Here is a 235,346-nt window from a genome sequence, read left to right as displayed (position 1 = left end):
GGTTGCCCTCGCCTCACACCCAGCAGAGCAATCCAGTCGCTTCTTCTCCTCCTGCTTCCACCGGAAGGGACTTCCAGAGTTCACAAGTAAAAGGTGGTACATGATGAAATGGGAAACTCTCAGGAGTCCTTTATAGCTTAGAGTGACTAAGGTAATGCTACTTTTCTGGCTGAGGGAAAAGGTTCAGAATGAGCCTAAGGACAGTAGGCCTCAGGAGAAGACAGACCTAGCCGGGCGCAATGGCTCAATCCCATAATCCCAGCACTTTGGAAGGCTGAGGTGGGTGGATCACCTGAGGTCGGGAGTTCAAGACCAGCCTGACCAACATAGTGAAACCCCGTCTCTACTAAAAATACAAAAATTAGCCGGAGGTGGTGGCAGGCATCTGTAGTCCCAGCTACCCGTTTGTGAATCAGTGTTTGTGAATCAGTTTCACTGGCAATAAAATGACATTGATACCACCTGATAAAGAGGTTCTGTGGGTGGGGTTAAGTTTTGAACTGAATCAGAGCTAGGTATAACCAAGTACAGTAACTGTTGGAAAAGAAGCGTGCATTTACAAGTGAGGCAGATTCCCATAAGGGCTGCAATTTTGTTTGTTAATCATCAACATTTATTATTTCTTCTCTGGAAGAGACAGCCAGGGTACCTTCTCTCAGCTGATGAACTTCAGAGCAGGTGGAAGATAAAACATGCAATCTGATTATGCGGTGGACTCATACAATAGAAGGATATTATCAGAATTGGAGTTTCCAATCTCTAATCTGAAAACTGACAAAAGGCCCAGAAAATTTCTAAAAGCTTAAATAGGGCCAGAGCCTAAAAGAAATGTGACTCTTTATTTCTGTACTTTCAATTTATTACGTTTTCTGAAAATCACCACGGGACACTTGCAAAAGTAGCAATTTTAAGTCATTCATATCTAAATTAGGCAAAGTAATTTGTAATATGGGCTTTATTATTGTTTCTATTTGTAGAACACCATTAAAAATGATTATTTTAATAAAGATTATTTTACAATTTTACTACAGATTTTACTTGTTTTATTTTTATTCAAGATCAAAGTTTAAACAAATAGAGTAATGATAGCTTTTCTAGAAAAACACGAACACCATTCTTGGATAATGAAAATGTCTTTACTGTTAAAGAAACAGTAGGAATTTTAATTATGCAATGAAAGTTACTAGACATTTCAGGAAGGGATTTATAAAAAATATTCTCGCGCCTGTAATCCTGCACTTTGGGATGACGAGGCGGGCGGATCACGAGGTCAAGAGATCGAGACCATCTTGGCCAACATAGTGAAACCCTGTCTCTACTAAAAATACAAAAACTAGCCAGGTGTGGTGGCACGCACTGTGGTCTCAGCTACTCGGGAGGCTAGGTGGAAGAATCGCTTGAATCCAGGAGGCGGAGGTTGCAGTGAGCCGAGATTGTGCCACTGCACTCCAGCCTGGCGACAGAGCAAGACTCCGTCTCAAAATAAATAAATAAAAAATCCTTTATTATTTCTCTTAAAACAAGCAAATTACTAAAGTTTGAAAGTATTGTGACCAAAATTACATTAGACTGAAGAAATGTGAGGCTTCCAGTGTGCCGCCATTGCAAATATGCTGATAAGAGCGGCAGGAAATCACCTTTGAGGTCCTCTTATTGTGGTTTATCTTTTTGAAAAGAAGAACCAAAAAAACAAACTTGTTTTTTTGTTTTGATGTGATTGTGTTATTTCAATGTGATTGTGTCATTTTGTTTCAATTTGATTGTGTCATAAATTCATTCTCTGGTCCTAACATAGCCTTAAAATGTGACACTTTCTCTTGCACATAGAACTGCTCATGGGCTACAAACATCTTTTAAATTAGATAGATGCAATTAAATGCTCTTGTGAAGCAAGTGAGGTTAACTAAGTTTAAAAGTTTGCATGGCTTTTAGACTTAGTTAACCTCACTTGCTACAATCAAATGCCCTGAGTGGTGTCAGGGTTATAGGGAGTTACATAAGAGCTTTCAGGAAAAAATAACAGGAAGACCTAACCTAAAAGTTGGGCTAGGATTGTAATCAAAATAGAAGAAAACAATAGGCATGTGTTATTGATACAGAAAGGAGGGATTTACTGTTTTATTTATCAATGACTCATCATTTAATTTAAAAATAACATAAAGTGTGGCCGGGCATGGTGGCTCATACCTGTAATCCCAGCACTTTGGGAGGTCGAGGCGGGCAGATCACAAGGTCAAGAGATTGAGACCATCCTGGCCAACATGGTGGAACCCCGTCTCTGCTAAAAATACAAAAATTAGCTGGGCGTGATGGCCTGAGCCTGTAGTCCCAGCTACTCGGGAGGCTGAAGCAGGAGAATTGCTTGAACCAGGGAAGCAGAGGTTGCAGTGAGCCAAGATCATGCCACTGCACTCCAGCCTGGCGACAGAGCAAGACTACATCTCAATAAATAAATAAATAAATAATCAAAGCATTTAATTTGTGGTAATACAATCACGCCATGTAAAAACAAAATAAGAAAGAGTTACATGTTTGTGTTACTTGCTGAAAAATGAATTATATGACCTTGCTTTCTGTCCAAGGAATTCTAAGGACCTGAGACACACACTTGTCTAACTCTCCCCTGTCCAGCCCTGACATTCAAATTCTGTGCAGTTCAGCTCAGACGTGTCTCACCACCTCATGGTGGATGCTCTCTGCTAACGTGTGAAAACATTTAGAATCACCTGAGATAGCTGACCTAAATTGTTTTCCACTAGTTCCTAAATGAGGGACAGGCAGCAGCCCAAATCTCTTTCTCTTCCCTATTCTTGAAGTCAAGTGACCACAATTAAAACGAACAATTTAAAGCCAAGCCCAGTGGCTCACGCCTATAATCCAGCCCTTTGGAAGGCTGAGGCAGGCAGATCACTTGAGGCCAGGAGTTTGAGACCAGCCTGGCCAACATGGTGAAACCCTGTCTCTACTAAAAATGCAGAAATTAGCCACAAGTGATGGCGTGCACCTGTAGTCCCCAGCTACTCGGAAATCTGAGACATAAGAATCGCTTGAACATGGGAGGTGGAGCTTGCACTAAGCTGAAATCATGTCGCCTGCGTGATAGAGCGAGACTCTGTTTCAAAAAAAGAAATTGAGGCCGGGCGTGTGGCTCAAGCCTGTAATCCCAGCACTTTGGGAGGCCGAGGCGGGTGGATCACGAGGTCAAGAGATCGAGACCATCCCGGTCAACATGGTGAAACCCTGTCTCTACTAATACAAAAAATTAGCTGGGCATGGTGGCGCATGCCTGTAATCCCAGCTACTCAGGAGGCTGAGGCAGGAGAATTGCCTGAACCCAGGAGGCAGAGGTTGCGGTAAGCCGAGATCGCGCCATTGCACTCCAGCCTGGGTAACAAGAGCGAAACTCCGTCTCAAAAAAAGAAAGAAAAAGAAAAGAAATTGAATAAATAAAATGAACTATGTGTGAAAGATGCTCTAATAAAGAAAAAACAAAATGCAGAACAAAAATGCTAGCATTTGTGGAAAAACATAAATATGTGAACTATCCACAAGGAGATGGAAGGGATAACACTGGTTAATTATGAGAACATGGCTGACGGAGTAACACTGGTTCATTATGAGAACATGGCTGGCAGAGGACAGAATGCTGGAGTCGAGGAGAGAATTCTCATCATGTCCTTTTTCCGACATTTTGGATTTTTGTAATTATCTTCACCTGTTACAGTGACACACACACACAGCTTTTTAAAGAGCAAAGTAAGAGAAATCCCCCAAGAGACAGGTCTCAATGCTTTAAAGCCTCGATATTTTTCACATGATGGAGATTTACAACAAAATTCAGGCTCTCAAGAAAACAGTCAGATGGTGAGGAGAAAAGGGGATCCCCTAAAGACAAGGCCCCTGAAGGGTGCAGGGAGAGGAATGAGTCAGCCTGTTTCGGCCATCATTTCTGTCCCAACCTGGAGGCAGCTGTGGGAGAGGTGCTGTGGGAGGCAGAATTCTCAAATGGCCCCCTGGGTCTTCACCCACTGTATGCACGATCTGTATAATCTCCTCTCGAGAAGAGGCAGAAGCTGTAAATATGTTGGGATATCACTGCTGTGATTAGGTTTCTAATCAATTATCTTTGAGTTAACAAAATGGGAGATGATCCAGCTGGCCTGGGCCTAATCAGGTAAGTTTTTGTTTTTGTTTTCTTTTTTTGAGACAGGGTCTTATTCTGTTGTCCAGGCTGGAGTGCAGCAGTGCGATCTCGGTTCACTGCAATGTCCGCCTCCTGGGTTCAAGAGATTCTCCCACCTCAGCTGGGACTACAGGAGCACACCACCATGCCCAGCTAATTTTATTATTTTTTGGTAAAGACGTGGTTTCACCATGTTGGCCAAGCTGGTCTTGAACTCCTGATCTCAGGGGATCTTCCTGCCTTGGCATCCCAAAGTGCAAGGATTACAGGTGTGAGCCACCACACCTGGCCTAATTGGGTGAGTTCTTAAAAGGATTGAGCCCTTCATGAAAGACATGCTCCTGCTGACGTGGAAGGAGCAAATATCTATGCAGGAACTGCCTATAAAGGCCACGTGGCAAGGAAATTCCGATGGCATCTAGGAGCTGAGAGTGGCCCAGTCCATAGCGAGCAAGAAAATGGGGGCCTCAGTGCTGCAACTGCAATCCTGCCAAAAACCTGAATAAACCTCGAAGGACACCCTAAGACTCAGATAAGAACTGTAGCACACTCAGCTATAAGTGTGACCAGACTTCTGACTGACAGAACCTTGAAATAATAAATGAGTACATTTTTTTTTTTTTTTTAGTATATCACAGAACCTTTATTTGTCCTCTAAATTATTACAAACTTATAGGTAGGGCACAGTGGCTCACGCCTGTAATCCCAGTACTTTGGGGGGCCGAGGTGGATAGATCATGAGGTCAGGAAATCCTGACCATCCTGGCTAACATGGTGAAACCCCATCTCTACTAAAAATACAAAACATTAGCCGGGTGTGGTTGCACACGCCTGTAGTCCCAGCTACTCGGGAGGCTGAAGCAGAATTGTTTAAACCTGGGAGGCGGAGGTTGCAGTGAACCGAGACTGCGCCACTGCACTCCAGCCTGGGTGACAGAGCAAGACTCAGACTCAAAAAAAAAAAAAAAAAATCTCTAAACATGTTATTGAGATGAACAAATGATATCAGCTTGTGTCAGCATTTTATATGTTATATTCAAGATGATAAAACCTAGAAAATCGAAATGAATATGGTGCTGCAACCAGTTTTCCTGTGTGTCATAATGTATTCCTTTTATAGGCGTACATCTCAGTCACTTAAAAGAGTTGAAATTCGTGTAATGAAACTTCCATCTCTGAAATCTTTCTAAAACTCAACAATGGATTATAAATGAGACATTTTATCTTTGTGTTTTACACAACTTTAAGGATCTTACCAGGAATCCCTGTTGGAGACAGTCTTGGCTGTGCGACCCCGGTTGTGGGACCCCGACCCACGGAGGCAGGCAGGCGCTCGACCGACACGAGGCAGGAAGCGTGGTGACCAGTACCGACTTTATTGGGATCTCCGGGCGACTCCGGCAGGCAGGGAGGAATCGCGCGCGCTTTGTTTGTTCAATCTGTTTTATAGGGGCAGAGGGCCTGGGGCGGCGGGAGAGCTGATCTGGCAGGTATTGATAGGCTAGGGGGAGTTGACCTGGCGGGTAGTGATTGGCCAGGTTGGTTGCTAGGCAGGAAACCTGCCGGGCGGGAGTTTGTGGGAGGTGAGGTTACGGGAGAGCTGATGGGGTGGATGGTGATTGGTTCAGTGACCGGCCGGGCGGGAAGGTTGCTGGTCTCAGGCCGGGCCTGGATGGAATGAGATAAGGGCCCCTCCCTGCAGGGGAGGAAGGGCTACCTTTGTCGGGAATTAGGCCCTTTCCACATGGCCGGGGAACGGGGCCAAAAGTCCCCTACCAGACATTCCCAACTCCTTAAAGAGGGAAAAGGGGCGGCGGCTGTCCTTCTGGCTACTTCCTGCTGACTTTGGGGCAGCGAAAGGGTGGGGGGTAGGAGCTTAGGCTGTCTGGAGAGGAGCATGGTGATATTCCGGCCGATGGAGGTTAGGCATTGGCTGGAGCATCATCTGGTGAATGGTAACACGTTTAAGCTCCTGGAAGCGCTGCCGCAGGTACAGGCCAGATTCATTAATGTAGTAGCAGCACTCTTCTTGCAAGAAGATGCAGGTGCCTCCTTGTCCAGCGGTGAGTAGGTCTAGGGCCCTTCGATTCTGTAACGCAACCTTTTGGGGGGAGGTCCAACGACTGTCCCAGGGGTCAGGTAGAGTACTCAAAGTCGCTACCTCCCTTATTGTTGACTTGTATACATGAAGGCTTTTGTGGGTTGAGGTAGCAAGGGTTATGGGAGACTGGGTCTATATTGCATGAGCTCCAGACAAAACCCATGCACTGGTGCCATGAGGACGTTTTGCAGTTGCCCGGTTGGTCGTGGTGGAAGCATATGATAGGGTAGCCGGGCCCCCATGAGGCAGAAGGCACATTGTTAAAGCGAGTAAAGTTAAGGTATATAGGAGCACTGCATCCTGTAGAGGGGCAATCAGAAGTTGTAAGAAGACAATTGTGGCTGTATGGGGGAGTGTCACAAATGAAGGAGGTTTTGGTATAGTTTTCAGTTAGGTAGAACCTCCATATGTAAGGGGTGCGACCACTATGCCCTGGTAAGTTTGACAGATAGAGGGCCAATAGGAACAGCCTTCCAACTTGAGAGGGTTCCATGGGGAGACTTTTTTACCCGAGAAAGGTGAATCCAGGACGGGACTTCAGCTATTTTGATGGCAGAAGGGGTGGTGAGGCTGACCGTGTACGGGCCTTCCCACCTTGGAGTGAGAGGTTTTGGGGACAAGGATTTAACAAGGACTGAGTCCCCTGGGGAGACCTTTTGGGATTGTTCAGATGGCTGGGTAGGCTGGGGAAGAGAGGCATTAGCGTGTTCACGGAGGAGACTCCGGAGAAGGGTAAAATAGGGGAGGTGCCCTCCTAAGGGAGTGGCGTCGGGAGGTGGAGGGGTTGAGAGCAGGAAAGGACGGCCGTACAGCAGCTCAAACGGGCTGAGCTGTGAGGGGCCCCGAGGGGCTGCTCTTAGTCAGGCGAGGGCAATGGGAAGCAAGGTTACCCAAGACTGGCGAAGTTCTAGCATGAGTTTCGTTAGCTGCTCTTTGATGAGGCCATTGGCCCGCTCTACCTTACCGGAGGACTGTGGGTGGTAGGCAGTGTGTAATTTCCACTGGATTCCTAGGGCGGTAGAGACAGCGTTAGTAACTTTGGAGACAAAGCCCGGACCGTTATCAGACTGGATGGTGGCTGGGAGTCCGAAGCGAGGTATGATGTCCTGGATTAGATGGGTGGTAACTGTTTCTGCAGACTCAGACGCGGTAGGGTAAGCCTCAATCCAGCCTGAAAAGGTATCCACAATGGTTAAAAGATATCGGTACTGCTTGTGTTCAGAAGGCCTGGGTAACCGTGCTCTGGGAAGAGAGCGGTCCCGTGGGGGTGTCGGATGCAGCCTGATACAGAGGTTTGGCTAGGGCCGCATAATTAGGTACCCAGTGGCGGAAAAACCCAACCAAGCCCAAAAAGGAGAGTATTTCCTGGGCTGACTGCGGGGGCTGGAGAGTTTTAAGAGCCTGTAGCCGATCAACTGTGATGGACTTTTTCCCGGGCGTTAACTGTAACCCCAAGTAGGTGACTGAGGATGAGGCTATTTGGGCCTTACTAGGGGACACCCGGTACCCCTTGCCCCCTAGAAAGTTCAGGAGAGCAGTGGTGGCCCGTATACACTTGGGACGGTTGGGGGAACAAACTAGCAGGTCGTCCACATATTGGAGAACTGACGAGGGTGTAAGGTCACAATTGAGTAGGTCATGGGCTAGTGCCTGTCCGAACAAGTGGGGGCTGTCCTGAAACCCCTGAGGGAGGACCGTCCACGCGAGTTGCTGGGAGATTCCCGTAAGGGGATCTTCCCAGGTGAAGGCAAAGATGAAGTATGAGCTTGGGTCAAGAGGAATGGTGAAGAATGCATCTTTAAGGTCTAACACTGAGAAGTAGGCAGTGTCCGGGGGGATGTGTGAGAGTAATGTGTAGGGGTTGGGAACAACTGGGTGTATGGGAATAACTGCCACGTTGACAAGATGTAAGTCCTGGACTAACCTATACTGCCCTGAAGGTTTGAGGACAGGAAGGATAGGAGTGTTACAGGGGGAGTTTATAGGGATTAAGAGGCCACAGCTTTTAAGCCGCTCAATGATGGGTCTGAGGCCAATGCGGTGAGCCTTAGAGATGGGGAATTGAGGACGGCAGAGGAACCTAGGGGAGTGTTCTTGGAGGAGGATTTTAATGGGTTGGTGGTGTGTTGCCACCGTGGGACTGTCTATATTCCAGACCTGGGGATTAACCTCGGGGAGGAGGGCACGTAGACTGTCGACGGATTGTGGATGTTCGGGAGCATAGGCCAATAAGAGGAAATCACCCTGAACGGTTGGGGAGAAGGCAATGCTGGCGTTTAGTTTGGAGAGGATATCTCAGCCCAGTAAAGGCACCGGGCAAGATGGAATTACCAAGAAGGAGTGAGTAAACTGGGTAGGGCCATATGAGCATGTAAGTGGCAAGGTTTGGCCTGGGGTGCTAGGAGTTCTGTCAATCCCCATAATAGAGACCTGGGAAGGAATGATTTGTCCAGAAAAAGTGGGGAGCACAGAATAGGTAGCCTCCGTGTCGAGCAAGAAGGAGACACTTTTACCCGCTACCTTGAGTATAACCCTGGGCTCGGCAAGGGTAACCGGAGTTGGGGAGCCAGGGCCCCACTATTCGTCCAACAGCCCCAGTAATTCTGGGAACGGGGAATTCTGGGTGCCTGGGTCTTGGGTTGCATGACCAGGTTCCAGGCTCCCAGCGGCTGCCCCCTGCTGTCCAGTGCGCCGACCTGGAGGGGCCGGGACCCTGGGCAAGTTGGGGCAGTCCGACTTCCAGTGTCCCATGAGCTGGCAAATAGGGCAAGGCTTAGTGGGTGGATGAGGCTGGGGGCAGGTCGAGGACCAGTGTCCCTCCTTGCCACACTTAAAGCATGCTCCAGGAGGAGGACAGGAGTTGCTTTTTAGCTTTGGGTTCCCTGGCTTTGGGTTTCCTGTCGGCCTCAGGGCGGCAGCAAGCAAGGTGACCTTCTGCTTCATTCGGGCTTGGCGGGCTGCCTCAGCTGTGTCCTCCCTGGCATTAAAAACTTTAAAGGCCATGTTTACCAGGTCTTGTATGGGGGTTTCCGGACCCTCCTCTACCTTTTTAGTTTCTTCCTGATATCGGGGGCAGACTGGGAAATGAAATGGGAAGCTAGGACCATGGCATTGAAATTAGGCAGAAAGAAAGAAGGATAGGATTAAAAGTATAAAGCAGCCACCATCTTAAGGGCGAGGCACAGGATAGGATTAAAAGTGTAGGGCGGCCACCATCTTAAGGGCGAGGCACAGGATAGGATTAAAAGTGTAGGGCGGCCACCATCTTAAGGGCGAGGCACAGGATAGGATTAAAAGTGTAGGGCGGCCACCATCTTAAGGGCGAGGCACAGGATAGGATTAAAAGTGTAAGGCGGCCACCATCTTAAGGGCGAGGCACAGGATAGGATTAAAAGTGTAAGGCGGCCACCATCTTAAGGGCGAGGCACAGGATAGGATTAAAAGTGTAAGGCGGCCACCATCTTAAGGGCGTGGTACGGCCACCATTTTGGGATATAGGGTCTAGTCGAGTATATCGGACTAGAGCTTCTTGTAGGTGGCCTAGGAAAAGAGCGGGATTTTCATCTGGGAATTGGGTGACCTCTCTTAATTTATCATAATTGACTACCTTGTTCGATACGGCCTCCATTCCCCGAAGGAGGTACCGTATCATGCGGTCCCGCCTGGGTATATCAGAGCCCCGTCCTGCCTGATAATCCCACCACGGGTCCTCATTGGGGACAACTTTAGGGCCTAAAGGAATTTGATTGTCTATGGCATGATCTTTGTCCGCCTGGTGTTGGGCGGTGGCCAGAATACGCTCGTGTTCCTTGGCCGTTAGGGTAGAGGTGCAGATGACCCTAATGTCATGCCAGATGAGGTCATAAGCTTGAGTGAGGTACTTAAACTCTTTTATGTATGTAGATGGATCAGCGGAAAAGGATTCTAAGCGCTTTTCTATTTGTGCTAGATCTTGAAGGGAGAAAGGGACGTGTACCCTAACCAAACCTTCTGCCCCGGCCACCTCTCGAAGCGGAGCCAGGAGGGTGGGCTGATGTGAGCGAGTGTGGGCTGCTACCGGGGAGGTAAGGCAGGGTGCGGTCTCCAAAGGAGGAGGTGCGGAGGGAGTGGGGGAAGGGCGAGGCGAGGCCTCTGAGGCAGGAAGTGCAGAGGGAGTTGGGGAAGGGCGAGGTGAGGCCTCTGAGGCAGGAAGTGCGGGGGGAGGAGACAGATGTTCAGGCAGCTCTTCCTGTGTTGAGTAAGGCGGGGGAGAGGTAATGGAGATGGTGGAGGAGGTGTTGCGAGGAACCTGGGCTAAAAGAACCTGATGAGTGGAGCAAGTGGAACAAAGGTCCGGGTGGGTACGGAGATCCCAAAAAGCCTGCACATAAGGCACCTCGCGTTCTTTGCCGGTGCGGCGGCAGAAATTATCAAGATCACAAAGGATGTTGAAATCGAAAGTACCAGTCAGGCCAATGTGACTGGTTATCGAGCTGGTACTGAGGCCATGCCACTTGAGACAAGAAAATAGGTTTCTTTCGCTTCAAGGTTTGCGAGTATCCCAATTTGGAAAAAATTTCGCAACAAACACCCAAGAGGAGTGTTAAGGGGTATTTTGGACTCTGCGTTCCCCATGGGTGGCGCGGCAGTGGTTCCCTGCCAACTACCGAGTAAATGTAGGAAGAGGCGTCCCCCAAACACTACAAATACCCGGAGAATTGGAGAGTAAATGTAGGACGAGGCGTCCCCCGAACACTACAAATACCCGGAGAATTGGAGAGAGGAAGAGTCAGAGAGGGCGTCCCCTGTCCGGCGCTTCCAAAAGGCTCCTGGAGCCTGGTTGGAGGATCGTACTCGGGCCGGCCGGTGCTTGGCGAGAGATCCGTGGAGTTGGAGTTGGGAGGGACTGCCGTGCACCCCACGGGGAAGGAAAGGTAAGGCAGGGAAAGAGTAATAAAATCGGTCCTACCTTACTCAGAGTGTAGATCAGCCAGATCCAGAGGGGTCGCCGGGGGAGGGGGGCTGTGGGGAGCCCAGCAGCCCGAACCTCCCGGGTTTCGGCACCAGATGTGCGACCCCGGTTGTGGGACCCCGACCCACGGAGGCGGGCAGGCGCTCGACCGACACGAGGCAGGAAGCGTGGTGACCAGTACCGACTTTATTGGGATCTCCGGGCGACTCCGGCAGGCAGGGAGGAATCGCGCGTGCTTTGTTTGTTCAATCTGTTTTATAGGGGCAGAGGGCCTGGGGCGACGGGAGAGCTGATCTGGCAGGTATTGATAGGCTAGGGGGAGTTGACCTGGCGGGTAGTGATTGGCCAGGTTGGTTGCTAGGCAGGAAACCTGCCGGGCGGGAGTTTGTGGGAGGCGAGGTTACGGGAGAGCTGATGGGGTGGATGGTGATTGGTTCAGTGACCGGCCGGGCGGGAAGGTTGCTGGTCTCAGGCCGGGCCTGGATGGAATGAGATAAGGGCCCCTCCCTGCAGGGGAGGAAGGGCTACCTTTGTCGGGAATTAGGCCCTTTCCACATGGCCGGGGAACGGGGCCAAAAGTCCCCTACCAGACATTGGCTGTTGTCCAAACTGTAAGCACGATCAATGTCTCCTATGAGATCCTTCGTCTCGAATCAGTGCCATTTCCTCTCTCTCCATATTCAAGTATCCAATGCCCTCTTTTAGGCTCTGGAATGTACAGCTCTTCCTCCTAAGCACTGAATTTCCAACAGTTTTGCTCCCGTAACTCCAAATAGAATTTTGCAAAGACAATAACTCCTTCACCTAAAGGTGATACTCATCTTTCATTATAACTCTAGACACAAAGAGTCTAAATCTGATGTTGAATAAACAAAACTCACACATTACTCTTTTAAAAGTGTCCAACAAAAATTTTATATCCTAGTGATTTGATGGTCCCCATCATCCATTTAAAAACACATGTACAGGCCAGGTGCAGGGGCTCACACCCATAGTCCCAGCACTTTGGGAGGTTGAGGTGGTTAGATAGCTTGAGCCCAGGAGTTCGAGACCAGCCTGGGCAACATGGATGAAACCTGTCTTTACAAAAACAAAAATTAGCCAGGTGTGATGGTGTACACCCGTGGTCCCAGCTACTTGGGAGGCTGAGGCAAGAGGGTTGCTTGAGCCCAGGAGGTCAAGGCTGCAGTGAGCTGTGATTGTGCCACTGCACTCCATCCCTGGTGACAGCCCTGTCTCAAAAAAGTATAAAATTTTAAAACTTTAAAGATAAAGACACATGTACAGTATCTTCTTTAACAACTGGAAATTTTATATCATTCCTGTATTTCCTTAAGCTTCTGTTTCCATTCAACTTCATCCACAGTTTATCCTAGTATAGAATAGTTTATATACTTGAAAGTTTTTGTCATATTTCTCTACAGTAAAAATATGTGGGCCAGGTGCAGTGGCTCAAGCCTGTAATCCTAGCACTTTGGGAAGCTAAGCCAGGTGGATCCCCAGAGGTCAGGAGTTCGAGACCAGCCTGGCCAACATGGTGAAACCCTGTCTCTACTAAAATACAAAAATTAGCTGGGCATGGTGGTGGTTACCTGTAGTCCCAGCTGCTTGGAAGCTGAGGCAGGAGAATCGCTTGAACCCAGCAGTTGGAGGTTGCAGTGAGCCGAGATTGTGCCACTGCACTCCAGCCTGGGCAACAGAGCAACACTCTGTCTCTTAAAAAAAAAAAAAAAAGTATATATTGAAATTAAACATTTCTGGCTGGGCTCGGTGGCTCATGCCTGTAATCCCAGCACTTTGGGAAGTCAGGAGTTCGAGATCAGCCTGGCCAACATGGTGAAACCCCCTCTCTACTAAAAATACAAAAAATTAGCCGGGTGTGGTGACAGGCACCTGTAATCCCAGCTACTCAGGAGGCTGAGGCAGGAGAATCACTTGAACCTGGTAGGCAGAGGTTGCAGTGAGCTGAAATCATGCCACTGCACTCCAGCCTGGGCAACAAGAACGAAACTCCATCTCAAAAAAAGAAAAAAAGAAAAAAAGAAAAATAAATTACCCATTTCTATTTTCTGTGCCCATAGACTCTAAGTATTAAACTTTCATAAATATTGAATTGTACGAGTATTAATTCATAATTGATGAAAAAGACAAATAAAATGATATGTTTATAAATATTAAATGATAAAATTTATTCAAAAGGCATTTCTCAATAAGATTTGTAGAGTTTTAAAAAATTAGTTCATGGATGAATGTAACTTATAGTTAGAATAAAACAACATTCCACAAAAATATGCATAGAGAAGAGGAGAGAAACTGTGTTTATATAAATAGAGATAAAATTTTGTTATAGCAATGCCATTTGGTTATATATTAATATGACCTTCTAAGGTCATATATTAAGCATTACATAGTGATTTATCACACACAAAAAAAGTGTTTTAAGTGATCTAGCAGCTGACTATTCCATTATTTCCTCTGTTTTGTTGAAAACCATTGACTTGCCAAAGCATTTACGACCCAAGTTTTGGAGTCCTTCACTCTCTCAGTTTCTAGGCAGTATACCAAAACCAAAATTTATCAAATTACTATTAATGAAGCCTATTATTCCTTCACTTTAGAGGAAACTTTAACCCAGCAGGCTCAAAAAGGATTGAAAAAATTAAAATATTGTTCATGTCAATAACTTTTTCAGTAAATATATTTTGACATTTCGAAATCTTGTCATGTGCTTTTGATTCGTTTTTCAAAATTTCGAGTTGCAGACTTCAGTTGTTCCATTGAAGGACAGTGTCCACTGTGTAACTCAATAAGACACTCTTCACCGTGAAACTAGTCAGCCTAATCAGATATTCTATCCAAAAAGTCCTAACTTTATTTTCCAACTCAAATAAACCTAGTAATATATGTGTCTCTGTGATAAAAAGCTCACTTCTAAGAGCATGGAATGAAGCCTTTTAATGTGAGTCTGTCATTTGATAATAGATTTAAACAATGTCACGTTCGTAGTTTCTTACTGACATTCCCTGTTCTTGACTCTAAGAGGACTCTGCATTCTTAGCCTAAATAAGAAGTTTTTCTTGCACTTTCATTAGGTGGAGGAACTTCTCTGTAGTAATACAGTTCCCAGAATACCTTTCACCGAAGCAATTCCTTAAGGGGTGTGTCTTATGCTGCAAAATTGCTGAAAGTCCGGGAATTGAATTACACAACCATATTCTGAGACAGTCACAGGATTTTCTTATTTTTTAATTCCTACTTCCTGAAACTGAAGCTATTTATGAGAAACAGTGTATTTCGGAGAGGCTGTGCCAGAATTAGCTCTGCTTAGAGTTAGATTTGCTGGTCTTATTTTTCCTCTTCTTCAAGATAAAAGTGAGTATCAGCCTTTAAATGACAAAACGCAATCGATGGCATAATGTATGAGGAAGTATTTTTCTTAAATTGTAGATTACCATATAAGTGTTGACTTGGGTTTCCATATGCTGATCTTGTCTACATTTAAATAACTTTAGAGCTCTAAGAACCTTTGCACTTCTATAATAGAAACTTCCCAGAAAGTGGGGGTGGTGATTGGTGGGGTGAAGGGGGCGGAGCGGGGAAGAGGAGGGAGAGAGGGAAGAGTTACCTACAGAACAGTAAACTGCAGTCATTATGACGGGGAGAAAGCAAATTCGTTTTTCATAAGGTTTTAATAACAAGGTTCGTAAGTCCCTGAGCTTCTGGTCTTACATGTCACTTAATCGAGATGTTTAATGAAAGGATTGTTGGGATTATTTATTTGAAAAAAATAACTATGACTTTTGCCTAGAATACATAGGTAATGATAATAGAAACTACCACTTTTATGACAGCATCAGGAATCTTGCCAGGAAACAAATAGATAAGGCACAAGACTTACTCATCACATTTGGGAAGAATTTACGGGAATTCCGAGTGCGTGGAAGCATTGTTTAGAGACAAAGCATCTAGAAAAATTAAATTGCTTTGCATGTCTACTTAGAAGAGTCCTTTCACTAAGAAATTCTAGTGTTTGAAATTAGTGCTTTAGATTACTTTGTAAAGCCACAAATTAAAACCCTTAAGATCGTTTGGGATTTGCTGATGGGTGAAGGTACAAACAGAGGCAGGATCAGGAAGGAGAGGACTTTATGCCACAATATGATGGCATCTCTGTTTGCAATATGTGCTTCTCTCTCTCAGCCTTTTATTTTCTTTTTACTTAGTGCTCTTATAAGAAACAATATCCATTTGATTTGGGGTATAATTTGCCCACTTAAGATATAACCCAGACTCTAGAACAAATGCCAAGTCTGGTCTTTGTCTGCTGACCAAAGTAATTTACTTCTCTCTTCCCATCTCCTTCCCAACTCCATCAACCTTGAGCCTTAAGAGAAACAAAATATGTAAAATTATTTTAGAAATAATTTATTCCCCATATCAAAGATCTTTTACATCTGAGATGAATCCTTCAAATTCTTCCCCCACGAAGACACCAAAATCTTATAGCATCCCTATCTGCATGAGTAGGAAGCCAATAATTACTTTAAACTTTTCAAAATCTATTTTAAGCTTTAAAGAAAAGGCACGTGTAAATCATGATGGATATCAGGCATTATCATATAAAATAATACTGTAATGAGCATGGCTCATGTGTTAAGCTGTAACAGTACCCCCCAGCAAGTACCATGAAGAGCCTGAAATTTTCCTTAAGAATAAGTTTGTGCATTTCAAGATATTTCTGAAATTCCATGGCTCCTCCTATTCCAAACAGTTTTACTGATCCCTTTCCCATGAACACAAGGCATGAATTGCTTTTATTGTTCTCTATTGCGGAGAATGATGGCTTTTCAGCATAAGATATTCATTGTAAATGATTTTCTTTCTTGAAATTTTAAATACCTGTGGATTGAAGAACTCTTACAGAAATGAGCATTTAAACTTTTGGTGAAAATACGTTCCATATTTTTGTTTTTTGTATTTCACATTGTATTTGTTGCCTCTCTATATGGGGGAGTCTTTGTTTCTTGTTATTGATGGTGACATCTATTTTTGCAGAATGTTGTAATATGCTTTATTTATGGAGAACTGTGGGATAAACAAATTTAAAAGTAAGAATATTATCTGGTGCTATCTTTCTTCTATGTCTGAAGAAAAGAAGAGATAATTAAAACTTATATATCAGGTACATATAAATACAATTTTTCCTAAGCATGGCATACATACTACTGATTTTAGGTGGTTCATGTCTAAACTTTAAAATTTTGAGTTGTTAGTTTAATATAAATTAGAAACATAATTTGCTTATAAAACCTATAATTTCATGAATGCTATTGCTTAGGAAAGTGTTAAGAAGCTGAGGTAATTTACTATTGATTTCAAGGAAATGATTAAATAAATAATATTACAAGTAATCTACAGATTCAGCAAAAATTATGAAACTGGTATATAAATGGCTGAAGTTTCAGATATGCTGCACTAATGCATTTGAGAAGTGGACATTTTCTTAGCCATCGCAGTATCTTTGAACTTTACTGGGCCTTGGTTACAGAGCTCAATTGATAATGCAATCTGTTCAATTTCCTGATTATAGATGTACAAACTATTTGACAGATAGAGAAATAGTTTATCAAACTTTTATCAGACCTGTAGTCTAATACACTATTATATTTTCTCATAAATTATCATATAATTGAAAGGATGCAGAAGATAGCCAATTTTTTTTCAAATAAGAGTGATAGAAAAGGTGAATTGTCTTAATGTGAATGCTACAGATTCATTCTGCTTGTTTCACTGAATTTCTAAACTTGGGGGTTGAGGGAACTTTATCTAGATGAAGGACTACTAGTAGATCATAGTGTGTGCCAATGGCTACATGCAATAATTTCATTTCTGGGAATCCGTCCTAAGGAGGAAATAATTCTAGATATAAGAAAAATTCACAAGCATGTTCATCATAAAGTAATTTATAATAACAAATAACTGCAAGCATTCTCATAAAAGGGGGAGGTTAAGCAAACAATACTGTACCATAGAACATGATAGGATAGAAAATAGTACCAGCACAGAAAATGCTAAGTGAAAAATAGATTCAGGATTGAATAACTTGTATGCATACAACTATTTACACAAAATGGTATAGATATAAATTCAGAAATGCTCTAATAGTGATTGTTGTCTTACAGTGATAGATTGTTTATTTTCTTTCTTCTATTTTTTTCTATGTAACATGATATTCTTATATGATTTTTATATTATTATATAATACACTTATATTGTTTTTTGAGAAAACAAATATAATTCATTAAATACAACTATATTGCTATTAATATATAGTAAATAAAACTATGCAGCTTTGGAAGATAAGAATTTTTCCTTCTTTTTATTTGGCATACACATAACCAGCTATGGGGTTAGGGGAGGGATAGCATTAGGAGAAATACTTAATACAGATGATGGGTTGATGGGTGCAGCAAACCAGCATGGCACGTGTACACCTATGTAACAAACCTGCACGTTCTGCACATGTACCCCAGAACTTAAAGCATAATAAAAACAAAAACAACAACAACGAAAAACAAATAGCCAGCTGTGTGAAAGAAGAGGACTGAGACTCAGTGCTAGGAACAAACAGGTGCAGCAGAGTCAGCAAACAGAGAAGAAAATGCCAATTGAAACACTTACTGTTGGTTAAGTTTTTTCTTGTGTTGATTGCTTTTCTGTCAACTGTAGCTTTCACTTCAGTCTAATACTTCTTTTTGCTTAAAGATTAAAAACAAAGAGGCAGGGAAGGGGGATGGAAACTTGACCTGACCTGTGTGCAGATAACCTCTTAACTCATTTCTTGTTCTTATGGATTTCCATATTTTGGATTCAGTAATTTATATCTGCACATATTGTACTGCTACTCCATTTTGTCGTGTCTTTGTATCTGCTCCTACTGCACCTCAAAGTGCATTGTGTCATTGGCTCACCCAGCACTGCTTCAGCCTTAACCCCAGCACATCTGGTTACTGTGGTGCATTCTCCATCAGTGCAAAATATATACCCCAGATATCTGCAGAATTGCCAACAAAAGCCTCGTCCATTCATAGTTAGCTTTTTTTTCTACAAACAATTTTAGAACCTCGTCATGTGTCCTTTTAGTTGGCATTCCTTCACAATAACTTCAACTCTAATTAAAGTTTGGACACTGCTGGTCAGCTGGTCATCATTTTCCAAGATAACCGTATCATTACCAAGAAATTTTCTTCCTTGAGGTCATGCCCCAAATAATTATTGTGAAAGATAATAAACTGTTCAGTGGTAACATCTCTTTTGAGATATTAATGTATCAGGTTTGACATACTCTTCTGAAGATTGCAGGTTACTCAGGAAGCAACATTTGAAGGCCTTTGAGCCCAGATTTCCTGTTGCTCTAAACCTTCCCTTTTTCTTGGGACATGAGGAACTTGGTTTCGGCTTCTGAAGGCACAGCTTGCCAGGACTCAGCAGCTGTGTTAATTCCATGCTATACAGACTCCCGTACCATTATGCAGATAAGGCTAGGCTCTCCTAGCTTTCCACTCTTGCTAGCTCTCTGTGGGGCCTTCTTGGGGTACATCCCTTGAAGATATTTTCACTCAATAAAGTGACCTCTCATCACCTTGTTCCCAAGCACATGTTCTCACCAGAATGCTCATCAAACACTTGTGATAGAGACTTGTAGGAAGAGAAATGCTGTAAGGCATTTGAAACATGGGATACAGATGATATTATATATTCTGTATCAGCAGGCTCACGTCTTCCTTCCTTCCTTCCTCTCTCTCTCTCTCTCTCCCCCTCCTTTCTTTCTGAGATAGGGTCTCACTCTGTTGCCCAGGCTGGAGTGCAGAGATGCCATTGTGATCACAACTTACTGCAATTTCTACCTCCCAGGCTAGGTTCCCATTTTAGAGTCTGAGTAAACTATCGACTTGTAGGTGCATTTTCACCCCATACTCTCCCATCATCCAAGTCCAGTGTCTTTGTGGACAATCTCCTTGTCCCATCAAAGGTTACTTCACTCATTGACCTCTTACTCCAAAACCTTCTCCGCCCTCATCACTGACCCTCAGATTCACATCCTGGAGCTTACAGTCCCTGAGACAGGGGCTAGCTCTCAAATTTTATTCTTTAGCATCCAATTCCCTAAAAAGTAGCCCTCATTCTTTATCTCTGCTCTCGTTATCCCACCTGTCAAGGCCACTAGGTGCTGGTCCCTCCCCTCATTTCTCCCAGTCACCATTTCTCTGAGCCATCACTAACTGTTCCCACAGGCCGTTCAGTCCCTAAATCCTAAGTGCTTGATAAGGGGTAGTTAATCTCACAATGATCACCACCACGACTACTATTTTTCCACTGCTATTTCTGTTAATATTATGCTTTTACTATTTCCCCCTTGGTTTTCTGCCCAGCCTATTCAGCAAAATCCCAGCTCTCAATTAATCCACCCACTGCCTTCTCTGCTCTCCCATCTGGACTCCTAAAGCCTTCTGGAGAAAACTCCACACATTTGATGCCACTAAAATTCTTGGTCACACTCCCAGCTGGGCCCTTAATGCTGCCTGGAGATTTCTCTACCTGTTGATGGGCAGCTTCTTGGGCTGGTCCTCTCAGGGACTCTTCTGAAAGTTTTTCATTCTCCTCAAGCCCCAGTTCTGTCACCTCACTTCTTACTCTCAGCCCAAAAGCAGATAACTCCATCAGTTTCCTTCCTCCCCTTCCCCTGCCTTCTACTTAAAAACCTCACGCACAACTAGAGCACCTGTGCCTCTTTCCTGTCTGTTTCAGTAAAAAGGGTGTCCTGCCTCCCCAAGGCAAAGCAAACCAGTCCTTACAACTGGAGTCTGTTCTCAACCGTTTCCCTCTTTCAGGAGGACGCTGCCTTCTCAGCCCTCTCCCACATTAGTAGGCATGCTTAAGTGTGAGTATCCTGAGAAAAGCAAACCAACCAATCAACCCCTTTTCCTCCTTTTCACGTCTGCATCCCACTTGGGCTATTTGCCTTTCCCTCCTGTGCCTCTCAGCCACGTTTCTCCACAGACCAGCATCTGCTCCTCGGCTCCGTTTCTTTTTTCTTTTTTTCTTTTTTTTTTTTTTATTGTATTTTAGGTTTTGGGGTACATGTGAAGAACATGCAAGATTGTTGCATAGGTACACACGTGGCAGTGTGATTTGCTGCCTTCCTCCCCTTCACCTATATCTGGCATTTCTCCCCATGCTATCTCTCCCCACCTTCCCACCCTCCACTGTCCCTCCCCTATTTCCCCCCAACAGACCCCAGTGTGTGATGCTCCCTTCCCTGTGTCTGTGTATTCTCATTGTTTAACACCCGCCTATGAATGAGAACATGCGGTGTTTGATTTTGTGTTCTTGTGTCAGTTGAGAATGATGGTTTCCAGGTTCATCTTTGCTTCTACCTCCCTGCAATCTGGCATCTGCCCTGAAATGACTTACATCCTTGTATCAGAGGCTTCCCAGGAGGCAAACCCAAAGGCTGCTTTTTAGACGTTATTTTCTCTCTCTCTCCACTATTATGACACTATTATGATACAAACTTTTTCTCTGAATTCTCTCCTTTGGTTTCCATATCACCTGCAGTGATCTTCCTCCCACATCTGACCTTCTGGTCTTCCCCCCATGTCTCTGGCTGCTCTTACTTTCTATTCTCCTTCTCTGACCCCTTGCATGTGTTAGATTCTGCTCTCTGCCTCCTTTCTCTCTTGCTGTGTGCTCATCTTGGATGTATTTAACACTAATATGTTAAAGGCCCTACACTTCTTCTCCCTGAGTCTAGACTCCTTCCCAAATACCTACTTGCCATTTCCACGCTGCACTCCCCAGGCATCTCACACCTAACATGTTCAAAATTAGACTCATCATTCACTGCCTCCACTAGTACTTTTTATATTGCTATCTGGCACTAAAATTCACCCCAAATTCAGCCAAGCCAAAAACTTGGGAGTTGCCCTAGATGTCTTACTTGTTTTTTTTATCAACAGTAACTAATCAGTTTTGAAGTCACATTGATTCCATTCTCTAAATATCTTTAGAATCTACCATATCAATCTGTTCTCATCTGGTTCAGGCCCTCAGCATCCTGCACCATATCCTGATCTCCTTGGTCTCTAGTCTGGGTGCAGGGCTGTTTTTGAACAGTCTGTATCAGACCATGCTGTTCAGAGGCCTCCTTTGCTGAACACGTGTCTTAATAGCCGTCTTGCTCTTCCAGCTACATGCCTCTCTGGCCACATCCTTTCTTCCTCTCCAGTACCCCAGATGAAGCTACACTCCAGTATTGTCCGGCTACTTGTTCCTTCCCAACAATGCCATACCCTTGTCACCTCTACTGCTTTACCTGCTTGTAAGACCATGTCCTTCCTCTGTGGCCTATTTTATTTCTAAGACCCAACTCAAGCATCACCACCCCGGGAAGACTTGACTTACATTACTACTTTCTACCAAAGGTAGTGGCCACTTTGCCCTGTTGGGTTAGCCATTTCTTAGGACCCAGAGCTTTTCTCTACCCAAGAACCTATTGCAATAAATTGTGATGATTTCTTCTTCATCTCTGTACACAACTAGCTCTTTCTGAAGACCAATACTGTATCTTTTTGTCTTTGAATTCCCAGTACCTTGCCCAATGCATGACACATTATAGGTGGACAATATAGATTTGCTAAATAAATAAAATTTCGTGGATCTCTACTGTCCTGCTCAATGCTTTTTCTCTAAATGAGACTTACCGTTGTGAAAGCTCTGTAGCTCACAAAAAAATTTTCCCCACGGGTTAAATTGAAAAACTAATTCATAAATTCATCAACATAACATGTGAAGAAATGTATCTTTTTTTTTTTTTACATGAGTATGTAGTAACGATTTCAACTAGAGATGGTAGAAGGTTGTAACATTTGAGAGGCTCCAGATCCTGCCAAGTGCCTCCTTCGATTTGGTGTTGTATAATAAAACAACACACCCTGAATATTTGCTCCATTTAAATATATTTAAAGAGTCCCAAAAGGAATACCATAGATTCTGTATCAGTAGGCGTGTGCTCCAAAGCAGCTTGTTCACAGCATGGCCAAGTTTTTTCTCTTGTTCTATAGGGTTATTTAAAAACAAGACTTATACTATCTATTCAAAATAACACCTGATCTAGGCTACCTTTATCAAGTGTGAGTGGAACCTATGTTACAGGATGCTTTTAATATGATACATTGACTGTCTGTGTTAGTATCAGCTTTGTTCCTTCTTTGCTTTTGGCCATGACCAAGTTAACTAATCACTAAGGGCCTTAGTTGTCTCATCCATAACATGAGGATAACAACGTCAATTATCCTTAAGTTATTTCTGAGAATTAAATGAGTTAATATATTAAGCCCCTTAATAACAGTGCTTCATAGAAACAACCAGTAGCCATTATTAAGTGCAATTGAATCTACATGTATCCTACTGTAGCAGACCAGGCTGGCACTGATCTTCGGTCACTGGCTGCTGAACTTCGGGAGGGCAGAAGTAGCATTACAGAATCACAGAGTCAAAAAGGACTTTAAAGAACTTAGCAAAGGCCGGGCGCGGTGGCTCACGCCTGTAATCCCAGCTACTCGGGAGGCTGAGGCAGGAGAATTTCTTGAACCCAAGAGGCAGAGGTTGCAGTGAGCCAAGATTGCGCCATTGCACTCTAGCCTGGGCAACAAGAGCAGAATTCTCAAAAAAAAAAAAAAAAAAGAACAACAACTTAGCAAAAATACCCCAACTTTAGAAAGGAGGAAACTGTGGTCTAGCAAGGAAAGATGACTTGCACAAGTTCACACGTAGCTAGTTTGTGATGGAGTCAGGATTAGAACCCTGGTTACCTAGTGTGCAGTGAATGGAAGCAGGAGATTTACTGTGTGGTTGGGATCCACCATGAAGTGGATAGATCATGGGGTGGAGGAAATTCATGAGCAGGCAGTGTTTAAAGATCTAAGGAAGCAGCCCCCTTCCCTTACCCTAAATGACACTCTCAATCTGTTCACCACTGCTGAATAACAGTAGTTCATAACAATAAGTGGCATGTGTTATTCTTTAATAAGTATTCGTTGAGCATGTTCTGGGTGTCATCCTTTCTGTTACAATACATTGTTAATACTCACTACAGTTTTACGAGTTGGTTATTATTAGTAGCAGTATTTACTCAATAAAAGGTAATGATTACTAGTTCCACCTCCTTGCTATACTAGGCTGTTAGCATGACTCCATCTATCTACCTCAGGCTGTGCACTCACTTCATTCTAACCCTGCTGGTTACCAGAACTGCCATTGTCTGTTTAGATCTGCTTTGCCTGAGATGACACACTTGCCAGAGCAGACTCTCCCAAGGACCTGAAGCTCTGTCTGCCCTTCAAAGTGCCTTCCTGACTTTCACAGCCAGCCCCAGGGAGCTTCTAGCCTTACCTCACTCCTTCCATCCGGCAGCAACTATGCCATGCCTGCCCTATACCGAGATAGCAGAGATCTTGTCTAGAAAAGGGTTTTTATAAAGATTAGCACTCGCTGGTGATGCTTGGCTGTCGGGGTTAGTCATTTGTGCTAAGTAGGTCAGGGCAGGCAGAGTGGTGAGGATGTCCAGCTTTAAAGCAAGGCTGAAAGAACAACAGAAGACAGCACATGTAGAAACATCACCAAGTTAACCATAACATGAGTGAGTGGAAGCACACATACCAAAATACATATCGGGGCCACCGTGTTTTGCTAAATCATTTCTGAGTACACCTGGGCATCTCAATCTAGATGCACAAAGACTGGTCAATTATAGTCAGACAAAGAACTTAGTTACATTTTAAAAACTTAAACTTTTTAAAACTTCATTATAAATACTATAGCTAAACAAAGAAGAAATAAAATATTCATAGTGCTTATTTCTTAGTGGGATCATAGATAATTCTTATTTTCTTTTCTTTTTTTTTTTTTTTTGAGACAGAGTTTCGCTCTTGTTACCCAGGCTGGAGTGCAATGGCGCGATCTCGGCTCACCGCAACCTCCGCCTCCTGGGTTCAGGCAATTCTCCTGCCTCAGCCTCCTGAGTAGCTGGGATTACAGGCACGCGCCACCGTGCCCAGCTAATTTTTTGTATTTTTAGTAGAGACGGGGTTTCACCATGTTGACCAGGATGGTCTCGATCTCCTGACCTCGTGATCCACCCGCCTCGGCCTCCCAAAGTGCTGGGATTACAGGCTTGAGTCACCGCGCCCGGCCCTTATTTTCTTTTATATATTATTTTTCTTCAATTTTTTTTTTTTACAATAACACTGTTTTGCTTTCTAATGATACAATGTTTTAAAAATATATTAAAAACAACTACAGCACAGAGACTAAGATTTTAATGACTTAAATGCTTCTTTATTTAGCTCTTGTCAGAAATCTGGCAACAATTGAGTGGGCTGGCAATATCTCTTACTTGCAAGCCAGCAGTCACTGTGCCTGAAAAAGGAAGTCACAGAGAAAAAACAGAAAAGCATTTTTTACGCAACAGACAGGCTTCAGAAGTCCCGCAGTGTCTCAATGCAGGTACCCCCCAAGTCACAGCTGTCAGAGGTAAATCTTGTTAAGACTACAGCTGCCCATGCACAAATTGAAAGTGTACAGGAGGAAACCAAGCAGTTCCTGCCAGCCAAGTTCCTTCCACAAGGCATGTTCCTTCTGCTAACCTCACCTGCTCCCACTCAGCCTCTTCTGAATGCCCAGCTTATCAAAGGTCCAGTCATTAATGGGAGCCAATCAGGAGTTCAATGTGAACTCAAGTGCAGATATGAAGTTAACGGCTGAAAATATGCATCTGGAGCTCAAGGTGAAGTTTGGGCTGGAGATAGGAATTTGATGATTACCAATAAATACGCGGCATTTACAGCCATGAACTGAATGAAATCACCAAGGAATAGGTTTAGATGGAGAAAGGAAGATCATTTGAGACTAAGCCTTTGCATACTCCAACATCAAAGGATTAGAAGAAGAGGAGAAACCAAGAAAAAGACTAAGGAGTGATTAATAATAGAGGAGGAAAGCCAAGAGAGTATGGTTTCCTGGAACACAGCAGCGGAGGGAGGCTCTATAGCATATGTTTTTGGCAGGCCAACTAAGATAAGGAGTAAGAACTGACTGCTGGAGGCCGGGCATGTTGGCTCACACCTGTAATCCCAACACTTTGGGAGGCCAGGGCAAGTGAATCACTTGAAGTAAGGAGTTCGAGACCAGACTGGCCAACATGGTGAAACCCTGTCTCTACTAAAAATACAAAAATTAGTCAGGTGTGGTGGCAAATGCCTGTAATCTCAGCTACTTGGGAGGCTGAGGCACAAGAATCACTTGAACCTGGGAGGCAGAGGTTGCAGTTTGCAGTGAGTCGAGATCGCACCATTGCACTCCAGTCTGGGTGACAGAGGGAGACTCGGTCTCAAAAAAATAATAATAAAAATAAAAAAAAATTGACTGCTGGATTTAGCAACAGGGAGTTAATCAGTGACTTTGACGAAATCAGTTTCAGTGGCATAATGGAGCAAAAGTCTGATCAGAATGCATTTAAAAGAGAACGGGAAGAGAGAGGTTGGAAGCTTAAGTAGAGACAATTCTTTCAAGGAATTTTGCTTAAAAAAAAAGACAATAACTACTGATGAAAGTGAGATGAAGAGTTTTTTTTTTTTCTAAGATGAAAGAAATAATAGCATGTTTGTAAACAGATAGGAATGAGCCAAGGAAGAGCAAAAGCTTGGTGATGTACAAGATTGAGAGAGGAAGAGGCGAGAAATGCTGCCGTTGAATAGAGAAACAGGTGGACTTGGTGCCCAAATGGAGTGCCTGGCTTTACATAAGAGCATGGGTGGGCCATCTCTGATAGCAGAAGGGAAGACAGAGTATGGGATGCAGCTGCTGTTAGATTTGTAGAGGGGAGTGGGAGCCTGGGGAAGTCGTCTGATGAGGATGAGGATGGAGGAGGAAGAGAGCGTGAAATAGTCACCAAAGTGAGCAGAAGGTAAAGGGATCATACACATACAGTAAGAGTTCATGAAAAGGAAGTAGGATCCATAGATTAGAGGTCCCAGTGGGATTTTAGAATGGCTGGATTTTGGAGACTGAAAGGAGACAAGATGGGTGGTAGTGAATAGAGAGATTAATGAATTTGAAAATCTAGAAGAGTTGCTGTCACTGATGATAACAAAGTATAGGCTGAATGACCATGGAAATGCATGGCCGAGCTTGTGTCAAGGACAACATCTTTGGAAGAAAGAATTTCAAGGAACTGAGAGTCTTGGATTACCACATGATTATTGAAATATCCAAGAATAAGAGTGGTTTGGAGAAAGCAAGGGATACGAGGGCAAGTGATTCAGCCCTGAGAGCTGGCAGCTGACAGCAACAAAGAAGGGCAGTGGATGATAGAATCTGGTGACATGAATTCCAAAGGATTGGAGTGTGTGGATTAAACAAGGAAAGTGAAAGCAAGGTTCATAAGTGGCAGTTAAGAACAGGAGGCCTCTACCCAGGACGGTGGTTTAGGGGCTGTAGGAGAATAAGTTGGACTTTGAGAGGGTTATAGGATAGTTGAAAATGTAAATTACTGGGAAGAGTAATGCATTGTCATGTTTTTTTTTTTTTAGACAGTCTTACTCTGTTGCCCAGACTGGAGTGCAGTGGCATGGCATGATCTCAGCTCACTGCAACTTCCGTCTGCTAGATTCAAACGATTCTCATGCCTCAGTCTCCCTAGTAGCTGGGATTATAGGCATATGCCACCACGCCTGGCTAATTTTGTATTTTTAGTAGAGATGGGGTTTCACCATGTTATCCAGGCTGGTCTTGAACTCTTGACCTCAAGTGATCTGCCTGTTTTGGCCTCCCAAAGTGCTGGGATTACAGGCATGAGACACCGTGTCCAGCTGCATTGTCATTTTAATATACAATAAAGTAGTAATTATTATTGCAAAGTCTTTTAGCAACATTTTTGTATGAATAACTGGGGGATTCCCATTTTTCTGGCAGGCCCCCAAAGTAGTACATGTACTTTATTAAAGTCAGTGAATGAAAACTTCAGAACTCCAGGAGACAAGATGTAAACCCCAAAGGTTTTTAAGCAAAGTCCCTTTATTTCATGCATAACAAAATTATCAGATATGACCACCACTGTTAGCTTGATCCTCTGTGGTGAGGTTTCTCTCCTTTATGGTTGAACTGCTTCAAAAGTTTAAGGAGAAATTTGAAGCCCTTTCCCCTGTTTAAGGAAGGGAGGAAATCAAAAGAGATTTGTCCTCAGTCAAGCACTCTGGACAGGATCTGGTCTCCCTTGATGTGACATTCCTCTTCCTTTATATCTAAAGTGATGGACAGTGACGATACAATTGTAACTTTGCACACTCATGTGCAACTCAGGAACTCGACTTTTCCCGTTCCCTAATCCAATGTTTCAAATAGCAAGCGTGCAACAATGCTTATGACATAATGCAAGAAGTAGAATAGAAATGATTCCTTCTTCTGTTTATTCTCTAAGTATAACAAAGTACTCTGTTTAAATGTCTCTTTCTTAACTAGGAAGTTCTCCTAAATCAGGAATGGATTGAAATCTCATGAACCCCAACTCTGGGTAAGTTTTCATATGAAACTTTTTGAATTGTTGTTTTTTTCCTAGCAATGCATAGTCATTATAGAAAATAGGAGAGGAAGAGGAAAATAATAGAAAGGTACCACTTAGAGGCAAACATTCCACATTTCACTGTATTTACTTCTGCTTATTCTTCAATAATTTTTTTGAATTGTGGTAAAATACACATAATATGAAATATACCATCTTAACCATTTTAAGTTCACATTTCAATGGTATTAAGTACATTCACATCGTTGCACTGCAATCACTACCAACCAGCAACAGAACTCTTTTATCTTACAAAATTGAAACTCTGCACTCCCATTTCCCTCTTCCCCAGCCCTTGGCAAACACCATTCTCCTTTCTGGGTCTATCAGTGTGACTACTCTAGGTTCATCATGTAAGTTGTATCATGCTGTATTTGTTCTTTTGTGACTGGCTTCCTTCACTTACTATAATGTCCTCAAGGTTCATCCACATGTCAGAATTGCCTTCCTTTTTAAGGTGGAATAATATTTCATTGCATGTACATACCAATTTTGTTTCTCCATTCACCCATTCAGTGGACTGCTTCTCTATTTTGGCTATTACTAATCATGTGATGGACTTGGGTATACAAACATCTCCTCAAGTTCCCATTTTCAATTCTTTTGGGTGTATATAGAGGTAGAATTGCCAGATCATATGGTAATTCTATTTTTAACTTTCTGAAAAACTGGCATACAGTGACATCCTGTCAATAGTGCACAAGAGTTCTGATTTCTCCACATCCTTTCCAAAGGGTTATTTTCTGTTTTTTTTTTTTTTTTTTTTTTCGTGGTAGCCATCTTGATGGGTGTGAGGTAGTATCTCATTGTGCTTTGGACCTGCATTTCTGTAATGACTAGCGATGTTGAGGACTTTTTCTGTACTTATTGGCCATTTGTATATCTTTTTTAGAGAAATGTCTATTCAAACTTTGCCCATTTTTTTTCAAGCTTTGTCTGCTTTATTCCACTACATTAAGTTAAGCAGTAAGGCAAAACAGGAACCTGTCATTCATAAAGATCAAGGAGTGCCTCCCATTCCCAAAAGGGACCAAAAAGCATGTTTCTTCACAAGTACACATGACATTTATCATTATGCTGATAAGCACTTTAAACAACAACAACAGGCTGGGCGCCATGGCTCATGCCTGTAATCCCAGCACTTTGGGAGGCCGAGGTGGGTGGATCACTTGTGGTCAGGAGTTCGAAACCAGCCTGTCCAACATGGTGAAAACCCATCTTTACTTAAAATACGAAATTAGCCAGGCATGGTGGTGCATGCCTGTAATCCCAGCTACTCGGGAGGCTGAGGCAGGAGAATGGCTTGAACCTGGGAGGCGGAGGTTATAGTGAGCTAAGATCGTGCCACTGCACTCCAGCCTGGGCAACAAGAGCAAAACTCCATCTCAAACAACAACAACAACAAAAAACTTTAGTGGATGAGTCAAATAACAAATCCAAATTACCTTAGCTTTAAGTTTCCAAAATTGTAGTTTCAAATGCAAATGCTTCGCCCATTTTTTGATTGGATTGTTTGATGTTTTTGTTGTTGAGTTACAGTTGTGATTTATATACTCTGGATGTTAACTCATTGTCAGCTATGGTTTGCAAATTTTTTTTCTCATTTCATAAGTTTTCTTTCTCTCTGCTGATTGTGCCCTTTGACGTCCAAAGTTTTCGATTTTGATGTAGTCTAATTTATCTGTTACTGATTTTGTTGCCTCTGGTTTCCATGTCATGTAAAAAGAAATTGTTGCCAAATCCTATTTCATGAAGCCTTTCTCCTATGTATTCTTCTAAGACTTCTTTAGTTTTAACTCTTACATTTGAGTCTTTGATCCATTTTGAGTTAATTTTTGTATGTGGTGTTGTAAAGTAAGGGTCCCACTTCATTCTTCTGTATGTGGATATACAGTTTTCCCAATCCCATTTGTTGAAAAAACTATTCTTTCCTCAGAAATGATCTTAGCACTCTTGTTGGAAATCATGTGATGGTTTATTTCTGGGCTTCTTATATATCAATGGTCTATACTACTGTTTGGATTACTGTAGCTTCAAGTTTTGAAATCAGGAAGTCTGAGTCCCCCAATTTTCTTTTTTTTTCAAAATTGTTTTAGCTATTCAAGGTCCCTTGAGATTCTATATGAATCTTAGGATGGATTTTTCTACTTCTGGAAGAAAATGTCAATGATTTTTGATGATTTTTTACAGAGTTGTTATTACACTGTATGAATAATTTTATATTTTGCTTTGTCTTACTTAAAATTATTATATATGTATGCCCTTACAAAATAAATGTTACTTATTATTCAAACACTTCACAAACATACTTTACAGTGACTACAAAAAAGAAATGTACAAACAGAAGTATAATTGAAAGGTCTGAAAATACTATGCCTCAAACCATAAGACCTGTGTAAACTTTAGATAATATAATCATAAAAATGAGAAGAATCTGATTCAAGACATTTCAGAGTATTAGGATGTGATATTTATACTAAGTGGGTAGAAAAGAATTAACATACATTTTTATTAGTTTAAAAGACCTTTTTAAAATATATACTTACACTACTTTTGACTAACTACAACTCTGGGATTCATTTATTTACTCAACAAACATTTACTGATTCTCTATAGTTTCTGAAGTTCTGGGAACCTAGTATAAATTAAATAGGGTCTTCACCCTCAGGGGAAGGAAATAAATACAGAAATTTAATTAAATTTTCATGTGTCGTGAACTTTTACTTGCTTATTTAATCTTTGCATCAGTCCTATGGGGAAGTGGTGTTAACTCCTTTTAAAGTTGAGGAAACTAGGCCGGGCGCGGTGGCTCACGCCTGTAATCCCAGCACTTTGGGAGGACGAGGCGGGTGGATCACGAGGTCAAGAGATCGAGACCATCCCGGTCAACATGGTGAAACCCCGTCTCTACTAAAAATACAAAAAATTAACTGGGCATGGTGGCGCGTGCCTGTAATCCCAGCTACTCAGGAGGCTGAGACAGGAGAATTGCCCGAACCCAGGAGGTGGAGGTTGCGGTGAGACGAGATCGCGCCATTGCACTCCAGCCTGGGTAACAAGAGCGAAACTCCGTTTCAAAAAAAAAAAAAGAAAAAAAAAAAAGATGAAGAAACTAATGCTCATTTCAGAAAAGCTGAGCTACTTCTAGAACGTGACACAGATAGTGAGTGGCAGGGCTGAACTGTTAGCCCAGGGTCATTTGCCTCTGAAGCTCATATCCTTTCCAGTCCTGCAGGTTGCTTTTGGCACTTATGACCTAACACGGAAGCCTGAAGTACATGCAACTACTCTGACGGCAATTAATTCTGCCATATTAGAGTCAAGAAAGTCTTCAGAGAAGCATCTTTATAAGCTAATACTTGAAAACTGATGAGTTTATTAGATAAAAATGGGGAGAGGAGCATTCATTCATTCATTTATGTGTTCACACAGCTTCTATAGTGTGCTAGTCACAGCATGAGATGCTGAGATGAAAAATTGAGTGAGACACTGTGGTCACCCACAGGAGTCACAGTCCATTGGGAGACAGTTAAGTAACTGAATTATGACAGAGCATGATGTCAGACTCTGCTATAGAATTGAAAACAGAGTCCTGGGGACACTATATCAGAGTACTAAGGGCAAGTTCACTGCAGCTTGGACCCTCCACGCCAAGTGCAGGAGTTTGGGCTTCATTCTACAGGCAACAATGAGCCAGGAATTTCTAAGTAGAGAAGTAACATAATCAGTTCTGCCTTTTAAGAATCTATCTGGGCAGCACATGAAGCATAAAGAATGGGAACTGGGAAAGAGACAAGTGGCAGGGAGACTAGCCTGGAGGCTAGTGGTCCAAACTACACAAGGAGAAATCCTGTAACAGGCAGCAAGAAGAGAGACTGAGAAAGCAAAGACCGTATTTATGAGGTGAGGTTGGCAGCTTTGTTGCCTGTAGGGTGTGTGCTGAGAGTAAGGAAGGAGACAAAAAAAAAAAAAAACCCAAAGACTTTGGGGCACGTACATGTTCAGAACCAGTATAGTTTGCAAGTTACAGACCCATGGAGCATTTAATAGATAAGATTCTTCTGCATTATCAGTATTTCTCTTATATAGTCATTCTAAAGTAATAATTTAATGAATTTTTCCCCAAACAGTTTAAACAGGCCCTGCAATGCTATTACACTATTAGTTTGGTTAGCAAGTTCTTGCTCCAGAGATAGTACAACTGAAATTTTTGTTTGTTTGTTTTTGTTTTGAGACAAGGTCTCACTCCCGTCACCCAGGCTGGAGTGCAGTGTCGCGATCTCAGCTCACTGAAGCCTTCGCTTAGTGGGCTCAGATGATTCTCTCACCTCTACCCAAGTAGCTGAGAATACAGGCATGAGCCACCATGCCTGGTTAATTTTTGTGGTTTTTGTGGAGATGGGGCTTCACCATGTTTCCCAGGCAATAATTATAATTTTTTTTTATTTCAATAGCTTTTTGGGGAATAGATGGTGTTTGGTCACATTAATAACTTCTTTAGTGGTGATTTCTAAGATTTTGGTGCACCCATCACCCAAGCAGTGTACACCGTAGTGTGCACTGTGTAGTCTTATCCCTCACACCTCTCCCACTCTTTCCTCTGAGTTCCCAAAGTCTATTGTATCATTCTTATGTCATTGCATCCTCATAGCTTAGCTCCCATTTATAAGTGAGAACATACAATGTTTAGTTTTCCATTCCTGAATTACTTCACTTAGAATAATAGTCTCCAATCCCATCCAGGTTGCTGCAAAAGCCATTAATTCATTCCTTTTTATGGCTGAGTAGTATCCTATTATATATATAATATGTATATATAAAACTTTCCACAGATATATATATCTATATATATATATATATATATCTGTGTGTGTGTGTGTGTATATATATATATGTGTGTGTGTGTGTATATATATATCTGTATATATATTGTGGAACCAACCCAAATGGCTATCAGTCAATGAGTTGATAAAGAAACTGTGATATATATAGAGAGAGAAACTGTAATATATATTATATATATGTATAAACTGTGAGATATATATATATGTATATATATATATATATATACATATATATATATCAGCTAGTTGATCAATGGCCATTTGGCTTGGTTCCAAGATTTTGTAATTGTGAATTGTGCTGCTATAAACATGTGTGTGCAAGTGTCTTTTTCAAATAATGACTTCTTTTTCTCTGGCTAGATACCCAGTAGAGATTGCTGGATCAAAGACTGGTTCTACTTTTAGCTCTTTAAGGAATCTCCACACTGTTTTCCATAGTGGAACTAATTTAAGTCCCATTTATTTATCTTTGTTTTTCTTGCATTTGATTTTTTTGGGTTCTTGGTCATGAAGTCTTTCCCTAAGCCAATGTCTAGAAGGATTTTTCCAATGTTATCTTCTAGAATTTTTATGGTTGCAGGTCTTAGATTTAAGTATTTGATCCATCTTGAGTTGATTTCTGTATAAGGTGAGAGATGAGGATCCCATTTCATTCTCCTACGTGTGGGTTGCCAACTATCCCAGCACCATTTGTTGAATAGGGTGTCAAAGATGAGTTGACTGTAAGTATTTGGCTTTATTTCTGGGTTCTCTATTCTGTTCCATTGGCTGATGTACCTATTTTTATACCTGTACAATGCTGTTTTGGTGACTATGTCCTTATAGTATAGTTTGAAATCAGGTGATGTGATCCCTCCCAATTTGTTCCTTTTTCTTAGTCTTGTTTTGACTATGCTGGCTCTTTTTTTGATTCCATATGAATTTTAGGGTTTTTTTTTTCTAATTCTGTGAAGAATGATGGTGGTGTTTTGGTGGGAATTTCACCGACTTTATAGATTGCTTTTGGAAGTATGGTCATTTTCACAGTATTTTTAAAAATTTTTTTTCCATAGGTTATCGGGGAACAGGTAGTATTTAGTTACATGAGTGAGTTCTTTAGTGGTGGTTTGTGAGATTCTGGTGCACCCATCACCTGAGCAGTATACACTGCACCCTATTTGTAGTCTTTTATCCCTCACCCACTTCCCACCATTTCCCCCTGAGTCCCCAAAGTCCACTGTGTCATTCTTATGCCTTTGCATCCTCATAGCTTAGCTCCCACTTACGAGTGAGAACATACGATGTTTGGTTTTTCATTCCTGAGTTACTTAACTTAGAATAATAGTCTCCAGTCTCATCCAGGTCACTGCTAATGCCATTAATTCATTCCTTTTATGGCTGCATAGTATTCCATCATATATATACACATATACATACAACACAGTTTCTTTATTCACTTGTTGATTGGTGGGCATTTGGGTTGGTTTCACATTTTTGCAATTGAGAATTGTACTGCTATAAACATGTATGTGCAAGTATCTTTTTCATATAATAACTTATTTTCCTCTGGGTAGATACTCAGGAGTGGGATTGCTGGATCAAGTGGTAGTTCTATTTTTAGCTCTTTAAGGAATCTCAACACTGTTTTCCATAGTGGTTGTACTAGTTTACATTCCTACCATCAGTGTAGAACTGTTCCCTGTTCACTGCAGCCACACCAACATGTACTATTTTTAATTTTTTTTTTTATTATGGCCATTCTATGAGGAGTAAGGTGGTATTACATTGTGATTTTGATTTGCATTCCCCCGATTATTAATGATGTTGAACACTTTTTCATATGTTGTGGGCCATTTGTACATCTTCTTTTGAGAATTGTCTATTCATGTCCTTAGCCCACTTTTTGATGGGTTTGTTTGTTTTTTTCTTGTTGATTTGGCTGAGTACATTGTAGATTCTGAATATTTGTCCTTTGTCAGATGTAGATTGTGAAGATTTTCTCCTACTATGTGGGTTGTCTGTTTACCTTGCGGACTGTTCATTTTGCCATGCAAAATCTCTTTGGTTTAATTAAGCCCCAGCAATTTATCTTTGTGTTCACTGCATTTGCTTTTGGGTTCTTAGTCATGAACTCCTTACCTAAACCAATATCTAGAAGGGTTTTTCCAATGTTATTTTCTAGTATTTTTATAGTTTCATGTCTTAGATTTAAGTTCTTAATCCATCTTGAGTTGATTTTTGGATAAAGTGAGAGATGAAGATCCAGTTTCATTCTCCTACATGTGGTTAGCCAATTATCCCAGGACCATTTGTTGGAAAAGGTGTCCTTTCTCCACTTTATGTTTTTGTTTGCTTTTCCAAAGATCAGTTGGCTGTAAGTATTTGGCTTTATTTCTGGGTTCTCTATTCTGTTCCATTGGTCTGTGTGTCTATTTTTATACCAAAACCATGCTGTTTTGGTGACTATGGCTTTATAGTATAGTTTGAAATGAGGTAGTGTTATGCCTTGAGATTTGTTCTTTTTGCTTAGTCTTGCTTTAGCTATGCTGGCTCTTTTTTTGGTTCCATGTGAATTTTAGAATTATTTTTTCTAATTCTGTGACGATGGTGGTATTTTGATGAGAATTGCATTGAATTTGTAGATTGCTTTTGGCAGTGTAGTTACTTTCACAATATTGATTCTACCCATCCATGAGCATGGGATGTGTTTCCATTTATTTTTGTCATCTGTGATTTCTTTCAGCAGTGTTTTGTAGTTTTCCTTATAGAGGCTTTTCACCTCCTTGGTTAAGTATATTCCTAAGTATTTTTTTTTTTTTTGCAGCTATTTTAAAAGGGGTTGAGTTCTTGATTTGAATCTCAGCTTGGTCATTGTTGGCATATAGCAGGGCTACTGATTTGTGTACATTAATTTTGTATCCTGAAACTTAACTAATTTTGTATCTTGAAACTTTGCTAAGAGCTTTTTGGATGAGTTCTTAGGGTTTTCTAGGTATACAATCATGTCATCAGCAAACAGTGACCATTTGACTTCTTCATTTCCAGCTTGGATGCCCTTTATTTCTTTGTCTTGCTTGACTGCTCTGGCTAGGACTTCCAGTACTATGTTGAATAGAAATGGTGAGAGTGGACATCCTTGTTTTGTTCCAGTTCTCAGGAGTAATGCTTTGAAATTTTCCCCATTCAATATAATGTTGGCTATGGGTTTGTCATAAATGGCTTTTATTACCTTAAGGTATGTCCTTTCTATGCCAATTTTGTTGAGGGTTTTAATTATAAGGAGATGATGGATCTTGGCAGATGCTTTCTCTGCATCTATCGAGGTGATTTTTATTTTTAATTCTGTTTATGTGGTGTATTACATTTATTGCCTTCCAGATGTTGAACCATCCCTGCATCCCTGGTATGAAACCCACTTGATTATGGTAGATTATCTTTTTGATATGCTGTTAGATTCTATTAGTATTTTGTTCAGGATTTTTGCATCTATGTTCATCAGGAATATTGGTCTGTAATTTTCTCTTTTTTTTGTTTTTGGTATGTCCTTTCCTGGTTTTGGTATTAGGGTGATACTGACTTCATAGAATGATTTAGGGCGGATTCCCTCTTTATCTTTTGGAATAGTGTCAATAGGATTGATACCATTCTTCTTTGAATGTCTGATATAATTCAGTTGTGAATTTGTCTGATCCTGAACTTTTTTTCTTGGTAACTTTGTAGATACCATTTCAATTGCACTTCTTGTTAATGGTCTGTTCAGAGTTTCTATTTCTTCTTGGTTTCATATAGGAGGGTTTTGTATTTCCAGGAAGTGATTCATCTCCTCTGGGTTTTCTAGTTTATGTGTGTAAATGTGTTCAGTAGCCTTAAATGACTTTTTGTATTTCTGTGATATTGGTTGTAATATCTCCCATTTCTTTTTTAATCGAGCTTACTTGAATCTTCTCTTTTCTTGGTTAATCTCACTAATGGTCTATCAATTTTATCTAACTTTTCAAAGAACCAACTTTTTGTTTCATTTATCTTTTGTATTTTTTTGTTTCAGTTTCATTTAGTTCTGCTCTGATCTTGGTTATTTCTTTTCTTCTGCTGGGTTTGGGTTTGGGTTTGGTTCGTTCTTGCTTCTCAGCTCCTTGAAGTATGACCTTAGATTGTGTATTTGTGCTCTTTAAGACGTTTTGATATAGGCATTTAATGCTATGAACTTTCCTCTTAGCACTGTCTTCACTGTATCCCAGAGTTTTGTAGGTTGTGTCTCTGTTAACATTCAGTTCAAAGAATTTTTAAATTTCCATCTTGATTTTATTGTGGACCCAACAATCATTCAGGAGCAGGTTGTTTAATTTGCATGTATTTGCATACAACTATAATTTTAATCATTGCTATATTGAAACATCATAGATTTTGGGACAGTGGATTACTGAATTTTTTCCTAAAATTCGAAAAGATTAATGGGTTTTCAATGAAATGTAATTCAAATACGAGTATTTGTCAGTTGAGTAATATGCATTGCTATTTTAATGTTCCACAAAAGTTTCCACTATTCCAGGCCATTACTAAGTCTTATAAATTTTTTAGGCATGTTCTGGTCTGTAGAGTACCGCATTTGTTTTCATTATTAAGTATAAATATGCTAGTAAAAGTGAAATTGCTTACACCTGTAGTGATAAGTGCCACCAGTAGAGGACGGCAGTGAGGCACTAGAAAGAAGAACCCAACTTACTGTCAGAAACTGTTGAAAACCATCAACACTGGGGGTGGGGGTGATGTGAATGACGGCTAACATTTATTGGTGCTGGCATGCTCATTAACACCCAGACTGGCTTATTTTATGGGCCAGAATCTTTGACATAAACATTGTCACAGAATTTTCAGATAGTCTGATAATGTACTTATAAAGCAAATTTTGCGGAAATTTCTGATAAGACTGATGAGAATCAACATTAAGAGATATTCTAAAAATCTTACATTATTTCAAAAAGACAAGAGTATGAATTAAAATTAATCATGTTGTTCTTGCCACTTCAAGAGTGTAGGCAGAGTATTTAATACTTTAGAGGTGATAAAAGGCATCTTCTTTGAACATTACAGATATCCCTGAAATAAAAAGAAATATTTCCAACTTATCAACAGTCAGCAATGCATAGGATTAATCAACAAGATAGGTTACCTAAATTTAGCTTGCATGTGCTTTTATAAACATTTAACAACAGCACATTTTTTTCAGCACCTACTACATGTGCTAGGAATTATTCAAGGTACTGACTAAGGTTACAGAAGGGAACAGAACAAACTCAATTCCTGCTTTCTTGGAGCTTAAATTATAGTGAGGAAGACAGATATTAAACAAAGCTGCATAATTAATTCATTAGTTAAAATGGAGAAAAACAAAAAATAAGAAACAATCTACCACAGGGCCCCAGATTAATGAGTTTGGCCTCAACTCAAAAAAGGGAAATGAAGTGAAATTGAAATAGGACTCAAGAACAATGTAAGTTCTTAATACCCATTTTTGTCATTTATTTCCTTTAAAAATGAATAAATAGATAAGGTAAAATTAAGAGATTCATGGAAACAACATTACTAAAGAGTATTTGAGTAGTTGCTGTACAGCAATGAAGTACTTTGCCAACTTCAAGTGTTGTTAAAACGCCCCCGCCTGGCGCATTGGCTCATGCCTGAAACTCCAGCACTTTGGGAGGCCAAGGTGGGCAGATCACCTGAGTTCTGGAGTTGTAGACCAACCTGACCAACATGGAGAAACCCCATCTCTACTAAAAATACAAAATTTTAGCTGGGTGTGGTGGTGGGCGCCTATAATTCCAGCTACTCAGGAGGCTGAGGCCGGAGAATCGCTGGAACCTGAGAGGCGGAGCCTGCGGTAAGCTGAGATTGTGCCATTGCACTCCAGCCTGGGCAACAAGAGCAAAACTCCAACTCAAACAAACAAACAAAAAATACCCCATCCCTCCATGAGCAGCTAAACTTAAAGTGTATGTTAGTAATCAGTCCAACTCCAGCCACCTCAGTCACTCTCTAAGTTCCCTCTGTGTGTTTGCTCTTGCTGTTCCCCACATCTCACCACATTTGTCTGACATTCATCTCTTCACAATGCCACCTGCTCTTGCTCCTCAGACTTTACCCCTTCCACTTCCTCTGGCTGGAGTCTTACCCATCTTTCAGTGTCCTATTTGGTCTTCTAAACAAAGCCTAACTTATCTAAACCTCCCTTTACCTGAAAAAGAAATCACAATTTTTTCCCCCAAAAATGGTAAATTGAGCTACAAATCACAATCATTCTTTGCCCATTCTTTGCTTAGAATTAAACTATATCTGAGCAGATACAGTCTTTTATTTCAGACGTATTTGTGTCTGTCATCTCTAGTAAACCTGAGCCCTAAAATTCTAGAACTGTGTCTTATTCATCCTTCTATCACCTTACAGACCCTGGCACATAGCATGTATCTGGAAAATTTTGGTTAATTTGCATTATTGGAAGAAAATTGCCACAAATCTTAATCTTTAAGAATTTGTTTTTGTGAAGAGCATGGAATTGGTAATATGCAGGCTATACATTTTGAACAACATAGAACACACACAAAAAAATGTATGTCAAATAAAGTTGCCATTTTTTTTCCTTTATGCTATTTCAGTTAAGATGGATATTTAGGAAATTACACAAAATTTTACTCTGTGAGAGGCACACCTATGGGTGATGCAATTCTTGGAAATGATTACGTTTGTCAGGATTTGTAATTTGCTTTTACTCCCCTTAGAAGCTAACGAGGTAGCCAGTTATTTCATGGATGTTGGCAGAAGACATGAAACTCCTGGGTCAGAGACATAGTGCCTCAAGCAACATGAACATCATGCTGACATCTGCTCCTCATGTCCTCCAAGTCCCACTGGAGTAGTGAGTGGGCCAATGGATGCTGTGCATGTAGTCAGTGGGTTTGTCTTTATTGCTGCCAAGGAACACTGGGCTTAGGGAGCCCACTGCTTTTATTAAAAGCCTATTCTTTGTCCCAGTGAAAGACATGACCTCATCCCTCAAAGATGCTGCAAATTCTAATAAATTGCCCAGGTAAACAGAGGTTAGCCTGGCATTTTTTTTTTCAGACAGGGTCTAACTCTATTGCCCTGAATGGAGTGCAGTGGTACAATCATAGTTCACTGCAACCTCAAACTCTTGGACACAAGCAATCCTCCCTCTCTGCATCTGAATAGCTAAGATTACAGGTATATGCCACCACTACAGGCTAATATTTTTATTTTTAATTTGTAGCAATGAGGGTCTCACTATGTGCCCAGGCTGGTTTCAAACTCATGACTTCAAATGAACATCCTGCCTCAGCCTCCCAAAATGGTGGAATTGCAGGTGTTAGCTACTGCACCAGGCCTGATCTCTCATTCTTGACACACACTGCAAGAAATTGCAGAGATGCCCAGAGCTGGTGGTAGATTATCCGTCCCAAAAATATTCTGTGAAAGTAAAAATCGTGATTACCCTGGCACATCAGAGGAGTTCAACAAATATTTGTTGAAGCAAATTAATTAATAAATGAGAAGAAGGAGAATCACTGGAGAACCAAAAAGAAGGAGTGCAGGACAAATAGAGTGAATCCCTTCAGGGAATAGTTCCAAATTTCAGATCTTATAAGGAGGAAAAATCAGAAGAATAACAAAAGCTAAGACATCATAGACTACTTGGCTTTATAATAAAATACCTAAGCACATTACTTCATGGAAAATGAATCTAGGATTCGCTATACAAAATAATCACTGATGAAGTTCACATAACTTAAGGTAATGCACATATCTCCCTAAATTAGCACTACGGTAATCACAGTTCTTTATATACGAAGCCTTTTGGCGTGTACCAAATTCCTTTGAAAACTTTAGATACTATACCCATTGCCCAGCCACGATTTTTTCCCCAAAATTATAAATTGAACTACAAATCAAAGTAGATTATATGAATAAATTTGCTCAAACTTAAACACTTCCTTAGAAATGTATAGCTAAGCAAATGAGATATCATATCCTCTCAAGATTCTCTTGAAGGGAAGGAATTAAGCTGAAATATTTTGTCCAGGTATTCGAAGTGAGGGACTTGGGGCATATTCAGGACATTCCAGTTGAAAGTCCAGACTCATGAGTAGAGTTCACATTTACATTGATGACTGTAAATACTCCTTCTCTGGACCACAGTAGCCCTCATGTCTATAAAACTTAAGGGGCAATCATACAGAGTTTTGTTACTGCACATCTCAACTTTTAGCCTCCCTGTCCACCTTTTTCCTGGATGCCTTCCAGTCTTCGTGAGCTACTGCTATAGTATCACTGCTCTCCATCTGCTGCTCTCATAATTGGAGATTGATTGCCTCCAGGGTTCACAAATGTTTCAGGCAACCTTAAATAATTTGAGCTTTTAAGCAACTATGAGTTTTTCAGGCACTGCAGGGAGGGCTTTGTTTTTAAGATTTATGATTCTCCTCTTCTCTCCTCTCCCTTCTGCCCTCCCAAGCGATTTCACCAGCTTCCCTAAGGTCCCGGGTGGGAGGCTGTGTGAGCAACGCAGTGCCTTACTCAAAGCCTCCGCTCACACCCAAACCAGTGTCTCCGGATGGGCCATCCAAGCCTTTTCTGTCTCAGCATGAGTGCCTCGTCTTCCTAGGGCTCTTTCCCCTTCTTTCCTTAAGTTATAGAAACTGTCATCATCCCTTTATCTTTGAAAGTCTTCGCAGCAGAGATGATCATTATTTCTTTCACCAGTCAGTTTCTCTTTCCCAGGATCCCTTGAAGGGAAGGAATTAAGCTAAAATATTTTGTCAGGGTATTAGAAGTCAGGGACTTTAGGCCAAATAAATAAATAAATAAATCATTTTTACACAATTTATTTTTCCTTGACTACTGAGATTGTCCATGCAAATCTCCCCACTCCAAGCCCCTTTGTTGTATACCTGATTAAACGCTGGAACAAGCCATGTGTTGTGCTAAAACTTTATCTTTAAACTAAGGATGCTGCAACTTAGTTTCTATTAAAGGCTTAAGTCAGGAGATCATGCAAAGCCATGGTAAATGGGTCAGATAAAGATGGTCTACAGAGAGACATGAAGCCGACTTGTCTGTTTTGTTTACCTCTGTATGTATTCTTGCCCCACCTAGCACAGTACCTGATACATAGTAAGCATTCAAGTCTTTACGGAATGAATAAATCACACTGTGGAGAGAGAGAAAGAGAGAGGCAGGCTTCCACCAACAGCTTTCCATTTCCTGGTTCTAATCCCACATGAGGACTGTCTGCATTTCCTGTCCTCATGTCCACCAGTACAGCACATTCCCCTTTATGCCAAAGCTAGTTTGAGTGTCTTTAATTTCTTGATGGTCTTCTTAAAAGGCAACCTCTGAAGAAAAATATGAGAGAAACTCCAATTCGAGGATACTTTTGCAGAGCGGACCTTAGCCCCTCTGTGTACGTAAACCTAGGCAGTGTTGATTGAACAGGGATTCACTTAGAGCCCATAGGGAGGACTCCAAATGACTACAGATCTGATCAGGAGGCTCTTGCCAATTTCACCTCCAGGAAGAGGAGGAGCGGGTTACAGTTTCACCTTGGACTTCCGGGGAGCTGATGGACTAACGTGGTGGTCAGGAGTCTTCTCTGCAGTTGTGCCTGTACTCTCAGTCATTGTGCAGTAGATCAAGAAGGGTCATTCTGTCCTCCACACTGAAGAAGTAGGGAGATGCCTCTGCCCAAGAAAACATATTTCGAAGTGAGGGGGAGAGGGTAGTTGAAAAGCCATAGGCAGTCATTCTAGATTTGAAATATAGAAAAATAAAATATTTGGAGACCATATCATGAATGTGTTCACAGTACAGGTTTGAAGTGAAACAGACCTGCATTCCAACACCAACTCTGCGACTTACTAACAAGCTCTGCGATAGATAATAAACTGCATCATCTCTTGTAGCCTCAGATTTCTCAGCCACAGGATGAGAATAACAAGACTTCATACATTTGGCATAAGCAATAAATTAGGTAACATATGTAAGCTGATACCAACCTAAGTGCTCAGTAAAGGGTGGGGATTGTTACGATTGTTAGTGCTTTTGTGATAAAAACATAAGTGAAAAGTGCTTTTGTTTTGTTTTTTGAAGAGACGGTTTGATTCACTCTGTCACCCAGGCTAGAGTGCAGAAGTGTCATCATGGCTCACTGTAACCCTGAACTCCTAGGTTTAAGGGATCCCCCTACCTCGGCCTCTGTACTAGCGAGGACTACAGGTATGCACAACTAACTGAGCCCTGATAAGATTTTTAATTTTTTTTTTTTGTAGAGATGGGGTCTCTACAAAAAAAATCTTGCCTAGACTGGTCTCAAATCCCTGGCCTCAGGTGATCCTCCTGCCTTGGCCTCCCAAAGCACGGAGATTACAGCTATGAGCCACCATGCCTGGCCAAAAGCGTGATCCTTTTATGTTAACCAAAAAAGAGTGAATTTTTGTAACAAGTTAAGAAATACACCACTAAAACATATACTTAATAGCTCTTTTTCACTATTATGTTTTTACCCTAAATCCCTGAGCAGTAACGTAAAAGAAGAGTGCAGTCAATATTTAAAAAGACAGTAGTTATGTAGTAATAGTCATCAGTCGTGGCATCGATCAAGAGTTAGTGGTATAAACTCCCTGAAGAGGAGGCACTTGTGAATTCTCATATGCCATCTTCTGAAGACCTTTAAAGCAATTTGTAAATGGTATGACCTGTAGATGGCGAACTTGGATAGGGGGAATATTAAGCAATGCCTACCTAAAAAACAAAGCAGTGGTTTTTGTTTTGTTGACGAAAGGATTAAGTAAAATTGATACATTAATAAGGTCTGTTTATGACCATAGGCCCAGAGACTCTTTGCTGACACCCCAGATTCCTTCTGTCTGTGGACAAGAGTCCGCCCGCAGTCGTGTGCACTGTTGTGAGACTAGACTGACTGCATTAGCTGGTAGAAACGTTTTGACTCTGTTCACACTGGCTGCTCGTCACTGATACAAGAGCAAGAAGTATCCAATGGGGAAGGTAAATAGCTTTCCTGGAAGTCTCTTGGGGGGTACAGAAATGCGTGTGTCACACTACTTAATTATCTGACTGCATCCTACATCTCCAAAGTATCCACATCTTTTGATCTAGATAAATAATTATACCCTCCCTTGCTCGCTTGTTGCCACTGTTGAGTATTTGTTCTTCACACTCCCCAAGGCAATCCTTTAGGGACCAATTACCATCCTTTACTGACATCATTTCACTGGCTGACAGAGACTTCTACAGTGCCACACTGGGCATTCCGGACTCCTAAGAAAGCTCTTTAATACTTTCGTGTAATCTACGTGCCCTACTTGAAAAGTATGATTTTTTTCCCCTTAAAATTCTACTTTGGAGTACTAGTTGTACTGTCCCAGGTCACACTGCATATATGTGGATTTGTGGAAAAATCAGTGTGGCTTCCAAAACTGCACCTGCTCATGCAGTGGCCTGAGATGTTTGTTGGTTGTTTCAGCTGTGAAAGAGCCCAGCACCTGACCCAACGTGATAGATTGATGACCTTGTGCTGCATTATAAAGCAGGGTCATTATCCCCAAAGAGCCTCGCAGCTTGTGGGTCAGGTGAAGGGACATCGCTAGGCTTCCATGGTGCCTCTGTTCTGTCATTTATCACAAGGCTGTAATCATTATCTGCACATCGGCCTCCTCACGACTGTGTGCTTCTAGATCCAGAAACTGCTGTTTTCATCCCTTTATCCTTTACGCTGTGCCTGGCACATAGCAGGTACTTATGAAAATGTCAAATGAATGAAAGAATAAATACACACGCTTGGGAAGAACAAGAAGGCAGGAAAGAGGAAAAATCAGATGGGGGGGAAAAAGAGGAAAATAATCCAAGCTCTTATGGGGAATTGTACCCATATTAGACAAACATGATTCCTAAACAACAGAAAAGAGAAAAGCTGAGCAGACTGTGTCCAGTCCAATCCACTTATTTTTACCAGTCAAACTCTGAAGAGGCTGACTTATGACTGAAATGCTAGTTCATTGTTGCCAGTACAAAACACAACTTTCCAGAAATACAATGTTTGTGTTCACTGAAAACATTACCCCCACCCAGACCCATGTATTTCACTTCTTTATTTCAAAACGAAAAAAGCCCTTGGCTCTCAGGATGAGGCCATCTTGGTTTGGGGGTAGCTTCTAAAAGCCATGAAGTTGCAGTTCATCTAAAATATGAAAGAATAAAAGTTTTTGTATCATTCAGAAATGATAAGATGTTATCTAAGGGTGGATTTGGATTTAGAGGCGCCCATTAGTGGAAAGCAGACTTTAGAGGATGGGAGTGAGGAAATAGGCTCTTCCAGAAATAGGTCCTGGAAGACAGTCTAAATAAGAGCAGCAATACTCACCCCATGGCATTGCTCATGAGGTTGACAGTGGGACATCTGACATGAAATTATAGCAATGGTCAAGGGCATGAAGACACGCACAGGGATGAGAGGTATAGGCCTGTCATGTGTGTACATGTTAAGTACTCAATAAATACTGATTGAATGAACAGGTGAGCTGCTAAGGGGAAGTTACAGCTACTTCACTAAAGGCACAGTTTATTTACTTATGTATTCACTTAAGTACATATGAAAAGGAATTGAAGTGGCATGCACTATTAAATGTACATAAACACAGCGTAAGGAAAAGTTAAATCGAAAACCGCTGATCAGAAACCATTTAGAATAAATGAAGAAAGCAACTTGGGTCCTGGAAACCTGTGTTGAATGAATCACACAACAGAGCTTACAGAAAGTTCTGAGCTTCCAGACAACCAAGTCAAGAGAGGAACAAGCTGGATTTGTACAGATTTCATCAGTCAGTAAAGGGGTGTGTGTAAGTTCATCTGTAAATGCAGACTTATTTTTGGAACTGAATTCCAGGAAGAGTTTATTGCGTGGACACTTAAGAGAAAGAAGACATTTGGCAATAGTTTTATAAAAGTACCTACATGTTATTTATAGACTAAGCTATAAAGGTAATCACCACCAATGTAGCCCGTATAGATTAATAGGCAACAGGGAGAGGGGAAAACAGAAATGGGTTAAGGTATGAACATGCACTACCACACAAACAGGAAAATACGAATACTGGCAACAGTCCTTGTGTTTGCAACTGGTTAAAAGGCTAGAGTTATAATATACTAAATCTAGTACTTATGGTGGTATGAGCGGTTTCACTCCTACTTCTTCCCTTTGATCCCTGAACCCATGTGACCTGTCCTTGGGCGAACCAACACCATATATTGGTTATCGATTCAGAGCATATACCATTTTCTCTATACCAGTACCCTTGCCTCATAAAATGCCTTCCAGCTGGCTCTAAAACAGAGTGTGTAATAGATTATTGCTCTGCTCTATAAGGCCAGCTGCTCCAGGGTTATGGTATGACCAATGAACCCTGTGGGAAATGCCTTGCCCTATAGCATCCTTGGCCAGAGGCAGTGTTATATAGACTAATGCAGGTGAATTAAGCTTTCGGTAAGTCCACAGATGGTATTGCTAAGAGAAACATAGCAAGGGAGCCAAACCTACATCCAGAACAAATGTCCATTCCAGGGAGAAAAACTGCTGCAGGTCCATGAGGAAAGGGGTTCACTATCATCAGCCATCAGGAGGTCAGCTGTGCCACCCTCATCCCTCAGGTTTAGAGCTGAATGGAGGGCTCACACTGCTGGCATTTCAAGCGTTCAGTAGTGGTGGCAGCTCTGCTGTGGTAAGGGGAACTTCATTTGGTTTGAGCCCACGCACAGCCTCCGTCTTTGTCACCATAGCCACTTTGTTTTTGAACTCGTTGAGGAACAATAGTGAGAGTGGGGAGACAGAAAAACTGACATGTGAATCACTGGTCTTTTGCCATCTGATTATTGAGAGGGTGTCTTCTGCAGTGGAAGCCTTTCGGTGAACATTTACATGGGGCACAAGTATCCTGATATCATGAAGCCATTCTGAGAGGTCCATCCACATTCATATGCATATCTGCACCCTAAACCTCCTTGTCATCATCCTTCGGTCTTGTTCCTTTCAATTTCCTCATCATCTAACCCAAACTCTCAGCTCTGTCATTGAATTGCACTGTGATTATCTTTCCTTCTAGGCAAAGTATATAATTTGAGGTACCACTCAAAGTCTGCTTATTGGGAGGATATATCCTCCCACTTGTTTCTCATGGCTGACAGTGAGGCACGCTCCAATGCTGCATCAGTTTACATATGACAGTGTATTATGCATAATCATCAGCAAATCAGTCTTAGATCTCTTCTTTCCTGTCTGTAGAGAAATCCCCATGACGCCGCATATGTGGGTCTAAGGAGAGGTGGCATCACAGCAAGACTGGGAGGAGAGTTTGAGCCACTTGCTCATGAAACTTTCTTGTGCCTTTAGCAGTTGCTTAAGTCTGTTCCTGTACATGCCACTTCAACTTGATTATGGAGAGCTGCTATGCACATCCAAATTTGCAAGTAGGTCAAACAAGGCGCATCTAAGTCAAACAGGCAGCTCAGGTCTCATATAAAATCAGTTGATTTCCTATGTCTAGATCCTCAGTCTCTACCAGTATCAAATAACAAACACTAGGTGATGTTTCTCAAGGAAAATAGATATTTGCCAAAGAAGTATGACTTTTCTCTCAAGTGTGGGGTCTGTACTATGATTATCTTATTCAAGAGTTTCAATGGATCAGTATGATATCCTGACTTGCCACAGACACTCTACAGTCACAAGGGCTAAGTGGCAAGAAACGTTTGTTTTTTAAACTGAAGTCGCAAAAGAACGTTCTTTTGTTTGGGAACTTTCTTAAACATAAAGCCTTTGGTTTACCAATAAGAAGGAAGGAATAATGCCAGTTAATTTGCCTGTGTAATACTGAAAGCCCACCAAGTATTTGTACCTCTTTCTTCCTAGAACTGGATGCAAGAAGGTACAGCAAATTGCCTTTCACAATTTGAAGGGGATGTCTCAATATACCCCAGATCTCTAGACTCTCAGAAACATCAGTGAGTTAGTAGAACTAGAACTTCTATGGAATTTTTCTCTTATCCTTAGTCACATATGTGTCTTACCAAGGAATCTTATATATTTGCTAATTTATGCTCAGCAGATTCATTGACTGGTTACCATCAATTACATGGCCATGGTCGATGTCCTGTGGAATGGTGAAATGATCAAGGTCCCGGAATACTAGGTTATGACACAGTACTATCAGGAAGCCAGTGTAGGAATTCTGTCACTTGATGAGTAAGGTCTTCTCTAATTCTATATACAGAAACTTGGAAAATAAATACAGGATGAATTCTTGGACCCTGAATGAACACTCTGAGATAGTTGTCTTCCAATATTCCATTTATCACCCAACGCTCTTAAGCTTTTCTTCTATTTGTTGGATTTTCTTCTGATAGTTGGCTTGTAGTGGTATTATATGTCCCTAGAGTTAACTGTCACTGAGAGACAATTCCAATAATCCCTAAAACATCTAGCTATTTTAGTTTCCCCATTGTACATTTACCCTAGTGAATTACCGCAGATCACTTTGGGGAATGCTGAAAGGAAGCCTTGTGATGCTGTTTCAAAGAACTTGACCTTAAGGGTCCCCAGCCTCCATTTCCTGCAAGGGGCTTTGGGTCTATGAACCAAGTCAGTTCTGGGAAGGAAGACACTACGAGACTGTGGTCCCTCAAGCCACGCTTTTATTGGCCAGACTTAGGATTTTCAATTATAATACACAGATCAAGTAAAACTTTAGTGTACTGTCCATGTATTAAAGCTGAAGCTAAAGATCTTTGCAGGTCAAACCATTCTGATTACTGATCTGGCCCTGCATAACTATGCCCACCTTGCCTCTTGGTTTATGCCTCTGCAATATCCTCTCAATTCTAAAGGGAGTATGTCATGGAGCACATTTCTACTTTCATCCCCAGATTACAAAGTATAGTTGCCATCTTGCTTTCTAGTGACATGTGCTTTCTCACTAATATATTTTGTAATGCTTTGGTACTAGGACTGTCCTGGAATATAATTAGGAGTGATATGCTACAGGGTTGAGTGAGCAGATGGCCCTCACAAATCCATTCTAATATTTCTGTCTCTAAGCGTCTGTATTTCTTTATCCACACTAATCTAACTTCTAACAGCTTGACTTCCTTTAGTGTAGGCCACCACTGGGTCCTGGTACCAGTCAATCAACTGAACAAATGGTCACAACCAATCCCACCCACCAGAACTAGCACATTTACCAGAGTCTCTGGTAGATGAACCCACATTAATGTTTGACCCAAAGGAGCTCTATTCCTTTCTTCTTCCTTAGTTTGGCACTTAAGAATCCATTTTCACACATATTCCACTAGTTTCTGCTGATATAAATTAGAAAAAAAAATTCTACAATTCTATTGGTGTGTAAGCCCATTCTTGTATAGGTATAACTCGGTCAGACTCTCCTTCTGATATTTCAGCACTTCTGCCCTACAGCCCCTCTAAGAGAAGCGTTGAAGCTTCTTGAAGCTTTTTCTTGATAAATAGATTTTATTTTTGTTTATTTTATTTTTTAACATAGAGCAACATTGATATTTTATTTTTTCTTTATTTTATAATTTTAACAAATGTATAGAGCTGTGTAACAAACACCCTGATCAGGATACAGCACAAATTTCTCTCTAAGCACTGCATTAGATGCACATCACAAATTTCCTGAAGAAAAACAGTTTTCCAGGCCAGACGCAGTGGCTCACACCTGTAATCTCAGAACTTTGGGAGGCCAAGGCAAGTGGATTGCTTGAGATAAGGAGTTCGAGACCAACCTGGCCAACATGGTGAAACCCCATTTCTACTAAAAATACAAAAATTAGCCAGGCATGGTGGCATGCACCTGTAGTCCCAGCTGTCTGGGAGGCTGAGCCATAAGAATCTCTTGAACCTGGGAAGTGGTGGTTGCAGTGAGCCAAGATTGCACCACTGTACTCCAGCCTGGGTGACAGAGTGAGACTGTCTCAAAAAAAAAAAAAAAAAAAAAAAAAGCAGTTTTCCCAGTCCATACCGTCAATAAATGAAGCTTTGTTCAGGGCCACGTTAATACAGCAAGTATCTAAATAATATTGATTAGGATAGTGTATACTTGGCGGATATCAAGTTTTAAGATGGTTTTAAAGTTTTAAGGTGGTTTTAAAGTTTTAAAGCTTAGTTTTTATATAAGAATCTTGGTATATTAGTAAGGCATATATATCCCAGGGGATACGAGGGAAGTCTGGATAAGGAGGAATTTTAACTATGATTTTAAACTTGGTAATTCAAAGGGCCTTCTAATGTTGGACCCAAATCCTTGTGCTATAGGATTCTTTTGAATCTAATTACTCTGCTGGAAGCTGGATGAGGAAAAAATCCTGGGCTACTTTGTTTTGTATGATCATTGTTGCTTATATACAGTTACTGCTAGAGCCAGAAAGGAAGATCGGGTAACAAGGGTCTTGGGTTAGCCTTTGCCAACCTACCACATTCCAGGGGTAGGATTCCACTTCACAGTACCTAAGTTAAGATCCTTTTTTGAATCAGGGAAATGCAATCATTCGCTTTTGGGGGTTTATTGTGATTCTAATCGTTGAGCTGTAGTCTTTTCTAAAGAACAGGATAAGCCAGGTGATTAAGGTTATTTTCATTTTGCAAAAGGTAGATATGAATGCCTTTGAGGGAGGATGGTTAGATTCCTGGCCTCCTGTAGTATTGGATGTTCTTAGCAGGAAGTAGAAGCTGGAGTCATCTTGGGATAGAAATGAACAAGCTCACTGGAATCCTGTTTGAGGGAATGTGGCAGGACGGGGACTAATATCTGTGTGAGGTGAGTTTCTGAGTACCAGCTTTGAGAGACCAGCATATAATATATTCAAGCCACATAATCTGGAGGCAAAAACATAACTCTTCATATTTTTCAATGACAGTATAATCTCTATCTCAAAATGCCATTTCATCTGAATAAGGGAAAGCTCGACCTAGTTAACTCTAAGCAGATTCCAGTAATAAAGCTTCTTCCCATTAATTCTTGGCTTTCCTGGACTTCTCCTGAGGAGGACAGGTGCAGGGCTTTCACAGGGATCACAATTCAACAGCTCTGATTCATCCTTTGTGTTCTTGGGATCTTTATACAATCTGAATGGACAGGGAAAGTGTTTATTTTTTATAGCATGTAAGTCCTCTGTCATGAATCCTTCATAGGGCTTTGCTTTCTGAAAAAATAAATGAACATAAAACCAACCAACCAACCATCCAATACAGGCCCTTGGCTGGAGTCTACCTCTCAAAACTATTAAATCTACTTTTGTTTACTGCTATATCCCTAGTGCCTACAATAGTGTCTGGCACATAGTAGGTACTCAGTAAATATTTGTTGACTATCTGAATGAATAAGTGAACAGGGGAATGAATCAAAGTGTAGGTTTTCACTTGTTGTTTTTTAGACCTAGTAATCCCAGCAGAAAAGTAATCAAATGAGCGGCCACACACAGTGAAGAAGTACAGTGGGCAGTGGGAAGTAGATTCATTAAAATAGTGAGTAAAATGAGATTCAGACAGATGTCACTTAGTGTTGAATCCAGAGAAGACAGGCAAACAGAAACTACATTTGGAAATATTAATTTTCATGTTTTAAAAAAAGCTTTAACTGTAAGCAAGTTGCTCAACCTCTTTGCATCATTTGCCTCTTCTGTAAATAAAGATGACCAAAAATTAATAAATGAAATTTAACTGGCTGGGCATGGTGGCTCACACCTGTAATCCCAGCACTTTGGGAGGCCAAGGTAGACAGATCACGAAGTCAGGAGTTCAAGATCATCCTGGCCAACATGGTGAAACCCTGTCTCTACCAAAAACACAAAAATTAGATGAGCGTGGTGGCACGCGCCTATAATCCCCACTACTTGGGAGACTGAGGCATGAAAATCTCTTGAACCCGTAAGGCATAGATTGCGGTGAGCGGAGATTGTGCCACTGCACCCCAGCCTGGGTGACAGAGCAAGACTCTTTCTCAAAAAAAAAAAGAAAAGAAAAGAAAAAAAATTTAGTTGGATATAATTTTTAACATCTTTATGGAAGTATAATTCACATATTATAAAATTTAACCGTTCTAAGTGTACAATTAAATTTTTTCTAGTAAATTCACTAAGTTGTGCCACTATCATAAAAATTCAGTTTTAGAACATTTTAATTACCCAAATAAGATCATTTTCATGCAATGAAAATGCAGCTGATTTTCATTCAATCCTTGTTCTCATCGCTAGCCCTTGTTCCCACTCCATTAACCTACTTTCTGTCTCTGTCGATTTGCCTTTTCTTAAATTTTTAAATAAATGGAATCACAAAATATGTGCTTTTTCTGTACGGCTTTTTTCACTTAGCATGTTTTTGAGCAAGTTTCTTTTTATTGCGAGATAAAATATTTCATTGTGTGGGTCTATCATTCTTTATCCATTCATCCTCGGGCAGACATTTGGGTTGTTTCTACTTTGGGGCTATTATAAATAATGCAGTTATGAGCATTTGCGAGCAAGAATTTGGGTAGATATATGTTTCCTTTCTCTTAAATACCTAAAAGTAAAACGACTGGGTTTTGTGATAAATCTACATTGAACTTTTTATGACATTGTCATACTGTTTTCCAAAGTGACCGCACCATCTTACATTTCCACCAGCGGGGTAGGAGGGCTCCCTTTTCTCCACATCTTTGCCAACACTTGTTATTTTCTGCCTTTTTGACTATAGTGAATGTAATTTTATGGAGAAAAACAATCATGTATATATTTATGCCAGCTTTATTACTAATGAAATGTCAGCTAAATGATTGGGATATTTTATCATATTAATCTTTTTAAAGCCTCATTTTTTTCTAGTCACTCTTCCAGAAGAAACTTTTCATGGTTCCTCTCAGTGGTATGTTGGAGCTCTCTCATACTGATTCATGAGAGCTGACTACTTTTATTTTTATTTTTTTGAGGCAAGGTCTTGCTCTGTTGCCCAGGCTGGAGTGCAATGGTATGATCTCAGTTCACTGCAACCTTGGCCCTCCCAGCTCAAGCCATCCTCCCACCTCAGTCTCCTGAGTAGCTGGAACTACAGGCATATGTCATCATGCTTGGCTAATTTTTTAAAAAATTTTTTGCAGAGATGAGGTCTTACTATATTGCCCAGGTTATTCTCAAACTCTTGACTCAAGCAATCCTCCCGCCTCAGCCTTCCAAAGTGCTGGGATTATAGGCGTGAGCCACAAAGCCAGGCCAAGAGCTGGTTATTAAGTTTTCAGAAATTTTGTGAGCCATTTGTTAAACACAACCATCATTAAAAATTAAGTATGTAACTTAAAATTAAATAAGTTATTTAAAAACATTGACAAAAGTATTTCCTAATTATTTAATGGCATTTTACTATTATCTATGCTTTCGAGGTTACTTATGTCTGGTCTATCTCTGTGGTGGATGTGCTATATAATGGCATGTTGCTGTGTATCCTGTCACCCCTCTATCCTCATTCCTCATTGATCTCACATTGAGAGCTTGAAATTAGCCATGGTAGGAATATTTATACAACAGTAATCAACGAATGCTATAAGCCAGGGTTTTATTTTCTCCTGGAGAACTGATTGTTAAACATTTACCAGCTCTAAATTATTCCTATGGATGTTTTTTACTGAGTTTACTAAAGATCCAGATGATTTTGGAGAGAATGACATCTTTCAACCGTTAAGAGTTTGAATCCAGTAATATTATCCACTTGGTTGTTCTTCTATTCAACTGAGTAAAGTTTTCTTCCCTTTTAAATAGCTTGAATCCATTTCTTATTAAACATGTACTTGGCAGCTAATATTTTGGAGATATAAATGGGCAACAATAGCATCTTCTATAGTTATCTTTTTGTTCATGGTCTTGGTTAGGTATTAATAATAGGGTTATGCCAGACTTACAAAATAAACTAGGAATGTCTTTTATATTTTTCTATTATCTATATAATCTAAATATTGTGGAAATTACGTATTTCCAAAGAATTTGGTGGAAATAGACTATGACAACATCTGAATCTGGTACATTTCTTGGAAATAATAGACAAAGCTTTTCACTTATTCGTAACTAGAAATTGTTTTCTTTCTTCAACCAATTTTAATCATCTATTAAAAATTATTCTAGAAAATGTAGTTCATATAAGTTTTCATGTTTTAAAATCAGTCTTGTACCTCATGGTTTATGATATATCTAAAATCTTAATCATAATAGAGTTTTTATTCCTTTTCCCATTCTGTAAAGAGTCCTTTTTTAAATTAGATTTTCCTAAAAGCCACTTTACTGAGCTTTAAAACAACTAGCTTTTTAAATTTATCTACTTTTTATATATCATTATTATTTTTTTAAAATCGTGTTTATGTGGCTAGGCGTAGTGGCTCAAGCCTGGAATTCCAGCACTTTGGGAGGCCGAGGCAGGTGGGTCTCCTGAGGTCAGGAGTTCGAGACCAGCCTGACCAAAATGGAGAAATCCATCTCTATTAAAAATGCAAAATTAGCCAGGCGTTGTGGCGCATGCCTGTAATCCCAGCTACTCAGAAGGCTGAGGCAGGAGAATCGCTTGAACCCAGGAGGCAGAGGTTGCAGTGAGCTGAGATAGCGCCATTGCACTCCAGCCTGGGCAACAAGAGCAAAACTCCATCTCAAAAACAAAAAAATTATGTTTATGTATTCCCCCAACTTCTTAAGTCTTAGTTTGCCTCTTTTTACTTTGAAATAAAAGCACATTTTATACTTTTTCATTTTTATTATTAAATATTATAAAGCTACAAATTTTCATCTGAATATAGTTTTGGTTGCATTAAGTCTGAAAATGTATTGGAAAATGACAATAAGATGGCATCTGGGTGCTATTGAAACTTCTAAGTGTTGGGCTGGGTGTGGTGGCTCAAATTTGTAAGCCCAGCACTTTGGGAGGCTGAGGCAGGAAGATTGCTTGAAGTCAGGAGTTTGAGAGTCTGGACAACACTAGTGAGACTCTATCTTTACAAAAAAAAAAATTTTTTTTAAATGAGCCAGGCATGGTGACACGTGCCTGTAGTCCTAGCTACTTGGGAGACTGAAGTGGGAGGATCCTTTGAACCAGGAGTTAGAGGCCACAGTAAGGTATAATCATGCGACTCCACTCCAGCCTAGGCAACAGAGTAAGACTGTGTTTTTAGAAAGAAAAGAAGAAAAGAGAGAGAGACAGAAACAGAAAAGAAGAAAGAAGGAAAGAAAAAGAAAGAGAGAGCAAAAGAGAGAAGAGAAAAGGAAGGAAGAAAGGAAGGAGGGAGGGAAGGAAGGAAGAAATTTCTGAGGGGCTCAATAAAAAAATTAATTTTTAATTAATAATTTAGAGCTTTTATGAGTTGTGGTCAAATAATTTTTTTCCTTTTGAGGATTTGTGAAGTATCTCTTAAGCCTGCTACATTGTGAATTTTCAGAAATGTTCAGTAATAAGTTTAAATATATATATCTATTTTGGAAAAAAGCTGAATGAGTTGCTAAAAACTTTTTATATATTTATTTTATTTTATTTTATTTATTTATTTACTTTTTTGAGACGGAGTCTCACTCTGTCACCCAGGCTGGAGTGCAATGGCATGATCTCGGCTCACTGCAACCTCCGCCTCATGGGTTCAAGAGATTCTCCTGCCTCAGCCTCCAGAGTAGCTGGGATTACTGGCGTGTGCCACTGAGCCTGGCTAATTTTTTTGCATTTTTAGTATTTTGTATTTTTGTTTCACCATCTTGGCCAGGCTGGTCTTGAACTTCTGACCCCGTTAACCACCCACCTCAGCCTCCCAAAATTCTGGGATTACAGGCATGAGCCACCTCTCCCGGCTAATAACTTTTTAAACAATCTTGATTAATAAACTATTTTATGTCTTTTTTTTTTTTTTAAGAGGAGTCTCACTCTGTCACCCAGGCTGGAGTGCAATGGTGTGATCTCAGCTCACTAAAACCTCCACCTCCCAGGTTCAAGCAATTCTCCTGCCTCAACTTCCCCGAGTAGCTGGGATTACAGGTGAGTGCCACCATGCCCAGTAATGGGCTTTCGCTATGTTGGCCAGGCTGATCTCAAACTCCTGACCTCAGGTAATCCACCCAACTTGGCCTCCCAAAGTGTTGGGATTACAGGCGTGAGCCATCGTGCCTGGCCGTAATTCTAATTTTTAAGTATATTCATACTCAATGTTGTTTCCCCTAGGAAAATTGTTTTTGAGTAAAATATCTTGAATAACTGTAAATATACCGTAGAGGGTGATATTAAACAATCAGGAAAAAAGTATAAGAGATAAGAGGAAAAGCGTACAGAAAAGTTGCTTGATAAGTTTCAAAGTGGGGCAGGCATAGAAAAAAGCATACCACTTGGGAAAGGTATTTGCTAGTGTCTGGATGGCTGCAAATAAAATCATGAGATCTTTCAGAGTATGTTTTACCTTGGAAGTGAATGGACTGTAAGAACAAGCAGAGAACTGCATTAACTATAACTGAATTTCAGCCTGAATATAGATATTGCCAGCAATAAAGAGAAGAGGGCATGAAAACTCGTAGTAAAGTTTTCATTTCACTTCTGAAAGTGCCAAAGTGGCTCACAGGAACAGAGATACAATTATAACTGGTCACCCACCTCACGGTCACCTCAGGAGAGCAGGCAAAGTGCCTGCCGTGTGGTGGGAAGAACTATTTAATCCTAAACTCAGAGTTCCTTCCACCGCACTGTGAAGCCTCTCTAGCATATGCTTGTTAAGGAAATGGCTACGCTACATAAGGAGCACTACTGCGAGATGTTCTTTAATCTGCATGCATCTTTAAAAATATTTGAAATTGCCCACAATGAGAGACACAGATGTGTTCAGAAGTCTTAAGTCAAGGGTAAAGAAGATGAACCAAGTAATGAAGGGTGTGGATTAGATAGTTTGTACAAGGTTATCCAAATGAGGGACACCCCTGGACCTGAGCACAAATGCTGGCTCTGAGTTTCCTGGGAGTAAAAGCAAAAAGGGATAATATGATGAGGGTCAGGTGTCCATCGTCAAAAAAAAGAAATATATTTATTTGGTATGAAAATTAAAATGCCTCTTGCTTTGAAATCATAGGACAATTTACTATGTTGGGCTTTAAGTAATAATAGATGGTATAACAGACATCTCAATAGCAATTTTTACACAATAATTATTTTCAAAATTACAAACAATTTATAAACCAATTATTTGTTTATAAATAAGTTAGCCATAAGATAAGAAAAACAAAGTCTTGTTTATAATATAGCACTTCTCTTTTTAAAAAAGATTTAAGCATTAAAGAAATGCCGTCAGTAGAATATGGACTTCACTAATTTTCCTTTGTTTTCAACTAAAAAAAATAACGTTTTCTGCAATGTGGTATAGTTTTTAGTTTGCCATACTTTATTGAAGGTGGATCACCGCATCATCTATCGGCAGCTTAGTTGGATAGAGTCAGCTGAGTTGTCTTTTTCTACGGAAAAGCGAGCTACCTAGGAATGACTGCATCTAAATGTTTAATGCTGTCCTGCAAAACTGTGACATCACGGAGTCTCTTTCTCTTGATTATCCAGCATCAGATTCCCTAGACAGAAGGTGTGGTTAGCACTTGATCCTAATCAAAGGACCAAAAATACTTGGATATAGTTCATTTTAATCTTAGTTGGAAAGATTGTGGATAGACACTTAGGAAAAAGTGAAATCAGCATAGTATCGTCTCTTCAAGTGCAGTCCAGCTTTCAGAATGGTAACTTGGGTTTCGGACTCCTTGTAATTCTCCTTGATGGAAACAGAAGGATTTCACAGCACAGAAAGCAATGGTTTATGAGTCTGGGTACGGACAGACACACAAGAGAACTCTGTTCATCGTCTTCAAAGTGATGCAGCGATGGCAAGACTGCTGCTGTGGCCACATGTAATATAGCCTGTAGCTCTTTAAAGAGGATTAGCTTTAGCGCGCTGGGAGCATTCAACGCTGGATTTCATGTAGAGCAGAATATGCTAATGAAATGTAAATGTCTATGGCAAACATTGCGTAATATAGAAAACCTTCAAAACTGAGCTTTGTCTCTTGCGCAGTGGGAAACCAAACTTTATCATATCAGAAAAAAAAGTAAAAAGAAATAACTTTATACTTTTCTGTCCTATGTATCTGCTTCTAAAAAAAAAATGAAGTTAAATGCACACGCATACATATTTATATTAAAATAAATTTCAATGTTAGCAGAAAATTTTGGTCATTCAAAAATATCTTACTAGATCTATGCCCAGGGGTGGATGTAAAATAGTTTATCTTTGAAGAAAAAACACACATAATATAGATTTTCTTAAACAAACACTATTATTAAGATTACAAAGAGCTTACAGAGTAGATTCCCCCCTCCACCCTTTTCACCTTAAGATTTCTTATTTGTGATTTCCACTTTTCGCCTGTGCAGTGTCCTTCTGCTCAATGTTGGGAAACGCTACATCTTCATAACTTTCCACATAGTGCTTTTACTACTTCATAGGAAGTCAGTATGAGATTTGTCAGTTTCTTAAAACTGCACATGCACTTAGTTAAGATATCAAAGTTATTTTCATTTTAGTATTAGAATTTCAGAACACATTTGGTATCAGGAAAGCGAATTCACTATAAGATGTGTGATTTGCAACCCATGTAATGATGTATCGCATCTCTGAATTTACACACGTGGTTCCCGAAGATTGAAAGCCCCCTAAAGATTTTATCTCCACTGCTGAAAAATAAAGATCCCAGCAAACACATGGACCCGGGTGCTTAGTTCCTAGCATTTCACTACACTCAACCAAGTAGCTTAGGTTCTCTTGGTTTTTGTTGATCGGTGGTGTGTTTGTCTGTGTGCGTGTGTGTTTAATATATCAGTTTTGAAGGGTTTGTCTCTGTAGACATAGAGGAATGGTAATACATATTCATGAAAGCGTGTTCTTCCATTCCCTGTTAACGCTGACAAAGCCTTAGCTGTTTCACACAGCAAGCTGACTGGGATTGTGTGTGGGGGCTGCATGGCCAGATTAGTGCAAACAGCAAGCCCACTCTGCTGCTTGTTAGGCCTTGCCTTCCTGACAATTTCCCCAATTGTCGCTTGTGACAAGGCTGTCATTAGGTGATGGCTTCTTTTGGCCATTTTCAGATAAAGATAATTTCCTTAACTTCCATTTTATTTGACAACAAGCAGTTTGGGAGAGAAAGGAAGTGCTTCAGTAGTTTATGGATTAGGGTTTTGTCACTTCAAAGGCATCTTTGATCTAAAAATATGTGCTGTACCAAATTCATTATGTCTTTTTTTAAAGAGCTTTTAAATTTATTGATCTTCTCCTCAATTATTCTCCTTTTACGTCCGATAATGATGTGTGAGACGGTAGTGTTGGGAAAAGCCTAAGGAGGAGTGCGGGGTAAATGCAGCCAACTGGTCACTTCTGAGGTCATCACAAGAACGAAACAACAGGTGCTTTTGTTTAGTGTCGATTCTTTTCTGAATCCCTGTGTGGACAAAGGCTTCTCTGCTATTTACTGCTCAACATAATGATATTGGTGCCAAGAGAATAAGACAAAATTACGTTTGGTATCACAGCATAAAAAAGAACAAACGCCACAGTTTGTACAAAAATTGTGCCTACAGTTGCTTTCACCCTCACCTTTGAGGCCACAGGTTTCTCCAGCACGCATGGGAGTTCTGTGGAGAAAGAGCAAGTGACTTTGTTGACCAACGATGTGACTTCCTCTAGAAGCAAGCTTACCTTGTGCTGAAGCTCAGCTTGCCAAAGTTCTTAGAACTGGATCATTTGAAAAATCATACAGAGCAGAAGAGAATAAGAATTCCTATGTGAAAATGTACTTTCAGAACATAGCAAGAGGAGCATTTATGGCTTAGACAGTAGGTCGCTTGTTTAGAAGGCCCACGTGTTTTCCTTTCATGGTTGTTGCTGTTGTACACAATGGTTGTGTGGAATTACTATGTTTTAAACAACACCCACGACAAAGGTGTTTTAAACGACACCTACCACAAACAGTTTACATCCCAACTATCAAGATTAACCACTGTCTCCTAAAACTTCACATACAATAACCAACTTAAGATGGACAAAGCAACTCATTTTTACTCCTGCAATTAGGAAAAGGAGGTGAAAATAAACACCTCAATTTTACTTTTTTGGTCTACATGTTATGTTACTTGCCTCTTGATAAGTTTGTTTTATCATTTAGAATGATCTAGATGCTTTTGATATTTACTAAGTTCATTTTAGCAAAGAATTTCAAAATCTTATACATTAAAGAAAATATGTAATTTTAAAGCATGTCCTTAGTCTCCTAAAAGCAATGAGAATTGCTTCTTTTGAAAAATCACTCTTCTGAATTTTTAAACGCTAGTATAACACAATACCTTTCATTTTGCCAAACTAATTTAGCAGTCTGGGATTCTATCCGTGGGCCTTCAATCACAGTAAACTCTGGATAAAAACAGTCCTCACAGCAATGTCAGAGCATTTTCTACATGCCATGTAGTTTTATCCTTACTAAGAGGTAGATACAACTGTTAGCTCAGTTTTACAGATAAGAGAGTGAGGCACAAAGACGTTAAGTAACTTGCCCACTCTCTCGTATTCTAGTATATGTTAGAGCCAGAATTCAGACTTGGGTACTTCAAACCCAAAGCCTCTGCTCTTACTGCTGGGGCCCAGAATACACGGGACCTGGAATCCCTACATACACCTCTCCTGATTCCTCCTGGTACAGAAAAAGCAAATGTTAGTTTTCCTCTCCCCTTCCCTCCCTTCAGCTCTCCAGTCCTGGTCTCCTGCCCTACACAGTCCAAGCAAATGGGCCAAGAGATTACAGCAAAGGAGAGGTGCCAGTGAGGAATCTTATCTTCTGCTCTGGTTTCTCTGGTTTTCCTTCTGTCTGCACATTGAACACAGGGGGACTGACATGCTGAGATCTAGTAAATTCAGACAGTGGGATTCATGGTTCATCGTATCCTTTGAAAAACTCCACTACCACTTCACTCAAGATATCTGATGTCATTTCTCTTGACTTTGTTTTAACTAGGAAACCTTGATTCTGATTTTTTTTTTTTATTATTTTTGGTGAAATGAGAAAATGCCATTTTGAAGAAAGAAGCAGATTTTGAAGAAGAATGTTTTGGGGAAATAGCTCTGTGTCGTCTTAGAGTTCACCTGCTTTGTGACTCCTGAATGCACTACAGAAACTGGCAGACAGCAACCCCCTCAGCCTGCCTCAGAAGAGACAAAAGTAAACACCCGTCTCAAAGAGATTGCACTGAAATATGATATCAGCTGCAAGAGAGGGCCATCTCCTCCGGTCAAATGAGAAAAATCATATTATCCTCACTGTGGTATACAAATAGCTTGTAAGCCACATTCTCCATTTGAATGATAACAATAAAGTGCTAACCTCGCTGCTGCAGGCCGGCCTGATCCCATCTCCAAACACAAACACTTCTGCCTGGGTTTTGGCTGGGGGCTGTGCCGTGGCCTCCCAACCCCCCCCTCCCCCTACCCCCGTTAATTGGCTGAGACCACCAGAATTTGGAGGACACAGATGTCACTGATAGTTTTCCTAGGGAGCACATTCATGCCCATCTGTTGCAGCCTAGAAGGCTGTTCATATATCCACAAGGCCTTCATTTAATTCTTGTCAGAAAGTAATGTAAATCCAGTTTACCTCAGAGGTCGCAGGCGAGATTTATGCCAATGAGCCCCCTGCAATTTACACACACTGTAGTTGTATAGGATGAAAAGAAAGCCTTTCATGTTGGTGCATATTAACAAGAAAGCCTGCCTTCCGAGAGAGGCTTTTTGATTGAGGTTTCTCCTGATTTTAATACAGCCGATGCCAGTTGGTATACCCAGCTTTAGAAAAGGGGGAAAAAATCTAATCTTTAAACTGAAGTTTCTTCTTTTATAAGAGGTAAAAGAGAAAGAGTGAAATCCTAGCAAGTAGCACTGCCATGTCTTTAATTATCTGTTACTAGACAAATCTCCCTCGAACTTGGAGAAGACAGAGTGAGACAGGACAGCCCCTTCCAGCCTGAATTGCTGTGAGTGGAAGTCTAGGGAGAACTCAGTTGTAAGCAATTATCTTTCCAATGTGAAAATAGTAGGACTGACCAGTTGAATTAGACTTCTGACTAGAAAGCTGTCTCTTTCTAGTATAGTTAGAGAAAAGTATGGAGTTTGATTAACTTGATCTGGATCTGGCTAGGCAGAAATTGATTCATCAGTAAATTGGAAGAAGACATATGTGATCTATATATAGAAAATAATTTATAGAATTATCTTATTGGAAGTCTAAGAGCATTAAAAAGGACTTGGGTTAATTCTATCTTTCAATGGATTAATACATTTTGAAATATTCAAGAGTGTATCAGTGGGCCGGAAGGCAAATGGTTCTAAAAGCACTCATGGGGTCAGAGTCTTTTGCAAATTCTGAATATACACCTTTTTTAGCATGTGACCTTGGGCAAGTTACTTAACCTCCATGACCCTCAACTTTCTCATCTCTAGAGTGGGGATCATAAAGCCTGTATCATAAGGTTTCGTGTCTGAGGTGCATAGCACAGCACCTAAAGTACAGAAAGTATTTAACCAATAGCAATTTTCCCTCTCCACCTTGCTTTTGGTGGTACCTGTGACAGCAAATTATGGATTTAAAATGTTAGTTAGTTCAAAACCTCTAAGCATTCAACCCACCAGACTATTTTTTTTTTTTTAATGTTTAAAGATCAGTGAAGTTGGGAATTTTCTTTCCCATAGTTTGGAATTTTTGTTGCTAGTTGTTTAACACTTTAATTCTGTAGAAAGTAGAATAATAGACGTGTGCTGGTTTTGGTAAAAGTAGGCAAGGCAGCTATGCTCATTCACAGCTGTAGCCTCTGATTTCCCAAGACAGTGTTAATAGGGGGGCGTGCTTCTTGTGTTTTTATAGACAATGCTCATTTACCCATGCTAATGGCTTTGAAGTACACGGTATGATTATTTTTGCACCACATTTAACTTTTTGTTTGTATTTTGCTCAAGATAATATTAAAGTTCGGCTGTGATTTCTAAGCACACGCTAACAGGACAATGAGGCACAGTAACCTAGAAGTATTACATGACGTGGATGTAGGTGGAATGAGGCCCTGATTAAAAATACAATATGTTGTTGGTAACACATTAAGCAGATACTCCAAATATGCATAATCTGGACTTAATTACAGAATTGAATAAAGTAGTAGCTTCATTTTGCAGAGTAGTGGTCATACTAGGGATGCTACAGCCCAATTTTGTTGGTTTTCTAAACCAGGGAAGAGGAGATTTAAAATAATTTCAGAATGGTCTCTTGCTGCCTCTCAAAATTCATCAAGACCATTCCTGTTTGTTGTGGTCCTCAAAACAGAATTCTTAAAAAAATTTATTATTAAAAATTTCAAATATGTTGTTACAAAAGCGGACGGGGCCATTTAAAAACTTTATGTACTCTTATGTAGCTTCAACATGAATTATTGACATCCTTAATTTCTTCCCACCCCATGTCCCAAATTCTCTTGAAATGAATCTCAGACTTCATATAACTTCATGGCTAAGTATTACAGAGTGTAGCCCTAAACGATATGAACTCTTTTTTTTTTAATTTTTTTTTTTTTTGAGACGGAGTTTCACTCTTGTCGCCCAGGCTGGTGTGATTCAATGGTGTGATCTCAGCTCACTGCAACCTCTGCCTCCTGGGTTCAAGTGATTCTTCTGCCTCAGCCTCCTTAGTAGCTGAGATTACAGGCACCAGCCACCATGCCTGGCTAATTTCTGTGTTTTTAGTGGAGATGGGGTTTTGCCATGTTGGCCAGGCTGGTCTCGAACTCCTGACCTCAAGTGATCTACCTGCCTCAGCCTCCCAAAGTGCTGAGATTGATATGAACTATTTTTAAATATAACCACACTACTTTTATCTCACCTTAAAAAATAACACTAATTTCTTAATATCATTTATTATATATTATCAGCCAGAAATCATGAGGCTTTGATTTTTAAAAAAGGAAATTGATTATTTGAGTCTCATATTACAAATCAGTTGTTTTGCATCCATAACACAACAGTTCCATGAGGACTCTTAATGATTTTCATCGTGGATTTATATGGTTGACAAGTTTTGTGATATGTGGTAGTAACTTTTAGAATGAGAATGTGTCACTTTGTTGAAGAATAAAAATCACACCATCATTATGCTCCTACTCCATCTTCATTGATTCATTTGGATAAGTGTTTTCCAAACTTATCGGCTTCAATGAAATTTTATGTGGATGGCCATCATATAAAACAGATGGAAATGAAATTGCTCTGGGGCCATGCTGCCTACCAGTCATTGGGCCCATTCTTTCCCCACTTGGGGCCTTGCAGGCTTTGGCATGTGAAATGCTTTCTTAAGCATATATTATCTTCCCATTATGATTTCAGGGTAAGACAAATCGCTGTATGAAACAGTGTTAAGAATAGAAGATTGCACACATAGCCAACGTCGAAAAACTAACAACAGTACAGTATTTACTTTTCAAGCTTCCTACCAGCAAAAATAATCTTTCACTTAAAGTAATTAAAATGTGCGTGGTAATGGGAAAAGTCCACTGTTCTCATAAATAACAACCCCACTTCTCAATTGACTACGCTGGGGCCTCCTGGGAGGAGACGTATTTGCTTCCTGTCAGGATTAATCTATAAATGCAATCACCACTTAGACGTCATCAGTTCTTTTCTTCCCCTTCATTGGTCCCTCTGGAATTATATTGTAGCTCGAATAAGATCAAAATTAGGATACTTTTTCCCCAGGAAAAATACAGCAGTGGCTGTTTCAGTGTTTTAAAATTTGAGAATCAACCCTAAGAGTCGTGTCTTTAAATAGACTACAATATACATTTCTGTCATAGAATCAGCATTCTGCTAAAATAATAATTTCTGCTTGTCAGTATGATGATCAGTTTCTTCCCCACAAAAAGCAGGACACAGAGTGGTCTCATGTAAAACCACAGTGGCCTTAAAAGTTTACGTCTAACTCCTGGCACATAATTCTAGCAAGTTGCTGTTTGAACTTTGACAAATCACTGAACTTTTGACGTTATCTTCAAATGGGAACTGTATTCCTTGCTACCTTCCTCACTGTAATCTTATAAAAGTGAGATCATAGGCTGGGCATGGTGGCTCATGCCTATAATCCTAGCACTTTGGGAGGTCGAGATGGGTGGATCATTTGAGGTCAGGAGGTCAAGACCACCCTGGCCAACATGGTGAAACCCCTTTTCTACTAAAAATACAAAAATTAGCTTGGTGTGGTGGTGCACACCTGTAGTCCCAACTACTTGGGAGGCTGAGGCAGGAGAATCGCTTGAACCTGGGAGGCCGAGGTTGCAGTGAGCAGAGATGGTGCCACTGCACTCCAGCCTTGGCCACAGAGTGAGACTTCATCTCAAAAAAAAAAAAAAAAAAAAAAAAGTGAGATCATCAACCCAGTTTCATTTTCTTTGTCAAGATCTAATAATAAATACCTTTTCTTCTAAACAGTATAATAGTAGGAAGGATGGAATGAATTCTCCAACTTTCCTAAATTTAAGTAAACTCATCCTGTGGGTCAGAATGTTGCTTTGGAATTTTTTACACGTTGAATTATATAATTATGTTACTTCTCAAATGAAGTTGTTTTTGTGGGTTGAAAATATCTCTTTTGTTTCTCTGGTAACCTTCCAAATACCAAATATGTATACAAGGGATACTCAGTAAATGATTAAGTACCATTGAGGAGTTTACAGATACAGCGCATCTTATTCGATGCATTAAACTTCCAAGTTAGCTATTAAAGCCAAGCAGTAAGGAAAGAGCAGAAAACAAACAATTATTTTTTTCCAGTCATATATTGTGTAAAAGTTAATGTGTTTCACTTGGCTATTTTGATTTACTCATTTTAAAAAAAATTTCCTGAATCACATTGTTAGCTGTATACTGGCAAATATTCCTTCATTAGCTAAAAGCAAAGAATAGAATTAACACTAAGTCTCAGATTGCCATCCTCCTTATTAGAGAAAGGTGAAAATGAGAGTCCTTCCGCTTGAAGAGCTACCAAAGAAAGTAAGTAGAGTGGTTCAAAAACAATAGTCATTCCCTAAGCCAGGTGATTGGCGCTCTGAGCACATTTGCTCGGCAACGGAGCCGCATTTTACTCAGTCACAGAACTCTTCCAGTAAGCATAGAATCCTGAAAGTCTAAAACTGTGCTCATTTTCCAAATCAGCCTGGTGAAATCTAGTTCTTGATTCTCAAATTCAGAATTTCAGTTTTAAGTTTAAGGGCCTTAAAACGGCAAGTTATTGAATGAATAGAAGAAGGCCTGGCTTTCTAATCAAGTCTGTTTGGCTCTGAAGGCTAGCTACACCAAGGCCTCTGTGCTTTGTACACACTGTGAGGCACTTAGGATCCGTGTCAAGAGATAAGTCAACAAAAAATTAAATGTGCTATCTTTTCTTTCCAGGTATGTTTTAGGTTTGTTCTCCTTAAGACCAGGCAGGACTAGTAGAATCCTGTTGCCAACTGCTTGTGCTACAGAGTCCCTTGCTGCTGGGCTGTACTTAGTCGTCTCTCTGTGAATAGCTTGGCGTGTGGGTGTTTGCTGCCTTTGTGCCCGCAAAGTGTGCGGACATCCAGGCGGTTCTCCATTACAGTCTCCCTGCTACTCCAGGACATGCAAGTCCTATTTGTTCCCAAGCCAGTAGGAGGCTCCCTGCCAAGACCCATCGGCTGCTGGTGACATGCACACGCTGTGTGAATCACACAGCCACATGGTGGACTTTCATTATGTCAGCCCAGGAGTGTGGTCTGCCAATCCCCAGGCCAGAGGCCCACCCCCAGGCGCCTTTGACATTTTAAGTATAAAACAAATAAAGAGCTTTGTGTGTGTCTCCCAGCAAAGGAGAAGATGAGGGGCTGGGGGTGTTTCTGTCTGATCTGTAATCCGATGGAGGCTCTTCTTTCCTCTCAGCCACTTCAGGGCCCACTTCTCTGACACCTCAGACAGAGGCCGACTGAGTGCCTGGAGGCAAACAGCTGATTAAACCAAGTTGGCTGGATGTGGTTTTTGTTTTGTTTTTTGTCTTGTTTTAAGCAAATAAAATTCACATCTTTTTCCCTGAAAAAGTCTAATAAATGTTTGGTCATAACATTTCAATTCTCGAACAGAATTTCTATTCATTAGTTGAATACGGATCTGGTAATTATTTAGGTGATAATCCCAATGACAAAAACCGCAATTACTTTTGCATCAACCTGATATTACATCGCTTTATCCCAGAAAAATATCAGGAACCTGAAGACTTTGTGTAGTCAAGCAATTTTCTTTTTCAAAAACCTAAATGATAATGAAGCCAATGAGGAAACCAAATCCAAACAGAGTAAACTAGGAGAGATTGGATGACCTCTAAAAAAATAAAATTTCATTCCTTGAAAACTTTATTGATAGCAGTAACTGATAACTATGAAGCACTTACTACATGATAGGCAATTTTTTGTGTTTTACATATGTTAATCAATTGATGCCTATAAAACTGAGATTGATAACTTCTGTTTTTTTTTGAGATGGGGTTTCGCTCTTGTTATCCAGGCTGGAGTGCAATGGTACAATCACAGTTCACTGCAACCTCCACCTCCCGGGTTCAAGCAATTCTCCTGCCTCAGCCTCCTGAGTACTGGGATTACAAGCATGCACCACTATGTCTGGCTAATTTTATATTTTTAGTAGAGACGGGGTTTCTCCATGATGGTCAGGCTGGTCTCGAACTCCCGACCTCAGGTGATCTGCCCGCCTTGGCCTCCCAAAGTGCTGGGATTACAGGCATGAGCCACAGCACTCGGCCGAACTCTTTTTACAGATGAGAAAACTGAGACATGATTTGCCTAAAGCGACTCAGCTAGTAAGTGGCAGAAATGTAAACCTAGGAAGCCTCAGTGCAAAGTGTGTGTGCTTAACTCGACTGCTTATGGATAACCAAGACAACGAAATCACAATTCTTCATTTCAGCATCTTCATTTTTCTGCTGCTGTTATTTCAGAGTCCCACATCCCATTTCTCCAAGACAGACTGCTCCTTTGTGGGCTATCTCTAACTTCAAAATAGTTCTATGCAAAATAAATTAGCTTTCCTGGCTGTGAAAATCATAAATAGAGATTTAAAAATACTCTGTTGCAAAATGATCCTTAATCTGCACATTTCCTTGTCTCATCAAAATAATGCAATGCTTCACAGTCCCGGCAATTTTTTATTACAATATGCTTCATGTCATTTTAACGTATGTACCACACCAACATCTGGACCTTCCCTCCTCCTGCTCCATCCCTGGAGATATGCAGCAGTTTTGACATTCTGACTCTGTTGGTGTAATAGAACATATCTGTTGCTTCACCCACTGTAGCACAGACTAAATGATCAAGGCTACTCCATTTCTTCTTCTGAAGATAAACTATTGCTCTTCCACCAAAATTCTCTCCAGATCTCTGGTATCATTTAGTGAGAAGCAAAGCTGACCATGCGTTTTCAGGACAAGTCAGGACTCTGCACTCTTATCCTGATTTTCTCCGTGTAATAACTTTTGGAAGTTACTCAGCTTACTCCTGCCTCCTCACCTCCATGGCTCAAATTCTTTACCTAGAATATAGGTGGACACTATCGGCCTCTCAGAGAATATACCTCAAGCTGAAGGCCCTTTAAAGTTTATGAAATCTTTTTGCCTACTTTACGACTGCCTCCTAGTACCATGATGGTTCTGGATTTGGAGACATATGGAGTGAGTCTATGTGAGTGTGTTCTCTCATTTGGGGTGCAGAAATGCAAAGGCAACTCTCCTGGAAGTACCATTTTGAAGTCATCAGTGCAGGAGCCTGGAGCCAGGACCAGATGGCAGGCTTGACTCACCTTGACCTGAGATGTCGCTCTTCCAGCCATGTGGGCCAGGCTAATAGTTCATCAGATGTCACCATGGCTGATGGAGTGGGTAACTGTAGCCGGAGAGTATGAGTGGCAGCCTCTGCAATGACGGCCTTCTCTTTTTCCCCTTTTTTCTTCTTCAGGCCAGGAGGTAACCCATTCGTGACCCGGAACACTCTCATTGCACTTTCTTGAGAAGTCAAGTTTGGTAAACACGTTTAGCTGCAGTTAACTGGAGAGGGGCGGGTGGGACACGATGGCAAGAGAGACAGAGGGAAGGGACAGCTTTCGCATCCAATTTCCCACTTTAATAAGGTGTGGTCCTCCGTCTTTAAGTGCTGATATGAAAGAAACACAGCAAAGACCTTCATTTTCACTTACAGAATTTTCTAAAATATACTTTGCTTAAAAAAAAATCAGACACTTTTTTTTCATTTTCTTTTTTACAGAGTCTTGCTCTGTCACCCAGGCTGGAGTGCAGTGGCATGATCTCGGTTCACTGCAACCTCTGCTTCCTGGGTTCAAGCAATTCTCCTGCTTCAGCCTCCCAAGCAGCTGAGATTACAGGCACATGCCACCATGCCTGGCTAATTTTTGTATTTTTCGTAGAGATGGGAATTTGCCAAGTTGACCAGGCTGCTCTCGAACTTCTGACCTCAGGTAATCTGTCAGCCTTGACCTCCTAAAGTGCTGGGATTACAGATGTGAGCCACCACACCCAGCTTTTTATTTCATTTCCTATGTAAATGGAATGAAAAGATAAGTGGAATTTCTTGGCAATCCAGTGTTTCTCAAACTAATGGTTCAAACTGCTTATATATCATCAATTATCTCGATAGACTATGTTTACCATGGATCTCCAACATAAGATGGAAATCTCCTCACAGTCTCTGTTCATGCCATTCTCCAACTAGAATTCTTTTATTCACTTCTCCCTGCAGCAATTCCAAATCCTATTCCGTCTAGAATTTCCTGTGCAAGTGCCTCTCCCTGCTCTGAAAGGATGTATCTTTTATCACCTCTCAATGGAGCCACTGGTTCCAACCCTAAAAGCAGTAAATGATATTCATTACCTATCCAATACTTCCAGGCTTGAGTTTTCATTTTGTCCTTTTTAATATTTCCATCAAATGTTGAATCACTATGAAGAATTTATAAAATAGACGTGATATACATGGAACATGATGAATCCCCATAGACCAAGCCATCGATTTAAACAGAAAAACATACCACTTACTTTGAAGACTCCTCCATGTACCTCCTTTCTGTCTTCTTCCTGCTCCCCTCAAAAAAATCCACAATTCTGAGTTTTAGTTAATCATTACTTTTCTTTATAGTTTTACTCTGTACAGTCATCCCTTGGTATCCATGGGGGATCAGTTCCAGGATCCCTAGGATACCAAAATTCTCAGATGCTCAAGTCTCTGATATTATAGAAAATGGCATAATATTTGCATATAACCTACACACATGCTTACTCATATACTTTAAATCATCTCTAGGTTACTTGTACTACCTAACAATGTAAATGCTATGTAAGTAATTGCTATATTGTATTTTTTTTGGTATTATTTTATTGTGGTATTGTTATTTTTTAAAATATTTTGATGCACAGTTGGTTGAATTCATAAATATGGAACCCACAGATACAAAAGGCCAACTATATATTTGTATCCTGTAACAATATATTGTTTGTTTATAATGTTTGTAAATTTTATGCGTGCATTCCTCTGCGACTACTTTTTGTACTTCTAAGATTTACCCATGATGCTATATGTAAATATAAGTTACTCATTTATTTTTTCCAGTGTAAGAATGTACTTCAAGTTTTGTCTTCTTTCTTTCTTTTCTTTCTCTTTCTTTTTCTCTTCCTTCCTTTCTCTCTCTTTCTTTTCCTTCCTTTCTTTCTCTTTTCTTTCTCTCTTTCTTCCTCCTTCCTTCCCTTCTTTCTCTCCCTCCCTCCCTCCCTCCCTCCCTTCCTTCCCTCCTTTCTTTTCTTTTCCTTTCCTTTTTTTTATTTTTGAGATAGGATCTCACTCTGTCACCCAGGCTGAACTGAACTGCATTGGTGCATTCTCAGGTCACTGCAACCTCCTCCTCTCAGGCTCAAGATATCCTCCTACCTCAGCCTCCTGAGTATCCAGGACCACAGGTGCATGCCAACACACCTGGTTAATTTTTGTATTTTTTGTAGGGATGGAATTTTTCCATGTTATTCCGGCTGGTCTTGAACTCCTGGGCTCAAGCAATCTGCCTGCCCCAGCATCCCAAATTGCTGGGATTACAGGTGTGAGCACCACACCTGGCTATACTTCAATTTTCTAATCCACTCTCCCCATGAAGGACATATGGTTTGTTTCCTTTTGTTTGTTTACTATTACAAATTGTGTCACTATGAAGATTCTTATACATAGCCCCTAGACATAGATACAAGAATTTCTCTAAATTAGTGTATATACTTAGGAGTAGACACTGTGTCAGTGTGTGTATCTTTGATTTTACTGGATGGTGCCAAACTGTAGGTTCCAATAATGGTTACTTGGAGTAACTAACACTGACTATTCTTGACGATGGTTCATTTTTTTCAGTTGTTTGTTTCAGTCAACAAATTGTGAAAGGGCCAGGTGTGGTGGCTCATGCCTGTAATTTCAGCACTTTGTGAGGCTGAGATTACAGGCATGAGCCACCACACCCTTTGTGGATCGCCTGAGGTCAGGAATTCAAGACCAGCCTGGCCAACATGGCAAAATCCTGTCTCTACTAAAAATACAAAAAATTAGCTAGGCATGCTGGCACAGGCCTGTAATCCCAGTTACTCAAAGGCTGAGGCAGGAGAATCACTTGAACCTGGGAGGCGGAGGTTGCAGTGAGCTGAGATCATGCCACTGTACTCCAACCTGGGCAACAGAGTGAGACTCTGTCTCAAAAAAAAAAAAAAAAAGAAGAAGTTGTAAAGGGTTTTCCATTGTGGTTTGAACTTGTGTTTCCTGATTACTAATGAGGTCAGACACTTTTCATATGTTTATTAACCATTCACATTTCTTCTCCTGTGAAGAGTCTGTTCAACTCTTTTGTCTATTCTTACTATGTGCTTGGTCTTTTTCTCATTGATTTACAGAAAATCTTTACATATTCAGGGTAGAAATCTTTTATCAGCTACCAAAGCTACGAGTGCTGTCTCCCAGTTTGTGATTTTTCTTTCCACTATTTTTTTATGATGTCATTTTACTAATCAGAAGTTTATCTTTAATTATAATCTTTTCCTTTATGATTTGCTTGGTTTTTGCAAGGGCTTAACACATTTTTTCCCACTGAAAGATGATAAGGGTATTCTCTATTAGATATTCTCTTTTACACATTGTGCAGTTTTGTCTTTCACATTTAAGTCTTTAACTAATATTGATTTAAAATAAATAAATAAGCAATTAGCTCAATGCCATATATCAAGCTCTGTAATAAATCAAGTTCCCATATATATGTAAGTCTCTTGCTGGACTCCCTATTTTATTTGTAAGGTCAATTCTTATTCTTCCTCTTCCTCTTCCTCCTCCTCCTCTTCTTCTTCTCTCCTCCTTCGCCTCCTTCTTTTTCTTCTCTCCTCCTTCTCCTTCTCCTCCTTCTCCTCCTTCTCCTCCTTCTCCTTCTTCTCCTCCCTTTCCTCCCTCTCCTCCCTCTCTCCCTCTCCTTCTCCTCCACCTCCTTCTCCTCTGTCTCCTCCTCCTCCTCCTTCTTCTTCTTCCTCTTTACTTTTCCATAAAGAGTCTTCCTCTGTCACCCAGGGGCTGGAGCATAGTAGTATGATCTTGGCTCACATAGTAGCCTCTGCCTCCCCCTGTTCAAGTGATTCTCAAGCCTCAGCCTCCCAAGTAGCTGGGATTATAGGCATAAGCCACCATGCCCAGCTAATTTTTGTGTTTTTTCAGTAGAGATAGGATTTTGCCATGTTGTCCAGGCTGGTCTCAAACTCCTGGCCTCAAGTGATCTGCTCACCTCAGCCTCCCAAAGTGCTAGGATTACAGGCATGAGCCACCATGCCTGGGCTGTACAATCAATTTTTTTAAGTGCCAATAACTTTTATATCATTTAATTATATAATAATTTATTAATTATTGACATTTGGTATAACACTGTGCTCTTCTCATTATTTTTCATCAGGAATGTCTTTATTATTCTTTAACTGTTTTTCCATATAAATTTTAGAATCACCTTATTAGGTTACACACCAAGACACACATACACAAACAGAACTGCTGATTTTGACTGGAGTTTCATTAAAGTTACAGATAAATTTGAAGGAAATCAAAATCTTAATAATGTTGAGTTTTCCAAGCCACAAACACGGAATATCTCTTCATGTCTTTCAGTTAAGTAAATGTTATAATTTTTTCTCTGAAAGTCTTGTGAATCTATTAGAATTACTCTCAGATACTTCATATATATTATCTTTATACTTTACATATTTTGTGCCATTATAAATGGTATATTTTTATTGTTACATTTTCTAAGCATTTGTTGCAAATTTATTTTGCCTAAAGTTAGATTTTTTGGGGTGTTGAATAATTTGTAAAATTTTGTTGGTAAAACTATATGTTCCTGATGTTTTCTTGTAGGAAGCTTTTCAACTATTGATTGAAATTCTGTAAGATTATAAGACTATACAAGATTTCTATTTCTTCTTGATCTTGATTTCTATTCAGATATATTTTCATTAAGAATTCCTCATTTTATCAAAGTTTTCAAATTTATTGCCATACAATGTTTCCAATATTCTCTTTATTGAAATTCTACTTTGAATTCTACACATTTGATAAGTGGTATTTGTCATTCCATTATAATATTTTTGACTTTTCATGATTATTTCTTTGACCTATAAGTTACTTAGAAGTTCATTTTTAAATTTTCATGTATGGGTTTTTTTACTAGTCATCTTTTTATTATTGAATTAGTTTTTGGTCACACAATGCCATCTGTATGATAGTAATCCTTTGAAATTAGTTAGGATATGCTTTAAGGTACACAAGGTGCTAAACAAGTGTAAATGTTCCAGGTGTACTTGAAAATAATGTATATTCTTCAACTGTTGATGATATTGTTCCACAAATATCTATTAGATCAAATTTGTTAATTGTGTTGATCAAATCAATTATATCATTACTGGTTTTTGATCTACTTAGCATATTAGTTTCTGAGATGTGTGTTACATTTTCCTGCTATAATTATGTATTAGCATATTTTTCTTTATGGTTCTTTCCATCTTTGCTTCATATGTATTGAAGTTATACTACTAGATGCATATAAGGTTAAAATAGCTATGCCTTCGTGGTGAACTGAACCATATGTCATTGTTATCTTTTTATTTCTACCAATGCTCTTTGCCTTAAATTCTGTTTTGTCTTATATTAACATGGCTACCTCAAGTTTCTTTTAGTTAGTGTTTTTCTAATATATCATTTTCCATTTCTCAGTATTATTTCTGTATTTTTTTGTATTCTTATGCTTTGGCAAAAATCATTTAGCAAAATTCATATAGCTATTTTTTAATCCCCCTTTAACTTTTATAGTATTTAATTAATTTATACTTATTGAAAATATTGATATACTTAATTTCCACCATCTTATTTTGTGTTCATATTTATTCTGACTCTTCCTTATTTTTTTTTCCATTTTTCCTGCCTTCTTTTCAGATATTTTGCTTCCTTTCACTTTTGTCCTTCTGCTAGTTTCAAAGTTATATGTTTTATTTTAATTTTTAGAGATTATCGTAGAACTTTTATCACAGTCTAAAGTTAATGCCTTCCCTCTTCCTGACCAATTCAAAGATCTTAAAATACTTTAATTTCATTTACTTTCCACATGATTTAAATGCTGCTTGTATATATATATTGCTTGTTATGTACTTGGGTTAACAAATAAAATTGTGTATATCTACAGTGTACAATATGATGTTTTGAAATATGAATACATTGTGGCATGACTAAGTCAAACTAATTAACATATATATTTCCTTACATATTTATCACAGTCGGTGGTGAGAACACTTAAAATCTACTCTCTTAGCAATTTGCAAGCATACAATACATTGTTATTAACTACAGTCACCAGACACAACAGACCTCTTGAGCTCATTTCTCTCTAACTGAAATTTTGTATTGTTTGACCAACTTCTCCCCAGTCCCTGTCCCCATCCCTGCCTCTCCTAGTAACTCCCATGCTGCTCTATGTTTCTATGAATTCAACATTTTTAAACTTCACATATATGTAAGATCATATGCTATTTGTCTTTCTGTATCTGTCTTACTACATGTAACATAACATGATCCTCCAGGATCATCCATGTTGTTGCAGATGGCAGGATTTCCTTCTAAAGCTGAGTAATATTCCATTGAGTATATATATGATGTTTTCTTTATCCATTTATCCTTGATGGAAATTTAGGTTGGTTCCATATCTTGGCTGTTGTGAATAATGCTGCCATGAATATGGGAGTGCAGAAATCTCTTCAATACCTCATTATTGTTGTAGCTTTAATACAATCAATGTTTGCTTAGATTTTGCCAATAATCTACAAGTTTTTCTGCTTATTAGTTCTACTTGACTCTCAAGCCCTTGATCAATGATCTTTCTTCTCTCTAAAGTACATACTTTAGAAATTTGCTTAGTGATGATCTATTGGTGTTTCTTTTAAAATACCTTTATTTGGCAGGTTTTCTTCCCCAGCATATGAAAGATATTCATTTGCTGTCTTCTTGCTTACATTGTTGCTTTTAAGTAAGCAACTGTAAGCCCATTGCTGTTTCTTTGAAAGTTATTTGTCTTTTCTCTCTAGCTGCTTTAAAGATCGTCTGTGTCTTTGGTGTTCCATGGCTTCGTTATGGTATTTCTATATATGGATATTAATTTATTATTTATCCTGCTTGGGGATCCTGAGTATTTTGTTTACAGTTGGACCTTAATAGATTACTTGATGCTTTTGCCTCACAGCTCATAAGATTCTCTCCTTCGTCCTGGCTTTAGATAATCTGATGACTATGTGCCTAGGTGATAATCTTTTTGCAATAAATTTCCCAGGTGTCCCAGTTGTTCTTTGAGCTTCTTGTATTTTAATGTCTGGATCTCTACCAAGGCCAGGGAAGTCTTCTCTGATTATTCCCTAAAATACATTTTCCAAACTTTTAGATTTCTCTTCTTTCTTGGGAACACCAATTATTTGTAGGTTTAGTCCTTTAACATAATTCCAGACTTCTTGGAGGTTCTGTTCATTTTTTAAAAAATTCTTTTCTCTTTGTCTGTCAGATTGGTTTAATTCGAAAGCCTTGTCTTCAAGTTCTGAAGTTCTTTCTTCTCGTTCGATTCTGTCTTTGGTGTTCCATAGCTTCATTATGGTATTCCTATATATGGATATTAATTTATTATTTATCCTGCTTGAGGATCCAGAGTATTTTGGATACAGTTGCCTCTCCCTATTCTCAGTTTGCACATCCACAGACTCAGCCAACCATGGATTGAAAATAATTGAAAAAAGAGATAAGCAGAAAATGATGGATAGGAAGCAGGACTAACTTGCAGCTCCCACTCAGAAGGACAGAACAGCATGCAGAGATCCACACTGTGAAGTTTTATACCAAGAACCACCACAGGAACATACCAGGAAAGCCGAGATAATCCACAGACCCTTTGATGGAGGTGGATTGCCTCTGCAGGCTCTGTGGGACAACTGAGGAACTGTGAGTCAGCTTGCTTTCTCAACTGGAAAGCTTGTAGCCTGTGACAAGTTCTCAGCCCTGTTCACTGGCTGCCTGGAAGTAAACCTAGTGCTGTTGGGGAAGGGGCACAGTGGGAGTGAGACTGGCCTTTAGGGCTGTAGGCTGCCTGGAAGCGGGGTGAGGCATGTAGCTGCTGGCGCTCCCCCCACTTCTCTAGCGACCTGTGTGTGTAATGCAGCAGAGGCAGACTTAATCCCCTGTGAGTATAACTCCGTTGGCCTGGGAACCAGATCCCCATCCCCCACAGCAGCTGCAGCAAGCCCTGGCCAAGGAGAGCCTGAGCTTAGACATGCCTAACCCTGCCCCCATCTAATGATCTTTCACTACCTGCCCTGGTAGGGATGACAAAGGACATACTTTCTTGGGAGCTCTATGGTTCTACCCACTGACTGACCCTAGGGCAAGTTTGCATCCTCCCTATACAACCATAGCTGATGTACTCTTGGAAGTGCTACCTCCTGGCTGGAGGTCAACGAACACAAAACAAGTGCACTAAACAAAAACACAAGCAAGGACCCTCACTGCACTGGAGCAAGTGCTGGTATCCATGGCTGAGAGGCCTAAAGGTGAATCACATCACAGGTCTCCTTGCAGACACTTCCCAGTAGCTCTGCTGGGTGACTAGATCAAGAAGAACAATAACAATCACTGCAGTCTGGCTCTCAGGAAGCCCCATTCCTAGAAGAAGGAGGAGAGCCTCACATCAAGGGAGCACCCATGAGACAAAGGAATCTGAACAGCAGATCTGAGTCCCAGATCTTCTCTCTGACATAGTCTAACCAAATGAGAAGGAACCATACAAACAATTCTGGTAATATGACAAAGCAAGGTTCTTTGTCAACCCCAAAAGATCACACTAGCTCACCAACAATGGATCCAAACCAAGACAAAATCTCTGAATTGCCAGAAAAAGAATTCAGAAGATCAATTATTAAGCCAATCAAGGAGGCATCAGAGAAAGGTGAAGTCCAAATTAAAGAAATAAAAAAAAAAAAAGATAGTAATGAAAAAATCCCAAGTGAAATAGCATAAACAAAAAACAGTCACAACTTCTATAAATCAAGGACATGCTTAGAGAAATGTAAAATGCACTAGAAAGTCTCAGCAACAGAATTAAACAAGTAGAAGAACTTCAGAGCTAAAGACAAAGCTTTCAAATTAAACCAATCTGATAGACAAAGAAAAAAGAACTCAAGGAAATAAGAGAGGACACAAACAGATGGAGAAACATTCCAAATAGACAAAGAAAAAAGAACTTAAGGAAATAAGAGAGGACACAAACAGATGGAGAAAAATTCCATGTTCATGGTTAGGAAGAATCAATATCATAAAAATGGCCATACTGCCCAAAGTAATTTATAGATTCAATGCTATCTCCAGCAAGCTACCAATGACCTTCTTCACAAAACTGGAAAAACCACCTTAAACTTCATATGGAACCAAAAGAGAGCCCACATAGCCAAGACAATTCTAAGCAAAAAGAACAAAGCTGGAGGCATATGCTACCTGACTTCAAACTATACTAAAAGGTTACAGTAATTAAAACAGCATGGTACTGGTACCAAAACAGAGATACAGACCAATGGAACAGAATAGAGGCCTTGGAGGCAACACAACACATCTACAACCATCTGATCTTTGGCAAACCTCACAAAAACAAGCAATGGGGAAAGGATTCCCTGTTTAATAAATGGTGTTGGGAAAACTGGCTAGCCATGTGCAGAAAGCAGAAACTGGACCCCTTCCTGACACCTTACACTAAAATTAACTCCAGATGGATTAAACACTTAAACATAAGACCTAACACTATAAAAACCCTAGAAGAAAATCTAGGCAAAACAATTCAGGATGTAGGCATAGGCAAGGACTTCATGACCAAAACACCAAAAGCATTGGCAACAAAAGCCAAAATAGACAAATGGGATCTAATTAAACTCCAGAGCTTCTGCACAGCAAAAGAAACAATCATTAGAGTGAACCGGCAACCAACAGAATGGGAAAAGATTTTTGCAATCTACCCATCTGACAAAGGGCTGATATCCAGAATCTACAAAGAACTAAAACAGATTTACAAGAAAAAGACAAACAAGCCCATTCAAAAGTGGGTGAAGGATATGAACAGAGACTTTACAAAAGAAGATACGTATGAGGCCAACAAACATATGAAAAAATGCTCATCATCACTGGTCATTAGAGAAATGCAAATCAAAACCACATTCACATACCATCTCATGTCAGTTAGAATGGCAATCATTAAAAAACTCTGGAGACAACAGATGCTGGAGAGGATGTGGAGAAATAGGAACACTTTTACACTGTTGGTGGGAGTATAAATTAGTTCAATCATTGTGGCAGACAGTGTGGTGATTCCTTAAGGTCCTAGAAATAGAAATTCCATTTGACCCAGCAATCCCATTACCGGGTATATACCCAAAGGATTATAAATCATTCTATTATAAAGACACATGCACGCATATGTTCATTGCGGCACTGTTTATAATAGCAAAGACCTGGAACCCACCCAAATACCCATCAATGATAGACTGGACAGGGAAAATGTGGCACATATACAGCATGGAATACTATGCAGCCATAAAAAACGATGAGTTTGTGCCTTTTGTCAGGACATGGATGAATCTGGAAACCATTATTCTCAGCAAACTGACACAAGAACAGAAAATCAAAGACTGCATGTTCTCACTCATAGGCTGGTGTTGAACAATGAGAACACATGGATGCACGGAGAGGAGCATCACACACTGGGGTCTGCTGGGGGGGCTAGAGGAGGGACAGCAGGGAGTGGGGAGGTTGGGGAGGGATAACATGGGGAAAAATGCCAGATTTTGATTTTGAAAATGCTGTGGATTAAATATATGCAAGTCTTTTTCTTTGAAAAAAAATGCAAACATATTTAATAAAACTCAACTTGATCAATTTGCTCAAAAAAGGAGTTATCATCATATATATTATTCAATTTAAATTCTCCATATGATTATGTGTGCATGAATATTTGATTAGAAAATGTAAAATACCTCACATAGTTTGAAACATTTATTGTTAAAGGAATAAAAAGTTACCTTTTCGCTCAAATAAAAAAGATACAGAATGGCAGAATGGATAATAACTTACCAAACACATAAGGACTCATATGAACTTGAGGTAAAGGGGTGGAAAAAGATATTTCATGTAAATGAATATCAAAACTGAGCAAGAATAGCTATTTTTACATTAGACAAAACAAACTTTAAAGTAACAGTAGTTAAAAAAGAAAAAGAGGAATATTATATAAAGATAAAAGGACTAGTCCAACAGGAAAATATCACAATCCTAAATATATGTGCACCTAACACTGGAGCTCCCATATTTATAAAAGAATTAGTAATAGACCTAAGAAATGAGATAGACAGCAACACAATAATAGTGGAGGACTTTAATACTCCACCAACAACAGTAGGCAGGTCATCAAGACAGAAAGTCAACAAGGCAACAATGGATTTAAACTATATCCTACAACAAAGGGACTTCACAGATATTCACAAACATTCTACCCAATAACCACAGAATATACATTCTATTCATCAGTGCATGGAACTTTCTCCAAGATAGGCCATACGATAGGCCACAAAACAAGTCTAAACAAATTTTTAAAAATCAAAATTAAATCAAGTACCCTTTCAGGTCACAGTGGAATAAAATTGGAAATCAACTCCAGAAGGAACCATCTAAACCATGCAAATACGTGAAAATGAAATAACCTGATACTAAATGATTGTTGGGTCAAGAATAATATCAAGGCTGAAATTTAAAAATTCTTTGAACTGAATGATAATAGTGACACAACCTATCAAAACCTCTGGGATACAGAAAATGCAGTGCTAAGAGGAACATTCATAGCCTTAAATGCCTACATCAAAAAGCCTGAAAGAGCATAAATAGACAATCTAAGGTCACACCTCAAGGAACCAGAAAAACAAGAACAAAGCAAATACAAATCCAGCATTAGAAAAGAAATAACCAAGATCAGAGCAGAACTAAATTAAATTTTTTTAAAAAATACAAAAAAAAAAAAAAAGAAACAGCTGGTTCTTTGAAAAGATAAATAAAACTGGTAGACCATTAGTGAGATTAACCAAGAAAAGAAGAGAGAATATCCAAATAAGTTCAATTAGAAAAGAAATGGGTGATATTACAACTGATATCACAGAATACAAAAGATAATTCAAGGCTGCTATGCACACCTTTACGTGCATAAACCAAAAAACCTAGAGGAGGTGGATAATTTCCTGGAAATATACAACCCTCCTAGATTAAAACAGGAAGAAATAGAAAGTTGGAACAGACCAATAACAAGTAGTGATATTGAAATGACAATTCAAAAGTAACCAAAAAATGAAAGTCCAGGACCAGATGGATTCACAGCTGAATTCTATCAGACATGCAAAGAAGAATTGGCACCAATCCTATTAACACTATTCCAAAAGACAGAGAAAGAGGGAATCTTCCCTAAATCATATTATGAAGCCAGTATTGCCCTAATACCAAAACCAGGAAAAGACATCACAAAAAAAGAAATCTACAGACCTATTTCCCGAATGAACATACACGCAAAAATCCTCAACAAAATACTAGCTAACAGAATCCAACAGCATTTCAAAAAGATAATGCACCATGATCAAGTGGGTTTATATCAGGGATGCAGGGATGGTTTAACATCCACAAGTCAATAAATGTGATACACCACATAAACAGAACTAAAAACAAAAATCAAATGATCATCTCAATAGATGCAGAAAAAGCATTTGACAAAATCCAATATCACTTTATGATTAAAACCCTCAGCAAAATCAGCATAGAAAGGCCATTCCTTAAGGTAATATAAGCCATCTATGATAAACTGAGAGCCACCATTATACTGAACGTGGAAAAGTTGAAAGCATTACCCTTGAGAGCTGGAAGAAGACAACGATGTCCATTATCACCACTTGTATTCAACATAGTACTGAAAGTCCTAGCCAGAGCAATCAGGCAAGAGAAAGAAATAAAGGGCATCTAAGTTGATAATGGGGAAATCAAATTGTCACCATTTGCTGATGACATGATTTATAACCATTATAGAAAAGCCTAATGACTCATCTAAAAAGCTCCTAGAACTGGTAAATAAATTCAACAAAGTTTTGGTGTACAAAATTAATGTACACAAATCAGTAGCCCTGCTATACACCAATAGTGACCAAGCTGACGTTCAAATCAAAAACTCAATCCCTTTTACAATATATGCAAAAAAAAAAAAAAAAAAAAAAAATACTAAGGAATATACTTAACCAAGGAGATGAAAGACCTCTACAAGGAAAACTACAAAACACTGCTGAAAGAAATCACAGACAACACAAACAAATGGAAACATATCCCAACGCTCATGGGCTGGTAGAAAATGACCATAATACCAAAAGCAGTCTGCAAATGCAATGCAATTCCTGTCAAAATACTACCATAATTCTTCACTGTATTAGAAAAAACAATCCTAAAATTCATATGAAACCAAAAAAGAGCCCACATAATCAAAGCAAGACTAAGCAAAAAGAACAAATCTGGAGGCATCACATTACCTGATTTCAAACTATACTATAAGGCGATAGTTACCAAAACAGGATGGTACTGGTATAAAAATAAGCACATAGACCAATGGAACAGAATGCAGAACCCAGAAATAAAGCCAAATACAATCAACTGATATTCAACAAAGCAAACAAAAATCTATCATGGGGAAAGGACACCCTATTCAACAAACTATGCTGGGATAATTGGCAACCCACATGTAGAAGAATAAAACTGGATCCTCATCTTTCTATATAAATCAACTCAGGATGTATTAAAGACTTAAATCTAAGATGTGAAACCATAAAAATTCTAGAAGATAACATTGGAAAAATTTTTCTAGACATTGGCTTGGGCAAAGACTTATTGACCAAGAACCCAAGAAAATCAAATACAACAAAAACAAAGATAAATAAATGAGATTAATTAAACTAAAAAGCTTCTGCACAGCAAAAGTAACAATCATCAGAGTAAACAAACAAACTTGAAAATCTTCTCCATCTATACATCCAACAAAGGACTAATTTCCAGAATCTACAAATAACTTAAACAAATCAGCAAGAAAAAAACAAACAATTCCATCAAAAAGTGGGTTAAGGTTATGAATAGTTTTCAAAAGAAGATGTACAAATGGCCAACAAACATATTTTAAAAATGCTTAACATCACTAATGATCAGAAAATGTAAATCTTAGCCACTATGCAATACCACCTTACTCTTGGAAGAATGGCCACAATCAAAAAACCAAAAAATAATAGATGTTGATGTGGATGTGGTGAAAAGGGAACACTTTTTGCACTGATGGAGGGAAAGTAAATAGTCCAACTACTATGGAAAATTGTGTGTAGATCCCTTAAAGAACTAAAAGTAGAACTACCATTTGATCCAGCAGTCCCATTCCTGGGTATCATTAAATGAAAAAGATACTTGCACATGCATGTTTACAGCAGCACAATTCACAAATGCAAAAATATGGAACCAGTCCAAATGCCCACCAATCAATGAGTGGATAAAGAAATTGTAGTATATCTATACCATGGGATACTATTCAGCCATAAAAAAAAATGATATAATTGCATTTGCAGCAACCTGAATGGAATTGAAGACCATTATTCTAAGTGAAGTAAAGGAATAGAAAACCAAACATTGTATGTTCTCACTCATAAGTGGAAGCTAAGCTATGAAGACACAAAGGCATAAGAATGACACAGTGGACTTTGATGACTCAGGGAAAAGGGTGTGAGGGGGTGAGGGATGAAAGACTACACATTGGGTACAGTGTACTGCTCAGGTGGTGGGTGCACTTAAATCTCAGAAATCAGCAATAAAGGACTTGTAACCAAACACCACTTGTTCCCTAAAACTTATAACAGGTAACCAAACACCACTTGTTCCCCAAAAACCTATTAAAATAAAATAAATAAATACGTAAATTAAAAGTACATTATAAAACAGTATACATACTTTTGATCCCAACTATAATTTTAAAAACATGTATATGCATATAAAACAGAACACTATACCTCAGAATATTAACTGGTTATTTCTAATGTTAGGATCAAGGAGAATTTCAGTTTTCCTTTTTATCTGTATTTTTTACTAGTTTCTGTCTTACAAATAATTATAATGAAAGTTTTTTTTATGGCAAAAAGATATAAATATTAAAAAATCAAAAATACAGCATAACAACTATATTATATTAGGTATTATAAATGATCTAGAGATGATTTAAAATAAGGGGAGAATGTGTAAATACTGCACCATTTTATACAAAAGGCTTGAACATCCTTTGAAAGTGGTATCTGTGGAGGGTCCCAGAACCATTCTCCCATGGATAAAAAAAGATACTATATTTCTGTCTCCTGTTTGAAAAATTTGCAATCATAATTATCTCTCCAAATGATTCTACTGCTGCTCCCTCTTCTTTTCATCTAAGACTCTGATTAGAAATATGTTAGACCTTTTCTACCTGTTTTTTTAGCCTCTATTCATATATTCTATTTCTTTGACTTTTTTCATTTGAATCCTAAGTGATATGTTCTGATTTATTATCCAGTTCAAAAATTCTATATCTTCAGCTAGAGCTCTCTCTCTCTCTCTCTCTCTCTTTTTTTATGGAGACAGAGTCTTGCTCTGTTGCCCAAGCTGGAGTGCAGTGGCATGATCCTGGCTCACCCCAACCTCCACCTCCCAGGTTCAAGAGTTTCTTCTGCCTCAGCCTCCCAAGCAGCTGGCTACCTATAATTTATTGCACCACCATGTACACCACCACACCTGGCTAATTTTTGTATTTTTAGTAGAGAAAGGGTTTCACCATGTTGGCCAGGCTGGTCTCGAACTCCTGACCTCAAGTGCTTTACCCACTTCGGCCTCCCAAATTACTGGGATTACAGGTGTGAGCCACTAAGCCTGGCCTAGAGTGAATATTTTTTATCAAATCTATGCATTCATTTAATTTGAAAATTTTAGTTATTATATTTGTATTTCTAGAAATTCTGTCTGATTCTTAATCTGCTTATGCTGGATTGTCATTGCTGGTGCCTGATAGAGAAATGTATTCTTGTTGTACATCAGAGACCAGAATACATTTTCTCATAGAAACAATGTGAGAAATGAGTGTAGATTAAAAAGTAATTTTAGATTATCTGGGTGTGGTGGCATGTGCCTGTAATCCCAGCTACTTGGAGGCTGAAGCACAAGAATCATTTGAACCTGGAAGGCAGAGTTTGCAGTGAGCCAAGATTGCACCACTTGACTCCAGCCTGGGTGACAGAGCAAGAGTCAATCTCAAAAAGAAAAAAAAGAAGAGAAAAGTTGTTTTAGAATAATTATATATGAATTAAATAGGTTCTGTGGGCTTGCTTATGAATCTAACCAAGGATTAACTCAATTCCAACATAGATAATTTAAATTGAGCATTCAGAAAACAATTGTGTATTATATGCCCTGCATAGTTATCTAGTTTACTCTTTAATATATTTGCATCTTATCCTTCTAATTATATGATAAATTCCTTAACAGTAAAGATTATCACTCATACTTCTTTACTCTTCTCCGCATATTCTAGCTTGGAGATTCTGACTAGTTGTCTAGTGGGTTATAGTAGCAGTGGCGATCAGTAGACAATGCCATATATTTGGAGTCATTTAATTTTTTCTGACCTATTCCCTAATAGGGGTACTAACTGTGCAGTGAAAAACACTCAAACATAGATGCTAAAAGAAATGGGGCTTTGAATAATCCACTGGTTTGCTTACTTTTTATGATGGCTGATATGTCATTTATCCCATAACTCAGCCACTCAGCTAAATTCTAAGTTACCAATAGAACTGAAGAATTTGTATGTCAAAATCACACACAGACTATATAAACACATGACTAGTTAGCTGTGAGTGTGCACTTGTGCCTTAAAGTGTAACATTCTAACTTTGTTAGGTATTTATTCTAGAATTATCTGTTTGTATGTCTGATTGCTTTTCCTGGACCATTTCTATTTGATTTTTAAGAAAAAAGATACAGGGGAGGGATGTTAAACGAGAAAAAGCAATTCATTGGTTACCAAACATATTGGGGAACTCTCATTATTTAAATTTAAAAACAATATACAGCTCACAGAATGCCACAGTTCCGGGGAGCAAAAACTGATATGTGTCAAGATTGAAAATGATTCTTTCATAAATGAAGTTGACCAAAATTTTCAGCAGGACTGTTGCCTGAAGGAAAGTTCCTGGGCTCCAGCCTCTGTTATGCCTAACAATGAACCATACAAGTCTGGGCAGATGGTTGGATTCCAAAGTGTTTCTCATGTTACAGTGTTTTTTTCCTATTGTCTCCTCTGAATTCTACAGAGAAAAGGGAAAATGTTACGACTTTCAGAAAGTATAAATGTCTTCAGCACATTTCTGGAGAGTTCCAAGTACTAAATATGAATTACCTTAGAAATCTCTTCTTACTTTTTAGAAATGTCGTCTTGGCTAAAATATGATTTCTTATTGTGGATAATGTGATTTATCTTCCTTACTTTTATAGGTAGAGATACAGAATAGAAGATGTAGTTATGTCTTTTCCTAGACCATCTCTTCTACACTCCTTGTCTCAAAACATGGTAACGTGGTCCATTAAGTTTTGAGCTATGGTGAAGCAGAAACTGGTACTTTTTCTTAATAACATTCATATCCATCCAATGCCAATATTGCATTTATTCCCCAAACAGCTCTCAATTCTCTCCAGTTTTCTACATCTCTAATACCATTGCTCTGGTTGAAAGTCCTGATATTTTTCTTCTCCCTTTTAATGCAGCTTAAAAATGCTAACAGACATCATAGAAGATGGCAGATTAGCAGCAGCTCAGGATTGCAGCTCCTAGCGAAAGCACGGAGGGTGAGTGAATGCCGCATTTCCAGATGGGTTTTTATTGCCCACAGACCAGGAGATTCCCAGGCAGAGGAGACCCACGGGTTGCCAGCACAGCTGGTTCAGCCTCCGCGGTTGTTTTGGCCAGTGCGGCTGTTTTTGCCGGCCGGGCTGTTTGGGCCGGTGCCGTGGAGCAGCGGTTCTCCGTACAAAATACATGGGTCCGGGCGCCATTTTAGCTGGCGACTGGAGCTCCTGGGAGACAGAATCACCCATTCATCTGATTAAAAAGGGAACTGAAACAGGGAGCCAGGCCAGGAGATTCCCGGGCAAAAAAGTGCCATGAATCTCAGCGTGGCTGTTTCAGCTGGCACAGTGGGGCACTGCCGGGAAATCACACAGATCCTGGTGCCTTTTCAACAGGTGACTGAAACACCTGGGAGACAGAATCGACCATTCAACTAAAAAAAGAAAAAAAAAGGGGGCTCTGAGGCAGGGAGCCAGGTGATCAGGCTCAGCTGGTCCCACCCCCACAAAAAAACAGGAATCAGAAATGCTCTGGATTGAGAGTTTCACAGCAAGCACAGCTGAACCCTGGACAGTCCAGCTCTGTGGGGAGGGGCATCTGCCATTACCGATGCAGTCCACCACTACAGAGGTAGTTTGCCATTGCTGAGGCAGTCTGCCATTACAGAGAGAGTCTGCCATTACAGAGGTGGGCCACCATTGCCGAGGCAGTTCTAACTACAACCATATAAACAGGACTTCAGGGAAGTTCACATGGCAGCTGGGCGGAGCCCACAGCAGCTCAGCAAAGTCTCTGCAGGCAGACAGTGACTAGGCTGCCTCCTGGCTGGGCAGGGTAGCCTGAAAAAAGGCAGCAGCACAACAGAAACTCATAAATAAAGCCCTAACTCCCCGGGACAGAGCTCCTGGGAAAAGAAAAAGGGGGGTTATGAGTTCTGCTGCAGCAGACTTAAATGTACCTGCCCAGCAGCTCTGAATGAACAACAGAGCTCACAGCTCAGCACTTGAGCTCCTATAAAGGACAGACTGTCTCCTCAAGCAGCTCACTGACCCCCATATATCCAAAGAGTCACCTCAAAAAGGAGAGCTCAGACTGGCATCTGGCGGGTATCCTTCTGGGACAAAGATGGCAGAAGAAGAAACTGGCAGCAACCCTTACTGTACTGCAGCCATTGCAGGTGATCCCCAGGCAAGCAGAGCCTGGAGTGTACCTCAGCAGTCCTACAACAGAGGGGCCAGACTGTTAGAAGGAAAACTAAGAAATAGAAGGAAATAACTTCATCATCAACAAATGGGACGTCCACTCAGAGACCCAATCTGAAAGTCAACAACTATAAAGACGACAGGTGGATACTGCCACAAAGATGGGAAGAAACCAGCCCAGAAATGATGAAAACACCTGAAACCAGAACGCCTCCCCTCCTACAAGGGATCACAACTCCTCACCAGCAAGGGAACAAGGCTGGGTGGAGAATGAGTGTGATGAGTTGACAGAATCAGGCTTCAGAAGGTGGGTAATAAGAAACTTCTGTGAGCTAAAAGAATATGTTCTAAGCCAATGCAAAGAAACTAAGAACCTTGAAAAAAGATTTGATGAAATGCTAATGAGAATAAACAACTTAGAGAGGAATGTAAGTGAATTGATGGAGCTGAAAAACACAACACAAGAACTTCGCGAAGCATACACAAGTTTCAACAGCCAAATTGACCAAGCAGAAGAAAGGATACCAGAGGTTGAAGATCAACTCAATGAAATAAAATGAGAAGGCAAGATTAGAGATAAAAGGGTAATGAGGAATGAACAAAATCTCCAAGAAATATGGTACTATGTGAAAAGACCCAATCTACATTTGATAGGTGTACCTGAATGTGACAGAGAGAATGAATCCAAGCTGGAAAATACTCTTCAGGATATTACCCAGGAAAACTTCCCCAACCTAGCAAGGCAGGCCAATATTCAAGTCCAGGAAATACAGAGAACACCACAAAGATATTCCTCTAGAAGAGCAACCCCAAGGCACATAATTGTCAGATTCACCAGGGTTGAAATTAAGGAGAAAATGCTAAGGGCAGCCAGAGAGAAAGGTTGGGTTAATCACAAAGGGAAGCCCATCAGATTGACAGCAGATCTCTCAGCAGAAACCCTACAAGCCAGAAGAGAGTAGGGGCCGATATTCAACATCCTTAAAGAAAAGAAATTTCAACCCAGAATTTCATATCCAGTCAAACTAAGCTTCATAAGTGAAGGAAAAATAAAATCCTTTGAGAACAAGAAACTACTCAGAGATTTCATCACCACCAGACCTGCTTTACAAGACCTCCTGAAAGAGGTACTAAACATAGAAAGAAACAACCAGTACCAGCCACTCCAAAAACATATCAAATGGTAAAGAGCATCAACACAATGAAGAAACTGCATCAACTAATGGGCAAAACAGCCAGCTAACATCAAAATGGCAGGATCAAATTCACACATGACAATATTAACCCTAAATGTAAATGGGCTAAATACCCCAATCAAAAGACGCAGAATGGCAAATTGGATAAAAAGCCAAAACCCATCTGTGTGTTGTATCCCGGAAACCCATCTCACATGCAGGGATACAAAAAGGCTCAAAATAAAGCGATAGAGGAAGATTTACCAAGCAAATGGAGAGCAAAAAAAAGCAGGAGTTGCAATTCTCATCTCTGATAAAATAGACTTTAAACCAACAAAGATGAAAAGAGACAAAGAAGGACATTACATAATGGTAAAAGGATCAATACAACAAGAAGAGCTAACGATCCTAAATATATATGCATCCAATACAGGAGCACCCAGATACATAAGGCAAGTTCTTAATGAATTACAAAGAGACTTAGACTCCCACACAATAATAGTGGGAGACTTTAACACACCATTGTCAATATTAGACAGATCAATGAGAGAGAAAATTAACAAGGATATCCAGGACTTGAACTCAGACCTGGACCAAGCAAACCTAATAGACATTTATAGAACTCTCCACCCTAAATCTACAGAATATACATTCTTCTCAGCACCACATCACACCTACTCTAAAATTGACCACATAATTGGAAGTAAATCACTCCTCAGCAAACGCAAAAGAACGGAAATCATAAAAAACAGTCTCTCAGACCACAGTGCAATCAAGTTAGAACTCAGAATTCAGAAACTAACTCAGAACCACACAGCTTCATGGAAACTGAACAACTGGCTCTTGAATGTTGACTGCATAAACAATGAAATGAAGGCAGAAATAAAGATGTTCTTCTAAACCAACGAGAATGAAGACACAACATACCAGAATCTCTGGGACACATTTACAGCAGTCTCTAGAGGAAAATATATAGCAATAAATGCCCACAGGAGAAGCAAGGAGAGATCTAAAATCAACACCCTATCATCAAAATTGAAAGAGCTAGAGGAGCAAGATTAAAAAACCCTCAAAACCTAGCAGAAGACAAGAAATAACTAAGATCAGAGAGGAACTGAAGGAGATAGAGACACAAAAAACCCTACAAAAAATCAATAAATCCAGGAGCTGGTTTTTTGAAAAGATCAACAAAATAGACAGACCACTAGCCAGATTAATAAAAAAGAAAAGAGAGAATAATCAAATAGATGCAATAAAAAATGAAAAAGGGGGTATCACCAAAGATTCCACAGAAATACAAACCATCATAAGAGATTATTACAAACCACTCTATGCACATAAATTAGGAAACCTGGAAGAAATGGATAAATTCCAGGACACTTGCAATCTCCCAAGCCTGAACCAGGAAGAAGTTGAAACCCTGAATAGACCAATAACAAGGTCTGAAGTCGAGGCAGCAATTAAGAGCCTACCACCCAAAAAAAGCCCAGGTCCAGATGGGTTCACAGCCGAATTCTACCAGACATACAAAGAGGAGCTGGTCCCTTTCCTTCTGAAACTATTCCAAATAATCCAAAAAGAGGGAATCCTTCCCAAATCATTTTATGATATCAACATCTTCCTGATACCAAAACCTGGCACAGACTCAGCAAGAAAAGAAAACTTCAGGCCAATATCCATGATGAACATAGATGCAAAACTATTCAATAAAATACTGGCAAACTGATTGCAACAGCACATCAAAAAGCTTATCCACCATGATCAAGTAGGCTTCATCCTGGGGATGCAAGGCTGGTTCAACATATGCAAGTTTATAAACATAATTCATCGCATAAACAGAACCAAAGACAAAAACCACATGATTATCTCAATTGATGCAGAGAAGGCCTTCGACAAAATTCAACAGTCCTTTATGCTAAAAACTCTCAATAAACTAGGTATTGATGGAATGTATCTCAAAATAATAAAAGTTATTTATGACAAACCAACAGCCAATATCATACTGAATGGGCAAAAACTGGAAGCATTCCCTTTGAAATCTGGCACTAGACAAGGATGCCCTCTCTCACCAATCCTATTCAATATAGTACTGGAAGTTCTAGCCAGAGCAATCAGGCAAGAAAAAGAAATAAAGGGTATTCAAATAGGAAAGGATGAAGCCAAATTGTCTCTATTTGCAGATGACATGATTGTATATCCAGAAGACCCCATCATCTCAGCCCAAAATCTCCTGAAACTGATAAGCAACTTCACCAAAGTCTCAGGATACAAAATCAATGTGCAAAAATCACAAGCATTCCTATACACCAATAACGGACTTAAAGAGAGGCAAATCAAGAAGGAACTGCCATTCACAATTGCTACCAAGAGAATAAAAGACCTAGGAATACAACTAACAAGGAATGTAAAGGACCTCTTCAAGGAGAACTACAAATCACTGCTCAATGAAATAAGAGAGGACAAAAACAGATGGAGAAACATTCCATGTTCATGGTTAGGGAGAATCAATATCGTGAAAATGACCATACTGCCCAAAGTAATTTACAGATTCAACGCTATCCCCATCAAGCTACCAATGACCTTCTTCACAGAACTGGAAAAAACCACCTTAAACTTCATATGGAACCAAAAGAGAGCCCGCATAGCCAAGTCAATTCTAAGCAAAAAGAACACAGTGGGAGGCATCACACTACCGGACTTCAATCTATACTACAAGGTTACAGTAATCAAAACAGCATGGTACTGGTACCAAAACAGAGATATAGACCAATGGAGCAGAACAGAGGCCTTGGAGGCAACACAACACATCTACAACCATCTGATCTTTGACAAACCTCACAAAAACAAGAAATGGGGAAGGGATTCCCTGTTTAGTAAGTGGTGTTGAGAAAACTGGCTAGCCATGTGCAGAAAGCAGATACTGGACCCCTTCCTGACACCTTACACTAAAATAACTTCAGATGGATTAAAGACTTAAACATAAGACCTAACACCATAAAAACCCTAGAAGAAAATCTAGGCAAAACCATTCAGGACATAGGTGTAGGTAAGGACTTCATGACCAAAACACCAAAAGCATTGGTGACAAAAGCCAAAATAGACAAATGGGACCTAATCAAACTCCACAGCTTCTGCACAGCAAAAGAAACAGCCATTAGAGTGAATTGGCAACCAACAGAATGGGAAAAGATTTTTGCAGTCTACCCATCTGACAAAGGGCTAATATCCAGAATCTACAAAGAACTAAAACAGATTTACAAGAAAAAAACAAACAAGCCCATTCAAAAGTTGGCAAAGGATATGAACAGACACTTTACAATAGAAGACATACATGAGGCCAACAAACATATGAAAAATGCTCATCATCACTGGTCATTAGAGAAATGCAAATCAAAACTACATTGAGATAGCATCTCACACCAGTTAGAATGGCGATCATTAAAAAATCTGGAGACAACAGATGCTGGAGAGGATGTGGAGAAATAGGAACACTTTTACACTGTTGGTGGGAGTGTAAATTAGTTCAACCATTGTGGAAGACAGTGTGGCGATTCCTCAAGGACCTAGAAATAGAAATTCCATTTGACTCAGCAATCCCATTACTGGGTATATATCCAAAGGATTATCAATCATTCTACTGTAAGGACACATGCATATGAATGTTCATTGCAGCACAGTTTACAATAGCAAAGACCTGGAACCAACCCAAATGCCCATTAATGATAGACTGGACAGGGAAAATGTGGCACATAAACACCATGGAATACTATGCAGCCATCAAAAACGATGAGTTCGTGTCCTTTGCAGGGACATGGATGAACCTGGAAACCATCATTCTCAGCAAACTGACACAAGAATAGAAAATCATACACCGCATATTCTCACTCATAGGTGGGTGTTGAACAATGAGAACACAAGGACACAGGGAGGGGAGCATCACACACTGGGGTCTGTTGGGGGGAAATAGGGGAGGGACAGCAGGGGGTGGGGAGTTGGGGAGAGATAGCATGGGGAGAAATGCCAGATATAGGTGATGGGGAGGAAGGCAGCAAATCACACTGCCCTGTGTGTACCTATGCAACAATCTTGCATGTTCTTCACATGAATCCCAAAACCTAAAATGCAATTTAAAAAAATGCTAACAAATGTCTGTTACCCAATAATATCTCTCTGAGCCCCATGCTTTCCTTACTTCCAATCAGCTGTTTCTTCCTCCATTTGCAATAATACCTAACTGATCTTCCTGCAGTTACCTCCCTGCAAGCTCCCACTAAAACAGAGTGATTTTTTCCAAACACAAATCTGGCCATGGTCCTACTGCTACCAGTAGTGTCCTAGCACTCTCAGAGTGAAGATACAAATTTTTGCCAGGAACAGATGTGCTGCATAGCCCTTATTGAACTCTCCAGTCTTACCTCATATCAACTTTCTCCTATTATCTCTAGTTCAACCAACCTGTCCGCCTTTCATTCCCTCTTTATTTCCTTCTTCATAAGAGCCATTCCCCACCATTTTAACTTCATTAAGCCCTATCACTCTTTCAAAGCTTAATTGAGGCATCACAGCCTCAGAGAAGCCTCCATTGATCTGCCCTAGCTTTACTCAAGTGATTAGGTCAAGTCCTGTGGTTTGCCTTCATGCAACTGCATGCCCTATCTCTCTTTCACATCACTTAGACAAAAGGAAGAGATTTATGATCTTGTGCAGCAGGAATTGGTGTTGCAAGTGAGGAAACCAAAGGAAATAAGTATATTTAGTGATCAACTTCTGAAATTCAAGCCAATATTTCTAACCACACAAAAATATACATACATAAAAACTACCTGTGAGGGTTCTCAAAAGAGCTAGGGAATTTCTTAATAAACAAATATCAAATATTCTTTGGCAATAAACAACATGGTCTATCTAGACTGCTGCTGGGTATGTAATTTAAGAGCTAGAAGATCTTAACAATTGTCTCAACCTCTCCCTCAAAAATACAGATGAGAAAAGTCAAGCTCAAAAGTGAGTCTCAGAAGTCTTACAAATAGTTAATGATAGAGTATAAAGTAGAACTAATCAACACATATCTGTTGAACACTCTTGTGTGCCTTGGTTTCCTATTTCTAGGTCCTCTTTTCATTACTATATTCTGTTTCTACTTAAGTCATTTCTAGAAACAGAGCAATTAAAATTTACTTTAATTTCTCAATATAAAAAACTACTTTCTTTTTAAGTTTTATTTTAATTGACAGATTAAGTTATATATATTTATGGTCATACACTGTAGAATGGTTAAATCAAACTAATTAACATTATCTCGCATACTGTTTTCTGTGGTGAGAACACTTAAAATCTACTCTCTTAGCAATTTGCAGGTATATAATATGTTGTTTTTAACTATCATCACCATGACATCCCGTAGGTCTCCTGAACTTATTCCTCCCATCTAACTGAAATTTTGTATCCTTTGACCAATATCTCTTTAATTCCCCTATCCCCCAGTCTCTGTTAACCACCACCCTACTCTCTGTTTCTATGAGTTCAACAAAAGCCTACTTTCTACCTTAAGGGAATGATACAATATGAAGAAAACATAAGCCTTTAGACAAAAGGATGATGTGCTACTAAAATTATATTAGAATGCAGTTTTATTTATTTGTGCATGAGCTCTTCCTATTTCTTTGTTATACCTCCCTTTCTAGATGAAGTTCTATAACAAAATGCTAGGAAAGAGAACCCTCTTCTTGCTTTAATTTTGGACATGAAGAAAAATGAGTCTCCAGCTTATCTGCAGCTCACTCCAAGCCAAGTTTATTCTTAACCTTCTAAACCACCAAATGTATTTTTAAATTTCAATGCTAACCCCCCATTTTAGTCAATATCTTCCTCTCTTAAGGCATGATGGGAATGGGATATCATTGCTGCATGGCCTGTTGTTCACTGCATTCCACTAATTAATTCTTTTATTAGCTCACTGAAGTACTTAGAAGGAATGAACATATGCTGCTGTACTCTTTGCAATAGTAGTATATATAAGGATAAAATTCTGAGCAGTCTTTACTGCTTAGTTCTTTTCATAGGTAGGCAGGCTAATAGCCAGTTTGTGACATAAAACATTGGGCTCATAGACATTTGAGGTAAAAGGGACATTGCAAACCTTTTAGTTCAACACCCAATCCATGCAGAAATATGTTTTTGAGGTATCCTAAACAAAAAAGAGATTAAATTTGTACAAGTGTACCTCAAAGATATTGTGGATTCAGTTCCAACCCACTGCACAGAAGCAAGTATCACAATAAAGAGAGTCACACAAAGCCAAGTGCAGTGGTGCACACCTGTAATCCCAGCTACTTGGGAGGCTGAGGCAGGAGTATCACTTGAGCCTAGAAGTCTAAGTCCAACTTGGACAACATAGGGACACCCATCTCTAAAAAAAAAAATTTATATTAGAAAGGTGAGTTACATGAATGTTTTTATTTCCCAGTGCATAACACTAATAAAAGTAATGTTTACACTATACTATAGTCTAGTAAGTGTACAATCATATTATGTCTAAAAAAGTACCCACCTTAATTAAGAAATACTTTATTTCTTAAAAAAAATTGCTACTGATGATCTGAGCCTTCAGCAAGTCCTAATCTTTCTGCTGGTAGAGGGTCTTGCCTCAATGTTGATGGCTGCTTACTAATCAGTTGCTAAAGCCTGGAGCGGCTGTGGCAATTTCTTAAGTTAAGACAACAGTGAAGTTTGCTACATGGATTGAGTCATCCTTTTCCTAAAGATTTTTCTGTAGCATGTGATGCTGCTTGATAGCCTTCAGCCACAATAGAACTTCTTTCAAAATTGCAGTCATCCTCTCAAATCCTGCTGCTGCTTTACCAACTAAGTTTATGTAATATTCTACATACTTTGTTGCCATTTTAACAATGTTCACAGCATCTTTACCAGGAGTAGATTTCATCTCAAGAAACCACTTTCCTTGCCCATCTATAAGAAGAATGTCCCATTCATTTAAGTTTTATCATGAGATTGCAGCAATTCAGTCATATCTTAGGCTTTGCTGATTCTAGTTCTCTTGCTATCTCCATTACATCTGCAGTTACTTCCACCACTGAAGACTTGAACACTTCCAAGTTATCTATGAGGTTTGAACTCAGTTTCTCCTGAATTCCTGTTAATGGGGATATTTTGCCCCCTTCCCATGAATCATGAATATTCTTAATGATATCTAGAATGGTGAATCCTTTTCAGAAGGTCCATTAGAGGAATTTGTTTTGCCCAGATCCATCAAAGGAATTACTGTAAAATATATAAGCTGTAATCACTATAACCTATAGCCTTATGAAATGTATTTCTTATATGATAAGACTTAAAAGTCTAAATTACTTCTTGACCTAGGGGCTGTAGAATGAATGTTGTATTAGCAGGCATAAAAACAACATCAATCTTGTACATCTCAATCAGAGCTCTGGAGTGACCAGGTACAATGTCAATGAGCAATAATATTTTGAAGAAATCTGTTTTTCTGAGAGGTAGGTCTCAACAGGGAACTTAAAATATTCAGTAAACCATGTTGTGAACAGATAAGCTCTCATCAGGCTTAGCTATTCCATTTATAGAGCATAGGCAGACAGCATAATTCTTAAGGGCCTTAGGGTTTTCAGAACAGCAGATGAACACTGGCTTCAATGTAAAGCCATTAGCTGCATTAGCCTCTATCAAGAGAGTCACACTGTCCTTTGGAGCTTTGAAGCCAAGCATTAACTCCTCCCCTCGAGATATGAAAGTCCCAAATGATATCTTCTTTCAATACAAGGCTGTTTTGTCACCATTGAAAATCTGTTGTTTAGTGTAGTCACCTTCATCAGTTATATATATATATATATATATATATATATAATTTTTTTTTTGACAGGGTCTTGCTCTATCACCCAGCTAGAGTGTGGTGGTGCAATCACAGCTCACTCCAGCCTCGATCTTCTGGGCTCAAGCAATCCTCCCACCTCAGCTTCCCGAGTAGCTTGGACCACAGGTGTGCACCGCCACACCCAGCTAATTTTTTATTTTTTGTAGAGACAGGGTCTCCCTATGGGGCCCAGGTCGGGCATCAATGACCTTAACCAGCTTTCCTATATAACTTGCTGCAGCGTCTACATCAGCACTTGCTGCTTCATCTTGCACTTTAGTTATGGAGATGGCTTCTTTCCTTAAACCTCATGAACTAACCTGTTCTAACTTCCAACTTTTCTTCTGCAGCTTCCTCACCTGTCTCAGTCTTCATAGAATTGAAGAGAGTTGGGGCCTTCCTCTAGATTAGGGTTTGCCTTAAGGGAGTGTTGCAGCTGGTTTAATCCCCTATCCATTAAACTTTCTCCATATCAGCAATAAGGCCGTTTCACTTTCTTACCGCTTGCTTGTTCTCTGGAGTAGCACTTTTCATTTTCTTCAAGAAATTTTTTTTTGCTTTCACAACTGGGCTAACTAACCTTTTGGCCTATTTGACTTTCAACATGCCTTTTTCTCTTAGCTTAACATTTCCAGCTTTTGACGTAAAGTGAGAGATGTGTGACTCTTCCTTTCACTTGAACACATAAAGGCCATGGTAGGTTAGTGAGTGACCTAATTTTAATATTTTTGTGTCTCAGGAAATAGGGAGGCCTGAGAAGAGGGAAAGAGATGGGGAAATGAGTGGTCAGTGGAGCAGTTATAAGACATGCAACATTCATGGATTAAGTTTGCTGGCTCCGAGACAGTTTGTGATGTCCCAAAATAATTGCAATAGTAACATCAAAGATCACTGACCACAGATCACCATAACAGATATAATAATAATGAAAAAGTTTGAAACATTGCAAGAATTACCAAAAAATGATGCAGCGACACCAATGGATGGACTTGCTCTTAGTGACTAATTCCTCAGTACTCACTTAAGGGAATGCCCTTTCACGTAACACGAACTTTGTATTTGAGCACTCTGCTTGTGTTCTTCATCAACAAATACGTTAATATTTTTAATGAAACAAGCTTGTAATAACCTCAGGCTTTGCTTTGGCAGTTCTAGCTGTGTAATGTGTGTGTGTAATGCGTGTGTGTGTAATGCATGTGTGTGTTTAAACACAAAGTATATGGAGCTACGGAGTGTACCTGCTAGGTTAGTATGAATAACACAAAATTTAGATGACACAGTTAGCTCAGCTTTCATTTTCTGCTCCTGTCAAGTCGCAGAATAGAAAATGAGAGAGAGAGGGAAAAAGACTTTCTTGCTATTTCAAATTCAGAACCAACTTCTTAAAGTTAGTTAAGAAACCCCTGGGTAGTAGAGCACATTTAATCCCAACAGCAACACAATAATTCACTGCTTTAATACTTTCAATAGTTACTTCATTGCATGCATAAGCTCAGAGAGAATAACAGGAGCCATCCATATGTCTACTACTTTCTTTCCCTTCAGACTCTCTCACTTTGGTAATAAAATTCTACATGCCCTCCAGGAGCATCTAAACCTGGCAGCAGCTCTGCTATCTATTCTGGCAATGTCTAAAAGAGAATAACTTCCTGTCTTTTGTTTACAATGTAATACTTGAACAAAAGAAAGATAGAGAAAAAGATGTGTTAATCGAATAATGTTTTTCTATTTATTTGTCAAGCATGTTTTGTACTGTTGGTAAGTTATTTCTTTCTTGAAATAACCTTGACGGCAATAGCTCATTGATCACACTAATACTTACATAAGCAATCTCTCAATTGCATATATGTTAAATGACAATATAAGTAGATCCGTATGACAGACCCATCCATATGATAGATTTAGGACATTGGGTTTTCCAGGATATCAGTTCTCTATTTTACTTGGTAATGTGCCTGGCAGTGAAGAGCTTTAAATTTGGCATCTGTCATTGCCTATCTTGGTCTAAATTATATCATGCTAAATACTGTGACAAATACTGCACGGGGGAAATCAGCAGTGGGTTATGAGAGTGGTCAACTTCATATTACCGTGTACTAGTGTCTGATATTAGAACTGTTTGCCAGATGCTTCCTGTGGACTTCCAGAGAGCAGAGTGTGGTGCCACTGAGCTCCAGAGGCACTGATGTGAAGTATGCAGAAGGTAAATAAATCATGTAGTACATTCATTTCATTTGGCTCCTGTGATTCCACTGACGTCACTGTGGATAACCAGGGTCTGTACCAGGTCCCTCTCGCTTCTGTGCTCTGAAGCCTTCGAGGTGCTGCCCATCTAGCCAGGCCCTGCAGTAATTTCACACACTCCTCTAATAAAGTCCTCGGGGGCTGTCATGTATTTTCCTGCACTTGCCCTATTATCCCTCCCTGCTTGAGTCTTACAGATAATTGATGATGCTTCAGTGAATCATCTTTCTCTCTCTTTTGTTCACCAGGTATTTAAGCCTTCAAGGGGCTCTTTTATTGAGAATCAATGTCTTCTCCTAGGTAATTGATCACCCTAGACCCAGGGACTCCCAATTCATCGTAATCATCATGAATACTCAAAAAGCTGTAGCCGCGATACTGGAAGAGTGCAAGCAAGTGCTGGACCAGCTCTTGTTGGAAGCGCCAGATGTGTCAGAAGAGGACAAGAGCGAGGACCAGCGCTGCAGAGGTGAGGTTCTGATGGGAGGCACCAGGGGTGAGCCAGCAGGTTCACTCTCCTCTCCCTTGCCTGAACGACACGTTCTCATCTCTGCCCTATTTTTCTTCTCTTGGCAGATGACCACCGAGAGATGAGTGGATTTCTAGGGCATGAATGGGACATGGGCTGCAGGCGGACAGGCAGGGGAGGAAGCCCACTTTGTTGCAGTGAATTGCTGTCAGTTCTAATTTTAGGCTTCAGTAAACATGAGGCAACAAGAAACAGTTTAGTTCAAGAAGAACAAAGGGTCCAAGTTGGCTGGTGCACGTAAATTTCAATTATTAAAAAATTGAAGCAATTTCTGAATGGTGACACATACTTTTTTTCAAACTAGGATTTTTTGCCTCATCAGTTTCCATAGACTTCTAGGGTTTCCACAAATATGTCATCTCACCAGCCCAATCTCGGTTTTTTAGTCACCAATACGATCCTCATGCTATATTCTCACGCCATTTGTAAAATAAATTCTCTCATCTTGGTAAATACTGATTGCATCATTATCAGAGTTTAAGAATTTGGTTTTTTGCTCATTTCATTGATTGTGCTATTCAGAGTTTTTAGATAAGACATTGGGAATTTTCCATCACAAAGTCTAGAAAGTTCAGGCAATTCTTGTTCCTTCTTTAAACAGTTTTTGAGCAACTCTTTTTTTTTTAGATTTATTTTTAGCATTTGAATAAATTTTCCTCCACTTCCATAAATATTGTCCTTTTTACATGCTTTTAATATTTCTCTCAGTATTTTTAGCACTTTGCTATTCCTCACAGAAATAAGATTCCCAAAGAAAATACACACGCCTTGCTTTTTGCTGTGGTTGTTCATTATGTAATGGGAAAAGGTTCTGGGAAAGTCTTTTCTCCTGAGTTCTTGTACACAGGCACATACATTTTTACAAGGGCACTATGGAAGTCTTAATTATTTGTAACCTGTCATTTGTCCTCCTTTCGAGACAAAATAGCCTACGTCCAGTCATTTCACAGCCTCAGTTTCTGTAATACACCAATGTGTGACTTTGCTTCCTGGCTCCATGTGCCTGTCAGCCTGAGATCACTCTCACAGATGTCAGCCTTTGTCAGGGAATGGCAGGTACTTGGCACCTACAGAATATGCTCTATGGCTGGCCCTAGTTCTCCCCAGGGGCGGTGTGTTGTGTTCTGTTGTTTCCACTGAAGTTTTTCTCGCCCTTTCACTACACCACACCCTTTGTCTTCCTCAGCCCAAATTCCTTTAAGCTTTGTGTTCTCCCTAGTGAAGACTCTGAGCTCCCAATTGAGTAGCATTTTCTTTTTCTTTTTCTTCCCGAGTGCCACAGAATAGGAGAAGTAATCAGTTTAGTTCCAGATAAGGCAAATCACGGCTGTAAAATCACTGAATTAGACACGGCCCTTCAGGTAAGCTGCCTGGGGAAGTAAGTGATCAGAGAGGCAGAGGAGGTTACTGCTGGGTCTGGGGCTGACTGCCCGGCGTTGGCTGAAGGCAGTAAACGGACGGGGAAGAACGCCTCCTATGTGGAGCCATTGGCAGCCACAGCATCAGCCCACCCGAAGGGCGGCGCTGCGCGTCCCCCGCGAGCCCACCGCGCGGATGGGGTGCAGCCTGCACCGGAGCCCTTCCCTCGGCAGGTGGCTGCGGAGCGGCTCGAGCAGGCGGGTCGCGCCGCCACCGATGTCGTCACCGCATGTGCTCCCAGAGAAAGGCATTAGTACAGGGTCACTTATGGCGGCGGGGCGAGCCAGCAGACTGCAACACAAACACTGAGGTTTTTATTCCTCTCCCTCCTCCTCTCGACCCCCTCCTTTTCCCTCAGAATTGTCCTTGTCAGCATGGGTGACTACCCCAGCAACTTCCCCAGAGATGGAGAAGGAACTGAAAGCCAGAGATACATTTTTAAAACATCGTTTAGAGGCATATATATATATATATATATATATTTTGGAGACGGAGTTTCGCTCTTGTTACCCAGGCTGGAGGGCAATGGCGCGATTTCGGCTCACCGCAACCTCCGAGAGGCATATTTTATTTCAGGGTACCTCGCAGGACGTTCTGACGTGAGGTGTGGGGAAAGGGTGCAAAACCAAAAGGGAGGCAAAAACAAGTTAGTTGCAAAGAACAGTCTTTTCCATTACCGTGAAGAAATTTGAAAACATTAAAACTACTCAGTCCAAAGTATGATAAACTTCTATGAACCCAGAAATCACATTTCCTTTGTCATGTGACTGCTCATTTTGACTCAGCGTTTAAATAATTTAAATAATTTATTAGCCAAACCGGGGCATTTCTGAGAATGAAAAGGAGCACCGTTAATAAGGACCACACAGGACTGTCCTAAGCAAACAGGGCTAAATTGTCTTCCCATCCGTAACTGTTTAGAAATGCTCTTGAAGAAATGTTCTCTACAACTATGTTGAAAACAATTTCACAAGTTGAAATTATGTCAGTGACTGTAAGAGAGCCAGGCTTTCCAGTAGAATGTGGCCACACAGGTCCCTAATCCTGTGGGTCAGCTTTCAAGGGGGAATGCCATCAGTCACACAGTAGATGCTCAGTAGTCCTGGACTGCTCAGTGGGGATAAGGGGTGGTAATTTCAGTGTGATAACTGCAAGCCATCCTTGGTAATCAAGGTGAATCATTCATTGGTATGACCCATGTGATATCCCCTCAATGCCAAACAGTCCTTCCCTACTAGAAAACTTCCTTACATTGGCCCAATTGGTGGCTAAATTGTTCGTAAAAAGGGATCACAGATCAAGTTAGGTTTTCCCTCTCCATTTTTCTTTTGTTCTTCCTGTCATTCATCTCTTTTGCTGTATTTGGTATGTTTCACATAGATATTAGATGAACCATTTTTTTTTGTAGATGATATAAAAATATTTTCAAAGGGCCAGCTAGAAGATGAACCTTGTCTTTTAATCATACTGGTCTTTCACCCATCGTGGTGTGACTTATACAAATGTTGAGACATGATGCTTGTCTTCAGGGACCTAACAGTCCAGTGAAAGACAGAGGTAGTTACAGAGCAGTGGGATGAAGGCTGAAAAGAGCCTGCTCCCTTGGGTTTGGAAGTGCTCAGAGCGGGCACTCAATTCCACGGCGAGCTCACAGCAGACTGGCGAGAAGTGGCAATGTTTGCTTTGAGTGCCTAAGTCGGTGGGCCAGAATTTGGTCACAAGGCACTGGGGGAAGGCGATCCAAACAACCAGAACAGGATTTTCAAAACCTTTGAAGATTTATATGCAGGGCAATGGCCTGTTCCATCTTGTTTTTAGAAAAATGAGGATCAGCAATATGCAAGATGAAGTGGATGGAGCAAGATGCAAGTAACAATTCAGGCAAGAATTACTGCCTAGCAAGAGGAGGAAACGGATTTTAGGAGGCACAGGATTTGAGAGCCAATTAGGTTTGGGGAAGAAAAGAGAACACAAAGTCTAGACGGACTCCTGGGTTTCAGATTTGGGGAACTTAGTGAATGGTGGTGCCAGTCATCACAATAGAGATTTAGAAGGGAAAACAGATTTAGAAAAAGGTGATAAGTTCATTTTTGGATGTTGAGTATGAGAGGGTTGTGAGACAAGTACCTAGAGATTTATAGCCAGCAATCATGTATGCAGGTCCATAATCCTTTATTCATAACTCCGGCATCACATGTGTACTTCAGAATTCAGAATTTTTCTAGTGTTAGGAGAGGGTCTTATGGTGCATGTACCGTATATTACATTCATCCTCAGTAGAAGGTGGAGTGTGGTCAAACACAGAAAGTTTTGCAGCAAAACTTTTGAGCAAACTCACTGAGTGCTTAAGCAGGACTATAAATACCCTCTATTCAATTCAAGTCTGTTTCGGGTGCCAAACTTAGGAAACACTTTCCGGTTGCCAAGCTGTTTGGGTTTCCAAAGTTTGTATAGGAGATTATGAACCACTCTAAGTAGATTTGGTGCCCATTAAGAGATTTAATATATCTACTAATGTGAAGCAGGGCCATTTCACAATTAATTTACACCATTTCAAATCTCATTTGTGCTTTTCATAGTTATTGTCTGTATTCAAATGTAGCCCATATCGAAGGGGTGAGAAAGTGAAGTCTTAGAGAAGCAAAAAGAGGTTATACAAATTAACACTGCATCACCCACCTGCCACAAGCCCAAAATGCCATTCCATTTCAGTCCCTTTCTCATTTTACAGGGAAAATAATATTTCCTTCATTCCTTTCTCTGATTCTTCATGCAGAGATAGTCACTAAAGTGCTTCGCTTCCTGCTAAAAACCTTTCTTAATGCCTGACTACCCCAATTTACCTGTAGGGCAAAGTAGTCCAGAGCCACTCCTGACAGATAGCTCCTCATTGTTATTCTTTGAGTCAGAACCAATAGCTTAGACCAGCCAGCAAGAGGCAGGGAAAAGGTTTTTCTCTCTCTTTTTTTTTTTTTTTTTTTTGCCACTGAGGTGCTTCATCATAACATTGGTAGCTCAACAGCCTTTTCTTTGACTGCAATTTCCTTACCTGAACTCTGACCTTTTCAGCTTCACTCCCCGGCGAGTTAAGGACCCTGATCCAGGAGGCAAAGGAAATGAAGTGGCCCTTCGTGCCTGAAAAGTGGCAGTACAAACAAGCCGTGGGCCCAGAGGACAAAACAAACCTGAAGGATGTGATTGGCGCCGGGTTGCAGCAGTTACTGGTAGGAAGAGCCACACCACCTGTTCCTCTGACATCCCTAAGTGAGGCATTTAGACTTTAAGTGGTCTAATAGATTAAATGTCTTTGAAGCACAAGACAGCCCCCTATCCTTATGGTCAAGTCTGCCAGATTGACTAATGTACGGGAAATAGCTGTTTGAAAAGCATTGCTAGCCCATAAGATCTTGTGTTGGTTGTAAAGCCAAATCCAGTAAAAGTGAAGAGTGGTCAGAGGGTCTAACATGAACCATGTCATCTTGAAATATCCTTGGTGGGCCAGAGAAGCAGGTTTGATTTCACCATTCCTCACAGCATTTTAATCTTGAAATGCTACTTTCTGAAAGTTGGGTAGCTTAAAAAAATAAATGCACCATTGTTTCATCAGCGTGACTTGCTGTCTAAGCTATTGAAGTCTGGCATATTCCTTCCCTGAGTCCCACTTAGGGTCCTGTTCACTTTCTTACATCCTGAAGATTAAGGCTGTTCAGGAAGCATCAGGTCAAAGTCATTGACGTGCTTATTTCTCAACTCATTTATCGGAAATTACTTGAACTGGTACCTCTCTGCCAGATAGTAGAGGGCCTGAGGAGTAGCACAGGAACTCAGATTGCAGCTCAGGATTCAGGCTCTGGTTCTGGGGACGACATAGGGAGTACCATTTTCCTTTTTGATAGTGTTGCTTTTTACCCACATTCTCTCAGATGATTGTCAAGGAAGAAAGATTGCTAGTTTATATGTATCTTTTCTCAAATAAAAAATACATTCGTCTGGAGATCAGGCATGATTTCCAGCATGATCTCAAGCATGGCAACATCCTAAAATTTTTACTTTATTGGTTTACATAAGATTGTATTTTTGAGTCATCCCAAAATAAATATATAGGCATTGTCTTTGCCCATTCAAGCAAAAATCTAGGAAAGAACCTCTGATCTATAGACACACAAAAGTATCGTTAGAGACTTAATAGAAACAGTAAAACCCCACCTCTCTCATCCTCTTAAAAACAAACAAAACGGGTTAAGCAGACTGGGGATTGCAAGTAAAGGAAAGTGAATACTTAAAAAGAACGCAATGGTGAGCCAGGGGTTTTAAATAAATGTGGTCAGTGTCAGTGTAAAAGTAGAATAAAATAATAGCTATAACTTATATGTCACTATAGAGTTTACAAAGTGCTTGCACATGCATCATTGCATTTAATTCTAAATGCCTTAGAGTGATTCAGATGCTCTTTGACTTATAATGCAGTTGCCCCCAATAAATTCATCATAAGTTGGCAATACAATAAGTCAAAATATTACACATTAAAATGCATTTAATACCTAACCTACTAAACATCATAGCTTAGCTTAGCCTACCTTAAGCAAGCTCAGAGCACTTACGTTAGTGTACAGTAGGGCAAAATCATCTAATACAAAGCCTATTTTATAACAAAGTATTGAATATTTTGTGTAATTTAGTGAATACTGTGCTGAAAGTGAAAAACAGAATGGTTGTATTCTACTAAATGTATATTGCTTTCACACCATTGTAAAATTAAAAAATCATAAGTTGAACCATTATAAGTTGGGGATCTCCTGTATTACCATTATCATCCCTCTTTTATGAACAAGGACATTAAGGTGCAGAGAGATTAATTTGCCTAGGGGAGCGGGCCAGTAAGTGGTGAAATTATGACTTACAGCCTTCTCCTTCATCCAACTCCAATTCTCCGTCAGGAAGCACCAGGTGAAGAGCTTGAAAGCACAGGTAGAAGCCATGAGATCTGCTTATTGTATCTAAAGCAAGCTGTAGGCCATCCAGTAAAACTTTCTGCAATGACGATGGAAATGTTCTACAGCTGTGCTGTTCAATATGGTAGCCACTAGCCACAGATGGCTCTCGAGCACTTGAAATGTGGTGAATGGGACTGAAGAACTGAATTTTTAATTTTATCTATTTTTTATTCATTTCTATGTAAATAGTCACGTGTGGCCAGGGCTGCCATTTTATTGGACAGTGCAGCTCTAAAGCAGTGGCTATGAATGTGAGACCTCCAGACAACAGATGAGCATCACCTGAAAACTGGTCAGAAATTCAAATTCTTAGGCCTAAATCAAAAACTCTTACTGAATCAAACACCCTAAGGATGGGAGTCCAGCAGTCAGCATTAGACAAGCCCTCCAGATGATTCCAGTGGACCCTCTGACCACTCTTCACTTTTACTGGATCTGTGCTAAAGTTTGAGAACCACTGCTCTGCAGGGAAAAGTAGAGTGACGAGCACAGGGGAAAGGCAGAGAGACTGAATGGGGATAGAGTGGAGACGGGTAAGGTAAGAAGTAGGGAGAATCCAGTGAGAAGACTGTAGGAGACCAACCCAAGAAAAAAATCTCCTTTCCAAAAATTCCCTTGTGGAATTAGCCTAATGGCATATGAGGCCTTTGCAAACCTTCCAAGGAAGGCGAGAGCAAATCAACCTCGCAGAGGGAGCGACTCCTACTTTGAGGTTTCGGTTTAGCAGGTTTCCCTGACTTTTGAACACGAACACAGGCTGAGTGCTGGAGATGTGGCACATCACTATAACCGGGGTTTTACTCCCCTCGCTCCATCCTGCAATCACCAGACCCCTCCACCCCTGCATTTAAAGCTGGTAGTGACGTTAGCTTAAAAACTTTTGTTTTTAAACATTTAAGTCTTGCTGTATTGGGGGTTTAATGTGAGTTGGAAAACAAGCTGCTCATAGTTGGTAGACTGTTTTAAGAGCCCACTTACAATACCTCCTGCTATGCCTCTCTGTACCACACAAATTTCACAACTGGAGAAATAGAGGCATAGGGAATTTAAGAAATTTGAGCCCAGTTCACAAGGTCACTCAGTAGCAGCTCTAACGGGCTATCTATTAGGCCGTCTTTAGTCTCTAATAAATTTAATCTGGTAGCTTTTTGAACTCTGAGCATCATTTTCTTTAGCTTGCCCAGCAAGCTATAAATTAAGCACCCACACCTCCTAATGACTTTTAGGATGTTCTCCTATTGTGCCAAACCCCGAGTGCACACTTGTCTAATTTGCTCCCCTAGGCAAATTAATCTCTCTGCACCTTAATGTCCTTGTTCATAAAAGAGGGATGATAATGGTAATACAGGAGATCCCCAACTTATAATGGTTCAACTTATGATTTTTTAATTTTTAAACCACTGTTTTGTAAATATGGGGAACCATAGCACCCTGTGAGTCAGGCTTTCCGAAAGTCTCTCTATTTTTAATATCTTAGATTATTAAAAATAGTTTGAATAAATTCCATCCTTTGTTTTTGTTTCATTATATCTCAATCTGGTCAATTTCAATGTTAGTGTTTATCAGAGCTGGATGATCATATTTTAATAACTAATTGTGAAATTCCACTCTCACTTAAAAAAGGTTACCAAGTTTGTCTTTTCATGTTTTCTCTCTTGTTAGAGTTTATTCATAAATATAAACTTTTCATGATTTTTTTTTTTACCTGGAAATGAATCCTTCCCGTACAATGTTTCTCCTCTGTTTTTAATATTAGCATTGTACTTAGAGCATAAACACTGTGTTTTTAATTCCACAAATAACAGATCGAAGTTGAGCACAGAATGCTTTAGTAAAAGGCAAGTCAGAAACAACTGTTTTCCACAGTTCACCAGTTGGTAAAATTAAGAGTCATTTATAATGTTATTCTCTTGGGCTGAACTTAACCAAGAAAAATGATACATGTTTTGTGTTTTGCTTTCTGGTCTCCACTGTGTTTCCATTTCCGCCCTCCCCAGTGCTCTCCTCCCCTCCTCCCCGACTCTCCAATCCCTTTTCCTTTGGTGTGTGGCCACAGACAGAAATTTATGGCAGGGGCCAACCTCCTTTACACTCCACACAAAGCTTGCTGACTTGAGAGAGTTTGTCTGCGCTCTCCCAGAAGAAACACCTGCAGTACGCCCCCTGAGAAACGTGAAGAGATGTGAGATTAATGTGGCTGTAATAGCTGGGCAGTGTTTTGGGTATTATGCCCTCTCCCCAGGTAGATGGGTCTTTTCCGAGATGATACCAATTATTTATTGCTGAAACATCTGTTGATAACTGCAGCTGCCCTTGTAAAACAAAGCATATCACGGGGTCACAGGCTACAGGGACCTAAAATCCTACCTCATGCTAGTTTCGGTCTATTCAGCAACACCCTCGAGTCCATGGGTTACCATCATCTTTAATGTCTCATCGTGCCGTAGAAAATACTTTGTAAACACCGAGCTGCCCTGCCCTACAGGCTTTGAAGTATTATTTCATCTTCATCGGTAATTTATATTCCAGTGCCATTGTACTGTGGGAAAGAGAGGGGGAACCTTTTTTGTTTTCCATTTAATTGTATATCGCCTGACACTTTGACCTGTATTATTAGTATTAGTCAGAAAAAGGATTTTCTCCCTCTCTTATTTAAAAATAAAATTTCAAGGGAAAGTAAGCGCTCCTTCAGCTCTTTTCACTCAAAACAATGTTTACACTCTGAGAGGGAAAGATGAAAAGCATGAGCAACTTTTTTCAAGTGTCGGAGAAGGGCATTTCAGTCTGTGAAAGAGAACAGTAAGGCCCTTATAAATATCATTCAGCAGAACCTTTGATGGATTTTTCAAAAAGTATTGAAGGCATTTAGTGTTAGCTTCTGTTTAGCTCAGCTTTGGGCCATGGCGGTGGCGTGCTAGCTAGGAAAACCCGTAGAATGCTAACTTGCTGCTGAGATACCGGGGAAGGACTCAGTGTGGATGCCACCTTGGGAAATTTTTTTTTTTTCTGTAGGTTTTACTCTTCTAAACAACAACAAAAAAATGGCTAATGAATTAAAAGAAAATTTGAAAGTAAAGCTTTCAAAAGGTAGAGTAAAGGCTGTGTTTGGATTTGCAAGTGGGAACAGATTGGGCTGCAAGGCCAAGAGCTGTGTGGTGGTCCCTGAGTTTCAACATCCCCTGCACAGCTTTGGGGGTCCTGATGCTGGAGGGAGACTGGCCTATTTCTGTGGAGGGAGGGACCTGCTCTCAGTCAGCCCTGGATGTGCTGTGATGCTCACTCACAGAGATACGAGATAATTTTTGTAGGTTGGCACTACAAGCACAGTCTGAGGATGTGAAGCAGGCTCAGAAGGAGGATATTTATTTTTCCATGTCCTTTTCAACTCTACAACCATGAAAAATGGGTAATCTGATAGCCCTGATGCTGTAAATATTTTTGGAAAATATCTGTGGTGCCTTGGAGTGATTTTCGTTTTTTTGAGATGAAGTCTCGTTCTTGTCCCCCAGGCTGGAGTGCAGTGGTGAGATCTCGGCTTACTGCAACCTCCGCCTCCTGGGTTCAAGCGATTCTCCCACCTCAACCTCCCGAGTAGCTGGGATTACAGGCATGAGTCACCACTCCCAGCTAATTTTTGTACTTTTAGTAGAGACAGGGGTTTCACCATGTTGGTCAGGCTGGTCTCGAACTCCCGACATCAGTGATCCACCTGCCTTGGCCTCCCAAAGTTCTGGGATTACAGGCATGAGCCACCACACCCAGCCCCTTGGAGTGATTTGAAGAGACACCGTAATAATAATAATAATAATAATAATAATAAGTGTTTAGTTGTTTCCTTATGCTATTCTATGGAAAACCCCTGTGGATGAATACATTTGATCAATTTAGTTCCAAGAACTTTTTTAACTTTTAAGTTCAGGGGTACACATGCAGGTTTGTTACATAGGTAAACTTGTGTCACAGGGGTTTGCTGTACAGAGCATTTTATCACTCAGGTACTAAGCCTATTACCCATTAGTTACTTTTCCTGATCGTCTCTCTCCTCCCATCATCTACCTTCTGATAGGCCCCAGTGTGTCTTGTTCCCTTCCAAGTGTCCATGAGTTCTTATCATTTAGCTCCCACTTATAAGTGAGAACATGCGGTATTTGGTTTTCTGTTCCTATGTTAGTTTGCTAAGGATCACGGCCTCCAGCTCCATCTCTGTTCTTGCAACAGACATGATCTCGTTCCTTTTCATGGCTGCATAGTCAGAATATTTTTTCTGATATGCCTCTTCATATTCTCTTGGTGCCTTTGACTTGTGGATATTTTTATGTTTGAACTACTTAAGATATGACGGGGTGAAATTTAAAACATGAATAAACATAAATAAATATAAGAGTTAGTCATCGCAAGATTGCAAAAAAATGCTTTAAAAATGCCTAGTGTGACTAAAATGTGAGCTCAGGGGGTGGAGGAGAGACTTTAGCAAAAGAAACCGAAGTATGAATGTATTAGGAAATGAAATATCAAGTTAAACAAAGTTATGGAAGCAATAAAATTCCCTCCACAAATAAGCTCTCAGTTAAAGATGTAAAAACTAATTTTAGAATATTTATTCTAGGTGCTAGTTTTTATATTAGTAATAGAGAATTCAAAAGCAGTAACAGGTGCTGTTTGGATTATGATTCTTTCAGCAACTGATCTTCTCAAGCGGATCTTTCATCTTATGTGCTTTGGAGCTTTAATAGCAGAAATCTTTTTCATCAGAATGCAAACACACACACACACACACACACACACATACACAAAGTGAAGATAAACTATGCATTCATTCATTCAGCATATGCCAGACGTTTGATAGAACACTGAGAGAAATGTAGAAGAAATAGAAGACCCAGTGCATGTCCTGGAAAACTACAAGAATGAAGAGAGAAGGCAACCCTTGTGAAAGTCCTGCTCATTAGAATGGTTCTTCCCATGTGTTGACCTAATATGTCGTAGTTGCTCAATCTGTGTTCTTTCAGCTATGACCACAGAATGGTCTTAAAGAGACATGTTATAATTCCCTTTTCACAATTAAGAAAATTAATGCTCAGAGAAGTTAATTAACTTGTTGAAAGTCACAGTTTGGATTCCCTGTGTTTCTATGGACAGCTCTGTTCTTTCCATTCAGGAGAGCCATGCTGGCTTTTTTTTTTTTTTTTTTTTTTTCTGAGAGGGAGTTTCACTCTTGTCGCCCAGACTGGGGTGTAATGCTGCCATCTCGGCTCACTGCAACTTCCACCCCCGGGTTCAAGCGATTCTCCTGCCTCAGCCTCCTGAGTAGCTGGGATTACAGTTGCCTGCCACCATGCCCAACTAATTTTTGTATCTTTTTTTTTTTTTGAGAGGGAGTTTTGCTCTTGTTGCGAAGGCTGAACGATCTCGGCTCATTGCAACCTCCACCTCCTGGGTTCAAGTGATTCTCCTGCCTCAGCCTCCTGAGTAGCTGGGATTACAGGCGTTAGCCACCACACCCAGCTAATTTTGTATTTTTAGTAGCCACAAAGTTTCACCATGTTTGTCAGGCTGACTCTCTAACTCCTGACCTCAGGTGATCTGCATGCCTCGGCCTCCCAAAGTGCTGGCATTACAGGCATGAGCCACTGTCCCCAGTCTATGCTTGCTTTTAAGATGCTGAGATACCAGAGGTTGGTCACAGCCATGGCCAGGGGCCTTGATTATTCCTACTCTTGCCCTGACTACTTCAGGAACCTCTGGATCTTGCCATGATCTGAAACCCTAAGTTTGTCTCAGAAAGAACCCTGATCCAGCCAAATGCCTGGTGTTTCTGAGGCTGCAACAATTGTGTTTTGTTCAGGTCCCCTAGATAAGATAGCTGATCAGGAAAATGGAGTATGAGGAAGGGAGCTGAGCTACTTGTCAAAGGCAGAACAAACAGCATGTGGTGACCGGTTGGACAGTCAGGGTGGGCACTAAGGATAGGATTTCAGTCTCAGGATGGGCAGGGCAGTGATGCCTTTACCTGAGACAGAGCACAGGACGGGAGGCTGGTGTGTGCCTCTTGGATGTCTTACAGATAGCTCGAACTCAAAGTCCTTCTCTTCCCTCCTCTCAGATAAGGTCCTCTTTCAGGGTCCAGTAGCATAAGCTGGGAACTTCAAGGTCATTCTTGTCAACTTCCTCTCACTTGCCTGACATACCTACTCCATCACCAAGCTTAGCAGGTCTCACTTTCTAAATCTCTCCCCAGTTTCCCCTCCAGCCTATCACTACTCCTGTTTCAGCTGCAGCTATGTGTCACGTGGGCTCCTGCCACTGCTTCCTGCATAGCCTCCTTGCTCCATCCCCTACATCTCTTCTCCATGCACAGAGGTGTTTGTGCAAACTACAACTCTAGTCTGTCACCCCAATATGCCTAGGAATGCAAAACTCTGTGAGGAGGCCCACAGGCCCTGCGAGGCACAGTCCTTCCCTTGGCTGCCCCTGCTCCACCATCTCCGTCTCATGGCCTCTTTTCAGTCCACAGTCTCACCGGGATTCTTCCAAGCACGTGGCTGTTCTCCATTCCCAAGACAATCTTCCTTCCCTCCTTTGCCTGATTAATTTCTGCGTATCTCTCCCTTCTCAGCTCACGTCTCAGTTCTTCAGGGAAGCAAGCCTTCCCTGATCTCTGTGAGTAATCAAAATTCCCCGATATAGGCTTTGCTATGAGACACCACTTTTGTAGAGCTCTTCAAAGTTGCAGTTTACATTTGTTTATGGGGTTTCTTTTATTCCTGTCTCTCTCTCCCACTAGCTACAAGCTCCATGAGGACAGGGCCTTATCTGTGTTCACCATTATATCCCTGACACTTAAAATGCATACCTTCAATGAACACCCTTGGATGAGTGGAGGGATGGATGGATGGATGGATGGATGGAATAATATTAATGCTATTTGAAAAACATGGTGTTTCATATGGATGTGTGGTGGTATAGATATGAGGCTGCCCCATGCGTGGCCCACAGCCAGACAATTGTCTGGGTAATGATCAGGAGGATAATGCCTGTGTATCTCTCAGGGACGGAAGGCATTTAAGTAAATGCCTTAAATGCTTTCTGATATAGAAATGAAATAGCACCTGAAGAAGATAATGTTATTTGTTGTGCATATTATAAATTGGAGTGGGGAGCTTCTGAGTTTGGGGAGTACACTGAACTGCCAAGGAAAGAATGATCATGTGAGGTCCTGCGTAAATGTTAGGCTTGAGAGAAGCAGAAAGAGGAAGCATATCTAAGAGACATCATGAAAAACCACCTGAGGGATATCATGATTCATGGAATGAGCTAGACTGAGGTAGATTGTATTATTGTTCCCATGTATTTGCTGTTGCCATGTGACTTGCATGCCTTCCTCTGAAAGGAATATACCTTCCCATGGAGATGCTAGGCTTGGCCCTCACGACCTGTCTTAGCCTATGAAATGTAACTGGAACTGACACATGCCAGTCCCAGGCAGATTTATGAGCCATTCTGTCATTCAGCAATTGGAAGATTTCCTTTGCGTTGTGAACAAGGTAGGGGCTACTCCCTCAACCTGCGAAGAGCAACAAATGTGGAAGAGTCTGTGTGTTACAGCCAAACAGCAGGTCACAAAAGATATGGACAAAAACTGCTAAAACAACTTTGTCACTAAAGGCAATTAAATTTTAGGATTATCACAGTCTTACCATGTATCAGGGGTTGAATTTCCTACCCCCTCAAAAGATGCGTTAAAGTCTTACCGCTCAGTGCCTCAGAATGTGACTTTATTTGAAAATAGGGTCACTGTAGATATAATTAATTAAGTTAAAATGAGGTCATACTGGAGTAGGTGAGCCCTTAAGCCAATGTGACTGATGGCCTTGTGAGAAGACCTGGGGACATAGGGCAAATGCTGTGATGATAGAGGCAGAGATTGGATCTATGCCGCTCCAGGCCAAGGAGCACAAGGGTTGCTGGCAACATCAGAAGCGAAATGAAAGGCATGGAACAGACACTCCTCTTAGAAAGAGCATGACCTCGCTGACACCTTGATTTCAGACTTCCAGCCTCCAGAAGTGAGGAACGATATATCTATATTGTTTTAAGTCACCCAGTTTATGGCTACCTCTGGAAACTAACATACCAAGTGTATATGTGTAAGACAAAGCAGCAAGAAAGCTCTCAAATGACTTCTAGATTCTTAGTATGCAAGCCTGTGTCTCTATAGAACAGAAGGCAAAATAAACCCCAATCCAAAGGAAAAAACAGAATTTATTCAATGGACTATTTCAACAAAAATGCTATTTTTTTATTTTTTTGAGGCAGAGTCTTGCTCTTTCACCAGGCGCCAGGCTAGAGTGCAGTGGAGCAATCTCGGTTCGCTGCAATCTCTGCTTCCTGGGTTCAAACAATTCTTCCGCCTCAGCCTCCCGAGTAGCTAGGACTACAGGTGCGCACCACCACACCCAGCTAATTTTTGTATTTTTTAGTAGAGACAGGGTTTCCCCATGTTGACCAGGATGGTCTTGATCTCTTGACCTCATGAGCCGCCTGCTCGGCCTACCAAAGTGCTGGGATTACAGGCGTGAGCTACCACGCCTGGCCAGCAAAAATATTTTTAAAAGGAAACGAAGAATAAGCTCTGCTATCTAACAAATTATTTTATTCTTAAACGTAACTAGAGAAAATAGATTGGGAAAAAATATATCACTCTTCCCACTTCATCAGTTTGTGGTCCATAGTACAGTCAAAAGCCCACTAAATATCTCCATTTGGATGTCTCAGATATCTCAAATTCAATAGGTCCAAAAGTGAACTCAGCGTCTCTCAACTCTTCTCCCTCCAACCAACCAAACTTCATCCTCCCTCCGTGATCACCGTGTCGGTAAATGGCACTACAAACCACCCAGTTCCCCAAACCAAGACCTGGACTTTATCTTCCCCCCAACCCTCATATCTCATTTGTTACCAAACTCTAATAATTATCTTCTTAGATGTCTCTCAAATACATCTTCCTTTCCCTAATCGTACTGTGACTATTTGGTTCGGAGCATATCATCTCTTTCTTAGAATATTATTATTATTAGGCTAGTGCAAATATAATTAGGGTTTTTGCAATTAAAAGTAATTTAATTTATTTGAGACAAGGTCTGTCTCTTTTGCCAGGCTGCAGTGCAGTGCAGTGGTACAATTTTGGCTCATTGTAACCTCTGCTTCCCAGGCTCAAGCCAGTCTCCCACTTCAGCCTCCCAAGTAGCTGGGACCATGGGACCATAGGTGCGTGTCACCATGCCTGGTTAATTTTTTAATTTTTTGTAAATATGGGTTTTTGCCATGCTTCCCGGGCTGATCTCAAACTCCTGAGGTCAAGTAATCCACCTGCCTAGGCCTCCCAAAGTGCTGGGATTACAGGCATGAACCACTGCACTTGGCCTTCTTTCCTAAATTATATCCAACTCCTTTCCCTAACTGTGGTCACATTCCCTGTATCTGTAAGAATGGGAAGGTCATGCTACAGACAGATTAAAAAAAAAAAACACACACACACATACACACACACAAACATTCAGGGACTGAAAGCAAAAGGTTTATTCTAGTGTCTTGCTACATGTCCATCTCAGGTCACTGGAAGACTCTGTTTATGTCAGTCTCCTCAGGAGCCCGGATTGACGAAATACCTATCATCTAGAATATGGCTGACTGCCATTGCAGGAGGAAGCAGAAATAAGGAATTGCACGCTGGGTTTTAAATGCAATTAATCTAACAGATATGACCATTGGCCAAGAGAAGCCATGTGGTCACGCTTCTTTTCAAGAAGCCAAAGAAATACAATCCACCATGTGCCCAGAAGGAGAAGACCCAGAAGTATATTGGCGAATAGGCTGCCGTGGTCTGCTAGCTTCTCTCCACAATGCAACCGACACATCTTTCCAGAATAGCAAGCTGGCATTCCTTTCTGCTTAAGTTTGAGCGGTAGGAAAAAATCTCAACTAATGAAAAGAAAATCACAAAACAAAAACTAGAAAACCATGTAGATCTTACAAAAGTACCTGATACTAATCCTCAACAAGAAAATCTTCTAAATAAGTTTAGGTGAACATTTTCATTAAAGTGGTGAGAATACTAGTTACTTTTATTCTTTATACTCTTTTGATTCTTTACAATAAACATTGCTTACCATTATAATAAAGGAAGGGAAGAGAGAGAGAGAGAAAGGAGGATTCTTGAACAGTTGTTCTTAAATCTAGACAAGATTAAATGTTCAAAAACATAAATTTCTCACCACTTTTCTAAGAGCAAGTATAAATACTGAAGTGCACACATCTTAACAATGAAGAGCCTAACGTTATTAATTAAGTAACTCAGGTATGCATCTTCTCACCAAATAAAGTAAGAATTTAAAATGCAATGTTATTCTTTGCAAGCCTTTTCCCACTTGGCGGCCTGCTATAAGCTGAGTATCATTATTCTTCTGTTTTTTTTTTTAGATAATTTTAGCATGGTGTACACACACACATACACGTGTGAAATATATATACTGTATATATAATTGGCATTGAGTACAAGTTACTTCTCCATCAAATGATAGGACATCAAAGCTGGAGAGAAATTCATAGGTCCTCTATTTCAAGCCCATTGTTGGGTAGGAGGGGAAACAAATCCAAAGAGAATGAGAAGAGGCTCGTCTCGGGTCACACAACCAGTCGGTGAAAATGGCAGGACCACCGCAGCCAGGTGTCCTACTCCTAAATGTGGTGTTTTCTCCCTGAATCTACATGACTGCCTGGCTAGGCAGGCTGTTGTAGGGCTGGGGCAGCCTGGCCCTTGTTGCGCTCCTTTTCTCTCTGCTGCCCCATAGCTTGCCCCTCTGCCCCTTTTTGTTAATGTGATTTGACTATTTTATTCTGAGCAGAATTAATTAAAACAGAAATTGTATAATTTTTAATAATCAACATTTAAAACTTGAATTTCCTTCACTGAACATTAGAGTTCCTGTTTTGAAAAGAAGCCAGATAAAAAATTTGGATGCTTCAGAAATAAATTTTATTTAATAAGTGAAAATTAGGTGCCAAGAGAATGGAGCTTTGAGAGGACAAATATTAGCCCCAAGGCCTATGTATTTTCAGACTTTAAGATAGAGTCTGATTAAAATCACCAAGGATTTAAACCCTGCTCTAAAACTCTGCCAAAAACTGCCCTTTTAATATAGTACTTTCAAGTTTCAATGGAAGATAAATTAAAATAGTGGCTTGTCCTTAAAATTCTACCAAGAAACTTTGGTTGCCACAGAATCAGGCATGCAAGTTATCCCTTTGATGAGACTAAATCTATGGCATGAATTTCATGTCTCCCCGTAATGAGGCCTGAAGGCTGAGCCAAGTCCTGAAGGAGTTGATTTGACTAAGACAAATGGGCTGAGCAACCCAGCTCAAAATGCTGGCAGAAAATGAACAGGTTCAAGTGTTGGCCAGTCAAAAGAAAGTGATGACCTGCAGAAAATAAATTCTAGGGATGTGTTCATTCCTTTCTGACAGCAAATATGAAAAACATCACCTCCCAAATCTTATACATTAAGTAAATGAGTAGCTGAAATAATATTATGTCCATATATCTGACAGTGTTTATATGAGGTTGAACCATATGAAAGTGTCACCTTTGTATGCAACAAATGTCAAACACCGACAATTTCATATGATTCAATGTGATATATTCTTCGCAGCATGTAATCTTGATGACAGTCCTGCAAAGTGAAACTTATTATATCCATCTTGCAGATGAGATGATTGACTCAGAGAGCCCGAGAGACATTTCCAAGCCACGTCATCAAGTATAGTTCAGTAGGGATATGCCTTCATCCCACTCTTCCATCATGTGTAATCACCTGCCTGCTTCATAAAGAAAAATTATCTCACTAATAAGGGCAAAACCCAAGAATTTTTAAGCTTGACAGATTCATGGATTTTGAATCAGTACTTTCTTTCATTAAATATATTTGTACAACACAAAAGAAGTTTGCTATTATACCATGATTCTATCCATTTGAATCAATTGTCTTTAAAAAATATTTATTGCTCATCTCATCAGTAGAAACTTTTAAACAGGCACCATGTTATACATTTTTAAATTTAACGATATGCATGTACTGTGCATTACTATGTATATAGATTTCTGTAGAATAGAAATTTAAGAGGAATGAGACAAAGATTAAATAAATATTTTAAAACAAATTTTAAAGTTGCAATATTGGTATGAGAACCTTTTTGTTCATGTTAAAATTGTAATTTACTATGTTTAGTTTTAAAAATCTTGGCTTAGTCCTCTGCTTTGAAGATGTAGTTAGAACTGTTTATTTTAATGCTTGGTTTTAATGACTGTCACAGTTGAAAAAATTATGTGTCAAAGATGTATAGACCCAAATAGAAATGGTCAGCTATGATTACGAATTCACATCACTCACATTTCAATCCGTCTACCAGTTATGAGGCATCATTTGTTGAACTGCAGTTAGCAAAATTCTGCCTTCCCTAGTATTCATTGCATGTTTCTGCAAGTTAATCAGAGGATATTACTCTTTTAACAAAGGGGTGTGAAAAATCCACTCAAACTCTTCATTTGGAAGATTTTTTAAACAGGTTAAAATTTTCTTAGTTGTCATGTTTCCTTAAGAAAGAAAGAAAAAATTCTCATGTGTGTGTTTTAAAATATGTAATATATTATTTTTAGTACCTAAATCACAATGAAGAAAATATTTCCAGCCCTCGTTATTTGATAGATATTTTTCAGAATACCTGTTGCAGAGCACACTGTTGTCAGCCACTTGTCATCACAGAACAGGCTGACAAAAAAAAGCCTTTCAGAAAAGAAAACTGTTTAAGCTCCATATCTGGCCATTCTCTAAAGAACTTTGCCTGAAGATTTTTATAGTATTTCCACCTCTCATTATGAATTATTCCAAAGTATCTATGATTTGTGATAATAGAAACTGTAAACCTACTTACCAACTATATAAACTGCAATACAATTTCTACAGTGAAAACCATCCAATGAGAGAGTTCCCGTCATCTGCTCCTCCAGGATGAGGCATGATCATGCACCATCTGTGCTGAGTAACCATCCAACACAACAGAGTAAGGGACTTATGTCAATTCACTTTTTTAAATGTTAGTGAAGCTTCAATAGCAAAGACTTAGAACCAACCCAAATGCCCATCAACGATGGACTAGATAAAGAAAATATGATGCATATACACCATGGACTATTATGCAGCCATAAAAAAGGATGAGTTCGTGTTCTTTGCAGGGACATGGATGAAACTGGAAGCCATCGTTCTCAGAAAACTAACACAAGAACAGAAATCTAAACACCATATGTTCTCACTAATAAGTGGGAGTTGAACAATGAGAACACATGGACACAGGGAGGGAAACATCACACACCAGGGACTGTTGGGGGGCAGGGGACTAGAGGAGGGATAGCATTAGGAGAAATACCTAATGTAGATGACAGGGTGATGGATGCAGCAAACCAGCATGGCACGTGTATAACTCTGTAACAAACCTGCACATTCTGCATGTGTACCCCAGAACTTAAAGTATAATAAATAAGTTTTTAAAAGTTAGTGAAGCTTAATTCCTTTTTTATTGGTAAATTTCAATGGAAACTTTTAGAATTTTCTTTATATTTTGAGATCTCAGAGACTGATTTCATAACCTCACCCTCAATCCACTGTCAAAACAATACATTATTATTTATTGGGTGTCTATTAAGTGCTAGGTACCTTACACGTACTTCTCTGTAATCTTCTCAGTAATCTATGTGGTGGTGTTATTTTTCCTTCCCTCCCTTCCTTCCTCCCTTCTTTCTTTTTTTCCTTCTTTTCTTTCTTGAGACAGATTCTCACTGTGTCCCCCAGGCTGGAGTGCAGTGGCACAATCTCGGGTCACTGCAACCTCCACCTCCTGGGTTCCAGCAATACTTGTACCTCAGCCTCCCGAGTAGCTGGAGCCACACTTGTGTGCCATCACACCCCGCGATTTTTTTGTTTTGTATCAGAGGCAGGGCTTCACCGTGTTGCCTAGGCTGGTCTCGAACTCCTGAGCTCAGACAATCCTCCTGCCTCTGCTTCTCAAAGTGCTAGGATTATAGGCATGAGCCATAGCGTCCGACCCTGTGGTGTCGTTATCTTTACTTCACAGATGAAAACGTTGAAATCTAAAGGTTGAGTAACATGCAAAATCACGTAGTGCCTCAGCGCAGCTGAAACCCCTTTTCTTTGCCTTTTCCCACAGCATCCCCCTCTAGTAACAGATTTCACTAGCTTCCTCATGAAAGTAGTCTCCATAAACTGGCTTCTTTTCCACACATATATGTTATCTGTCACATTCTGAAAGCATTATCAACTCAGTTATGGAACTTTTTATGTATATTCTCTACGTGAAGACCACAGGCAAAATATATTTCTTTTATTGTTGTTGAAAACCTCCTGTCACACCAGGCATGAGTTACTAGATTGGTGCAAAAGTAATTGCGTTTTTTGCCATTGCTTTTAAATGACAAAAACCGCAATTGCTTTTGCACCAACCAATATTTCCATGAGCACTGTATGTGAAATTGAGATCTCTGGTTCTTCTGGAGTCACCGTCGGGTAGAGCTTTAGAAGGACTTAGGGTCAGACCCCTCGCGTGTCTCAGTAGCTCTCCTATTACATTGCTTTGGTCACAGAACTATGACAGCTTCCCTTCACTCTTTGTCTAAGGCCATACCTTTGCCTAATATGCTTAAAATGTGCATAATTTCTATCTGTTTATGACTTAAATGACTTATGCTGGAAATTCCAAACACTGGTCAACAGGGTGGATGGATTAGAATTACATGGGATGTGTGGGCATTAGTTGGGCTGGGGTGGGGAGCAGCTTCTTAAAATATATATATATTCCTACATCTTACTATCTTGAGATTATGATTTAGTGGATCTTTATTTGGGTCCATGAATCTGTATTGATAAAACATCACTGTTAATGAGATTGAGCAGTCAAATGGTTTATATATAATTTAATATTGGGTAGTAATAAAGTCTATGATGACAAATAAAGCAGAGTCAAGAGATATGAGTGATTGTAGATACTCTAATATGATTGTAGAATAATGGTTAGGGCTATTCTAATATGATTGTAGAGGAATGGTTAGGAATGGGCTCCAGTCACCATTTTTTGAATGGGTGACTGGAGCCCCCCAGATCTGGATGAGGCAGCCATGCAGACAGCTCAAGGCAGAGCATTGCAGATGGAAGAAACAACAAATACAAAGACTTGTTGGAGGATGAGCAAAGAGGCTGGAGAATGGTGAGAGGTGATGAAACTAAGAGGAAACAGGTCAATGAAGCATTAAGAGGCAATATCATGTAGGATCTCGTTGGCCATGAAAACAGATTTAAATTTTTTTAATTTTTAAGAGACAGAGTCTTGCTCTGTTGCCCAGACTGGAGCACAGTGGTGTGATCATAGCTCACTGTAACCTCAAACTCCTGTGTTCAAGTGATCTCCCACCTCAGCATCCAGAATAGCTGGGGCTGCAGGCAAGCGCCACCATGCTGGCTAATTTTTAAAAAGTATTTTTGTAAAGACAGGGTCTCCTATGTTTCCCAGGCTGCTGTCAAGCTCCTGGACTCAAATGATCATCCTGCCTCAGCTTCCCAAAGGAATTATAGGCCTGAGCCATGGTGTCTGGCCTACATTTTATTTTAAATGTGATGAGAAGTTATGTTAAAGTCAAGAGCACGGAACTGACATTATTGGCTTACATTTTAGAGGGATCACTCTGTTTGTTGTGTAAGGGAGAGGAACACTAGAGGCAAGAGCAGAGACCCCATCCAAGCAAGACTGTAACAGTGGCTTGGACTAAAGTGGATGCCCTGGAGGAGATGAAAAATGGTCATCTCTTATACATATTTTAGAGGTACAGCCAACATGATTTGCTGATGGATTGGGTGTAGAGGACAAGAGAAAAAAAGAGTCACAAACATGGAGTCAAAGCTCCAAGGTTTTGTTGTAAGCAAATGAGTGAATGGGGCATCACTACAGAGACAGAGAACACTGAGGAAGAAGCAAAACTGGAGGAAAAATAGAGTTCTGTTTTAAACATGATGAGTTTGAGATCCTGACATGCAACTTGGATTATGGTGGGCAATTCCATATACAAGTCTGCATTTGATGAAAGAGAAACAGGATGGTATTTAAACATGGGATTCATCATCAGAGTTGATATTTGAGGCCATGGAACAGGCTGAGTGTAGCTGGAGAAGGGAAGAAGTCTCAGAACTGATTGCTAGGACTTTCCGTGTTCAGAAACTGGGAAAGAAGGATGATCCAGCAAATCAGAGCAAGGAAGGGAACCAGGAGAATGTGCAATGCCAGAAGCCATCTGAATTTTTTACCTTTTTAAAGAGAGATTGATTTGCTCAGCTAAATCTTCTAGGAGTTTGAATAAGATGAGAATAAACAAATGGTCACTGGATTTGTTAGCAACCTTGAAAAGAATAGGTACAGTGACGTATTGGGGATGAAAATTATAGATTTAAGAAAGAGTGGCAAGTAAGGAGGTGAGGACAGTGAGTTTAGACAACTCTTTTGGGATTGGCTGGAAAGGAGAGTGGAGAAATTGGATAGGAGCTAGAGACAGATGTATAACCAAGAAAGGATTGTTTCTCTTTCTTTTCTTTCTTTCTTTCTTTTTTTTTTAACTTCAAGTTCTAGGATAAATGTACGGAATGTGCAGGTTTGTTACATAGGTATACATGTGCCATGGTGTTTGCTGCACCTATCAAGCCATCATTTAGGTTTTAAGCCCCACATGCATTAGGTATTTGTCCTAATTACTCTCCCTCCCCTTGCCCCCCACCCTCTGACCGGCCCCAGTGTGTGGCGTTCCCCTCCTCATTTCTATGTGCTCTCATTGTTCAACTTCCACTTATAAGTGAGAACATGCAGTGTTTGGTTTCCTGTTTCTGTGTTAGTTTGCTGAAAATGATGGCTTCCAGCTTCATCTATGTCCCTGCAAAAGACATGAATTCGTTCCTTTTTATGGCTGCATAGTATTTCATGGTGTATATGTGCCACATTTTCTTTATCCAGTCTATCACTGATGGGCATTTGGGTTGCTTCCAGGTCTTTGCTATTGTAAATAGTGCCGCAGTAAACATATGTGTGCATGTGTCTTTACAGTAGAATGATTTATAATCCTTTGGGTATATACCCAGTAATGGAATTGCTGGGTCAAATGGTATTTCTGATTCTAGATGACATGATTATTTTTAAGCTGGATGTTATTATAACATGTTTGGACACTAATGAGAATAATTCAGGAGGAAATTAATGATGCAAAAGAGAAGGAGATATAATGTAAAGAAGAATGAGAATTGAATCTGTAAGTAAGGTATTGGTATTAAATTTACTAATAGGAGGGTAGATAGGACTCATAGGTTCCAACTCAAGAGGGTTGGCAAATTTAAGTAAAAGAATAAAGAGCATCTCTTCTCATTGACTTTCTTTTCTCCGTGAAATATCAAGGTCAACAGCTGAGACTCAGGAGGTCAAAGGAGTTTTGACTGGGAAGAAAGCAGGAGGTAGAAATGTAGTTCCAAGTGCCAGGCAGTAATGGGGGCCAAATTTACAGTCACAAATTTGAAGTATCATGGTTGTTTTTTCCAACCATTTTCACTTGTTTAGGTAGAAGCTCAGGTTAGGCAGAGAATTTGATATAATTTTGGAATTTGGGGTGCCAATGAATAACATTGATCTTACTCTCCTGCATTCAAAACCAGATAGGTACAAAAGAATAACCTTTATGATTATAAGGCAGATAGGAGACTGTGGCTTTTAGTATTCAGATGTGGATTGGAAAATTCTTCACTCCAGACTCATCCTGTTGCTGGCAGCCCCTTTCCTTCATGCAGAACAGGCCAGATACCCTCTCCCCTGGCAGGAGGTTGTGAAGAGAGGAGAGAGGAAGGTCTCAACTCTGGCTGCTCGTTGGAATCACCTGGAATTATTAAATGAAACCGATCTCCAGGTGCACTCCAGAGATGCTGATTTGACTGGTCTGGGCTGTCAGCTGGGCATCTGGATTTTTGAAAGTCCTGGACAACTCTCCAAGATGGCTGAATAGACACAACTCCGGTGCACAACACCCAGCGAGACAGACGCAGAAATCCAGAGATCTCCTAGCTCCAACCGAGGTACCAGGTGCATTTCAACGGGTCTGGTCCGATGGTGAGCAAAGCCCACGCAGAGCAGACCGAGGCGGAGAGGGATGCTGCTTCACCCAGAAAGTGCATCTGACCAGCGAGTCAGAGGCTCCCCCTCTGGCATTCTGGTCCAGATACAGCGCCTCCCCCAAAGCCTCAGCAATATCACAGAAAAGGGGATCTTTGCCAGTCAAGCACCGGGAATTACAAGCGCAGAGTTGAATAATAATCCAGGACAGCGTCCCAGATTGGCGCACAGACCTAAACAGACGCATAAGCCCAAAAGGCGGCTGGGAGAGCCTGCGGACCGAGCTATCGCCCCCTCCCCCTGCCAGGAGAGAGAGGGAGCTGTAAGCAGGAGCAGCTGGGTGGGCCCCTACTGGGTGGGCCTCTACCCCATGACCAGAGAGAGAGGAAGCTGAAAGGGGGAGATGGCTGGGTGTGGCTGGGCGGGTCCCTACTCTCCCCAACAAACCCCAGAGGGCTGAAGCTCTGACTCTAGTGGGTTGCACAGCCAGTGTCACAATCTGAGCTGAACCCTGAATGATCCAGCCCAGGAGAGAAAGGACACAATCCACCATTAGAGTGGTGGGACTGGGCTACATGTTTTAACAAAAGTCACAGGAAGCCTATGTAGCAATGGGACTGCGTTCTTGACCACCCAGCAGCACCACCAGGTCAGCAGAAGTGGCGGGCCTAAACCCCCAGTGTAAACAAAAAAGACACAGGAAGTTTCCCGAGTAAGCTGAAGGAGTCCCTAGAAACCCAGTAGCACCTCTACAGGCAGACAAGCGACCTCATCAAGCAGCTCCCTGAGACCACAGTCAGGTAAATCCACAAAGATGGGAAAAAAACAGTATAAAAAAGATGAAACCATTAAAGACCAGAACACCTCTTCTCCTTCAAGGGATCACAACTCCTCAACAACACAGGAATACAACATGACTGAGAAGGAGTGTGATGAATTGACAGAAACAGGCTTCAGAAGGTGGATAATAACAAACTTTTCTAAGCTAAAGGAACACATTCTAACTCAATGCAAAGAAACCAAAAACCTTGAAAAAAGGTTAAACAAAATGCTAACCAGAATAACCAGCTTAGAAAAGAACATAACAACTTGATGGAGTTGAAAAACACAGCACAAGAACTACGTGAAGCAAACACAAGTTTTAATAGCCGAATCAATCAAGCAGAAGAAAGGATATCAGAGATTGAAGATCAACTCAATGAAATAAGAAGAGAAGGTAAGACAAGAGAAAAAAGAGTGAAAGGAAATGAACAAAGCCTCCAAGATATATGGGATTACGTGAAAAGACCTAATCTATGCTTGATTGGTGTACCTGAATATGATGGGGAGAATGAATCCAAGCTGGAAAACATACTCCACAATATTATCCAGGAGAACTTCCCAAGCCTAGAAAGGCAGTCCAACATTCAAATTTAAGAAATACAGAGAACTCCACAAAGATATTCCTCAAGAAGAGCAACCCCAAGGCACATAATCATCAGATTCACCAGGGTTGAAATGAAGGAAAAAATGCTAAGGGCAGCCAAAGAGAAAGGTCAGGTCACCCACAGAGGGAAGCCAGTCAGACTCGACTCACAGCAAATCGCTCGGCAGAAACCCTACAAGCCAGAAGAGAGTGGGGGCCAATATTCAACATCCTTAAAGAAAAGAACTTTTAACCCAGAATCTCATATCCAGCTAAACTAAACTTTATAAGTGAAGGAGAAATAAAATCCTTTACAGACAAGCAATTATTAAGAGATTTTGTCACTACCAGATCTGCCCTATAAGAGCTCCTGAAAGAAACAATAAGCATGGAAAGGAACAAGTACCAGTCACTGCAAAAGCAAACCAGTTGGCAAACAACAAAAATGCAATGAAAAAAATGAGTCAACTAATGAGAAAGAAAACCAGCCAGTAACAAAATGGCGGGATCAAATTCACACATAACAATATTAACATTGAATGTAAACAGCCTAACCACCCCAATCAAAAGACACAGACTGGCGAACTGGATAAAAAGTCAAGACCCATCGGTGTGCTGTATTCAGGAAACCCATCTCACATACAAAGACACACATAGACTCAAAATAAAGGGATGGAAGAAGATTTACCAAGCAAATGGGGAACAACCAAAAAAAGCAGGGTTTGCAATCCTAGTCTCTGATAAAATGGACTTCAAACCAACAAAGATCAAAAGAGACAAAGAAGGATGCTATATAAATGGTAAAAGGATCAATCCAACGAGAATAGCTAACTACCCTACATATATACTCACCCAACACAGGAGCACCCAGATACATAAAGCAAGTTCTTAATGACCTAAAATGAGATTTAGACTCCCACACAATAATAGTGGGAGACTTCAACACTCCACTGTCAATATTAGACAGGTCAATGAGACAGAAAATTAACAAGGACATCCGGGACTTGAATGCAGAGCTGGACCAAGCGACCTAATAGACATATAAAGAACGCTCCACCCCAAATCCACAGAATATATATTTTTCTGAGCACCACATTGCATTTACTCTAAAATTGACCACATCGTTGGAAGCAAATCACTCCTCAGCAAATGCAAAAGAACAGAAATCATAACAAACAGTCTATCAGACTGTCGACAGCGCAATCAGACTAGAACTCAGGATTAAGAAACACACTCAAATCCACACAACAACCACTTGGAAACTGAACAACTTGCTTCTGAGTGTCAACTGGATAAACAATGAAATGAAGGCAGAAATGAAGATGTTCTTCAAAACCAGTCAGAATGAAGACACAACTTACTAGAATCTCTGGGACACCTTTAAAGCAATGTCGAGAGGGAAATTTATAGCAATAAAAGCCCACATGAGAAACAAGGAAAGATCTAAAATTGACACCCTATCATCAAAATTGAAAGAGCTAGAGGAGGAAGATAAAAAAAAAAACTCAAAAGCTAGCAGAAGACAAGAAATAACTAAGATCAGAGCAGAATTGACGGAGATAGAGACACAAAAAACCCTTCAAAAAATCAATAAATCCAAGAGCAGTTTTTTGAAAAGATCAACAAAATAGACAGACTGCTAGCCAGATTAATAAAAAAGAAAAGGAAGAAGAATCAAATAGATGCAATAAAAAACAATAAAGGGGATATCACCACTGATCTCCCAGAAATACAAACTACTATCAGAGATTACTACAGACAGCTCTATGCACATAAACCAGTAAACCAGGAAGAAATGGATAAATTCCTAGACACTTGTACTCTACCAAGACTAAACCAGGAGGAAGTTGAAACCTTGAATAGACCAATAACAAGGGCTGAAGTAGATGCAGCAATCAATAGCCTACCAGCCAAAAAAAGTCCAGGTCCAGAAGGGTTCACAGCTGAATTCTACCAGACGTACAAAGAGGAGCTGGTTCCATTCCTTCTGAAACTGTATCAAACAAGAAAAAAGGAAGGAATCCTCCCTAACTCATTTCATGAGATCAACATCATCCTGATACCAAAACCAGGCAGAGACTCAACTGAAAAAGAAAACTTCAGACCAATATCCATGATGAACATCGACACAAAAATCTTCAATAAAATGCTGGCAAACAGATTGCAACAGCACATCAAGAAGCTTATCCATCATGATCAAGTAGGCTTCATACTGGGGATGCAAGTTTGGTTCAACATACACAAATCCATAAACGTAATCCATCATATAAATGGAACCAAAGACAAAAAACACATGATTATCTCAATAGATACAGAGAAGGCCTTCGACAAAATTCAACAGCCCTTCATGCTAAAAACTCTCAATAAACTAGGTATTGACAGAACACATCATAAAATGATAAAAGCTATATATGACAAACCTACAACCAATATCATACTGAATGGGCAAAAGCTGGAAGAATTCCCTTTGAAATCAGGCACTAGACAAGGATGCCCTCTCTCACCACTCCTATTCAATATAGTATTGGAAGTTCTAGCCAGAGCAATCAGGCAAGAAAAAGAAATAAAGGGTATTCAAATAGGAAAGGAGGAAGTCAAACTGTCTCTATTTGCAGATGACATGATTGTATATCTAGAAGACCCCATCATCTCAGCCCAAAATCTTCTCAAATTGATAAGCAACTTCAGCAAAGTCTCAGGATACAAAATCAATATGCAGAAATCACAAGCATTCTTATACACCAATAACAGACTAACAGAGAGCCAAATGAAGAGCAATCTCCCATTCACAATTGCTACAAAGAGAATAAAATACCTAGGAATACAACTAACAAAGGATGGACCTCTTCAAGGAGAATGACAAACCACTGCTCAACAAAATAAGAGAGTACACAAACAGATGGAAAAACATTCCATGCTCATGGTTAGGAAGAATTAATATTGTGAAAATGGCCATACTGCTCAAAGTAATCTATAGATTGAATGCTATCCTCATCAAGCTACCAATGACCTTCTTCACAGAACTGGAAAAAACCACTTTAAATTTCATATGGAATCACAAGAGAGCCTGCATAGCCAAGACAATCCTAAGCAAAAAGAACAAAGCTGGAGGCCTCACACTGCCAGACTTCAAAGTATACTACAAGGCTACAGTAATCAAAATAGCATGGTACTGGTACCAAAACAGAGACATAGACCAATGGAACAGAACAGAGGTCCCAGAAGAAACACCACACATCTACAACCATCTGATCTTTGACAAACCTGACAAAAACAAGCAATGGGGAAAGGACTCCATGTTTAATAAATGGTATCGGGAAAACTGGCTAGCCATGTGCAGAGAGCAGAAACTGGACCCCTTCCTGACACCTTACACTAAAATTAACTCCAGATGGTTTAATATTTAAACATAAAACCTAACACCATAAAAACTCTAAAGGAAAATGTAGGCAAAACCATTCAGAACATAGGCATACGCAAGGACTTCATGACTAAAACACCAAAAGCAATGGCAATAAAAGCCAAGATAGACAAATGGGATCTAATTAAAATTCAGAGCTTCTGTACAGCAAAAGAAACTATCATTAGAGCGAACCAGCAACCAATAGAATGGGAAAAAAATTTTGCCATCTACCCATCTGGAAAAGGGCTAATATCCAGAATCTACAAAGAACTGAAACAAATATACAAGACAAAAAAAAACAACCCCATTCAAAAGTGGGCAAAGAATATGAACAAACACTTTTCAAAAGAAGACATATATGAGGCCAACAAACATATGAAGAAAGCTCATCATCACTGGTCATTAGAGAAATGCAAATCAAAACCACATTGAGGTATCATCTCATGCCAGTTAGAATGGTGATCATTAAAAAAAATCTGGAGACAACAGATGCTGGAGAGGATGTGGAGAAATAGGAACACTCTTACACAGTTGGTGGGAGCATAAATTAGTTCAACCATTGTGGAAGACAATGTGGCGGTTTCTCAAGGATCTAGAAATAGAAATTCCATTTGACCCAGCAATCTCATTACTGGGTATATACCCAAAGAACTATAACTTGTTCTACTGTAAAGACATATGCACATGTATGTTCATTGCAGCCCTGTGTACAATAGCAAAGACCTGGAACCAACCCAAATGCCCATCAATTATAGACTGGACAAAGGAAATGTAGTATATATACAGCATGGAATACTATGCAACCATAAAAAACGATGAGTTCATGTCCTTTGTAGGGACTTGGATGAATCTGGAAACCATCATTCTCAGCATACTGACACAAGAACAGAAAGCCAAACACCATATGTTCTCACTCATAGGTGGGTGTTGAACAATGAGAACACGTGGACTCAGGGAGAGGAGCATCACACACTGTGGAAATTTGGGAGGGGGGTAGGGGAGAGACAGCAGGGGGTGGGGAGGGTGGGGAAGGATAACATGGGGAGAAATGCCAAATATATCATGCACCTAAAGTAAAATTTTTAAAAAAAGAAATTCCCACCCAGTGACTCTAATGTGAGGCCAAGGTTTTTCTCTAACAATAAATATGATTGGAATTTGCCAGAAAAATATAACTGAGGCAGAAAAGGGCAGAGGAGACAAGAATGCTTTTTAAAAGTTATTACATTTATTCACTATGGAATTTAAAGAGGGAAGTGAGGACATGAGATGATTGACAGGAATAGTACAAAAGAGTAGAGTCAATGAATTGTGTGGGTGTCCCAAAAAGATTGCAGAATTGTTGGATTTGTGCTATAGAAGAAGGAAACTGAAAGAACATTGGATTAAAGACCAGAGAATGCATTGCTTAAATTGAGATTCTTAAATGCTGCCAAAATGGTACATTCTAAGGTATGACCAACCATGAGAGTAGGTGACTAAGGTGGGGTGTAGAAGAAGATAATTGGAGAGAAGAAGGTCATGGGCAAGAGACAGCAGTGTGCTGGAGGAATCATCACTGTGGATGCAGAAATCACAAAGAATGATGACTGGACTCATGCTAGCCATAGCAACCTGGGCACCAGAAGAGAGTTAAGGCATGCAGGTCCCTAGCTCCTAGGGCCATGAGGTTCACGGGGATCCTGGTTAGGTGGTTGTCTATTTTGATACTGCTTTCTTTTCCCTTTAACAGCTGGCCAACTCCATTACAGTAGATTTGAGAAAGGGTGAGATGATCCAAAATATTATCTTTAGATATTAAAATAGAGAAAAAGCTTACAACTATTTTCCAGAAGTGTTTGAATCTGCATTTTCTATTGTTAAAAGTGAAAGAAAGGCGAATGAAATGTTTGCAGGCACTGGGAATAAACCTTAAGAAAGGTCAGCTTTTTCTTCTTACCTCCCTGTCACATTTGGTGGGTGTACAAATACGGAGCATGCCACGTTTGGTCTTCCATTGACTTGAGTCGACCAGTTTGATCTGTACCACTTTTACTCTGCTTTTACTATTGATGGACAACCATGCAGGCGTCAGTCACTTTTCATGTGTTTATTCTGCTAATTCCTCATCTCCCTTCCCCGCCTCCCTTCCATCTTTCCCTGCCTTTTGCCAATCTCCCAGTTTGTTATGCAGCAATAATTTCCCTTTACACTGCTCCTGCCAATTGCAGTGCCAGATGGCTTCAGTTCTGAGCCCTCTCACCCAGCCCCCCTCTTGAGAACAGCTGCCATTGTCATTGCTGTGAACACATCACGGCTTTGAACCCATAACTGGGACCTAAACTTGATGCTCAGCATCAGAAGGGGCTGGCGCTAATGCAAGGAACCATGAAAACAGCACACACTTTTCCTTGCTGCTGTTCAGCAAGAGCCCTTAGAAAAGGCTCTTTAGCATTTTTTCAATCATCTGTGTATCGAAATCTCATTGTGGAGTTTAATTCCTTTGCCACCTGATTCAGCTTCCTAGCCATGAAGTTCCCTTTATGCCTTAAACACAATTATAACCCTGTTATTTCCCATCCTGAAAACAGATGTGAAAAAAAAGAGCTGTGTGTGTGTCTGTGCGTGTGTCTGTGTATGTGCATTTGTGAGCCTCTCTCTTCAGAAATCCAGCACATTCTCTCATCCACATCTACATATTTTTATTTAAACATGATCACATAACAGGAAAAATACAACTGGATTGCTGTTTGGACAGTCTTCCCATAAGTCAGCCCCCAAGGAAAGAGAAAGGATTAGCATCCCTGTTCGTTTTTTATCTTGAGCTATACTGTGTTCATCCCAACACTAAAATTCTGTTACTGTGACGCTACCCAAAAAGATCATATTTTTGAGTCCTCTGTGACGGCAGGTCAGTCGTGGGCCTGAAAACCCAAACAAAAAGAATCCTGAATCAAATTCCATGTAGACCAATATGCATTTCAAAGGCATTGCCCATGTAGTCAGTGGGTTAGGGTTTTTGTGTTGTTTTCTTTTTCTTTCTTTTTTAGGGGATGGGGGAGGGAGAGGGGCTCTCTTTCATGTTAATCTAATTGTGCATAACCCAGGCACATTTTACCATGTAAGGAAACTCTTTAGCGTCCCTTCCCTACCACACACTCGGGCCCTCTTTCATTTTTCTCCTTCTGATGTCAGAGTGCCCCCACCTCCGGCACACATTTTGGGAAGATTCCCAGGATGATGATGTATTCTGCTTTACTGCTGAGGAATTTACTATCCCCTTACTTGGCAGCAAATGAAAGTGGGTATTAATTTCTCAGAGTGCTGGTAGAAACACGACAGAGGGGCTGCAAGAATGATACCCACCTAAATCTGTATGTAGTGCACAGCATGCTGCCATTTCAAAAGGGAAGAGAAAAGAAAATGAAAAGAAAGAAAAGATTCTCCTGAGTTGACTTCTCTGCATTTTGCATCGTTAGGTCTTGGAGAGAGATGCGAGAGGTTTGGGCCCTGAACGGAGTTAAATTATGCAGCTGCAGGGATGCCAGGTCCTCCAGAATAGGATGCTTCGTTTAGATTTTCCACAATGCTATTGAAGTGCTTATTTTCCTCCTGAAGAGACACAAACAGATGCAAACTTCTGTAAACACTTTAGAAATGAATTCAGTGAGTTTGGCCTCTCAGCAGTGCTCAATAGCTGACAGAAAAATGTCTAATTAGTGCAAGTGGAAATAATAGGGCCACTTGGATTCCTTCCATCCTCCTCCAAGTCTACTTTTCCAAGGAACTCAAAGGCCCTTTTGTCTGGCAGGTCACCCTCTCTCAGGCCTTTGTGCTCCAATCTATTAAGAGTAGAAGGGGGAAAAATAGATTAGGCAATGTTCTCCACTCAAATATATGGCGTGTTCTTGAGGGATGCAGAATGGGGTGTTTGCAGCATCAGTTTACAGGTGCTTGGGGAGGGATTCCTCCATTGGCGACAGCCAAAAGCAATTCGCACGTGTGTGCTGAGAAGGCCTCCTTTCAAGATCCAGCTTTCCCTCACCAAGTGCCACAGAACCCGCTCATTTTCCTTTTCCTTTCTCAGTTTCCAGTAACATCAATCCTCGGAGTTGGTAAAGAAAAGAAAGAGATTGAACAAAATGAGAGGTTTAGCCATTCTCTGAGATAAGCCTTGTAGGTGTTACATGCATGACCCGTTATTGCTGTTTTGCTCTATAGAAAATTCCACTGAAACTCACTTTGGGAGTCTGTCTGTGCCTGTTCATATTTTGTCATACAAAAGAGTAGAAATGAGTGGCTGACCTCTTTCTGTTTTTTTTTTTTTTTTTTTTGTCATAGTGTTCCATGTCATTTATTAAGTACTTAAAATCTACCAAGCTCTGTGCTGAGCATTTGACCCACACTTCCTCCAATCCTGAAAACAGCACTGCAAGTGAATATTATCCACATTTCACAGACGAGGTCACTGAGACTAGAGTGGTTAAATAACTTGCCACGGCAAATAAGTGCTAGAGCTAGGAAACAAACCGAGATACCTGTGGTTTCATCTCAGGCATTATATCACTTTAATCTCTGAAAGTTTGACTTGTGTCAATTTTTATATCTTCTATGTCTCTACTGCATATACCTAGTGTTTACCTTCTTGAACTGTAATCTAGGGGTCACTTAGTATTGATTTCTTTTTGTGTGCAATCTGGGCTTCTTTCATACCTGGTAATTTTTGACTGAATGTTGCATATTGTAAATTTCACCTTCTTGGATTATGAGCATTTTGTGTGCCTATAAATATTCTTGAGCTTTGTTCTCAGACTCAGTCAAGTTAGGAAATAATTTGATCCTTTTGAAGCTTTCTTCTAAGTTACCAGAGTTGGCCAAGAACAGTCACACTCAAAGGCTAATTTTATCTCCCTCCTGAAGCAATACCTTTCTGAATACCCCACACCCTGCAAATGACAAGACTCTTCTACACTGGGTGATAGAAACATAAGCTGCTTGAGGTCTAAGAATGGTTTCCTTAGTTCATTTCAGGTGACTCTTTCCCCAGCTTTGGGTGGTTTCCTTCCATGCAGAAGCTGATCAGTGTTCTGCAGACGACTCAAAGGGGACCTCTGCAGATCTCTGAACTTGCTTTGTGCAGCTATTTTCTTCTAGTACTCTGTCCTGGGAACTCTGGCTACCTTGGCCTCCCCAGACTCCGAGAAGCTCCATCTCATAACTCAGGGAGACCATTTCATAAAGGATGCCACCGGACTTACAAAGTGTCCTTGTAGCTCACTGTGAGGAGTGTCCAGCTATAGTGATCCCCAGTTATCACAAAATCATCATTTGCTCTCATAATACCAACTTTTGCTGGAGAATATCAAAGCACTAAAATTAAAAGCCATCTCCCAGGAAGTTTTCTTTGCTTTCTCTCATTTTTAAATATGTAACAAGAATACTCTTTTCATTTGAAATTTGTTTTTATTTGGCCTTGTTTTCCTTTTCATAGAATTTTCTCACTATAATGAAGGATGTGGAGCCCCTAAAACTGCTGTTTGGGCTCAACAGTGAGTTCAGCCCCAGCTTTAAAGACCCAACTTCTTCCCAGATTAGATTAGACACTGCTCCGCAGAACCTTGCTCAGGCCGCAGGAGAAAAGCAGATGAACTGATGCTCGAGAGACTTGTGTTCCTCAAGCATTGGCAAAGACGTGGAGGAAATGGAACCTGTGCACTGTTGGTGAGCTTGTAAATGGCTCAAACTCTGTGGAAAACAGTATGGAGGTTCCTCAAAAAATTAAACGTAAAACTCCCATGTGATCAAACCATCTCACTTCTAGGTATATATCCAAAAGAAGTAAAGCAGGGTGTCGAAGAGGTATTTGCACACCTATGTCCATGGGAGCACTATTCACAATGAAAAGAGATGAAGCAACCCAAGTGTTCACTGACGGATGAATGAATAAACAAAATGCGGTGCATACATACAATGGAACATTATTCAACCTTAAAAGAGGCGGAAATCCTGCCACATGCCACAATATGGACGGACCTTGAAAATATGCTAAATGAAGTAAAAAGATCAGTGCTTTATGATTCCACTAACATGAGGTATCTGAAGTGGCCAACTTCATGAAGCAGAAAGTAACATTGGAGCTCAGAAAAGCATACCGCAAAGTATGGTGCTTTGGCATGCTGAGTACTTTGAACTAAAGGAGATGGAAAGATCCCAGAAAGCAGCCTCAGAAGCAAGTTCTCTCTGATCTTCTCCTGCCCCCCTGTCTCTCACCCCTCTTTTACCACTAAACCAAGTCATAGAAACAACAGAATTCCTCTTCCTCAAGGAAAGTCATAGAAGTTAGAACCCCTCGCCACCAAAGCAAGCCAAAAAACCAGAAATATTACTTTAACCTCCTTCCTTTCTGTGTAGCAGTTGGCCGTAAAAAAAAAAAAAAAAAAAAAAAAAATCTCTGACCTATCTTGTCTGATAGTAGATTATAAGACCTGTACCTGAAAGGAAGGATGCTACACAGAGAGGCTGAGAAAAATCCCACCCAATAGGCCTTGCTGAGTTCCATCACACCTAGTCTATTATCATTACATCATACTCCTTCCGTCCAGTCACGTTTCTACATAGCTGTCTATTCTTTGTCAAATCTAAGCATAAAACTGACAGTTTTTTTCTGGGTCTTTGGGTCTTCATTTCTAAAGGCTCCCATGTAATGTCAAACTTTGATTAAATAAACTTGTTATCATAGCTTTCTCTTGCTAACCTGTCTTGTGTTATAGGAGTGTCAGCTGTGACCTTTTTGATGGCAGAGGAAAGGTATCACACCTTTTCACCCCTACAGTAGAATGGTGGTTGCCAGGAACTGGGGAGAGTGGAAAAAGGGGAGTTGTTGTTTCATGGGTATTAAGTTTTGGATTTGCAAAATGAAAGAGGTCTGGAGATCTGTTTTGCAACAATGTGAACATACTTAACACTACTGAAATGTACACTTAAAAAGGGCCAAGATGGTTAATTTTATGATATGCATTTTTCACCACTATGAAAGAGAGATGCTGGTAACAGTGGTTCATGCCTGTAATGCCAGCTACTCAGTAACTGAGGTAGGAGGATCACTTGGGCCCAGGAGGATGAGGCTGCAGTGAGCTATATGGTCAGCCACTGCGCTCCAGCCTGGGTGACAGAGTGAGACCTTGTCTCTAAAAATTAATTAATTAAAAATAAATAAATAAATAAAAATAAAAGAGAGAGACATGAATTTTTGCCTAGCTCTGACTCTTTTGATGTTGTAACTTTGGGAAGTCACTTAACCTCTCACCTTCAGTTTCCTTTTCTTGTTTATAGAGTTACTATAAAATCTAAATGTCATAGAGTGTTTGAATATTTTTCATAGACTAGATGGTGCTACACAAGTGGAAACCATTATTCTCAGTGAGGACAGAGTGGGAAATCACCTCTGGAGAATATCCTGCCTCTGAACATTGAGGCTACAGTCATTACTGAAGCTTCCCTAAAACTAAAGTAAGACACTAATAAGAATGGAGAGCAGAACTAGAAATCAGGCACGCACTGAAGTGTAACATCAAGAAGAGGGCATTCACGGGCTATCTGAGTACCCACCCTCCAACCAAGGTCCATAGCCATGAGCAGGGAGGCAGGAATGGTGGTGTTCTTTCTAAGCAAAAGTAGAAGGAAGGCTGGCAGTGGCAGAAACAGCAAGTAGTGAAGATAGTGAAGTAGTGAAGTAGATACAAAACAAAAGACTATATCTATGTGTCCTTAGCACAGGAAAGACTCTTGCTGGCCCTTATTAGACACAGCTGGCCACATATAAAACCATCAATTTGCTTTTCCATCTTTGATTTACATTTTGTGAATGTCAAATGACTGACTATTTTCTTTTTTTTTGAGACCAAATCTCACTCTGTTGCCCAGGCTGGAGTGCAGTGACGCCATCTTGGCTCACTGCAACCTCCACCTCCTGGGTTCAAGTGATTCTCCTGCCTTGGCCTCCTGAGTAACTGGGATTACAGGCATGTGCTACCATGCCCAGCTAATTTTTGTATTTTTAGTAGAGACAGGGTTTCACCGTGTTGGCCAGGCTGGTCTTGAACTTCTGACCTCAAGTGATCCACCCATCTCAGCCTCCCAAAGTGCTAGGATTACAGGCGTGAGCCACCACGCCCAGCCAGCTGACTTTTTCTCATTTTGAAACTTGTATTTTTCAGATTGATGTTTTATTGACAAACTCAGTAGAAGTTTTGAGCATTGCAATTTTAGGCTTTTTCTGGTTGGAAGGAACAGAAGCTCAGTCAAGTAAACACATAAAAGGGGGTGTGCATTATTTTGAAAATACGTGTGGCATACTAAATGAGACATGTAACTCCTAGAACAACACTCATGAAAAGGTGGACTTGCATTCAGAGCCATTCTTGGATCTTCCCTTGTGTTGCCCGTAAACATGGCTTGGCTGTACTCTACTTTCTTTCTATCCTTCAAAGACAGGCTAATTCTTTCTATGTTTCTTAGTTCAGACTGATACATTTGTTTTTTAAAGCCTGACCACAGAGTCACGAGGGGTCACGTTATCAGGTAGCTCCTCTCAATCAGGTGGCCTTGATCTGGTGGTTAGGTGGAGAAAAAAGGATGGCAAGGCCAAGCAGAAAAATACACAGCTACCTCAAGGACAGGGGCTGTGGGCACAGCAGTTTCCCTGGAAAGGGTTATTGTCTGCCTTAGAAAGGCCGTTCATTACTCAGTTCAGGGTCTTTGGGAGGATCCAATAAATAGTACCTCTCTTCCTCTCCTGGATTCTGAGACCTCGGAGAAATAAAAGAGGCAAGCGAGAGATGAAATATTACCTTTGATTCTGATAAAGGGTAAGTTAGAAGATACAGCTTTGTATTAGACATAGGAAATCTGCTAGTGGAACCCCAGAATCATATAGACTTCTCCATTTAGTCACAGGAATTATAGGGACAAGCAGAATTACTCCATGTAAGATAGCTTACTAGACAAGACTTAAGATATAGAAAAGTATTGACAGATTCCTGTTTCCTTTAGAGAAAAAAGGGAGAAGAGAGGCCATACATGGCCACTTTATTCTTCTCAAATTTACCAGTAAGATTAGTCACTCCACCATACATGGAGCAGAGCAGGGAAAGTGATAGAAAGAGGCCGGGGGTGCTATGGTCATTGAGCTCCCTTCACAAGGAAGGAAACATGGAGAGGAGAGAAGATATATTCTCCCCAACAGTTGGCAACTCCATCACAATGAAAGCAATGATTGACTCAGACCAAAAAGATAAATAGAGTAAAAGATTTTATACTCAGTAAACACATTGATAGTTTGAAAGCCTTAACAGTACGCATCAGTTTTAAAAGAGAAATGTTATTGTGCTGGTATGTGGCAGGCATTACCTGATTGATGATAGCCTGCAAATACAAATATTCTGTAACTGATGATTATGTATATGGTATTTATTAATAAAATAGTAAGTATCAGATAATTGAGTCAAAGGGGACCCTCTGCAGATCTCTGAACTTGCTTTATGCAGCTCTTTTGCTCTGGTACTCTGCCCTGTTAACTCGCTACCTGGACCTCTCCAGACTCCCAGCAGCTCCATCCAGCTTCCTAACATAGAATTAGGACAACAAGGGAGCATGTGGGATCTGGATTTGGACCTCCTGTGTTCAAACCCCAGCTCTTAGTCGCAGGTCATGTGACCTTGGCATATCACTTGACCTCTCTGCATCTCAGATTTCCCATCCGTAAGGTGGGAATAATAATAGAACCTACCTCTTAGGATTGTTAGGAGAATTTATTGAGTTAGTGCATATAAATCACCCAGCACTGTGCTTGGCACCTGGTTTTGCCCAGTAAGCGTTAGTATTTAGGATTATGTGGTGATGAAAGCAGTGCTTTGTGTAGCAACATTGTAGTAGGAAAATGGGCAATGCTTACAATGCTTTCTTGGCTTCACGTGTGAATAAACATGCCCAGAAAGCACTCAGTATGATTTAGTTTAGCATATGAGGATAATGGTATTTGGGCGATAAACTCATTTATGCTACTGGCTACGTAACCACTAAATCAAAGGTCTTTAGTATAACACCCTAGCAGAGCAAAAGATGATGATGTTTTTTCATAGAAACTTGATTGCTTCTTTCTACTTCTCACTCTTTATGTTACACTTTGATTTCATGCTGGTTTTCTTCTTTTTCTTATTTTATTCATTAACTAAACATGATGATATAAATCCAATATGCACTGTTATCTAAAATTCTGTATTTCTTCCTAATTAAAATGTAGGCAATAAATGAAGCAGTGTCATGAACTAACGTGGAAGTTCTCCCAGATGATGACGACTGAAAGAAGAAAACAGCACAATATGTTTAGTGTGATGTCACTTATGTATGAGAGAGAGAGAGAGATAGCAAGGGTAGGAGAAGGCAAAGCAAGTCAACGATCAATCAATGTCTAAATATAAATAAAAGAATAGACTTTCTGGAAGGATCTTTTCTCCCAGACCATTGTCAAAGAGTGTTGGGGGAGGAGGAGAAGTAAGATAAGATAAAGGGTGGGGAAACTATAGGACACTTTTACTTCTACCCTATATACTTTGGTTGTTGTTGTTGAGACAGAGTCTTGCTCTGTCTCCCAGGCTGGAGTGCAGTGGCTGGATCTTGGCTCACTACAACCTCCACCTCCTGGGTTCAAGCGATTCTCCCGCCTCAGCCTGCAGAGTAGCTGGGACTACAGGCGCCCACCACCAGCCCGGCGAATTTTTGTATTTTTAGTAGAGACGGGGTTTCACCATGTTGGCCAGGCTAGTCTCGAACTCCCGGCCTCAAGTGACACCCGCCTCGGCCTCCTGAAGTGCTGGGATTACAGGCGTGAGCCACCACTCCCCGCCCTACTTTTTACCATATACTTTAGTATTGTTTGAGTTTTTAACAACAGGAAGTATGCATTTATCGCTTCTATAATTTTATAAATGTAATGGGGGAAATGGAATGAAGAAAATACTAATTTATTGCACAATTGAATCGGACTTCTCTATTTTCTTGCTTTTGGTTCAGCCTCCTAATAAAGTGTTTTCCTCTTCCTATCTGTGGGTTTTGTTGTTTTAATGAAAACGCCTCCCACGCTAAGCCTGGCCCTCAGCCCGCCAGCGTTTCCGCCTGGCTCACGACGTTCCACGCTGTTCCTCCAGGCGTCCCTGAGGGCCTCCATCCTCGCTCGGGACTGTGCCGCCGCGGCAGCTATTGTGTTCTTGGTGGACCGGTTCCTGTATGGGCTCGACGTCTCTGGAAAACTTCTGCAGGTCGCCAAAGGTCTCCACAAGTTGCAGCCAGCCACGCCGATTGCCCCGCAGGTGGTTATTCGCCAGGCTCGAATCTCCATGAACTCAGGTAGGCGTCCTCCTGCGTGTCGTCTGGTCTGCGGCTCCCGTTCCTTCCCGAGCTACTTGACCTCCGCGGGACACTCGGGGCACCCGGGCCCTGCGTGCCACCTTTCCGAGCCAGGGGCTCCCCTCCCCCGCCCCTGTGCCCTTCCACCCGCCTCTTTGCCAGCACAAAGGCCCTGGCATAAAGGGTTTCAGAGCCAAAAGCAGTAGAGAAAATTGTGAAAGGGTGTGGAAAATACTAATTGGAGCTTTTGTCTTCTAACAAATCTGTCCTGCTGCTTTCAAACAGGGGTATCTGAATTGCTATACTTCTGACCAAGAGCCTTTAAAAAGCAGATTAGAATTCTACTATTTTCTCTTCGTTCTCCTGTCTCCTTTCTGTAGGGCCACTTGACTAAGCTAACAATGGAGCTGACAAACCCACTGAAGTAATTTGAGGGTTTTTTCCACCATTCAGAACACCGGTACAGTACCTGATTAGGTCTTAAAGTATCTTTTTTTTTTTTTTCCTGTCACTTTGAATGAAATGAAAAAGGAGGCTGACATTCTAACTTAAGACGTGGTGCGGAGGAGGGCTGGAGGGGAGGGGGCCTGCTATGCATTACTGCGAAGTCCACTTCCATAGAATTCTTGAAGTATTTAAATTGCTGATCGTCATTAGATTTAGAAACGTGTAGCCTGTTATTCCTCTTTCCAAGACTGAAAAAGTAAAGGATGAAAAGAGAAGGCAAGTTACCCCTCCCAGAAATGGGACTGGTTCATTTTCTGATTGGTCTTAGCTATTGCTATTATTTTAATAACTCTGGTCTTTAAGAGGTTAAAATCTCTTTACTTCATTTCCTTTGAAAAGGAACTGTACTAGCTATGCTAAATAGGACAGTTGCTGAATGCAGAGAGGGACAGAGACAAAAGGACATGGGAGAAATGGGCTAGTGGAGGTTACCTTTTCAAAAGCCCAAGTTCATTTACGCGCTTGCAACTGTGCATAAATTGTCTTGTTATTTACTGTTCTCAAGTAACTCAGAGACAGAGTTGAACTTAGGAAAAATTTCTTCTTTTAAATGTTCCTGATGTAATTTACAATGTCTAGGATATGAAGGAAACCTAACAACTGTTATTCCTTCTGATGGTGTCAGATGGCAATGATGTGTGAGCAGGGCATTCTCTGAGGGGAACAGAGTGGCGAGGGCTGGACGGGGCAGGCAGGGCTCTAATATTGGTTCTTATCAAGAAGAACTTGGAGCAGAGTTAATGTAGCATATTTTATGCTATACAGCATTGCTATAGTGTGACATGGAAACTGAGGGCAAATGGGACGTTGACCTCAGGGACGTCGATAGCTTTGCTTTTACACGGCCAAACTAATCTTTCAGGTTTCCATTTTTGTTTTGTGTTGTTTCATTTTTGAGATAGAGCCTTGCTCTGTTGCCAAAGCTAGCATGCAGTGGCCTGATCACAGCCCATTGCAGCCTTGACTTCCAGGGCTCAGGTGAAACGTCACCTCAGCCTCCTAAGTAGCTGAGACTGTAGGCATGCGCCACCACACCCAGCTAATTTTTGTATTTTTTGTAAAGACAGGGTTTTGCCTTGTTGCCCAGGCTGGTCTCAAACTCCTGCCCTCAGGAGATGATCCACAGGCCTCAGCCTTCCAAAGTGCTGGGATTACAGGTGTAAGCCACCATGCCTGACCAGGTTTCCTTTTTAAAATTTTGTTTTAGGGGGTTTTTTAAATAATTTCTCTCAAGGTTCTAACCAGGGGGTATATCAGTTTTCTCCTGATAACGAGAGAGCCTTGGTATGATCAGGATGAATAGGATGCTCCTTTGCTCACAGCATCCTGTGTCTAACATGAAGGTCCTGGATCTCTTCCCCTAATAGTTGGGGTTGTATTTTCCTCAAAGACACTATTAGAAGTGCCACAGGAAGACAAATATGGCCTCAGAGTTAAATCTTCTCATGTAAACGTCTACCCCAAAATATCTGGAGCTTCCACCTACACTGGGTGTCTCAGAGAGAGAGAAGGACCAGGGCTTAGAGCAGAGAGAGTTTCAGGGCAACAGAAGAAGATTTGCTGAAAGGAGGCTCTCAGGCCCAGTACTTAGGAATCATCGTGGGATGGAGAAGTGAAAGAGATTATATAATATTGTAAGGGTTAAGGAAGAAAAACAAAGATAATATGAGAGGACAGCAGTCTTGCTATTATCCTTCCGATCCAGCACTTCCTGGTATCCACCACAGGATTCCACTCAGCAGCAAGAGAAGACTGACAGGGTCTGCTCACCTCACTCTTGCCTGAAATTAGGAGACAAAACCTTTCCAACCACAGTTACAGATAAAAGCTCAGATTTCCAATTCCATCAACATGGAGGACTGAGCAAGTGCAGAATCTTCTCCCATTACAAATACATAAATATGGCGAATTAAAGATTTGTAGGTACCTGAAGCATAAAAGGTATTTAAAGTCACAGCAGTAGACTAGCGCTTATGACACATAGCCAAAGGAGCTTACACTTGAGCAAAGTCCTCAAGGGAAGGTGCTGTCATTTTAATCCCTGTGCAGAGATGAGAGACAGTTGCCCAGGTAAGAAGTAAAATATCTGCATCAAGCTGGAATTCTTAAAGGTTTGCACAGGCTATAAAAGGAGACTGAACCATCAACCTCACCAGCCTGCCCAGAGAATTTACAAGGAGGCTTGCTCTCTGCCCGAGCTCTGGGATGGAGGGAAAAAAAAAAAAAAAAAAAACTGGCCAGGCAGAGTGGCTCACACCTATAATCCCAGCACTTAGGGAGGCCGAGGCGGGTGGATCCCAAAGTCAAGAGATTGAAAACTTCCTGGTCAACACGGTAAAACCCCATCTCTACTAAAAATACAAAAATTAGCTGGGCATGGTGGCGCATGTCTGTAATCCCAGCTACTCGGGAGGCTGAGGCAGGAGAATTGCTTGAACCCAGGAGGCGGAGGTTTCGGTGAGCCGAGATCGCACCATTGCACTCCAGCCTGGGTAACAAGAGCGAAACTCCATCTCAAAAAAAAAAAAAAAAACTCCCTCCTAAAATAAAAGTCTCAACTCTGTGCCAAATTTGAGCGTGGAGTCTGAATTTATTCTGCCCACAAAGCAGGAAACCCGCTATCAAATAATTAAGAAAAAAATTGTTCAAGACTGAAATTTCTAGGCCCCAGGAGATCAAATGCAAAGCTATGCTCTAAAGACATGTCTACAGCCCAGAGCCATGGGAATCTCAGAGGAAAATATTTTTGGCTAAAGATGACCTTACATTAAAATTTATAAGCACCAGGCTTGGTGGCTTACACCTATAATCCCAGCATTTTGGGAGGCCAAGGCAGGTGGATCACCTGAGGTCAGGAGTTCGAGACCAGCCTGGCCTACATGGCGAAACCTCATCTCTATTAAAAATTTTAAAAAATTAGCCGAGTGTGGTGGCAGGCACCTGTAACCCCAGCTACTTGGGAGACTGAAGCAAGAAAATTGCTTGAATCCAGGAGGCAGAGGTTGCAGTGAGCCAAGATCATGCCATTGCACTCCAGCCTGCTGGATGACAGAGTAAGACTCTGTCTCAAAAAAAAAAACAAACAAAAAAAAAAAACAGGAGAAAGAGAGAAAGCTATAGTAATTGACGGGGAATTCCACACAAAACAGGAAGAGCATACAAGTTTGTTTTCATATAGACAAGACACAAGAATTCAACCACAAAACCATGACTGAAGAGCACAGAACGCCCAGCAGCCCTCCCAGTTGGTGAGATAAGCTTTTGGCATTTCACATGCTAATAAGGGTGCGCAACTGCCAACCACCAGACTGCTTCAATGGGGTGAATGAGATAAAATAAATCCTTCAAAAAATGAAGTAGAAAACAAAGGTGTAAAAATGCAAGCATAATGTATTTATCAGCTTCAAGAGTCATAAAATTATTTTGGCAAATGATAATAAAATTTTCTAAATGCCCACTCTCAGTTTTTCGCTTAGTCTTGATTCAGGCCAGCAACAACAAAACACAAATAGTAGTGCTCCAGCGTACTGCTCCCCAGACTTCCGTGTATCTCTGAATCCCCTAGAGCTCCTTATTAAAATGCAGATTCTGATTCAGTAGGTCTCTGGTAGGGCCTGAGATGCTGCTGTTCTGTGAATCCTGCTTGACTAGCAAGGAATGATCTAAATATTCTAATTATGTGCCTGGCTGCCCACCTGGGACAAGTGACCACTAACAACCTTAAAATCAAGGTACATTTTCCAGGGCCAGTTTTTCAGATGTTCCAACCCCATAACCGACCTACCAGAAATGTACTCCTGCAAAAGCATTAACAGTGGGGGAGAAAATTGTGGAACTGGAAACTGAATTTAAAGAAAATGTTAGGGATGAAGCACAGAGAGCTAAGTAGATGAATATATAAAAGAGAAGTTTAAAAAACTCAAAGAGATTGAAAAAACCACAGAAGCATAAGAAGATTTCTAGCAGGACTGACGACTCAGAATTGGAGAAATTATGTCTTTACACTGAAGAAATATATCTAGCCTTGGGCAAAAAATTTTTAGGCCAGGCATGGTGACTCACACCTGTAATCCCAGGACTTTAGGAGGCCAAGGTGGGAATCACATGAGCTCAGGAGTTCAAGACCAGCCTGGGCAACAAAGGGAGATCTCATCTCCAAAAAAAAAAACAAAAACAAAATTAGCCAGATGTGGTGACATGTATCTGTAGTCTCAGCTACTCCAGAGGCTAAGGTGGGAGGATCTCTTAAGCCCAGGAAGTTGAGACTGCAGTGAGCCAAGATTGCACCACTGCACTCCAGCCTGGGTGAGAGACCAAGATCCTATCTCAAAAAAAAAAAAAAAAAAGATTTAAAGAAATTTACATCTAGACCATACCTAGTATGACAAACTATAGAAAATCAAACGATAAGAAAGTCTTAAAGAAACAGACAGAAAGACAGATTAATATAGCAAGTATATTTAGACTAACACAAAGTATCTTATCAATAATGAGTTCAGAAAGAAACAGAATCAGCAAAAAACTGAAAGGAAATAGGTTTCGACCTAGGATTTTATACCTAGCAAAATTACCGCTCAAAAGTAAGAATAAAATAGACATTTTCAGACCTGAGAGACTAAAAATGTGAATTATTCTCAGGACAGCTCTCTCTCATTCACATACACACTAAAGGATGCATTTTTCTAAGGAGAAATTTAACCTAGAAAGATGAAGTGGAGATTGAAAAAAGATGATGACTAAAGAATGTGGTAAATACATTAGTTCATAAAAGATTAAAATAAAAGAAAATTATATGGCAATATCACATATACAATTTATAAGGTGCAAAAAATCTTAAAATATTACCAAATTGACCAACACTGTATTAAATTAATAATACATTACAACCAAGGAGGGTTTATTCCAGATATATAATGGTAGTGGGTTTTGTTTTGCTTTTTGAGACACCATCTCACTCTGTCACCCAGGCTAGAGTGCAATGGAGCAATTATCAATCACTGCAGCCTCAACATCCCAGGCCCAAGCAATCCTTCCACTTTAGCCTCCCAGGTAACTGGGACTACAGGTACACACCACCATGCCCAGCTAGTTAGCTTTTTTTTTCTGTAGAGGCAAGCTCTCTCTGTGTTGCCCAGGCTGGTCTTAAATTCCTGGATTCACGTGATCCTCCTGCTGACTCAGCTTCCCAAAGTGCTGGGATTACAGGTATGAGCCACCGTGCCTGGCTGACAGTTAAATATTTTTAAATCTATTCATTTAGTTCACCACATGCACAGAATAAAGAAGAAAAACTATGTGTTCACCTAAATAGATTTTTTAAAGTTATAACCTGTTTAAGTTTAAAATGCAAACTAGGGATAGAAACGGAATCCGGTGACAGAAACCACACGGTAATTTGAACAAAGCAAGTCTGATACAAAGATTTACTATTTCAGGGGTTTAGAGTAATGAAGGCTTGGCTAGTGAAAAGCAAAGAGAACTCTAAAGAAGAATTCTAAAGAATGCAGGATAGCAATTATAAGCTATAGCCGCTATTCCCTGGACTAAGCTAGAACATCTAAAAAAGAGCCCCTGGCCCTCATACCTACACACACCATGGCTGAGATCAAGACCTGTTGGAGAAGGCACAGCCATGGCTCGCCGCATAGCAGAGTAGTCGCTAAGGTTCCCTGCTGGTGGAACTCGCTGGAAATCCACCTTCGGAGGAAGCTGTCCACGGGGAGGCACTGTGCCTTAGAACTCACTGCAAAGCTGCCTTTACAGAGTGCCAGGGGAAACCGGTCACAGGAGGAGCCTCACTGGCAGCACTCCACTGTGAAGTCAGCTGAGAGGACTGACTGCTGGGTTCTGCTGACCTCTGCACACCGAGGAGACAGATGCTACAGAAGTCACCTATGTTGCAGGAGGAGTCAGGCACAGGGAAAGCTATGATAGGAGTCAGGCACTGAGGACGTGGTACCCGCAGTAGCCTGGCCAGAAAAGCACACCAAGTTAGGAAGAGAAGCACCCTCCCCATGCAGTGTCCTTCCACACCCCATGATGACGAGGCTTACCCTCTTGCCAGATGGTAAAGGAGAAATGTTTACCAGCTCCATCCCCATAATTACAAAGCAGGTATTGAAGGGTGAACTGGAACTGAAAGATGATACATTGATGTTTGCTTTGGAGCCGCAAAATGATAAATTTCTCCCTGCATAGGAGGGAACTTTCTTAAGCTGATAAAAGGAAGCAACTGAAAGCCTCCAACAAAACCAATGATGAAAAATTATAAGAATTCCTTTTAAAGTCAGGTCGAGAAAAAAAAAAAAGTACCTCGTTATTGCTTCTATTTGATATTTCCCTGGAGGTCCTCTCAAGGCAATAAGAAAAGGAAAATAAATAAAAGACATAGAGGCTAAAAACGAATAAACAAAAAACAGTATTATTTACAGACAATATGGTTGCCCACATAGAATACTCCACAGATTGTTAGAATTAAGAAGTTCAGCAAGGTTGGTGAATACAAACTCAATATTTTTCAAATGTCCATTCTTATTTAGCAACAAAACCTAATTAGACATATATCTTTTAAGAATAGAGATTGCTTTGATAAAATTTATTCATGTAGGTATTTCACCTGATGTCTCTCTTTTTAAATATATTAGTATGAATAAATTTAATTAGACTGTAAGCCATGATTTCAGATATTAATTTTCTTTTATTCTCTCTTTCTCTTTCTCTGTCTGTCTTTCTTCTTTTGGACAAATCTGTGTGGAAAGCCTGCTATGTGCCAACAATTGCATTAGGCCTTTAGGATAGTTATAAAGATAATCAAGATATGATTCATGATCTTCAAGTGATTCAAGTTGGGGGAAAAGATAAAACAATTAAAAAATAAAAATAGCAAAACAGTTAGGTTTTTAAAACAGAGAGGGATTTAGAAAGAGAGGCAGGAAAAGAGGAAGAAAGGCAGAAGGGAAAGAAGGAGGAAAGGACAGATGAAAGGAAAGAGGGATCCCCAGATAAAGGGAGGGAGGACAGCAGCTTTAAAAATTGGTAAGGGAAGGAGACAAGATGAGAAACTCTAAAAACTGCCAATTTTACTTTATGCTGCATGCTTCCTCCTCTGATGACAGAAAGAGAATGTGAGGAAAGAAAACTGTGCTTAGCTAAAAATGGTCCCCTACAAAAATATCATGTTGACAACTAATCTGAAATAGTGGTATCTCTGGGAAGCAGTTTAGCACTGGTGAGTTTGGACTTTCATGGCAGGCTGCTTTGGTTCATATCTTTGGTGATGATGCTTAGCCTCTGTAAAGCCCATTTCTTTACTTGTGAAGTGAAGACAACAGAGTGCTTACATGTAATTTAGAACAATTCCCATCACATGGTAAACACTTAATAAATGGTAGCTCTTATTGTAATGATTATTACTATTTTAACCTTGAAGACAGGGGCTCGGTCTTGTTCATCATTCCGTCTCCAGCTCTTAGCACAGTCCCTGGCATGATTCAAACATATGTTGGATGAATGACAAATATTGAGCATTTGCCCTGTTCCAAGCATTGTTAGAGTTACATGGGACAGGGCAGTGAACAAAACGGACAAAACCTCCTACTGTCTTGGAATTTACATTCTACTGGGGAGATCCAGGCAATGAGCAAATAATTAAAATATACAATGTGTCTTATGGCAATAAATGACAAAGAAAAATAAAGCAGAGAAGGTGGCAAAGGGGGGGCAGTATTTTGGTTATTATTTGCTTTATAACAAGCCACTCACCCAAAGTTACTGGCCTAAAACAATTTAATCATAGTTCATATTCTGGTTACAACAATACACATCCCTCTCATGTAGAAAATACACCCGCTCCTTTCTCAGAGCCGCATACCATTAAGGGTTCAGGTTCAAAGCTTGAAATCTTACCCTCTGAAGTAGGTTTAGGGACAAGCAAGTCTTCTCTCAGTTGCTTCTTCTGGGGGTACAGAGAATTGTGAACTAAAAGACGAGTTATCTACCATCCAACACAACTGGCGTGCAATGGGGACACAGGAAAAGATCATTTCAATAGGCGCTCCTGTGCAAAACAGGGAGAAAGGAGAGTCATGCAGCAATCACTGTTCATATTCATCTAAAATCCAGCCAGGTGTATATCCCAAGTATTCCCGATGTGGGGACAATAATTATTTCTTGATTAGGGCTCACTTTTTCCCTCTCTCTCTCTCTCACTCAGGCTGGAGTGCAATGGCATAATCTCAGCTCACTGCAACCTCTGCCTCAAGACAGGTTCAAGCAATTTTCTTTCTCAGCCTCCCCAGTAGCTGAGGTTACAGGTGCACACCACCATGCCTGGCTACTTTTTGTATTTTTAGTAGCGATGGGGGTTTCACCATATTGGTCAGGCTGGTCTCGAACTCCTGACCTCAGGTGATCCACCCGCCTTGGTCTCCCAAAGTGCTAGGGTTACAGATGTGAGCCACAGTGCCCGGCCCATAAAATATTTTTTATGAAAACATCTCAGCCTGCTCCATGCCTATGGAAAGTTGGACTCCCAGATGTCCCTTTTCATTTTGAACTATCTCTGCCGTTCTTAGATCAAGCTGATATAATTCTTTAAATACTTTCTAGCTTTTTAACATACTAAATTAGAAGAAATAAATCCATGCCTACATTTGTCTTTGAGTGCTACTTTTCGGCTGCAAGCCAAAGGGATGCAGGACAGCGCCTTTAAGATTCTTGTAAACTCTTTCTCTTGGCCAGCAGGTCTGAGGTCTTAACAAAGGGTTTTACAGCCACGCCCTTGGTTTGATCTTGACCCTAAGGTCGCATTTTACTGACAGTGCCCTGAATTTGACCTCTGCCCCAGGTTTTAATTTTTTAAATTTATTTTCAGAATGTCTTGCTGTCTGGAAGGACTATTCCGGGCCTTCTCTGTTTTCCCTAAGTCTTGTTTAAAAATGGAATACAGTAATCCCCCCTTATTCATGGGGGATACGTTCCAAGACCCCAGTAGATGCCCGAACCCAATTGCCATTAATCAGGACACATTTCTGTTTATGCCTTCTGCCACAGATCTAATGCCTTTTCCATCTTAACTAAGCACCTATCACGCGCTATAGCTAAGCGTTTACCGTTTGAGAGGTGACAACAAAACTAGCAGATTTCCTTTTCCTTCTTCACCACTGTCGGATAGAAGATCCATCCTTATCATAGACCTTAGGAACCTTGGCACATGAATCTTTTCCTTTCTTATTAAGTTGAGAATTTTCACCTTTTCACTTAAAAGAAGCACTTTACAGCTTCTCTTTGGCATATCCTGATTGCCAACATCACTACTCCTGCCCTTTGGGGTCACTGTTAAGTAAAAGAAGGGTGACTTGAACACAAGTACTGCATTACCTGACAGTCGATCTGATAATTGAGAGGGCTGCTAAGTGACTAATGGGTGGTCATCATAGACAGCACGGATCCTCTAGACAAAGGGACGATTCATGTCCCAGGCAGGATGAGACTTCGTCACGCTACTCAGAATGGCACGCAATTTAAAACTTATGAATTGTTTATTCCTGGGATTTTCCTTTTAATATTTTTGGACTGCAGTCGAAACTGCAGAAAGGGAAACGGGGGACAGAGGGGACTACTGTAGTTCCTTCTTGCGGTTATCACTTTCTTCCTGTACTTTATCTTGGGTAACTAAAAGATACATACTTTGTCACTTTCAATATTCTTCCTGAGTATCTCCTTAGCTAGACACCAAGTCCACTGGTTACATTTCGCTACATTCCACATTACTCCTAGAGACCATGTTGCCAAACTTCACAACACCTTATAATGTCTGTTCCCTTTCTCAAACTTCCAGGGACAATTTCCTCACTGCCTTTTGTCTCCTCAACACCTTTCAAGTCTCCAAGTTTTTGTTACAACAGTACTCCACTTTTAAGCGCACAATTTCTGTATTGCTATGTTACAAGCCACTCCACGACTTAGTGGCTTAAAACAGTAATAATTTATTCAGTCTCCTAATCTGTAGTTTGGGTGATTATTATCAGTACTGTCAACTGGAAGCTGGGGTAGCTAGAAGGCCTGGCGTGGTCTCATCCACAGAGTAGGCATTTGGTACTTGCTGCCAGCTAAGAGCCCAGAGGTGGCATCAGGGGAGGGCCTCAGCTCTTCTCTGCATGGGCCTCTTCATGTGGCAGCCTCAGCTTCCTCAGAGGATTGGGCTAAGTTCCAAGAAGGAAAAGCAGAAGATATAGATAACGCCCAGACTTCTCCCACATTCCGTTGGTCAAAACAGGTCACAGGGCCAGTTGTGTTCAAGGTGAGGGGAAATAAGCTCTAGATTCCACTTCTTGATGGAAAAATGACCAGGTCATCATTGCAAAACAGCATGAAGGATGGAATATATTGGTGTGGCCTTTTTTTGGAAATACAATCTACCACAGCCAGAGTGTCTATGTATGTAATTTAAAATAAGATGGTCAGGGAGGCCTTCAGAGACAGTGACATTTGAGCAAAGACCTGAAGAAGAAGAGAGAAAGCCTTGCAGATATTTGGGATGAAAGCATTACAGACTGAAATAATTGTAAACACAAAAACCCTGATGCGGGAATGAGCTTTGTCTAATCAAGAGATGATAAGGAGGCCACTGGGACTGAAGTAGAGGGTGAAGAAGGAAGGAAAAAGTTGTTAAAGGTGAGGTCAAAGAAGTCATGGAAGCCAGATCACATAGAGCTTAGAGACACCTGGAAAAAGGAACGTTTGATTAAAAGGATAAATAATTGTATTTCCAAAAGGTGTCCATAGAATGGGCCCTTCCTATGTGGTAGTAACAAAAAATAAGTAAAAACTTGAGCAAGAATCTCCTCACTCCCCACCTCTCGATTCCTTCCTGATGATTCTATAACTAGTTCCTGTCCATGGGGAACCCTATTCCACTTCTTGAAATAACTTTCACAGGGAGGCGGCACAGCCTGTTGCAAAACTTTGCCCCTCCTCCTCAAGCCCTGCTTTGCGTGAATGCATTATCACGTACGTGTGAATCTAATTGCCGTTTCAGATACCCTCCAACTTCCCACCTTACCAACTTCGGAAATCTTCATCTTTCTTTTTCAGTTTTACAGATGATGTTGTTATTGATTTTAAATTATGTAATGGGATGTCTCCAAGGGAGGTTACAGTTCCTGTCGCCATGCGTCAGTCTTAGAGCATAAGCAACTCGTAATTGTTAAGTGCGTGTTCAAAGCTAATCGTGTGGCATTTGGTTGCTGCTTTTCAGGAAAACTTTTAAAAGCAGAGTACATCCTGAGCAGTCTAATAAGCAACAATGGAGCAACGGGTGAGTACTTTCATATCTTCGCAGTCACTTTTATCTCAGCCCCAAACAGCACACTCATTTGATAACGATTTAGTGACTTAATGGTTACTATACATCAGATGTTCCCAGAGCTATCTGGGACTGGCTCTGCCGCTCGTGAATGAAGAGGTTTTGATCAAGTAGCTTATGACTCTGTGTCTCTGTTTTCTCTAAGTTAAAAAAAAAAAAAAAAAAAAGACAAGGAATCAACTATTGGCTTGCTTCCTTGCAGAGTAAGTTATCTAATGGACAGTCACTGTCAGAGCAGGGAACTCTCATGGGCCTCACAAAGGTTCAGTAGCAGCTTTTAAACAAACTTGTGATTGAAAATAAAAGCTTCTAAGTTCGGAAGAGTTCGCTTTGGCTTTATCAATTTAAATCGTTCAGAAAATAGATTTGCTTTTGGTATATAAGAACTTAAGTAAAACTTGTTTCAAAATGGATTTTCTTTCAATATTTAATTACATATGAAAGGAAGCAAGTCCTAATACTTGAGTAACAAACAACTTAAGCCTTCAGATATCTTGTCTGAATTTCTGGGCATTTAAGTTATCAAGTTTACCAATAAGTTGAGCACAATTTCCACTGGACTTTAAACTCAGCATTCTTTGGATGTGAGGTCTCAGACTTCTTGAAATTTGTGGACATTTCTAGTGGGAAGACAGTTTGGAATCCAAATATTAACCACACACCCCTCATTTGTGGCCACCATTACTAAACTACAGTATACACTCTTGCCATCATCTGCACATACACACACAAACACAAGGATTACAAGCTAGGAAGAAAATAAATATTCTCTGATGTGACGGAGAATAGTGAGGAGTAGTAAAGAGTCTGCTTCTATTTTTGATGTTTGACCACTGACAGCTTTCAGGTCATGGCCTTTTTTACTTTTTGCCTCACACTGGACAGGCCGATTAAAACAAATGAACAAACAAAAACCCATTCATCCACACACTCAAACCCAGCTTACAGGAAGCTTTACCCAGCCCCACACCCCAATCACAATGAAAAGCAAAGCCACTCACTACTCCTTGCCTGAGTCAAAGGACCAGCTTGCGTGCTGGCCTGACTTACCCTAGAAAGTCTCATTATGTGAGCAATAAATCGTCTCATAGCCTCTTGGTACATATGTGGAGTCATCAGTTTTGACATCCAAACCAACTTTCCGCAGATGGAATCCATCTCATCCTCTGCAAGGCAACCACAGGACAGTGGGCTTAACAGTGTAGAAAAATTAATCTGTGGAGGCCTTTGAGGCCTCCTCAAAGCATTGAGGCTGAGACCTGAAGGAGAAGGATCTGGCCTCTTAAGTAGCCAGAGGAAAGAGGATCCCAAGCAGAGCTAGCGGTCAGTGCAGCTGCCATGAAGCAAGAGGCCAGTCCTATTACAAGGAAGCAAAATAAAGCTAGAGTGGACAGAGAGTAAGTGGGCAGGGGTGGGGTGCGGGGAAGGGGAACTGGGGACCAGACAGGAGTCAGTTTCTGCAGAGCCATAGGCTACAGCAAGAAGTTTGAACCTGATTCTAAATGTAGAGACGAGATCGTCTTTCAAATTGATGCCACGTGTACTCACGAAGCCTTCCATGAAAATAGTTTTACTTTACAAGGCCATATCTCTAATAATTCAAGGCAATTTCCTCTCTTTTATTTTAGGTACCTGGCTGTACAGAAATGAAAGTGACAAGGTCCTGGTGCAGTCGGTCTGTATACAGATCAGAGGGCAGATTCTGCAAAAGCTAGGTACCATCATCTAACGCCTGCGCCTCTCAAGGCTCATTTGCAAAACCTGGCTGCACAGTGTCACTGCGGAATTTTCTTCTTCTATCTAGCTAAAATTGTTCATCTCCACTTGCCTGAGTTTCCTCATCAAAAAGAGAATGGCATTTACGATCCTAGGAGTGTTACGAATATTAATAAAATGGGTTTTTTTCTAGTGAGTTTGGTTAGAGGGGTCCACGGTTGTATATTATGATGTTAACTGCCGGGTTTGCAGTGTTATTTCTAGCATGTGACTCAGTTCAGCAGGACTCCGTGTGACATGGTGGCACCTTATACCATACCTACCGTGACACTATACTCATTCATTCCTTAAGGTATTCATGAATTTTTCAAGTTTATAGAACCCTAATATACTTTAGAAGCCAGAATAAGGGCTTGAGAAATTGAAACAGGAGGTGGCAATTATTATTCTTGTAAAAAACTGAGATAACTATTTACATGTATTACACATATTATATATACAAATACATAATAATTCTGTTTCCCAGTGAAATGGAGAAATTGTCTGTATTACAACAACTGGAAAAACATTGCTGTGTCAATCTACTCTAGGCCTGAGTTTCCTAACAGGATCTAAAGAGTCTTCTTTCTGTATTAGTTTTCAAAGATATTCACTTTTATAAGAGCACAGATACCAGCTGTTCCTCCCCTGTCCTTTTTTTTTCAGGGATGTGGTACGAAGCAGCAGAGTTAATATGGGCCTCCATTGTAGGATATTTGGCACTTCCTCAGCCAGATAAAAAGGTGGTTTGTCTAGTGCTTCTTTTTCCCCTTTCCTGTATTTGTCTTTGGATGTTATCTCTTTATGACACAATTCCATATATCATACGTCAATTTCATCTGTCTTATTTTTGTTTATTTTTCATGAGCATAAGACCGGGTACAGTTGGTAACTTTCTTCTGTGTCTTGCCTCATCCTCACTCATAGCTAGACTCTTGGCGTATTGATGATGTTTTTATAATCATTTGTAACTGTCCATTTATATATTTATTGCTATTCATCCATTCATTTATCTGTTTTATCATATATTTAGCCCTTACTTGATTGCATAGCAAAGTTGAGATGGCCAAGTTGCTTATATGTAAAATTATTTTTCTTGAGTAGCAAAGACAATTAATTATTTTTGTAGCATCTTTATTCAAGAAATTAAGAAGGGTCATCTGCCTTCCTACTTGACATTTTCATTTTCTGGAATTCTATGGGACTGGTCTCATTATCTGAAGCATCCGGTTATTACATTTCCCTGAGCTGTGTAAGCAGTGTTGCTGTCTACAATCCTTTTACAATACAGACTGTGATATGAACTCTTCCTTGGGACAAGTTAGTGTTGATGATCCAATGAAACCCAACTGAGAAGTAGCTGTGTTTACATTAGGCCTATGTGCCCTAGGATGTGTTGATCTTTCAAGCTCTGTGGCAGCCAATTTAAAAGTATCTTCAAGTCAGGCTATTATTACACAATGCATACGTATGTCAAAATGTCACATTGTCATCCATAAACATGTATAATTATTGTATGTTGATTTTTTAAAATAGTATCTCCAACATCATAGTAATAAAATAATAATAGGCAAATAGTTCATAAGGAGGGATAAGCATTGCCTTTAGGCCATGAGACGAGGGCAGTAATCCACCATGAATTCTCAATCTGTGATTTGTTTCTGTTTTTTTTACAGGGCCTCTCCACGTCACTAGGCATACTGGCAGACATCTTTGTTTCCATGAGCAAGAATGATTATGAAAAGTTTAAAAATAACCCACAAATTAATTTGGTAATTATCATATGTCAAAAACATGACATGGAGTGACATCACCTGTAAAACTGTCAACGGTGTTCTTGGTGGTTGGTTACTGGGTGTCTTTGTCAGGAGACTGGGGGTCAGGGATCTCAGTACTGTCCCTCCTAGAAAAATGGGAGGAATCCTGGAGAGGGCGCCTATTTGGCTTTATTATCCCAGCACCTAACACCGTACCAGACACTCAGAGGGTGCTCAGAAAGTTACTGGTGAATGAATGAATGAATATCAACAAAATGATTTTGAGCCCCAGTTCTTTCCTTTCAAAGTATCACAAAATTCAGTTTCCAAGCTTGGGCCATCTTGATGATAAGGAGTAATAATTGTAAAATTTTATAATCACCCTCTTTCCAAATCAGAGCATTAGTCCCTTGTTCCAGGCTCTCGTCCTTGATAGTAATCACTGCTAATTTTTAAATATCACTTTACAACTCAAGAAAAGTGTATGTATATCCACATAAAACCCTATGAGGAGGGTAGAGCACAGTGTATCAGTCATTTTAGAGAAAAATAAAATGTAGTGTAGAGAAACTAACCTCTGCAGTTTACACAACCAGTAAGAGAGAGAACTGGGAGCCGAGCCCACGTCTCTGACCAGCCCAGAGAAGTGGCAAGGATGTTCTACTGCTCTTCACACTGTGCTGCAATTGCGCTTTTATCATCCTCTATATTGCCATTTTCATGAAAGACCCCAATCACAGTGGTCACCATACTCAATAGTAATTAGTGTTGTCAAAGAACACATACAGCTTGCTGATGGTAATCTGAATCTAAGATGTTGCTTTTTCTGTTTGACCAAAACAGGAGGATCATGTTCCCTTGTTCACCGAAATTATCCCTGATGACAGTTTAAAATTGCAAACTTCTTTCCCATCCCGAACCTCCCTAACCCTTCTCCACTTTCTCTCCAGAACACTTGTCATCGTCTCAAATGCTAAGCACTTTACTTGTTTTGCATATTGACTGATCCTCCCCCGAAACAGAAAGTAAGCGCCTTGCAGGCTCATTGTCCGCTATTTCCCCTGAGTCTAGAACAGGCCCTGGCACGTGGAGGTATGCTGTACATATTTATAGAATTAATAAGTGAATCCTAATTACTGTGAAATCATCAACTAAAGGACTCTTTGCCAAGAGCACTGCAGAAATCAATTTATATGGCTGCAAAATGTGCAGAGTTCCTTTGAACAAAGAACTGCCACCGTCCTCCAAAGAAGCTCACCCAGATTATTTTGCACAGTGTGTGGCTGCTGGGGAAAAGGAAAGTCAACACCCTGTGGTCTTTAGACCCACTTACTCTTTCTTGACACTGTTCTGAATGAGTTGCGTTGAGGAGTCCCTTGAAATCATGAAAGAAAAGCAAAACAATTTCATAGCCTGTTTTTTGCTCATCGATAATGAATTATCACCATTCCACTTTGCCTCTCATTTTCTGACAGAGCCTGCTGAAGGAGTTTGACCACCATTTGCTGTCCGCTGCAGAAGCCTGCAAGCTGGCAGCTGCCTTCAGTGCCTACACGCCCCTCTTCGTGCTCACAGCTGTGGTAAACAGAATGCAATCCCACCTCAAACCCCCACAGGACCTCCCCCCAGGGTGCTTTCTGATGTAACCAGTGAGAAGAGAAAGGTTTAACCTTCAAATAGTCTTTGTGTCTCATCAGTGGCAGTTGTGATAAGACTCCACACCACAAATGGAAAAATGTTATTGGTCAGAGTGGTGACAGCCTGCTAGGAGCTAAATTAACTCAGCCCAAAGATAGAATGTTGCCTGTTGTGAAGCAATGGTTCCCAAGCCTGAGTGCACATCAAAATCACCTAAGGAAGTTTCTCAAAATACCTATTCCTGCCAGGCATGGTGGCTCATGCCTGTAACCCCAACACTTTGGGAGGCCAAGGTAGGAGGATGGGTTGAGCCCAAAAGTTCAAGACCAGCCTGAACAACATGATGAGACCTTGTGTCTACAAAAAAATAAAAACTAAAAATTGGCCAGGTGTGGTGGCTCATGCCTGTAGTCCCAGCTACTAGGGAGGCTGAGGTGGGAGGATCACCTGAGCCTGGAAAGTTGAGGTTGCAATGAGATGAGATTGCATCACTGCACTCCAGCCTGGGTAACAGAGCAAGACACTGAAAAAACAAGGAAGGAACGAAGGAAGGAAGGAAGGGAGAGAGAAAAAGAAAGAAAGAAGGAAGGAAAGAAAGGAAGGAAGGAAGGGAGAGAGAAAAAGAAAGAAGGAAGGAAAGAAAGGAAGGAAGGGAGAGAGAGAAAGAAAGAAAAAGAAAGAAAGAAGGAAAGGAAGGAGGAAGGAAGGGAGAGAGAAAAAGAAAAGAAGGAAGGAAAGGAAGGAAGGGAGAGAAAAAGAAAGAAAGAAGAAAGAAGGAAGGAAGGAAAGGAAAGGAAAGAAGGAAAGAAAGAAAACTACCCATTTCTGAACTCTACCCTAGATCCACTAAATACAAATCTCTGGGGTTGGTACCCAAAAGTCTTTAATGTTGGAATATTGCCTAGGTGATTCAAAGGCACAGGTGCATTTGGAAACCAATGCCCTTTTGCTTCAACTATTAAATGGATGATGTGTTCATCAACTTATATCCATTTCCATGGATAGGCTCTGTTAAAACTAACAACAGCAGCAACAACAAGCCTATCTTCTTTAATCAAAATGTATCAGGGATACAACAGGATGGTAATTGAAGCTAATATCTTACTCCTTTATGCCAGCCAATTGCTTTCATCCAGGTACCTTCTGATTCAGCAAAAAGGCCTTAGGTCCTTAACTCAAGGCTTGCCTATGGGTTTTCCTTAGAATATCTGTGGCGTGTGTTCATTTTTCTATATTTCAAATGACTGTCCTCCAGAAACGAAAAGTTTGTCCTGATTCACTTCCAATTTTCAATTCAATATCTGATTTGGTATTTGGTACTTTCCCCAGAACATCCGTGGCACGTGCTTGTTGTCATATAGTAGTTCCAATGACTGTCCTCCAGGAATGAAAAACTTGTATCTGTGTGAAGCCAAAGAGGCCTTTGAGATTGGCCTCCTCACCAAGAGAGATGATGAGCCTGTTACTGGAAAACAGGAGCTTCACAGCTTTGTCAAAGCTGCTTTTGGTCTCACCACAGTGCACAGAAGACTCCATGGGGAGACAGGAATGGTCCATGCAGCAAGTCAGCTCTGTAAGGAAGCAATGAGGAAGCTGTACAATTTCAGCACTTCCTCCAGAAGTCAGGACAGAGAAGCTCTGTCACAAGAAATTATGTCTGTGATTGCCCAGGTGAAGGAACATTTACAAGTTCAAAGCTTCTCAAATTTAGATGACAGATCTTATGTTCCAGAGAGTTTCAAGTGCAGGTTGGATAAACTTATCTTGCACGGGAAAGTGGATTTCCAAACAATCCTTAAAACCTATTCACAGCACCATACTTTGGTGTGTGAAGTATTTGAAAGTGATTGTGGAAACAACAAAAATGAACAGAAAGATGCAAAAACAGGAGTCTGTATCACAGCTCTAAAAACAGAAACAAAAAACCTAGACACTGTGAGTACTACTCAAGAAAAGCCACGCTATCAAAAAGACACAGGAACATCTTCCTCCCTAATGGCGAAGAATGTTCAGAGGGAATTCAGAAGGGGAGGAAGGAGAAACTGGACCCATTCTGATGCATTTCGAGTCTCCTTGGATCAAGATGTGGACACTGAGACTGAGCCTTCGGACTGCAGCAACGGCGAGGGAGCTGTTTCCAACAAGTCTCTGAGTAGCAGCCAGAGCTCCAGTGCTTGGAGCAACTTATCAGGGTTTAGTTCCTCTGCAAGCTGGGAGGAAGTGAATTATGTTGATGACAAGTCAGCTGGAAAAGAGCCTAGCAAAGAACATCTGGTGGACACTCAGTGTTCTACTGCCTTGTCTGAGGAGCTAGAGAATGACAGGGAAGGCAGAGCTGCACATTCATTGTGTTCAGAGCTTCGTGGTCTCTCTCTTCAGGAACCCAAAGATGACAATTTGGAGCCTTCTCAAAATCGGCTCCACAAACAGATGCCCTTGACACCATTTCCTCCTCATAATACCCCAGGTACTTTTTTGGCCTCTGGTCCAGGGATTTTAGAAAGAGCTCCAAAAGGTATCCAGGAAGTCAGAAATATGGGACCCAGAAATACTTCAGCTCATTCTAGACCATCATATGGTTCTGCTTCTTGGTCTTCTGATTCTGGTAGGCCCAAGTATATGGGCACACATCCTTCAGTCCAAGAAGAAGCCTTTGAAATAATTGATGAGTTTCCAGAAACCAACTGTGATGCCAAAGACAGCCATGGGGAAGAAAAGGGAGAAGAAATCAGTGAAAGAGGCACAGACCCCCCATTTAAAGCTAGTTCCTCCTGGGTTGACCCAGAAGGAGAGACAGCAGAAAGCACAGAAGATGCACCATTAGACTTTCACAGAGCCATGCACAATTCTCTGGGAAACAATTCCGTGCTGGCGTATAGCTCTTCCTCCCCTAATTGGCCTGTTCAAAATCCTGACTCCAGTAAAAGTGGTGGCTCAGTCGCAGAGCAGGGCATCGACCCTGATGCCTCCATGGTGGATGAGGAGGGGCAACTGCTCGACAGCACGGATGTTCCTTGTACAAATGGGCATGGCTCTTATAGACTGTGCACTCTGAGACAGCCGCCTGGTCAGGTGGCTGAGACCCCCAGTTCCTCTGTAAGCAGTAACATCCTCTTCCCTGCCCTCAGCGAGGACTGCACTACCACAGAGGAAGGAAATGAGCCTGGAAACGTGCTAAACTTCAGCCAGAACTCCAGCTCATCCTTGGCGTGGTGGCTGAAATCACCTGCATTTTCCAGTGGTTCTTCTGAGGGGGACAGCCCATGGTCCTATCTGAGTTCCAGTGGGAGTTCTTGGGTTTCATTGCCAGGAAAGACAAGGCAAGAAATCCTTGAGGCTCGCACCTTGCAACCTGATGACTTTGAAAAGCTGTTGGCAGGAGTGAGGCATGACTGGCTGTTTCAGAGACTAGAGAATACGGGGGTTTTTAAGCCCAGTCAACTCCACCGAGCACATAGTAAGTACACCCTTTTCAGTAAGACCTCCTTGGGGGGGACCTTCTGAAGACTGTGATATGTAGAACACTTAAATCTCATGAAAGGGCCGGATGCAGTGGCTTATACCTGTAATCCCAGCACTTTGGGAGGCTGAGGTGGGTGGATCACTGAGATCAGGAGTTCAAGACCAGCCTGGCCAACATGGTGAAACCCTGTCTCTACTAAAAATACAAAAAATTATCTGGGCATGGTGGTGGGTGTCTGTAGTCCCAGCTACTCAGGAGGCTGAGGCAGGAGAATCGCTTGAACTCAGGAGATGGAGGTTGCAGTGAGACGAGATCACACCATTGCACTCCAGCCTGGGCAACAAGAGTGAAACTCTGTCTCAAAAAAAAAAAAAAAAAAAAAAGAAGAAGAAGAACAGAAAACTCATGGAAGATAGATCCCCGGTACTGGTATGCTTTGTGAGTTCACAGAGAAATGTATACTTCAGGGGTCTCCCTCACTCTGTTTGATGGACCTTAATGATTGCAAAGTAAAGAGGCTTGCTCAGGCTCCCTCGCATACTGGAGATTTGCACTAAGGACACATGAGGCAGAGAGGTAGACGGGAGGACTCGGGCACAGACATTGCTAAGGGTTTAAAACAGTTCTGGAGGCCATCTCATTTACTCAGCATCTATCCTCTCCATTGATTCTTATTACCAACCAACCAGCTGATTTTAACAGGCTGGATACCATATTACCTGTTCAGCATCTATCTTCCCCTTTGAGTCTCTTTACCACTCAACTGATTTTTCTCTATCTTTCCCCGTTAGAATTCTATGGGGACCTAATTAAATATCATCTTTCTATTGGGCAGAGACTTTTTATACCTGTCTACCTAAGTGGTTTCTTGCCAGCCAGTTGGTTGGCCAAATGTCTTGCATTCATGATGCTATAACAAAATGCCATCAACTGGGTAGCATATGAACAACAGAAATTTATTCCTCATAATTCTGGACCCTGGAAGTCCAGGATGAAGGTACAGCTTTCTCATTGACAGCACCTTTTCTCTCGGTCCTCACATAGTGGAAGGGAGAAGGGTCTCTCTGGGGTCTCTTTTATGAGGGCGTCCCATTTATGAGGAATCTTCCCCTTATGACCTAATCACCTCCCAAAGGCTCCAGCTCCTGACACCATCAGCTTGTGGATTAAAACTTCAACATGTGAATTTAGGGGGGATTAAAAACTTTCAGACTACAGTACCCCTACTGTTGCAATCAGCAGCTACTTCTTGCTTAAGGAACAGCCCAATGTCACTGCCGAAAGCAGGAAGCTGGGGCTGGAGCCTCCTCATAGTCAATGTATCTAACACAGCTTAAAAACGGTAGAGAAGCTGGGAGGAAGACAGAAGGAGATTCTTCTCTTAGCCCAGGAATCACATCAAAATGCCCTCCTACTATACAGAAAAATAATTTGAATGATTAAAAAATGATTGCAAAGCACATCACAGAAGAAGCAAACTGCATGGATTGCTAAGCACTGGCTACTGAGTAGTAGTGCTCAACCCTGGCACCACATGAGAATCTTCTAAGGACCTTTTAAGAACTTCCACTGCCTCACCCGAGATTTCCATCGAATGGGTCTGGTGTGTGGACCCAGGGATCGCTATTTCTTATGAGCTCTCTGGTGATTCTGCTTAAAGCCACTGTTGAGAGCTTCTGCTTCAAACTATTCCAGTGTTTTGCCACTTGGAAGTCAGACTAAAATATACATCACATTGTCACCAAAAAAAAGCAAAAATGTCCAGTAATAGGGTTTTGTTACTTACTGTGAGATTCTGCAATTTTGGAACCACATTTATTACAATGAAGTAACTCCTTTCTTGTTATTTGTTATTATTTGCTAATTTATGGATGAAAACATACAGTGGAGGAAGCAAGGCCCAAAATGGCAGAAACAGAACAATGATTCACTTCCTCTTTTCTTCTCTCAATTCATCATCTGTCCTGTGTGTGGACAGACAACTGACCTTCCATTTCCATCCAGCTTCTCTAACTGAGTCACTCAACCCCCGTCACCATCTCACCCAACCCATAGTCATCCCCTTTCCAGAACTGTGAGTTTATCTCGCTTTAAGTATTTTCTCTCCCACGTGTCCCATTCATTTATCTATTATCACAATCTAGACACAGGTCTTTGTTTACTTCCTTTTAACTTCAAAGTGTTGCACTCCTTCCTTAGGATTCATGTTGGTCTTTCTCCTGAAGAGATGCTTTCTTACTTAATACTGTTCTTCCTTTCTTTAAGGGGGAGACTGTCCCTATCTTTTCCTCTTAGCTTTTCCTTTTTCAGTTGAGTTTGCATATTTGTACCGTAGCTACATTTTCTCAAATAATTTCCAAACTTTCTCAACTTAAATCAATGAAGAGAAAATTAGGGTGCACTTGAATATATAATGAATGCTAGGATTCCCGGAGCTGCCAGGAGCCTATTAGGCAAAATTATCTAGTTTATTTCTATTTATGTGATCTGGCACCAGTAGTAACCTCTATTATTTGGGATCCCCAGGTAATAATAGTAAGTTGCAAGCATGTGTCGCTTGTCCCAAAATGGTCTCTGCAGTTTTCTGATTTTAAAATTCCTTTATTATTTTCCACTTCTTTCATATAGAATCTTCATGCTTATCTTAATCCCTTTTCATCATAAATAAGGGATTTTGTGACTCAAAGGCTATTCCTCATTGTAATTTATGAAGTGTTACCGTTTTATTATTTCTCACTAACTTTTTAATACTGTAGTTGTTATAGAAGAGATGAAAATTAGAGAAAATGTATAAAGGAAGTGAAGATTTCAGGTGAGCTGGTTTAGGACCTGTGTCACTTCGACTTTAATCATGAATTGTAATGTCCTTTTGAAAATAAGATTCATTTTCATCTTTTTTCTCCAGCTGCTCTTTTGTTAAAATATTCCAAAAAATCTGAACTGTGGACAGCCCAGGAAACTGCTGTCTATTTGGGGGACTACTTGACTGTGAAGAAAAAAGGCAGACAAAGAAATGCTTTTTGGGTTCATCATCTTCATCAAGAAGAAATTCTGGGGAGGTAATATTTAAAAACGTTTCTATAACCAATGTAAGATGAGCTAACCTTGCCCTTCTGTTAAGTAATCACTCATGAGACTTTGTAGGGGCTGAAAAACTTGGCCAAAGTATGTTTTCAGATTTCTACTCCTCTTCCTTTTCATTATTAACTAATTAATAACAGTTACCATGTATTGAGGACCCACGTTCTAGCAGCTATTTTGCTGGCTTTTTAGCTACAGGATCTCAAACCCATCAGGGAAACATTATTGGCCATTCCGTACCAATAAGAAAAATAAAGTTCCTGGCCACATGGCAGGCCAGAGAGCCTTAAATATTCACTAAGAATGCCGGCAAAAATGGTAGTTAAATTATGAAAAGCACACTTTTAAGTAAATAGGTGAACCTGAAAAAAAAGGCGGGAAAATCCTGAGGCCGGGCAAGAAGCCTGTCAGGGATATAAGTGATTGCTGAACCCTTTCATGATCCTGCATGGGAGTTTGAGGCAGGGGTGGAGTGAGGGTGCAGCCAGTGGCAAAAGCTACAACTGGAAGGGAATGAGTTCAGATGCCACTCATACAAAGCAGGGACTCTGGAGTGGCTGCTTCCCCAACGGAAAGGATATCTTTAAATAGTCCCACCCCAGTGAAGTCAATACCTGGAAAGTTTTTGATTTGGCCTCAGTTTTAATAAAATTTTTAAACAAAAACTCACCTGAAAAATTAGTACCACAGGTGGTCTTCATTGGGTTTAAGACATATTTTCATAACATTTGTATATTTTAAAAGACCTATAAGCCATGACTTTTCATTTAAAGTTGGTCTTGTTATTTGCTCGAATCCAAATAGTGTAAGAAATAAATAGAAACAGAGAAATTGGGTGACTCTGTAAGCAGTGGAAATGTATTTCTCGAAAAGATTATTGATATTATTTTATTATGGTAAACATGAGCCAGGCCCTATTTTAAGTGATTTATATGTTAATCAGTTAATCTTTACAAAACCCTCTGAGGTAGATACTGCTATTATCCTCACTTTACAGATGTGGGAACTGAGTCATCACAGAGATGATAAGGAACTGCCCAAAGTCAGTGTCTAAGCAGTAGGGGCAGGTGCTGAGGGTTAAATTGTGTCTCCCAAAACTCATATATTTAAGTTCTCAGTACTTCAGACTACAGTCTTATCTGGAAATAGAGAGATTGCAGATGCAATTGGTGAAGTTAAGATGAAGTCATACTGGAGGAGGCTGGGCCACTGATTCAATATGACTAATATCCTTATAAAAAGAGGAAATTTGAAGATAGACACAGACACAGAGAGAATGCCATGTGAAGTCTGTAGTTATATTGCCTCCTGGAAAAGAACTGCCAGAAGCTGGGAGAAAGGCCTGAAACAGATTCTTCCTTAGAGCCTTCAGAGGGGCGATGGCCCCTCTGGGACTTTGAACTTGGAGTAGTAGGCTTCAGAACTGTGAGAAAATCCATTTCTGTTGTTTAAGCCACCCAGTTTGTGGCAGTTTGTGATGACAGCCCTAATACAGCAGAGTACGTCATAAGAGGACCTGAGATGAGAAATACATTGAGAATAAGAGGCATGGAGAATAGCGTGAGAGGGTTCAACATATTTCTGATCAGAAGAAAATAGCAGCAAGAGAGTAAAAGCAATATTTCAATAGATACTTTCTGGTAATTTTTCAGAATTGCCAAAATACACTAATCTTTAAATGCAGAAATCACAATGAATCCTAAGGACAGAGGGAAAGGAGGAAAGAAGCTGGGAGGAAGCAGGAAGGGAAGAAGGCAGGCAGTCAGACATCCACTTCTAGGTGCACAGCAGTCAAACTTCAAAAACCAAGGACAAAAAAACCCACAACATTTTAAAAGCACTCAAAGAAAAAAGACAGATTATCTACAAAGAAATGTGAATTTGACACATAGCTAGTTTCTTCATAGCAACAATGGAAGTCATCATATACTTAGTGCAACTCTCTTTCATGGAGGAAGGCAAAATAAAGACATTTGCAGATTAAAAGAAAAAAATGAAAATGGCAGTTTATCATGAACAAATCCTTACTAAAGAAAAGGATCCCAGAAAAAAATGTGATGAGAGAAGATATGGACCTCCGTTCTCAGATTGATGATCCCATACCTAGGACTGGAGGTCTTCCGGCAGAATGTTCAGGAAATGTTCCAGTAGCCAGCACTCATAGGGTTCACTCTCTTGTGCACGCCTCTGACATCAGTCAAAAAAATTCTGAATTAGTTCAAACCCTCTGCGGGCCTTGGGGTCTCTTCACAGCAGAACTACCTAAAGCACTGGTATAGCATCCCTATTACAACAACTGCCCTCTGCAGAATGCCTTCTGAGGCCATGTGGCAGCCTCCACTGCCATATTTCCTTTCTGGTCTTCAGGAGTCTGAATGGCCAAAACCACAACCTCCTTAAGTTCCATTATTATATGGGACTCAGAAATTTTTGGAGAGAGTTTACTCTGGTTGGGGTCTATGACTCAAGCAATGCCCCTTGATTTTTGGTGATCATTCTGGGCACATGTGAAATTACTCACAAATTCACACCAGCTTATAGCAAGCAGAAACTACAGTACAGTGCAGCACTGTTTTGCTGCTTTCCGCATGTAACCATTTACTACCTTGTGTCTTCCCACACCAACTGTGCTATTAGCTCTTGAAATATACAAATCATGTCTCACACTTTCTTCCAGTCACTCAAGACTAGTGCAGTGTTATGCACATAATAGGTGTTGATGGATAATAAGTATTTATAAGAATGAAGTCATCATAAAAGGAAGGGATAGAAGAAGGCTTCAGATTGATGAGCTGACCTATATAAGGCCACACTGCAGGGAGTGGAAGATCTTGACTCCAGAATCCATGCACATTCCAGTACACTATCCCGACCCCCTTGTCTTACCTGAGGTCTAGAGAACTTCTACATTAAGCGACACTTTTCCTTTATAATCATTATCATTCTGGGTCAGTTAGCATGAGTCGCGTTCCATTGTTCAAGCAGCTCTCACAAAATTATTTGAATCTTGAGGTAAGTCAAAATAATTAATATTCACCGTCTAAGGCAGAGAAAGGGGTATTTCAAGCGTTTGCATATATCTTTTGATCTGCTCTCTCTTACCCCGTAGTAAGTAAGATCACTTTTGCACTTTGATGTGTGGATTTTCTTTGTTCATAGGTATGTTGGGAAAGACTATAAGGAGCAAAAGGGGCTCTGGCACCACTTCACTGATGTGGAGCGGCAAATGACTGCACAGCACTATGTGACAGAATTTAACAAGAGACTCTATGAACAAAACATTCCCACGCAGATATTCTACATCCCGTCAACAATATTACTGGTAAGATAAAAGAAAACAAGAATTTGCTTAAATGGGCCCATAAATACATATTAGGTTAGATTTCTCTGCCCAACCTGTGTACCACCATCATTCTGGTAAAATCCAACAAACTCAGTTACCAGTCTCCTTCATCCACTTCATTTGATTTCATCTACTTGGTAGAAACGTAGTAAGTATGATTAAATATGAACCTTTGCATCCTGAGCACATCATTTGGATCTTACAAGTCACACTTGAATATCAATTAATCCGAGTATCTGATTCCACATAGTCAGGCTGGCATTTTTAGCAAACTATCCTTATGCATTGCCCCTGTGCTTTGCAAGAAAGAACCCTAAAGATTGTATCTAGTACGAACTATCCCCTCAATGTGATGCAGACATCCCATTTTACATCTGTTAGCCTCACCCCTTGCAACCAAGTGATTACTAAGCCAAAGCTTACACACCTTCAGTATGAAAAAATAAGTGTTCCACTTTCACTTTCAAATAATCCTAATGGTTAGAAAGTTCGTAGACTTGGTCCTAATCTATCTTTCTCTAACTTCCACGGATTGCAGCTCTGCCTCTGGGACCATGCAGACCAGTTTCTCTTCACTGAACATCCGGTTCAATAGATAAAGGCAAATATTCTCATTGAGTTTTCTCTTCTTTGGATCAAGAATGCCTTGCCACCCTGAATATATTAGATCCTTAGTGCATTCATACTTGCAATAATTTTTTCATTGGCCAGAGACATTTTTAGACCCATCTTTTCCTAATCACAATAATAGTTATCCATTTCATACCTTTATGTCTCTCACTGTGCCAGGCAGTTTGCAGACCTTAACTCAAAGTAGCATAGAAACACTCAAGCTGGTATTTCAAACTAGAGTCCCAGAGAATGATCTAACTTCATGTCCTGGTAACCTAGCCTCCAGGATAGGTCACCTCATGGTCTAAATCTTAAGTGAACAGTTTAATAATGTGAATAATAATAAATTTAAGTTCTATGACATGCCACATGCCATGTTAAGCACTTTACATGCATTTCCTTGTATAATCCCTTTAACAAGCCTAAATTATATCCACTTTACCCTTGATAAAATTGAAGCTCAGAGAAGCAAAGTGGCAGAGCCTAGGTTCAAACTAAGATTTACCCAAGTCCAAAGACAGGGGCCTTTACCATTCATTATGCTGTAATGTTTCCTATTGCTATTTTTGCTATTTTTCAGATTTTAGAGGACAAGACAATAAAGGGATGTATCAGTGTAGAGCCTTACATACTGGGAGAATTCGTAAAATTGTCAAATAACACAAAAGTGGTGAAAACAGAATACAAAGCCACAGAATATGGATTGGCCTATGGCCATTTTTCTTACGAGTTTTCTAATCATAGAGATGTTGTGGTCGATTTACAAGGTATGTGAAACTGGGAATTATTTTTCTTTTTAATATTACTTATATGTAAATGTGAAGTTTTGTAACTAGCTTCCCTAATCCTTATTTAATAGATTGTTTCATGTATAGGCTACTATTTGGAATTAACTTAATTGATCTTACTATATATAGCAAATAATTTCTGAAAGAAATAAATGCCCAAAACCTCTACAAATATCTACAATATCACATAATCAGTTAAAGGGTCTGGCTTATATTCTGTTGGGCTTCATTCCAGAGCATATCTATAACAGCTTTTTGTATTTCACTCAATTAGATTTGAGTGATGTAGGTTTCTCATCATGGCATTTTTTCAAATGTCAAAATCTTCTTTCCACTTTTCCTTTTCTCCAGCCCACTACCCTTATTAAGAGTGTGATGTTGGGTCTCATAACGGGGATCATTATAGAACAGAAATCTTTATCCTTAAGCTATGTACTTAAATCCGACTTCAATTCTACCTTAATATTTTAATTTTGCTTTAGTTTGTCTGGTATTTTATTCATCAGAATTTTTATTAGCAATTACCTTATACTTCATATAAATTATAAGTAAGATTTATTATAATTATTTATAGTAATGGCTCCATGGCCATCCCAAGACCTTTCCTATTCCACTTTCAGAGCATTTGTCACTCTGTTATTTATTTTACTTTTGATCTGTTTTCCTTCACAAGAATGTTAGCTCAATGAGTACAAAGATTTTTGACTAGTTTGTTTAGTCAGTACCACCAGTGCCTAAAACAGTGTTTTGTAGAGTGTCTGCACTCAATAAATATTTGTTGAATGAACAGATGAGTATATGAATTAATGAATGTGGCACTAAAGAAATTTCTGAATCATGAAAGAAGTATTCAATACTGTGATATTGATAATTATTCTAAGTGTATTTTATTGTTTTCTAATACCTTGAAAATTGGTGATTTGGGGATGTTATATTTGATAAATATATTTACCCAATGTTTAATTATTCTGAAACCAATAACTGGAATATGCAACCCAAATTCCTTACCAGGAAGTTACTAACTATAAACCACAGGGTGACCAAGTTTTTGAAGTATCTCTTTAAGAGAGAGTGTGTGTGTGTGTGTGTGCGCGTGCGTGCATGCGTGTGTGTGTGTATTTTTGTAAACACTTGATGGACATTTCCAGGGAATTTAATACTCAGGTGTATTCATTTCTCTTTTAGGTTGGGTAACTGGTAATGGAAAAGGGCTCATCTACCTCACAGATCCCCAGATTCATTCTGTTGATCGGAATGATGTCACTACCAATTTTGGAAAGAGAGGCATTTTTTACTTCTTTAATAACCAGCATGTGGAATGTAATGAAATCTGCCATCGTCTTTCTTTGACTAGACCTCCGATAGAGAAATCACGCAATTCATAGACTGCATGGATTGGTAATGTGACAGACCTTAGTGATGCTCTCAAATATCTGGTTCTCTCCTTCCATGCACACAGAATATGGCACAGTCTGGTCCCTTGGGGCTTGGGCAGGGCCATGGCACAGGTTCTAGACAATGATTTGTGAGAGGAATTGATGAGTGTCACTTTGACGCCTGCGTTTAATTGGCATCACAAGATCCTGCAGAGCCTCTTTCCCTCTGCCACAGTTACCAAGAATGTGTCAGGAGACAGTTGCTTCTGGGCATAAGTCCTGCAAGGAAAGCAACCTGAAAAACAGCCCCAACTCACCAATGAGGGATGCAAAGTACTGCTGAGAAAGGCATGTGTTGTTTACGCCATTGAGATTTTGGAGCTTTTTGTCACTATCTATCAAGATTGATATTATTGGGGCTTTTCCTATTGATTTGGGAGATCTTTTTGGATTTGGGAGATATTTTTTAAAATGTGAGGCTTTGTGATATGAATTCAATTTGTTTTTCTGTCTTTTGACATTTGACTTTGCATAAAACGTTTATCTGTGCAGAATTTTTTACATAGTTGAATTCATCAATCTTTTATTTTATGTGGTTTTTTGTTATATATAATACTTAGATCTTCCTTATACTGAGTTTTTTTCTTTTTAATTCTCCCATATTTTCTTCTAGTATATTTAAATCTGTAAAAAGTAAGATGGAAGAATGGTACAATTTTCTTTATCCAGTCTGTCACTGATGGTCATTTAGGTAGACTGGATAAAGAAAATGTGGTATATATATACCATGGAGCACTATGTGTATTAGTCCATTCTCACACAGGTATGAAGAAATACCCGAGACTTGGTAATTTAAAAAGAAAAGAGGTTTAATTGAATCACAGTTCCACATGGCTGGGGAGACCTCAGGAAACTTACAATCATGGCAGAAGGCACCTCTTCATAGGGCAGCAGGAGAGAGAATGAGGGCCAGCAGAGGAAATGCCAGATGCTTATAAAACCATCAGATCTCGTGAGAACTCACTCACTATCACGAGAACAGCATGGGGGAACCTGTCCACATAATTCAATTACCTCCCACCATGTCCCTCCCATGATACATGGGAATTATGGAATTATAATTCGAGATGAGATCTGGATGGGGACACAGAGCCAAACCATATCACTGTGTAACCAGAATAAAGGATGAGGTCATGTCCTCTGCTGGGACATGGATAGAGCTGGAGTCCATTATTTTAGCAAATTAATGCAAGAACAGAAAAATAATACCACTTGTTCTCACCTATAGGTGGGTGCTAAGTGATGAGAGCAGGTGGACACATAAAAGGGAACAACACACACGGGCTTATCAAAGGGAGGAGAGTGGGAGGAGGGAGAGGATCAGGAAAAATAACTAATGGGTACTAGGCTTGAAACCTGGGCGATGAAGTAAACTGCACAACAAACCCCCATAACACAAACCTACACATGTACCCCTGAACAATGTACCCCAATGTTATTCTTTTTTTAACTTTTATTTTTTAAAATAAACAATATAATTTTTTACTTTTATTTTTAAGTAAAAAATTATATTTTTAAAATATAATTTATTTTTAAAATATAATTTATGAGGAGAGATCCAAGATGGCCAGTTAGGAGCAGCTCAGGATTGCAGGTCCGAGTGAAAGCACAGAGGGTGAGTGGACGCCGCATTTCCAGATGGATTTTTACTGCCCACAGACCAGGAGATTCCCAGGCGGAGGAACCCCACGGGTCGCCAGGGCGACTGTTTTGCCTGCGCCCTGGCACAGCGGTTCCCAGTGCAGACTAAATGAGACTGTGTCCCCTCTTAGCCAGTAAGGGGAGCTGAAACAGGGAGCCAGGCCAGGAGATTCCCGGACAAAAAAGCGCCACGAATCTAAGAGCCGTGGTTTCAGCTGGCACAGTGGGTCGCCACACGGGAAATCACACGGATCCCGGCACCTATTTAATAGGTGACCAGGTCACCTGGTAGAGAGCCGACTGTTCAACTAAAAAACAAAAGGCTCTGAAGCAGGAAGCCAGGTGATCAAACCCAGCTGGTCCCACCCCCACAAAAACAAAAACAAAAACAAAAAAACAGCAATTGGAAATGCTCTGGGTTGAGACTTTCACAGCAAGCACAGCTGAACCTGGGACGATCCAGCTCTGTGGGGGAGGGGCGTCTGCCATTACGGAGGCACTCTACCACTACAGAGACAGTCCACCATTCCTGAGGCAGCCTGCAGTTGCCGAGGGAACCCGCCGTTGCCAAGGCAACCTGCCATTAGTGTTCCTGAGGCAGTTCTAACTACACCCATATAAACAGGACTTCAGGGAAGTTCACAGGGCAGCTGGGCGGAGCCCACAGCAGCTCAGCAAAGCCTCTGCAGGCTGAGAGTGACTAGGCTGCCTCCTTGTGGGCAGGGCAGCCCTGAAGAAGAAAAAAAAAAGGCAGCAGCACAGCAGAAACTCATAAATCCCTAACTCCCCGGGACAGAACACCTGGGGAAAAAAAGGGGTTTATGAGTTCTGCTGCTGCAGACTTAAACTTACCTGTCGAGCAGCACTGAATGAACAATGGGGCTCACAGCTGAGCACTTGAGCTACTATGAAGAACAGACTGTTCCCTTAAGCAGCTCCCTGACCCCCGTATATCCAAAGAGTCACCTCATAAAGGAGAGCTCAGATTGACATTTGGTAGGGACAAATGTCTTCTGCTTCAGGGACAAAGCAGAAGAAACTGGTAGCAACCTTTACTGTTTGGCAGCTGCTGCAAGTGATCCCCAAGCAAGCAGGGCCTGGAGTGGACATCAGCAGTCCTACAGCAGAGAGGCCAGACAGTTAAAAGGAAAACCAAGAAACAGAAATAACTTCATCATCAACAAACAGGATGGCCACTCAGAGACCCAATCAGAAAGTCAACAACTACAAAGTCGACAGGTGGATAAATCCACAAAGATGGGAAGAAACCAGCACAAAAAGGATGAAAAGACCCAAAACCAGAACACCTCTCCTCCTACAAGGGAGCACAACTCCTCACCAGCAAGGGAACGAGACTGGATGGAGAATGAGTGGGATGAAATAACAGAATCAGCCTTCAGAAAGTGGGTAATAAGAAACTTCCGTAAGCTAAAAGAACATGTTCTAACCCAATGCAAAGAAACTAAGAACTTGAAAAACGATTTGACCAAATGCTGACGAGAATGGACAACTTAGAGAGGAATATAAGTGAATTGATGGAGCTGAAAAACACAACAAGAGAACTTCACGAAGCATGCACAAATTTCAACAGCCGAATTGACCAAGCAGAAGAAAGGATATCAGAGGTTGAAGATCAACTCAATGAAATAAAATGAGAAGGCAAGATTAGAGAAAACATGGTAAAAAGGAATGAACAAAGTCAACAAGAAATATGGGACTATGTGAAAAGACCTAATCTACGTTTGATAGCTGTACCTGAATGTGACGAAGAGAATGAATCCAAGCTGGAAAATACTCTTCAGGATATTATCCAGGAAAACTTCCCCAACCTAGCAAGGCAGGCCAATATTCAAGTCCAGGAAATACAAAGAACACCACAAAGATATTCCTCAAGAAGAGCAACCCCAAGGCACATAATCGTCAGATTCACCAGGGTTGAAATGAAGGAGAAAATGCTAAGGACAGCCAGAGAGAAAGGTTGGGTTACCCACAAAGGGAAGTCCATCAGCATCACAACAGATCTCTCAGCAGAAACCCTACAAGCCAGAAGAGAGTGGGGGTCGATATTCAACATCCTTAAAGAAAAGAACTTTCAACCCAGAATTTCATATCCAGCCAAACTAAGCTTCATAAGTGAAGGAAAAATAAAATCCTTTGTGAACAAGCAAGTACTCAGAGATTTCATCACCATCAGACCTGCTTTACAGGAGCTCCTGAGAGAGGCACTACACATAGAAAAGAACAACCAGTACCAGCCACTCCAAAAACATGCCAAATGGTAAAGAGCAGCAACACAATGAAGAATCTGCATCAACCAACAGGCAAAACAGCCGGCTAGCATCAAAATGGCAGGATCAAATTCACACATAACAATATTAACCCTAAATGTAAATGGACTAAATGCCCCAAACAAAAGACACAGACTGGCAAATTGGATAAAAAGCCAAAACCCATCAGTGTGCTGTATCCAGGAAACCCATATCACATGCAAGGATACACAAAGGCTCAAAATAAAGGGATGGAGGAAGATTTACCAAGCAAATGGAGAGCAAAAAAAAGCAGGAGTTGCAATTCTCATCTCTGATAAAATAGACTTAAAAGCAACAAAGATCAAAAGAGACAAAGAAGGACATTACATAATGGTAAAATGATCAATGCAACAAGAAGAGCTAACGATCCTAAATATATATGCACCTAATACAGGAGCACCCAGATACATAAGGCAAGTTCTTAATGACTTACAAAGAGACTTAGACTCCCACAAAATAATAGTGGGAGACTTTAACACACCATTGTCAGTATTAGACAGATCAATGAGACAGAAAATCAACAAGGATATCCAGGACTTGAACTCAGACCTGAACTAAGCAAACCTAATAGACATTTGTAGAACTCTCCACCCCAAATCCACAGAATATACATTCTTCTCAGCACCACATCACACCTACTCTAAAATTGACCACATAATTGGAAGTAAATCACTCCTCAGCAAATGCAAAAGAATGGAAATCATAACAAACAATCTCTCAGAACACAGTGCAATCAAGTTAGAACTCAGAATTCAGAAACAAACCCAGAACCACACAGCTTCATGGAAACTGAATAACTTTCTCTTGAATGTTGACTGGATAAACAATGAAATGAAGGCAGAAATAAAGATGTTCTTAGAAACCAACAAGAATGAAGACACCATATACCAGAATCTCTGGGACACATTTAAAGCAGTCTCTAGAGGAAAATATATAGTAATAAGTGCCCACATGAGAAGCAAAGAGAGATCTAAAATTGACACCATTTCATCAAAATTGAAAGAACTAGAGGATCAAATAATAAAAAAATTCAAAATCTAGCAGAAGACAAGAAATAACTAAGATCAGAGCAGAACTGAAGGAGATAGAGACACGAAAAACCCTTCAAAAAAATCAATAAATCCAGGAGCTGTTTTTTTTAAAAGATCAACAAAATAGACAAACCAATAGCCAGATTAATAAAAAAGAAAAGTGAGAATAACCAAATAGATGCAATAAAAAATGATAAAGAGGATAGCACCACAGATTCCACAGAAATTCAAGCCATCATCAGAGATAATTACAAACAACTCTATGCACATAAACTAGAAAACCTGGAAGAAATGGATAAATTCCTGGACAGTTGCCTCCTCCCAAGCCTAAACCAGGAAGAAGTTGAAACCCTGAATAGACCAATAACAAGGTCTGAAGTCGAGGCAGCAATTAAGAGCCTACCACCCAAAAGTAGCCCAGGTCCAGATGGGTTCACAGCCGAATTCTACCAGACATACAAAGAGGAACTGGTACCATTCCTTCTGAAACTATTTCAAATAATCCAAAAAGAGGGAATCCTTCCCAGATCATTTTATGAGACCAACATTATCCTGATACCAAAACCTGGCAGAGACTCAACAAGAAAAGAAAACTACAGGCCAATATCCATGATGAACATAGATGCAAAAATCTTCAATAAAATACTGGCAAGCCGATTGCAACAGCACATCAAAAAGCTTATCCACCATGATCAAGTAGGCTTCATCCCGGGGATGCAAGGATGGTTCAATATACGCAAGTCTATAAATGTAATTCACCACATAAACAGAACCAAAAACAAAAACCACATGATTATCTCAATTGATGCAGAGAAGGCCTTCGACAAAATTCAACAGCCTTTTATGCTAAAAACTCTCAATAAACTAGGTATCAATGGATCATATCTCAAAATAATAAAAGCTATTTACGACAAACCAACAGCCAATATCATACTGAATGGGCAAAAACTGGAAGCATTCCCTTTGAAATCTGGCACTAGACAAGGATGCCCTCTCTCACCACTCCTATTCAATATAGTACTGGAAGTTCTAGCCAGAGCAATCATGCAAGAAAAAGAAATAAAGGGTATTCAATTAGGGAAAGAGGAAGTCAAATTGTCTCTATTTGCAGACAACATGATTGTATATCTAGAAGACCCCATCATCTCAGCCCAAAATCTCCTGAAACTGATAAGCAACTTCACCAAAGTCTCAGGATACAAAATCAATGTGCAAAAATCACGAGCATTCCTATACACCAATAACAGACTTAAGGAGAGCCAAATCAAGAATGAACTGCCATTCACAATTGCTACAAAGAGAATAAAATACCTAGGAATACAACTAACAAGGAATGTAAAGGACCTCTTCAAGGAGAACTACAAACCACTGCTCAATGAAATAAGAGAGGACACAAACAGATGGAGAAACATTCCATGTTCATGGTTAGGAAGAATCAATATCGTGAAAATGGCCATACTGCCCAAAGTAATTTACAGATTCAATGCTATCCCCATCAAGCTAACAATGACCTTCTTCACAGAACTGGAAAAACCACCTTAAACTTCATATGGAACCAAAAGAGAGCCCACATAGCCAAAGGTGGGAGGCATCACACTACCAGACATCAAACTATACTACAAGGCTACAGTAATCAAAACAGCATGGTACTGGTACCAAAACAGAGATATAGACCAATGGAACAGAACAGAGGCCTCGGAGGCAACACGACATATCTACCACCATCTGATCTTTGACAATCCTGACAAAAACAAGCAATGGGGAAAGGATTCCCTGTTTAATGAGTGGTGTTGGGAAAACTGGCTAGCCATATGCAGAAAGCAGAAACTGGACCCCTTCCTGACATCTTACACTAAAATTAACTCCAGATGGATTAAAGACTTAAACATAAGACCTAACACCATAAAAACCCTGGAAGAAAACCTAGGCAAAACCATTCAGGACATAGGCGTAGGCAAGGACTTCATGACCAAAACACCAAAAGCATTGGCAACAAAAGCCAAAATAGACAAATGAGACCTAATCTAACTCCACAGCTTCTGCCAGTAAATGAAACAGTCATTACAGTGAATCAGCAACCAACAGAATGGGAAAAAATTTTTGCAGCTTACCCATCTGACAAAGGGCTGATATCCAGAATTTACAATGAACTAAAACAGATTTACAAGAAAAAAACAAGCCCATTCAAAAGTGGGCAAAGGATATGAACAGATACTTTACAAAAGAAGACATACATGAGGCCAACAAACATATGAAAAAATGCTCATCATCACTGGTCATTAGAGAAATGCAAATCAAAACTACATTGAGATACCATCTCACGCCAGTTAGAACGGCAATCTTTAAAAAATCTGGAGACAACAGATGCTGGAGAGGATGTGGAGAAATAGGAACACTTTTACACTGTTGGTGGGAGTGTAAATTAGTTCAACCATTGTGGAAGACAGTGTGGCGATTCCTCAAGGACCTAGAAATAGAAATTCCATTTGACCCAGCAATCCCATTACTGTGTATATATCCAAAGGATTATAAATCATTCTACTATAAGGACACATGCACACGAATGTTCATTGCGGCACAGTTTACAATAGCAAAGACCTGGAACCAACCCAAATGCCCATCGATGATAGACTGGACAGGGAAAATGTGACACATATACACTATGGAATATTATGCAGCCATCAAAAACGATGAGTTCGTGTCCTTTGTAGGGACATGGATGAACCTGGAAACCATCATTCTCAGCAAACTGACACAAGAATACAAAATCAAACACCACATGTTCTCACTCATAGACGGGTGTTGAACAATGGGAACACACAGACACAGGGAGGGGAGCACTATACACTGGGGTCTGTTGGGGGAGAGTGGGAGGGGACAGCAGGGGGTGGGGAGTTGGGGAGAGAGAGCATGGGGAGAAATGCCACATATAGGTGAAGGGGAGGAAGGCAGCAAATCACACTGCCACGTATGCACCTATGCAACAACCTTGCATGTTTTTCACATGTACCCCAAAACCTAAAATGCAATAAAAAAATAAATAGATATAAAAATATAATTTATATAATATAATTTATTTAATTATATTTTTAAAATAGAATCTTAAATTATATTTTAAAAATATATATTATAAATTATATTTTTTAAATATAATTTAAAAAATAATTTTTATTTCAAAAAATTTTTACTTTTTTAAATAAAAAGTAAGAAAAAGAATAACATAGAATGTTGCAAACTTTATGAATATACCAAAACCACTGGACTAGACACTCAAAGGGTGAATTTTATGGTATGTAAGCTGTATCTCAATAAAGCTGTTTTTAAAAAAGAATATTCTTACAAAAAACAATGATACATTTTCCTGGCTACCACAGTCCGTCCCTTACCTCACACAGATCTACCTCTTCACACAGGTTTGGGAAGCGGTTCCTCTATGATCTTACTGAAAGAAACAAAAGGAACAAGTGAGATAAACCAATTCTTTTCTGCAATTACTCTTGGGGGCTGCAACTGGTGCTCACTCTCCCCCTTCACCACTGTTCATTCTAAATTTCCCTCAGCCTTAACTATTAGCTCGGGAAGTCTGAGTGGTTTACCTGGTGGTGAGACTCAAACTTACATACATGATCTTTGTGTATCAATTCTGAACACTTGATAGTTTATAATCTTCTCAATTTAAGGTTGCTGCACATGTCTCTTCACAGTTGCAATTGAGACAAGGAAGACCCATTCCAATCTCCTGCTGTGGGGAACACAGATGATTGACACTCCCAGCTTCCACTACCCTGAATCCATCTCTGTGTTTATGCTGAAGCCATATTGTCCTCAGTGTGCTGTCAGCTGGTGACTAAGCATGACAAGGACACTAGTCTCAGAATATGTCTAATTGCTGACTGTGACTGTGGAATAAAGTCTTGACATTGGTCTAACCAATGGCTTTTGTAAGGCCAGATGCAGTGGCTCAGGCCTGTTATCCCAGCACTTTAGGAGGCAGAGGTGGGTGGATCTCCTGAGGCCAAGGGTTCAAGACCAGCCTGGCCAACATGGTGAAACCCCATCTCTACTAAAAATACAACAGCAACAAAAAATTAGCTGAGTGTGATCAATTTTCCAGGAGGCAGAGGTTGCAGTGAGCTGAGATTGCACCACTACACTCAAGCCTGGGTGACACAGCAAGACTCCATCTCAAAAAAACAAAAACAAACAAACCCTTCTCTTTGCTCTTTCCTTTCATAGGTGTCAGGCCTGCAGCATGGTCCACTCCCTACTCTTGTTCCTGCCAACTGATTCTTTACAGTCATTTCTCCCAATAAAGGTCTTTTATGTCTAATCTATTCCTGGTATGTGCTTCCTGGAAAACCAAAGCTAGCACATGTTTATTAAGAAAATGAAAAAAAAGTAATCTATCCTATTAATAAAATAAAGAGAGAAAATTATGTAATCTCATAAGATGCAGAAAATTATTTCATAAAATCCAAAATAGGCTCCTGGTAAAAGAAAAAAAGCAAGCTCTTTGAAAACTAGGAATGGAGAAAAGCTTTCTCAATCTGACAAAGGTTTTTTCTTTTGAACTTAAAACAATACCATAGTTAATAGTGAAGCAATTAAAACTTTTAAGTTGAGAAAAGGAAGAAGACAAATTTACCTACTATCCCAATTCTATTCAACATCATAGAAGAAGTCCAGTTAATAAACATAGAAAGACTAAAACTAGAAAATCACGATTTTTGCATTCAATAATGAAATAATGAATCTGGGCAGAAAGCATTGATGGCTGCTAAAACTATTAGGGGAAAGTTAGGTGGGGAACTTTATTATGGAAGAATCAGGCTGATGCTACTCACACTTCACTCAATCTGATCACTAAACCTGGAATAACAGATCAGTGATAAAATGACATTTTTGAGACAATTGGGGATTTTGAATATGGACTGAGTGTTAGATAAAATGAAGTGATATCTTAAAAATATTCAACCAAAAAAAAAAAAATTTGGAGAACGAAGTGAAAGCAGCTTGACTCTTTGGGGTTAATTTTGAAGGGAGATGGGTACATAGCAATTTATTGTACCAGTCTTTCTACTTTTCTATGTATTTTTTAATCTCTACACACAAAAAAATTTCTTAAATGTAAGGTCATAGAAAGGAAGGAATACCAAGAAAAGTCTGAAGAATCAACAGACAAATAGGATGAAACCAAGATTGGTATAAAACAAACCAATCAGGAAAGAATACAAGGAGGAGCATTCAGCAGTGTAAAATCCTGCAGAAAAAAATCAAGGAAAAAAAAATATTTTTTGGGTAAAAGACTGAGAATGATGAAAAAAGATTGCTGACAGCAAAAAGAGGCTATTAATTGATAGAGTGACCTTTGAGATGTTGTTGTAGAAGGGGGTCAACAAACTATGATCTGTGAGGTCAAAGCTGCTGTCATCTGTTTTTGTAAATAAAGTTTTATTGGAACATAGTCACTTATTCAGTTATGCATTATCTATAGCTGCTTCGGTGTTACAATAGCAGAATTGAGTAACATTGTGACATAGACTGGATTTTGCAAAGTTAAAAATATTTACTGTATGCAGCTTTACAGAAAAAGTTTGCTAATACCTGTTTGTAGAAGATGAAATCAGGAATAAAGGTCAGGATAGTTATATTTAGAAAGAAATATGGATATCTCTACCAACACAAAAGAAAAGGAAGTAGCAACAACGGGTGAAGAAACTGGAAGCTGGATGTGATAGAGAAGTAAACTGATGGAAAGCACATGTCCGAGCCCACTTTTCTTTGTTAAGTCAAAAAGCTAGATTATCTGCTAAGTGAGATGACATTGGCATAGCTAGGAATTTTAGAGAAATTAAGATTTTGTAGCAATGCGTATCTCTGAATTATAAAAAGCAGAAATAGTACTATTAAAAGGAATTTGCAGGAAATTGCATTGTAAAAATATCTTTAAATGTTTGTTTATTTTTACACCCATGTACCCAACATCTGGCTGAAAAAATCAAATGTAATACTGTTTTTGAAGCTTCCATTCCTGATTTCCACTTCCTTCTCTACCCAAGAGAAAATCTTTGTCCAGAAATTGTTATCATTCCCCTAACTGTTGTTACATATTAACTTTTATTTAATGTTGTTATATATTTATATATTGCATAAAATAACAATGAATATCCAGTATTCTTTTAAAATATTTAAAGCTCTATATAAACATTTTAAAGGCCAGATTAGTTTTTAAAAAGCTAAATTGATTTTCTAGAAAATGAAAAATAGTCATTGACTGTATAACTTACTAAAAAGGTTAAACAGTAGATTAGACATAGTTCAAGTAAGAATTGTTAAAATGGAAGGCGAGCTTAAGGAATTAGCTAAAATGCAGCAGAAAGATAAAGCGACAGAAAATACAAATGAGAGATTAAGAGATGAGGAGAAAAGAAGCTCCAACATCATCTAGTGGGAGTTTTAGAGAAAGAAAGAGTACGAAGAAGAGGGAATTGTCTGAGTCAAGCGAAGAATATGAATCAAGGAGGCAATGATCAACTATGTCAGATGTCACTGACGAGTAAGTCAGATGAAAACTGTGAACTAACTTGTTGAATTTAGCAATGTGGAGTTCACTGGTGACCTGGATATGAACAGATATAGTTGAATGCTGGAGCTGAAAGCTTGAATGGAAAGGTGTATTAGTTTTCTATTGCTGCATATCTCAAACTTAGCAGCTTCAACCAACACACATTTGATTATCTCACAGTTTCTGTGGGCCAGGAATCTGGACATGGCTTAGCTGGTCCTCAGCTCAGAGTCCCAAAGGCTGCAACCAAGGTGCTGGCCAAACTATTCTCATCTGGAGACTTGACAAGAGAAGACTAAACTTTCAAGTTCACCAGGTTACTGGAGGTTCATTGAAACAGAAAAAAAAAACATATAATATATTGAAATACTGATAGTGTTTTTCCCTAGTAAATTTATTAGAGTGGATTTCATTTTCTTCTTTATCATTTGTTTCCAAATTTTCTGCAATAAGCTTGCATTACTTATTTCAAAAAATAATATTTGATAAAAAATCCAAATAATTCTTTTCCAATAAAAGTTCATATTATAAGATGAGCATGTACAGTTTTCTTCCTTAGCCCATCAATTACTCCTAATCTTGCAATTTACACTCTAGAAACACAAAACTACTTATGGTTTCAGTTTGTAGTTCATCCTGCCACCTCCTACACCACAATACGATGCTTCATCACTTAGTCACCGTTTTCATGCTGTTTTTACACCTCCCAGAACAATCGCACTCCATGTCTTCTCATTCTTGAAGACTCATCTCATCGAACACCTCCTTCAAGAAATCTTTCCTGACATCCTTTATTTCCTTTCCCTCCCCACCACAACCCAGGTAAGGTACCCCTCCTTTGATATCTTAAAATAACTGGAACTATCATTGCACAGCTATTATGGAAACTAATATACAATTGTATCACATTATCTACTGTAGTTGAATCATAATTATCTTGTGTATTATTTATCTATTGCTCCATGATGACAAATTAACCCCAAAACATAGAGGCTTAAAACAACATTTATTAATTCTTACAGTTTCTATAGATCAGAAAGGATGGGGAGGGTGGTTTATCTCGGTAGTTCTGACTCAGTCTCTTTTAAGCTAACAGGATGTCAGCTGCAGCTCCAGTCCTCTGAAAGCTTCCCCAGGACTGGTGAATCTGCTCCCAAGCTCTCTCATATAGCTGTTGGCAAGGAGACCTATTCCCTGCTGGCTGTGGGCCAGGGTCCTCTGTTCCTCACTATGTGGGCCTGTCCATAGGACGACATGGCAGCAAGAAAAATTGAAGGGAGAGAGAGGCGGAAGCCACAATGTCTTTTATAACGTAGCCTTTCCTCAGAAGTAACATATCATCACATTTGTATTCTATTGGTCACTGGTCACACAGACAAACCTTCATACAATGTGGGAGAGGCCAAAAAGGGCATGAATACTGTACGTAGGGATCACCAAGGGCACCTTCAAGATGGCTCTATCTCACCAGCCTGAATGAACTGGGCCTTGTGTCTCTTTGTACTCCCTAGCCATGGCTTATTATAGTTCTGCATAATAATATGAAATGCCAGTAAGAATTATTTGCATCTTAGATGATCAATAAGTGCTGATTAGCTTACTAACTCTTGCTACATACGATGAGAGGCAATAAAAAAAAGAATGTCTGAGCTCTCCAGGCTTCAGAAAACGATTCTGCAACAAGGTGGGATATGGACAGATTAAGTGGATGTATGGAAGGATGAAAAGTTGGAAGGAAAAAAGGAGCATTTTCACAGTCCTTCCTAACTTATCAAGAAACTTATTTTGCTTCCTTGTGTTTAAACTTTTCTGATTTTTCTCCCTCCATTCTTTAATATTTATCTCATAGCAAACTGGATATTGAAAAGTTTTCAAGTAACTCTCAGTAAAACATTATTTTTCTAAGTTAAACTAAGAAATTTACTTTTATTTTAACCTTTTGCTTGTGGAGTGAGTTGAGTCTTATAATAACAATATTTAAAAAGCAAAGTTTGAGGAATTCAACTCAAGGAGACAATCTTTGTTTCTTCAGATATCAGAAATGTCAGGCTTTTGTTACTGTCTTTTAGCAGTGCTATTATTTTGAAGATGATATTTACTCTGTGCAGTTTGGATATACAGATGTCCTCTGCCTGAACAGTTCAGTAGAAACTAAGTGTAAAGTATAAGAAGCAAGCAAGAGAGGGTGAGAGGAAAAAAAATAAATCTCTTTATTATGGTGCATAAACCTTCAGTGTGAGGGAGCTTTGCAGCTGCACAAGGAGAAAAATGCATTCAAAAATATAATGCAAGTGTGAATAATCCTTTCTCGAATGCTGCTTGCAGACTGCTCCAGCTTTGTCAGGTGAACTTGAACCGGGCCATCAGATTTGCCCCCATTCCCATTGCACACTCTGTCTATCACCCCAGGGCATTCACCATCTTGACTGTTGTTTAAAGAGAACAAGCAATCCATCATTGAGCCAGGGAGTCACTTTCTCATAGAAAAGTAAAATCAGCATGTGACACTACTCAGCCCTAGTGTTTTGCAGATTAAAATGATACATGGCGACTCACGTGTTACTAGGAGGATTAAGTCGGTTATCTTGTTCCACTGCCCAGACAAAAGAATTCCCCTCAAGCAGTAAGTGGGAGCTTTACAGAAGCTAAAAACATTGGGCTCAACCATACAGTGGTAAGACAGAGAATTTAACAAAAGAACAGAAAAAAAAATGTTATTTTACATCTAAGCACTTTTTTTATTCCCTGCAGGAGATAGTACAAAGAAGAATCCATCCCAAAAGGGGGAGCTGTGAAATCCTTGCACAAGTCTCTACTGTTTGAGATGCCAATTTTATTACTAGAGATGGACACACAATTTATTGTCTGACTGTCTCTACGATTGATTTAAATATGGTGAAATAAATGAGCAGCCATTGGCCCTGGGGCTGTTAGCTTCATAAGAGTAGGTTACAAATCCTGCAGCTACAGTATCAAGTTATTAACACTGTTATTCCATTGTGTGATCTACATAGTAATACAATTTTAAATGAATCTCATATAGAAATGAGCTCACAATGAAAGGCTAGAATACAGCCTTTAATTTATGAAGCTGAAGCAAATATTTATATTACAGAAAATATTTTTATGTAATTGAATCTGTAACTGTGTTATATTCAATTTTCAAAAGTAATTTTCAAAAAGAAAAGATAAAAATAAATATCAAAGTATTTAATTTTAGATTAAACAAATGCATAAAGTTTTGTCATTCAGACCTTACCCTGGAAGTGACACAGGTTAAGGAGAAAGAAGTGTTTCTGAATTGTTGTCATTGTTGTTTTTAAGTTCCCACACATTTCAGGCAAAACTGTTGTTAAAAATTCTTCACTATTTATTTTTTGCTCATACTTTGCCACACAAGTTCTTTCTTAAAGCACAAACCATTTTTCTGGTCAAAAGGATTTCAAATCAAAGAATACCCTATCTCAGTACTTTTAACTAAATTTTCAAACATTACATCTCTTAATCAGCTATATGTTCTCCAAGTATGCTGTAAGAATAAGAGACAGCACTGGAATATCTGTTTTCTCTGCTAAGAACAGACACCAGATTTAACCTTCTTTTTCCACACAAATCACAAAAAGGAGAGGGACTGCTGAAACACTTTTGTTAGACATTTGACATGGTCTCTCCCAATAACAGAAGGACCCATGGCGACTGGCTCTGAAGGGCCATTTCCCAACATGATTTCAATAGGGAACATTCTCTCTGGACTGAGCACCTGGATCATGGGCAGTGTTCCCTTGGGCAGGACGGCAGTCACTGAGCCACCTGCATCAGTGAGGACCGGAGATGAGGGACGGGAGCCTCTGGCCAGCTGTATCTTTCCCCAGCCTCTGGGGCATGCTCTTGCAGAGGAGCCATGCCAGGCCAGCACACAAGCATCCGTTTGAGTGGCCGGCCCCTTTGCCCTGCTATACACAAGTTAACATAATCCTTCTGTGGGTATAGATAAAGATTAGATCAGTGGATCCTGGATGTCTTTGAAACATGCCATGTGCCAAGACTCAAAACTATAAATTGTTCTGACTTAGCACAGTGGCTGGCACTCTCTGGTGTTCAAAGATAGGGTTTTTGTCTCTACTGAAAATGTCAAAGTCCTAGGATGTTCAGCCAAGTATTAAGGAAGATGATCTGAGATGGAGGTGGATATTAGAGAGAGCTGCACCAATCCGCATGATCTCAATAACCTGCCACAGAATCGACCTGCCTTGTCTCCTCCCTCCATTCCTGTGGCACAGTCTGCACTGTCGAAGCTGACCTGGAACACACACTCAACAAAAAGCTATTTCTAAGCATCTTTAGACAACCTATAAAAGTGAATTCAACCTGGCATCTCTAAAACTCTGCATTGCCAAGTATCAGCTTTGACTTCACTCAACTCTCGATTATGAGAGGGGAGTGGGGAAATGCAAAGAATCACAAATCAGACTATTGCTTAAGATACATCCTGTTTAGGCCAATAACAAAATTTTGTTGTTATTTAGTGGCTACGTAGTAGCTGATGATTGGGGAACAGACAGCTCCAAATTGCCCCAGATACCAAGAGAAGGCCAAACTTTGTCATCATAACTTAAAAATTAGATTGGGATGCAGCTCCAGATGCATTAAGCACATTGGTCCTTTGGCATTCGTCAGCTGGTTTACTTCCTTGATGGTTTTCAGAGATGCGCTGAAAATGCCATGCTGAGAACAGCCACCAACAACAGTGTAGCTCAAATGCTAAAAAGATGACTTAAAAATATGCTTTAGGAAAGTTAATGTTTTATAAATTGTAACAACCATTCCAGTTATCAAGAAAACATTGTTTTCAGGAAGCATTTTATAAGTTGGCACAACTGACCCATGGAATGGCTAGGAGGGAGTAGAAACCCTTCTAAGTGATTTATTGATTTACCATAATGTTTTCCATTGAAAAGATTAATGATATATTCCACTTTGCTGAAAATTACTTCTCTTTTGTTCCTGCTAAATAACCCTAGAGTTATTTTCTCTTTCAGACCCTAACAAAATTATATTTCTTACAAAAAGACTGAGAGCCACAGTCATCTAACTCTAAACTCAAAGTGTTATCTTTAAAGAAATACACTCACTTTTTTTTTTGAGAGAACTGTTTTAAAATCCAGACTGTGAAAGGCTGATTCTGTGAGAAAGGTCACTCTGAGTGCAGTGTCCACAACATTAACTAGAAATGACCCTTGTCATCACTCTCAGTATGGGAGACAGAAGAAACAAATGAAAAGACACACCCAAAAGATGGTTTCTAGAGCAGGTCACTTGGATAATAGATGAGACGCTGTGCTCGTGGATCACATGGGCCTCCAGAGGCTTTGTTCCCACTGTGTGTTATGGTGTGCTGGGTGGCTTCGTGATGACAAAACTCCAGGAGCTTCAGGGTCTCAGCTGGACCACCATCCCAAAGCGATGAAAATGCTGTCTAACTTCAAAGGTTAAGAACATTTCCTTAGTAACATGTTTTCAGTTTTCACGTTGTATTTTCTTGATCACCCATTCTTTCCCATGCACATCTTTTAGGGGACTAAATCAAGTGAAATATTTTTGTTCTATGATGGCCACATGATATTCCTCCCTGCTATGTAGCTGTTGGTGAGAAGGACTTTGCTAAGCAGAATGAGCTTTGCTCTTGCCACAGCAAAGAAAGAGTTAAATTCCAGAGCCAGCTGATTCCCTGCCAGCGGGATATATATTCTCTCTTCTTTCTCCCTTTCTAAGGACAAAATATTGAAATTTAGAAACAAAGATTTCTGACACTCTGAAGTAATTCATGGGGCTTCACTGACTTTCAGAGCTTTCCTTTTCAGGAAAATAGTTTTTTTTTTTTTTTTTTTTTTTTTTTGAGACGGAGTTTCGCTCTTGTTACCCGGGCTGGAGAGCAATGGCGCGATCTCGGCTCACCGCAACCTCCACCTCCCGGGTTCAGGCAATTCTCCTGCCTCAGCCTCCTGAGTAGCTGGGATTACAGGCACGCGCCACCATGCCCAGCTAATTTTTTGTATTTTTAGTAGAGACGGGGTTTCACCATGTTGACCAGGATGGTCTCGATCTCTTGACCTCGTGATCCACCCGCCTCGGCCTCCCAAAGTGCTGGGATTACAGGCGTGAGCCACCGCGCCCGGCCAGGAAAATAGTTTTTAAACGCAGCTGGTGATTAGATCTTCTTGAGTTCTACCACAGTCACTCTCACTAGGCCTCCTGGAAGGGGAGTGCCTGGTGAAATTAGACAGGAATGGTCCCAGCTCTGCTGCTCACTAGCAAAGTGCCACTGAGCAGGTTGCCTGGCCTCTTTAGAGCCTTGGAGTGCCCATATGAAAATCTCTACCTGGGTTTTGCTGTGAGGATTAGAGGCAATGCCTATGAAGGACTTAGCACAGTGGCTGGCACTCTCTGGTGTTCAAAGATAGGGTTTTTGTCTCTACTAAAAATGCAAAAATTAGCTGGGTATGGTGGCACATGCCTGTAATCCTAGCTACTTGGGAGGCTGAGGCAGGAGAATTGCTTGAACATGGGAGGTGGAGGTTGCAGTGAGTTGAGATCACATCACTGCACTCCAGTCTGGACAACAGAGCAAGACTCCATCTCAAACAAAACAAAACAAAGATAGGGTCTTATTGTCATTATTACCCCAGCTGTTTTTCCAGTGTAGTCCTGATGATTTCATTTACCCAGTCCCACTCTCACCAACTGTGGCAGCCAAGATTAGTTAACTGCATGTGAACTCAGAATCTCCCCCAGACACAGGGAGCAACATTGGACCTAGGGAAAAGCCAAGGTGGGGAGTGAGAAATGCAAATAATAATAACAGTAACAGTAACAATTATTATAGATTGTGTTTGTGTGGTTATTTATTGATGCTTGTACGTCATTATTATATCACCCTGAATTATTCTTTAAACTGCTGTTTTTGTAAGTCAAAATAGTCTAATATTGGTAAATTCATCTGGCTTGACCTAAATAATATTCAAACATAATTCTCTCATTCCATATCTCTCCAATCTCATCTCCAGGTAATCCCGTATCTCCCAGCCATATGTGACTGCAATTCCCCAGATATAATGTGCCTTTCCACAAATGTCTTCCAAGGCTCTTCCCTGTTCCTGGTATATTCACTCCTGCATTCCCCAGGAAATTCTATCCTGGGAAATTGTTACTTGTCCTTCAAGTGTCATCTCCCCAGGAGACCTTCTCTGACTCTTCTACTACTCCCCTCTAGTAACACACACACACACACACACACACACAGGCTCCATTACACCATCACGGACCTTTATGGTAGGACCTCAATTGCACAGTAATTACTTGTTTATGCCTCTGCCTCCCCCCATTAGATTATGAGCACGTGAAAGCAGAGATTGTGAGTTCATTTTGGCAGCCCCAGTGCCTAGCCTGGCACTTGATTGTTAATAAGGCCTTGCTGAATGAAAGAACTAAATCATTAAAAATCGCAAGATTAATTAAGAGTGTGGTTTTATGATTGACCCATTGTGGCATAACTCTTAGTGTAATACAGTATTTAACATTGTGCCTTGAATATAGCACGTGTTCCATAAATGTTTGTGAAATGAATGAATGAATGATGGCAGGTGAAAAATCTCTTAATTAGATCCAGAGGGTCCTCTTTATTTGTACAATCCAAATAAGAAAGGCGTTCTCAGACACTGAAAGAAGCTATGCTGACATCTTTGCCTTACAAAAGACTCATCTGAATGATAATGAGTGTGGAAAATGGATTATCTCCTGGGTGGACAAGGTTTTTTGTTGTTGTTGTTTGTTTGTTATTTGCTTTTCTTTTTTGTCTAAGTGAAAAAGTAAAAATGCTTGAGTGCTCCATCACTAGGGAGATTCAGCCCATCTTCCATGATTTTTATTTTAGTGCTTATTTAATTAAGAAAATTAAACCATTTGTGGTACATGAATAAAATTGGTGAAAATAATGGTTATCAGTATTTTATTATTATTCATTTTCATCACTATTATATATCTGCTAACCAGATAATGCTGGAGAAATTGATTGCCATCTGTTCTTAGACTCTAGTAATAGGGCATCATTATCTCTAGGACTACTATTATGTGACCCAAACGTGCTGGTAATCCAACTTTTTAAGATCAGTAAATGTTTTTAACCCACATTATATATATTATTACATGATATGCTTCAGACAAAGTGTGAATTACTTTTAAAACAAGTGATAAAGAAGGCCTAATTTAGTGGGTTCTGGCTCAGAAACCAGGTGTTTGAAGTGCATTAAGAAGAGTGTTCTTCAAGTTTCATGAATTAAAGAGTGTGCTTTCTCCTTTATCCAGAGCAGCTAAGGATTACTGAGACTCCAAGATTAAAGGCACATCATGAAACTAAAACAGGCATTTAAACTTCCTGTGCCAAAATGCTGCCTTTGTTTCCCATTTCTTTCCTGATTAATCTCAGGATCATTCTTCATTACTATTACCCAAAGGTTAAAAGGCGACTAATACTATCAACTTCAAAAAGTTTTGTGAGAATTAGAGCACATGTAATGTTGCTGGTGCAGTGCCTAGCACAGAGTAAATGTTTCATAAATGGTTGTTACTATTGTTTTTATCATTATTTATTAACCATATTTTCATCCTTTAAACCAAAGCAGAGTTAGAGTTAGCAACATTAGTTTTGTTTTCCACTTGAGCTAAGGTTAGTTGCTAGATGAATGCCAGTTGCTTTACTTCTCATTTACTGATAGAATCTGTTTTCTGTATTGTTGACCTTCACACTTCAGTATTCAAGTTTTGTTTCATAGTATTGCGTCCATGCTTTCTGTGATCGGTCTCTGCTATAAGTCCACTCAACATCATTAAACTTTCATCCTGATTATGAAAACATGGTTTTCCAAAAGTATTTGATTCTGACAACAGATGGTCACAAAATTATTTACATTCAGGGCTGCAGTCTCACACAGCTCCAGAGAGTCCCATTCATTTGAAATCAACATGCATTAGTCGTTTATTGCTGCCTAAAAAATTACCACAAATTTAGCAGCTTAAACCAATACCTCTTTACTATCTCACAGTTCTATAGGTCAGAAATCCCGGATGGTGTGACTGGGATCTCAGCTCAGGGTATCACAAGGCTAAAACCAATGTGTCAGCTGGCTGGGGCTTGGGATCATCTTCCAGTCTCATTCCTATTGTTGGCAAAATTCAGGTCCTTGTGGTTGTAAGACAGATGGCTGTTTCCTTGTTGGCTGTTAGTTGGGTTTGCTTTTAGCTACTTGTAGCCACTCTGTGGTCCTTGCATGGAACCCCTCCAGCATCAAAACCAACAGCAGGCTAAATCCTTCTCATGCTTCAAATTTCTCTGACTTGTCCTGCTTCCAGTATTAGAAAACTTTCTGCTTTAAAAGGGGTTAACTAATTGAGTCAGGCCCACCTGGATAATCCCCACATTTGAAAGCACTTTCGACCAGGTGTGGTGGCTCACACCTGTAATCCTAGGACTTTGGGAGGCTGAGATGGGCACATCGCTTGAGGTCTGGAGTTCAAGACCAGCCTTGGCAACCTGATGAAACCCTGTCTCTATTAGAAATACAAAAATTAGCCAGGAGTGGGGGCTTGCACCTGTAATCCCAGCTACTGGAGAGGCTGAGGCATGAGAATCACTTGAACCTGGGAGACAAATTTTGCAATGAGCCAAGATCGCACCACTGCACTCCAGCCTGGGCAACAGAGAGAGACTCTGTCTTAATAAATACATAAATTAATTAATTAAAGTTAACTGACTTGGGACTTTAATTATATGTTCAAAATTCCTTTACAGCAGTGCCCATATTACTGTTTGAACAACGAAGAGATAAGAATCTCGGCAGGAGGGCATCTTTAGAATGTTGCCTCCCACGTAATGTGAGTTCGATGTGCTCCTGGTTCTGAGACACTGGGTTTCACACACATTTTAAGGTTTTTAGTTGCAAGGAACACAGGTTTGTTTAAGGAAAGTTAAATAGGATACACATGACACAAGAAGTGATCTCACATGAAAATCCAAGACCAGAAACAAACATGGAACCTCACAGCAGGAGCTAGTAAATCCTTGCTCTGGTGATTTGCCATTAACAAAATGTATGCAGTCTCCTTGATTGTATTCTTTCTATATTTCAAGCTTAAAGTTCTAGAGTTCTGCTCTCACTTAGGACATAGAACATCATAAGAGAAATGGCTCTCACCCTAGCAATTGGAAAAAGCTAGAAAATCCACAATCTTTTCATGAGCCTGCCGAAGAGCTGAGGTTGTGGGGCAACCAAATAAATTCCCAAGAATTACAAGCCCCTTCAATGAAAGAGAGGACATGCAAACTCTTTTGCCATTGGCAGAACATAGAAGAAAGAGATGACCACCATATAAGCCAGTTAGAAGAAATCAGCTGAAAGTTTAATAGATTCTTAAAAGTCAATTGTGGACTGAAGTATCAGTTTAAAATAACTGAGAGTCCAAGACCACAGGAGGATTTTGCCCTAATTTACTAGCTCGTTTTCCTTGCCCTCAAGGGAGGTAATACTGGGAGCTCCTGAGAAAATCTAGGGACGAGTAGGCATGCAGGAGGTAATCAGTGGTACAGGCACAGAGAGAGTTTTCAGTTGCCCCTGTGGAAGAGATATGAACTCCACCCAGCTACCTGGATCCTTCTGTCACAGAAAGAAAAAGTCTGAAACTACTGGAGATAAGGCAAGAATTCTGTTACTTCTAGGTGATGACTAGATGCAAAGGCCCTCTGCTCCTGGGGAAAAGCAGGATCCTGCACTGGTTTAAGGAGACGTGTACTACTTCTGGGAACAGACAGGAAACTGTTTTCTATCTATCCATGGCCCAGTGACCTACAGGTCAGAGTTCAACAGGCACTGGGAGAAAGGGTAGGCAAGAAACACTGATGAGTCTCCATTTCTGAGACCCAGGCATGCAAATCTACCTAAAATTGAAATTATATTAGGAAAATAAAAACTTCCTCTTTTCCCCATGAATGTAGTTCACAATAACAAACAATAGTATTTTATCACTGAAGAAGAATAAAGAACATGGAAAGAGACACCCCCTCCCCGACCACCATAGTATGGATATGCAAAGAACACAGAAAGCTGAGGATAGAGCAGGAACAATGAGAAAAACAAAACAAAACAAAACAAAAATGAACACCTCCATTATCCCAGGCCTGCCCCACTCTGAGCACAAAGAAGCATCAGCCCACCACTGAAGAAATTCAGAGCTAAAGCTGTAGTGAAGATAATGAGAGCAACAAAAAAACCCAAGCCCAACGTATGTCTGCCTAAACTAACTCAATGCCCAACATAACAGCCAAACAAAAGAAAATGCATGTCTGTTTCCAGGTGTAAATATTATTTATCTCAGCTTCTATCATTCTTCCACAAAGGATGTCCAGCATTCACTCAAATAATATGAGACTTTAAGGGCATGCAAAAACAACCCATTGTCAAGAGATTGACAGAACCAGACTCAGAGATGACCCAGTTGTTGAGAGTATCAGACAGAGATTTTTAAATCACCCTGATTAATTTTAAAATTTAATAGAAAACGTGGACAGCATGCATGAACAGACAGGGAGGTCAGTAAAGACATAGAAACTATTTTTAAAAGAGTCAGATGGGAGTGGTTGAAATAAATAAGCACACATACACATAAAATGCCCATAGTGAAGAATTCCCTATATGGGCTTATTGGTAGGCTGAACATAACTAAGAAAAGAATTGGTGAATTTGAAAATAGATTAGTACGAAGCAGAAAACTAACAACGATATTTGGGATCTGAACTCTACATTTAATCTAATAGGCCTAACAGACATCTATAGAACTCTCCAACTAAAAACAACAGAATATACATTCTTCTCATCTGCACATGGCACATGCTCTAAAATTGACCACATAATCACCATAAAACAATCCTCAGCAAACTAAAAAAAAAAAAAAAAAAAAATATGCCAAACATATTATTAGAACATCAGACAATAAAAATAGAAATTAATTCTAAGAAAATCACTCAAAACCATACAATTACATGGAAATTAAATGATCTTCTACTGAATGACTTTTGGGTAAACAATGAAATTAAGGCAGAAATCACAAAAGTCTTTGACACTAATTAGAACAAAGGTACAACATACCAGAATCTCTGAGACACAGCTAAAGCAATATTAAGAGAGAAATTAACAGTGCTGAACACGCACATTGAAAAGTTAGAAAGATATGAAATTAAAACCTAACATCACACCTAGAGGAACTAGACAAACAAAAGCAAACCAACTCCAAAGCTAACAGAAGACAAGAAGTAACCAAAATGAGAGCTGAACTGAAGGAAATTGAGATATGAAAAATCATACAAATGATCAACAATTTCAGGAATTTATTATTTGAAAAAATAAATAAGATTCACAAACCACTAGCTAAAATAATAAAGAAAAAGGAGACAAGATCCAAATAAACACAATCAGAAATGAAAAAGGGAACATTACCACAGAAATACAAAAAAATGCTCAGAAACTACTATGAGCACCTCTATGCACACAAACTAGAAAACCTAGAAGATATGGATAAATTCCTGGAAACATACAATTTTCCAAGATTGAACCAGGAAGAAATTGAATCCCTGGACAGACCAATAATGAGTTCCAAAATTGAATCAGTAATAAAAGACCAACCAGCCAGAAAAAACCTAGGACTACATGAATTCATACCCAAATTTTACTAGGTGTATAAAGAAGAGCAGGTATTATTCCTACTGCAGGTATTTCAAAAAATTAAGGTGGAGGGATTCCTTCCTAACTCATTCTCTATGACCAGCATTATCCTGATACTAAAACCTGGCAGAGACACAACAAAAATGAAAACTTCAGCCAATACCCTTGATGAACATACATGCAAAAATCCCCAACAAAATGCCAGCAAACTGAATGCAACACCAGATCAAAACCTAAGCCACCATGATCAAGTAGGCTTTATCCCTGGTATGCAAGGTTACTTCAATGTGTGTGAATCAATAAATATGATTCATTATGTAAACAGAACTAAAATCAAAAATCACATAATTATCTCAATAGATGCAGAAAAGGCTTTCAATAAAATTCAACATCTCTTCGAGTTAAAAAATTCTCAACAAACTAGGTATTGAAAGAACATACTCAAAATAGTAAAAGCTATCTATGATAAACCCACAGCCAACATCACACTGAATGGGCACAAGCTGAAAGCATTCCTCTTGAGAACTGGAACAAGACAAGGATGCCCACTCTCACTACTCCTATTCAACATAGAACTAGAAGTCCTAGCCAGAGTAATCTGGCAAGAGAAAGAAAAAAACAAGGCATCCAGATGGAACGAGAGGAAGTCAAACAATCTGTAGACAATATGCTTCTATACATAGGAAATCCCATAGTGTCTGCCCAAAGGCTCTTAGATCTAATAAACAACAACTTTAGCAAAGTTTCAGGATACAAAATCAATGTTCAAAAATCGGTAGCATTTTATACACCAACAATGTTCAAGATGAGAGCCAAATCAATAACAGAATCCCATTCACAATAGCCACAGAAAGAATGAAATACCTAGTAATACAACTAATCAGGAAAGTCAAAGCTTTCTACAATGGGAATTACAAAACACTGCTCAAAGAAATCAGAGAAGACACAAACAAATGGAAAAACATTCCATGGTCATGGACGTAAAGAATCAATATAGTTAAAATGGCAATATTGCCCAAAGCAATTTACCGATTCAATGCTATTCCTATCAAATGACCAGTGACATTCTTCACATAAGTGGAAAAAAGCTATTTAATAAAGCTACACCCCTACAACCATTTGATCAAAAAAGTTGACAAAAACAAGCAATGAAGAAAAAACTCCTGATACGGTTTGGCTCTGTATTCCTACCCAAATCTCACCTTGAATTGTAATAATCTCCATGTGTCAAGGGCAGGACAGATGGAGTTAATTGAATCATGGGGTGGTTTCCCTCATGTTGGTCTCCTGATAGTGACTGAGTTATCACAGATCTGATAGTTTTATAAGGGGCTTCCCCCTTTGCTCTGCACTCATTCTCTCTCTGGCTGCCCTGTGAAGAAATGCCTTCTGTCATGATTATAAGTTTTCTTTCCTTTATAAATTGCCTGTTTTGGGGTATGTCTTTATTAGCAGACTGAGAATAAACTAATACAACTCCCAATTCAACAAATGGTGCTGGGATAACTTGTTAGCTATATGCAGAAGGTTGAAGCTGGAGCCCTTTCTTACACCACATACAAACTTCAACTCAAGATGGATTAAAGACTTAAATGTAAAACCTAAAACTATATATATATGTGTAAAACATTTAAAATATATATATATGCACCCTGATAGATAACCTAGAAAATACATTCTGGACATCAGCCTTGGCAAAGATTTTAACAACAAAGGTTCCAAAAGTAATTGCAACAAAAACAAAAAATTACAAATGAGACCAAATTAAACTAAAGAGCTTTGGAACAGCAAAAGAAACTATCAACAGAGTAAACAAAAAACCTACTAAATGGAAGAACATATTTGCAAATTATACTTCTGATAAAGGTCTAATATCTAAAATCTGTAATGAACTTAAAATTTGCCAGCAAAAAACAAACAACCCCATTAAAAAGTGGGCAAGGGATATGAACAGACAATTTTCAAAATAAGACATACATGTGCTCAACACCATATGAAAAAATGCTCAACATCGCTAATGATTAGAGAAATGCAAATCAAAATCACATGAGATATTGTAAGATGGTGTAAGATACCAGTCACAATAGCTATTATTAAAAAGGGGGGGGGGGAAAGCCAGATGCTGGAAAGGTTCCAGAGAAAAGGGAATGCTTATAGACTGCTAGTAGAAATTAGTTCAGCCATTGTAAAAAGCAGTGTGGTAATTTCTCAAAGATCTTAAAAAGAAGTATCATTTGAATCAGCAATCCCATTATTTGGTACATACCCAAAGGAATATAAATTGTTCTACCCAGGCACATGTACATATATACTCATCACAGTCCTGTTCACAATAGCAAAGACATGACACCAACCTAGGTGCCCATCAGCAATGGATTAGATAAAGAAAATACAGTACATATATACCATGGAGTACTACACAGCCATAAAATAAAATGAGATTATGTCCTTTGCAGCAACATAGATGGAGTTGGAGGCCATAATCCCAAGTGAACTAATGCAGGAACAGAAAACCAAACACTGCATATTCTCACTTCTAAGTGAGAGCTAAAAGTTGAATGCACATAGACACACAGAAGGGAACAACAGACAAGGGGCCTACTTGAGGGTTAAAGGTGGGAAGATGGAGAGGACTGAAAAACTACCTACTGGATACTATGCTTATTACCTGGCTGATGAAATAATCTGTACATCAAAGCCCTGTGATGTGCAACTTATTTATATAACAAACCTGCACACATACCCCTGAACCTAAAAGAAATTTTTTAAAGGAATATGATCTTAGGATGACTTTTACAGCACAAAAGAATATACTCATTTTGTCCAAGCACTTCAGCATTTTAATGAAATGTTGAGCATTTTTATTTTGTTCATTTGTATTAATTCTTCTTAGCATAGAAGGAGTCTTTTGTTTCTTTCCTTTATTTCTTTCACCAGTATACATATTTCATAATTTATTGTATTGATTTCCATTTCTCAATTGAAAAGTATCATGGATTGCTTTGCTTTTTATACACTGAGAACAAAAAATAATAAAAAAATAAAAGAGAGAGAGAAAAAAAGTACCGCAGAAATGAAATTATATCTGTTCTGTGCAAGGTTGTAACGCTTATACAGAGGTTGGAACTTATAGTTCTTCGTATATGATAGGTGCTCACTAAATACTTGTCAAATAAAAAAAAAAGATCAGTAAGTATTATTTAAACTGAAATGTAAAGAGCCAAAAGAGTTTTAAAAAAGAATAAGAGCTGCCAAAAGCTGCATAGCAGTATTAAAAGAACTAAACATATGTAATTGAATTACCAGAAAAGAACAGATAGAGAATGGAGCAAAAGAAATATTTAAAGAGATGATTTCTGAGAATTTTGCAAAATTAGCAAAAGACAAAAACTCACAGATCTAACAAACCCAGAAAATCTCTCCAAAATATAAATATCAAAAGAAGCCACACCTAGACACATCATAGTCAAACTGCTGAAACTACATATTAAGGCAAAATCTTCACAGCAGCCATGCATGGAAACAGGGTAGATATAACTTACAGAGGAAAAAAGATAAAAATTACAAAAGACCTCTTGTCAGCAGCTATAAATTAGGAGACAATGGTGTGATTTCAAGTACGAGGTGGGTGGAGGGGAGGGAGAGTTAACTGAATGTATTAGTTAGGTTTCCCTAGAGGAACAGAACTAATAAGATATATATATATATATGTGTGTATATATATATATGTGTGTGTGTGTGTGTGTGCATATATATATATATGCACACACACACATACATAAATACACACATACACACACACACTTAAGTATTAACTTACATGATCACAAGTACCCACAATAGGCTGTCTGCAAGCTGAGGGGCAAGGAGAGCCAGTCTGAGTCTCAAAACTGAAGAGCTTGGAGTTCAACAAATATTTGGGGAGGCAGGAAGCATCCAGCATGGGAGAAAGATGTAGGCTGGGAGGCTAGGCCAGTCTCTCATTTTCATGTTTTTCTGCCTGCTTTATATTCACTGGCAGCTGATTAGATTGTGCCCACTAGATGAAGGGCAGATCTGCCTTCCCCAGCCCACTGACTCTAATGTTAATCTCTTTTGGCAACACCCTCACAGACACACTCAGGATCAATACTTTATATCCTTCAACAAGTTGAAACTCAGTATTAACCATCACAAGTCCACCCCTTGTCAACTTGAATCCATACACATCTCCTGAGATTATATATAATCTTCAAATAAAGACAATAATAAGGTCATAATGATGCCTAACATAATGCAACTATGCTTTGTACAACTGGAAACGCACCAATCCCCAAGTCAAATACTATTACATAAGATTAACAATACTTAAATGCTGATATGAAGTCAATAAATCTTACATCACATGATAAAGGAAACAAAATGAGGATATTTTCTTAGTACACATGTATACATGCACAAACATGTTTTTAGCAAAAGAAGGAGTAGATACTCATTACAATTACAGTCCCCATTTCTGCATCTGGTTACATGGTCATAACTGGTATTGATGACTATCCTCTTCTACTGCCCATTCTGTACTCCCTTTGCCTTCAGCAAGCACCTCAGCAGGTTGTGGGGTTTTTTCCCTGGTGGAGTGACCCAAACCTTCATTCCCGAGGGGTCTGGACCATTTGTAGTCCTGCCTGGATTGGGCTGTTGTAGTTTCCCATTGACCTTAATTACAAGGCATGATAATACTAAGAGACACCCTAATGGATCTGCTGTATCCTTGCATACTCTTCCTTACCTCCATTGTGGAGTAGTAGACTAATTTCATCTTGATAGTCCTCATCAATTACCCTGGCCAACAGTGTAACTCTGTTCTTAGCCTGTTAACTTAAACATAGGAGGAGCCCAAAGTGTCCAGGTGGCAATCTCAACCTCCAGTTTAATGGAATCATTGTTGTGTCTTCTGGTGGCAGCATTCTTCCCTCTGGAAGTAAGATCTCTAGGCCAGCAGAATGTAATGTTACAGGAACGGGAAGCAAAAATTTTGCTAGTGGATCACTAGGGGTGATGGTGAGTGGTGCCACTTTCACTTCCACCCCTTAATTCCTGGACCCATCAATTCTGGCTATGGGAGAAACAATACCATATATTGGACACTGATTCAGACCATACATGGCCTTCTGGAGGACTTTGCCCCAGCCCTGCAAAGTATTGTCACCTAGTTGGCATTGTAATTGTGACTTCAAAAGGCCATTTCACCATTCTATCAATCCATCTGCTTCAGGATGATGGGGAACATGGTAAGACCAGTGAATTCCATGAGCATGAGCCCACTGCCACACTTCTTCAGCTGTAAAGTGAGTGCCTTGCTCAGAGACAATGCTATGTGGAATACCATGATGGTGGAAAAGGCATTCCGTGAGTCCACAGACAGTAGTCTTGGCAGAAGCACTGCATGCAGTATAGGCAAAAACCATATCCAGGGTAAGTGTCTATTCCAGTAAGGATAAACTTCTGCCCTTTCCATGATGGAAGCGGTCCAATATAATCAACCTGCCACCAAGTAGTTGGCTGATCACCCTGAGGAATGGTGCCATATCAAGGGCTCAGTGTTGATCTCTGCTGCTGGCAAATTGAGCATTCAGCAGTGGCCTTAGCCAGGTCAGCCTTGGTGAGTGGAAGTCCATGTTGCTGAGCCCATGTGTAACCTCCATCCCTGCCACCACGGCCACTTTATTCATGGGTCCATTGGGCAATGACAGGGGTGGCTGGGGAAAAGACTGAATGGTGTCCACAGAATGGGTCATCCTATCCACTTGATTAGTAAAATCCTCCTCTGCTGAGGTCACCTGTTGGTGAGCACTCACATGGGATACAAATATCTTCACGGTTTTTGACCACTCAGAGAGGTCCATCCACATACCTCTTCCCCAAATTTCTTTGTCACCAATTTTCCAATCATCCTTCTTCCAAGTCTCTACAGCCCATGAATTAGTATATAATCACACATCTGACTATTTCTCATTCCATGCAAAGTGCACAACCAGATGCACTGCTCAAAGTTCTGCTCACTGCAAAGATTTCCCTTCACTGCTGTCCTTCAGGGATGTCCTAGAATGGGGCTGTAGCACTGCAGCTGTCCACTTTCGGGTGGTGCCTACATATTGTGCAGAAAATCTGTGAACCAGGTCCTAGTCTTCTCCTCCTCTGTCAACTGATCATAGGAAACTCCCATGAGGCCATTGGTGCAGGGTGGGGAAGAGAAAACAGAAGTGGAGACCATGGGCATTTTAGCCACTTCCTCATGTAGCTTCCTTGTGCCTTCAGGACCGGCTTGAGCCCAGTCATGTATATACACTTCCATTTGATGATGGAATGCTGCTATGCACAACCCACTTTATGGCTAGATGGGTGAGAAAACACCGAGTTCATGATAGGCAGTTAAGTCACATGGTAACTTGATGACCCATAGTCAAACATTCAGTTTCCACCAAAGCCCAGTAACAGGCCAAGAGCTGTCTCTCAAAAGGAGAGTAGTTATTTGCAAAAGATGGAAGAGCCTTGCTTCAAAATCCTAGGGGCCTCCACTGTGATTCACCTATGGGACCTGCCAAAGGCTCTGAACACCATCCCTATCTGCCACTGATACCTCAAGCACCATTAGACCTGCTGTGTCATGAGGCCCAAGTGGCAGAGCAGCTTGCACAGAAGCCTGGACCTGTTGCCAAGCCTTCTCCTGTTCTGGACCCCACTCAAAACTGGCAGCCTTTTGGGTCACTCAGTAAATGGGCTGGAGTAACATATTCAAATGAGGAATGTGTTGCCTCCAAGATCCAAATAAGCCCACTAGACATTGTACCTTTTTCTTGGTTGTAGGAGGGGTCAAATGCAGCAACTTATCCTTCACCTTAGAAGGAATATTTTGACAGGCCCCACCCCACTAGACCCCACACTACTGGACCCCCTTTTACTGAGGTAGAAGGTCCCTGAATTTTAGTCAGATTTAGTTCCTATCTTCTGGCATGCAATGTCTCCCCGGTAAGTCCAGTGTGCTTGCTACTTCTTGCTCACTGGATCCAGTCAGCATAATGTCATCAATGTAATGAACTAGTGTAATATCTTGTGAAAGCAAAAAGTGATCAAGGTCTCTCTGAATAAGATCGTGACACAAATCCAGAGACTTGATATACCTCTGAGACAGGACAGTAAAGGTATGTTGCTGGCCTTGCCAACTGAAGGCAAATTGCTTCTGGTGGGCCTTATGAACAGGGATGGAGAAAAAAGTATTTGCCAAGTCAATGGCTGCATACCAGGTACCAGGAGATGTGTTAATTTGCTCAAGCAATGAAACCACATCTGGTACAGCAGCTGCAAATGGAGTCACCACTTGGTTAAGCTTATGATAATCCACTGTCATTCTCCAAGATCCACCTGTCTTCTGCACAGACCAAATGGGAGAGTTGAACAGGGATGTGGTGGGAATCATCACCTCTGCGTCTTTGAAGTTCTTGATGGTGGCACTAATCTCTGCATTCCCTCAGGGATGCAGAAGCAGGAGAATCACTTGAACTCAGGGGTGGAGGTTGCAGTGAGCCAAGATCGCACCCCTGCACACCAGCTTGGGCTACAAAATGAGACTTTGTCTCAAATATATATATATAATAGATAGATATATCTATTTTATAGATATATATACATATAAATTATATTTATATAATTTATATGTATATAGAGATAGATAGATGTATATCTATATAGTCTCAAATATATACATATAGCAGTTAGCATGCAGATCTTACTCACATTTTATTAAACTTATCCTTGAGTATTTCATATTTTTATGCTGCTGCACATAGTATTGTTTTTTTATTTTAATCTCTAATTTTTCTTTACTAGCTATAGAAAATAGTTGACTTTTGTATAATGAACATGTATCCTTTGCTTTTACTAAATTAAATTATTAGTTCTAGTAGCTTTTTGTAGATTCCTTAAAATTTTATATATAGAAAACCAAGTTTTTAGTGAATTAATTTCACTTCTTTTTTCCAATCTTTAGCCCTTTATTTATATTAGGTTGGTGCAAAAGTAATTGTGGTTTTTGCCATTACTTTTAATTACTTTTAATGGCAAAAACTGCAATTATTTATGCACTAACCTAATATTTCTTGCCATATAGCACAGGCTGGGAACTCAATGCAACATTGAATAGAAGTGATGAGATAAAATATTGCTGCTTTATTCCAAATCTTAGAGAGAAATCATACAGTCTTTCACTACTAACTATAACTGTACTTTTTTGGAGATATCCTTTATCTGATTGGTATCAGGATGATGTTGGTCTCATAAAATGATTTGGGAAGGATTCCCTCTTTTTGGGTTGTTTGGAATAGTTTCAGAAGGAATGGGACCAGCTCCTCTTTGTATGTCTGGTAGAATTCGGCTGTGAACCCATCTGGACCTGGGCTTTTTTTGGGTGGTAGGCTCTTAATTGCTGCCTCGACTTCAGACCTTGTTATTGGTCTATTCAGGGTTTCAACTTCTTCCTGGTTTAGGCTTGGGAGGAGGCAACTGTCCAGGAATTTATCCATTTCTTCCAGGTTTACTAGTTTATGTGCATAGAGTTGTTTGTAATAATCTCTGATGATGGTTTGAATTTCTGTGGAATCTGTGGTGATATTCCCCTTTATCATTTTTTATTGCATCTATTTGATTATTCTCTCTTTTCTTTTTTTTTAATCTGGCTAGTGGTCTGTCTATTTTGTTGACCTTTTCAAAAAAACAGCTCCTGGATTTATTGATTTTTTTGAAGGATTTTTTGTGTCTCTATCTCCTTCAGTTCTGCTCTGATCTTAGTTATTTCTTGTCTTCTGCTAGGTTTTGAGGGTTTTTTAATCTTGCTCCTCTAGCTCTTTCAATTTTCATGATAGGGTGTCAATTTTAGATCTCTCCTTGCTTCTCATGTGGGCATTTATTGCTATATATTTTCCTCTAGAGACTGCTTTAAATGTGTCCCAGAGATTCTGGTATGTTGTGTCTTCATTCTCGTTGGTTTCTAAGAACATCTTCATTTCTGCCTTCATTTCATTGTTTATCCAGTCAACATTCAAGAGCCAATTGTTCAGTTTCCATGAAGCTGTGCAGTTCTGAGTTAGTTTCTGAATTCTGAGTTCTAACTTGATTGCACTGTGGTCTGAGAGACTGTTTTTTATGATTTCTGTTCTTTTGCATTTGCTGAGAAGTGATTTACTTCCAATTATGTGGTCAATTTGAGAGTAGGTGTGATGTAGTGTTGAGAAGAATGTATACTCTGTGGATTTGGAGTGGAGAGTTCTGTAAATGTCTATTAAGTTTTTTTGGTCCAGGTCTGAGTTCAAGTCCTGGATTTCCTTATTAATTTTCTGTCTCATTGATCTGTCTAATATTGACAATGGGTTGCTAAAGTCTCCCACTATTATTGTGTGGGAGTCTAAGTCTCTTTGTAATTCATTAAGAACTTGCCTTATGTATTTGGGTGCTCCTGTATTGGGTGCGTATATATTTAGGATCATTGGCTCTTCTTGTTGTATTGATCCTTTTACCATTATGTAATGTCCTTCTTTGTCTCTTTTGATCTTTGTTAGTTTAAAGTATATTTTATCAGAGATGAGAATTGCAACTCCTGCTTTTTTTTGCTCTCCATTTGCTTGGTAAATCTTCCTCCATCCTTTATTTTGAGCCTTTGTGTGTCCTTGCATGTGAGATGGGTTTCCTGGATATAGCACACCAATGGGTTTTGGCTTTTTATCCAATTTGCCAGTCTGTGTCTTTTGATTGTGGCATTTAGTCCATTTACATTTAGGGTTAATATTGTTATGTGTGAATTTGATCCTGCCATTTTAATGCTAGCTGGCTGTTTTGCCTGTTAGTTGATGCAGTTTCTTCATTGTGTTGATGCTCTTTACCATTTGGTATATTTTCGGAGTGGCTAGTACTTGTTCTTTTCTATGTTTAGTGCCTCTTTCAGGAGCTCTTGTAAAGCAGGCCTGGTGATGATGAAATCTCTGAGTAGTTGCTTGTTCACAAAGGATTTTCTTTCTCCTTCACTTATGAACCTTAGTTTGGCTGGATATGAAATTCTGGGTTGAAAGTTCTTTTCTTTAAGGATGTTCAATATTGGCCCCCACTCTTTTCTGGCTTGAAGGGTTTCTGCCAAGAGATCTGCTGTAAGTCTGATGAGCTTCCCTTTGTGGGTAACCTGACCTTTCTCTCTGGCTGCCCTTAGCATTTTCTCCTTCATTTCAACCCTGGTGAATCTGATGATTATGTGCCTTGGGGTTGCTCTTCTTGAGGAATATTTTTGTGGTGTTCTCTGTATTTCCTGGACTTGAATATTGGCCTGCCTTGCTAGGTTCGGGAAGTTTTCCTGGATAATATCCTGAAGAGTATTTTCCAGCTTGGAATCCTTCTCTCTGTCACATTCAGGTACACCTATCAAACATAGATTGAGTCTTTCACATAGTCCCATATTTATTGGAGACTTTTTACATTCCTTGTTACCCTGTTTTCTCTAATCTTGCCTTCTCATTTTATTTCATTGAGTTGATCTTTGACCTCTGATATCCTTTCTTCTGCTTGGTCAATTCGGCTGTTGAAACTTGTATATGCTTCGTGAAGTTCTCATGTTGTGTTTTTCAGCTCCATCAATTCACTTATATTCCTCCCTAAGTTGTCTATTCTTGTTAGCATTTCATCAAATCTTTTTTCAAGGTTCTTAGTTTCTTTGCATTGGGTTAGAACATGTTCTTTTAGCTCACGGAAGTTTCTTATTACCCACCTTCTGAAGCCTGATCCTGTCAATTCATCACACTCATTCTCCAACCAGCCTTGTTCCCTTGATGGTGAGGAGTTGTGATCCCTTATAGGAGGAGAGTTGTTCTGGTTTAGGGTGTTTTCATACTTTTTGCACTGATTTCTTCCCATCTTTGAGGATTTATCTACCTGTCATCTTTGTAGTTGTTGACTTTCAGATTGGGTCTCTGAGTGGACATTCAGTTTGTTGATGATGAAGTTATTTCTTTCTGTTTCTTAGTTTTCCTTCTAACAGTCTGGTCCCTCTGTTGTAGGACTGCTGAGGTCCACTCCAGGCCCTGCTTGCCTGGGGATCACCTGCAGTGGCTGTAGAACAGTAAGAGTTGCTGCCAGTATCTTCTTCTGCCATCTTTGTCCCAGAAGGATACCCACCAGATGTCGATCTGAGCTCTCCTTTATGAGGTGACTCTTTGGATATATGGGGGTCAGGGAGCTGCTTGAGGAGACAGTCTGTCCTTTATAGGAGCTCAAGTGCTGAGCTGTGAGCTCTGTTGTTCATTCAGAGCTGCTGAGCAGATACGTTTAAGTCTGCTGCAGTAGAACTCATAAACCCCTTTTTTTTCTCAGGTGCTCTGTCCTGGGGAGTTAGGGCTTTATTTATGAGTTTCTGTTGTGCTGTTGTCTGTTTTTTCAGGGCTGCCCTGCCCAGTGAGGAGGCAGCCTAGTCACTGTCTGCCTGCAGAGGCTTTGCTGAGCTGCTGTGGGCTCCACCCAGCTGCTGTGTGAACTTCCCTGAAGTCCTGTTTATATGGCTGTAGTTAGAACTGCCTCGGCAATGGTGGCCTACCTCTGTAATGGCGGACTCTCTCTATAATGGTGGGTTGCCTCTGCAACAGCGGTCTACCTTAGCAATGGCGGACTACCTCTGTAGTGGCGGAGTGCCTCGGTAATGGTGAATGCCCCTCCCTCACAGAGCTGGGCCTTCCTGGGTTCATCTGTGCTTGCTGTGAAACTCTCAACCCAGAGCATTTCCGATTGCTGTTTTTTTGTGGGGGTGGGATCAGCTGAGCCTGATCACCTGGCTCTCTGCCTCAGAGCCTTTTTTTTAGTTGAATGATCGACTCTCTCCCAGGTGTTCCAGTCGCCTGTTGAAAAGGCACTGGGATCTGTGTGATTTCCCATGTGGCGACCAACTACACTGGCTGAAACAGTGACGCTGAGATTCGTGGCACTTTTTTGACCAGGAATCTCCTGGCCTGGCTCCCTGTTTCAGTCCCCTTTTTAATCAGATGAATGGGCAACTCTGCCTTCCTGGAGCTCCAATCACCAGCTAGAACAGTGCCCAGACCTGTGTATTTTGTACAGAGAACTGCCGCACCAGCCAAAACAGCTGCGACGGCCAAAACAGCCGCTCTGGTGACCCGTGGAGTTCCTCCGCCTAGGAATCTCCTGGTCTGTGGGCAATAAAAGTCCATCTAGAAATGCAGCATCCACTCACCCTCTGCACTTTCGCTGGGAGCTGTAATCCTGAGCTGCTCCTAATCGGCCATCTTAAAAACCTTATTATCTTTTATCACTGAGTTTTAGAAATTTGATCATTTTGTACCTCAGCATACTTTAATATTTTTTTCTGCTTCAGATTTGTTGAACTACTGGGATCATTGGTTTTATAGATTTTATCAAATTTGGAAAATTTATGGTCATTAATGCTATAATATTTTTTCTTTCTCTCCATCTTTTATGTGAACTCCAAATCATACATATGTTTGGTTTCCTGATATTGTCTTATAGCTCACTATTACTGCTGTTTTTCTCTGTATGTGTTAGTTTGGAAAGTGTCTTCAAGTTCATTAGTTTTTTTCTTCTATGCTGTGTCATTGCTCTTTATCTTTCCTAGGCATTTTTTCCAGATACTTCATCTTTACCACTTTAGCTTTTATTTTGAATTTTTCATGCATTTTATTTTTCTTCTCTTCATGTTCATGCTTTCTTCTACCATCTTGAATTGTTATTACAGTTGTTTTAATGCTATCTACCAATTTTATTTTCAAATGTCATTTCTACATTTATTCCTTTTGAAAGATTTTTCTCTTCTTTGTGAGTAACATTTTTCTGCTTCTTGGAATTCCTTGTCATTTTTTACTAGATACCAAACACTGAGTATTTTATGTTGTTTGGTGTTGGATTTTTTTGTGCTATTTTAAATATTTGGGGACTAGGTTTGTGGATGCAGTGAAGTTCCTTGGAATCTGTTTAATATGCTCAAGACTTGCTTATAAGCTTTATTAGGTCAAATCCAAAACAGCTTTTATTCTAGAGTTAATTTTTGCCCACTTTTGTGGCATGTTATGCAACAGTCTATTTTTAGGATTTTTTTCCCCTTTGGCATATGTGAACACAAACTGTTCCTAACTTTGTGTAAGTTCTGGGGGTTTTTCAGCCCACTTATTTCTTGCAATATCTTCTCCTCCTTTGGTAGTTTCCTCAAGTGCATGTGCAAGTTAGTACTCAGCTAAAAACTCATGAGAACCCCTCTGCAGATCTTCTGATCTGTCTCCTTGAGGAGCTCCCTCCTCTTCCTCACATATTCTAACTGCAGAGCCTTCCCCAAATGCCAAATTCTGTCTCTTTATTTTAGCTAGACCACCAGACTCTGTTCATGCTCCTCTGCTCTCTGCTGTGTTCTTTCAAGTAGTAAGCTAAAATAGTCATTGGGTACCTCTCACTTGTTTCTCTTCTCTTAGATATTCTTGTCCTGTGCTGCCTATTTTCCAAAAGCTGAAAACAACAATTTCACATAGTTTACACAGCTTTCTATTTGCTTATGGCCAGAGGGTAAATATGGTACCTATTACTCCATCATGGTTAGAAGCAGAATGTTCATGCACTGACTTTTAAAAGCTTCTCCCTGAAAGTGACAAGGGTCACTGATATTGTCTTATAGCTCACTATTGAAGTGACAAATGTCACTTTCACTCAAAATTTATAATCAAAGTAAGCCATTCAGCCAACAATTCTAAAGGTAAAAGGAGGTGAATTCTACTACATACTTAAAAGAAGAGAAAAACTGAGATATTTGTGGATAGAACTAATGACTTCCACTTTGCCTTAGACCATCCAGTGTAAGCTTTCCTGTAGAAGAAAACATCTAGGCTAGTCCCATGAAATTTAGTCACATGCACCAATAAGATTAATATTGCAATATTTCTCTTCGAAATCATACTTCTGTTTAGTATAGTGATTACAGCTAAGGCTCCAGAGTAATTCAGGCCAGGGTGCAAATCCCCTTCTGCTGGTATATGTCTGTGTGGCATAGGACAACTTAGTTAAACTTCCTTAGCTTCATTTTCTTCCCACATGAAATAAAAATAAGAGTAATAATATCTATTCATAAGGTTTTTCCAAGAATTAAATAAACAATTCTGATAAATCCCTTAGTCCAAAATATTGTAAAAGGTAAGTGCTCAATAAATAGCATTTTGTTATTGCTATTATTTTTGCTATTATGACTGTTGACTTTGTTCTGTAAAATGCTAGGCAAATGGCATAATGGGCACAGATATCCAGGTAGCAGATTTTTGGCTGCTTTTCTTTCACTTGACAGGACTTTAATTTGAGTCAAGGTGGTTGGAACACAGTAAGGCTCTAAGAGCTCATGTTTGCTATTAGAAAAAGTTGACCAGGCAGGCTGGCTCACGCCTGTAATCCCATCACTTTGCGAGTCCAAGACCGGTGGATTGCTTGACCTGGGGAGTTCTAGATCAGCCTGGGCAACATGGTGAAACCCTGTCTCTACAAAAAACACAAAAATTATTTGGATGTGGTGGCATATGCCTGTAGTTCCAGCTACTTGGGAGGCTGAGGAGGGAGGATCATTTGAACTCAGGTAGCAGAGGTTGCAACAAGCCAATATTGAGCCACTGCACTACAGCCTCAGTGACAGAGCAAGACCCTGTCTCTAAATAAATAAACTGTTTACTTGTCTGTAAACTGTCTACTTGTCTCTGAATTTAAAGTCCAAATAAAGTACGCCAATAGGTCCACATGTGCCTTATCCCCACAGTTATTTAAAGTTCTCATGTTATGTGTTTCTTTAAATGTAGAAAAGGAAAGAGGTGAATAGTTTGGTATTCTTTTAGGCATTTAGATACCTAATAATTAGTGGTATAAGTTGGTAAGGTCTCTCCTGCCCAGACATGACAACAATTGACAGAAAAAAAATTAATGCCAGGTTTTTTGAAATATACAATTAACACGGAGTTAATCTGCAACAGTGTTCAACTTGAAATTTCCACAAACACCCAACTCCCCAGGGGCATCACCACCTGTCTGTGTAAACTTGGATTACTTATGTAACCTTCCTTAGCCTCAGTTTCTTCCCATGTAAGGTGAAAATAAGAAGAATGCCTAGTCATAAGGCTTTTCCAAAGATTAGGTGAGCAATGCAGGAAAAGCATCAAACACAGAGCACTGTTTGTGATTTGACCTCTTGTATTTTACCAAATGCATTGCCATCACCTGCAAAACAAGTGAAAATTTGGTGGGACTCTGTTGCTCTTGAAAAACCTTAAGAAGCCCTGGAACTGGCAAGGTGCTTTCTAAGTCTCCCATGCAGCTCAGCCAGGCTCACTAGCATATGCTGACATTTGTTGGTGTTAAAACTCCCCTGCCATCCTAGGAATGGGAGTTCCTGGTGACTGCTTCAAGCAACTGTGGGTTGATGATTTGTTCAACAGAATGGAGAGGAGGGGATGGGGCACCAGTGGGAGAAACTGACTCCTTGGCCCAAACATTGCCTCAACAGAATTAATTTTGCAGTGCCTAGTAACACAACTGAGGCCCGTTGGGAAGTTCACAGGGGTGGGGGGAGTTGCCTTTTCCAGGCACACTTTCAATGAATAACACACAGTACTCAGCCTCCTGAACACATGGAATTATTCTCACCATAGTTGGCTCCTGTGTTACTAGCTTGCATTTTTCTAGTTGAATGTTTTTTAAAGCGAGGGGATCAAAATAACTATCTAGCACATGAGTGAACAAACCCCTGAAGGCATTTCTTGGCTTCTTAGCAACTCAGAATAACCTGCTATATCGAAGGAGCCTGTCTAAAAAAATTTTTTGTCTTATTCTTAACTCACATTACCATTTGAAAAACCACAAATGGAGTTTTAGAATTCCCCCACCCCAAAAACAATGTCACAAAGGCACAGGCTGATATATTAAATAGATGTGTCCCTAAAAAGTTTTAGGAAAAATTAGTATTTTGGAGGCTGGGCACAGTGGCTCACACCTGAATCCCAGCACTTTGGGAGGCCGAGGTGGGCAGATCATTTGAGATCAGGAGTACAAGACCAGCCTGGGCAACATGGTGAAACCCCGTCTCTACTAAAAATACAAAAAAGGCTGGACATGGTGACAGGCACCTGTAATCCCAGCCATTCAGGAGGCTGAGGCAGGGGAATCACTTGAACCCTGAAGGCGGAGCTTGCAGTGAGCAGAGATCGCACCACTGCACTCCATCAGCCTGAGCAACAGAGTGAGAATCCATCTCAAAAAATAATAATGATGAGTCAATTAATTAATTCATAATTTGCAGAATATACTACATGGAGAAACAGAAAACACCTTAATAAAAATTTTATTAGTATTGTGAAATTTTATTTCAGATAATTGAGCAACTGAAAAACCATAATATAGCACTAAATAAGAATATTGTGTGTTGTAAAGTGTATCTTTCTTGTAGTGGACATTAGTTGGTGGCATCCCTTGAATTTATTTCTCCCCATTCTAAGTACACCAACAGTACCTAGAGTTTCCTTTGAGATATCGCCTCCTTTATTCTTGGCCAAGTATTTTAGGTGTGATTGATCACCCTCTTAGATTGGGTTCCTCAGGTACAAATTCTGAGACAAGTTGCATGCAGAAGGCTTATTGGAGAGTGATCTCAGAAAATACACCATTAAGAACATAAGGAGGGCAGGATTGTGGAGAAACAAAACACACTGAGGCAGTAGCAATGTTGCTGCAATTGAGATCTCGGCTGCTTCTCTGGAGAACTATGAAGCCGGCATGAGCCTTTGGAGTTAACTCAATGATGAGGCAAGGAAGCAAGATCTTATGTCCTCACTTCGGCCAGTTGTTGGCTTCAGACCAGTCCCTGGGATGGGTGTGACTTTGGGTTAGAATTCTCTACAGCAGCAGGGAATTCTCAGAGACAGTCCAGCAATAAACCATCAGCAGCTGGCATTCCCAACAGCTGGGAGAAGGGTAAATCAACCCTGAAGAGGACCACAGTATCTATTCAACATCCATCCCCAGCTGCAGGGGTGACCCTAACTGGCTTAAGTCAATGTTTCCTATTTCTCTGATCATAGCATACATTTCAGGATTGGGCTCATGACCAGTTTGAGGGCAGTCAGAACCACAAGAAGCAATTTCTGGACTTTCACTGGAGCAATCAGGGAGGGAGATATTCACTTCCATGAATATCCAAGGACCTGGCATTATCTTGCAGCTACAAAAGTCAAGTATGACAGGAAGGCAGCCATGCGTGAAGGGGTGTTCTTGAGAGATGGGAGAGAAAAGCTATGTGAGCCCCAATCAAGCTGTATTCAAAACCAAATTTTACTTCTGGAAGGAATCAGAATGTTCCCTCTTTAGCTTTAGCCAGTTTAGATCAGCCTTTCAGTTTCTCATATTTGATTCACTTCCCAAATTCATGTATAGGGTGGCATATTTTGCACTAAGACAGCAAGAACTTTGCTTCTGAAACTTGAAAAATTATTAAATTCCACCTGAAAAAGTAAATAACAATAGTAGACTAAATATTTTTTTAAAGTGTAAGGGAGAAAACAAAACCTATCAGAAATTAAAATATCTCTAAGAGCTTTATTAATACAACTTGCTGCTGGTCAATAATAAACAAGGGATAAGCAGAACAAATAGATAGCACAGAAGTTAGAATAACAATTTACCACATGATAAATACAGTAAAAAATGGAATTGATAATAGAAAAAGTAAAGATGTCATTGGCCAATTCGGTAAGCTATTTAGGAAAATTCTGCTTAAAACCTCATCTTAAAGTGTACATTATATTAATTCATTAGAGATTCAAGAAATAACAAAAGAGAAAAAAATATAGAAATATAGAAAAAAAATATAGAAATGATTCCAGACAGAGTAGCGGGAGGAGAATTTTCAAGACTAAAAACAATAGTAGAAATCAAATATCATTAAATCAATAGTTCCAAGTATGGACACCAAAGCATCCAACTAAATTAAAAGGCAAGTAAAACACCAGAAAATACAACAGGCAAAATATTCCTTCCTTTTTTGTAGAAAAAAATTTATTCATCAAAAAGAAATGCTAAATAAGACCGTAGTAATTAATAGGTAAGAAAACAACTCATGTAAGAGACAATATAATTAGTTAATAAACAACACAGCAAAATATTCAACTTAGTGTTGCAAATATTAATGCAAGATATTAAGATATTTGTATATTTTCCACTTTTCAGGTTAGTAAAGATTTCCTAATATGGTAATGAATTATCTAATTATAAAAGATGAAAGTAGAAATTTACATAATCCTTTTGGATAATAACTTGAAAATATGTATCAAAGGGCTTAAGTGTTCATTATCTGATCCACTGATTTAACTTCTTGGAATCTCCCTTAGTGGAATAATTCTAAACATAAAGAATATTTACTTTGGGAGGTCACTTGAAAACAAGAGTTAAAGACCAGCCTGGGCAACATAGCAAGACCCCATATCTACAAAAAAATTTTAAAAATTAGCTAGACATGGTGGTGCATGAACCTCTAGTCCCATCTGCTTGGTAGGCTAAGGTGAGAGGATCACTTAAGTTCAGGAGGTCAAGGCTACAGTGAGCCATGATTGTGCCACTGCACTCCAGCTTGGGCAACAGAGCAAGACTTCATCTCAAAAAAAAAAAAAAAAAAAATTAACAAAATAATTTTAAGTCTAAGGACTTTCACTGCAGAATTTAGAACAGTGAAAATTTTGAAGCCTAAATGTCTAACTCCAGGAGAAAAATAAAAACTATACTACGGCAACTTGCTGATAGTCTACCATTTAAAATAATGACTGGCAAAACAATCCTAAGCAAAAAGAACAAAGCCAGAAGCATCACATTACCTGTTGGGAAAAGCTGCAAAGGAGAAAGGACTTACAGAATGCCTACATAAATTGTTTATGAGTAACATATAAACAAGGAGCAACAAACTGTGGAAGACTGCAGGATGCCTCTGAGGAGGAAGGCCTCTCCATGCCTCATGTTCCAGTGCAGGGTGACCTCGGCTCTGTTACCATAAACATTGTGCTCAAGGATGTAAAACCTCTTCATAGCACTATGACGTAGCCAGACTTGTAGACTCCTTTTAAGGCTTGCATTCCATCAGCTGCACATAGATCATAAGCTAAAGATAACCACATGTTCTTGTTTTGTGAAACTCCCAAACCACCACTGTTATCAATCCTTAGAATGACACATCAGTTCCAGTTCACTGATTCAGTTCCAGCTCACAGATTCACTCCACCATCACCCTCTCCCCACCATCACTCCACCTCTACCCTGTAAATCAAAGTGATTGTAATCAATAAATAGTGTGGATGATCGGAGCTCCGGGCCTTCACTGTCACCTCCAGAGTGATCAAGTGATGGTTCCCTGGTCCCACTTTTTCTCTTAATCTGTCTTTCTCTCATTCCTTTGTTGCCACCAAACTTGGGGTACCCATGGGTGATGTAGGGCTGACTCCCTACAGTTACCCAACTTCAAACTATACAACAAGCCTACAGTAACCAACACAGCATGGTACTGGTGCAAAAATAGACACATAGCCCAATGGAAAAGAATAGGGAACCAAGAAATAAAGCCACAAACCTACAGTTATCTGATCTTTAACAAAGGTAGCAAAAATAAGCCGGGGGAAAGAACTCCTTGTTCAATAAATGGTGCTGGGATAGCTGGCTAGTCACATGCAGAGAATGAAATTAGATCCTGTATTAGTTCATTTTCCCACTGCTGATAAAGACATACCCAAGGCTGGGAAGAAAAAGAGGTTTAACAGACTTACAGTTTCCCATGGCTGGGGAGGCCTCACAATTATGGCAGAAGTTGAAAGGCATGTCTCACATAGCAGCAGACAAAAGATGGAAACTTCTACAGGGAAACCCCTCCTTATAATACCATCAAATCTCATGAGACTATTCACTAAAATGAGAACAGCATGATAAAGACCTGTCCCCATGATTCAATTACCTCCCACCAGGTCCCTCCCACAACATGTAAAAATTCAAAATGAGATTTAGGTGGGGACAGAGCCAAACCATATCATTTCACCCTGGCCCCTCCCCAATCTCATGACCTCATATTTCAAAATCAATGATGCCTTCCTAACAGTCCCCCAAAGTCTTAACTCATTTCAGCATTAACTCAAAAGTCCACAGTTCAAAGTCCCATCTGTGACAAGTCAGGTCCCTTCAGCCTATGAGCCTGAAAATCAAAAGCCAGTTAGTTACTTCCTGGATACAATGAGGGTATAGGCATTGGGTAAATACTGCCATTCCAAATGGGAGAGATTGTACAAAACAAAGGGGCTACAGGACCCATGGAAGTTCAAAATCCAGTGGGGAAGTCAAACCTTAAAGTTCCAAAACGATCTCCTTTGACTCCATGCCTCATATCAGGTCATGCTGATGCAAAAGGTGGGTTCCCAAGGACTAGGGAAGCTCTGTCCTGTGGCATTGCAGGGTACAGCTTCCCTTTGGGCTGCTTTCACAGGCTGGTGTTGAGTGTCTGTGGCTTTTCCAGGCACACAGTGCAAGCTGTCGGTGGATCTACCATTCTGGGGTCTAGAAGATGGTGGCTCTGTTCTCAAAGCTCTACTAGGCAGTGCCCCAGTGGGGACTCTGTGTGGGAACTCCCACCCCACATTTCCTTTCTGCACTGCCCTAGCAGAGGTTTTTCATGAGTGCTCCACCCCTGCAGCAAACTTCTGCCTGAACATCCAGGCATTTCTATACATCTTCTGAAACCTAGGCAGAGGTTCCCAAACCTCAGTTCTTGACTTCTGTGCACTAACAGTCTCAACACCACGTGGAAGCTGCCAAGGCTTGTGGTTTGCACCCTCTGAAGCCATAGCCTGAGCTGTACCTTTGCCCCTTTTAGTCACAGCTAGAGCAGCTGGGACACAGGGCACCAAGTCCCTAGACTGCACACAACAGAGGGGCCTGGGACCCAGCCTACAAAACCATTTTTTCCTCCTAGGTATCTGGGTCTGTGATGGGAGGGGCTGTCATGAAGGCCTCTGATGTGCCATGAAGACATCTTCCCCATTGTCTTGAAGATTAATATTCATCTCCTCATTACTTACACAAATTTCTGCAGAGAGCTTGAATTTCTCCTCAGAAAATGGGATTTTCTTTTCTATCACATTGTCAGGCTGCAAATTTTCCAAACTTTTATGCTCTGCTTCCCTTCTAAAACTAAGTGCATTTAACAGCACCAAAGTCACATCTTGAATGCTTTGCTGCTTAGAAATTTTTTCTGCCAGATACCCTAGATCATCTCTTTCAAGTTCAAAGTTCCACAAATCTCTAGGGCAGGGGCAAAATACTGCCAATCTCTTTGCTAAAACATAACAAGAGTCAGCTTTGCCCCAGTTTCCAACAAGTTTCTCATCTCCATCTGAGACCACCTCAGCCTGGATTTCATTGTCCATATCACCATCAGCCTTTTGGTCTAAGCCATCAACAAGTCTCTAGGAAGTTCCAAACTTTCCTACATTTTCCTGTCTTCCCTTTCCAAGCTCTTCCAACCTCTGCCTGTTACCCAGTTCCAAAGTTGCTTCCACATTTTCAGGTATCTTTTCAGCAGCGCCTCCCTCTACTGGTACCAATTTACTGTATTAGTCTATTTCTGCTGATAAAGACATACCCAAAACTGGAGAGATAAAAAGATTTAATGGACTTAGAGTTCCACATGGCTGGGGAGGCCTCACAATCATGGCTAAAAGAGAAAGACACGTCTCACACGGCAGCACACAAGAGAATAAAGCTTGTGTAGGGAAACTTCCCTTTATAAAACCAGCAAATCTCATGAGGCTTATTCACTATCATGAGAACAGCATGGGAAAGACCTGCCCATGATTCAATTACCTCTTACCAGGTCCCTCCCAGAATTCAAGATGAGATTTGGGTGAGGACACAGTCAAACCATATCAGAACCCTACCTATCACCATCTACAAAACTTAAGATGGATTAAGAACTTAAGTGTGACCCCTCAAACTATAAAAATTCTGCAAGAGAACTATCCTTCTCAGTATCAACCTTGGCGAAGCATTCATGGCTAGGATCTCAAAAGCAATTTCAACAAAACAAAAACTGATAAATGGGACCTAATTAAGCTGAAGAGCTTCTTCATAGTAAGAGAGACTATTAAGGGAGTAAACAGACCACCTACAGAATGGGAGAGGATATTTGCAAACTATGCATCCAACAAAGGTCTAATATCCAGAATCTATAAGGAACTTAAACAAATCAATAAGCAAAAAGCAAACAACTCCATTAAAAAGTGAGCAAAGGACATGAACAGACACTTCTAAAAAGAAAACATACAAGTGGCAACAAGTATATGAAAGATGTTCATCATAACGAATCATCAGGGAAATGCAAATCGAAACTACATCTCACACCAGTCAGAATGGCTTCTGTTAGAAAGTCTAAAAATAACTAGTGTTGGCAAAGCTGCAAAGAAAAGAGAACACATACATGGTTGGTGGAAATGCAAATTAGTTCCGCCACTGAGGAGAGCAGTTTGGAGATTTCTCAAAGAACTGCGAGTTGAAATACCATTGAACCCAGCAATCCTACTATAGATGATATGGTTTGGCTGTGTTCCCACCCAAATCCCATCTTGAATTATAGTTCCCATAAGTCCCTCAAGTTGTAGGAAGAACCCAGTGGGAGATAATTGAATCATGGGGACAGTTTCCTCCGTGCTGTTCTCGTGGTAGTGAATAAGTCTCAGGATATCTGATCGTTGTATAAGGGAAACTCCGTTCACTTGGCTCTCAATCTTCTCTTGTCCACCGCCATGCAAGATATGCCTTTCATCTTCTGCCATGATTTTGAGGCCTCCCCAGCCACATGGAGCTGTGAGTCCACTAAACCTCTTTCTTTTGTAAATTGCCCAGTCTTGGGTATGTCTTTATAGCATCATGAAAATGGACTAATATACAAAGAAAACAAATCATTCTACTAAAAATATACAAGTACTTATATATTCATCACAGCACCCTTCAGCTTAGCAAAGACATGGAATCAATCCAGGTGCTGATCAATGGTGGATTTGATAAAGAAAATGTGGGACATGTACACCATGGAATACTACCCAGCCATAAAAAAGAATAAAATTCTGTCCTTCACAGCAGCGTGTATGTGGCTGGAAACCAAAATTATCCTAAGTGAACAAATGCAAGTGGCTGTAGTCCCAGCCACTTGGAAAGCTGAGGTAGGAGAATTGCTTGAACCTGAGAGGAGGAGGTTGCAGCCAGCCGAGGTTATTCCACTGCACTCCAGCCTGGGTGACAGAGTGAGACTCTGTCTCAAAACTGAATACGCATGTCCTCACTTATAAGTGGAAGCTAAATATTGGGTACTCATGGACATAAAAGTGGGAACAATAGACACTGGGGAATACAGGAGGTGGGGGAGAGGGAGGGTGTTAAGGGTTGAAAAAACTACCTACTGGGTACTATGCTTGCTACCTGGGTGATGGATTCACTTGTACTCCAAACCTCAGCACTATGTAATATAACTTTGTAACAAACCTACATGTTTAAAATCTGATTCTAAAATAAAAGTTGACATATATATTTATAGCTTAGCCCAGGAATGCAAGACCAGCCGGGGCAACATGGGAAGGAAGTCTCAAAAAAAAAAAAGCAGTATCATGAAAAATATTTATAAATGCTGTTAACTATTAAAAGCCAAATTAATCTTTTGGAGAGGTGATGCTGTGGAAAGTTTTCATCTTTTTAGTTTTCTCTATGTTCCATTTTTATTTAATGAGTGTAAACCTGTGATAAACAAAAACATTTTCTTTAAAATTCTGCCACAAATTTTCAGGGACACTTTGAAATATAGAAAAAACTTAAAATTTACTAAAATGCCAGGTGATTGAAAAAAATATTGTGAAACAGCAGGTACAGTAGCATTTCATTTGGGTAAAAAAAAATGTATAACTTTTTCCTTCTCTATCTTCAACTCCTTCCCCTCTACCAGTTGTCTTCCGTTTCTCTGTTGACTTATTCAAGCTACTACTATCTTAGAAACAAATAAAAAAGAGAAAAAGTTAGTTTTTCACTCAATTTCTATCACCATGTTCTTCTTTGTTTCATTTAATACTCTGTGTAAGAATTCTTTATCCTCCTTTTCTTCACTTTCACCTTCCACTCCCTCCTCCACTCACTGCAACATGCCCTCAGCTCCAGCACCCCAGAAACTCCCTTTGCTTGGCTCTCCAGTGAGCCCTAGGTTGAAAAATGAAATTAGCATTTTCAGTGCTTATTTTACTTGACTTTTGTAACATTTGATGTGGACCATGCTCAGTTTACCTTCTCTTTCTGATGATTCTCTTCTGGTTTTTCTTTCACTCTTCTGGCTTCTCCTTTTCAAGCTTCTCTTACTCTCCTTTTTTCTTAACTATTGGCATTCTATAGGTTGTTTCTTGAGTACGCTTTTCATTCCGTGCACTTTCCTTGGGATTGTGATCCATACCTGTAGCTTAAATGCCACCTCTTCAGTGATAAATCCAAACTTTATATCATTATCTCGGACCCTCAGCTCACAACCTTCCTAACATTCAGAATAAACTCAAGCATCTGCTCATTTGACAATATTCTCTAACCAAACATATCCTGCTCTCAGTGCAGAAGGTGCTAAGTGCTTTTCCTCTGTATTCCTGCATGTTGTTTTTCTAAAATAATTATTCACATTTCTGTAATCATTGGTTTGCTCGATCAGTCTCTCCCACAAGAAGGCAAGAATCATGTTTGACTCTTCTAATAGCTCCCTTATTTTGCATAATACCTGATACAAAACAGTATCCCAATAAACATCATTTAATTGAAAGTGAAGAAAAAAAAAAGCAAGTAATCTGATGAGACAGAAAATGAGTCAGAGATTACCAAACTCACTTTCTGGAGCTTGAAATAAGACTGGGACTAGAAGTGACTGCCCAAATCTATAGTTAAATTTGGAATCAAATTTCTATCTGTTGACTCCAAATTCAATATGATCCTCTCCTTGCATCAACAGCACGCCTCATTGCAGCAGCATACAACCAACCCACGAGGTTACCTGTGCCATCCATCTATGGACAAATTGTAAAGCAGAGGAAATGTAATGCCTGTCTTCACTGTCTTTCCCCCGTTAGCACCCTCCCCCTGCCTTCCCTGCAGCCATCCTGGACACTCTAGTGCCCTAAGCTTCCTGGCTTTAGTCCAGTGTCATTGCCAGGCTGCTCTCTGCCAAATCCTCATTGTTTCAATTAAATATTGTTGCAACTCACCTATCTTACATTTTATGACCTCATCATCAACTACTTAATCTAGTCAAAACCCAGGTCAGCTGAGGGGGTCTCCCTACCCCTGGGACCGGCCAATTGCTTCAACTGATTCTCAATTCAAATTCCATCCTTCATACAAAAGTTAGCTGGGCGTGGTGTTATGTGCCTGTAGTCCCAGCCACTTGGGAAGCTGAGATAGGAGAATTGCTTGAACCTGAGAGGAGGAGGTTGCAGCCAGCCGAGGTTATTCCACTGCACTCCAGCCTGGGTGACAGAGTGAGACTCTGTCTCAAAAAAACAAAAGTAAATAAACATTTAAAAATGATTTTCTTTTGTAGAAAAAAATGTTTCCTATAATTTGTTTGTTAAGACGTAGTTCCCACTAACTTTTCTCAAAATTGATAAATCAGTAGTAAACAATATGTTAATACAGTGCTATTAGAATGTTATAGGGCTGTTAGACCCTTAGGAGTTCTAGAAATCGTATTTTGTTTTTAGTAGAGACAGGGTTTCTCCATGTTGGCTAGGCTGTTCTCAAACTCCTGATCTCAACCTCCCAGAGTGCTGGGATTACAGGTGTGAGCCACCGCGCCCAACCTATTTACTCATTTTGTTTAGAGACAGGGTCTTGCTCTTTTGCCCAGGCTGAAGTGCAGTGGCACAATCACACCTCACCGCAGCCTCGAACTTTTGGGCTAAACCTATCCTCCCATCTCAGCCTCCCAAGTAGCTGGGAGTACAGGCACATGCCATCACATCTGACTAAATTTTTAATTTTTTTGTAGAGACAGGGTCTTGCTTTGTTGCTGAGGTTGGTCTCAAACTCCTGGCTCCAAGCAATCCTCCCACTTTGGCCTCCCAATAGAAAATCATTTTGTAATATTAGTATAGAATAACATAGTCCAGTGCCCCAATCAATCAGCTCTTCTTTTTTAAAAAAAAAAAATATTATTATACTTTAAGTTCTGGGATACATGTGCAGACGTGCAGGTTTGTTACATAGACATGTGCCATGGTGGTTTGCTGCACCCATCAACATGTCATCTACATTAGGTATTTCTTCTAATGCTATCCCTCCCCTAGCTCCCAATCCCCCAACAGGCCCCGATGTGTGATGCTCCCCTCCCTGTGCCCATATGATCTAATTGTTCAACTCCCACTTATGAGTGAGAACATGCGGTGTTTGGTTTTCTGTTCTTGTGTCAGTTTGCTGAGAATGATGGTTTCCAGATTCATCCGCGTCCCTGCAAGGGACATGAACTCATTCTTTTTTATGGCTGTACAGTATTCTACAGCATATATGTGCCATATTTTCTTCATTTAGTCTATCATTGATGGGCATTTGGGTTGGTTCCAAGTCTTTGCTATTGTGAACATTGCTGCAATAAACATACATGTGCATGTGTCTTTATAGTAGAATGATTTATAATCCTTTGGATATATACCCAGTAATGGGATTGCTGGGTCAAATGGTATTTCTGGTTCTAGATCCTTGAGGAATCACCACATTGTCTTCCACAATGGTTGAACTAATTTACACTCTCACCAACAGTGTAAAAGTGCTTCTATTTCTCCACATCCTATCCAATATCTGTTGTTTCTGGACTTTTTTTTTTGAGATGGAGTTTCACTCTTGTTGCCCAGGCTGGAGTGCAATGGCCTGGTCTTGGCTCACTGCAACCTCCACCTCCCAGGTTCAAGTGAAGGAACTGTCTCAGCCTCCCAAGTAGCTGGGATTATAAGCGCCCACCACCACACCCTATAATTTTTGTATTTTTAGTAGTGACAGGGTTTCACCACGTTGGATAGTCTGGTCTCGAACTCCTGACCTCAGGCAATCTGACCACCTCAGCCTCTCAAATTCCTGGGAGCCACTGCACCCAGCCTGTTTCCTGACTTTTTAATGATTGCCATTCTAACTGGAGTGAGATAGTATCTCTTTGTGGTTTTGGTTTGCAATTCTCTAATGACCAGGGATGATGAGCTTTTATTCATATGTTTGTTGGCCGCATAAATGTCTTCTTTTGAGAAGTGTTTGTTCACATCCTTCACCCATGTTTTGATGGGGTTGCTTGTTTTTTTTCTTGTAAATTTGTTTAAGTTCCTTATAGATTCTGGGTATTAGCCCTCTGTCAGATAGATAGATTGTGAAATTTCTCTCCCATTCTGTAGGTTGCCTGTTCACTCTGATGCTAATTTATTTTGCTGTGAGATTGTGAAATTTCTCTCCCATTCTGTAGGTTGCCTGTTCACTCTGATGCTAATTTATTTTGCTGTGCAGAAACTCTTCAGTTTAATTAGATCCCATTTGTCAATTTTGGCTTTTGTTGTAGTTTCTTTTGGTGTTTTAGTCACGAAGTCTTTGTCTATGCCTATGTCCTGAATGGTATTGCCTAGGTTTTCCAGCACTTGGGTTTTTATGGTTTTAGGTCTTATGTTTAAGTCTGTAATCCATCTTGACTTGACTTAATTTTTATATAAGGTATAAGGAAGGAGTCCAGTTATAGTTTTCTGCCTATGGCTAGCCACTTTTCCCAACACTATTTATTAAATAGGGAATCCTTTTCCCATTGCTCGTTTTTGTCAGGTTTGTCAAAGATCAGATAGTTGTAGATGTGTGTTATTTCTGAGGTCTCTGTTCTGTTCCATTGGTCTATACCTCTGTCTTGCTACCAGTACCTGCTGTTTTGGTTACTGTAGCTTTGTAGTACAGTTTGAAGATAGGTAGCATGATGCCTCCAGCTTCGTTCTTTTTGCTTAGGATTATCTTGGTTATATGGGCTCTTTTTGGATTCTATATGAGATTTAAAGTAGATTTTTCTAATTCTGTGAAAAATGTCAATGGTAGCTTGATGGGAATAGTGTTGAATCTATAAATTACTTTGGACAGTATGGCCAATTTCACAATATTGATTCTTCCTATCCATGAACATGGAATGTTTGTCCACCTGTTTGTGTCCTCTCTTATTTTCTTGAGCAGTGATTTGTAGTTCTCCTTGAAGAGGTCCTTCACATCCTTTGTAAGTTGTATTCCCAGGTATTTTATTCTCTTAGTAGCAGCTGTGAATGGGAGTTCAGTCATGATTTGGCTGTTTGCCTATTATTGGTATATAGGAATGCTTGTGATTTTGCACATTGATTTTGTATCCTGAGATTTTGCTGAAGTTGCTTACCAGCTTAAGGTGTTTTTGGGCTGAGATGATGGGGTTTCCTAAATATACAATCATGTAATCTGCAAATGGAGACAATTTGACTTCTTCTCTTCCTATTTGAATACGCTTTGTTTTTTTCTCTTGCCCAATTGCCCTGGCCAGAACTTCCAATACTATGTTGAGTAGGAGTGGTGAGAGAGGGCATCTTTGTCTTGTGCTGGTTTTTTGAAAAGCACAAGGAATGCTTCCAGCTTGTGTCCATTTAATACGATGTTGGCTGTGGGTTTGTCATAAATAGTTCTTATTATTTTGAGATATGTTCCGTCAATACCTAGTTTATTGAGTGTTTTTAGCATGAAAGGGTGTTGATGCTAAGGGTGAGAAGGCCTTTTCTGCATCCATCGAGATAATCATGTGATTTTTGTCATCAGTTCTGTTTATGTGATGGATTACATTTATTGATTTGCGTATGTTGAACCAGCCTTGTATCCCAGGGATAAAGCCAACTTGATCGTGGTGGGTAAGCTTTTTAATGTGCTGCTGGATTTGGTTTGCCAGTCCAACCAGCTCTTCTATGAGAAGATAGTTCAAAAACTGTTGTTGAGAAAACCTGAACCATTTATGCCAATGAAGGGCCTGGAAACAAAGAGGCAAGTAGCCATTATCTCATGTGGTTTCCACCAACGTTCAAGGAACTGGAAAATGCGTTTTTGGTGTTTCCTTAAAGACTTGAAAGAGTGAGAGGTTTAAGAAAAACCACTGTTGAAAATAATTACTACTATTCAGAAAGCATTTTATACTCTTCCAAGGATACATACGTTGTATTATTTAAACCTTATAGCGGTCTTACCTGGGGGCAATAAATTTTATTGAATTTAATTAAAAAATTTTTTTTCTATTTGAAAAGCAATATATATATATTCACATCAACAGGTGAATGGATGAGCCAAATGTGGCATAGACTTTCAATGGAATATTATTCAGCCTTTAAAAAGAATGAAATTCTGACACATACCACAAGATGAATGAATCTTTAAAATATGCTAAGTGAAATAGGCCAGACACAAAAGGACAAATATTGCATGATTCCACTGCCATGAACTACCTAGAAAAGGCAAATTCATAGAGACAGAAAGTAGAATAGAAGTTTCCGGGAGCTGGGGACTGGGGAGAATGGGGAATTGTTTAGTGGGAACAAACTTTCTGTTTAGGATGTGAACAAGTTCTTTAAGTAGGCAATGCTGATAACTGCATAAGATTGTGAATTTACTTAATGCTACTGAATTGTACTTAAATGTGGTTAAAATGGTAAATGTTATATACATTTTACCACACTATAACAAGTAATATGTGTTCAAAGTTGAAAAATAGAAAGTATCAATTAAACAATAATTATAAATTTAATATAGTCATGATCCAACCACCAGTATGACTACTATTAATATTTAAAGTTTGAGTGTCTTCTTCTATAAAATAGAAATAATATAGTAGCTACATCAGAGAGTTATTATGAAGTTTTTATGAAATAATCTATGTAAATGACTTAGCAATGGTCCTAACATGTAAGCACAATGAATGTTAGCTGTTATTACAGCTATTATTTGTTAATTTTACACACATGACTCTAATCTGATGCTTTTTTTTAATAGAGTCTTACTCTATCACTCAGACTGGAGTACAGTGGTGAGATCATAGCTCACTGCAGCCTCATACCTTTGGGCTCAAGTGATCCTCCTGCCTCAGCTTCTGGAGTAGCTTGGAATACAGGTACATGTCACCCTACCTGGCTTATTTTTAAAAATTGCTTTTCTTGCAAAGATAAGGTCTCACTACCTTGTCCATGCTGATTTTAAACTCCTGAGCTCAAGAGATCCTCCTGCCTTGGCCTCCCAAAGTGTTGGGATTACAGGCAGGAGCCACCTTGCCTGACCTAATCTGCTGTTTTCAACCTAACAATACATTGGGAACATACTTTCATGTCCCATAAAAAGACACATGATTTGTTACTTATGAACACCCTTTCATTGTAAGAAAATAAATGTGAATGCAAAGTTTAGCTACAATGCTATTTATCACAGCAATGTTTATGCTAGAGAAAAACTGGAAACTGTCTAAACATCCCATGATCGGAGATAGAGATTACAGATGCATAACCAAGAGTTCAGAAAGGCTAAGGAACTTACTCAGAATTACACAGAGGGAGCTGAAACTCAAACCTGACCCTTTCATTGCAAATGTTATGCTGTTTCTCTTAACATAGCCCTTTGATTATCAAGCCATTAACCATCAGTATCTTTTAGACAAGAGATTAGACATTGACTTTTTTGGAAGACAGAACTTTGTTCACCTGGAAGAAATTCTTGCTCTCCCCTCTATCAGTTGTCCCAGCAAAAGGCCCTTTATTCCAACATGTGCACCTCTTTTACTCTCAGACCATCATCTAGTCAGGAGTCCTACCCACACCAGATGTTTTGAATAAGTGGTGACTTTATCCTGGGAGACTCTTAGTCAAATTACTCTCAATAGGCTTAAAGTCCCCTTAATACTCAAAATATATTAATAACTTTTTCCTCTATTCATAAAAAGGTTAAATGACACATTGTAGCGATTCTCAAGTAAATCTCATCATGATCACTGTTCATTGCTTTTTTTCATATAGAGAAAAAAATCACATCATAGCAACAAATGGAACATAATGCTTGCAAAATTTCTTTGGGTAATCTTTGTTCAGAACTTACTTGAGTTTTTCCTCAAAAGGGTATTCAAGAAAGAAAATGTACATGAGCTTATGTTTAATGTTGCTACCAAAGAAGAGAGAATTACCTGCCCTTTCCACCTGGCTCAGAGACATGTCACAGATGCTGGAGATAACAGCATTGAACAAAGTGTGAGCATGTGCACACACAACACACACACCTCCCCTCCCAGAGTTTACATTCTAATGAGGGAAGATAATGTAAATGAAATAAATTAGTAAGAGAGTATGCTTCTTGGTGGTGTGAGAAGATAGCTGAGCATCATCAAATTAATGTACATCATAACTGGAACAGGAATTTTAAAATTATATATGTATTCACAACATGGTCACCAACTGAATTAGTATCCACAAATAAACTATAAGCTTATAAAGGAAAAAAGATCATTTATTGACTTGGATCTCTCAGAATCTTTGTATCATATAGGGAAAATTAAACCTTCTTGCTAAAGATCGATACTACTGCAACTTTTCATGAAGTTCAGTGACAGAGTAGTACACATGCAGTCCTGGGGGGTGGGGGACATGTGTTATTCTAAGTTGGTGCTAAGGGAACACAAGTTCACAAGAGTGAAGCACAAATCCAAACCTATATGCTTGGTGCTGGTTTCTTCAGATTTCACTACCTCTTCTTTGCTCTATAGCCCTCTGCTCTGAGGCCACCATCTCCCCACTTCAGCGCACCAGATCATCATGTTAATAAGAGCTGATTTGTAAATAGCGTCTCCCTCACTCCATCACTACCCCGCTTTGGCCAGGCTCCTACTTTTCTGCTCAATGGCACAGATGCGGCTTTGAGCTGAGTGGGACCAGGCAGCTATTAGCAGCAAATCCAGTGAGGGAAATTAATGAAGGGGACAACTAATAAAAGACAGCTCAGGACAGCCAGACTAACTTGCTCTGAGCAGTAATTAACTTTTTTTTTTTTTCTTTTCTTTTTTTTTTAGCTCATGAAGGTAAATATGCCATCGGCACTGGTCCAGTCTAACTCTTCTTTATTAAAAAAGAGAGTAGAGCTATTCATGGGGAGCTAAGACTTAATCTGTTTTCCCCCCAAGAAGAACAATTTTAAATTACTGCGTGATGTGTTTATAGGTGCATGATGTCCAAATCAAGAGACACCTTTAAAGATCAGGGAGAAAGGAGGCAGATAAAGGAATATGACTCTTTGAACAAAAGAAATGGTCATCCCCTGCTTGGAAGCAGCTTAAAAGGGAGAAACGTTTTTTGAATATTTACTTCTTGAGGGAGGATCCAAGATGGCGGAATAGGAACAGCTCCAGAGTGCAGTTCCCAGCAAGAACAAGGCAGTGGGTGAGAGCTCACTGCATTTCCAAACAAATTTTCATGGCCCACAGACCAGGAGATTCCTGGGCAGAAAAGAGCCATGAGTTTTCAGCATGGCAGTTTTAGCCGGTGCCAGGTTGGTGCACAGAAACTCACACAAATCTAGGCATGGCACCTGGAATGCCTGGGAGACAGAGCCGCCTATTCAACTGAAAGGGAGGGGGCAGAGACAGGGAGCCAGGCAATCTGGCTTAGCGGGTACCACCCCCACAAAGCAAGCAATCTGAAACGCTCTGGATTGAGAGTTTTGCAGCAAGCACAACTGGACCCAGGACGGTCCAGCCCAGCAGGGAGAAGGGCGACCACCACTACCGAGGGAGTCCTCCACTACCGAGACAGTTCACACAGCAGCTGGGCAGAGCCTCCGGCAGCTCAGCAACACCTCTGCTGGCAGACTGTGACTAGACTACTCTGTGGGGCAGGGCATCTATGAAAAAAGGCAGCAGCATGACAACAACTTATAAATAAAGCTGACCTTCCTATGACAGAGCACCTGGGAAAAGAGGCAGTTATGAGTTCCTCTGCAGCAGACTTAAAAGTACGTGCCCAGCAGCTCTGCATGGAACAGTAGAGCTCCCAGCACAGCACTTGAGCTACCATTAGGGACAGACTGTCTCCTCAAGCAGCTCCCCAACCCCCATGCACCCAAAGAGACACCTCATAAAGGAGAGCTCAGGCCAACTGGCAGGCACCCTTCTGACATGAAGATAATGGAAGAAGAAACCGACAGCAACCCTTACTGTTCTGCAGCCCCCGTGGGTGATCCCCAGGCAAGCAGGGTCTGGAGTGGCCCTCCAGCAGTCCTGCAGCAGAGGGGCCTGACTGTTAGATGGAAAACTAAGAAACAGAAAAAAATAACTTCATCATCAACAAAAAGGATGTCCACTCAGAGACCTCATCTGAAAATCACCAACTACAAAGACCACAGGTAGATAAAGGCACTAAGGTGGGAAGAAACCAGTGCAAAAAGGATGAAAACACCAAAAACCAGAATGCCTCTCCTCCTCCAAAGGATCACAACTCCTCACAAGCTAGGGAGCAAAGATGGATGGAGAATGAATCTGATTAATTGACAGAAACAAGCTTCAGAAGATGGGTAATAACAAACTTCTCAGAGCTTAAAAAAAAAAAAAAAAAATGTGCTAACTCAATGCAAAGAAACTAAGAACCTAGAGAAAAGGTTAGATGAGATGCTAACTACAATAAACAACTTAGAGAAGAATACAAACGACTTGATGGGGCTGAAAAACACAGCACGAGAACTTCATGAACCATACACAAGTTTCAATAGCCAAATCGACCAAGCAGAAGAAAGGATATCAGAGATTGAAGATCAATTCAATGAAATAAAAAGAGAAGGCAAGAATAGAGAAGAGTGAAAAGAAATGAACAAACCCTCCAAGAAATATGGGACTATGTGAAAAGACCTAGTCTATGTTTGATAGGTGTACCTGAATGTGACGGAGAGAATGAATCCAAGCTGGAAAAGACTCTTCAGGATATTATCCAGGAGAACTTCCCCAACCTAGCAAGCCAGGCCACCATTCAAGTCCAGGAAATACAGAGAACACCACAAAGATATTCCTCAAGAATAGCAACCCCAATGTACATAATCATGAGATTCACCAGGGTTGAAATGAAACAAAAAATGCCAAGGGCAGCCAGAGAGAAAGGTTGGGTTACCCACAAAGGGAAGCCCATCAGACTTACAGCGGATCTCTTGACAGAAACCCTGCAAGACAGTAGAGAGTGGGGCCCAATATTCAGCATCCTTAAAGAAAAGAACTTTCAACCTAGAATTTCATATCCAGCCAAACTAAGCTCATAAGTGAAGGAGAAAAAAAATCCTTTATGGACAAGCAATTGCTGAGAGATTTCGTCACCACCAGGCCTGACTTGCAAGAGCTCCTGAAAGAAGCACTAAACAAGGAAAGGAACAACCAGTACCAACCACTCCAAAAACATACCAAATGGTAAAGACCATTGACACAATGAAAAAAATGTGTCAACTAATGGGCAAAACATCCAGCTAGCATCAAAATGACAGGATCAAATTCACAAATAACAATATTAACCTTAAATGTAAATGGACTAAATGCCTCAATCAAAAGACATGGACTGGCAAATTGGATAAAAAGTCAAGACCCATCAGTGTGCTATATTCAGGAAACCCATCTCACATGCAAGGATACACATAGGCTCAAAATAAAGGGATGGAGGAAGATTTATCAAGCAAATGAAGAACAAAAAAAAAAGCAAGAGTTGCAATCCTAATCTCTGATAAAATAGATTTTAAACCAACAAAGATCAAAAGAGACAAAGAAGGGCATTAGATAATGGTAAAATGATCAATGCATCAAGAAGAGCTAATGATCTTAAATATATACGCACCCAATACAGGAGCACCCAGGTACATAAAGCACATTGTTAATGACCTAAAGGAGACAGACTCCCACACAATGATACTGGCAAACCGATTGCAACAGCACGTCAAAAAGCTTATCCACCGTGATCAAGTATGATTCATCCTGGGGATGCAAGGCTGGTTCAACATATGCAAGTCTATAAACATAATTCACCACATAAACAGAACCAAAGACAAAAACCACATGATTATCTCAATTGATGCAGAGAAGGCCTTTGACAAAATTCAACAGCCCTTTATGCTAAAAACCCTCAATAAACTAGGTATTGACGGAACATATCTCAAAACAATAAAAGCTATTTACGACAAACCTACAGCCAATATCATACTGAGTAGGCAAAAACTGGAAGCATTCCATTTGAAATCCAGCACTAGACAAGGATGACCTCTCTTACCCCTCCTATTCAATATAGTATTGGAAGTTCTAGCCAGAGCAAATAGGCAAGAAAAAAAAAGGGGGGTATTCAATTAGGAAAAGAGGAAGTCAAATTGTCTCTATTTGCAGACCACATGATTGTATATTTAGAAGACCCCGTCATCTCAGCCCAAAATCTCCTTAAACTGATAAGCAACTTCAGCAAAGTGCCAGAATACAAAATCAATGTGCAGAAATGACAAGCATTTCTATACACCAATAACAGACTAACAGAGAGCCAAATCATGAGCCAACTCCCATTCACAATTGCTACAAAGAGAATAAAATACCCAGGAACACAACTAACAAAGGATGTAAAGGACCTCTTCAAGGAGAACTACAAACCACTGCTCAAGGAAATAAGAGAGGACACAAACAGATGGAGAAACATTCTATGCTCATGGTTAGGAAGAATCAATATTGTGAAAATGGCCATACTGCCCAAAGTAATTTGCAGATTCAACACTATCTCCATCAAGCTACCAATGACCTTCTTCACAGAACTGGAAAAAATCACCTTAAACTTCATATGGAACCAAAAGAGAGCCCGCATAGTCAAGTCAATTCTAAGCAAAAAGAACAAAGCGGGAGGCATCACGCTACCTGATTTCAAACTATACTACAAGGCTACAGTAATCGAAACAGCATAGTACTGGTACCAAAACAGAGATATGGATCAATGGAACAGAACAGAGACCCTGGAGGCAACACAACGTATCTACAACCATCTGATATTTGACACACCTGACAAAAACAAGCAATGGGGAAAGGATTCCCTGTTTAATAAATGGTGTTGGGAAAACTGGCTAGCAGTGTGCAAAAAGCAGAAACTGGACCCCTTCCTGACACTTTACACTAAAATTAACTCCAGATGGATTAAACACTTAAACATAAGACCTAACACCATAAAAACCCTAGAAGAAAACCTAGGCAAAATCATTCAGGACATAGGCATAGGCAAGGACTTCATGACTAAAACACCAAAAGCCTTGGCAACAAAACTCAAAATAGACAAACGGGACCTAATTAAACTCCAGAGCTTCTGTATAGCAAAAGAAACTATCATTAGAGTAAACCAGCAACCAACAGAATGGGAAAAAATTTTAGCAATCTACCCATCTGACAAAGGGCTAATATCCAGAATCTACAAAGAACTAAAACAGATTTACAAGAAAAAGCAAACACACTCATCCAAAAGTGGCAAAGGACATGAACAGACACTTTTCAAAACAAGACATATGTGAAGCCAACAAACATATGAAAAAATGCTCATCATCACTGATTATTAGAGAAATGCAAATCAAAACCGCATTGAGAGACGACCTCACGCCAGTTAGAATGGCAATCATGAAAAAATCTGGAGATAACAGATGCTGGAGAGGATGTGGAGAAATAGGAACATTTTTACACTGTTGTTGGGAGTATAAACTAGTTCAACCATTGCGGAAGACAGTGTGGCAATTCCTCAAGGATCTAGATATAGAAATACCACTTGACCCAGCAATCCCATTACTGGGTATATACCCAAAGGATTAAAAATCATTGTGTTATAAAGACACCTGCACACATATATTCATAGTGGCACTGTTTACAATAACAAAGACCTGGAACCAACCCAAATACCCATCAATGATAGACTGGATAAAGAAAATGTGGCACATATACACCATAGAATTCTATGCAGCCATAAAAAATGAAGAGTTTGTGTCCTTCGTAGGTACATGGATGAATCTGGAAACCATCATTCTCAGCAAACTGACACAAGAACAGAAAATCAAACGCTGCTTGTTCTCACTCATAGGTGGGTGTTGAACAATGACAATACATGGACACAGGGAGAGGAGCATCACATACTGGGGTCTGTTGGGGGGGCCAAGGGAGGGACAGCGGGAGGGTGGTGAAGTCAGGGAGGGATAACATGGGGAGAAATGCTAGATGTAGGTTACAGGGGGATGGAGGCAGCAAACCACATTGCCATGTGTGTACCTATGCAACAATCCTGCATGATCTGCACATGTACCCCAGAACCTAAAGTACAATTAAGTAAATAAATAAATAAAGATTTACTTCTCTTTCCCACCTAAAATAATTGACCTCTGTTCAGTACAAGTGCTGAATGAAAAACAAAATTTAATCCAAGGCACATGACAAGTCTTAGATGTCAGTGCTAAATATTAGCTTAGCTTGAGGGACTTTTCATTTGCCTTCTTTAAGCTTCCAGTTTTCAATTTTAAAGGCATAGTTATAAAAAAAAAACCACAAGTTAAAATGTGGTATCTTAAAGTATTTTTGAAAATTAATACGGACACTTTGAAAAGTAAAATCTTTCTAAAAATATATCAAGATAAATCTGTGATATTTTGTCTAAAAGTGTTTCTAAAAGCAAACCTATTGTACTTTACAAAAAAAAAAAAAAGTGAAGCTGGAAGAGAGTTTGGAAATACCTGGTATGACCATAAATAATTGTTCTAACCTTAGGCCTCGTATACCAGGCTAAGAGACCTACTCACAGTTATATAGCCAATAAGTAACAGAAAGGACTCTAACCACTCAGTCCAATGCTCCGGCTTCTTCAAAATAAAAAAAAAACCATCACATACTCTAAATTAGTAAGCTAATTATAGTACTTCAATTTAATGTGTAGTTTAATCACATTGTCCTTTTAAGCTTTTGTACAACAGGATCAAATTGTACATAACAATGAATTTCATCCTTGGGCTCAGAAATCATTCTACTCTTCAAACTGTCCTCCAGACCCACTGAACTACCTCTGGCCCATTCTGGAAAAGAATGGGACAAAAAACATAATTACCTGCAGGACTCTGTCAAGCCATCTATTCAGTCAAGATGGCTTCATTCAGGAGGATTAGGTACCCAGATAATGGGTGCCCTCTTACAAAACTGACCTCAATTTTGCATCAGCCAAAATAACACTATGCAAAGGAGAGTACTACTCCGTTTTGTTAATTATTCCCCCCAAAAGGTAGCAGAAGAACTACTTATGGTGAATGATAGAACTTTATACATACTTATTTCTATGAAAATAGTGTGGACAATTCAAATTAAAGTTAATTAAAATGAGATAAAGAAAAATGAGGAGAGGGGCCCCACATGCATTAAAAATAAAAACCGACACGAGGGATCTAAAGTAGTCAAATTCATAGAAATGTGAATAGTATTTGCCGGGAGCTGGAGGGAATAAGAAATGCCAGTTGTTGTTTAATGAGTACAGAATTTCTGTTTCACAAGATGAAAAAGTTCTGAAGATCTGTTGCATAGCAATGTGAATATACGTAACACTACTAAACCGTACACTTAAAAATGGTTTTTTAAAATCACTTTTGGGACAGCTGAAGGTTTTAAGGCATTAAAACATTCTTACATGGCCCAAAATCAAAATAAAAATGACTTTTAAAATGACAGAATCTTCAAATTGTTCAAAGGTGGGCTACCAAGTTTTAGTCAATGTATAAGACTCTTTTTTAATTTTGTTGCTACAAATCAGTTATATACTCCTTGAATAAATACACAGCCATACTAATTCAGGTAGGCTAAATTATGATGCAATAACAACCAACCACTCAATCTAAGGGACTTAACTCATAAGGTTTTCTCCCTCATACAACATCCACTATGAGTTTAGGCGACTCATGAGGACCACTGCTCTTTACGTGGTCACACAGAAGCCCAACTAGCTTTGATATTTTGGCCTTACGATCTTTAGGCAAGAGGAAGATAGAGACAAGAGACGGCGCCTCACTCAGTTATAAATGATCTGCGCATACCCAGAGGGATTAGAGACTCAGATATGGCAAAGACTAGGAACATCTTCCACAATATTCAGCAGTAGTGTTTTGTCAGGTGAAACACAATTAACTGAACATCATGGAATGAAAGGAAATAGCAAGCTTTATTTTATTTTATTCTATTTTTTATTTACTTTGAGAAAGGTTCTCACTCTGTCACCCAGGCTGGAGTGCAGTGGTGCAATTATAGCTCACTGCAGACTTGACCTCCTGAACTCAAGCAATCTTCCTAACTCAACCTCCCAAAAAGTTGGTACCACAGTCATGCAACACCATGCTGGCTAATTTTAAAATGTTTTGTAGAGATAAGATTTCCCTAAATAGTCCAGGCTGGTCTTGAACTCCTCAAGCAATCCTCCCACCTCAGCCTCCCAAAGTGCAGGGATTAGAGGTGTGAGCCACCATGCCAGACCTCTTCAAGCTTTAAATTGTGTTTCCTGGAACTTGTAAAAATACTGCCTACTGTGTAGGAGAGGGCATTGTAGGACAAGAAATAGTTCTACTTGAACCATAATGTAGTGGAAAAGGACAACGAAGTGAATAATGTATGGCTATGAATATTAATAGATTCTGTGAGATGCCAGTGAGACACTTCATGGTCGTTGCCTTGTTGAACGTTGTCTTGAGTCTTGCAATCTTTTCGAATTTGCTAACAAAATTTCCAGAATTTGAAAATGTGTCATGAATACAAAAGGGTGGAAAAGCTCAATGGTTATGATTACTCTCCTTCCAGTCCCTTACCAAAAAATATGGTAACATTAGAATCAAAGTCCCTTGGGGAGGGTTTCACTCGTTTTACTGGGGTGGGGGAAAAAGGGTATTAAAGAAAATTGAATCTTTGACTTTTTTCCTTAGAAAGTTAAAGAAGCAGGCCTGGCACCTGACTCACACCTGTAATCCCAGCACTTTTGGAGGCTGAGCCAGGTGAATCACTTGAGGCCAGGAGTTCCAGATCAGCCTTGGCCAACATGGTGAAACCCCATCTACTAAAAATACAAAAATTAGCTGAGCATGGTGGCACGTGTCTGTAATCCCCGATACTTGGAAGCCTGAGGCACAAGAATCCCTTGAACACTGGAGGCAGAGGCTGCAGTGAGCCAAGATCCTGTCACTGCACTCCAGCCTTGGCGACTCCATCTCAAAGAAAAAAAGCAGCAGGCTGGAGCAGTAACCACTCCTATAATCACAACACTTTTGGAGGCTGAATTGGGAGGGTCGCTTGAGACTAAGAGTTCAAAACTAGCCTGGGCAACATAGGGGAGGCCTCATCTCTATGAAAAATTAAAAGATTAGCTGGATGTGGTGGTGTATGCCTGTAGTCCCAGCTACTCAGGAGGCTGACGTGGAAGAATCACTTGAGCCCAGGAGGCGGGAGGCAACAGTGATGCAGGATGGTTCTACTACCCTCTAACCTGTGCAACAGAGTGAGACCCGGTCTCAAAAACGGAAAAGTAAATAAAAATAAGCAGAGGCAGCAATTGCCTGATTACCTGGAGAATTATATCCAGTCATTGTCACCACAGATATTTTTTCCAATCTTCTCCGTAAGGTATTACGGTAATTACCACACTATGTGTGT

General features: G+C 40.1%; 1 protein-coding gene across 11 annotated transcripts; it reads left to right on the top strand.

Moving 5' to 3' along the window:
* The first annotated feature begins 14,422 nt into the window (after nucleotides 1-14,422).
* ALPK1 (alpha kinase 1) lies at nucleotides 14,423-171,693 on the top strand. Of its 11 annotated transcripts, XM_064383988.1 has the most exons (18): nucleotides 14,423-14,607; nucleotides 27,814-27,865; nucleotides 55,740-55,861; nucleotides 86,474-86,554; nucleotides 98,947-99,023; nucleotides 99,365-99,533; nucleotides 104,082-104,236; nucleotides 140,259-140,457; nucleotides 152,222-152,281; nucleotides 153,958-154,044; nucleotides 154,751-154,827; nucleotides 155,761-155,856; nucleotides 157,317-157,421; nucleotides 158,809-160,936; nucleotides 163,848-164,001; nucleotides 167,183-167,345; nucleotides 168,559-168,745; nucleotides 169,952-171,693. In XM_064383988.1, exons 5-18 carry the CDS (start codon nucleotides 99,015-99,017, stop codon nucleotides 170,149-170,151), a joined length of 3,789 nt encoding a protein of 1,262 aa, XP_064240058.1. In that variant the 5' UTR covers nucleotides 14,423-14,607; nucleotides 27,814-27,865; nucleotides 55,740-55,861; nucleotides 86,474-86,554; nucleotides 98,947-99,014; the 3' UTR covers nucleotides 170,152-171,693. The 11 variants fall into 11 exon arrangements, with proteins under 11 accessions (XP_064240058.1, XP_064240060.1, XP_064240059.1 ...); XM_064383990.1 differs by lacking the exon at nucleotides 27,814-27,865; XM_064383989.1 differs by lacking the exon at nucleotides 55,740-55,861.
* Nucleotides 171,694-235,346: the final 63,653 nt, after the last annotated feature.

The sequence above is a fragment of the Aotus nancymaae genome, unplaced genomic scaffold (genome assembly GCF_030222135.1).
Source record: "Aotus nancymaae isolate 86718 unplaced genomic scaffold, 86718_ANA_hifiasm-v0.15.2.pri h1tg000033l, whole genome shotgun sequence".
Lineage (NCBI taxonomy): Eukaryota > Metazoa > Chordata > Mammalia > Primates > Aotidae > Aotus > Aotus nancymaae.
Note: the sequence above shows the minus strand (reverse complement) of the source record. Positions and strands in the feature narration are given on the sequence as shown.

Bases quoted from the DNA above. Each gene is read 5' to 3' on its own strand.
- ALPK1 (XM_064383990.1), top strand. The intron at 154,828-155,760 runs GTGGTTTGTCTA...TTTTTTTTACAG, and splicing joins TTCCTCAGCCAGATAAAAAG to GGCCTCTCCACGTCACTAGG. The intron at 155,857-157,316 runs GTAATTATCATA...ATTTTCTGACAG, and splicing joins ATAACCCACAAATTAATTTG to AGCCTGCTGAAGGAGTTTGA.